The 250,430-nt window shown below is 43.7% G+C and overlaps 1 protein-coding gene across 21 annotated transcripts; it reads right to left on the bottom strand.

Moving 5' to 3' along the window:
- Window positions 1-17,772: 17,772 nt before the first annotated feature.
- MICAL3 (microtubule associated monooxygenase, calponin and LIM domain containing 3) lies at window positions 17,773-247,565 on the bottom strand. Of its 21 annotated transcripts, none has more exons than XM_060658906.3 (42): window positions 247,444-247,565; window positions 245,690-246,085; window positions 141,446-141,785; window positions 139,172-139,379; window positions 137,203-137,319; window positions 136,703-136,804; window positions 135,871-136,026; window positions 134,753-134,853; window positions 131,523-131,780; window positions 131,030-131,145; window positions 129,882-130,008; window positions 128,345-128,441; window positions 125,257-125,404; window positions 123,006-123,202; window positions 121,319-121,431; window positions 121,166-121,228; window positions 120,273-120,470; window positions 118,655-118,738; window positions 115,427-115,525; window positions 113,320-113,376; window positions 110,795-110,902; window positions 107,938-108,045; window positions 107,138-107,324; window positions 95,540-95,628; window positions 94,689-94,776; window positions 73,280-73,475; window positions 64,755-65,005; window positions 62,796-62,885; window positions 60,601-60,738; window positions 59,401-59,463; window positions 55,269-55,382; window positions 54,350-54,496; window positions 53,803-53,885; window positions 50,387-52,238; window positions 49,773-49,867; window positions 45,270-45,320; window positions 43,813-43,923; window positions 42,180-42,273; window positions 28,329-28,394; window positions 25,512-25,611; window positions 25,287-25,360; window positions 17,773-25,199 (listed from the first exon to the last, which is right to left on the bottom strand). In XM_060658906.3, exons 3-42 carry the CDS (start codon window positions 141,707-141,709, stop codon window positions 25,015-25,017), a joined length of 6,795 nt encoding a protein of 2,264 aa, XP_060514889.1. In that variant the 5' UTR covers window positions 141,710-141,785; window positions 245,690-246,085; window positions 247,444-247,565; the 3' UTR covers window positions 17,773-25,014. The 21 variants fall into 21 exon arrangements, 20 of the variants coding, with proteins under 20 accessions (XP_060514889.1, XP_060514887.1, XP_060514891.1 ...); XM_060658904.3 differs by lacking the exons at window positions 245,690-246,085; window positions 247,444-247,565 and adding exons at window positions 152,715-152,847; window positions 227,409-227,784; XM_060658908.3 differs by lacking the exons at window positions 28,329-28,394; window positions 245,690-246,085; window positions 247,444-247,565 and adding exons at window positions 37,179-37,229; window positions 227,409-227,785.
- Between the last annotated feature and the right edge of the window lie 2,865 nt (window positions 247,566-250,430).

Genomic DNA, 250,430 nt, shown 5'->3' with positions numbered 1-250,430 from the left:
GCACAGCCAGAGGAGAAACACACGTGACTCCAACAAAAGAGAAACAGAAACGGGAAAGCAAGTTTCTGAAAAGCATGAGAAATCAAGTAGGGTCACGGAAGTTGCTACACCTGAACAAAGGAATAGGAACTGAATTTTTAAAAAGAAAAAAAAAAAGACTAGGAGGAAATAAAACCAAAAATCATCACAAGGTTATATTTTTAAAATATCAGTGATTTATTTTACTTCCCACTTTCTTCTGTTTTCCAGTTTTTCTTTAAGAATGTTTTTAACGTTTATTTATTTTTGAGAGAGAGACACAGAGGGTGAGTGGAGGCAGAGGAGGGGCAGAGAGAGAGGGAGTCACAGAATCCAAAGCAGGCTCTAGGCTTCTGGCTGTCAGCACAGAGCTGGACATGGGGTTCTAACTAACCAACCGCAAGATCATGACCTGAGCCTAAGTCAGAGGCTTAACCAACTGAGCCACCCAGGCACCCCTTCTTTTTTTTTTCTTTTAATTTTTTTTTATTTATTTTGAGAGAGAGCACGTGGGAGAGGGGCAGATTGAGAGAGAGAGAGAGAGAGAGAGAATCCCAAGCAGGATCTGAGCTGACAGTGCGGAGCCTGATATGGGGCTCAAACTCACAAACTGTGAGATCATGACCTGAGCTGAAACCAAGAGTTAGATACTTAACCAACTGATCTACCCAGGAGCCCAGATAGAGTACTTATAAGTGCAATCTACCTGAATAAATTCCTCATAGCCAATTTTCCTTTTTTTTTTTTTTTTAAGTTTATTTATTTATTTTGAGGGAGAGAGAGCGAGCTAGTAGGAGAGGGGCAGAAAGACAGAGACAGAGAGAGGGAATCCCAAGCAGGCTCCACGCTGTCAGCGCAGAGCCCAACTTGGGGTCAAACTTAACGAACTGTGAGATCATGACCTGAGCCTAAGTCGGATGCTTAACTGAATGAGCCACCCAGGTGCCCCTGTATCTTCCAATTTTTCTAAAATGACTGTGGCATTAATTTTACAACCACTAAAAACTATTATAATGAAAATCACAGAAAATAGTTTGTTAAATTTAGATAATGTTATCTGTATTTCAAGTTAACTTTTTTTTATCAGAGCTGCATATCCAAGTGATTAAAGTATAAATAGCAAGTAATATTTTTAAAATGTTTATTGTTGGGGGGGAGCAGAAAGAGAGGGAGACAGGATCCAAAGGTGGACTCCACACTGACATCAGAGAGCCACTGTGGGACTTGAACTCACCAATCTGAGATCATGACCTGAGCCAAAATCAGACACTTAATGGACTGAACCACCCAGGCACCCCCCAGGTAATATTTTTAATGGGGCTGTCTCTGAGGTTTCTGGCAACCAAAGCAATAGAGGTTAATTTCACAATTCCATAAACAAAGAATGGGGCATACCAATTACCACTTCAAGATAGCCCAACCTTATGATGCACCTAACTTTAAATGAAATTCCTGGGTTTTGTGTGCAGCTTATCTTGGCTCTGAAGGAGGTATCAAGGGGACAATCTATAAAGTTTCAGCAAGAGTAGGTTTCTTCCAATAAATAGATTTCCTCCAATAAGGACTGCTATGAAGGCACAGGATACCTGAGATCAGAGAACAAATGACACATGGGTAGTGCCAGCTGGATGCTTTCTCCCTGCCAAGGAAGATACAGTGCCATGCTAGAGTTGGAGGGGCCCAGGCTGTGTGTCACAGACAATACAGACATCCCTCATTTGGGCAGCTGGCCTACCTAAGCTATAAGTCACTTCTGCCACTGATACTTTAGCACCACAAGTACATTTCTAGGACTGTAAATGTGTTTCTCGTTCTGTATGTGGACCAATCAGGCCACAGTATGCTCCCCAAGAAGCAGTTCCCAGGCTCAGGAGGAGTTTAGCTTCTAACCAATGCATATAACTGGTAATCCTTCCCATCTTGACACTACTCAACTCTCCGATTACCTTCAACACTTCTGACCGCTAAACTTTGAATGATGGATGACATACTTCTCTGTCTCCTTAAACAGGATTCTAAACATAATTTCATCTTTTCCAGGCCTCCAGTCATCTTCACAAGCGTGGCCTCCTGTGCTGTGAAATGCTGCTCTTGCTCTGGGCGGCCCTCTGTGCTCCCTCTCCACAGATGTACATCTGCTTGCTGATCCATGACGTCCCCAAATATCGTGGGCACGGTAATGCTGCTACAAACATTGTCCTACAGACATACGTGTATGTATGTTTTCACTTCTCTTGAGAGTAATACCTAGGAGTGGCACTGCTGGGTCACCGGCTTGAGGAATGTGCAACTTTATTACAAACAGCCAGTTTTTCAGAGCGGCTGTGCCATCCTGCACTCCGCCAGCAGTGTGTGTGCATCCCAGCAGCTCCGCGCCCCCCTCTGGCTCACCTCTGCACCACCAGCACCCTGATCCAAGCCACCATCTCCCTCTATCATTGCAATAGCCTCCTAACAGGCACTCCCTGTACTCTTCCTCCTTTTATAAAAGTCAGATGGTGTCACTCCACTCTTTAGAGTCCTCTAAGTTTTCCCAAGGTCTTTTCAATAGCTTCCAAAGTCCCATATGAGCTGCACCCTCTTTAAGCTCAAATCCTACCACTGTCCCCTTATTATTCTCCCTCAATACCAATGGCATCTGTGCTTTCCCTAGGCCTGGCTTTATTTCCTCCACAGCACTTATTACAACCTGAAATATTACATAGTGATTTGCTCCACAAGGAGGACAGGGACTTGTTCTATCTATACTCTTGTCTTGGTCCCCAGACAGTGCTTGGTACTGCTGGGTGCTCAACAGGTAGAATAACTATGTCAACAAGAAAATCATCAGGTGCTGTTAGGTGTTATGCAGAAAACTAAACAGGGCACTGCGAGGGCAAGTGACTAATGGGTGGCTAATGAGCTTGGTCCTCTGATGCCTGAAAGTCAAAAAAGGGAGCAGATGTGACAGGAGGAGGAGGAGCACTCTGGACACAGGAAGCCATCTACTGCAAGCATGCAGCCACCGGAAGGAGCCCGATGCAGCTGATGCGTAGTGGGTGAGGGAAGGAAGTGCCAGGTGACAGCAGGGAGGCTTGGGGGAAGGCTAGGTGAGGAGTTGGGATTTTACCCTAAACATTGTAGGGGGCCACTGACATAGTCCTGCAGGGTGGGATTTATGCCAATTGGCTGCCAAATTCTTTGCATCTCCTATTTAGATTTTTGCAGTCAGGGTAGCTTCTCTCTGCTTCAATCCCCCAGTTCTCATTCACTGCTTCTATTAGGCTGTGGGCTTTTTGTTTTGTTTTGTTTTTAGAGAGAGAGAAAGAGCGTGATTGGAGAAATGGCAGCTGGCGGGGTGGGGGGGGAGGGCGGGGACAGAGGATCCAAAGTGGGGCTTTGGATGGGGGTGCTCAAACTCATGAACCTCAAGATCATAACCTGAGCGGAAGTCGGACACTCACCTGACTGAGCCACCCGGGTGCCTTAGGCTTTAGGCTTTAAAATCTGTAAGCATTGTTTATAAATTAAGAGAGCTTTTGACACTCGATTTCAGCTCGGGTCATGATTGCAGGATAATGGGATTGAGCCCCACATCGGGATTGAGATTCTCTCTCTCCTGCCTTTCTCACCCGGTTGTATGCTCTCTCTCTGTCTAAAACAAAACAAAACAAAACAAAAACAAAACAGAGAATGTGATGCTTCTCAAAAAGGCAAGACTATAGGGTCAGAAAACATAGCACTGGGTGCCAGACACTGGAAGGGGAGGGACGCTAAGGGAAGCCAGGAAGGGTGGAATATTTCTATATCCTCATTGCAGTGTTTGTTACTCAACTGTATACTTTTGTCAAAACTCATAGAATTCTACACTAAAAGGTGAACTTCACCATATGTAAAAATAATACCTTAATTCAAAAATAAAACAGTAAATACACAAATAAACTGGAAAGAATGATGCTCTTAGTAAGGAAGACAGAACACAAAACACAATGAGGTTTTGGCTGAAAGTATGTAGGAAGCTAAGCAAGCAGTCTGATCTAGGTTTCACTTTTTCCTGAGGCTTCTCACTGTTGCTTCCGGCTGCTGGGCCGCTCCTCCTCTGAAACCCCAACCCCCTTTCTTTTTTTTTTTTAAGTTTTTTGTTTTGTTTTAGTTTTTTTAAGGGACAGAGAGAGAGGGAAACACAGAATCCGAAGCAGGGTCCAGGCTCTGAGCTGTCAGCATAGAACCCGATGTAGGACTTGAACCTACGAACTGTGAGATCATGACCTAAGCTGAAGTCAGACTCTTAACCAATTGAGCCACCCAGGCGCCTCCCCAACCCCCTTTCTAAGTTCCCTTTATTGCAACAGAAAGAGGATAACATTTTCAAAAACATCTTTAAGGAATACTGTTTGAAAATGATTATTTCTGAAACCCATTGTTGGGCTGAATTGTGTTCTCCTCAAATTCATATGTTGAAGCTCTAACCTCCCACTCTCTCAGAATGTGAGTATATTTGGAGATGGGCTCTTTAAGAAGGTAGTTAAGGTGAAATGAAGCCATTGGTGTATGCCCTAATCCAATATGACTGATATCCTTATGGGAAGAAATCAGGACACAGACACCCAGAGAGTGAGGGCCATGTGAAGACACAGGGAGAGGGCAGCTGTCTATAAGCCAAGGAGAGTGGCCTCAGAAGAAACCTTGATCTTAGACTTACTCTATAATTGTGAGAGAGTTGGTTTCTGTTGTTTAAGCCTCCAGGTATGCCATATTCTGTTAAGGCAGCCATGGCAAACTAACACACCACCTTCAGCTGTGAGTCACCTGTACCCAGTCAGGGGGGGCTAGGTTTCTTTCCCTTTTACTGCCTACGTTCCTTACCACAGGAAGGAACCTCTGGTCCTGGGGAGGTCACACCTGTCTTATCCTGCTCCAAGGTCAAGAGCAAAGCTCACCTTTTTTTAGAAAAATTCAAAGCTTTCCCTCCTTCTCAGGCCTGAATCCCTGAAGACCTCCTTGCAGGCTGTTTCTGACAGGACTCGGTGATGGCTGACTCTGGCAGAGTGCTATTGGGCCTCCCTAAACTGTTATGACCTGACCTTTCCAGGCTCTGTCTCTGGGCGGGTAATACTCAAATCCACACCCAGTCTCACAGGAAAACTGAACCCAGGCCTGGACCCCTCCAGCTTCAGACACCTGCACAGCCCTGTGTATGTCCACAGGGCTCATAGGGAGGGACTCAGTGACAGCTTTGTTTAAAGCACTGTTTATACTCTTTCTTGTTCAAGGCTGAATTTGGAAAATCGAGGTTACTGGCCACCTGACATCCAGATGCCCAAGGTATTTTTGTGTGAAGACAACTCGGGGCTGAAAATTGGTTTGGGGAAGATGAACCAAATAACATCTACTCTATCTCATGTGGAATCAGGGAGGAAGACAGACTACTCTCCCTATGGCACATCTCAGGGATCTTAGAAAGTCCTGTTGGCTTCCCCTTCCCCAATCCTGTCTGTGCTTTGATTAATGCAAAAAAGCAAGTCTCCAGGGGCACCTGGCTGGCTCAGTCAGAAGAGCGTGTAACTGTTGATCTCAGGGTCATGAATTCAAGCCCCACGTTAGGTGTAGAGATTATTTAAACAAATAAACTTAAAAAAAAAAGGCAGATCTCCAGCAGAGGACATATGAACTATGTAAGCTTGTATTAAAAGTCATTTATTTATAAAGAATGTTTTTCTTGTATGCTTCTTTTTAAAATATCTCAAATGCACTGCATTGGATGAATCATGTTCCCTAGTTTTTGTTGTTGTTGTTGTCATTGTTGTTTTTTAAGTCTATTTATTTATTTTGAAAGAGAGAGCGAGAGAGTGGGAGAGAGTGAGTGGGGGAGGGGCAGAGGGAGAGGGAGTGAGAGAGAGAATCCCAAGCAGACCCTGTGCTCACAGCACAGAGCCCAACATGGGGCTTGATCTCATGATGGGAGATCATGACCTGAGCCGAAATCAAGAGTTGGACACTTAACCAGCTGAGCCACCCAGGTGCCCCCATCTCCTTAGTTCTTAGCATGTGGTCATCATCAGTCCCCTCTCCTGTGTTGTTTCTCATTTATTTCTTCTCTTTTCCCCCCCTTTCCATATGCGTCACTTCCCTCTCAGAGGCAGCCTTTATGACATGTGTATCATATATCATTTGTTTGTATAAAGTCTTGTAAAAAAAAAAAGTATACTGTTGTTTTGTACGTATTATAGTGGATCTCATTTTTTCCTCACTCAACACAGTATTTGCAAGATCCCTCCATGTTTCCATGTGTGTCACTTCTAAGTGCCACAGAGTACTCCACTGTGGGCATCCCCCACATTTTGCTCATCCGCTCCCACATATTTGCAAACCCCAAATTGCCTCCAACTTGCTGCTGTGATAAATAACACTCAAATGAACATCTTCAAATATGGTCCCTATGTGCCTGAATGAGGATTTTTTTTTTTTTTTTTGGAGAGAGAGAGAGAGAGAGGGAGAGAACAAGTGGGAGAGGTGCAGAGAGAGGGGGGACAGGGATCCGAAGTGGGGTCTGTGCTGTCAGCACAGAGCCTGACGGGCTCGAATTCATGAACTGCGAGGTCATGACCTGAGTCGAAGTCTGACACTTAACCGGTTGAGCCACCCAGCTGCCCCTGAGTGAGAATTTTTTAGAGAGCCCGCTGGGAACAGAATTACTGGTCACAGGGTGGGCATATGGGTAAATTGACCGAGTACTCACAGCCACTCTCCCCACTGGTTGTTCTTCTCTACATTCCCACCAGGAGGGCCTGTTGCTCCTGTTTCCCTCCATCCTCACCAACACTTGGCATGATCTTTGTTGCTGATTTTGCTCATCTAATAGGTATAAAGTGATATCTCATTGTTATTTTGTTTGTGCATTTCCATAGTTCCATGATAAGCAATAAGTCTGAGCATTCTTGTTCAGGATAGGATAAAAGTATCAATTTGAATCTTCCATGGAGCAGACGCTGAAACAGGACAGCAAGAAGTTTTTTCGGGGGAGATAACGTCTGTGAAAGATAGAGGAAGAAGCAGGACTGGACAGGGAAAGCCTTCAGATCACAACACAGGTCTGAGCCCTGTAAAAGGAAGCAGGGGAGGAACCAGAACTGGACAGACCATGAAGCAGATCTAATCAGGTCACAGCCATGCCAGTAGGTTGCTCCAGAGCAAAGAATGGCGCACCATGCTCATTTACGCTTGGGAAGCACATGGCCTCTGGGGCAGGGTCTGAAAGCCACGCAGCCGGAGGCTGTCAGCTAACTGAACTTCTAGCAGCTGACAAGCAAGCTTTTTGTTGATGGCAGGTCTGAGCAGTGCTTCTCTGTGACTGCCACAATAGCTGTGCTGCAGTGATAAACTAGGAGACCCCAGGAGCTTAAGATCTCAAAAATGTATTTCTCGCGCAGTCTGACATGGGTCAAGTGGCTCTCCTCGGAGGTCCTCCTCCCAAGGTGATGCTAAGATCCAAGCAGCCCTCCTTCTGAGATCTCTGCTGTCACGAGTTCTTCACTTCTACTGGCAAAGACACAGGGACACAGTGTGCAGAGCTCACTCCTGACTGACTCAGCAGGAGCTGCACAGCCTTCCCACTCACATCCCCTGTGGGAGTGCCTATGTCATGATCTCAACATAGCTACAGACGAAGAAGCCAGGAAATAGAGTTTTGTGTGTGTGTGTGTGCGTCCAGGAAGAGGAGATACGATGGGGGCACCATTGTTTCCTCAACGCTGCTTTGGTAATTTACCTGTTTACTCCTTTGCCCATGTATCCATTGGGTTCTTATCCTTTTCTTATTAGTTTGCAGGAGTTCCTCAGGTATCCGACATACTAGGCCCCTTATTTGTTTTAGACATTACAAATTCTTCCCATCTGTTCTTGGCCTGTTAACTTTGTGGTATCCTGCATTAAACAAAATTCTCAAATTCATCCATTTCTTCCCTTTTAGTCTGTGCTTTCTATTTTTTTATTTTACTTATTTTTATTTTAGAGATAGAGAAAGTACAAGCAGGGGAGAGGGGTAGAAGGGGAGAGAGAATGAATCTTCTTTTTTTTAATAGATTTTTTCTTTACATTTATTTATTTATAAGAGATAGAGTAAGCAGGGGAGGGACAGAGAGAGAGGAAGACACAGAATCCAAAGCAGGCTCCAGGCTCTGAGTTGTCAGCACAGAGCCCCACGTGGGGCTCGAACCCACAAACCATAAGGTCATAACCTCAGCTGAAGTTGGATGCTTAACTAACTGAGCCACCCAGACACCCCAAGAGAGAATGAATCTTAAGCGGGGGTTTGATCCCACGACCTTGGGATCATGGCCTGAGCTGAAATCACAAGTCAGATGCTCAACTGAGACATCCAAGTGCCCCTATTTAGTCTGTGCTTTTGAAGTATAATTTAAGAAGTCTTTTTTTCCCATAGATCACAAAGATATTCTCCTACATTTTTTCTATTGTTTAAATTTGTAGTTTGATTTGTTACATTTTGAGAATGTAAAAACATGAGGTAAAATACCTAGGAATAAATTTAACCAAGGAGTTAGAAGATTTATACTCCGAAAACTGTAGAACATTGATGAAAGAAATTGAAGAAGGCACAAATAAATGGAAAGATATTCTATGGTCGTGGATTAGAAAAATTACTGGGGCACCTGGGTGGCTCAGTTGGTTGAGCATCCAACTTTGGCTCAGATCATGATCTTGCAGTTCTGAGTTTGAGCCCCACGTCAGGCTCTCTGCTGGCAGCTCGGACAGAGCTTAGAGCCTGGAGCCTGCTTCAGATTGTGTGTCTCCCTCTCTCTCTGCCCATCCCCAGCTTGTGCTCTGTCTTTTCTCTTGTCTCTCTCTCAAAAATAAATAAACATTTTTAAAAAAAGAAAAGAAAAATTAATATTGTTAAAATAGCCATACTAACCAAAGCAATCTACAAATTCAATGCAATCCCTGCCAAAATTCCAACGGCATTTTAAAAATATTTTATTATTATTATTTTTATTATTTATTATTTTTTTTTAGGTTTACTTATTTATTTGGAGAGAGAGAGTAAGCAGGGGAGTGGCAGAGACAGAAGGAGAGAGAAAATCCCAAGCAGGCTCTGCGCTGGCAGCACAGAGCCTGGTGTGGGGCTCAAACTCACAAACGTGAGATCATGACCTGAGCCAAAATCAAGAGCTGGTCACTTAACGACTGAGTTACCCAGGTACCTTTCCAATGGCATTTTTTTATAGAAATAGAAAAAAAAAATCCTAAAATTTGTATGGAACCACAAAAGACCCTGATTAGCCAAAGCAATCTTGAGAAAGAAGAACAAAGCTGGAAGCATCATGCTCCCCGATTTCAAACTATATTACAAAGCTACAGTAATCAAAATAGTATGGTATTTGCATAAAGACACACAGATTGATGGAACAGAAAGGGGAGCCCAGAAATAAGTTCACACATACGATCAATTAAATTTCAAGAAAATAGTCAAGAATACTCAATGAGGAAAAGATAATAAAAAGTGTAGAATTAAAAGTATAGGGAAAACGGGGGTGCCTGGGTGGCTCAGCTGAATGTTTGACTTTTCATTTCGGCTCAGGTCATGATCCCAGGGGCTCTGTGCTGAGTGTGGAACCTGCTTAAGATTCTCTCTCTCTCTCTCTCTCTCTCTCTCTCACTCTCTCTCCCCCTCCCTCTCCCGTAACCCCTCTCCTCTGCTTGTGCATGCTCTTTCTCCTGAAAAAAAAATTAAAAAATTAATTTCCACACGAAAGAGAATTTTCACATGTCTTTCTACATGAAAGAGAATGAAAATGGATTCCAATCTTACCCCATGGACAAAAATCAACTAAAAATGGATTGAAGACTTGAATGTAAGACCTGAAACCATAACATTTCTAGAAGAAAACATAGGAAGTAAGCTCCTATACATTGATCTTGGCAACGACTTTTTGCATTTGATACAGAAAGCAAAGGCAACAAAAACAAAAAAAAAATATGTAAGTGGGACTACATCAAACTGAAAAGCTTCTGCACAGCAAAGGAAATTATCAGCAAAATGAAAAGGCAACCCACAGAATGAGAGAAAATATTTTCAAATCATATATCTGATTAGGGGTTACTATCTAAAATATATAAATATATAAAATATATATATAATATATAATGAACCCATAAACAATCTGATTTAAAAATGGGTGGAGGAAGTTAGCCATTTTTCCAAAGAATATGTACAAATGGCCAAAAGATAGATTAAAAAGTGCTTAACATCACCAATCAAATAATTCAAATAAAAACTACAATGAAATATCACCTCACATCCATTAGAATGGTTATCATCAAAAAGACAAGAGATAAATGCTGTTGAAGATGTGGAGAGAAGGGAACCCTTGTGCACTATCAGTGGGAATACAGCCATTATAGAAAACAGTATGGAGGTTCTTCAAAACAATTGGAGCACCTGGGTGGCTCAGTCAGTTAAGCGTCCGACTTCAGCTCAGGTCACGATCTCATGGTTCGTGAGTTTGAGCCCCGCGTTGGGCTCTGTGCTGACAGCTCGGAGCCTGGAGACTGCTTCGGATTCTGTGTCTCCCTCTCTCTGCCCCTCCCCTGCTCACACTCTCTCAAAAATAAATGTTAACAAAATTTTTTAAATTAAAAATAGGGGCCACCTGGGTGGCTCAGTTGGTTAAGCATCTGACTCTTGATTTCAGCTCAGGTCATGATCCCAGTGTCCCAGGGATTGAGCCCTGGGTCCGGCTCCATGCTGAGTCTGCTTGAGATTTGTTGTCCATGCTCAACATGGAGTCTGCTTGAGATTTGCTGTCTCCTTCTGCACCTCTTCCCTGCTCACGTGCTCTCTCTAAATAAAAAAATAAATAAATAAAAGAAATTAAAAAAAATTAAAAATATAACTACTCTATGATCCAGCAATCCCAATTCTGGGCATTTATCCAAAGGGAATGAAATCACTATCGCAAAGGGATATCTGCACTCATGTGTTCACTGCAGCATTATATACAATAGCCAAGACATGAAAACATCTACGTGTCCATTGACATGAATAGATGAAGAAAATGTGACACAAATCCACACACACACACCCCACATACACATTGGACTCTTGCTCACCATAAAAAAAAAATAAAATCCTGCTGTTTCCAACAACATGGATAGACTTTGAGGGCATTATGCTAAGTGAGATGAGTCAGAGAAAGACAAATACTGTATGATCTCACTTACATGTGGAGTCTAAAAAAGCCCCCCAAAACCTGAACTCACAGAAACAGAGGCAGGGGGTCAGGGTTGGGTGAAATGTGTGAAGAGGGTCAAAAGGTACAAACTTCTAGTTATAAGATACATAAATCCTGGGGATGTCATGTCCAGCACGGTGACTCTAGTTAACAACACTGTATTGTATATTTGAAAGTTGCTAAGGGAGTAGGTCTTAGTTCTCACCACAAGAAAAAAATTGTAACTATGTGAGATGATGGATGTTAGCTAAACAGTGGTGATCATGTCACAATATATACACATATCAAATCATTGTTGTGTATCTTAAACTACCACAATGTTTTGTATCAGTTATATCTCAATAAAACTGGGGGCGGGGAAGAAGTCCTTTCTCTATAGGTCAAAGATATTCTCCTACATTTTCTCTATTTTATAAATCTGTAGTTTTATTTTTTAATTTTGGTCTTTAATTCATCCCAAGTTTATTTTTACACATAGTGTTACAACAGGAAACTACTTTCATTTTGTCTATACAGTGAGCCCATTTGCCAAACATCTGCAAAAACAATTCATCTCTCCTATTGATTCATAGGGCCTCCTTAATCACAACCTGAGTTTCCACGGTCCCTCTGAATGCTTTTTTCGGGGTCCCATCAGTCTGCTGGTCCTTCTACCCATATTGCATGGTTTTTATTATGACTTTGCATTAGGGCCTACTATAGTTAAGGCAACGCCCCTACTCTTTTTTTTTTTCAAGGTTGTTTTAATTTTTATTTAATGTTTATTTTTGAGACAGAGAGAGAGCATGAGTGGGGGAGGGGCAGAGAGAGAGGGAGACACAGAATCTGAAACAGGCTCCAGGCTCTGAGCTGTCAGCACAGAGCCTGATGCGGGGCTCGAACCCACGAACCATGAGATCATGCTCTGAGCCGAAGTCGGACGCTCAACTAACTGAGCCACCCAGGCGCCCCTTCAAGGTTGTTTTAGCTATTCATGTGTTTTTATTCTTTACAAAAATGTGAAAGAGTTTCCTGTCCTAGAAGATAGGTTTTGATGGAGAGTCCGGAAGGGGAGTGCTGGGGAGAGGAAAACAAGGAGAGGCCAAGTGGGGAAGCTGAAAGGGGCCATCAGCTTAGTTTAGTAGTCAACTTCGCTGGGCTGGGGACAGCGCAGATACAGGGGACAGCAGTGAACTCTGCAACACACGCAGATGCATTGAAGGGTCAGCACGTGGCTCATACCAGAGGCATTGGGGGATTTAGAGGGAAGAGGGGGCATGGACTGGAGGGGTCTGGGCAGGCTGCCCAGGGGTGGGGTCAGAGGGAGGTTGACAGGCCTTTAGCACAGTGGTTAAGAGCTCAGTCTTTGCAGTTGGTTTTTTCAGTTCTGCACCTTACTGGCTCTGTGGCCCTGGGCATGGTACCTAACTGCTCCAAGGCTTAGTTTTCTCATCAATAAAATGGGGATAATAATGCCTCTGAATATAGTGACTGGTACAGTGTGCTCTAATTATTACCTATCAAATGGAAAAGAAGAGGAACAGTATGTATTAGGCATAAAGTCAGAATGAGCAAGGCAAGTCCTCAGAATACATAGAAACCTGGTGAGAAGTCATTGGTATTCCTGGGCTTGCAAGCAAGGAGGCCAGCAGCTACCCCCAAGAAAGCTGGCTATTGGCTCCCCACAAGCTGGCTCCCCACCCCCAGAGCTGGCTTCTTGACTTCCAATTTCCTACCTGTAAAAGAAGATGATAATACATGCTTCCAAGTTGTATTTTAAATATAGGAACTATATAAAAATCTTAGGCATGGTGTCTGGCATAATAGTAAGTTCTCAGTAAATGGCTGCCATTGCTATTATTACTTGGTGTCCCTTTAGAGGCTCCCAAACAGTTCTTTGCAGCTGAGGGTGATTGGCTGGGGGGTCAGAGGTCAGGGTGTGGGGAGGTGGTTCTGGGAGTAGGAGCTCAGTAGCTGGGGCTTCTGAAGGGGCACAGAGACGGGACACCTGGGTGGCTCAGTTGGTTAAGTGGCCAACTTAGGCTCAGGTCATGATCTCGTGGCCATGGGTTTGAGTCCTATGGTGGGCTCCGTGCTGACAGCTCAGAGTCTGCTCAGATTCTGTGTCTCCCTCTCTCTCTGCCCCTCCCCCTCTTGTGCTCTGTGTCTCCCTCTCAAAAATAAATAAACATTAAAAAAAAAAAAAAGAAACATTGTTTAAGTGAAGGGGCACAAAGAGGAAGGAAGGAGAGGATAGGGGCTGCCGACTTGCACCCCTATCCCCTTCCTTCCCTTGTCACTTCCTGAGCAGCCTCCATAGCCCCTCCCTATCTGTTCCTCAGTTGCTTGTACCCCACCTCTTCTCCAGGTGTCTCTCATTTCCCAGCAGGGTTGGTGATGTATTGCCTCTGGGCTCTCAGGAGACCTCAGGTGCCTGGCCCTGGGAAACTGAAGGGATGGAGGAAGGCAGGTGGCAGGCTGGCGCCTCTGGGCCTTGTCAACTGAGCTCCGAGAGAGCACGCCTGTGGCTGCCTGGGTGCATTTGGTCCCTGGTGCCTGGCATACTGTACGTGCGTGTTGACTAAGTCACTTCTTGCTCCTGTTTTGATGGTATCTTGTCCCGTAGAACTGTAGGAGGTAAAGCCTCTGACTTCCCCAGAGACAAGTCCACATGGGGTGGGGATTCTGGATGGCAGATGGGCTCACACTCTACCTTCTAGTGCCTGCTTCCCACAAGCACCCCCATGCCCAGCCTCTCCAGACATGCCATTCTTAGGTCAGAGTTTCCGCGAGCCCACAGATACCACTTCCTTCCCCCTTCACAATGCTCATGAAAGTCAATGTGATGCACCCAACCTGACTTTAGATTCGTGACATCAAGGTTCCTTCCATCCTAGACACCCGCACCCCTCACCTCAGGGATAGAATCTGATGACAAAGACCTGGGGTGATGAAAGGGAGGTGAAGGTGTAACATCTTGTGTCAGGGAAGACTAACTGGCAGAGTACCACGCATACAGCTAGCTCTCCATAACTACTTCCTCTGTGACTGGAGTTGAGGTTAGGGGGACATGGGACCTCCAAGGTTTTCTGAACCAACAGCCACATTAACAGAGGGCAGAAGAACATGATGGCTTATTTCCTGATACCCCAGGTCTCTCCAGCCCCAAGTGAATAAGTACCTCAGAGCTTCTGCTCTGTGCCTGACTCAGGACTCTACTGTGGGATCCAGAAAAAGGGTCAAGCCAGGGGCTTATCATCTTTGGTGGACCCTGGGCTGAGATGCAGGAACAAGTGGTGGGGTTAAGGTGCTGCTGTATCAGAGTCCAATGTGGGAGGCCCAGGGAGAGCTGTAGGAAAGTGCCAGGGGAGAGGGGAAGAGTGGTTTACATGATGGCATGACTCCCCTGTCCTTTGAAGTGTGGTGTGCACAGGGGCCAGGAGCTGCAGACAAGATGCCTGGGAAGGAAAGTGTCTGAATGCTTTCCCAACAACACGGAGTCTTGGCTCTGGGCCTTGAAGGATATGTGGGTCTGGAAGGCAGGAAGATCTAGAGAGGAAAACCAAATAACTCATGCTAGAGGAGAGGGGAGGATGGCTACCTTCGGAACCTGGGCCTGTGGGGCAAAGTTCATGTTCATACCCATGATTATGACTCACACTGCACAGGTGAGCTGTGAAAGCTGGAAACCTTGTGGGTTTTTCTCAGCCCTGCCTGGTATGTGTTGGCAGGTACGGCCTGGGGGAAGCAGTGAGAGGCTGGCTCTGACCCAGCTTCCACTCCATGCCTTTGCTGGGCTTTACCAGTCTAGGAGTTCCAGTATTACCTTAGCCCTTCCCCTGGACCTTGCTATCGAGTCAACCAACAGTTGTCACTGAGGCTCCCACTCAGGGAATCAAGGCAGAGTGGCTTTCAGGGGGCTGAAATGTCCCCTCCCCGAGTCTGGCTTTCATCAGAATGGGCTCCAGGGGAAGAAGCAGACGGGAGCTTCCTGGGGGAGGTGGGCTGACTCTGCCGAACAACTGGGTCCTCCATCGTTTAACCACCAGGGCCAGCCAGGTCATGTGCTCCCTAAGCTCTCCGCCTTGTTGCTGCCCTTCCTGAAGTTAGCTCATTGGGGGTTGGCTGAATCATACCAAGCCAAGGGAAGGGAGTGAGGATTCTGGAATGGAGAGCGGGCAGGGGCCTGGCTATGACTGGCTAGAACGTTTTACATGGTGGTTTGTCAGAGGGAGGGGTGTTCAGAAGAGGGAAAACCAGTGTCCAGAATCCCGTTTAAAGACGCACGGGCCAAGAACACCATGTGGCAGAGTGAGTGCTGTATGTGGGATTTTGTGTTCTTTGCAGGGAGGGTCAGGACTCTCATTGCTGTGAATCCATGCGCTCCAGAGTGGGAGCCTGGGTTTGAATCATGAAGGCTAGAAGACACATGCTTTACATTACACAAAGTTTCTTGCTCTTTATTCTTATGTTGGACTTTCTCCACATCTAGCCCAACTCTGTGGCTTCCTTTCCTAGCAATGCTGCACTAAGCTTCAGGTGTCATCACTAATTTCCTGGAGGCCAGACTTCGAGCAGCTGCTGTCCGTTCCCGTCACAGGCGCTGGGGCAGGAACAGCTCCTGCACCTCCTAGAAGGCACATCTGCTTGTGGGCAGGGGCCCGGGTTCAACCTTGAGGGGAGAGTCTGTGTGTGGTTCTGGTGGCTGGCATGTGACTGCGTGACTCAGCAACCTCAGAGGGACAGGCACAGTGCCCACAAAACTCAGAGAGCTCAGCATCTCTGATCTCTTTTTGGTCCCACAACCACTTTATGAGGTGTAGAGTGAATGTTACTTTCCCATTTCAAAGGTAGAAAGCAGGTTTGGGGAGCCATGTCCAAGATCAGCCAGGCAGGTGGTGGCCAAGCCAAGCCAGATGCCAGGATCTGAAATTGACAGATTCCTAGTTTCCCTGATTCCTGGTCCAGTGCTGATTCCACACAGCCAAGTGGCCTCGGATATAGAATTTTCTTCTGATTGGGGGTGAAGGAGAGAAGGGGATAGGACTCTTGGGATCATCTTTAAAGGGGCATACGGGAAAAGGGAGGGGGCAGGGGAGATCACTGTACTGGCCTGGAGGGAAAAAAAGATGGGAAATGTTTAACAGTGGACCTACCCACATCCATGGAACCAAGCACATCCATGGCACTGCCCGGAAGGGGCCCCACAGACACTGTTCTCTGTGTGGTGAAAACCAGCTTCAATGCTACACATTGGCCTCCTTCCCCGGCTGAACTTAGTGCTCAGCTCTCAAAGCCAAGTTCAGTTCTAGGCACCTGAAGGCCCAGACACATCTGTTTATGTTGAAACGCTCTTCAGTTGCCAGGTCCAGGGCTTTCTAAAGAGTTTATTTTGTAAGTAACCCCTACACCTAACGTGGGTCTTGAACTTACAACCTTGACATCAAGAGTTGCATGGTCCAATGACTGAGCCAGCCAGGCGCCCCCCTGGCCTCCAAATCTTGACCAGGTAAGAGTGGAATGTACACAATCCCCAGCCTGGGGGCCAGGCTGCCAGGACGCTTCCACCTGGAGAGGCCAGCAGGCCCACCCCTCCACCATCACCCAGCACTCCGAAGAGCTCTGGTGGGCTGCACTCTATCCAGTGCCATTCAATCAGTTCTGCTGGTTAAGGCCTCCTCCCAGGTCAACCCGTCAATGCCCTCCTCCTTATCACAGTCCTGGTTTGAAACTGACAGATTTTTCATCCCTGATCACATAGCTAGGTTTTGAGTACATGTCTTTTTTTATTTTTATTTTTTTTAATGTTTATTTATTTTTGAGAGAGAGAGAGACAGAGCATGAATGGGAGAGGGGCAGAGAGAGAGGCAGACACAGAATCTGAAGCAGGCTCCAGGCTCTGAGCTGTCAGCACAGAGCCCGATGCGGGGCTCCAACTTGTGAACTGCGAGATCATGACCTGAACCGAGGTTGGACGCTCAACCGACTGAACCACCCAGGCGCCCCCAAGTCCATGTCTTTTTATTGCCCTTGAGATTCCTCTCATCCTGTCTTCTCCCTTCCTCCATTAGCACCTGCCACCACAGCTGTGCCACAGCTCAACTTCACATGCTCGCCCTGAGATGAAAAAGCATGAGGAAATGCTGAGACGGGGGTCCTCAGCCTGGGCAGAGGGTTGGGGAGGAAGGCAATTTTTCTGCCCGTTTTTTTCTTTCAAGATACATAGTAAGATCAAGGGAACAAGAGGCAGAAATATTCTCCTAGCTCGCAGTGTTTTTTCCAATCCACACACAGTTGTGGGGGGCAGGTAGAAATGACTGGAGCAGGGGGACAGGTGGAAGGAGACATGAGTAACAAGCAGGGACACAGCTCACCCACCCCCATGGGTGCTGGCTCTGCTGGAGGCCAGACCGGGTGGGCAGGTGGTCCTGGCACCTCAAGGAGGGAAGGCATCCTTGGAGCCCTTGGTTTTATGGGCACATCCCGGTCCCACTGGGGGTGTGAACTTGCTTGAGGGGAGAAATGATCCTCTTCCACACAGAAGAAAAAAATAATGACCGATTTTATTTTGGTTGTTGCCCACAACAGGAGTGCAAACAGCCAGAGGTTCAGTGTGGACCCTGCTACACCAAACTGAAAAGTTACTTTCTACTTGTTTCCCTCTTTCCTTCCCACTAATGACTCTAAAAGTCATGAACAGGGTCGGCGGGGCTCTTCACATACATAGGCATGAACTTATTTTACATTTATTGTCAACCACTGCGGTCAGCATGGCAGGCATACCCTCTACCTACTCTCCTCAGGCACGGTGTTTCAGAAAACTCGTCTGACCTTGATGCTTCTTCCAAATATCTTCCCATAGGAGAACTTGGTGGGTGTCCTGGGACCGCTCTCTGCATCTTCCAGGAGCAGGGGCCAAGGCCTGTTGGGGTGATTCATTCAGAAGAGACAGTCTGGGGTGACCACCCCTCAGGAGTTAAGGCTCTACCAATTCTGGATCCCCTGGGCTGTAGATGAGGCATCAGGGAAAAGAATGAGGTGTCCCCCTGAACCCCCACTGACCGAGCTGAGTGCTGGTTTGTTCCCAAACTGGTATAAGGCACCAAGTGCTGACCCAGGGCCAGCATCTTCCAGCCTCACCCTTCTGCTTCCCCAACCGGATTTTTACAGGTGATTTTAAGAACAATGTGATGAAGACTTAAAATGTTAATTCTAGGGCCAGAAACAGTATTCTGTCCCAATATGAAGGCTGGCAAGTAAGTCTGGCCCTGGTTACATTTTTAAAATGGTACTTAATTCTTTAAAAGCATTAAAAAAAAAAATTAAATAAAATGCAGCTGGGGAAAGAGGGCTGTTGGCTGTCAGGTGCTTCTTGTTTTTTTCTCCCACGGGAAAGACCTGGCATTTAAACTCTTAGGGAGACAACCTGAAGGCCACATTGCCAGATGCTGGATATTCATCCAGACTTCCCCACCAAGAAACTCACTTTTTCTTGTCACTTGCTGTGCCAGTTGCCTGTGGTGCATGTGAGTGAACCCTTGTTCTTTTGGCTTTTGATCAGCACCATAACACTAATACACCCTAGCTTTCACTTGGACGAACCCCTTCTCCTTGGTAATGACTCTAGAGGACTAGGGACCTGTGGTATGTCCCCTGGAGTCACTGCTGGGAGAGCAGGTCTGGTGGAGCTGCCTCAAGATGAAGGTGGAGGTGGCTGGCGGGTGTAGAATGAGGCAGGAGGAAAAAGACTGGAGTGTTGTCCTCTTGAACTGAGAGTGCTGGTTTGTTCCTAGTAAGGCACTGAGTGCTGACTCAGGCTCAGCATCATCCAGCCTCAGGCACGCATCCAGCAGCGACCATCTGAAGGTTCTGGAAACACTGCCCATCTACATCAACCTGTCATGAGTAAGTTAAGTTCCTGAGAGGAAACAGAAGATTCAGCCCAGCATTTTAAGTAATTAAGAGTAAATGCACAACTCCGTTGGCTCACCAGATAGATCTGCGATGAACCCGGGTAGTAGGGAGCCAGACCCTAGAGGTGCTGGGACTGCTTCCCCTCAGTCCTTCTCGGGTTTCTTCAAGGTGAACATTAGTTACCATCATGAAAGATGTCTGCTCATCTACAAAGGCCCTGATTGAAGAATCTCAAACCCTTCAATGCTTTGCCCTCCCATGGATTCTGTGGGTTGGTTACCAGGGAGGGAGGCACTGACAAGTTAAGTGATAGGCCTAAGGCTTCCTCTGAAGTCAGAGAAGAGGCAGGAATGAGTTTCATGTCTGAATGCCAACCTTAATCTTGCCCGACTCACATTCCTTACCACTCTCTCACATGTGGACACAGAAACCAGCAACGTTATTCTCATTTCATAAGTTGCATGAGGCAGCCCCACTCTTGTACTGGGCACTCTAAATGACCCTTCCCCTGGATCTGGGGGTGCTCCAGCTGCCTACGTGGGAGACCATTCAATACAACTGTAATCCTCCAGGTGCTGAGCTGTTTACTGTTACAAGATCCTCAACTTGGATCCTGCTTTAGCCTGGACCCTCAGTTGGACCCTCCTGGGTCCAAAGGCTTATATTCAGCCTACTTTAGAGCTAGAGGTCCACACTGGTTCAGAAAGGGCATACTGACCATGAAAAGAAGGTGCGTGTGCGCACATGTGTGCACACATGTATATGCATGCATCATGGGACGCAGTCTCCTCTTCCATATGTCTTAGTAATAAGGTGGCTTCTCAGGCAGAGGCAGCCAGCACACATGGCCTCCCACAGAAGCCAGGACTCCAGCTTCCTTGTTTAAGCCCCACCTATAAGACCTCAGGGCAGAGGACACAAGGAGTGGGGCTGTCACAAAATGCTACCTGGTGAAGTTTGACAGCAATAGGTGGTCCATATGGGAGTGTAAAAGGTCTTTGTGACCCTGGGCACCTGGTCTAACAGGCTCCTTGGTTTAGTGTATGAGGTGCAGCTCTGGCCCCCTGGGCTGATGTTTCAGTGGGACAAAATCCACCTGAGAGGATGGTTTCTTACCCTCTTCACTAGCATTGCTGGGAGGGGATCTTTTGAGCAGATAACACAGAGAAGGGAGTCTCCTTAAGGGGACTGGCCAGCTCATAAAGTAAAATAAAACAAAACATTCTCTCCATTTACCATTTTTTACTCTGATTCCTAAGAAGGGTTCAGGAGGGATTTCAGAGACATAAGACATTTCCTTCAGAGTTTCTTGGAAGGAAAGGGGGTATGTGTTTCTGAGGTGCACTTACATAGGGCTTATGTAGCGTTCCTTTCTGTTGCCTGCCAAAAACAGCAGCCATCATTTCCTGCCACCTGGGGCTGCTGTGACCTGTGGTCAAATCCTGCTTGTTTCCAGCTCTAATCAAAGCAAGACCTCTGAGGAACAAAAGGTGACTGGGATCAGCACAGGTGACTACCAAACTCCAGCCTTTCCCAATAAGCATGTGTCATACATAGCCACAGAATATTCACTCAAGCTGGTTATATTTTTTTCTACCTAAGATAGGGTCCTTTCTTCTTTCTGGGATAGCTGGCAATAAAGCTGAAAGGCTCTAGGAGCCAGCTTCCATGGCAGTGACCTCTAGGCTGGGCAAGGCTCACCTCAACACATCTAGTGCCATTTTTTCTTTCCCTGCTGTCTGTTACTGCCCCAGAGGGAAGCCTTGTGCCTTTGGGATTAGTTCTATGGGTGACAACAAAGTCAGCTATCTCCTGATACGTCAACACACCAGAGAAGGGGAAAAGAGCTGGAATGTGTCTCCATCTGGAGACTAACCCAAGAGGCTTCTTGTAGTGAAGAGAGAAGAGTTCACCAGGATTATTGCCTTCAATCCTTTGGGGATGGTTCCAGTCTAAAGATGGGTGACATCATCTCTCCAAGACCCTATGCTGAATGTAGATGGGGACACTGACACATCTAAACAATTTAGACCTGGAGGCCGCAGACCCCATGCCACTGGGCTTCCCGGTTAGCTGTATCAAAGGACAGAGGTGAGGCAGGCACAGAAGCAGTGCTGGCAAAGAAGGCTGCCAGGACCACAGGATCACTTGGACTTGAAGAATAGCTTCTTTTCACACTAAATTGTTTCAGGAATTTTCTCAAATGATAGCAGTTGGGGGCTGAGCCAGGATAATATGAAGGACTAAAAAAAAAAAAAGCACAAACTAAAAAACAAAAAACAAAACCAAGTTGTGTTCTTTAAACAACCTTGTACACACACCCATGCATATGCCAGACATAAATGATGTGCATGGACAGCATCTCCCTAAGAGAGGCAGGTAGTGGAACGTGGAAATGCATCCTGGCTCACTGCCAAGTCCAGTAAAACTACCTAAGAAATACTCTGTATTTCCAGACGCCTGGGTGGCTCAGTCGGTTAAGCTTCCGACTTCAGCTCAGGTCATGATCTCACAGTTCGTGAGTTTGAGCCCTGCATCGGGCTCTGTGCTGACAGCCCAGAGCCTACAGCCTGCTTTGGAATCTGTGTCCCCCTCTCTCTCCACACCACCCCTTGTGGTGTGCTTGTGCTCGGTCTCTCTCTTTCAAAAATGAATAAACATTGAAAAAAATTTAAAAAAAAAAAGAAATATTCTGTATTTCTTTTAAGAACTTTTATTGCGCATAAAATGGCCCATTCCCCTTCTGCCTAACTGGCAGCTCAGTTATTACCACCTTTCAATTTTTTTCCTTTAAACCTCCTGCCCCACTGAAAAATTTCTTCTTCTGAAAGGATAGTCTATCATTGCTGGTCAAAAGCAACTGGAGGATAGTTTGAGGGCAAAGGCCCAAATATATCACCTGAGCAGGGTTAGAACCCCACATGGAGTCCCTTAGACTCAGGAGTAGGGGTGCCTACAGCCTTCCCTCTAGTGACACTGGACTGGTTGTCCACTGTATTGGCCTTGTGTTTGGGCTCAAACTCTGGCATTTCATACATATATATACACACACATTGATGTGTGTATATTTATATATATATTCTCTGTCTCCTGCCTTCAAGAGGACTTAAATGTCAGGAAGGGGACCTGCCTGGAGCTGCATGCATTTCCAGAGTTGGAAAACATTTCATGCAGCATGTCACCAGGGTACTAAAATAAACTGCAAACTAGTGGTTATAAAATGGGAGCTTTAAAAAAAAAGGTGCACTACTAGAACCTGAAGTCGCAACACCATTGGGAGTGGAGAACTGGCAAACATTTTGCAGGCTGGTGGATTTTTGAAGCTTCTCTGCAGAGTCTTCAGTCTCCCTTCTATTAACCAGCAGTGTGCTTCGGCAGAGTGCAGAGTGTTAAAAGGCTGACCAGTACTGGCCGGCAGCAAGGGCAGACGGTAACATCTGGTGCTCCTGCTACATTAAGCTACTTACAGCACATCGCTATGGCTGCATCCCTTACCAGCCACTTCGTAAACTGCTTCCTTGTTCTGGGATTAGCAGGAGCCACAAGGGATGCAGGCACAGCTCTCCTGGGGCTTGGCTATTTAAGGTGGCATTCAAGAGGTGAAGCAGCTTAGGGACAAGGCCGCCTGATGAAGGTCCTGTCTCAAGTCCAATTTTACTGGAAGGTTGAGGTTTAAAGATAGAATCTAGAACACCCACCCCTCCCCTTTTTAATAAAGAAAAGCATAAAAATGGAGATTCTGTCTCATCAGAAAACAGAAAGTGAAGAAGTCAGAGCTGTGACAGCTGCTAGCAGCACATCTGGATTTCCACAGGAGAGAGACGGCAGCCTTCGGACAAAGTGAAGAGTTAAGACAGGTTCTTTGCTCCTTTGTACCAAGAATGAATGTTCAAGTTGAGGCATGGTGTGGGTCCCCCTGGAGGTTCCAAAGTCAGCACGGACACCTGATCTAGGCTGCCTTGAAGAGCTGCCAGGCCTCTGTTCTCTCTACACTGGCCCCTCTCCACCAGAAGTCTTCTGCTGGAGGACCCTCCCGGATTGGCCTGGCCCTGACAGGAATCTTCCCTGGGTGGACCGCATGTCATTGTGTGGCTGGACAAGCCCTGTGCCACCAGATTTTCCCACACCGTGGCTCTATGAGCTGCACAAGGCCAGTCTCTGGTTGAACTAGGAGAAGTGAGCGGTTTGGCTCAAGGAGCTGGTTACATGGTGCTCATTACCCCTGCCTCCCCATGGAGATCTGGGTGCAGAGGAGGTCTGGGATGGCGTTAACTGTGAGAGACCAACCTAAATTCCAATATGTGCTACAACACTTGCATCTCTGTCTGGTGGGACCTGAGGCTGGGCTGAGGGGAATTCTCATCAGCTAGATGGATTACAGGGTCCCACCATACACTGTCTCGGCCAGCTTGGAAAAGGGCTTACCCCCAAACTTTAATAAATATGCTGTGGGAGGTGAAACCCTGGCACCAAAGCAGAGGAAAAAAAAAACAAAAAAAACCAAACGGGTTCTGCAGAGCCAGGGTTCAATAGAGAGAGGTGAGTGACATCTGTGCCTTTTGGCCTGGCCTCAAACAGTGCTGAAATGTACCCCTGACAGATGAATGGTGCAGACACAAAAGTTTGGTACCACAGTAAGAGCGAGCCAGGTGAAGGAGAAGGTGCCAGACACAAAGTACAGGAGGGGACAGAAGAGCTACAACTAAGAACCCACACAAGGGTCTCAGCTGCTCCCTAACGCCAACTGGGTCAGCAACACGATGAAGAAGGCTAATAAATAGACAGCTGTAACAGCATTCAGTCAGTTTGGGATGGGACTGTGTAGGACGCAGCAGACACCCCCATCACTCCTACACCGGGTGCCACGTGATCAGTGTCTCTAGTAAAGATATAAAAATGAAGTTACTTCTTTTCAAGTATTAAAAAAATAAGTTAATTGACAAAAAGGGTCCAAAGCGGCTGAGCATCTTGCCAGGTTGTCAGCTTCATTTCAATGTGCAAACACAGGAAAAACGTCAAGGAAAAAGATAATCTCCTGCCCCGACGTGAAGCGTTGAACAGTGACAACGCCTGTCTGTCAAGTAGGGGCTTGAAATGTCAGGCCTCATCCTGTCCTCCAAAGTCAGTATTTTCCAGTGTCAAAATTGTTGTGAATTAAAAGCAGAATGCAGCAATCCACAGGCCTCAGGCCAGAGCCAGAGAGAGGCCTGGGACATTTGGCCACCAGGGGTCCAGTGTGTGGTGCGGGGGTGCCGGGGAGCAGACCCCTCCTGGGTCCTCCTTCTTGCATAATGAATTCGGGAGCCAGCCCGCCTTCAGGTCCCCCTGTGATGCCGGCGTAGGCACTGACCTGCTGGCCACTGCCCCCTCCCAGGTTTTGATTCACATCTTGCCTCCTGGAGGGTGTTCTTCACTTCTTTGGTGGTGCTTCAGGGAACATGAAGACGATGGCCGTCCCTTCTGCTCTGTGGAGGCACACCCTGGCGGCTGTGGTTCTGCCAGAGAGGGGGCAGCTTCCGTCTCTTACCTCCTCCCGTGGAAGGGGCACCAGTCACCGTGCGTCCTTGGGGAGCGTGCAGGTTCTCCTTTTCCTGCGTTACGTGTCAAATGCTCTGTGTTCCTCTCTCTCTGGAGCGGGAAGTCAGGGTGGGCCTCTTCCAAGGAGGCTCTGCCACCTCAGATAATCATCCTCGCCTGGGGTTCCCCATAGCACAGACATTTGACCCACTTTTCAAGAGGCACGTAGACATTTGAGTGTAAACTCCCAGGAGGTGCCAGGTCTTCTCAGATCTTGCATCCGGGTGGTTTTTGGAAGAACCCAGCTTGGGTCAGGCAGATGCCACAGACCAGCCAGCCAGAGCACGGGTAGAACTCAGGACCAGTTCAGGCTGAAGCCTTTAGACAGCATGACGGCCTCCAGGTCTTTGTCCTCCTCTTTTTCCCGAAGCCGCTGCTCCTCTAGCAGGGCCACGAGGGCATCTCTCTGCTCCACCACCTCCAGCATTTCGTTCAAGATCTTCTTCTCCTCTGACAACTCCTCCTCGGTTTTCAGGTGATCTGGGCAGTGGCCAAAGACATTAGGTCTACAGGACCAGGAGGCAGCAGGCCCACACCCAGCTTTCCAGAGCGCACTTCCCCTCTTACCTTCCACAGCCATCCGCTCCCGAAGTTCCTGCTGCAGTCGGCTCTGCCGGTCCTCAAGTTCCAGCTCCCGGGCACTGGGATTGGGGGCAGGGGGAAGAGGGAGACAGTGACTTGGGGACCATATTTCCCCATTGCTTAAATTAGGAAACAGCTGTGCTCCTGCCGTGACAGGTGCTGAGCTGATAGCCTCCCCCATAGGTGGGTCCCCAATCTCAGGCCACTCACAAAATCATCAGCTCTGACTCGTAGCGCACCATGGCATTTTTCTCTTGCACCAACTTGAACCACTCCTGCATCAGCTTGGGGTCATCTTTCTTGCCCATGCCTGCCAAGAGAGAGGGTACATCAGGCGCAGAAAATGTCTCCTGTCTACCCCGGCCGGCAGGAGTTATCACACTGGGGCAAATGTGCAAAGAGAGCCGAGCAGGATGCTGCCGGAACACTCCCAAGCCAGGTCCAAAGTTTGCCTACAGACATGGAGGGGGCCACCATGCCTACCCCCAGAGCCTAACGGAGTCTGTGTTTTCCATCTGTCCTTCCCAGGCCCAGCCCTCACCCTCTCAGTAACCTGGTCACAGCTTATTTGGACCACTCCTGCTCAGTGGTTTGTTCTTGGTATGTTTTAAGTGCCTTGCCCTCCTTTTTCCCATTCAGCATTTATTTGGTACTTGCTATGTACTAAATCTGCTGAGGAAACCAGTCTCATGAATGAGGCAAATGCAAATTTATAAACTGCACTTACCCCTCCTTTTAAATTACCCTCATTAACCCAGCTCTTTTCTGGGCTACTGCCCCTCTCTGGGCCACTGACTGGTACTGATGCTAATCATTTCTTTACATCCCGATCAACGAGGTACCTTTTCTGAACTTCTGGCCCATCAAGTTTCCTGCATTGTATATGCAATACATCCCAGGATGGCTATCAGGTTTCTCGCCAAGGGCAGAGAAACGCCAGCAGACCCTAGAGGCTAAATAAGGCAGTACTCTTTGGCCCAATTCCAGCAGCAGTTTCTGGGGCTGGTGCTCTACACTAACACATGGCCGATACCTAAATCTCCATCAGGGGCAGCCTGACCCTGCTGGGCTTAATTGAAACAGGAGGACAGAAGGAAGAACCTTCCAAGGAATGAAACCACCCAAGGAGGGAACAAACTCTTTTTCCTTGGAACACAAAGAAGCTCATGGCAAGGGGCACCTGGGTGGATCTGTCGATTAAGTAGCTGACTTTTGATTTCAGCTCAGGTCATGATCTCACAGTTTGTGAGTTTGAGCCCCACGTCAGGCTCTGTGCTGACAGTACAAAGCCCACTTGGGATTCTCTATCTCTGTCTGTCTCTCTGCCTCTCCCCTGCTTGAGCTTGCTCTCTCTCTCTCAAAAACAAATAAACATTAAAAAAAAAAAAGCAGTAGCAGCTTGTGGCAATAGTGTGGTCCTGCCTGAAGCAAAATACACATTACATCAGTGGTCTTCAATATTTTGGGATTACAAACCATTCTGAGAATCTCAGGAAATCTAGGGACTCTCTTCATAGAAAAATGCATGTGTACACATCCAGCAATCTTATATAAACTTCAGAGTGTTCATGGGCTTCTTGAAGTCCACCCACGGGCCCCAGGTTAAGAGGTGTTGGACTGGGAAATCTTTCAAAGTGCCTTCCATTTTATGACTCACTTGGCTGGATGTCCCATCCCAGTAAAGACCAGACCCAGAAACATATGGAATATACCCTCAGGTGGGACAACTCCCCTGTATCAAACTCCTTTCTGTTTTCCTACATTCTTCCCATCTGACTTCCTTGCACACAGTTCAGAGATAACTCTCTTTCTGCTAGGTTGTTTGCTTGACACACAGGAGGCCCCTGCCAGTTAGTCTTTCAACAGGGGCCACACTCTGGAGAGGCAGAAGTGAATTGCACTCACACAAGCAGGGGTTAGTGTTTGCACTGTGCCTGGGTGCACATGCAGCTATGCTTCCAAGGTGAAGTCCTGTCCCTGAGTCCTACTCTGAAGGACAGAAGCTCTCTCCTGACCGGCCAAGCCTGCCTCTGTGGAGTGCTGGGGTTTCTGGGGACAAAAGCTCTCCTTACCCGACCCAATAGACTTGGTCCTTAGGCTTTTAAAGCAGCCCACAGCTCAGTTCCATGCATTCCTTTCTGAGCGTCTCTGCACAGTGTGCCCACATGGCCATGGAAGATGGAGCCCTGAGGCATGCAAGCTGCCCAGTGCGGCAAGCTGTGAATGCACTGGGAGGTCTCTCCCTCCTTCCCACCTCCCCATGTGCAAGGACAAAAATTCCATTGGGAGACATCCGAACACTGCTCATGAGCTATGGTAGAGACTGTTCACAGCCGATGAGCAAAGGTATATGGCGGGGTGGGTGAAAGTCAAATGTGAGCGCCATGAAGAGCAGAGTAAGAAGTTAGCAAGGGTTAGTCATGACCACACTCCCCTTTCCCCTTCCCACATGCCTTTTCAACAACAATCTTATCACCACAACAGACTTCAAATCAGACAAACTTAAAAAAAAAAATACACACACACACTCAGCAAGACACAGGGTAGAAAGTTTGCATCTAGTGGTGTTTTGTTTTGTTTTTGTTTTTTGTTTTCTTTTTTCTGGAAAATAACTTGGGGACATTTGACCAGTCTTTGTAAGGACAGTATTCCTCGACGACACCAATAGAAATCTCTGCCACACAGGTAGGAGGTTCCTCACCTGTGTCCCTGGCCCCTCTATCTGCTAGATTTGAGTCTGAAAGGTCCAGCCACGAATACTGGCATAAATCATGGGATGCTCAGCTGCAGCCTGAAAAGCCCCTACCTGGAGGCTCTCTGGCTCCCCTCTGTACCCCAGTCCTCCCCAAGACAGTCAAAGGGATACTGTACCTTGTAAGAAACTGCCACATACTCATAGAGTTTTGTAACAAAGCTTTCAAGTGTCAGAGAAAAAGAGAGAAATAACTGGATTTTGGGTCCCTGTTTGACTAGTGTTGCTATGACCCCTGAGAGGCAGTGGGGATGAGGTTGGGGGAGTTACGTTACCTTCCTGGACACAGCAAGGGCAGAAGGAGAGAGGTCTACGCCGTGGAGTCCCGCCACTGGGCTCAACTTCAAAAAGGACCAAACAAGGAAAAGGAAGAGGAGGAGACGAAGAAAGACAAAAAGGAAGAGGAGGAGGAGGAAGAGGAGTTTGGAAGTGGAGAGGGACAGGGAGAAGGTGAAATAAAAAACAAGCAGAGGACAAAAAGCATAAGAAGTGAGAAAGGAACAACAGGAGGAAAAGAAAAAAAATACAAGAAATGGAAAAGCAGAAACAAGGGAAACAAAGTCTACAAATGAATTAAGTCCTTTTTTCAGCACGGAAACTGAACAAGAGCAGACCCAGGCATCGGGCATGTGGCTTCAAAAAGGAATGCACGTGTTCCCTTATGATGGTGGGTGGCTCTTGGGGTGAGTGGGATGCTCCTTCTTCCTCTGTTCCTTACTGGGAAGGTGGTGACATCTGGGTATTGGGTTCCCTCCTCAAAAATACCCAAAGCCCCTGGGACTTGTCTGCCTATCTCTGTGGAACAGTTCATGTTAAATATGTGGCCAACACTGCTCCTAAGTTTGCAGGTGATAACCTCGGGTCACCAACCAAACCTGTGTGAAATATTCTAAGATGTCACCACAGACGCATGCACTCCACGTAAAACTAACCCTGGGTAAGTCTAAGGGATTGCCATGCCCACAGAAAGAAGCTCTGAATCTATGGAGGCAGCACCTGACCTTGGGATGGGCTTCCAGGGCTGATATCTGTAATGCTTTGAGTTCTGATCCAGGGTGACTTGAGGGAAACATAACTACACAGGGGCAACTTCCACCAGTCCATCTCACTATCCCCCCATGTACCAGGGAGAGACAACCACCCCCTTTTCTTCTGCCCCTCCATCTCCACAAAGGGTTCCAATGCCACATCTAGGGGAAGGCTGTCATACTTTGGACTGGAAGACCAAAAGGGGTGAGCTGACAGGACATGCCGAAAACTCACAGTAACAATGCTGGTAAGAGTCATGGACGGGGCAACTGAGAGAAGACAGTGTGCAGAGAGACATGTCTAAGACTTAGGGAGACCTGATGGTTACCCAGGAGGAGGGAGGGGAGCCCAGCAAGGGACCATCACAGAACCACCAGGGCACACACAGGAGACACAGGCTCAGAGAAATGGCCTCAGGACTACAGGGAGCAGGGGCAGTTTTAGGATTAGAACAGGGTTTAAGAAATAGACCTGTTTTAGTCAATAAGAGGGCTAAATAGACAAGCTATTGGTTGATGGGCCCTTCTGCTTTGCAAATGCAGGCACCACATTTTCCCTTTCTTTCACGCCCTTCAGTGTTCATCATAGTGCTTTGTGCACAATGAACCTAGTATCAGGTAATACTTCAAAACTAAAGCCAGAGACTTGTTTGTGGGTATGCATGTGTGTCTGCAATGTTGATTACATCCAGGGTTCTAAACAGACATGACTGTGATCAGCTGATGCACTGGGGTTGGGAAGAAAGGCTCCTTTCTCTGCTTATAGCTGATCCACATTCAACCTTCTCTGTTTCAAAGTGCAGACTCCCTGTTGGTGCTCAGAATACCTGGATAAATCTCATGACACACAATGTCAATGTAACATTCTCTGTTGCTTCCTGGTACTGATATTATATGCAAACACACCTGCGGTGCAGAGTGGAACAGTGTCCACATTCATTAGCAAGGGACAGTGACTTGATACACAACCAACACAGTTGAGCCAATGTACCTGCATGTATGTTTAAATGTGCTTCTACTTTCTGGATATCACAAATGTAGCTTTTAGTTCTTTTTATGTGGACCACATCCTCATACACCCTTTCCAACACAGACGACAATATGAGGTAACAGGATATTCAGAACAGAAATTAGCAAATGAAATTAGAAAAGGGGACATCAGGTAAAGTAGGTGTTAAAAAAAGTTAAAAAAAAAAAAAAAAGGCATTATCCTAATAACAGAAGGCAGAATGGGAACCCCTGGAGAGGCGCTAGTGGAGCTGACAGGATGCATGGTTATGACTTTCCTCTTCAGACTTTCCTTCATGCTCCAAATTCTAAGTAATAATATATACTACTTTAATAATCAGAAAAAATGCCCAATAAATACTGCTTTAAAAATAAGAAGGGGAGCCTGGGAGGCTCAGTCGGTTGGACGTCCGACTTCAGCTCAGGTCATGATCTCACGGTCCGTGGGTTTGAGCCCTGCATCAGGCTCTGTGCTGACAGCTTGCAGAGTCTGGAGCCTTCTTCAGATTCTGTGTCTCCTTCTCTCTCTGTCCCTCCCCCACTTGTGCATAGTCTAACTCTCTCAAAAATAAATAAATGTTAAAAAACAATTAAAAAAATTGTATGGAAACCAATTTGGCAATAAATTATATTTAAAAAAATAAAAAACCAAGATGAGAAAAAAAATTTCTTTTTGGTTCTCAAAAAAAAAAAAAAAAAAAAAAAAGACAGAGAAATCAAGGGGAAAAAACCAGTTAAACAAGGGGAGTTCCACCCAGACTTGAATCTGAAGTGAGCATGCAAGGAAAGCACAGAGGTACTGATTTTGAGTGTAATTTCTTTGCCTTTTTTGGAGATGTGAGAAATAGATGATTTGGTCCACTAGTTCTAAGAGCAAACATATCATCAAGCTTATGGCAAATACGAGTTTTTTAAAAGTTTATTATGGTTAAAGTGCTAGGGTGCTAGGTCTCTGTGTCTTTGTAATGGGTACCGTATGTGTCACTTATCAGACTATTTCGGTGTCTCCTGAGGACGGCAGTCATCACCTCTGAGCAAACCCAGAATTTGGTCCTGGTTGGAGGCTTCTCAGCAGCAGGTCCACACTCTCATCCTGGACTACTCTGTCTGCCTTCCAGATGCTGCAGGCTCACCTGCCCCACTTTTACCCTGGCAGCAAACTCAACTTCTTCCTCTGAAGCAGTGCTTTCTTTTGAGAGGTGGCCACCATCAGTGGTGCTCTAGCACCCACTCATCTTGACATCTGGGGGCAGGGATGAGATGGGTCATTGGATTTTGAAAAGTGGCAGAATATCAGATTTAGTGGGATGCATGTAAGAAGCATGAATAGTGCTTTCATTTCAGAACATTCTCACATGTATTATTTCATTTGAGCCTTACACTGGTCCCAGGTGGCTACCTGGACAGGCATTAGCTTCTCTATTTTCAAGTGAGGGATCTGAGGCTCCAAGTAGTGGCACAGCCTGACTAAACCCTTAATCTTCCTCTCCCATTCTGAACTAAGAGTTTGCCCTCTTTTTTTGAACATTTTTTTTAATGTTTATTTTTGAGAGGGAGAGAGAGAGAGAGACAGAGCAGGGAAGGGGCAGAGAGAGACAGAGACACAGAATTGGAAGCAGGCTCCAGGCTCTAAGCAGAGCTGGATGCGGGGCTCAAACCCACAGGCTGTGAGATCATGACCTGAGCTGAAGTCTGATGCTTAACCAACTGAGTCACCCAGGTGCCCCAAGAGTTTGCCCTCTTTAAAGGGCCAAGAGGGACGCCTGGGTGGCTCAGTCAGTTAAGCATCTAACTCTTGATTTCGGATCAAGTCATGATCTCACGGATCGTGGGAAGGAGCCCCATGTTGGGTTCCATGCTGGTAGCATGGGGCCTGCTTGGGATTCTCTCTCTCCCTTTCTTTGCCCCTCCCCTGCTCACTTCCTCTCAAAAAAACCCCAAACATTAAAAAAAATAATAAAGGGCTAACAAAGGCTCTAGGCAAATCTAGCAAATGGCTGCTGGAAGCAGCTGGGAGAAGAGTCACACATAGACCCTACTCAGAATGCCAGACCAGGAAAGCTGGCAATGTCATCCCTTCCTCCCATTATTTTGCAGAGGCCCAGACAGGTTAAGTGACTTTGCTGGGCATATGGTGAAGCTAGGACCTGAATCCTAGGTTGGCCGCATTCTCCACACTACCACTTTGCCCTGATCTGTTTGGATACCTCACTCTAGACCCTGCCTCTCACGTGGCCCGGGGCCACTCCAGGAGCAAGTTGGTGGGCCAGTCTCCAGGATTCTTGAATAAAAATAAAGGGGATGCCCAGGTCTGGTATACAGCTGAGAAGCAGCTGTGGGCATCTGCCTCATCTCAGGTACTTATCTCTTCCCATGATACAGGCTCCCAGTTCTCATTGTTGGACAAAGGAGCCCTAACCACAGGCTTCAGGGTCTCTACCTGCCTGGTAGACCATGTGGAGACTCTAGTCAGATGGGCTAGGGAGATATCTAGATTCCAGAAGCCCCAGCCTGGGACTAGAATGTTCCAGCCTAGTACTGTGCACCAGAGACATGAGGAAAATGGGCTTTTTATAAGCTGAATCACCACTTGTATTTTCACACAAAAATACAGAATTCTAAGTGATCAGCTTACAAACATCATCACCCTTTTACAGGCTCAAAAATTGTACCCCTCCCCCAACATTTTCCCTTTTGATACACCATAGCTTGTTTCATGTACAAAAATCTGTAAAGTACCCCTGGGTTAGATGACTTCCTTTCCAGCTACATATTTGGAAAATCCTGCAGAAAGTAAGAGATTCTTTTTCACTTCCTTTTGGTCTCTGAACAAGCTCTAGGTGTCACGGATAGGAAACAGGTATGTTTATTTCTCAGTCACATTTCGTGCTTCTATTTTCCTGCTGCAGTAGCTCTGGGCCAGTCTCCGTGGGCCAGCCTGTGCAGCCTTCATCTTGCCTGGGTGGACTTTCACTCATTTCTCAAACTTGTTTTTGGTAGTAATGCTACTATATTTACTGATAACTGAGCCAGCATTGCAGCAATACCTTTTTATACAATTCATCCTACAGATACTACCAGAATGTTGTTCATCTTTTCATAAGGGAACATCAGGGGCATTACCTGTCATGCCCAAGCTCCATCTACCAGATTAGCCTTGCAGAAAGCCACATGCCCAGGAAGGGGAGAACTTCTTGGTAATTCGGGTATAATGAACAAGGCTTCCAATGATTTTCTTTTGTGTTTTTCAGGTTACATAGCCTGAAGCAAGGGAAGACTGACCAAATGTTTTGTTAACTAAGGTTATACTCAACTGTTCTGACTCCTCAACCCAGGAAACCCATTTGCTCAGTATCAATGCTATGCTTCTGAGAAGAAGTAGCCTTTGCATTGCAAGGCTGAGGTGCCCAATCCCAAACTCAGGGGCAACGACGAACACTTTGGCCCTAAGAGGGAACCAAGTTGGCTGGTTTGCACTGCTGTTGGGTGGTAAGCAAGCATCACGATACGGTGGAAGGTTTCTGGTCTAGCAGGCCCAGTCTACATACACAGACAGGGCTAAGATATGCCTTGTGTTATAAAAGCTCAGTGTAGCATGAATCTCTAGATTGGGGAAAAAATGAAGCCCTCCTCCAAAAAGAAAACTAAAAAAGCATGTAAGAATGGAGATCCAAGGTATACACATGCAAACAGACACACACACACACACACACACACACACACACACACACACACACACGCTTGGAAATCTCAAAGATTTTAAAGTTCCTAAGCAAAAACAGAGCAAGGCTAATAATGCTCAGACCAAAAGACAAGTAAAAAATGTACCAACATCAAATTAAGGGAAGCCAATAGAACAGAAAGGGAGGGGAGGTGAGAAGGCCTGGGGTGAGCCTTCCTGTGTCTCTGCCCCAACTCACCAGCAACCATGAAAGACCACTTTCCAGGCCTTTCTGTTACATTTTTAAACAATTCATGTTCTTTCAATTTCCCTTTGAGACATACAAATCAAATGGGGAGGTCTTCGAAAACGAGAATTTAGGTATATGTTTTTAATTGAAAGTTCTTTGGAAGAGAAACAGTTTTTATATCTAAAGATTTCCAATCATCTATCTGTTCTAGTGCAAAAAAATGTGGTGGCTGGACCAGTTAGGGAGGGCCTGCTCAGTGTCCTGGGGAAGAAAAAGGAAAGGGAGTGAGGTCACTTGGGGACACTTCCTCTCTGGTACAGGGTTCATTATATGTCCTTCTAATGGTTTCTTTTGAAACTACAAGATTCAACTATATGAAGAAGAGATCTTTATTCTCTATACTGTGTGGCTCAAAAAGAGACTTTTGATACAGGTTTGGAACTTAATATAGTTAGCTGAGGGCCACTGAAAGACCCTATCCAAGCAATATAGTTTACTAGGCAGAGGACTGAGCAGGGATCAGGAGTGTGGACTTCTGTGGGCAGGATATGGAATTCTTAACACCTGAACACTGCTTGGAGCTTCATCTCACCCGCCTGATAAGATCGGTGCTGGGGCCCAGCAATGGGGTTGCCCTGTAGTCTTTTGGTGATGTAAGAGTAGAGAAACAATTAGGCTCTATAATTCAGGCTCCAGATTTCAAAAGGGCAATTTTTCTTCTCAAATAATGAATATTACCAAGTATTCTAAGAATGAAACACCAGCAGAAAGTGAAAAGGGACCTAATTTTTGGCATCTATGTTTTCCTCCTGGAGCCGGGCAGGAACAGGGGCCAGAGGACCCTTTCTGCCAGGGGTACAAATCACTCCCGTCAGAATAGATGACTCTTTTTTGCTTCATTGGTAGGACAGTAGCAGCTTCTATGTGGTGAACAGAACCACAAGAGAAGTTTAAATTTAACACAGAAATCATAATGAGCTGGCAAAAGAGGAAGCAATGAGTTGATGAGAACCAAGTAGCAGGGGCTATAAGGTATTTGATGGTGGGGTATTTTATAATTCAGAAAATACACTGGGGTTTCTTTTTTCTTTTTAAAAATTTTTTTAATGTTTTTATTTATTTTTGCGACAGAGAGAGACAGAGCATGAGCAGGGGAGGGGCAGAGAGAGAGGGAGACACAGAATCGGAAGCAGGCTCCAGGCTCTGAGCTGTCAGCACAGAGCCCGATGCGGGGCTCAAACCCACAGACCGTTAGATCATGACCTGAGCCGAAGTCGGACGCTTAACCGACAGCCACCCAGGTGCCCCGGGATTTCTTTTTTCTACTTATTTCCTTTTTCTCTGAAATTTGATGGAATTCTAAATCTGAGAGGCTAGAAGCTCTCAAGTCAGGGACACAGAACTGAAAACAGCCAACAACATTTTATCACCCAAGCATGGGAGTGCAGCAAACAAAACTAGACACACAAGGTAACCAGTGGCAACAGGATCTTGAGCTGGAAGGGAAGGGTGAATATAACTATAAAGGAATGGGTTTTGACAGTTCCTTCTGGGAGATTTTAAATTAAAAAAAAAAAAATCTTTTTCACACACTGAGATTCGTTTTTAGGATTGACATAAACATCTGCCAGGGCATGTTATGAGGAGGTGGGAAAGGAGTCAAGGATATTAGACAGGAAATGGGATTTGTTAATTGGAATGCAAGCATCAGCCCTTTTACAGCATCAATGGCCATGAGTATGGAAGTCCCTGAACACACCAGAAGCTCTGGGGCACTGAACGGATCTGAAGAGGGGTAGGTGTCCATGGGACCCTGGGGACAGAAAACAAGCAGCGACCAGCAGCAACCCAACCGACCCGAGGTCAAGAGCCTGTTTCCTTACTGCTCAAGGCTAACAATATGGAATTGTCATACAGTAGAAATCACAGAATTATGTCCTTGGCTTTCAAATGAATGGGCCACGAAGTGACTCTTAAAAGGATGGGATTATGGCAAAAAATGATAGACAATAATCTTTGCCAGTTCTTGTAAGACAACTTCTAGGCAAAGAGCCTGTAAGGGGAGATGAAGAGGTCAGAGGGACCATCCAAGGATGCAGGAACTCCAAGGAGGGGCCCGAGTCTCCCCTGGTTAACCTCAGGATCAGCTGCTTGGCACTCCTCTTAACAAAACTGCCCAAAGTCTAAAAATGAGACTCACGGATTCGTTATTACCCTAATCAAATGCAAATGGTAAGCTTTGTATAGTCAAGACATCAAAAATTGTGAATTCCTTTAAGGCAGTGGTTTTCTTGCTTTAGAGGGCATGAGAGTCACATGGAAGGTTTGTTAAAACACAGATAACCATGCCTCACCTCTAGAGTTTCTGATTCCGAAGGTCTGGGATAGGGCTTGGAAATTTGCATTTCTACTAAGCTCCCAAGTGATGTTGCTGATGCTGCTGGTCCAGAGACCATACTTTGAGAACGGCTGCCTTAGGCTTTTCCTATCTTCACTGAAAAGAACTGCAAAGTAACCTCCATGACACAGCGAGGAGGGAAGGACATAATTATAGGCATCTGTCAACACAGCCTCAAGGTCAGTGAATTTGGGCAGAAATCACAACTGCATCTTTTTCCATGCACTTGGATCTTTTAGGGGAAATATGAACGCAGCCTAGTGAAAATGGGTGAGGCTGAGTTCTTTACACGTTTGGTTCTTGAGTGTGACTGGCAGTGAGATTCCTAGTGGATGTGATACCTACATGTAAGGAATGAGAATGAGACTCAGGGCACAGGTCATACTGGGGAAGGAGAGAGAAAATGTGTGTGTGTGTGTGTGTGTGTGTGTGTGCGCATGTGAATGCATGTGCATGTGGGTTACTACTGTCAAAGGACTAAACTATATTAGAGGGACCAGGATGCCAATGTGAGGTTGATGGGGAAGGGTAGGTGAACTTTTATTAAAAAAAATTAAATTAACCCGGGGCAACAAAGGCTATCTCAAATCTTCCTCTGGATTATTTATGTGCAGGGGATCCAGCATGCTGCTCCATTATGAGCTGGAAAAGGGCCTGTGCTTTTGCCATTTGGTTACCAGGTTGATATCTTCTTGTTGTTTGTGAGCAGAGACTGGGAAGGGCGGGCGGGGAGAGGGTGTCAGCAGGGTTAGTGTCAGCAACAGATGCTGCTATACATACCACCCAGATGCAAGTCGATGAGGTCACTGTAATAAGACTCTCCCCAATAGTCTACAACAAGGAATTGGTGAAGAGAGAGTTACTGGATCACATAACCCTCCTGTGCCCCCATACCCAAAGCAATCAATGACATGAAGCATAAGAAACAGAGATATAGCAAGAAGGCGAGGAGAACAGCTGGAGAGCATGCATCTAAGTACATTACAATACACACATGCTGTAGCTACATACTTCCTGGTGGTGGAAGGGAGTGCTCACTAAAAACCACAAGTGATACAGTTAATAGCCAATTAGCAATGTGATTGCTGTTTAGACCTCTGATCAGTTAAGACAGAACAGAAGCCCTTGGCTTTGCTGGGAATCCTGCCCCTGCTGGGACTCAACTGCATCTAACTAAGATTTTTAAAAATTCAAGGGCAGATCAGGGGCTACTTACTACCTTTTTACTGAACATTAGAAGCCCCAGGCTGAGACATTGAAGGCAAGATATGAACATCCTAAAAAAGCTCTGCAAGGCCACCAATCCTTAGGTTTAAAGGCAGTCAGAGCTCTCCCAAGAATTCACCTGTGACCCCACTGGTGAGCATATCAAACTCTTTGCAGAACCACTTTCACTGGATAGGTATGAGATGAAGGAAATCCTGTTTCTTCTGAAGTTAGGCCCAACTTCAGCCAGACTTCTTTTTAAAAGCACACAATGAACCGTGACTATTTGCCCTAGGGCTCCTGGAGGTCTGCTGGCCACAGGCACTCCTTGCCTTTCAGCTCCACGTGGCTGTGCAGCACGGATGTGACGTTCTTCACATGCCTGAGATGCAGAGACTGGTCACTGCGGAGGGCCTGAGCTTGGGCGGATGGTCCTCACGCTCTCAGAATCATAAACATATGCAGAGTCCAACAAAAGTCAGCTGCTATGTGTTACCCTTTGCCTCCAAATCTCTCAATCTAAATGCTGATCCTGGCAGCCTTTTGTTCTACACGAGGGTTTCCCCTTTAAGAATGGACAAACCAGAAGGCAGAATGTAATCCTGGAATGGTTTTTCAACTCATGCTCAAGGCTGATTCAGTGGTTTAAATTTGAATCACAGTTCCAGAAACAAAAAGGGTTTCTCAGGTGCTCCACACTAGAAATCACATGTGCCCTAGGCTTGAAGGCTCTGAGCCTAACCCTGTGGCCCAAATATATGTGAGCCTTAGACCAGTGGGGATCAACAGGATGGCAGGTCCGTATCAGATCTCTTCTCTGGAAGGGCAGCCTGGCTAACACTCGGACCCCTTCAGACACCTATGGAGGCTTGAGCTCATCAGGCAGGACAGGATGGCAGGCTCAGCCAGCTGTGCACCCTCAGGGAAGGGACGAACTAGCACTGCTGGAAGACTCCAAACTATCATGCTCAACTGAGTCTATCTCCTTAAGGACTCAGCCAGGAGCAACCAGACTAACAAGAGGAATGGAATGTAGAAGCAGGAGAGAAAGGACAGCCAATGTTCACAGTTCAGCCTCAAAGATGATCTCTGCCAAGTAGGACCAGGGCCACTGAGATTTCTGACAAAAGGCGAGCCTTGGAAGCAATATGTTTAAAATAAGAAAAAATACGTTTGGAAATACATTCTCATGGTAGGAGTTACTATATCTTGAGAATTTCCCAAATGCACCATGGGTAAATCTCCCAATGGAGCTACCAAAGCCTGTCTTTAAAAACAGGATAAATATGTATTTGGATGAAGGTGTTTTGATAAAGCTTTGCTTACAAGAGTTTGGACTAGAACAATGGTTTTCAAACTGTTCTGTGAAACCCTAGGGTTCTTCAAGTGGTCTTCCAACTAACTGATTCACAAGTACTTTGAACTCCTTTCAAACTTACACAAGACACACCACATTCAGAAGTCTGATATGCCAACTTTAACCCACTGAAGACCATCAACACATCAATCTGTGCTATCAGGCAAACTTGCTTTTGTGAGGCTCTCAGGACCAAGTTTCTTCGGCTCTGTGTGCAAGTATCTGTATCTGCTGAAAATGTGTTAGGGAAGAGGATATCTTACATATTTATTTAAATTCTGGCCTGCAAGTAGAGTACTTATCAACAATAGTATAGGACAGCATCCTGGGGAACCATCACTCAGTGAGACCGAGCCTGTCAGAGCAGCTCCTGTCACAGTGCGGTCCTCTAGGAGGATGACATCCATGCTATGATATCACAGCAGAGTTGGCTTTTGTGTTTACCACATGCCTGGGGGCTTTTCTCTCAGATCTACTCTTTATAAGAAATAAGGAGCTTCTGGGGCGCCTGGGTGGCTCAGTCGGTTAACAATCTGACTTCGGCTCAGAGGGTCATGATCTTGCAGTCAGTGAGTTCGAGCAAGCCATGTGTTAGGCTCTATGCTGACAGCTCAGAGCCTGGAGCCAGCTTTGGATTCTCTCTCCCCCTCTTTCTGCCCCTCCCCAGCTCACGCTCTATTCTGTCTCTCAAAACTGAATAAATGTTAAAAAAATTTAAAAAAAAAGAAAGAAATAAGGAGCTGCTGTTAGATTTGTTAGTGATTCAACTGTGAAAACAATTCCTACTGCTCCACCTTTAGCTTCTAGCATGGAGGTAATTTCAACTGCACACATCCTGAGACGCCCAAGTGAACTGCTAAAACACTGTCACCATTCACAGCAACTCCCTCTGTGTGTCAGGATGCTGTCTCCACTGGGCCCTGGGGAGGAGGCCTGTTATCACTGGAGGTATTTCCAAACTGGTGCTTATCAACATTCTTTTTGATTTAAACTTAACTTATAATTTGGCTGCTAAAAAACAAGTTTGAAAACCATTGACTTAGATGAAATCCTGGTTATATATTTTTATGAAAAGATAATTACCTAAATAACTGGAAAGGGGAACTTTGGCAATCTCCCATGCCAAAGGGTAGATTTTTCTATGACCCCTTGGCAGTCAGCAGCTTGAATAACATGGCCTGTTACAGAAATACTGAAGCAATACCACAGACTTGAACTGCATGGGACCTGATAGGTGCTTTACAGAAACCATCAACCCTGGGGCGGGCCCACTGGAATTTCAGAACCCTGTGAGGAGGAGGCAGAGACTGTCTTCCTTGAGAACTTATGCTAACAATGAAATGGAGAAGCACATGCTGGTTGAGTTATTCTGACTACGTGTTGGAAGATCTATCCCTCACGTTCCATCTTGGCAGAAATAACCTGTGGGAAAGGATAGGAAGGAATAAAGGTGGGCCAAGGCTCCCTCCTGACATCTTCAAAAGAGAAAGCAGTGATGGTAGGGCTCTGGGAGTCCTGTTACAACTGGTGCAGAGCATCCCTGCTGGGCTCAGGCTAACTCCCTCTGGGTGGGCAGGCTTTACTAAGGATGCCAAGTAAGCACATGCAGGGCAGGGAGCCAAAACAAAATGGTGGGGGACATCACAGCTTCATTTGGAAGCCTGGAGACCATTTCAGGTGAACCCAAATCTCCACTCCTTGACACAGGGGCCAGTGCTTGCCTCGCAGTCACACGTCCCAGGCTTCTGGCTGACTGGCTGCTCAGTGGTTCAAGCTTTTGCTTTTGGTGGCCCAGGCTTCAAGCAGTAACTCCAGCGTCAGGTAAGGCACAAAACCAAGAACATCACATCCTCATCTTTCTCTCCCATCCCATCTCTTCACCTGAAGGTCATCATTGAATCGACTGGTCAGCTGCAATTTCTAGGCCTTGAAGGGCTTGGAAAGATCCACTTCTATGCCTGAACCCTGACACCCCCCCCCGCCACATGAACTTTGGACCTACAGAACCCTGTGAATTCATCTTGACATCAGGCACACACTGTGAGGTCAGCTCAGCAAGATCACATGGCAGCAAATGGTCCCATTCCTGACTGCCTCTTACTGGTTCTGCTTCAGTTTACAGAGAGCCTGCCCACCAGGAGATGCACCACCCCTGCCCTTCTGCCATGCTAGAATAAGGAGTTAGGGGTTACCGCAAAGTTAGGTCACCTCCTTTCTTCATCCCCAGCCTCACAACTTGAATGCTGAACCTGGAGGCCTGGGCTCTCTATAAGGAGAGGGAAGTTTCCCCATCCAGACACTGGACCGAGACTCATGGACTCTTGGGAAAGCACAGATCAGTCACTCCATGCCTGAGTTGGAGCTATAGTTGGGGTTGGCCCAGTGGTTTCAAGGTCTTGAACCAACAGGGCTTCTTCCTAGGCCCTTGGGACTAGGGATGACTCAGGTTGTTCCTTGTTTTCTGTGTGCCCAACTGTGCTGAATCCACCTCACAGGCTCCTTGGATGAACGGTGGGGGTGATTGCACTATGTTCCACAGCTCTTCCCTGGGAATGGCAGCCACTGAGCACGTGGTCCTCACAGCCATTTCCCAGTGTCTACTCTGTGCTGGCTTGCCACCATCCCCTGAGCCTGTCCACCCTGCCCTGAGTGACCAGCACACTAGGACACCTGTGTACTCCACACACAGGAGGCAGTGAGGACTCTGTGGGGCACATGCCCTCCTATTCCCTGTGAAGTCTGAGCAGGAGAGGGAGCCCAGAGAGCTAAAGACTGGAAGTGGCATGTGGGAAGCAGGCTGAGGGCCCTGCTCGTGCAGTTCTGTGATGGTTCCTTTTGGTACAGTTTCCCTCATTCCCAGTTATTTTCTTCTAGAGAAAATGATGGGGTGGGAAAGGAGGAGGAAGAGAGGAGGAGGAGGCCCAGTGCTTGCCACCAACAAATGAAGTGGACTGAGAGTTCGTTCTACAGATAAATGGCAAGCCCTCAGACAGGGCGGAAGAACAAGTCCAGGCCTTGGGGCAGTCCCAAACAGAGATGCTTTTCTTTTCCTCTGCTTAGCAGGAAGCCCCAATCTCGGTGATGAAGGGCCCCAGAGAACCCTGCTGGAAAAGAAGCTGAATTCCAGACGAGGTGACACAAAACTAGCCTCCCATGGGGTGGGGCCAGGGGCTTTCCTTTAGGAACAAACCTCCTCACAAAGGAGACCCAGACAATACCTGCTTCACCACGGAGTGCCTTCTCCACAGCAACCCCTCTTTCCTCCAGCTGCCTCTGCTTCTCCTCCACCTGCTCCAGCTGCCGCTGGATAATCTACGGGAAAACAGAACAGTGTAAGTACCCAACTTTCTCTCTCACCTCCTAGCTTTCAGGAAGACAACTAAACTGTACAAACACAAACAGGGAGAAAAACAAATTAGGTCCAAAAGTTGGAAAGTAGTCCATGGGCATTATGCCCAGAGTGTGGTGTGATGACCACCTACATCGAATCCCCCAGGGCCTTGTTAACTATGCAGACCAGGGCTTGTCATTAGTAAGCACCACAGTGTGTGGGTGCACATTAAAGGAGCGACCAGCCCTCTGTAGGGCAGTTCAAAGATAGAAGTGGATATAAGCTCCTGCAGGAAGGACTGACATTCTGCAGCCTAAGTAAGACCTTGCTAATAGTGAGGTTGCTAAAGCATTAGCAGGCGTTTTTGGAGAGTACTGCAGAAATCTTGTCTCTAAAAGATTAAAAAAAAAAAAAATCTAGAATGGAGCAATACGCCAGAATCTGTTTGGAAGCACACAGTGAGAAGTTTCTCTGTCCATGGGGACTGATAATGGTTACTAGAAGGACATTCAACCCAGCAGCAGCCAATGGTGTATATCTGGAGAATGTCACACAGAAAATGAAATAAAATCCGGGAATCCAATCAATGCAGAGAATGTGGATACAGAATAATGTTCAAGAAAAGGATTAAAAGACTGGTGGTTTTGATGCTTGCTAAACATGGAATTCAAAGGTGTATCTTTGTTGGTATTTGGATGGTTCGCTGTTAATGTTTCTCATTGTTGTATGAATACAACTATATATATATATATACGTATATGTATATGTATACGTATGTATATACATGTATGTATATATGTATATATATATATATATACACACACACAATTTTATTAAAAATCTTTTTTTAATGTCTATTTATTTTTGAGAGAGAGAGAGAGTGAGAGCTCAAGCAGAGGAGGGGCAGAGAGAGAGAAAGAGACACAGAATCCGTAGCAGACTCAGCACTGTCAGCACAAAGCCTGATGTGGGGCTTGAACCCATGAACCATGAGATCATGACCTGAGCTGAAGTTGGATGCTCAACTGACTGAGCCACCCAGGCAGCCCTCATTTTAAAAACCATATTATATTTAGATATCTTCTATACTTCATATAAAAAATTATTTTTTGTTCCATGAAGAAAATCTAGAATGGTCTAGGATCTGTGAGGCCTGAAGACAGAGGCTGATGCCTGGAGGACAGCTCTGACCTGGAAACCCCAGGCCCATCAGAGGCTGCCAGGTCACCTCTTGACAACAGCTGACTTTACAATGATTACTCCAGAGCAAGGAATTTAGGAAACTCAAAGCATGGCTCTTCCTTTCCTATGAGTAACTCCACAAAATCAAGGCTTCTACAGTTGCATCGAGCCAGATGCTTGTGGCCTGAGACTTTGGGGCTATTCTCTCAGTTATCAGGGATACCTCGTCTACCTCTGCTCTGTCCTCTTTACCTACCCTCATTGTGGACAAGGACAAGCATGTTAGAGAGGAGGGTGCTCTTTCACACTTGGAATTGTGGCCCCTTTGGGGATTTTACCTGAGCTCGGTGTAGCCGCTTCAGTTCCTCTTGCTTGGCCTGCCTCCTAGCTGCCTTCTGCACACGCCGGGTCAGCTTGGCGTTCAGTTCCTCCTCTGTGTAAGTTCTTGGCTGGAGAGAACGAGAGAGATTTCCTAAGTCAGGCGCAGCAGGCCTGGGACAGGTTTGGGTGCTGGTTGTCAGGGGGCACAGTGAGCACTGTCCCTAGGTTGCAGCTGCCCTTCTGCAGAGTGCCCGTGGGGTGGACAGGGAGCAGTGAGGTGTGTGCAGACTCCCAGGCTGCAGCTCAGCCAGAGGCTTCACTGACACTCATCCTTGCTGGAGCCCTAAATACTACAGGGTACAGCTAAAGATCTGCAAGTGAGATACTTCCCCACTGTGACAGGGACAGGACAGAAATCACTTGTTTCCCACGTCAGGATGTCTGGTCTTTTTGAGATTTTCCAGGGGTAAAAATATGGTAATTAGTTCCCCTAAGCCTCCTGCTTCTAGGAGACATATAGGGAAAGGAAAAAGAAAAATCAGGATCCTTTTATTTTCTTATTTAGTATCAAATGCTACTTTCTTCAGATGAGTGATATTTATAAGGTTCTTTAAGAAGTAACATCTGAAGTAGAGAAAGTTGGGATGCCTCCATTCTAAGTTTGAGTGAACCCCAAACTAATATAGTCTGAAGGGACATGTGGAGGTGAACATGGACTGACTCCAGGGTCTGCACAGAGGCAGCAGTGGGCCACTGAGAAGGAGGGAGGAAGTGGTCTGGCAGGGCGGTTTCAGCCAGTGCAAGCCCTGAGGAGGCAACAGGCCAAATCCAGGGCAAATCCACAGATGCATCTGCCTGACAACCCCACCTGCAAATGTGGGCACCAAGGGCACAAGGCAGTGTCAGAAGCCTGGAGTAAACACTGAGCAACCACCAAGAGGCACATGCTGTTGGGGCGGGGGAGGGGTCTGCTTCTATTCCTAACATCTTATTTCCTCCAAGGAAAAAAAAAAAAGAGAGAGAGACTTTGATAGACTTTAAAAGGTACTTCCAAATTCAACTCAGGAGTATAGTCTCATAATCTTTATTTTAAGAACTCAAGTGATCATTGAGAGCCAACTGAGCAGGTAAGTCTGAAAGGATCATCATGGTGTTCTAGCGCCCTAAGCATTTCACCTCGCAGGTCACAGAGCTGAGGGCTCGTGAACTCCCGATTCCTGCGGTGCCCAGTCCCAAAGGGGCAGCCCTGGAGTGAAATTACCACATGCACTCCAGCCAGTGAAGAGCAGGGGATCTCACCTTCCTCCATCATGACACAGCTAAAGAAAGTTCTGCTGCCAGTGTTTGCTACTGCTCCATGCATGTGTGAACAGTTAGTGAGGATGTGGCCGGAGGGCCAGGGCTGGGGGCTGCTCCGGGTGGTTAATCACAGACACGCATGCAACAATGACCAGCCATGGGAATGAGACACTACCTTTGATGCATATGATCTCCTGAATGCCAAGGCGTGTGGTACATAAATCAACTTTTAAGGGGATGGCAACAGAAAACAAAACAGAATAGTAATAATAACAATTAAAAAATTAAAACTAGAACACAGAAATGGAGTAAAATCAGTTAGAAGTTTAAAACAAACACACAAGACTAAAGACTTAAAACACGTGATTATTTTTCACAGTGTCACACAGGACTGCGTAAGTGAGGAACCTGATTACATAGATCCCAGCAGCAGAGTCTCCGTGAAACCCTGGTTTTGAATAAGGCCTGGGTTCACTTTTATACTGAGAAGACAGCTTCTTCCTCACTATGCCCCAAATCTCTGTTCTCTTTTTACTCTCCCTTGTGTATAATAAACGAAAACTGTTCAAATATATGGTTATATATGCTACTTCTCCTTCAGTATAGCCCATTTGCTTGTGGAAATTCAGACTACTTCTTTCAGCTCAGTGTTATGGTGGGGGGGAGGGGGACAGGTGGTGGGAAATTCCTGTTGCCAGGGACACAGACCACAGATACAGGGCAAACTGACTATAAAACCTGTTCTCTTCCAAAAGGCTCTCTCCTGGCAGTGTTCTTTTTTATTTATTTTAATTAACTAATTAATTTTTTAAATGTTTATTTATTCCTGAGACAGAGACAGAGCATGAGTGGGGGAGGGGCAGAGAGAAAGGGAGACACAGAATCAGAAGCAGGCTCCAGGCTCTGAGCCATCAGCACAGAGCTTGACACGGGGCTCTAACTGACAAACCTTGAGATCATGACCTGAGCCAAAGTCGGTCGCTCAACCGAATGAGCCACCCAGGCGCCCCTCTCCTGGCAGTGTTTTTGAACAGGGCCAAGGTGGGTTTCCAGGGGACCACCCAGAAATCCTGAATGGGGGTAGGGGTCATTTCTTGATTATACAGTGTGATAGGAACCTCAAATAGCATAAATAACTGATATTCACCAGATATATGTCAGGCACCTATGTCGGTGAATGCAACCTCTTCTCCACTAAACCTTGAGCAGAGCTGCCCAGAGCTAAGGTTAGTTACATTTGCTCTCTCGTCTTCTCACCAGCCCCAACAAATGGCTAAAAGGCAGTAAAGGAGTAAGGGAGGGGAGAAGAGCCAGGAGCTCTGGATGCTGCCGACGAGAGATTCTGAGAGCTTCAGGATAGACTGCAACCCCCTGTTCCCTTGTTGCTTCTCTGTGCATCAGTGGCGACCAGTATAGTGGGACTGCATTTCAAGAGCACAGTGGCTCAGAGCAGAATGGGTCTCCCTCCTAGCAGTGGCACTGAACTTTAAGTGTGTACGTACTGCCTCAGACTGACTCTTCTCTGCCACAAACCAGAGGGAGAGGATGAATCTCATTATAACAACAAGTCCATTAAAAACACAGAAGACACAGAATTTCCCCAAGCAGCAAGTAAACCACTCCACAGGAACTATGTAACCACAACCACAAGGAACAGCACTTAGCATCTGTACCTGTGGCTGGTGTACAAAGTAAAGGGAGTGGGGGCAATCACCTACTGATTTCTGGCAGAAGACAGGTACCAACTTGGCAAGGGCAGCGACTATAGGATTGAAATCATGACGCATCTGTGCTGTGCTGAGAAAATGAGGTCAGCCACAGAGCTGAAGCTTCTGCTATGAAACGTCTTGGCCTGACCCAGCGCAAATGACAGGCCCGTGGCTAGGCCACAGCGATCAAGATGCAGTGCGCCATTTGTATTTAAAGTAAGACTGAGGCAAAGAAAAGAGGTGGACGTGAATTACCTTTGGTTGGTAGGATTACGGGTGATACATATATTTAATCTGTATTATCTTTTCTACATAAGCATTTTCAATAAAAATAAGTTGTTCTCAGTTCCAGTTGTCTGTCTGTCTTTCTTTCTTTCTTTCTTTCTTTTCTTTCTTTTCTTTCTTTTTTTTGAAATGAAACAAAACTCAGGTACTTGTTTCACACATGCCTGACTCAGAGATGGGTCTATGATGCAAGAGGAACCACTTCCCCCAACTGTGTGGGCCCGGTTGCTCGGGTAAGGCATGTCAACAAGATGCTTCTTCCTGAGTCAATCCCAGCCACACTGTCCCTTTAGGTATCCCCTCTCCCTTCACTTCCTGCTCTGAAAATTTTCAAACATAGGAAAAGTTGAAAGAGGACAGTGAACCCCTAGGCCCAGATTTGCTAAATGTTAGCATTTTGCTACGTATTTGATATATATAATCTTTATACATCTTTAAAAAAATGATTTGTAGGCATTTTTTATGCCTACAAATTCTAGCATGTTCTTCTTAAGAACAGATGTTTTCCTATATGACTATAGTACCTTAATGTCTTACAAGGAACCTGGCATTGATGTGATAACATTGCATATCTACACATATTATACCATCCATGATCAAATTCACTTAATTATTCCAAAGTGTCCTGTATGGCTGTTTTTGTTTGTTTTCCTGCTTTAGCTTCCATCCTTAAAAATACATAGTACCTGCTCTCGCCCAGCCCGACACCACACCATGGTGGGATTCTGGTCAACATGTCCTAGGCTCAGCTTTGTCTTGAGTATTCTTTGCTTAGCCTATAGCAAATGGCTCTGCCTCTGTGGGCACACATGGAATGTGAAGTCCCCAAGGCCTCCGATTCTGGGGTTCTAGGAGTGGGGTCCATGACTTGTTGTTCATGTAGGAGGGGAAGAGCTACCTATGGGGCCAGTAAGGCCCCAGGAAAGGCTGTTGTCAGTGACATGTATTACCAAGAACATGGCCTTGGCATAGCCAGCTTGGGCAGCCTGCCACTCTGCATTCTGCCAGGATTAACTAATAGAGAAACAGTGGAGAGACTGACCACAGATGGGTATTTCTGACCAACAGGAGACGAAATGGCTGAACGTCTGCATGGAAGCAAAGTGACCTTGGACCTTGGTCCTTCATGGACCCCCCCCAGCCCTCCCTATGGCAGTGCCAGTCCCCAGTGTCAGAATGTGTTGAGGGACCCATGTACATGTCCAGAAGCAACTCTTAATTCCAATCCCAGGATCAATACCACTGCCTGGGAAAGCACTTGATAGGAGGCACATGAAACCAGGTCTCTGCAGGAGAGAAGGCACACAGGTCCCAACCCTAACTCAGTGCTGTCCGTGCTGGCTCGGCTGGGACAGGTAGAAGTTGGCTCTGCACACGGAGGGCAGGATGACAGGCCTGGCTGTTTAGGTATACTTCTAGGAGAGTGGATAGGTAAATAGCTGGCATGGCCAAGGGAGACCAACAGACCAATAATGAGAGGAGAACTAAAACATGGGTTTCCTCCAGTTGACCAAGTTGCTAAAAGCTGGATTGGGCTGGGAGCAGGGAGACTGGAAATGGCTGCAGAAGTCTTCTTTACTGAACAGGTGTGTGCAGGGCATAGGTCTGCCATGGCAATTGCCTGGAAGTTGATGGAGAGGGCAGACTCAAATCCAAGCCCTGGGGAGCCTTGTAAAGAAGGCACATGATGTTCTGGGGAAATTTTTCATTCAGAAAAGGGAGCTGAAAGTAGCTGGGCTATCGGCTGGGACAGGAGGTTGAGTATGTGTCCCAGGGCCAGACAATGGAGATGGAACAGCTTCAACCACTCCTGAGTGCTGCCCAGGCCTTTCTGGATTGTAGTCCGCACCCCATCATTGTCTCTGTGACACAGAGGTTGTGTTAGAACTTCTCTAATCCCTCTCTCTCTTCCACCTTCACTGTACCTACACAGAGCTACAAGAGCCCTTAGAAACCAAAAGATTGAATAAATATCCAAGGGAGCTAGTGATGAAGGAGCGTTCCACATTGAGGTTTTACTTTTCAGGAGACTTGAGTGGCCACATCATCTCCTAAGCCTGTAGTAAGAGGGACCAAGTCAGATACACAGTGCCCCACTCAGCACAGAACCCAGGGCAGTTTCCTGGACCAGTTCTTTTATAGCAAAAATTCCTCTCTAATCCACAAACATACAAAGCAGGGGTGATTCAGCCTCTGTCTAGAGATGCCTAAACCGTGTTGTCCCTGTCCAAGCCTCCACCAGAATGTGTGGCACGAACAACCCTTATCCTGTCACTCTGGGCATTGGTGGATGCTATTCCACATGGGATCTTTGAGGACAAAAGAACAAATGGACAATGCCAGCTGCTTGCTAAAGATCTAGTGACTCTTTGAGTGTGGAATGCCTCTGCCTTCTTCCCAAGAATTAAACACAGGAACTCTTGCCATTGAAGCAAATAAGCGCCAGCTGTTCACTGAAAAAGCCCAAGAAAAGAGCTCCCTGTATGTGTCTCTTACTTGGAGCTGGGCTGGGCTCAGGAGACAGCTGTGTGTCTACTGGGAATTAGAGGAGGGTGCTCACTTTCAACCCAGGGCTTGAGATGTGCTTTCCCTCTCTTCCACCTCACCGAAGACCAATTACACAGAGGATGAGAGTCAAGTCCTTGACCCCTTCTGAAGCCCCGTTACGGACGGGGCCTACATACCTCTCGCCTGGACTTCTGGGAGGACCTCTCAAGGATGTCATCACTGGAGAGGTCAGAATCCTCTGAGAAACTCAACTGGCGCCGCAGCTGCAGCTCTAATGGGATGGAAAGAAGAGGCAAATCGAGGAACCACAGTACTTTCCTGATGTCTACATTCACACAAGCTGCCCAGGGAAGCGGGGTACAGATTTTATTTCTTTCCAGTCTGAGTGGCTCTTAACCCATAGTGGGGAGCCAGGAGCTTGGAGGCTGACACCTGTGCTGGCCGGGGCAGCGCTAACACTGAATAGAGGCCTGCCTGGTTCCTCCCGGCAATGCTGCGCTCTGCCTTGCTCAGAATCAGGCTCTCCTCTGAGGTGGTGTGACTTGAGGAAGTGCACAAACCTCCCAAGTCTCCCTTAGTCAGTTTCGAGCCGGGTTTTACCATTAGTTTATCACGCAGAATATGCTGTGTGAGCTCATGGTTCAGTTTCCTTCTCCCTCACCCCATTAGCATTGCTCCTAAGGACCCGTAGGGAGGCAGCATGAGGAAATGGATCTTAAGAGAAGAACCGATGGCTGAGAACACACACCTTATGCCCTGCCCCAGGAAGGGTCCCTTGGTTCTGACGTACCTGTTCTCACGACAGGAGACATCCTGTGCTTGCCAGAGTCCACAGTGGCACCGCTGGAAGGGGTGCTGGAACAGGACTTGTCATCACCCTTCTTCTTCTTGTCCTTCTTATACCCAGAAAAGACTGACTTCCACAAGGACTTGGGTTTGGCGGCTGCTTCCTCCAGGAGGTTTGGGCTGGGCTTCTCTGGGGGCCGGCCCTCACCTTTGGACTTCTTCTCTTTCTTGTTTCTGCGGGGGGAGAAGAGTGACGATCTCTTCTTGCTCTTCCCACTGGAGCCCTCGGATGAGGTGACTGAACCATCTGGGCCCCCTGAGTCCGACGGAGGGGAGAGGACCTCCTCACTAGTGGCTTCATGCTTCAGGGTGGGCTCCCTGGGGCCTTTGAGAACTGGGCGTTTAGGGGACTCGAGGCCAAGTTCTTTGCCCTTGGAGGGAACTGAGGAGGCTTTGCGGGAGGTGCCTCCTGGGGGCCTGGAGGTCCCAGCCGCCATCTCCATCTCCTTCATCCTACTCAGCTGCTTGGCCATAGCGTCTCTCAACGCCTGGCTCTTCACAGACTTCTCCCTGGCTCGCATGCGCTCCTCAGCCAGCTCCTTGGCTTCTGGAGAGACTAAGGGCAGGACCCTCTTCTGTGGCTGGACCCCACTCTCCAGAGTAGGCAACCTACCATTCTCCTTGGTTAGGGGTGGATGGAGGGGCCTCTCGGTGCGGGACCAGCAAGAGGGGGGTGTGAAGAACTTCTCCTGCAGACTCGAGTCCTCTGTCTTGTCATCATAGGTGTCCTCCACGTCATCAGCAAAGGGGATCTCATCCACACTCTCCACAAACGACTTCCGCACCTCCTCTCGAGGGGGCTGGGCAGGCTCTCGGGGGGCCCTCATAAAGGATGCAGGTGGTGGGGGTGGGATTACTGAGGCCTTGGGCTCGGTCTCCTTATGCTCATAAATCTGATATGGCTTCCTTCGAAGAGTTGCGGGCTCCTCATCCTGGGGTGGGGGTGGGGGTGGGCTTGAAGGAGGAGTGAGCATGGTGGAGTCAGAGGTGTTGAAGCTCTGGCTGCCCAAGGTCTTCATATTGGAGGAGCTCCCGTGAAGGCCCAACCCAGAGCTGCTCGACAGGTCTCTCCTCTCCTCCTGGGAGCTTTTCAGCTCTCTGTCAGATGGGGACTTGGGGGTTGGCAGCGAGGGCTGGTCGCCATCTGACTTCGGCAGGCCCAGCCTCTTAGGAATAGGTGGAGGTTTTAGAAGCTGGAGCCCCTCACCCTGAGGAGACTTCTCAACTGAATAGGATTTTAGGGACACTGGTTTAAAGGCCGGGGAGGGGAAGCTGGACTCGGACACCTTGCTCCGATCCACGGGTGTGAGTCCGAGGCTACGGCGGATCTCGGCACTCTTCATCCAGAACTCTGCCACCAGGTCATTCCGCTTCAGGGCTTCATCCACAGCAAGAGGGCTGCCCAGTCTGTCCTTGGTGTCCCCTTGGGTCTTCAAGGGGAGGGGAGCCAGGGGGATGGGTGTTTTGGCTGGAATGGGCTGGAAGCATATGGGGGACTTGGTGGGGGACGGGACAGTGGCCTCAGAGGAAGGCTGGGGTTGGGAGCAAATGGGGAGCTGGGTAGTGGTGGGGGTAGAGGTGGCCAGCGGTGACAGGTGCTGTGAACTAACTGGGGAGGTAGGTGTCCTGGCTTCTGGCAGAGCCACTGGCTGTGATCGGATAGGAGAGTGCACAGCTCTCTCATCACTGGGCACTTCTTCTTTGGGCTTCTCTTTGGGGAGCAAAGGCTCAGGGAAAAGGCTCTCCTTGGGCAATTTCACCTTGGTGGCAACAGAGGCAAGTGGGATTCGGGCCCCCTACAGAAAAGGAAAACAGAAGCTGCTTAGAAGGTAGTTTGATGGTCAGCAGAGACCCCTTGGGGAGCTTGCTCAAAGGGCCTGTGTTTGTGAAATAAATTCCTCTCTGCCTTTTAAGCTGTTAGCCAAATGGCTCCAGGAGAACCTTTCTCCCCCTTTCTGTTCTATTTGTTCAATTTTTAAAACCACTCTACTTTGTTGAACAGACTCAGCTTTCAGGGTTTGGTTCACCTCAAACACATCCTATATTCTTTGTGCACTAAAATGGACACTGGCCAAAGCGCACTAATGGATCCAGCTCTCACTCCTGACCATCGACCCCAAGAGCTCAAGATCTCTGATGTATGAAAATACGGACCAACACTTTAAGATTTAAAATAGATATTTTCAAATTTAAATTTTTTAATTTTTTAATTTGAGAGAGAGAGCGGCGGGGGGAGGGTCAGAGGAAGAGAGAGAGAATCTTAAGCAGGCTCCATGCTCAGTGCAGAGCCCAATGCAGGGCTTGGTCTCATGAACCCTAGGTTTACGATCTGTGCTGAAACTGAGTCAGATATTCAACCAACTGAGCCACCCAGGAGCCCCCAAATGGCAATTTTTTATACTCTACACATCATCCTTCCCAGGAAGCTCAAAGATCCAGACATTTCTGCACGAATCCTTATATCATCCCACCCGCGAGTCCCAGTAAACCTCCCACAGTTTCACAGATGAAATCACCAAATTCATCTTGGTTCTTGGAATCTCAAAGACCAAATCAAGCTAACCCAGGTCTTGAGTTTGGCCTCCCTCCCCGATGTGTCCTCCAGATAGCATTTCCCAAAACACGTTCCACAGGACATACTGCTATGATCTATTTACGTAGCATTCTCCAATGCGTGGCTCACATGCCACTGGTAATCTGGGTGAATACATATATATTTTTAAAGTTTATTTATTTATTTTGAGAGAGAGAGCAAGAACAGTGGTGGGGGAGGGGGAAGAGAGAGAGAGAGAGAGAGAGAGAGAGAGAGAGAAAGAGAGAGAGGGAGAATCCCAAGCAGGCTCCATGCTGTCAGCACAGAGCCCAATGTAGGCTGGATCTCACGAACCATGAGATCATGACTTGAGCCAAAGTCAAGAGTCAGATGCTTAATCGACTGAGCCACCCAGGCACCCCTGGATAAGTATTTTAAATTTTAAGTCATACATTCATTTTAACATAACGCTAAGAAACAAACGTATCTATCATATCAAACCAATGATTCCACAACAATTATTGCTTTAATTTACAAATAAAGTTACTTTTAAAATGGCATGGTACATGGACACAACAGAGTGACATGGTGGGAAGACTCAGGTTTGGGATTGGTACAGTGCAGGGTTAGGGAGCTGCTGCCCAGACTGCCTTGTCCTCATGGTGAGGACTAAGCTGGAACCCCAAGGCCACTCCTGTTGTCAGCAGCCCCACTTAGTACAAGATGCAAAAAAATGGGCTGACACCAAGGGCCTAAGATGAGGGAGTTAATATGTCCACTCAGGATCCTATCAGTTTTGTCCCCCACAGTGAGCCCCGAGTCCTTACCTCTGCCTCAGGGCTGTGGCCTGGGGAGAGCAGACCAGCCTGCTCCTCAGGGGATCGGGGAGGGCTGGGGACTTGGGCGGGACCTGGACAGAACAGACACAGGATTTATAAGAGGAAACAACACCCTGCCCTTCCCGCTGAGGGCTCCTCTCCCAGCCAGCTCTGCAGGGGGGTCACTGTTGGTCAACAGAAAGAAAGTCCTTTCCCAGAGTGTCCCTAGATGCCACCTCTGCTCATTTCAGAAGTACGGGCTTTTTTTCACTTGTGCGATCTGTGTCCAAAGCTTGGAGATGTACCTTCTACCCTTTCATAGCTCCAGAGCACACACAGAAAGGGGCTGTTGGCCAAAGCCATGCGCAGGATCTGTGCAGAGGGAAGGGGGAAAGACAACAACAGGCAGAGCTGTCTGCCATTTGGAGGTTGGTATGCAGTGCACCAGCTCTGCTCCGGCTCTGCTCTGATGACCTGTGTCTTCGGTGCTGCCCCTGTCCTTGCAGGCTCTCCACAGGAATTCTGGAAGCAGTTTCTGCTGAGACAACAGGCTTACCTCTCTCCTGGTGCCCTGGTGTGGTGGCAGGTTGCTCCTCCTCATTTTCCGATACCCTCAGCTCCAGCTCCGCCTCCAATGCTGCCTGGTGCTGCATGCGAAGCTCTGTTTCGGCATCTGATGGGATATCATCAGACCAGTGCTGATCTGGCAAAGGGAAGGGACAGAGCAGCACTTGAGTGAAGCCCTGCTTCTTTACCAGTCTCCAGCTGGCCCCAGAAAGTAGCTGAATCAGTTCATCAACTACAGCACCACTGCTTGATGTCTGGACCTGGTTCTGTGTCCCAGCTAGGACCTGCCTACTGGTCCCTACTGAGCTTCTGAGACTCAGAGCCTTTATTCTCTGCAACATAGCGCTCTCATCAAAGCCTACAGTGTTCCATTTCCTTTTCAAATACACAAGATGGTACCTGATAGATCACAACAGAAAGAAACATAATGGGTGTGCCTGTGAAGGGCAGGCCTTACTTCACGGACTCACCATTGGTCTGTTTCCCCCAACACCACGGCGAGGTCTATGCTCCCTTACAGTCTTGCCTGGACTCGTCATTTCTCCCAGGCTAGTCCCTGCCACCCTTTCCCCAACCAACCAGCCTATAATTCTTAAAATACCATCTCTTTTGTAGCTACCTTTCAGAGGCCCACTGAATAAAGGCCCTTTTATAAAGCACCCAATCTGCTCAGTTTCTCAACCACAACTTAATGAATGCAGGCTATGCTGCATGGTGACTGACAGGGGGAATGACACACATTCAAGTTAGCAGCAGACCAAGGAACACAACCAGGAGACCTAATGGCCACCTCTTTAGAGTGCCTTGCTTTTGCTTTAATGTATATTATCTTTCCCAAGTTCCAATCGCACAGTGGGGAAGAGAGTGATCAGCACAGTGGAGAGGGGAGGCTCTGGGGTCCCCCGTACCATCATCCAGCTCAGCACCAGTGTCCCCTGTGTCCCCATTCTCCGCTGCCTCCCCTTCTATCTCTGCCGGCTCCGAGTCCACATCTTCCTCCAGGTCATTCTCATCAAATGGGACTGTAAAGCAGAAACGTTCAAAGGAAGGAAGAAAAGGACAGGCAGACAGACAGAGACTGCCTGTGCAGGTGGAAACTGGTGGTGGTCTTCCCAGGGCTGCAGTGTGAAGACCATGAGGAGAGGCAGGGAGATGGACTGTGAAGTGTCTGGATTTGGACCCCAAGGTGGAAGTCGGTCAGCCTTGGGGGAGCTACACACAGTGTGGGTGCTGGTGAGGGCCTGGGGCCCTTCCTGAACACCCGGGACCAGCACTGCTCGACGCCAGCAGGGCCCAGCGGAAAAGGAAGGGCAGCTTCCTCTGGTCACCTCCTCTTCCCCCGAGACTGCTGTAAGTGCCTCGGTGTGAGAAGGGCAGAGGGGAAACGCTGCCTCTGCAGGCCCAGGGGCAATGATGACTCTTCTGCCAGCACGCCCTGGACCGCTTCACAGGCCACGCGCCATTTACTCCTCACAGTAATCGCTCAGAGGGCCTGTGGCAAAGCCGAGGCCAGAGAGTTACGGGATTTACTCATGGTCATATTGCTCCATCTAGCAGCTGCAGTACTGTGTGTAGGCGAAGTCACTGATGGATGAGGGACCAACAGGATGGACCCCTGAGGGCACCCACCTCCCCTTTCAACGGGTAGAGGTGATATCTTTGCTTGGGATAATTTAGAGAAATGTTTTTTTTTAAGGCTTGAAGGAGAGGATGAGGGGATATGTAAAGTTCACTGTCTAGATGCAACACCAGCCCTTCAGTGTTGCAGGACAAGGCAAAGCACTCATCGACTTCTCTTTCCTCAGGAGGAAACAGCCCCTAAACACACACACACACACACACACACACACACACACACACACACACTCAAACCTGTTCCCAACCTCTGCACACTTAGAACTCACACTAACAGTTTGGAGTAAGAGAAAGCAATTAGGAAAGCAAGGTGTGCTACTTTAAAGGATGCTGTGAGGCCCCAGTGTTACCCGAGACCAACAGGACCCATCTGTCAGGTGTCCTGAGGGTTTCTTCTAGGCTCCTAAGCACAGCCACTCTCACATCACTCCTAAAGGTTCTCACTTCAGGAAAAGGGGTTACGCTTAGGTTCGTATATACAAGGGCCAGAGGATCAAAGCCCAAGGATGGGCAGGCAGCAGAGGCACTGGCTGTGGCACAGCTCAGATTTTTTAAAAGGCTGTACCACAGTGAGAGGCCGTGTAATGGCTGGGCCCTCTCAAGTCAGTGCTCTCGTCACTGTCCAGTCTCATGAATCTGCATCGCTGGCACCTTAAGGATGTGCAGAGTGAGTGTGGCAGAAATGTCGAGCGTGGATACCAAAGTCTGAATATGACGAAAATCCAGGAAAATCAAGTGAATACCTTTGGAGGCCGGGTGGGGAAGATAGGGAAGGGGCACTTTGAAGATGCTGGGGATGTGTGCTTTCTTGACCTAGTCACAGGAGTTTTTGTTAAAAAAAATAATTACTGGGGTGCCTGGGTGGCTCATTTGGTTAAGCGTCTGACTCCTGGTTTTGGCTCAGGTCATGAACTCAGTTTGTGGGATTGAGCCCTGCCTTGGGCTCTATGCTGGCAGTGTGGACCCTGCTTGGCATTCTCTCTCCCTCTCTTTCTGCCCTCCCCTGCTTGCATGCACACGTGGTCTCTCTCTCTCTCTTAAAGTAAATGAACATTAAAAGATAATTCCTTAAGCTGTATAATTAGCTTCCCACCCTTTTGTATACTCAGTTTATAAAAATAAGGTGATGATTTGCATCTAATTTTGGAGAACCATACAACATAGGTTTAGAATGGACTATGGGGAAAGATGAAAGAATTCCAGAATAAGTTCTAGGCTGGCAAATAGTTAATGTCACACTCCTTCTTTTGAGATACCAGAGCAGCCCATGGAGCTGGTAATGCCAGGATGCTTTCCTGTGATGGTGGCATTTGTTGGGGAAAATATTAGGGGTAAAACTACTCAATTATTTCCACACACTTAAAACCTTTGCACGATAACTTTGCTGTTGTAGTTCATCAAACACCAGGAAGTGAGATTTCTTAGGAACAAACAAAAGTCTCTGTGCCTTTTCTAACCTGAGCTTCCTATCTGGATAACAAACTCATGGTTTCATGACACCATTTCTGAAGAGGCTGGACAGTTACCTCTCTTCCCCCAGAATCTTTCTCCTCTGGGAGTCACGTCAACCGGGTGGAAACAGAACCTGGGCTCATCCCGTCTGGGCCCACTGTGCCCAACACATATGTTCAAACAGATATATGAGTGGCTAAGCATCAAGATGGCAATCTGTACTTCTGTTGGACAGTGTGCTGGACGCGGGCACAAAGGAGACCACACTGTTCAAGTCACACTGCCCTAGGTCAGCCTGACCCCAGCCCTGGTCCCTTGGCCCTCATGTGGTTCTCTGCCTCGGAGTTGCTGCTAAGAAATGTCTGTTGTAGAGTCAGAAGGGTAACAAGTCTACAGTCCTTGGGAGTACCTTGAAAGGAACAATTGTCACATACATTAAAAAACAAACAAGTGAGAAGTATCAATGCAGCAGCAGCAGAGGCTGGAAAAACGCAGCTTGAGGGATGGAATTGGGAGATTAAATCCAGGTTAAGATGGAGTGCAGAGTGCTAGAAGCTGCCACGCACTATGGAAGCTGGGAATCACAGACATACTTAGCTTTTGGTTTATTTCAGCTGCCAGCTGGGAAGTCTTGACACCTCAGCCTTGTCCAACCATCCTGGGAGACGTGCTAACATGAGGAGAGATGGCCAGCAGCTTCTGTTCACAGAGCTAAGGTCTGGCCTCAGGCTCAGATCTCCCTATGGTTCTGTGAAGGTAGCTCCTGACTTGTGTGCCTGTGTCCTTTTCTCCTGCTGCGTGTCAGGTCAATGGAACGGGCTGGTAAGAGGCTGGTGGTAAAGATCCATAACTCCAATCCTATGCATCCCAGAAGCAACCACAAGGACCATAGTTTTCAACCAGGGGGTAATGCTTCCCTTCTTTAAGTGGTACTGATATTGTGTAGGGCAGTTTTGGTTGTTGCCTTGATGGCCAGGGTGGGAGTAGAGGCTGTATGGCTGATGACATTTTGAGGGCAGAGGCCAAGAAAGTTAAATGTCCTCAATAGAGGGGCGTCTGGGTGGCTTAGTCGATTAAACGTTCGACTTTGGTTCAGGTCATCTCACGGTTTGTGAGTTCGAGCCCCGTGTCGGGCACTGTGCTGATAGCTCAGACCCTGGAGCCTGCTTTGGATTCTGTTTTCCTCTCTCTCTTCCCCTCCTCTGCTTGCACTCTGTCTCTGTCTCTGTCTCTGTCTCTCTCTCTCTCAGAGATAAATAAACATTAAAAAAAAATTGTTTTTTTTTTGCATGCCCTACAATGCAAAGAACTGCCTGCCCCTTGTCAAGAACTGCCATCACCCATGCTGAGGAATACCTGTCCAGAAAAGTTTATGAAGGACAACCAAGGTTTCTCAGCTATCTCTTGGCCTAAGTACTTACAGAAACCCCGCACATCAGTACGAAGACCCAGCGGATGCTACATCGAGTTATACCCCGCCTGTCCCTCTACTGTTAGCAGAACAATCCTATGTTCTCCACTCTTCACTGAGGAGTCTTCCACAAGTCCCCTAGTACTGAATGTCTCCTTCTCTGTACTTTGGTGGGTTTGTGGGATATTCACCGATTCTTCTACTTTCACACCCAACTGCTACACAATTTAATCTCTACAGACTTTAGAAATCACTGCTAAAGATGTTCCTTTAGCTTTGGCCTTTACTCAACCTTTATTAGTAAAAAACAAGTTTATGTCCTGTCTATGCTATTGCTCTCCTCCGGATCTTCCCTGAAAGGCGTGGGGTGCGTGTCTGGTCCATGCAAGAATGGGCCGCCTGAGTGAGGCATGCATGTGCCCCCCCGCCCCAACTGTGGCATGCACTAGCAGCAGGACCAGAATTCTAGTGTTAAGGTACCAGCAGAGCTGCCGAGAGAGTGGTTATGGTGAGTGGGGAGAGAACAAACATCACCAGACTACCTCCGGAGACTGTCTCCAGCCAGGCCTGCACTGCTGCGCGGCGAATGGAGGGAAGGTCAGGCACTGAATTTAAAACAGACGATAGATACAAAGTTACACAGGAATGCGGGTTCCCAGTGAGGAGAGTCGAGGTCATCCTAAAGCCCCAAACAGAAGGGAACCTGACAGATGTTCTAAGCCAGAGGCTTGTCCGGCAGCGATGAGGGGTCAGAGTCCCGCCGTAAGCCTGTATGACGGACGCTTGGGATGAGAAAAGAAGAGAGAAAACAGGGAGGGTCAACAGTGGCTGGAGGCTGCAGAGCTGCCCCATGCTGTAGGCCAGCCAGACGTCCTGGGTCAGTAGGGCCAGTCTCCTCACTCCCGTTGAATGGTTATACTGCTGCAAAAGTAGTTAACAGAAGGTGGTCTTGCCTAGAGGTGAAGATTTGGGGCCAGGGAGGATCAAATGTCCTCGTTAAGGGCTAAGTTTCCTGAAGGCAGAGTCCTGCAGGGTGTGTGGCCCCAACAGGCCTGAATGGAAACGTGAAAACGAGTGAGAGACAGAGGTTCATGACAGCAAGGATCCATATTTGGATGATGGGTCTGCTGAGGTCAAAGGTGTGGAGAATGACACGGCAGCCGCCGCATCCCTCAGCTGTCTCCATTTTTTCCTTTTATTGCTTGTATTCATCTCCACCCTCCTGTGGAGCACAGGCCAGCTCACCTAAAACCTAGAGCTGGATATTACGCTAGCTATTTTTAAAGGCCTCCTTGACATAAATCTCTTAAAACTTCATTTCAGTTCAAAATATACTGCCCCACCCAGTCCTGCCAATGTACATTCACACTCAGACACACCACAGGAGGAAAGCATCAGAACATTTTACCAAGTGGACAGAGTAACCCTGTCTAGCAAAATGGGGAAAGAAAGCAAATTCTTGGTTTTCCCAAGGCCAAGTTCATTTTACTATTTTGCGTCCATGGAGAAAGATCCCATAACCTCTTAACCCATAGAGAACTTTACATATCCTCAAACAAAAGTTAAGGGCAGTGGTCATGATTAACAATACCAGGACAACAAAATGGTTTGTTGGCTTTTACATTTTGATTAAACTGATGGCTTTGGCCCTACCAGAAGGGTCCTCTGTAGCAATGAGAGGGGAAGCAGGGACAGAGCTGCTCTGAGGGGCATATCGGGCCCTTGGATCTTGAAACAGTTACCTCTAGAAGTGGAGGACTCAGAGGTTGGTACCATTCGCTCCTCCTCCTCTTTCTCTCGAATATGTGTCCAGTGCACATCAGCCTGGATCTCCAAGGGGTCGGCTGGATTTATGATCTGCTGTAGCCTCTGGCTCCCGACTAGTGTACCAGAGTCAGAGGTGGAGGAGATGAGGAAGGGAGAGATGGTGGAGGAAGGAAGCAGAAAATAAACAGTGAAGGGAAGGAGGGGATGAAACATCACAGGAAAGGAAACAGAAAGAAAAGTTACTGTATTTGCCAGGATCACTTTGAATCAGAAAGAGGCAAAAATTGAGAATATACACGCGTGCGCACACAGACATGATTTCTACTCGTTCAGCTTGATTTTGTTGTTTCAAGCTTCACTTACACTGTTAATTTCAATGAAGTGAACCATATATCCCGACTCTAAACAGAAAGAATTCTCCTTTCTGATGCTCTTTCCATCTCATCTGCATTTGAGGGACCCAAATGCCAAGTCAGAAAAAAGAGCAGGTCACAACTGGCCTTTGGAGGGCCATCCCTCTGGGTCACTAGTACTCTGCTGTTAGCCAGCACAGCGTGAGATCCCGAAGGATGCAACGCTCTTGCCCCTTCTGAGGATACACAGCATGGTGCTTACCGTCACCTGCCATGTTGACAGCTTCTCCTTTGAGATTTAAGCCAAGTGACAAGTGAGAGATGGGATAGGACAGTGTCATTCTGTCATGAACCACCTAACTCACGCAGGACAGAAATGTACTTTGTTGGTACTTCAGTGTTTATCTTTTGCAGCTAGAGAGAGAGAAAAAAAATCCCCCTTCCATAATACGTCTCATGCTGCATGCAGGTCTGCGGCAGGGACACAGCTATGGGGAGAAAATGGAGACAGGGGAGGCAGTGGCTAGGAGAGGAAGCAGAGCTCTATCTTGTAAATTCCCAAGACTTTGGGAGTTCGTGGGCAGGAATAAAATAATACCTTTCTGCTTTTTCTGAGGTCAAAGCCTTTTTCTTAAAACTCCATTTGGTGCACCACTGCTCCCCTCTGGACACAAGACCTGCCTTTTCAGCTAAATGAGAAATCACCAGCAGCCCCTTCAGATTATTCCTGCTGTCAGAGCCCAAAGAATATACATGCAGCCTCTGCCCTGTAAGCTCCCTATAACCAGTGCTTGGACCATGCCATACAGTTGGGTTAAAATAAAGGGATAGCCAGCAACTTGGAGGAGGGGACATTTTGGGAGGGAAGATGGCTTTTCAGTAGCAAGAGCAGGTGCCACCTGATCTGAAGGAGTCTGGGATTCCTGATGGGAGCCCACTCTCAACTATCTAACTGGACAGTTTGGCTTTGGCTTCATCACTATCACACAACCTCTTAATTTTTAAGCAATGGGGAATGTGATATGGACAGAAAGTACTAGTAAGATTACCAAATGAGGATGCGGGCAACATTCTGTGTTAAATGTGGGGTGGTAGCCCCGCATGCACTCTCTTGTCGGAACTACTGGTCTCTACGGATTCATTTTTCTAAGGTCAGTTGGCTTTTATGGTGTTGGATGGGGCTGAATCACGGCAAAGTCACCCAATAGCTTGAATGTCACATGACTAAGGAAGGGAAGTCAAAGAGAAAAATGCAGACCCTTTCTTCATCTTCTAAGCCACAAAGAGAAGAGAGTGAGTCTTCTCCCTGGATAATGTTCTGCTTCCTGTTAATAAATGTAGCCTTGGGGACTTATCAGCCAGCATGTCCTCCTTTCTCAGAGAAATGTTACAAGACACAGTGGAGGAAGGTTCTGGGTACCTGTGCTGATGAAAACACCTGTGCTGGCTCCCCTACTTTTGATAGCTGTGACTGTGACATGATTTTTCAGCATTACAAGAGGCTGAGTCTTTGCTAGATGAGGGGACTTGCAGCAAAGCATACAAGGGGCCTACTTGGGGCCACCATCATTAAGACTGCTTCTGGAATCTTTTTCTCAGACTTCTCCTTGATTCTGCTTGTCTTATATGTTATTTGCTACATGACCATTCCCAAAGGCTGGGCCCAGGGACAGGTGCCCAGCTAGGCATGTGATAAAGCCTGTCCGCGCAGCTTTATAAAGCACAGATCTTTTAATGTGGGACCTGCTCTTGAAGGCAAATTCTGGATGGCTGCTAGGGAGCCAGGGTAGAAGGTGGGCAAGGGGCAGAGTGGGTACCTTTACATGTACCCGTATCTTCTTCCTTTGACAGATGCTGGAGCCACTGGCTTTGCAGGAGTTCTCTGTCCCAGGGGCAATACTCCCCTTCTACAGCAGGGGGAGCCAGACACCCACAAACACAGCATCAAGAATCCCGCGTGGGGATAAAGAGAAAAGAGAATGGAAGGGAGGAAAGAGAATAGAGAAGAGTTATCTTCAGGTGCAAGGCAATAACATCCTGTCACTGTCTACACAGCCATGGAAGTCCACTGACCAAAAGATACACACACACACCAAGGGCTAGGAACAAAGGCCCAGAGCTTGGCTGAATTTGTCGGTATGTGTTTCTGCAGTTAAATCCCATTCCCTGCAGGTTTGGTCTTGACACTAGTTTCAGATCCAGGAAATTAAGTCTGCATGAGGGAAAGCAGGGATAAAGTCTCCTGAAAAGGGCACAGGCTTTGACCCTAAGCTGTGTGTGGGGCTACAAGCCACTGAATGTGTGAATCACCAGATGGAGATAATGACAAAAACAAAGTACCTTTCCCCTGGATAAGCTGTGAGCACAATCACCACCTCTGACTACTAGGGACCCAGAGGCAGCCCTGGGCCAACCACAGCTCTGTACACACAGCAGTTATGGAGAAAAGAACCCAAGGTGCCAGCTTTCCGGCCTGGCCTCCTGCTCGCACAGACCTTACTTCTCATCACGGGGAGGAGGAAGGGCCAGGGCACCAAGTGCTGCCTCTGTGGGCCCCACCCCAGCCTCTGTCTTTGGAGGGAAGAGCGCAGGAGGACTAGGTCTAGGGAAGCCCCTTAGTGGTCTGAGGAAGAGCCCTGCCTCTGAGCGTTCACACTGGCCCTGGGCACCTTGGGGGCAGGGAGAGGCTGTGCTTCCTTCTTGTCTGCCCGGCCTCGGCAGTGTCTTGGGCTACACAGCTCTCAGGACCGGCTCAGTAATGTAATTGGGAAGAGCTCTGCATCTGGTCAGCACGCGGTCCTTCCTGTGCCAGACTGCGGGATAGGACTGGGCAGCCAAGCACACTGAATTCCAGGAGGAGCAGCAGAGCAATCTAGTGCCAACTCTACGAGGCCCGGGGCTGTCCAGAATCTAATGTGCTCCTCTGACAACGGCTGGGAGGGATTGGTGCTTTAAAGGCCCATGTCCTTCTCTTCCATTCCATGTCCCCTGGAGAGAGAGCACGGCCGTGAATTAACATGGCACCGTCGTCAGGGGGATTCAGGTCTCTACCTGCCCTAGTTTCTTCCTCCCCACCCTCCAGACCTCTGTGCAGACAGGGCAGGGAAAGAATGACCCTCTCTCTTACAGAGACAAAAAAGGATGCCCACCAAATTCTTCCTCATCACTCAAGGACACACACAGCCAGAGATGGGGGCAGAATGAAACACTTCAAGTCCAAGGCAAGAGAACATTTCAGAGCCAACCAGAGTGACTTAATACTGGAACTGATGCTCTGTCTCAGGACACTGGTCCAAACATGTTACTACCTGTCATCGACTGAACCCTGTCTGGTAGGCACCTGGCCCCTCCTCAGTGACAGCAGCTCTGAGCAGAGTGAGATTCAGTGCTCTGCAGCCTCCAAAGCCCAGACTCTGAGTCAGGGAATCCTCTAGGAAGCTAAATTCCCTTTCTTTATTAAAATAAATTTCTTTAACAGAAACTAAAGGAAAAAAAAAAAACAACAGAAAATGAGAGGAGAATGAGTGACCTAATTTGGTTGGAGTACTTATGCTGTTGACCCTTTGCCTTCCACTTCCAATATCTACTCAGAATGTGCACAAGGGACATTACTTCCACTGCCAATGGCCTCCCCTGCTCCCCAAATCTAAGGCTAGAGAGAGGCAGGAGGGATCGCCCCTGGGGCCGCAGACGGCACGTTGGTGTGACTCCAGCCACAGAAGCCTTACTCAGGCATGGAACAGAGTCAGAGTTAAGAGAAGAGATTTTTTTCTGACCTTCACTAGACTCTTCCTCTTCCTCCTCATATTCTTCCTCTTCCTCCTCTTCCTCCTCCTCATACTCTTCCTCTTCCTCCTCTTCATTCCCAGGCTCGTAGCTCTTTGAGGCCTCCAGCTCCTCTTCACTCTTTCCTTTCAGAAGGGCATGGATCCTCACAGCCTCCTTCCAAGGAACACCGCCCAGGTCGGAGGTGGGCAGAGGCTCCTCTTCCTCCTCCTCCTCTTCCTCCATCTCGGACTCAGAACTGCTATGGGGAAACAACCATACAACCAAAGTGAGGGAATGACAAAAACTGAGAAGGAGATGCTCAAAAGCCACAACCAGAGGCAAAATGTCCCAGCAAAGCAACTGCTGGGCAGGAAAGGAGAGAGGACATGCACAGAGGGGTGTGGTGTGCTTTTCTGCCCAGGTAAGACCCACAAAGGGAAGGAAAGAGAGTGAGTGGACGGCCAGAGGAAATACACATGTACAAGTAAGCCCTACATAAACCCACATGAGCAAACAGCTCAGCCTGGGCGGGGGCAGAGTGGGGGCTCTATTCAATGAACTGCAACTCCACCGAGTCCAGTTTCAGAGGCCCTCAGAGACAGTAGGAGGCACAGACTCATTTTGATATGAACTCAAGACCCTGGGAATCAAGAAAGGAGAAAGTCTCCTTTCATCGTGATCTGTCTGGTTTGAGGAACTCAACTCTACTTGACTCAGGTGGGTTGGCAGGCTCTCATGGGAAACATGGTGAGAAAGAAAAGCTGCCTCCAAGAGGCCTGAAGTCTTAGCCACAGACGGGCCGGCAATCAAGGAGTGTGTGCTGGAGGGAAGGCAGCACATTCATTTCCACAGCGTTCTTTAGTCCCCACAACGTGCCCTGCCCAGAACAGGATACTATGGGGAATACACAGTTAACACGGTAGCAAAGGCGCTGTTCACCACAAGGTTATAGTACAGGGACTATGGGGAGAGGGTGAAAACAAATATCCCGATCACTGGGGTCATTACCCTGGACAACCAGCCACATTTTCTACCACCATTTCCTTTATGGCACATGGCCTAGCTCAGCTTGAAACAGGAAGCAGCACTACATGCGAGAAGACCCTTGCCGTGACCTGTGCAAGCCAAAACCGTGGATCTCCACCCTCGAGGCCACCACCTGGGAGCATTTCTATCCGCCTTTCCTGCCTGCAGAGTTAAGCAGTCAATAGGTGGTACACAAATAAAAGTGCCCTACAATATAGCTGTAAGGCAGGAAAAAAACCCCAAACATCATGATACAAATGAAGTTTCTCAGACCTGTTTCGTGGTCTGATAATTCCCAAAAAGTCTTTTTCAGGAGAGGCTTTGCCCTCAGTGAGAAATGTGTCATTGACTGGGCTAGAGGAAATTTGGCTTTTCCAATCAAGCATGGTCCAGCCTCTGGCATGAGAGAGCCTCAAACCCCAGAAGCATCAGGCATGGGATGGATGTCCAGTCCCATCTTCCTGTGATATGGGGGGGGGGGGGGGTGCTCTCTCCCCACCCAGAGTGGGGCTGTGAATGTGGAGAGGGAATCAGTGAATACAGTGTGATAAGGTCAATGACACCTCACTACCAGTGCTATTATTAGTACCTGTGCAGTATAGAATTTAACCTAACTCAAAGAGAGGTCTGGCCTCTGTCTTGGCTTCTGGGATGTAAACTCTAAGCCCTTGGAAGGTCTTGCCTGATGGGAATGTGTTTATTTCCGTAGGATCCTTAGGTCATGGTAAGTAGTCTAATAATGTGATTTAGGGTGAGGGCTGGCCACATCAGAAAGACCAACAATTTAGGGCGGGGGAATTGAGTCATGAAGTATTAGCTGGCCTGGAGACTGAGATCAATCACAACATGTTGCTAATCAGTTAATCTGTCAATTGATACCTAGGTAATGGAGCCCCAATAAAACCTCTGAACACCAAGGCTTGGGTGAGTAATACTATATGGGTTTTGTCACACGTTAATACCAAGAAAGTAACACTGTCCTGACTCCGTAGGGAGAGGACAATGGAAGCTCCACATCCGTATGTTCTTGGACTCTGCCCTGTGCACTTCCTTACTTGGCTGATTTCAGTAAGTATCCTTCCCTGTAATTAACCACAACCATGAGTATACACATTTTAGTGAGTTCTGTGTGTCTTTCTAACAAATTATTGAACTTGAGGGTGGTTTTGGGAACTCTCAGACTTTAGTTGGGTCAGTCTGAGGGCAGCCCTGGGGGCTGTACGCCCGCCTACTTCTCAGGTGGCTGATTCTCAGTGTTACACTGGCTCTGCTGCTTACCAGCTGTATGACCATGAGCTGATTATTTATGCTGAGCCTCAGTCTCCGCATCAGTAAGGAGGCAATGTTCACATCTACCTTGTAGAAACATTGTGAAGATTAGGGATTTTACTGATTTTTATAATGTTTGTGTTATACTCTGGGACTCTTGCTATTCACTTCTTTGTTTACCCATTTACATATTCATTCATTCATTCATTCATTCATTCAATGAACATTCTTGAGTACTTACTAAATCTCAACCAATGGATACAAAAATAAAAAGAGGCAGCTCCTTACTGTAAGCAACTCATTTTGGTGAATACTACTTGATTCACTTATTCATCCATCCATTCATCCATCCACCCACCAAAATTTACTGAGCGTCTTTTACTTATAATGCACTTCCTCCACATTGCAGAGAATACAAAGATCCGTATTCTCAAGGGAGATAAGATGCGAACACAGCATAATAAAATAAGGTAGGAAATAACTGTAGTGGAATGAAAGGTTGAGAGGAGGCAGTTTAAGGTGAGTAAACATAAGAATTTGGACCATGGAAAACTTGGCATCTGGATTTTGACTGTTTTTCAGTATTTATTTAGGTATTATTTTCATTTGTTTACTATCTTATTATTTAGCAACATATAACAATGTGCATCACTTAACATCTTTCAAACATGAAATAAGGATAAGAATGCCTCCTATGCTCATCTTAAATCTTATGTAAATTTATTCAAACTTCAGGTGGGCAGAAGGCAGGCCAGCTTGTCCTTCCTTCCCAGCCAGGCATACAAGGTAACTCCAGCAGTCGGCAGGTACAGTGGGACTACACTGCCACTGTTTGGGAGAGGTGCCTTCAGCACGGCCCATTCCTTGTACTGTGCCACGTCATGAGGGCAGTGGCACTGTGCATAATGTGAGCAATTAATACTCTATGATGAGGGCAATGGGACTCACAGCTATGAGTGTGATACTGGCTAGTTTTATGACAGCTCAAAGACCACGGGAGAATAGCAAGTGAGGCATGGAGCATAAAAGATAGGGTGGAAAGGTCAACCCTTGCCTTTCTTCATAAGCTATTAGCTCTCAGTCTCTTTCTGAAAGGCCTTGATACGTTGTTTCTGGAAATCTGAGACAGGCAAACCAGTCTCCCTCCCTCTGTGAAGGAGAGGGGTGGACAAGCATTGCCAACTATTCCTTTCCAAGCCATCACATCCATGGGAGCTTGGAGCAGTCCCCTGAATCTCGCCAGGCTCCTTATGTCGTGCAAGATTCACAGCGTAAACTCAGTACTTCAAGACTCATTTTTACATTTTGTGGCTGTTCCCAGTGCCTGAATTTCTGGGTGTGGCCTTTGAAGAGGCTGGGGGAAGGGTACAGAGAAGGAATCTGTAGTGAGGCAGACCCCCTCACCCCTACTTGGACATCAGCCTAGAAACATCTTAAGTGGGAAGATCACTACGCCAGAACAAAAGACAACATAGGGAACAATTTCTCTATCCTTTTGGGAAGAGAGCATGACCTCTCAGTTTATAGCCTCCTAGGAGATGAAGGCCACAAGAAAATATAGTTATCAAGATCAGCATTTGTAACAATCTATTGTTTGATGTAGGTCCACCTCCCCTGGACTGCACTCTCTCTGAGAGCAGGACCAGGTCTGCTTGGCTCACTGAAGTGCTGCTTGTAGTGCCTAGCACAGCCAAGAAAGGCAAGGAAGGATGCACAACCAGAGAAAGCCAGGGTAGGTTGCTACCTAAATTCACAGGTGTCAGATGATACCTCTGATGCCCCTTGGTGAAGTCCATCAGTAGGAGCAGAGCCTTTGAGTTACAATGACACCTTGCAAAAATCCTCCCTGCTACAATTTATATCTGATCAATGATCTCAAAGCACTTTACCTGAACTCCCTATCAGATGCCATCTTCTCACTGAGGCTATGGTGGGGCCTGATAGGAGGAAGTAAGACCAGCAGGCACATGGACTAGATTCTAAAAAAAACAAGATTTGCTCCAGACTTCTATGAGCTGAACAGAGGTTCTGCTGTGCCAGAGAAGGCCAACGGTGATCATCACAGTAGTGATGGCGAACACTTACTGAGCCCTGATGAAGTGCCACGTGGCACAAGGCACTTCACATGAATTAGGTCACTCAGTTACACAATAACTCTAGGACTCCAGGATATATTAATATCGTCATTTTTACAAATGAGGCCACTGAAGCTTAAAAAGGTTGGATCATTGGTGTGAGATCAGGATTCCCTCTGGTGTCTGCACCTGTCACACCGTGCCCTCTTGGATTGTTCACCAAGAACCCAAGAATTCTTCAGCCACTAGCAGCTGTCAGGGTGGCAAACCCAGGAGCAAGATCATGACCAGTCTCCTGGCTGCCTGGGTCTAACTTCAGAAAGTGGATACTGGAAATCTGGGCAGGTCCTACTGTGAATGAAGCAGGCTGCTATGTCAAACAGCACATGAAGTTCTTAGATGGTTTAAGGGAAAATAGGGAATCATGGCTCTCATTTTTAAATGAATCCACTCATAATCAGAGAGTCCACTCCTAGATCCCACCCTCTCTGACAACTGTGTAAAATAAACATTATACTGCTAAGCAGACTGCTGGAGAAGATGTATGTTGTCCAGCAATCATTACATGATGAACATTTAATCCACGCTAAAAGCAGTATCCTGCTCAGCAATGGCTCACATTACTGCCTCCACTGGAGAAGGGATAAGGGAGAAGAGAGGGAACGGTCAGAAATTTCCACTTATGTTGGTGAGTCTTGAAGGAGGGGCTTTTCCTTGTTGTGTTACTCTGATGGAGAGCAAAGCCCCTTTGGGATGGCCTGTCATCGACTTTTGGGGAGTCCTCTGTAACCTGGTTGTCCCATCTGGATGGAAAGGATACCTGTTTGCTCTAGTGCTAACTTGTTCTTTAGAGCCAGCAATGTGCAAACAGTTGAGGACTTCAGCAGATGGGTACTGCACAAGCCATCTTCATTGCCTGGCGCAAAGTTTTCCGGACAGGCAATCAGGGAAAAACAAAACTAAAACCATAAAGCCAGTTTTCTTTTGTCTTCAGGCACCTGTTCTGTTCCAGAGAAAGTAAAAGTACTATTTCCAGGGTCTCCTTTGGAAGATGCTTCCCCTCCCCCTCCCCCACTCCAAGGAAGGATCAAGGAGCTAATTAGGTCTGGGCCAATAGTCTCTGTGCAAACTAAACCACAAAGCAGCTAAGACTCACCTAGGGGGTTTGTTAACAAACAGGTATTCCTGGTCTCCACCCCAAGCCCACTAAATCAGCTGCTCCAGGGGAGGGTCCAGGAATTACGTTTTTACCACATGTCCCAGGTGGCACTTATAATCAGGGAAATTTAGAGCAGCCATCCTTGGTCTTTAGACCACAGCATTACCTGGGAACTTTTTAGAAATGCAAATCTTGGGTTCTACCCCAAATGACTGAATAAAAAACAGCCCAGCAATCTTTGGCTTAACAAGCCCTCTGGGTGGTTCTGATGCCAGCAAAGTTTGATCAGCACCACCCTAGGGCCAAGCCAAACCCAACTTGTGGCACTTAAACCAGCTGTTTAAGGAGCCCAATACAAGAATCACTGGCCCTGCCCCTCCTCGTGAGGGATACCCCTGTATTGTGCTTAGAGCTACAATGCACTACGGTGGTGACAGTAGGGGTGGCAATGATTTAGTGCTCCCTGGGCACCATGCACTGTGTCAGTTGTTTTATTTGCTTTCATCCTCATAACAAACCAATGAGGTGCAGTGTTCTTTGCAGATGAGGAAACCGAGGCACAGAGAGGCCAAGAAATGTGGCCATAACTACTACGTGGTAGAACAAGGCTTCAAGTACAGGTCTGTTTGACTCCGATGTCATGCTCTGAATTATGATACTGCAATGCTCCCCCAAGCAGACGATGAAGTTAAGAGTTCTTTAAACCTGTCAAAAGTGAGTTCCTGGATTGGACCAGTGAATTCCTTAAAACAGTCATTCCTCATCTTCAAGGAAGGTCTGAGGGCTGAGAATGCACCTAACTCTGCTTGGTGCTACAGGGAAGATGGAGAAAATACATGATACACTGTCTGCATCTGACCACTGCCCTCAGGGAAATAGGACAAAATCTGTGGCTCCTCCCTCTGGGCAATTTGGTTTAAGAGACCATTTTTTCACTCTGCAAAGAGCTAATGCCACTTGTTGCTGTCGAGTTTGAGACACAGGCACCATTTGGGGCACCTGGCTGGCTCAGTCGGAAGAGCATGTGACTCTTGGTCTCGAGGTCATGAGTTTGAGCCCCATGCTATGTGTAGAGATTGCTTAAGTAATAAATAAATAAACTTAAAAAAAAAAGAGGCAGACACCATTTGATGCAGACTGATTTCATATTCTTCTATCCTGCCTTTCCTATTGCACCCTGCTACATGTGCCACGGTGTAGCCTTCCTGAAATGTCCTTGCTACATACTGCTGTCTTGTTCCCTGTTAGTTTACAAATCACAGTGGAGGAAAAATCACAATGGCAGAAAAGCTGGCTGACCACACTCACCCTGAGGCTAAGCTATTAGGTCTGCAGAGAGTGGGCTCTCCCTCATCGACACAGAGCAGGAACACATGCTCTGTGGATGTTCTGGGTAGAGATGTAGTCGTGTGACAACAGTGTGTATGTGGTGATGGCTTCTGAAATGTAGGTACCCAGGGGGAGGCTGCCCAACAATGCACAGAAATGCTGTCTCTGAGGCCAGCCCAAGAAGCAGTTGATCCAAAGTATGTGTGAGGTGGTGGAATGCAGCTGTAAGTAGCTCTGCCCAGCAGACACCCTAAGAACATTCCTGGAACTTAAAAAAAAAAAAAAAAAAAAGCACTGTTTTCTTTAACCGCACACATTCCCTTCCTTACTCATGGCAACAAAGAAGCATCCCGCTGGTGTCTCAATGATAAGGCAAAGCCTCCACTAGTCTGGGAGACAGAGTAAGGGCTCCCCAGAAGCCCTGCAGGACAGTCAGACCAATAGTGATTTTACTCCAGCTTTTATCTTATTCCCTTTCCATGTCCTTGATAATCTTCATGGAGCATTCTGAGTTCTGTACTGACCCTGGTAGACCTGGGTCATAATGAAAACGAGGCCCTGGGGTTAAGACAGTGAACTCAGGCAGTTCTGTGGGGGCTGGAGGGCACATGTCCTCCTCAGGCATCATTCAGTTACACTTAATTAAAACATCGGGATGGCCAAGCACAAAATCACTGGCTGCTGTGTGTGGTCCCTGGGATGCAAGTTTTCTGTTCTTCTCTTTATATAGAGGAGAAAGAAGGAAGTCTGGAGAGGTGATGTGGCTTCCCCAAGACTGCAGGGTGAACTGGTGTCCTCACAGAAGCCCCTAATTCCAACCCTGAAGCTTCTTCTACTGAACCACCTGCCCCTCAACAGCACACTGCTTCAGGTTTCTGTTGTTCCCATGTGGAAGTCCTTTCTCTTCCAGTAAATTTGCAAACAACACCTGAGGGCAGGACCTGGGACTATTATTTATTTTTTTCCTGTTACCTTTTCAATGAAAGACAAAGTGTTAAGGCCATGGTAGGTGTTCAAGAACTACTTACTGAATTTCTGCATTAAGTCCGATGGGTTGTGTTCTTACCAGCTAACAAGATGACGAGACGGAACTGCATGGAAAGGGGGAGATCAGCAGGGAGAAAAGGAAGAATCCTGGACTGGGATCCAGGAAACCTGAGTTTGAACCTTAGTCAATCCTTGATCCTAATATTAGTCCCCATGTGTTTCCTTAACCACAGAGTGGTAAGATAAACGTTTTCGTCTACTTTGCAGGATTCCTGTGAGGATGACCAAGTGAGGTGATGGATACAGAAGTCCTTTGTAAAAACTCCAGCGCCATGCAAAGTAGTGGTAAAGGCAACCACCATCGACATGCACTTACATGTGCCACATACTGTTTTAAACACTTTATACTATTGAATCCTCACACTAATTCTGTGAGGAAAGTACTCGTATTGCCTTCATTTCACAGATGAGGGAACAGAGGCATAGGGAGGTTGCTTAACTTGCCTAGTGTCACACAGCTGGTAGGTGGCACCGATAGTCTGGCTCAGATCCCATGCCGAGGGCACGGTGCTGCCTCCCCCCACAAGCAGAGCAGTATATTCATCTGGGGAAGAGGCTGCTAGGGCAAGCCATGGGCATGTTGCAGCACACGAGAAAGCGGGGCCGGAGCTCCAGGGCACAGGCTGACCTGCTGGCCACGTCCTCCTCTGCGCCTTTGTCCAGCACGCTGCTCAGGTTGTGCTCAGCCTGCGTCTCCTCGGGCACCTCCTCCAGCTCCTCTGCCTGTTTCACAGACAGGCGGTAGTTCTCCAGCTCAATCCTTTCAGGAGTACCCCTGAGTCTCTTAGCAATGCTAGGCTCTTCCAGGCCATTCACACTTGAACCTGCAAGACAAGCAAAGCAGCAAAGTTCTAGGACAAGTGAAGGGAAATGAATACATGCGGTGGGGGACAGAGAAAGTGCACGGAGGGAGGGGGCACTGACAAGCATATCTAAGCGACCAAGGGAGCCACCACTCATTTCAGTGAAAGGAGGGACAGGCCCTCCATGAAGGCCAGGGACCCAGACAAGGGACAGCCTGAAAGTCAGTAAGGTCACAGAGGCCAGGAAAGGACTGTGGGCTGGAGTGGCAGCCCTTCCCTGAGCAGGAGAAACAAAAGTCAGCCCCTAAGGGGGGGGCGCAGGCTCAGTCTCCTCTGTCATCCCTGAACCCAAGCCCAGTGGAGGGAAGAGGTGGTGGTGACTGTGGGGGAGGGGGTAAAAAGGACTTGGGCTAGACGCTAAGGAAGCGCTTTTCACTGATCCAGCCCCTCTAAAGTAGCTTTCATGGAGAAGGTGAGTCTTGCCAGCTGCCCCCCACCCTAATGATCCAGGACCCAGTCAAGGCTCCTGCCCTGCATCTGGCCAACCTGCAGTGTCCAGGCCAGCTGCCTGCAGGACCTCTCACACTATGGAAGTGTCTGTCCTGTCACAATTAGATTCATGGTAAACATTTCCTATTTAACAAGAACACATAGGTGATGTTGTGCCCCTTCTGCTGCACAGTTCGGAGGAATATTGTCAGGTTGCCTCATTCTTGGTGATACCAGCTTGACTGCTTGGGTATGGTGGTGCCCAACCATGCTTCTGCTGTAAAGAGAGGATTTCCCCCTTTGTAATTAATGAGTAATCCATGGGGTCATAATGTAGAAACCATGGGACTATCCTGTTCCACTATACTTTCATCCAGTGGTTTTTGTACCAATCCATTGATGAATGGTGATTTAAAAATTTTTATCATTCCTTCTCCACTGTCATTCTTTGTAAAGAACTTTTCCCATTTCTCTGAGTACCACCATGACTCATGGATTTTGAAAAACTTAAATATTGTATTTGACTACTATGTTTTCTTACTCTCCTTTAACCTAGAAGTTTCCCTGTTTCCCCCATTATTATTCTTTTTCATGTACCTTTTTATCTCAAATTTGGTCAGAAGAAGCCCACCATATTTATTCTTTAATGTCTTCACTGTAATGTGATATAGTCTGTAAGCTTAGAATCAGACAAATCCAGGCTAGGCACCTGACTCCATGAGTGACAAGCTGAAGGATCTCAGGAAAATTATGTAACTACTGAGAGTGCATTTTCTGATCTATAAATGAGGACAACCTTCAGCTCCTATGATTATTATGAATGTGGAATGAAATTATATACATATATATACAAGTATGTGTACGTATGCCAAATCTGTGTGCACTCCAAACCTATTGTCTTCCTCTTCTGCTTAAACCCAGCACATGGGCAGGATTCAGCAAATATGAGTTAAATGATGTAACTGATTCCCAGTAACATTCTTAGCACCAGTTTGTGTTGTATCCATTTGCTCTGGATTATGAACAACAGTTACTTGACAAAGATGGGAAGGGAATTCTGGGCAGAGGGAACAGCAATAGCTAAGGTACACTGACATGCAATGGCAGCTTGGCATTACTAGACTTTCTGGTGGCAGTGTACTTGAAATGGTAGTGAAGAGAAAGAGACTGGGGTGGGAACAGAGCATGCATGGCCTTCGGTGCCATTCTAAGATCTAAGAGATAACACTGGGTTTTGGCAGGCAACATCATACCAACCCAGTGTTGAGTGACAGGTGGCTTATCAGGTGAAGGCCAGAACCTCTGTAATGAAGGACTAAAGTAAAGGGGTAGGAATATTGAATTAGTAATATCTGTGACATGACAGGTGTGCAGAAAATCTTCTGGAAGCCTGGCACTTTTGTTGTGTACAATGTTCTCAACCTCTCTGTAATATCATTAGAAAGAACATTTTATGAATCCAGGTAGTCACAGAATAAAGTCTGAGTGCATCTATTGGATTACCAGGTTCTTCCACCAAATAGCATCTTTCAAATTTACTAGAGAATCTTTACTGAAAAGCAAAACCCAGGGCACGTTCATCTATAAATTCAGGTAAATGTCTAATGATGGAGTCAGAGCATGAATCCTTGGGCTCACTAGGGCCCTGTGCAACGCCCACCTGTCCTAGTCTTTGCAACTCCAGTTGGGGCATTTTACACATCCCTGGCCCATTGCCCAAAGTATAAGCTATAATGCTGGATCAAAGCATCTGGACAATTAGGAAATATGTGGGCTTCAGGTAATAGAAAAAAGAGACAGGGAGCACATCAGGTGGATGCTGCTTCAGCATCCTTCAAACCAACCCCCCTATCCCTGGCCTCTGGAGTGCACAGGCTCCAAATGCACTGGTTCATCATTTCCAAACATCAGTCTTCCTGTCCTCTGTTGCTCCTTCCCTTCATCAAAACCCAACATGATAAACATGGGAAGGCTAAGGATCCCCTGACTATAATATCATCTGATTCTTTCCTTCTCATCATGTATTTTTGACAAATGTCCTTAAAACAGAACGCAGACAAGAAAGTGAAATACATGTGAAGCCACTACCCAAGTATAAAGTTTTGGGGAACTCCATAGATAGAGAATAAAAATCAGTATTTCTTTTAGCTAGGGAACAAAAAAATAGAATAAGAACTACCACTTCAGGGAAACAAACAACCAACACTCATCAATTCAGATCCAAGCAATTTCAAGGTAGAGTGAACAAACACACTCATGCAGAGAAACACTCAATACGTGATGTCTGTTTTTAGTGGGTAAAAACCATACTCTGTGCCAGAAATTCTACCAGAACCTTGAGCAACAAAGCAGACTAAAACACTCTCTACTCTTAAAGATCTGTGGGCTAGTCACAGAAGAGACAGTCCTGCCCAGGAATCATTTCAGTATGATGTGTCAAGTATCATGGCTTATGCATACATGTGGTGCTATGTGCATACATAAAAGGGCAACTCTACCCAGAGAAGTCAAGAAGATGTTCTGGAGGAATATGGAGGTTGCCTAGCCAGCTTTAAAAAAAAATTCCGTAAGGGGCGCCTGGGTGGCTTAGTCGGTTAAGCGTCTGACTTCAGCTCAGGTCATGATCTCGCAGTTTGTGAGTTAGAGCCCCGTGTTGGACTCTGTACTGACAGCTCAGAGCCTGGAGCCTGCTTCAGATTCTGTGTCTCCCTCTCTCTCTCTGCTCCTCCCCCACTCACACTCTGTCTCTCTCTCTCAAAAATAAGTAACATTAAAAAAAGAATTTTGTAAGGGAGGTAATAGCTGGAAATGAGGTATCTGAAATTCAATTCAGAGACATTAAGCAACCTGCCCAAGGTCACACAGCCAGTGAGCAGTGCAGCCAAGATTTGAATCCAAGGAGGACAGCATTACTTCAGAAAACTACCATGGCTGTCCCTAGGCCTATGATGTGAAGAAAAGAAAAGGAAGGAGTGTTTCCACAGAGTCCTATTCTGCTTTCCCCCTTGGGACTCTTCACCATTCTCTCCTCCCCACTACAGTTTTCAAGAGGAAGGGCACAGAACTTCATGAGAACATCTTAGAGCACAGAATCTGGCATTTGGAAGGACATTCCATCCTCCTTGAAGAATTTCTATAAGCTCTGGAGTCCTCAAAATGCTATGGGGAATTAAAAAAAAAAAAAAAAAGAAATCAACAAAATTAGCATGGTTGGTTCTCTGTGCTAAAGCAAGGGGCTCTCTTCTAGATTAACCAGATGGGGATGATAAACTAAGATCTCAAAGGAAGTAACAGTGGAGGAGACCTGGGCAGTGGCTATAACACTGTGACAAACACAGAACTTCTCCCTCATCCCCTGGATCCTCCCTCTTTCAACAACAGAAGAGCTCGAGGGAGCAAAGACTGCAGGAGAGCAGATGTAAAAATAGCTGACAGATGCTGGTTTGGCAAGTCACTGTGTAACCAGTGGGGTCAGGCTGGCTGGCTCAGGCCCACCTGGCCTCTCCACTTCACATGCCTCAGTGCAAGAGCAACTATACAGGGACTTTCCAGCTAAAAGTGGATGAGAGATTTGGAATAATTTCTAAGGCTGAGTCTTCACTAAGTCAGGGCAGGCAGATCTCGGGTCATTGGAGGCCAATTCCAGCTTCACACATACCAAAAGGAAACAGCTCCCAGGATCTGGGTCGCATCCTAAATAGGAAAAAGGCACTGGGCCTGACCTAACGGCTCTGTTTTGGAACAGTCACTGCCTGCATGAGCTCCATACATCATCCTGAAAGAAATATTTTTCCTAACAGGACAACCTGCTCTCAGCTGATGTGCCACAGCTGCCAAAAGCCTTTATTTGTGTCTGTCTGATTCCTGAAGGGACACGAGGGATGTACATGACACTCTCGAGGCGGGCCTTCCCAGTCCTCAGCAGGCAGCAGCGCCATTCCCCCTTTTCCTCCTGCAGTGGCAGCAATGCCCCATTACGAGGTGGAGCCAGATGCATAGGACACTGTAGGACTTTGGGCAACTGTGAAGGGTATCACCTAAGAGACTGGAGCAACTGAGGGGATGCTCTCCTTCTGCCCATATTCACTTCTGGCCTGTTTCCCCATTCCTTTTCCTTTCCTATAAGCTTGGAAAGCTTGAATGAAATCTGAAAGTCTAAAAAGGACTTAGGAAAGGCACAGTAAATTGAGATTGATAATTGATTTTCATCATATTCCCCATATTTAGAAGTAGAATGGATGCTACGGTTCATTCATTCAAGCATACGCTCAACAAATATTTATTGAAAAGCTACTTCTAGCCAGGCACTGTGCTAGGTGTTCAGGCACACCAGCGGACAACACGGGCAAGATCTCTGCCCTTGGGGAGCCTGCACTCTGATGGACTATGGGTGTCACATATCTGTTAAGAGAAACCAATGACTCAAGGTGTCAAAAGGTTTCAACTGTGGTCATGTTCTAATAAAATGGCCCTGTGATTTGCAATGATTAGTATCATTTGAGGAAAAAAGTACTCTTGCCATTTTGATACACAGAGATTTTTCTCTTAAGGATGCTCTCTCTTATCAAAAGTTCCTGGATATTTTTGTTGCAACTTCTTTTTTTAAAGAAGGTCAACTAATTTCAGATGGCCTTCTCACACATTCATCCAAAGCCTTGCCTGTCCACAATCCTGCACAAAGGAAAGCACCAAGTCATGAATTAGGTCTGAGCTATAAGGTCTCAAGGAGGTGTTAAGGAAAATAAAGTTTTCTGAAGAAAATTACCAGGCTGGCAGTACAAATCTAAATTCGTGGACCCAGTGCAAAATCTGTCACAGTGACTTTTATGTTACCTGATTGTTCACTGGTCTCAGAAACATTCACAAAATCACCCTGGGAGATTAGGGTGTCCCTCCTCACACAGAACCCCAACCCTTATAAGGCTACAGGGGGAATTTGTGTCTTAATTTTGTTTTCTCCCTGCTCTTGTTGGAAATGATACAGAAACTACACTCTCTCATGTTTCCTCATATACTGGGAAATAAGGATGAAACCATCTGAAGTGGTGGCTGGTCTAAAATAGAACCACCGTCCAGCCCAGAGAGTTTCTCTGTGTGGGACAAAGCCTGGGTCTTGGGCCCTGCTTCCTTTTGGAATGTATTAGGCTGCAGCTGGACCCCAATGACTTGAGCAGGGCTGGTCATAACAGTAAATAATCACCGTGGGTATTAATCCACTCTTTCCATCATGCTTTGAGCTCAAGTTTCCATATGAGTTGTTGGCTTAGTAGCCTGAAAAGCAGGCAGAGCACATACCATGCAAATTGAGTGCCATTTTGGCTTTCACCTGCCTTAGGGACTTCCTCACTGCTCTAGTCAAGCTGGACAATGTGATCTGGTATCTGTGGGAGAAGGACTTTGGCCTGTGTTTAGGATTAGGATGTCACTCCCAGCCTAGAACCCAATCTAGGGAGGAAAGATTTATTAGGGCTAGATAAAAGGCCCTACAGTTTGTAAAACGCCTTTCTTTGCTTATTATAAGGTGCCTGGGACCACAAATTTGGGCTCTCCCCTCTTTAGCTCCTCAGTTCATTTGCCTTAGTAGACTCTGCTTGACTGGGCTCACATTTTTACACCTTTTACAGAGATTTCTCATTCTCTGCACTATGCACTTTGCAAGCATTGCAGCTGTACATGGAAAAGGACCCTCTTGCTTTGGAGACCAAAGAAAGAAGTTTCCAAGCCACTGTTAGGGCTAGGTGGCTTTTGCCCCTCTACCATCTAGCCCCCAAGAGACTCTACTATGGCTTCCTACTAGCAAAGAATCTGCTTCTGAAGCAGGTGATGAAGGAATAAAGACAACTACCTGTGTCAGGCACCATGACAGGTATGCTACACACACTGGCCAGTGACTGTCACAACACTCTTGTCAAAACTATTATTACTATTATTACACTGAGGGTCCTGAGTCTCTGTGATGTTAAGTAATATGCCCAGAGGTTCAAATGAGGCAGATCCAAGACTAAACCCAGGGCTGTGTTACTCTGCAGCTTGGGCTCCTTCCATTAAACTATGCAGGGTAGAATTGTTAACAGCCCCTTACTCATGAACTATTTATTCTTCAATTGGGGTAACTGTATTTTTATGTGGGCACAGAGAAAAGTAGGTTATGTGGATTCAAGGGGAAGCTCAGTTGCTTTGGAGACATTTAATTACCAAGAGTTGAGAAATTCTGTGCTAAATATTACATGACAGATGCCAAGAAGGGAAAAACCCAACAGGGATCAAATCAGAACAGTGTCAGAAAAAAAAAAAAAAAAAAAAAAAACACCTGCATGGGAACGGGGGCTCATGCAGACTGGAATGCTGTCTCTCAGGAATGCTGAGGGCACTTGCCCTCCCTTCATCAGGGTACTGAGGGGCTCTTTCTCCACCACAGCTCTTTGCTCTTCATCTGTGTGATTCCATGGAACTTTTACCCTTAAGTCTGTTTTCTAATGTTAAATTATTCTTCCTGTTATTATTACAGTATCTCCCAAAGGTGCCTTTTGGCAGATGGAAGTCCTGGTACACGTCACTATATGTGGCCAAGGCAAAAAGGTTTGTTTTAAGGTATATACCTGACTCTTCCTTACAAAAATTCTTACCAGTTCATCATATAGCTGTCTTGATAATATATTTTTCATGTGTTGTACTGTCTCACAGATAATACTCAACTTGATCCTTAATAGTCAACTGGGTCACCCTACTAAAATAGCTACCTCTTTGGTGTTGGAAGTTGTGAGCATTTCTAAAGCACAGGGGTCTGGTTGTGTTTTCTCTTAAGTCTCATGAGAGCTGTGCTCTAGCTAATATTCTACCTTCCTTATCTGGTTGTCCACTTTCACATACCTGAGGGTGAAATATCAGAAAGGGGTAACTGTTGTGCAATGGGCCTTGAGCAAACTATTTTCACGTATTAGTTTATGTATATGCCTCACCACCCAGGAGATTCTGTACATTTAACTATATATAATCCATCAAATCAATCCAATGTGGAGCTGATCTCCGAAATCATAAAAGGCAGGTAAAGAGAAGGATGGTTCAACAAGGTAAGTCAAGACCATCCCTTCTCTTCTACTTCTGCCTATTGCTACCTAATTCTGCCTACTGGATCCACCTCTGTCCTCTTGAAGGGCTCTTTCATGCATCTATCTCCTGTTCATGGGGCTGAATGTACCCCCAAACCAGAGGCTCTCCTAGGGAGTGGAATTATTCCAGTCATCTTTGTGTTTCTGGTGCCAACTGTTGTGTCAATAATGTGTTTTGAATAAATGACCAAGGTAAAAGTTCTAACCCTGTATCTAAACTAGAATATCAATTCACTATAATTTTAAGAAGTTAGTTGAACATATTATGGTCTCAGTTTCCTCATCTTAAATTTTTTTTAACATCCATTTATTATTGAGAGACAGAGAGAGACAGAGCATGAGCATGGGAGGGGCAGAGAGAGGAGGAGACATAGAATCTGAGCTGTCAGCACAGAGCCTGATGCAGGGCTCAAACTCACAAACTGCAAGATCATGACCTGAGCCGAAGTAGGATGCTTAACTGACTGAACCACCCAGGCACCCCTCAGTTTCCTCATCTTAATGCAGAAAATTTAAGGCCTCTGTGGAGAGCCCCGAGAACAAATGGGAGATACCACTCTGTGAAAAGGGTAAGTGTACCAAGACAGCAACTGTTCCCTTAGCACCTGGGAAAGAGAAATTCCTATGAAGTTGCCAAGGTCTTAGAAGACCTTGCATTAAGACTCTGAAAAGAGACTATCTCAAATAATCTGATGTCCAAAAGTAATGACTTCATTCATTTCACAGTAGAGAGTGGGTTAGTTCTAGCAGCAGCTTAGAACTGCTTCTAGTAAGACCAGACCCAATAACAGGCCAAAAAAGAGAGGTGCAAAGGCAGAGAAGTCTGCATGCAAGGCACTCCAAGCTGATGCGCTTTTCTCAAGATGCCAGGTTTAAATTCCAATCCCTCCTCCTCTACTCCAGAGCAGAGTGCCAGTGGCACTTCAGTCAAGAGTGTATCCAAACCTGGCTCTCAGGTGGCTGACACATGGCCAGTTGCTCAGCCAAGAAAGTGATTTTCAACTTCTCAGGGCTTTACCCATAATCAGACTATCAATAAGGACAAACCCACATCCCCATGAAAGCCTCTTCGAAATAGGTTCTCTCTTAAAGACACAAAATCTCAAACAGCCATCCCTTATCTAACCAAAGATATATTTTTGGAAAGGAACTAAAATCCCGTCCAGCAATGTCTACAACTACCACTTGATACTCATATTTACAACGGTTACATCTTTGTTTTCATCTGTTAGAAGGTCATGGAGACTGCTCTGGAGAAGAAACAACAGTGCTGGGGACAGAGGCTCTACAAGGCTGATGGAATGGGGCACACTGACCTGGACTCGGAGAGTCCTTGCTAACGAATGACGCTGTAGCATTGGCAGCAGGTGGGGGCTACGGTCCTCTGGGCCCCCGTAAAGTGCCCATCTGTACACTGATTCCAAAAGAAAAAATCAGACCCTTCCCTCCTGCAAATGGGTCATGAGGTGGCACTGAGGACTACAGGGGATGGCGGTTGTGGGTCAAGCCAGCAGAGATGCAGACAGTCCCTAGGACCATGTGTAACCCTAATTCTGCCTAGGATAAGGCTAACTGGCACCTGCTCAGGCCTGACTTTTGGGTTAGGTGTTAACAATTTACTTTAATGTAAACCCTATCTATGATTGTTTTCACTTTCATTACTATGGTGAAGACTCCCTAGGGTATCATGGAATTACTATGTGATTTCACATCCCATCCATGCAGGCCGAGAAAAAAGCAATGCCAAATTTAGCCAAGCACTTGCAGAGACTTAACAATGCTTCAAAAGAGCTGGCATTTGGTGCATGCAGGCCAACTCACCCCAGCCCATTCCCCTAAAGACTAAAGAGAGCCAAACCCTTCTTACTGTTCTGTTCCCCTAATCTCTCCCCCCAGTCAGATCTCCCCTTCCCCTAAACCTCTGCTGGTTAGAACATATCCCAATGGGCCTTCTTGTCCTAACCCCACAGGACACACAGACCAGAGCGGGAGACCATCAGCCAGTCAGTAGAAACAGTCCTAATTCATTTTCTCACTCCAATTATTCCAGAATTTTCTGGAATTCCTACAAATGATAATAATATGTGATATTCCTATAAAGCTTTTAAATAAACAAGTTTCCATACATTTTAGCTTATTTGCTTTTTACAACAACCTTATGAAATAGAGAGGAGCAGGCTCTATTTTTTTTTCATTTTATAATTTCATATGTTAGGCTCCGAGAAGGTAATGACCAAAGATGACAAGGATAATAGGCAGCAGACTTGGAACTCAAATTAGGATCTTTTGTTATCAAGATCTATGCTTGTTCCATTTAGACCCAGCCCATTTCTCTGAGGCTGTGGTCTTCCCAGAAGGGTAAGCACATTCTGAGGGTGCAGGGACAATTAATTCACTGGAAAAAACACTAGACCTTCATTCTTTACAAGTTTTTTTTTTTTTTAATGTTTATTTTTGAGAGAGAGAGAAGCAGAGTGTGAGCAGGGGAGGGGCAGAGAGAGAGGGAGACACAGAATCCGAAGCAGGCTCCAGGCTCTGAGCTGTCAGTGCAGAGCCTGACGCGAGGCTTGAACTCACGTACCGTGAGATCATGACCTGAGTTGAAGTCAGACGCTTAACTGACTGAGCCACCCAGGCACCCCTAGACCTTCATTCTTAATTTATTTTTTACCCTGCCTTCTAAAATGTTTTGTAAATGCCCAATAGCAAATGCAATGTTAGTGGGGTACCGGCATGTACATAAGTATACATATTTTGGAATGTAGGTGTTCATAATTTTCACAGGGCGAGGCAGAAAAACTTAGAGATACTCCTGTAAGGCTCCAACATGGTCCTGTATCACCTTCATTATTCTCACACTCTTTCCTGATCTCCTACTGGGAACAATAAAATTGAGGTTAACTGCATATCAATGTCATGCCATTTCTGACTTTTTCCCTCAGGTATGATTTGGCAATAGCTGGAGACAGTTCTGGTTGTCATAGTCTGGGGAGGGGGGTGTACTGACGTCTAATGGGTAGAGGCCAGGGATATTGCCAAATATCCTACAATGCACAGGACAGTCTCCACAACAAAGAGTTATCCAGCCCAAAATGTCAACAGTGATGAGCTGGAGAAGCACTGGCCTAGAATTTATATCAAACTATTTCTAATCTCCCACCAACAGGCCACCAGTCCACCAAATATTCTGACTGTGGCTTGACTGGACTGGGTGCATTAAGAACAAAGAGTAGTGAGCTCATGAATCTTCATCTCTGCTGCCAAGGTAAGACATCTTGACCAACGGAAATGCAATATATGAATGGCCAACTGAAAACTGCCACGCTGAACAGACAGCTCTTGGCTTGCTGCCCACAGAGAGGAAATCTAGGGAAGATGTTCAGATTGCTGAGTGAGGAGCTAGTTCTCATGCACACACTGAGCAGATGTACAAGTCGTTGCATGAGACACAGGGACTTTCATCACCCTATGGTACACCTCCACTTACAAAAGATGACCTTGCTCACCCTCAGCAATGCCACTCAAGGACAACTTACCCATACCCCCATACTGTCCACACTTATCTTACGTGCGAGCCCCACGATTAGGCCAAAGTAGGAATTAAAGGAGACTTCTCCTTTCACTCACTTTTAGCTAGAATAGTCTGTGACAGACACATTATGGCAGGACCTCTCAGTAAACCCAGGGAGAAAACTAGGCTTGAAGACACAATGTGGCAAAACGTATCTTCTTTCTCTTTTTCCACTTTCCAAAAACATCTTATCTGTGAGCTCTAGGAGCTCCCTATCCTGTCATGCCTTTCCAAAGCTGTGTCCAAATGTGTTCAGGACACTTCTTGAAATCAGTTCTGTGCCTGCACCAAATTTTAACCAACAGGGCAAAACCAAAATTGTTCACCCGGAATGATATGTATATTTAGTCCAAAGATTTAAAAGTCAGTCATTTGACATGTGAGTTGAGTCCAAAGTAGCCCAAACTTGTGCAGGTAAGAACATCCATGTTTCTCTGACATCACAGGTGACTCTATTCAAACTGTCGGTACAAAAGAGGCATAGAATCATCTCTCTCTTCCCTCATACCCAAACTCTACCCAGGGCCAGGGCAGGTAATTTCCTATGAGGACTGTGAATGATAGTTTTGTAAAAGCAGTAAGAATGAAAATGTCAGTTCAACCATCCTGGAGCGTTTTAAAGAAGTATAATAAAATGAGATAGTAGAGCCAGAGGATAAGCAAAGATTTATAAGTTAGAAGCAGTTTCACTGGGGTCCAGGGAACAACAACAATAAACATCCCCCGCCCTCCCCGCCCGCCAAACATAATTCCGTCTCCTCCAGGTTGTCAGCAAGGTATGTTCCCATTTGGAGGGACATATGCCTTTTCTGGGCTTATTCGTGCTAATACAAACCTTAGGCTTGATTTTATCTGTAATGAGCAAAGACAGCTGACATGGAGAAAACAAAGAAGGAGTCCATTTCATATTATTTACAGTCAATTCAGTGATTATTATTCTCTTCCTCAATTTTTGATGCTTTCCCCCCCTCACACCTCAGTGATAAAACCTTTCTCTCTTTAATATAGTATCTTCCCAAAGGCATACTCCTAGCCCTGGGATCACTGCCCAGGAAACTGGAGGATGTATATCTCTCAGAAATAATCCAAATGCACACTCATTGATTTATATAGCACATTCACACATGTTTACAAAAATCTTATTTGCGGAGCTACACATAGTGTTTTTCCCTTTTACCAAGTACTGACAAGGTGAGGTTACAGAAAACATGAAGGGAAGCTGTATGGCATAGTGTGTAAACAATGCTCTTGGATCTTCTGCATGGATTCTATCCTGACTCTGTATCGACTGTTTATGTGGCCTTGACCAAGTCTGTTCGACTTCTGTGTGCCTATTTCCTCATCTGTAATATAATACTTCCCTCACAGGCTACTGTGAGGATCACATGAATGCTATACATAAAACTCCTAGACAATGCTTAGTACATATAAGTGCTAGGTTATTATCGGTTATTATTACTACTATGTGTCTTCCTAAATTATTTTCTATGAGTTAGTACATAGACTATGGTAAATTAACCAGTATTCACCACATGGGGGAAACAATAGGAGTTAGCTTCAAGTTTTAATCTCTTATTTTTATTTGAGTTAAAGACTTTGGCAGAGAAGGCTCCCTTGATTATAAATACAGACAGCTCTCTGGTGCAATATTTTCAGCAGCATGAAGGATGGTTGCCAGCTATCAGCAATAGAGCAAAGCCTTTAAGACTCTGGCTGTTAACTTCTACATACTATCAACTCCCCGTTACCCCAGATGCCCAGTGCTGCCTACTTCTACAAAGCCCTTCACTGAGATTTGGATAGCCCTGGAGCCATCTTCCCTGCACCCTGTGTCCCAATGTTACTAGGCTTTTGTACCAATGCTAATTCCCCAAGAAAGGTGAACCAGCTAAAAGACAGGGAAGTAGCTGGTTTAGAGTAATTCACATTAGAGTAACTCTAGGAGAGAATATTTACTTTTAAAAGAAGAACCTACTAACTCAAGTAAGTCTTTTGTTGGTAAAATGGTGGGAGGGAAACTTTATAGTTGGTATCTCTCTGACTTAGTTCTAAAAACAGAGAAACAATAAATAAGCTGTTGGGGCACTTGGGTGGCTCAGTTGGTTAAGCATCTGACTCTTGATTTTGGCTCAGGTCATGATCTCACGGTTCGTGAGTTCGAGCCCCACATCCCATGTCAGGCTCCAGGCCCTGCACTGACACTGAGGAACCTGCTTGGGATTCTCTCTCTGCCCCTCTCTACCACTTGTGCGTGCATGTACTCCCACACTCTCACTCCCTCTCTCTCAAAATAAGTAAATAAACTTAAAAAAAAAAAGAATGAATAAGCTGTTATAATCCTATTATAGTCAATATCAGCTATTCACTGGTTATCGGGTTGAGCTCAGTCTAAGAAACCCCTTACGAGTTAACTTTTAGAGACAAACTCTTCTCCCTAAGGTTCCAGTTAGAGTCTACCTAGTCATACTTTTTAGTTTCAGGTTTGCTTTCTGGGCAGCTACCACATGTTAAGAGGATTACCCTCTCTAGAATGTACTTTCATAGTATTCCTGGCTTTATTACAACCTTGAAAGAACATGAGAACTGAATGAAAACACATTTATTTAGGCCTTTGCCAGTGAAACCGCTCTGGTTTTGTCCTATGTTTGCTGAGGAAACCAAAACTCACTGAGGTCCTGAGTTTTCTGGTGCCCTTATGTACTTGCCTGGTAGTGGCGGTCTTTAGTAACTAAACTTGGGGCCCTTACCCTTTTAGCTGAGTTCATCTTTTTCAGGGACTTGGCTTTAGTAGAGGCCCAGTAATACTAGGACACAGGGTACAGGGAAGGGAGCTTTTGAAGCTTAGAGAGACAGATAGCCCTGGGTGTAAAGTTCTTCTGGTAACAGGTGACTTACTATGAAATAATTACTAAAGGCCTACAGTCCCAGGCAAGGACCTAAAAGAAATCAGGCTATCCTATGAAACAGTGACAAAATGGAAATAATCCTGATATTTTACAAAAATACAGAATAAGGAATTCAATCACTTAATAGGCACATTTGGAACAGTTTCATATGATTAATGTACAATCACAACAAGCTAGGTAAGAAAGAATAGAGGTGAAGAAAACATACGAGGCCAATGGAAATTCTGACTCAGTTGTAAAAATTTTTCTACTGATTATCCTAGGATGGCCCCAGGAGACTCTGTTCTATAGCAAGGCAGAGCTGGGGCCCTGGACTCCCTTTCTGTTGAAATGTGTTCTAAAACTCCCCCTTTTATGCCAATGAGGGGCCCCGGTGAGGGGTGTGAGCCTTCTTCATATTTTGGGAGCTCTCGGACTATACTTGTGCGTACAGGTTGGGAGGAAAAGAACAACATCAAAGCAAGGCAAGGTCGAGTTTAGTTAGCTTGAGTTAGGGTTTGGGCGCTGGCAGTGACTCAACCTTTTGCCCATTGTCCTTCCTGGAGGCCCATAAAAATGCCTCAGAAATAATTCAAAATGTTCATAAACTACGCAAAGCTACGTGGAAGCTGACCCACAGGAAGTAAAAAAGGAAACAGTGTGCATGTGGCTAGTGAAACCTGGAAGTAATTGAAGGAGAGTCACTTCTGCTGGAGCCCCACCTCTCTTCTCAGGCATGTGGAAGGTGTTTCTGCGCAAAAGCCTACCCCGTCCAGAATGTAAGTGTTGAAGAGACAAGGAGCAATTGTGAAGAAAGAGCTATCAGGAGCCAACACACACAGCCGAGAATTATGGGCAGTGACGAGACAGAGAGAGGAACACAGCCCCATGGCCTAACCTAGGCAGGGAGTGCCAATTTGACTTCCCTCCCTCTCATTTCATTATGACTAATCTACTTGTTGGCACTTGCTGGATGCTTGGCTGGGTGTGAGTTTCAAGGTAAGGACTGGTTTTGGAGTCTCCATGAGGTTTTGGAGCCTTGAGAAAGGGACTGGGATTCAGGGAGGATTCTTCCTGAAATCTCTGTCTGGCTGCTATATTTAAGACAGCCCCACATGGGCATTTTTCTTCTATTTGTACGTCAAGGGGGACACTTGTGGGACCTGGGTCTGACATGGCATCATTTTCCCCTATTTTTCAGTATGAAAATAGAGTGGCCCATTTTCATTGCCTGTACTGCTTCCACATCTACACCAGAGGATCCCTCATAGGGAGTATCTAAATTAGGGACATCTTCAGGGAATTTATGAGAAAAAAAGAGAATGGATTTCAAGAAGTTTCAGAAAGAAACCGAGACCCAAAGGGAATTATTCAGGGTCTTCACAATGGGTGGCACGGAATCACATCAGGTGTCAACATCTTCTTGTTAGATGCCTTAGGACACTGTTCTGAACAATGTTGGCTCTTCTCCCCTTTATTACTGGGGCATGGAAAATGCAACAGAGGCAAAGGTCAAAAATTTGAAAATTATATACATATATTTATCCTTACTGATTCTTAGTCAATTTATTAATTGTTGCTTATTGCATCCCTCACATCCCAATTCTTTTTCTCCCAGCCTTTTTCAGGCACCAGGATAGGGACTGACTCATTTCAAAGAAAGGGGAACAACAGATCATAGACTTGGAGGTGGGGGTGGGAATGAGCAGGCCAAGAGAGGCCACTCAAACTCTCTGTGGGGATAAATTCTGAACCAGCCATGCTCTGAGGATTACAAACAACGGTGTTCTGACAGAACTTTAGGCTCCCTGACAGAGTAGTCTGGTAATCTAGAATGCCAGGAGAACCCAGCACTGTGCTTCTCTACTCTGTGGGTAAACCTAAGAACTCTAGATCCTAAGCAGACTGCTTCAGAGTAGAGGAGGCCAGGAAGGCCTTTTTAACAACAGACACCCAATTCCCTAGAGCCCAGTGGGAGCAGACTTGGTGCTGAGTGCTCCCTCACCAGCTGCCCTCTTTTGGCCCAATTTAGCACCAAAGGTGGGCTGTGCCACTGTGGTCAGTATGCCAACACTGCATAAGAGGCCATCACTGCTACGGTCACAGCAGTGTGTGTGAGAAGGGCCCAGGTTCATTTCTCCAGGCTTGAGAGTGAGTGGCCAAGCAGAACTGGATATCCTAGCTTAGTGTCTAGGCCACAGCAAAGACAGAAAGAGAGAGACATCAGCTGGGGAGAACAGAACAAGAACCTTCAAAGTCATCAGGAGTGAGGTCACTGTGCCTTAGGCAAAAGCCTCAAAGCCGAGGAGAGAAACATAACTACCCCAGTTCCCTATAGCAGTCTGCTAGAGTCAGGAACAGGAAAGGCAGGCACCTGGCTCTGTGTCTCCATGGCAGACATGGGCTCAGTGTGTGTTTCTATCCCTCCATCTGCTCTAGTCCTCAAGTCCCTCATGCTGGCTGACTGGATGTGGGGCACAGGTGGTGTCTTTCCGCTCTTTTCTATCTGCAGCTGCTACAGAACAAAATGTCTTCCACATCCCCCGTGAATAGAGGCCCTTCTGTTAATGACAATCTATATTTTAGGTGTAAACAGCCCATTTCCCCATTTTAATACATCTACACTCTCTCCTGATCCCACCCCAGAACTGATAGTCCTGAGGCACAATGGCTTTCAGGCCCACTCCTGAGACCTGAAAAGCTAATCCCTTTCCCACCCTCCAAACAGGAAAAAGGGAAGGAAAAGAAAAACTCAGAAACCTGAAGATTGTTTGGAATTTATTCTCTTAAATAAGAATGGTAACATTTGTTAAAAAAAAATTAAAAGCACAACACCTTAGTTTCACAGTAATGGCAAAAACAAAGTTACACAATGAAATTAAAAAACTCACAAAGAAACACACCAAAAACTCACATCACAGATTAAAAACAAGGGCAAAAATAAAGGCTTTAGGGAAGGCCAGAAGCGGACAGGTGATGCATTCCTTGGCACAGTTCATCCTCCCTTGCTCTGGCATCTCTGTACCACTGCCATGGGAACCTGGCTTGTTGCCATCCCCCCACCTCCACCCCAAGCCGAATGGCCCAGGAAAAAGGGAACCCCTTAATTCACTGATCAGGACTTCAAGGCCATGCTGCGGCCCCTTTAGGAGGGACTGAAAACAGTCCACTGCCCGAAAGACACCAAACACCGAGACAATAGGGAAGCTACAATAACTAACCCAATGTAACTGATACACAAGCCTAGAAGCAAAACAGAGGTAAGGTGGGGGGTTTGGTCTTCTGTGGCATTTCGAAAGCAACAGAACCCCTGCTTTCCTAGTCTGCTCCCAAATCAACTTTCCGAGGTTGGGAGTGTGTGCTGCTCATTTTCTGAGACATCCATGCCGCCCCCCACCCCCCCCCAAAGTCTCCACCTCCACAGGTGTGCTGGTTGCTCTATTCCCGTAAATCCTGACCCTAACTCTAACCCAGGCCAGTGGCATGGTTCCCCAGTGTAAAAAGGCTCCCTTGATTTCCAGAACCAAGGAACAAGAAGCTTCAGAAACAGCTTCATTATTATTATTATTATTATTATTATTATTATTATTAGTTATGACACAATATATAACTATCTACTTGTATATATGAAATTAAATCTACATAAATATACATGTGTATGTGTATAAATATTTACACATCACCATCAAACTAAGACTTGTGGGGGAGGGCTGGGGAGTTCAGCTGGACTGTAAGATTCTCTTTGCTCTACTAAGAAGTTACCCAGAAATGCCTACAAGGGAAGGGAGCCTGGGAAGCAGTGAGATTTCCTAACTTTGTCCTGACAGGCAGGAACCCCAGGAGTGCATGGAATCCCTCATACTGCATGGCTATTCTAGCCGGTGTGGGAAGTGCCTGCATTTCCTAATGGCCCGTGTGGCATCCAAATTATGGAATCTAATGGTGATCATGCAAGGGTTGTCTAGGGACAGGGAGCAGGCACCCGCCACTTGCAATCTGCTAGGCAGCTTTTAAAATTAACACTATCTTTTCCATCCCATCTCTGTGGCCTGTACTGGAAGAAAAAAGCTCTTCTCTTACCTTATGATTCCCATAGCCTTTATGATTCATTTTTGATTGTCTTCTATATGCTATATGAACTGTAAAGGGAATTCCTCTCACAAAGAAAGGATCCAAAAAACCTGCAGTTGAGGGTCTTGTATTCAAGGGGAAGATACCTCATTTAGGGTTTTTCTTTCTCTACCTGTTGTTGTCCCACTTTTTCTTAAAGTCAGGGCAGGTGCTAGGAGGCCAGGGTAAGAAAATCTGTGCCAGGTCCACTAATCTATTCAGTGTAAGAAGCTTAGAAACAAAGTATTTACAGATTTGGGGAACAGAAAAGAGGGTTTCTACATTAAAAGCACATTATAAACAACAGCATTGTAAACAATGTCCTCCTCCAAACACTAAATTAGCAGCAGTTACAGGTTAGGTTACCAGAGAAAGACAACACTGCAAAGCAGGCTGAAAGCAGGTTCTCTTAACTTGTGAGTGGTTTGGTTTTTTGGCAACGGCAGTAATTTTGGCATAACGGGAAAAGAACATAAGGGAAAAGAGGGTAATGCCACATATACAGAGGTGGCACAGGGCAAAAGCACAGCAGGTCAAGTGCCAGTCATAGCTTTTTCAGCTCTGCTTCCTGGGAGACGGGAATCTAGGAGGATGGTTTATTTATACACAGTGGAATCAAGTTCATTCATTTATAGCCTTTTCTTGTCTAGCGTGCAGGAGAGGAGATGTACCATGGGTCTGGGTTAATGACTGTTATTCATGACACATATTCTGGAACCCTGAAATACCTGAGTTTTTCTGAAGCTTTTCAAAAGGAAATTCTAGTTAAGCTTTAGTTTGAGATTTAAAGAAAGATATCCCTATCAAAGGAAAAAAAGAAATCTACTTCATGCCAACTCTAAACTACCACCCATAATTCCGTTCCTTTTCTACAGAGGCTAGCAAAGATCAGACACCTCCTAGGGGAAGTGTTGGAGCTCTGGAGCACGTTCAGACTCAGAGCTGTAACTTCCAAAAGCCCGAGTCTCCAGGGGCATCAGCCCCAAGCTCTAGTGTTCCCACTGCCCTACAGAGTACCTTAAAGTGGGGGGACAGTGCCTGCCTCATTCATTTTAGGAGCTCAGGTGGTGATTCCTTTGGGATGCCACATCTTGAACCCCTCGTGCTAGAACATGTAAGTCATGTTCAGAATCAAGAAACACAGGGGCTGAGACATCCTCAGGGCTTTGATTTTTTTTTCGCATTGCCAACTCTCATCTCCTTGCTTTGTAGAATATTCTTTTCCTTCTCTATGGAAGCTTTAATTCATTAGAACTGCTAAAAACCTGAGATCCATTATGCTTCCACACTAGACAGTAAGAATGGCAAAGTGAACCACATGGGAAAGTGAACAAACTTGGCTTGTTCAGAAATGACCTGAACTTCATTGTGTTTCTTTTTGAAGAGTGTTCTCCACTCGATACCCCAAAACCAAGTTCATTTCCTTGAGCTGTTTTACTGAATAACCAACTTCCTTGGAAAGTCCATCTCTGCTGGACGAGGCCCAGACTGATGAGGTGGAGCTCTCACTTGGTCAAGTGCATATTCTAGGGCTCAGAGCTGACCTCTCTGTCTAGATCCCTTTGGTAATTTTTCTCTGCCAGCACTTCCCTCTGGTGCTCTGAGAGTGTCAACTGCAAAAGGCTGCCAGCATTTCAGGGGAAAGACAAATTATAAAGGGTTTCAAGGCTATAGAAGGTTCCAAAGTCATTCGTGGCTTAAACATTCCTATAAAATGTTGGTCCAATTGGCAGGGCACTTAAAAAGCTTCCCTGGATTATAATAAGGGCATACATAGGAGGAGAGGCCGAATTTTACCTAGCTCAGCTGGGGTTTGCAGGGTCTCGGCTTCCAAATCCCTGCCCTCTCTGGGTATATTCTCCCTTTCTCCAGTTCTTAAGCACAGGGAAGGAAGCAACTCTGAAAATCTCACATTTGAAAGTGGAGTGGATAATCCTTCTCTTTTCCAATTTGGAAATTTCACTACCAACTCCTTCTCCATAGTTTCTAGCATTAGCTGATAATCTTTAGTTTTTATATGGTAATTTTCATGAGTTTGTAAATGGCTGCTTGAGATATATCTGCTGTGAAAGACAGAAAAAGTGTGAGATATAGAAACATGGCCCTGTTGACTTCCTCTCTCACCTACACAATGACCCTGGGCTGTGTCTAGTCTGGGTCTGTAATGAGGGCATCAGGACCACTCCACAGTTTGTGGTACACATCTCACAGGCTGGCTTGACATATAGCAAAGAGACTCAATTTTAAGGGTCAATTTTAAACTACAATTTTAAACTACAATTCCTTACAACAAACCTAATGTCCACGAGCCATGAGCTAAAACCAGAATAAATGTGTTTTTTAGAGGTAGGGATAGTGTCATTCACCTCCTGACATAAGGAAATGATTAGTTGAAATGGAACAAATTAGGGTTTGGTTCCATTAGAAGTTCAAATGCCCCAAAGTGATCAGGACAGGGCATGTCCTTTAATGGGTTACAGGTCAAATAGAAGAGCCATGTCAGCTTATCTAGATACCTAAATAGGGAGTGGGATGCAAAAATTTCAAGTTTGGGTGAACATAAATCCAGATCGTGGGGTCTTATTACAATTCCATGCTCTGTCAAAGGAGTCCAAGACAAGAAGGCCCTGTGACTCTAGATTCTCACTCGGGTCAGTGATAAAAACAGCCTATTCAGAATTCCTGTTTACCTGGATGGGGCCTAGACCAACCACCCCAGTGTGTCTGATCGGTGTGGGCAGGCCCCAGGGCTATAGCAACAGTACTTTGAGATTCTGAATAGACATTACTGAAGCTTGGGTGATCCCGCTTACTAGATGGTGCCCCTACTGGCTCACGGTCTGCCAGTGAAACTCCCCTCTGATTTGTACCAGCACCTCCGACAGGCCATAGAGAAAGGGGACTCCAAATGCAAGCAGCTGGCACATGAAAAAGGAGTCCAAAGGGTTTTGGGTCACTTGATGCCCAATCGAAGAAATGTTGCTTTGGAGGTGCTGGCTCATCCCCTTGGCCTTGTCACAGAGGCCAAGAGAGTGACGCGCCACCCAGCCAAACAAGGAAGTGAGGCTACCTGGGGTTCTCTCAGCAGGGCTGGCAATGGCGCTGGCCCGTCCATTTGTGTCCACAGTGGGGCCATCCTGCAGGGGTTCTCTGGCCTCCTAGGAAAGTCCGCAAGAAAAAGAAGAGTGACTGACTGAAGCACTCAAATCTCAGGAGGCGGTGACCCCTGCCTGGCTGGTTTACTGCGCTCACCTGTCAATCCAGGCTGTATGTCTCACAGTATTAAGAAAAAAAAACAGGACATATTTCATGTAGAAATCACCAAGAGTCAAAATCTGGGTCTACCTTGGAATACCTTTCCTTTCCCCACAAGTCCCACTGCAGTCAACAAAAACCTCTCAAGGATGTGTTAGCCTGCATGCTGACAAGGTAATATCATGTAGCAAAGGGAATACCTGGTTTATCTTGATAAAGACAGGTGGAGGAGCTAGTTACTCTCATTAAAAAAAAAAAAAAAAAAGAAGGAAAAAAGGTACTTAGTAAAGTAATTCACAGAAATAAAGAAAGTGCAGATTATTTACAGCCACGTTCCTTTTCAGGGTGTCCGTCTCTCAGAAAGATGTTTATTTACAATGACAAAAGTCTTTTATATGAGCGAGCCCGAGGGAGGGTCTAATATAGTCTCTCAAATCCAACTCTGGTGGTGTGTGGAACATTACCTTAGTGAAATGCAACATTAGATTATACTTGAAGAGTTGGTTTCCTTCCCAAATGGACTGCGACCATCTCTCAGGCCATTCCCACCCAAAGGAAAGGCAATTTAGTGGCCTTTCAGCAGGCCCTGCTGGCCACACCTTCACCTGTCACTGTGCAGAAATGTGCCTGCTGCTTCTCTCCCACTTACAGATAGATTACCATTACCTTTCCAGACAGAGGAGCCACTGCCGGTCTCTTCCTCTGTGCGGAGCCGGAGAGTCGATAACAGTAGTGTGGTTTGCAGTAGAATTTACCTGTGCAGAAGAGGCAGGAGACAAGAAGTGAGCAAGACTCTTAATTCTGAACTTGACTCCCTCGTCTTAGCACACTCCTATCTCTCTCCTCTAGCCACAGGGTGCTGTCACCACTGCCCAGGGTTCTTGTCCAAGGAGGCCAAGCCCTCCCTATAAACTTTGATTTCAGCCCTCCTCTCCCTTTTGCCCGAAGGGGGAGGGGGTTTCTTTTGGATATGTGAAGGCCATTGAGCCATCACCCAATCAGCGCCCAGAGCAAAGACGTGAAGCCTGCATGGCAGGGCCAGCAAACAAAGTGGCAGTGTGTGTAGAACAAAGATGTGGTCACATGGAAAGCTGGGAGTAACATTTCTGGGGAAACCAGAATGAACATAAGCGCAGGGTGGAGGCGTGAAGACTGCAGGGGGTGGGGCGGCATTGAGCACTGGCTTTAACAGGACCCCCTCTGCTGCTCCCCTCTCCCACAACTATCCACAAGCCAGCCTTATGACCCCTTAGTGGGTGGGATCAGCATTAAAAACCAATACAAAATGAAACCAAACAATCCTGCAATGGACTATGAATAGAATGAAGCACAACAGAATGCATTAAAGTGCACAGTGGCATACTTAGAGTTAAGTATTAGTCCTTACAGCTTTTAGTTGTGTTTATAGGTGTTTACTGGGTCCTAAACGTTTTCTTTTGCAGGTGTGGCCCAAAATTTGAAAAACAGATCGTGGCTTTTCCCATGACACCGGTAGTGGGAGTCAGTCACAAAAGGTCATTTTTTTTTTTAAACCTTCCCTTACTCCCACTTTAAAAGAGCCAAGGCTTTTGAAAATTAAAGGACAGACCATACTATAGAAACTGTTGAAACAGGAGTAATCCCACTTATCCTTTTCATTTGCAAAGGGTACTCCTCTGACAAAACAAACTTTTCTGCTCTCAAAGTTAACATAAGAGAACCTAACCAGAAAAACAATAAAAAAGAGTAATGAAAACTAAGGGCCAGCTTTTTGAAACAATAAACCAAATGGACAAACCTTTACTATACTATACTATACTATACTATACTATACTATACTATACTATACTACACTACACTACACTACACTATACTATACTATACTATACTATACTATACTATACTTTACTATACTAATTCAGAAAAACAGAAGACTCAAAAAAAAAAAATCAGAAATGAAAGAGGAGACATTACAACTGATACCATAGAAATAGGATCATGAGAAGCTACTATGTATAATTATACACCAAAAAGCTGGATAACCTAGAAGAAATGAACAAAGTCCGAAAAATATATATCATACCAAGACTGAATCAGGAAGAAAGAGAAAATCTAAATAGACCAATACTGAGCAAGGAGACTGAATCAGTAATCAAAACCGTCCCCAGAAAAGTCCAGGAGCAGATAGTGAATTCCACTAAACATTTATTTATTTTAATTATTTATTAAAACATTTTTTTAAATGTTAATTTTTGAGAGAGAGGAGAGAGAGAGTGAGCATGTGTGCGTGCACCTGAGTCAGGAGGGGCAGAGACAGAAGGAGACACAGAATCCCAAGCAGGCTCCAGGCTCTGAGCTATCAGCACAAAGCCTGCCACGGGGCTCAAACCCACTAACCATGAGATCACGACCTGAGCCCAAGTCGGACGCTCAACTGACTGAGCCATCCAGGCAGGCGCCCCCCCCCCCCCCCCCCCGCCCAATATTTATAGAAGAATTAACAGCAATCCTCAAACTCTTCCAAAAATCTAAACAGGAGGAAATACCCCCCAAATTATTTTATGAGGCTAGCATTACTCTGATACCAAAGCCAGATAAGTATACTACAAGAAATTACAGACCAATAACCCTGATGAATACAAATGCAAAATTCTCAACACAATATTTGCAAACCCAATTCAACAAAACAACAAAGTGGGATTTATCCCTGGGATGCAAGGATGGTTCAACATACACAAATCAATAAATGTGATACACCACACTAACAAAGTGAAAGATAAAAATCATATGATCTCAATAGATGCAGAAAAAGCATTTGACAAAATATAACACCCTTTCATAATAAAAACATCAACAAATTGGGTATAGAAGGAACATACCTCAATACAAGAAACATCATATACAACAAAACCATAGTCAATATCATTTCAAAGGTAAAAGGTTGAAAACTTTTTCTCTAAGATGAGGAACACAAGGATGCCCACTCTCACCACTCCTATTCAAGAAAGTACTAGTCCTAGCCAGAGTAATCAGGTAAGAGGAAGAAATAAAAGGCATCCAAATAAGAAAGGAAGAAATAAAAGTGTCTTTGTTTGCAGATGGTGATCTTACATATAGAAAATCCTAGACTAGATTCCACTGCCAGAGCTAATCAACAAATTAAGTAAAATTGCAAGATACAAAATCAACAATACACAGAAAGTAATTGTTTCTTTTTTTTAAAGTTTATTTACTTATTTTGAGAGAGAGAGGGAGAGAGAAAGAGAGTGAGCAGGGGACGGGCAGATAGAGAGGGAGGGAGAGAATCCTAAGCAGGCTCCACACTGTCTGCACAGAGCCTGACACAGGGTTCGATCTCACAACCTGTGAGATCATGACCTGAGCTGAAATCAAGAGACAGATGCTTAACTCAATGGGCCACGAAGGCACCCTGAAAGCAACTGTTTCTATACATTAACAACAAAACATCTGAAAAAGTAAAGAAAACAATCCCATTCACACCAGCATCAAAAACAACAAAATACTTAGGAATAAATCTAATTAAGGAAGTGAAAGACCAATACACTGAAAACTACAAGACTTTGATAAAAGAAATTTAAGAAGACACAAACAAGGGGAGCCTGAGTGGCTCAGTCAAGCGTCCGACTCTTGGTTCCAGCTCAGGTCATGATCTCATGGTTCGTGAGTTTGAGCATTGTGTTAGGCTACGCACTGACAGCACAGAGCCTGCTTCAGATTCTCTCTGTCTTCCTCTCTCTGCCCCTCCCCTGCTCTTGCTCTTGTTCTCTAAATAAATAAATAGATAAATAAAAGACAATAAAAAAAGACACAAAGGGAAAGATATTAATGAATTAATATTGTTAAAATGTCCATATTACCCAAACCATTGATCAATTGCATTGATCCAATGCAATTTCTATCACAATTCCAATGGCATTTTTCACAGAGATAGAAAAAAAAAAAAACCCTATAATTTGAATGGAGCCACAAGAGACACTGAATAGCTAAAGCAATCCCGGGAAAGAAGAACAAAGCCAGAGGCATCATACTTCTTGATTTCAAACTATATCACAAAGCTACAGTAATCAACATAGTATATGGTACTGGCATAAAAACAGACACAGACCAATGGAACAGAATCAAGAACCCAGAAATAAACACCACATATACAGACAACTAATATTTGAGAAGGGAGCCAAGCATACTTGATGGGGAAAGGACAGCTCTTCCCAACAGTGATGGGAAAACTGGATAACCACATGCAGAAGAATGAAATTGACCCGTCTTATACCACTCACAAAAATGAACTTGCAATGGATTAAAAACTTAAGTGTAAGGCCTCAAACCACAAAACTCCTATATGAAAACAGGGGAAAAACTCCTTGACAGTGGTCTTGGCAGTGATTTCCTAGGTATGACAGCAAAAGCACAAGCAACGGAAGCAAAAACTACAGAAGTGAGATGACATCAAAGTCAAAAGTGCCTGCACAGTAAGAGAAACAATCAACAAAATGAAAAAGCATTACTTCTCCCTACAGAATGGGGAAAATATTTGCAAATCATGTATCTGACAAGGGGTTAATATCCAAATATATAAAGAACTCATACAACTCAACAGCAAAAAAGCTAACAACCTGATTAAAAAATGGGCAGAAGAACTGAAGAGACAGTTTTCCAAAAAAGATATGCAAATGGACAGCAGGTAGATGAAAAGGTGCTCAATATTACTAGTCATTAGGGAAATGCAAATCAAAACCACAGGATATCCCCTCACACCAGTTATAATGCTACCATCAAAAAGAGAAGAATTAAGTGTTGGTAAGGGTACGAGGAAAAAGGAACCCTAATGAATTTCTGGTGGGAATGTAAATTGGTGCAGCTACTTTGGAAAACAGTGTGGCTGTCCCTCAATAAATTAAAAATAGAACTGCCATATGGTCCCAAAATTCCACTCCTGGGTATATATTCAAAGAAACGGAAAATCAGGATCTTGTACAGTTTCTGCACTTCCATGTTCACTGCAGCATTACTCACAATAGCCAAGATATGGAAACAACCTTAAATGTCTGCCAATGAATGAATGGATAAAAAAGATGTGGTATATATACACAAGACAGTATTAGTCAGCTATGAGAAAGAAGGAAATCCTGCCATTTGTAATAACTTAGATGGACCTTAGCACTTTGCTAAGTGAAGTAAGTCAGATAGTGAAAGACAAAAACTGTATAATCTCACTTATATGTGGAATCTAAAAAAAGACAAACTCCGGAGATAGCACAATGGTGGTTACCAGCGGTTAGGGGGTGGGGAACATGAGGAGATACTGGTCAAAGAGTACAAACTTTCAGTTACAAGATTAACAAGCTTGGGGAATCTAATGTACAGCATGGCGATTATAGCTAACCATGCTGTATTATATGCTTGAATGCTGCTAAGAGAATGGACCTTAAAAGTTCGTACCACACAAAAAATTAGTAACTATGTGATAGGATGAAGGAGGTACCTAACACTATGATGGTAATCATTTTACAATTTATAAAAGTATAAATCAACACACTGTACACCTTAAACTTATATAATGTTATGCGTCAATTATATCTCAATAAAGCTAAGAAAAAAAGGGGAGGACCTAAAAGTCAAAGGAAATAAAAATGAGATGGACTTCCTTCTTTTTTCCCCTTTACTTGGTGCTCTGATTACATCTTTCTTCTTTTCCTTCAAAGTAACTGATTTCTCTGTTCTTTTACCTGTACCCTGCTTCCCAACACGAAATCTTTTAGAAAAACATAGTTTATGGACTTTTATAAGTCAAATAATATTCATACACATAATATGTTTTCTGAAACAGAATTTCCCACTACCTTTTGGCACTTAACCAGAACTCAGAAACACTACATCTATTGTCAGGAACACTGATAGCCAAAGGACCAACAATCTCACTGCTTTTTTCTCTATGAAGGGAGATGAATCATGGGTTGTTTTTTTCAGCTTGGACAATCTGTAATAAACCATTTCACTTTTGTGAATTTTGGCTAAGAGAGAAAATGTAATTAGGAAAAGACAAAACTATTAGTCCTTGGATCGTATACTACTTTTTTGTCTGTTCTGTATTTTAATCTTCTTTATGGAACACTTCCCTCCTCCACGTGATTTTGATGGGCTATCAACCATGAGGCCTAAAATTATCCACCACAAAAATAAATATATGACCTATATAGGCCAATCATAATATCCCCTTTCCTTCTAGCCCACTCCAGGATATAGCATGTGGCTAAGTCAGGCTAACCAGAGCCATTCTTGGGGATTCTCAGGGATAGTGAGGAAGGGCAGCCCTTCTCTGAGACTGCTATCTAGAAAGAAGATATAAATCTAATGCTTCAACTTTAATCTGACTTGAGTTTCTATTACTTGTTACCAAGTCTTATTTTATTACAGTATCAGAAAACTACAGTTATAGGGGTGCCTGGGTGGCTCAGTCGGTTAAGAGTCCAACTTTGCCTCAGGTCATGATCTCGCAGCTCCTGAGTTTGAGCCCTGCGTGGGGCTCTGTGCCGACAGCTAGGAGCCTGGAGCTTGCTTTGGATTCCGTGTCTCCCTCTCTCTCTGCCCCTTCTCAGCTCACATTCTGTCTCTGTCTCAAAAATAAATAAATGTTAAAAAAAAAAAAAAAGAAAAAAAAAGAAAACTACAGTTATAGTTACTTTCACTCCTTTCTTGTATTTTTTCCCCTGCATTAGTTTGCTTTTTTCTACAAAGTAGAATCCTAGATTTTAAAAAACAGCTCAATAGGCTAACCTCCAGGGAATCCTCATTGAATTCTGCTACGGTATTCTATTTTAATAAAGAAAAGAGGCTTAGGTTTCAAAACAAGTCCCACAAGCCTAACCAAAAGGTAATTATCAAGAAAATTCCAGAAACTTGTTTTCTCTATAAATGCAGTACAATGTGATAGAAGGAATATGAGCTCTGAAGTCAGATCTCAGTTTAAATACTGTCTCAACGACTCAATAGGCATGTAAACTATTTAGCATTTTGAAACATGTTTCTTTATGTAGAATATGAAGATACTACTCATAGGGTGAGATAAGTAAATGAGAGACCACATTATGTGTTATAGGTGCTCAATTAATGTCTCCTGCCTCAAACTCTTCCCACATTCAACTTGGTGGTACTTTTTGCTTCTTAGATTAATAACAAAAAGAGCTAATTATTATTTTATTATTTTTAAATACAATTTATTGTCAAATTTGTTTCCATACAACACCCAGTGCTCATCCCAACAAGTGCCCTCCTCCATGCCCATCACCCACTTTACCTTCTTCCCCACCCCCCGTCAACCCTCAGTTTGTTCTCAGTCCTTAAGAGTCTCTCTTATGGTTTGCCTCCCTCCCTCTCTGTAACTTTTTTCTTCCCCTTTCCCTCTCCCATGGTCTTCTGTTAAGTTTGTAAAGATCCACATACGAGTGAAAACATATGGTATCTGTCTTTCTCTGCCTGACTTATTTCACTTAGCATAATACCCTCCAGTTCCCTCCACATTGCTGCAAATGGCCAGATTTCATTCTCTCATTGCCAAGTAGTATTCCATTGTAAATATAAACCACATCTTCTTTATCCATTTGTCAGTTGATGGACATTTAGTCTCAAAAAGAGCTAATTTTTTTTTTTATTTAAAAAAAAATTTTTTTTTTAACATTTATTTATTTTTGAGGCAGAGACAGAGCATGAACGGGGGAGGGTCAGAGAGAGAGGGAGACACAGAATCTGAAACAGGCTCCAGGCTCTGAGCAGTCAGCACAGAGCCTGATGCGGGGCTCGAACTCATGGACCGTGAGATTGTGACCTGAGCTGAAGTCGGACGCTTAACCGACTGAGCCACCCAGGCGCCCCAAAAAGAGCTAATTTTTATGTAACATTTACCACATGCCAAATATGTATTATAACGTCTATCAATTCATTTAATCCTCAGAACTCAATAAGGTAGATATTATTACCCACTTTTTTCTAGTTGAGGCACAGAAGCGTTAAGCAACCTGCCCAAAGTGTCCCCTACTCAGTAAATCTCACAGAGGACTTGAACCTACTAGTAAGCTTGACTCCAAGACCTATACCTTTAGTCACTACACTATGATGCCTGTCTCAATTAGTGAATACAACCACGCTGTTATAAACTACCCACAAATTATGGTTGATTCAGTCAAGCCACTGATTTTAGATGATCTAAATAAATGAAATCTTGATAATTAACTATGGGAAAGACTAGAAAAAGAAATTGGAGGAAACAGATGGCTAAAGGACAAGCTTAAGCCAAAATGGGGCCATGCATTTATTCATTCAATAACTTACTGAGTGCCATTATAGGACAGGTACAAATCTAAACACTGAGAATGTTCCAGTCAAGAAGACAGACTAGTCTCTACTCGGATGGAGCAGATGATATGTGAATAAGTACCAAGCAGTGATGAGTACTAGAGATCAGGAGGTCTGAAAAATGCCCCTCTGAGGGGAGAATACGTGAGTGAAGAAGTGAATGACAAAAAGCCCACCCTGTAAAGATTAGGGGGAAGTGTATTCCAGGAGAGGAGACAGTGCCAACTGCTAAGGTAAGCAGTGGCCTAATCATGTTTATGAAATGGAAAGAGATCAGTGTGGCAGGAGTATAGTGAGCTAGGGACAGGAAATGCAGGCTGGGGTAGACATGCCAAGCTCTCAGCCCCAGCAGATTCTATTTGTACTATAGCGGACCATAAGAGTACAAATCAGGAGGTTGCAAAAATCTGATTTACATCTTTTAAGATTCCTCGGTTGCTTTGTGGAAGCAGACTATAGGGGGCAATGGTGGAGGCAGGGAGATCAGTAGTCCAGGTGGAAGATGCAGAGTGTGGTCAGGGTGGTACTCGCAGAGACGGAGAGCAGTGGACTATTTTAGGCTTGTTGCTACCAATGGAGGCCCTTCACAAAACACCTTAGCCAGTAGGGTGTTTTCTCTCCTTGAGACGACAGGGAATGACCTGATGTACTGTCTGATTTAGAGTCCTTGTCTTCAGAGTTGGCAGCAGTTGAAAATAAGCGAGTATTTGGGAAGAGAAAGAAGATCTTAGTTTTAGGGTAAACTGCATCCTTTTAAAAGAGCTGAAGGGAAGACTAATTAGGGACAAGGGTAAAAAAAGGTGGATGTTTCTCTAAAGTGTAAGATTCTCAGTTTACCTGTGTGGAGCTGACATGGGCCCAGAGTCACTAATCCCAGGAGGCCAACCTGGAAGGGATCCCAGAGGTCATTTAGTGCAAACCAGTACTTATTAGTTGTGTGAACTTGAACAAGCATTTACAACTTCTCTGAATTCACTTTCCTGATGTATATAAAACTGCAATAATAAAACTAGTTCTGTATAGGGTTGTTGTGAAGGCAGAATGACACGGTACATGTTAAAGAGCCCAGCATAGTGCGGGGGTTATTTCTTTCCTCCTATAAATGAGCTATGACTTTCCTGTCTTTTTCTTATCTAAGGGCCTTCAGTTAGATTTCTGAGTCACATGGTAATGTGGATGAACAACAGGCTAAAACTTCAGGAGCCCCAAAATTCCATTCTTTTCTCCAGTTCACTTGTCTTTTGTCATGGGGCTGAGCTGATGAAAAGTTTATCTGGGTTAGAATTTGGGGAGCTTGTTTGGATCCACTGTCCTCCCCGCCCCAGTGTCAACAACAAAGCACCAACCAGCCTCGTCCGTGCCCAGTGTCACAGTCATCTCCACCTGAGCTCCTGTCGTTCTCTTGCCTAGTATGCCATCTCTTCCTCTACTTGGCCATTTCATACTTCTCTCTCAGAGTCTCACCTAAGGTCAGTTAAGTCATTCCTAAAGGCTACTGAGCTTCATTGATTTCTTCTTCCTCTAAACTTCTACAAAGTTAAAATCTGTATGTCGTCTGTTAGCCCTTAATCATATACTCTTCATTGTTGTTGTTGCTCCATGTGCCCTGGTCTTATCATGCCCACCAGAATGTAAGCTCCTTGAGGAACATTTTACATTTCATCTGTATCCTCAAGAGAATGTGGCAAAGACAAGTACACAACAATCTATGGGCAAAAATATTTGTAAATCAATTAATTGGCTGGACCCTGAGCGATCTTCTTTCTAGCCAGACTTCAGTAAAAGGCTAACTAAAATAACCCCAGCATCAAGGACAGTTAAAAGACACTGGATGGGCTCCATCTGCCAATCCCTACCCTTAGAAATCAGAGGCGTTACAGAAAGAGCAGGTGTGTAGGAATGGTGGAATAGAAAATTTGATACCTAAGAATATACTTTTGTTATTTAGTCAACTGTCTTAACTCTTCCCTCACTGGGTGGTGCTTTTTACTAAAGTTAAGGACCAGCTACCCCATAATAGTAAGAGTTAGCTTTTCTCAGTTCAGTACTTTGGCTGCTTTGTTGCTACTTCTGACAGAGCTGCCTATTTATTCATTATTAGCAGAGCCTGGATGACTAAAGTGACCACTTCCTAATGGTGGTGTCCCTCTCCTATGTGATATCATCTTACCATCTCCTCAGTCAAAAATTACCTACCAATATAATGGACATACCATACTGTGATTTATAAGACATATATATTTAGTCATTCAGATAACCAAATATATTTCTCATGTATATTCAGTCTTCATCCAGTTTCTGACTCAGCTCCAAACCCTTGGAATTCCCCAAGTGTTGACAGAGATAAAAGTATCTTTGGCTGTAACAATTAATGTGACTTTTGGATCCCACCCAAGGGCAGGGGCTGTTGCCAGGAGGACCAACCATGTGATTGAGGGTTGGACTTCCAGGATACCTCTCAACCCCTCAAGGGAGATGGGCTGGAGACTGAATCAAACAATGGCCAATGATTTGGTCAAACATGACTACACAATGAAGCCTCCATAAAAACCCAAGAGGATGGGGTTCAGAGAACTTCCAAGTTGGCAAACATATAGAGATGTGGGGAAAGTGGTGCCCCTGGAGAGGGCATGGAAGCTCTATGCCCTTTCCCTAGACCTTGCCATATGTATTTCTTCATGTGGCTGTTGATTTGTTATCTTTTACCATATCCTTTAATAAACTGGTATGTAAGTGTTTTCCTGAGTTCTGTGAGCCATTTTAGCAAATGAGAAGAACCAAAGAAGGAGGTCGTTGGAACCTCCAATCTGTAGCTGGTGGTCAGAAGCACAGGTAATAGCCTGGGCTTATGACTAGTATCTAAAGTAGGGGGCAAGGGACAGTATTACTGGCCTGAGCCCTTAACGTGTGGAATCTGATGCTATCTCTGGGTCGAGTAGTTAGTGTCAGAATTGAGCTGAATTCTTAGACACCCTGCTGGTGTTGGAGAAATACTTGGTATTGGGGCGGGGGTAGGGGACTCCACCACCCTGCCCCCACATTGGATTTGGGTCCAGGAATCCAAAAAGAGGGCACATAATGCCACCTCTATGAGGACTCCCATTAATCTAGATCTTTTCATTACTTTTGAATCAGTAAGCCTGCCTTTCAAGACATTCCTTCAGCATTCCATAGGAATGAGTGTAGTAGTCAGTTACTTTAAGGAGTTTTAAAGAGTCTTTAGATGGCAGGCATGCCAGCCTGCCTCTGTCTATTGGGCTTTATTAATTGTTTGCATAATTCTCCACCTTCTGCTCCATTAACATCGTTCTATTTATAAAAGCAACAAACGTTACAAAAGGCCAGGGCTTGGACACTGTAGTAAATTAGATTTAGATCCTGTGCTACAAACTCTCAATTCATCAGAGAAACAGTGATGCTAGAGAGAGGTGGGCATAATTCGGTCATCCTCAGGAAGCAAAAGTCTCAGAACCCGAAGGGCGTGAAATCTAGTTTCAATTTGCTGTTATTGACCGGAGGCAAGAAATGTGACTTCCATAGGCCTGTCATTTCCCCTTCTCTAAAGTAAAGACAAAAATACCTTATTCGCTTTGTGTCCCTTTTATCTTAAGATCCCACCCTGAGGTAAGAAAGCAAGTGTCTGTGAAGCCAGGGAAGTGATTTACATTAACGCATGCCATTCTCATTACCGTCATTACTGAGTAATACTGTGCTACAGCTTGGTGACTTTAGGGAAATATTTATAAGAGTCTTAGAGAAAAAATAAAGAGTAGAGGGAGATGGATGGGAAGGGTTAGGAGAGGCAGAAAAAATGTATATATAAGAATGCAGTAAGAGCCCTAAGGTCAGCTCACGTGGAAAAAAGTGCCCCTAAGCTCAGTTTCTAAGTATGGCCTCAAGTGCAAATAGACTCACCATCCTCGATGTCATAGGCGTAAGCCGAGAGGCGCAGGGTAGTGGCGCAGTACTCGCATTTGAAGCAGCTCCGATGGAAGAACTTGCCCTCAGCACTCAGCCTCTCCATCACGTAGACCCGCTTCTGACAGAAGTAGCACGTGTCGCTGCCTCCTAAATTCTGTGGGAACTCCTTCTTTATCGAGCCCTGTAATGGGGGATGGTGGAAGATCTGTCAGAGCCAACACTTCTTAGACTCACCTCCTGGAGGTGCACGACCCTCTCCATATGTGAAACTAACCCTCACTAAGCAATTTTGTTTTGAGACAGACTACGATGACTCACTTTATTATTGGCTCTCCTGAAAAACAATGGCACTACTGCAGTGACTGTCACATGTGCCCTCTATATAGCAATCGGCATTAGCTGGGTTCTGAATCGATGTTAATCAACACCCAAGAGGAATCCCCAGTTGGTTTTACACAATTTCATAACAAACCAAATTATTTTGACAGAATTGTGTTTTGAAGGTAGCATAAAAATACCTACTCAGAGTTCACGTCGTTCTACATGAATGTGGGCCTCCAGGACTCCAGAGCAAACAATCACTTTTACAGATACTAAGTATGTTTTTCCACACAACATTCTAAACAGCCAGTCAGTCCTAGAAATTCAGTTACAAACTTCAGATATCTTTAAAAAAAAGTTACCGCATGGCATATATTAGGTATATATGTTACTAAGCTACTTAGAATAAACCAGGTTTATTTACCACAGCTGTGCTATATCTAGACAGACGGTGCCCTTAATACATCTCTTACCAGTTCCTTCTTGTCTAGAAGGGTTTTGGGCTGTTCTTTCCTTTGAAGCTGATTGGCTATCTGCTCAGCCAATGAGCTCACTCCGCCAGTGTACATCTTTATATACTTCTATTGGTTGGAGATTATAAAATGACCAGAATGATGGAAAATGAGAAGGAAAAAAAATAAATAAATTAAGAAGACAGGGGGAAAAAAATCTTTGAAAGGTATAAAATGAATACAAGGTGCAGCAGCAAACCATGCCAACACAGTGCCCACAAGCAGGGAAACTTGGTGGTCAGAAAAATGGGTGTCAACGTCCACACAGAGGTATCAGCAGAGGTAAGAGTAATGCCTGCAGGAATAACTAAACTCAGTAAGGGAGAACTTAGTCTTCCATGTCTTTTCGGAGCATATAGTTCAGGGAGGTGGGAAGACAGGATGGATACAAATATAGAACATAGTAAGAAGGGCCTATACCCTACTGACTCAAATTACATACAAAGAATTCAAGAGGAATAACTCCCACCCACACGGCACATGTCCAGATTAACATTATGTTTCAAGTTGGGTCTAGGAGAGGGCTTGGCAAGTTATTTCACATTTAGAAAAAAAACTGAGCTTGGGGTGCCAGGGTGGCTCAGTTGGTTAAGCGTCTGACTTCGGCTCAGGTCATGATCTCGTGGTTTGTGGGTTTGAGCCCTTGCGTTGGGCTCTGTGCTGACAGCTCAGAGCCTGGAGCCTGCTTTGGATTCTGTCTCCCTCTCTCTCTCTGCCCCTCCGCCACTTGCACTCTGCCTCTCTCTCTCTCAAAAACAAATAAACATAAAAGACATAAAAAAAAAAAGAAAGAAAGAAACTAAGCTCACACTTGCAAGGCTGATTCTCCACTTGGGTAAAAGATGCCAACAGCCTAGTATTACTCATGATGATCACCTTCCTCCTATTAATGCTTCACTCATAACCCCCGTCATATGCATCAAATATTTCTGAGCTTTATCTGGAAGAATCCTTCTCAGTCCATTCTCCCTGTTAATATTTATCTGTTCTACCCAGGCACTAAGGCCAAAGTGTTCTAGACTGGGTGGGCATCTTAAACACAGCTGCAGGAGGCTAACACCTGGAGCCATGCAGACAAGTTGCTTAGTTTAGTCTTGGGAAGTCAGGAAGTCAGGAAGTCTTGGGAAGTTTCTAGTCCAAGAGGGGTTATTTTTTCATAGGTTGGAAAAAGAAAAAAAAAAAATCCAACCAATTCAATCCTCTTTCTAGCAATGTTGAAGAAGTAACAAGCAAAACTACAAAATTTCAGTTGTAAGCCTTCCTGCTAGGCAGCCTAGCTTTGAGCCTGTCCCAAGGAATGAGGTCAAAGTCTTGCTGACAGTCCTTTAGAGACTCCCAATGTGGAGATGGCCAGGACACCTAGTGTGCATGACTCTCCTCTCATAAACTGTGTGGAATAAGAGAACTGCCTAATGAGTTTGGGGAGCCCTGTAATTCTGACTGAGAAAAACACTCCAGGAGCAGTTGTCTTGGGGATGTCCACAACCCTGTCAGGAAGTGGTTTGAATGGACAACACACAAAGCCAGGTGTGAGAGAATCACTGACCTGAGCAATGGCGTGCCCTGGGCTGAGAAGGGACAAACAAGAGAAGTGCTCCAGGGGTGGGGGAACAGGGGGAACTAGCTCTATGTGAACACGAGAATAACAGAAGTACAGATGAGCAAACAATTCTCCAAGGTTCAGCTGGAACTGAGGAGTCAATTCTATTTTTCAATTTAAAATAAGGAGATTTCCAAGGATTGGTGCCATTTGTTCATTAACTCCACAGCTTATACCCATTAATGGTTGAGAAAAACAAGTGGCTCTAAGATCTAAACCTTCTTTAGATTAGAGCTGTTAGGGAAACTTACTCCTGGAACAGACTGACACCAGGCAGAGCTGAGCAGGTCACTTAACAGCTGACACCGAGGGTGCAGAAAGTAAGTGAGGGTGTAGGCCAGATGCCACCCTTGAGGCTGGGACACTGAGCAAGCTCTGGATCCTCACTGCTCGGCCAGGACCCTTCCCTCCCACCAGAAACTGGCATCCTCAGCAAATACAGCCCAGGGCTGCCTGCGTGCAAAGGCATTTGTCACATTCAGTTCTCAGCAATGCGGTAATAATGACAAGCATCCCCCCAAGAGAGGTGGAAACTCAAGTTCTATTTTCTTCTGGCATGAATAGCAGATGGTATCCTTCTCCCCACTCTTAAGAAACAGTCTAAATGTGGCAATTGCTGGACTTATACTTTTGCCGCCACACATGCATATGTTTCCACACACGTACCACACAGACTGCTCGAGGACAGGAAACATAAACAGAAAGGGCAAAAGGATCCGCCAACCTCTCTCTAAACTACTCTATAGCTGGATCAGTTCCACTGTGGGAAATAGCAGGGTTCACTCCTCAAGTGATCACAATGCAAGAGGCACCCACAATACTGCATATTCACCACTCCATTTAAGAGATTTAATTACACTATTGTTCATATTTTTTAATACATATCCATACGAAGACATTTGGAATTTAAAAAGTTAATGGCTGAAAAATGTTTGTTGTTATTTTATATAGTTGAAATATAATAGAAGTGGGTTTACTGTGACAGAATTTGTTACAATGAAAGCTAGCAGCCTCTTTAACTTTGGTGTTTGCCTATAGACCTCACATGCAAAACTGACAAACACACACACACACACACACACACACACGTGGATTCCCACAGAAGACAGGCCAAAGTTAAGAGCTCTGCAACCTCCCTCGGGCCTGATGACATTTGTGTAGGTGAACTGAGGAGAGGCTGGAGAGCAAAGAGCTTTGCCAAGTTCCAGGCTGTGCTACCTGTCGGAGAGAGTCAGAGGAGGGAGAGGCGGGGCGGTTGGAGGAGCGAAGACTAAGAGAAAGCTCCCACTGGTCAACAAAAAATCGGCGAGAAGGTTCAGGCTCTGGCTACAAAATACAAGATGGAGAAAAAAAAATCAAAGGAAATGTTAAATAAAAAGTTACACACTGACCTGAATGTAAGGAATTTGGGAGTTTTAGACCTTTACCTAAGTAACTAATGCAGTAAAGAGACATTCTTAGTTCCCAAAGGTGTGAATGGCTCATTCAAAGCTTCCATTTTACTTTCAGCTCGCTCACCCTTGCCTCATGCTTACAGTGAAGCTCGCTCTGGAACATGGTCACTGTAGACATGAGCCGTCTCTGAAAGCCTTGTCTTCTCTTGCTTGGTGGTTTTACTCCATCCACCCCAAGTGGATAAAGCTGCCTGCCAGCCAGGAGGAGACAGAGGCCAGGGGCTATGTCCTGCTCACACACCCACTTTATGTCCTCTGTAGAGACCCTCACAGACTTGAGCTGGGAATTCTCCTGGGCAGAAGGAGACTGTACCACCTCATCACTCCACTGGCCTTACAAACAGCAAACAATAGCAATAGCAAATCTAGAATGAAGTTTACTCCTCCATAAAGGCCAGAAATGTGGCTTTGCCTCTTCCTATTGCTAGTGCTCAGAGAAACTCTGCCTGCCAAGGAGCCAGCCAAATCCCAGCAATGATCAGGAGAAAAGATCCCAAGTCCTCTGCAGACTGCATGCAGCATGTGTTGCAAAAGTAAGCTGGCATCTTCCTCGGTGGTGGGCCCATGCAGCCAGGAACTGTCCAGTCCCCAGAGAGGGAGAAGGGGCCTGAGAGCTCTGGCAAGTGATAACTGCTCAGTTTCCTACAAGGTTCAGGATGAAATACTTGCAGGGTGGAGGGAAGAACTGTCATGGTAAGAGAAGCCCTCTGCCCCTCTAGCTCCAAGCAGATCCATCACACCCCCAATTTAGTCCCTCACTAAATTCACAGCTTTGAGCGGTGATGAAGTGGAGTGTAACCATCCCTGCTCCAGATTCTCAGCCAGCTCACTGGCCCTCAGCTCAGCACTTGGGGCAGGCTCAGAAACACAGGCCCAAGGGGGGGATCTCTGTAGAAGAGTATCACCCACCTGAGAGAAATAAGAGAGAAGGCAACTCTCCCAGGGATGGCAAAGCAGTGAAACTAATGGGAAGACTTGGGGGTGGGGGTGGGGGGTGGATAGGAGCAGGTGAGTGCACAGGCAAGATTATGGAATAGTGAACAGAAAATCCTGGAAGAGCACACATACAGTAACCCTTACAAGTATCTAGACAGGACCCCTGCAGTGAAGAATCTGGAAACCAATCCATTGGGAAAATGAAAGAAAATTCCCTGCAAACCTTCTTGCTTCCTGAGCTCAAAATCCTACCTTTCTTCTGGGGGCATTGTAGCCCTAGACTTCTGATAATTTCTCCCTGCCCATCTCTCCTTTTATTTTACACACTTCCCTCTATTCTTCTTTGCTTAGGCACTGCTTCATTAAAAATCATCAGGGTCTCATTAACTATGCATTCCCTGAAATGTAGGGCTTGCCCTTCTTTGTGAAAATACCTACTTTTCTTTTTGAGGGGAATACAGCCTGGGAAGAAGGAAGAAAGAGGCTGGGCACACAGTGCTCATGGTAGGAAGCAGCCCCAACAGAAGTGAAGAAAGCAGAGCTGGGCCGTGCGTGAGGAGATGAAATGGACACCCTCCTTCCACTTTGGCCCCGGTCTCTCTCCCTAAGCCAGCACCGATCCACGCATGGTCCTGGCAGCACAGATTGCCTGCTTCTTGCTTGGTGACGGGGTGTAAGAATACAGCACTAGCTTCCTTCGCAGTGACTGTATTTCTCAGAAAGCAAAGGCAGAAGGAGAGGTAAAAATAAAAGAAAAAAGGCCCATGTGAAATTAACAGTTACAGAGGATTCTTCACTCTTGCTGCAGAGCTTAACTCACTCAGGGATCAGGTTTAAGGGTAACAGTAACAACCGAAAGTTTCAGAAAATAAACAGGCTTTTAAAAATGGGCATCTCTGCTATTCATCAAATTATATGATGGCCAGGTATAATCACTAGATCCCCTTTCAGTTTTTCAGAAGAGACCCACTAAAGCTTTTCATTACACACCCCTATCTTGTTACCACCTTCCTTCCCCTCCATCAGTTCTTCATACTTGAAAAATCCCCACACCAGTAAGAGCTTTGGCTCTCTCATTATTTCTACCTCAAGATCCCCGAATGTCCAAAGATATAAGCAAATCCCACCCACTTACTGATCTCAGTGCTGGGCAGATGAATGCTCTCCTGTGAATGCTATTTACATGGGTCAACACGGTTAAGCAACAAGAATTCTTGCTCTTGGCTGAGTGACAAGAGTGTGCACAAAGCAAGGGGAGAGGGGACCATCCCCACCTTCCCTCTGCCCCACCACCACAGCGTGCCCCGTCCGTTTGGCTCTCAGCATCCCATGCCATGATTCATGCTCTTTTACCCTCTCATGGTGGGGACTCTGCTTGCCACGGCTGTCAGCATCAAGATCCCTGTACGTCTGTTAATAACAAAGTAGAGACTTAAGCTCCATCCAAATGTTCTATGTGGACCTACTAAGTGACAGTGCCAGATATTCAGAATTCATTTCAACACATATCCCCTGCCCCTGACAGATCCCCACCCCAGGAAACCACAATCCCATCTAAATCAAATCCCATGATCCCAGGACAACTTTCTGTCCAGCACTCTGTCCATCTGGCCTCCAGTGAGGTCAGCCACACAAATAAAGAACTATGGTTAGTACAAAAGTGGAACAAACATATTTCTTTCACACAGTGGCACAAGATCAGAGGCATTAAATGGAAGGTTTAAAATGAGAAGCTGGTTAGGAGGGTGAAAGGGTGAAGCTTTCCACAACAATATATTAGAAAGGAAAGGTGGGGAGATGGAAACTGCCTGGAACAAATGGCCGTTAAACAGTCCAGAGGAAACTCGAGGATGGGGAGTGGTCCCTGAATAGGAATATGGGACCAAAGCGTCATTTATTAAAGGGAGAAGTGGATGACGACTGGAAGCATCTTCAGTCAACAGATAGGAATATGTACATGATAGGCATGGAAATCCTGAAGACAGGCATATGGCTGCCTCTACGGACCCAAGGAAACAACTATCAGCAATTGTGTGGGAAAAGGGAAGGCCACTTTCATCACTCTTTGGATTACTGGTGAGGATTCAGCTTATGGCCTTGTACTGGTGGAAGAACTAATCCAAAGCCTCTAATGTGGCCCACAAACATAATGGTCTCCACAGGCAGGATGAGGCCAGAGGTTGGGTTCCAGAGTCACACCACCCACATTCAATTCCTGGCTCCATTACTTATTGTGTGAACTTGTACAAAGTACTTGGCCTCTCTACCCTATGCCTCAGTCTCATCTGCAACATGGAGATGATAACAGTACCTGCCGTAGGGTTACTGGGAGAACGGATGGAGGTTAACACAACAAGAACTGAGAATGCCGCCTGGGACTAAGTGTTAGTTATTATGTACAGACAAGGCATAGGGTAATTACTCAGTCTACAATGGCTGAATTCTTAGGCCCAGGGACACAGTGTGCGCCTTTAACAATCAGACACATTACTCAGGGGCCCCTTTTAAATAGGCCACTTAGTTGAGAAAATGTCTTTCCATAGATCCTGCCTTTAAAATTAGTATTTTAGGGGCGCCTGGGTGGCGCAGTCGGTTAAGCGTCCGACTTCAGCCAGGTCACGATCTCGCGGTCCGTGAGTTCGAGCCCCGCGTCAGGCTCTGGGCTGATGGCTCGGAGCCTGGAGCCTGTTTCCGATTCTGTGTCTCCCTCTCTCTCTGCCCCTCCCCCGTTCATGCTCTGTCTCTCTCTGTCCCAAAAATCAATAAAAAACGTTGAAAAAAATAAAATTAAAAAAAAATAAAATTAGTATTTTATTTTATAGAAATATCCTACAAAGGTCAATTTCTATTTTATAAATATACTTTATTAATGTATGCTTATTATCCTCTTTAATCATGTCTGTGGTTAACTGCTCTATAACACATTTTCAAATGGTCTGCCTAGAGTGTGAGTGGGGCAGATGGGAAGGACAGGTGTTTGCTGGCATAAGCTGGATAAGTGAGAGGCAGGGCTCTCAAAACCAGAAGGAACCAAACTCATAATATAGTGAGGCCCTATAAAAAGCTTCCAAAAGCCCATCCTAATTATATCTCCTTGGGCAGCAAGACAAAAGTGGCTGCTTTAAATGAGGTTATATAAAAATGTGTTGTTCCCCAGGGCTTTTTGGACCTTGTATCTGTGACAAATATAGTTTAAGTTTTAGTCTGTGCTTGCATAGTTGTTCTCCTATGATGTGGGACTAGATTAAACCAGGGTTTGAATATATTAAGTGCTATCCTGAGGTCTAATTGGAAATTGTTCATCTGTAGCAATAAAGGTGCTTCTGCTACAAATGATCTTTCTGTTTTTTTATTGTGATTTCTGAAAAGAGGGAGTTCTGATTTGGTCTCTACCCTAGCCACCTACACAGGCAGGCAAGAAGACACAGACGAGGACCACGGAGCATGCAGAGAAGATCACCTGCTGGCTGCCAGGCGCCCGACAGGGAGGTGGAGAAGGGGGAGGAGAGAGTGTGATCACTTTTTTGGGGCAGGTCCGAGAACACTCCTTTTCCCGTCGCTTTTACACCAACAGACACAAACATAGAGAACATTGGTGAAACAGGCGCCACGTTTTGGCTGGTTCTAGAAAGACTAAAGGGCATCTGCCAAAACCATCCCTCCCTTGCCTCTCCATCCTCAACAGCAATCACTGTATGGTTAGGGAGGATGGCTTGTCACAGTCGATCGTTGGCCTCTGGGTCACACTTGCGCTGTTTGGTAAGTGCAGACCACATGGGTAATCTCCGCAGCTGGCCTTGGGGTCAGAACTTGCAGTGTAACACTTTCTAAATGCCAGGGATCAAGGGTATATTCTTTGTGAGTTTTATCAGAGAAGCTGAGGACAGAAGAAATGGGCTTGGATGTAAGTAGAGAGAAAGGGCACACAGGCCAAATAGCACGAGGGGAGCATGAAGACTGTCTCCTGATGGCTCAGTCACCTCTACACCCACCAGCAGCAAAGCAGCACTCTCCTTGAGGGCTCACACAAGACAACACCCTGCCATGGCTTCCCTCTTCTCAGTCCCCTCACTCATGCTCAAAAGGTTCTGGAAAACTACCAAGGAAATACAAGAAAGTATAGGAAACAGAATATAAAACTTAAATATCTTTCACCAACTGAACACCACACATATCCATGGATTATTTCCCCATTTTGCCCCTCTCCATTGTACTCCCTTCCTATGAATCTATGATTTAGAGAACTCTTCGGTACTTAGGGAACAATTACTTATTTCTAGGCCAGAGGAATCCTCCATTTCCTCATGACCAGAATGACCATGTGGGGCAGCACACAGGTGAAGTATGGGAGGGAAAGAAGAGGTTGTGAGGCCAGGGGAAAGAGCCCCATCATCTATTCCAACTTCACATGATGACTTACTTCCAAACCAAGGCTGGTTGCCTGCAGGATGCATTTCTGAGATCAAAAGGTAGAAGGGTGGGGAAGGAAGGGCCAAAGTGTTTACACAGGAAGGTAAAAAAGAGAAGTCACTGGCAAGCAAAATTGTTATTCATTTTTCCTCTTCCATACCATGACCTAAGTGAAAACTGATCCTTGTGCCAACTCAGCCACCATGGCTGTGCTTGCCACACCCTCCTGCCTCAATCCAAACCTCTTCAAGAAAAACAAAAAGTGAGTCATGGTAAGGTATTGCCAGTCAGCCCCTCAATCCTAAAGGGAGAGAAACAGGGTTGCAGACAGGATGAGTCAGAAGCAGAGGGCCAGTGGAGCACACCACTGGAGTTCTTCTGTTCCCACATTTCTGGAGCATGTGGCACTGCCTGCCAAGGTTCTCTTTTAGGAGATAAATTTACAAGGCCAAGACTCATGATGCCACCCCTGATTAGTGCTGAGAAAAAATTACATGTAACTGTGAGTTACAGTTCTTTCACAGCCAAGTAAATTCACGTTCCCAACTCCATAGAACAATGATCTAACAGGATTTTCATTGTTCATGGTTTTTCACTTACCAAGATCTACCCAGATACCCTTTCCACTGTAATCTCTGGTACCCACTCCATAGAACCCAGGTTTGACTTCAATGACTCTATTCTGCTACCCAAAGAGCCCGGCAATATTCTGCTTCATTGACTGTAATCATATATTACCCAGATGACAACCTAGCTATATGTCTCCATGTAGCACCCCATACAAGGTTAGAGGTCACCAGATGTTTCACAAACAGGTCCACAAACACCAAGCTCTTGTCTTGATGCCCCTTTGGTACAGTTCCATCAGGTGATGAGCTGATGTACCAGTCTTCACCAGGACAAGGGCCTCAGCTGAGCGAGTCTCCTCGGGTCACACTTAATACCTCTGAGACCTCCCAGGAAGCCAACTCAAAGCTGCTCTGGGCACATGCCTTTTAAAGACATCAGTTCATCCATCTACACATGTTACTACTGACTTCCCTTCTGTTTTGCTCCTTGCACCTCAGAGGACCTTTCTGGACATTGTCAGAATCTAGAGTTTGGGGGAACCTAGTTTAGAGTTCACTTTCCCCTTCAGCAGATCCTCAACTAAATATTACCTTTCAAATCATACAACCACGTAGACTTCAAGGCAAAGGGTAAGAAAATAAAATGGAATTTTTAATGGACTTTGTTTATTTGTTTTCCTAGGCATAGAGAAAGAAGCAGGCTGGGGTCTGTTGTGAGTCTGGACATTGCTCCCTAGCTTCCATTTCAGACTCATGGGCCCTGCCTTTAATGTGGCATATTATTAAAAAAGAGGTTAGAAAGGTAACTTTTGCCCTGAATATAATTCAAATAAAACCCACCTGCCACTCCCTAGCACCTCCCAGCAATACCTGGCACTCTGCAGCACAAGAGGAAATTGAGGGTTAGCTCACCTGACCTCTCAGAATCTTAGTCCTAAATGATACCAAACCATAAGACAGAGAATCCAGGCTGCACTCAGTAGAGCAGGAACTTGCTCAACTGTGACTTGGGAGAGAGAAAATACAGTAGAGGCCCCAATCTTTCTGATGGGCTTCCTATTATCAGCCAGGTGCAATTCCCCACCCCCTTCTTTCTGTCCTATCCTATACTGCTAATGAGCAGCTAGGAGATCCTGTACAAACTTCACTGAAAATTTTCAAAGAGTATTTTAAATGGAGACAAAACACCTAGAAAATGCCCACCATCATCTTTGTTGAGGGTCTGAAACAAATAAAAATCATAGTTTGAGACTATTTCTCAGCTAACATTTTCTTATTTAACATGAAAGGCTCCACTGCCCCAATTCTCAGCCTTGCTGAATTCAGGATTCTCCCTGCAGTGGTTACAAGGACACATGTAAGCAAAATGTCAACTTGGGACAAAGGTAATAATGGTAAAACTGTAGAAGCTAAGGTAGCTAAACTACTTCCCACATAGCTTTAGCAAGTTTCAACACCAAATTAACCACCTACCCTTTTAAGTGATTTCTCAAATCCCAACAAATTAAACAAATCATGCAATACAATCAGTATGGTCTGTTAAACTTCCCCCCACAGTTGCTACTCAAAAGAGTACAGAAGTTTCCTGTCCTTGAGAGCTAGGATTCTAAAGTGTAGGAGGCCTCAGCTGTGGCTGGTTCAGAGGGAGGAGTGGGGTTGGAAGGCCCAGGGAAGCAGCACCCATTCTGGTCCCTGGGCAGCAGCTTTACCTGTTTCCACTGGGGGGTGGGAGCAGGGCGACCCTGCTCAGGTAGGCAGCAGGACGGCTGGCTGACCCCACGCTCTTGTGTCGGCTGTGACACACAGGCCAAGTATGGGTGGGGGACAGGACATGGAGACAAAACAAAATAAAATACATTAAGGTAGGAGAAGACACAAAAAAGATACTCATGCATGGCTGACAGACACATATCTATGAGCTGGGAGTGGGGGGAGACACGGAATTAATTCTTAGAAAGTTACACTTATAACAAAAACAAGATACCCTACCCCCGCAAACCAAAAGCAAATGCTAAAGGAAAAAAAAGAGGCAATCCAAAGCTGGAATTTTCATTATCCTCTTCCTTAGCTCAAAGCTCTGAGCCTAAACTACTAATTCAGGTTTGGAAAACTAATCTTTCTACTCAAAATGAGGAAAACAACCTTCTCTTAAGGGCAAACTTCCTCTCATGGAGAGCATTCCAGCCTTCCCGAAATGGGGCAGATCCTGCAGTTGCCAGGCAACCTCAGATGTTTACCAATGAATATTATCATCTTCTCTATGAACCATGACACGCATGATTGGAGTGTGAAGATTAATAACCAAAGGCTAAATGTGAGAAGAAGTTAATTATGGCCAGACTCCAAGCAAAGTCAGTAGCCCCCTCAGCCCTGGTCAATTGGAACAATGGCTGATATATATGGAAAAGATGAAGAAAGAGAGTAAAAGAATAAAAAGAATGGGGTCCCTTTCCTCTGGATGTTCTCTCAGGTCATTAGGGAGTTTTACAAGAAATTTTTTGTGTAAATCTCAGAATCCCAGCACCTCCTCTTGTAAGACATCTTTGTAACTTTCAGACAAGCAAGAGGGAGACAAGACATAACAAAGACACCTCAAGTTAAATGCTCCTGTCTAGCACTCTCTGGTTTGACTTATGGGAATGAAAGTTAATTTCTACGATGACTCTTTAAAATGTTCATAACTCTTGAGGATAGCCTAGGAAAACCATTTGCAGCACACAAAAGAAGATCTACCACAAGAATGTTTATTACCTCTGTACTTTATCATGAAAGATGAGAAACAATGAAAACATCCAACACCAGAGAAGAGTTAAGAAAAGCATGGCACAACATGGGAATATGCCCAAAGTTATGTGAACAACGCAGAACAGGAAGTGTATATTAAGAATGACCTCAACTATGGAAACAAAAATGACTAGAAAGAAACAACAAAATGTTAACAGAATTAGAGGTGTCTTGATTACCTTTATTATAGTTTTCAGCATTTTCCTCAATAAACATCCACCTCTTTCATAATTCAAATATGTTTGCATGTATATGAACATATAAATAAGTATAGATATATACAGAAATTTAAAACCCCTCTTCGGATTTTTTTGTCACAGACACCTCACACCTGAATGGTGAGGATAAAGCAGTCCTGAAAGCACACAAGGAGGTTATAAAACACTTTTTCTCTGCTGCAGTCAGACAAGGGGAAAACCAGACACCAGTCTTGAGTGCATGAACACTCGGCTGAGACACACCCATTTCACTTGACTGAGAAGATCCCTCCTTCCTATGTGGTCAGACCAAGTGTGGATGGGTGAGATGTAACATGGGGTTTACCTGTCTCCTCATGCCAGTGGACTGTGGAGGTGCATTCTCTTCAAATTTGGCCAGCAGCTGGGTTGCCATGTATTTCACTTTGTTCTGATTGCCAAGGGCCACATCCATCCTCCTGTCTGTCAGAGTGCTCACCAGTGTGGGCCTTCCTCCTCTGTAGCCCCGGGGTGCTTCCTCCTGATAAACACCAACACCCAAAACCTGGCCTCTGTTACATAAGCCCCCCCGCCACAAATGCCCTTCCCTCAAAGAAGAAGGGCGACCAGTGCCTGGCAAGGTGGCTGGTATTTTTGCTTTAGGTTAAGCTTAACAGCTTCCCTTAAGGTTCTAATCTCAAGATGCCGTCAGGAAGACTTTGGTGCATGGGGCAGTATAAAGAGGTACTTGGACTTTTGCTGGTATTGCTGTATCTCAGAAAAGTCACTGCCCTCTGCCAAATATGTAATTCTAAAGGGACAGGAAAGCACCAGGGCACACGTGTCTGCTCCCTTGGATGTTCTCCAAAACATTAAACAAAGGCAGAAGCCCAATGAAAAAGCATCTGCCCACAAAAATTCTCATAAAAAATGAATATGAGGGGCGCCTGGGTGGCTCAGTCGGTTAAGTGTCTGACTTCAGCTCAGGTCATGATCTCGTGGTTTGTGAGTTCAAGCCCTGCTCGGACTCTGTGCTGACAGCTCAGAGCCTGGAGCCTGCTTCAGATTCTGCATCTCCTCCTCTCCCTTCCCCTCCATGCTCATGCTCTGTCTCTCTCTCTCAATAATAAATAAACGTTAAAAAAATTAAAAAAAAAAAAAAAAGAATACGAAAAGATCTAGCAATATCAATTTGGAAATTAAGGATTTAAGCCAAAAAGGGGAATTTGATCATTCTAGCAAATCCCAGATAATTCTTACCTCTTCCGATTGACTGGTCTTTCTCCTCTTTCCAGCACCATCCAAGTCCTTTTCCTTTTTATCCTATACCAAGAGAGGAGGGACACTGCGTTATCCTAGGCACTATAACTTGCCTTTAGGTTTGCAGTAGGTCAAAAACCTCTTCCATTTTACCTTGGGAGAACGTTTCCGAGAGATGGTCTGCCCAAGTTTGCTTAGGAAGGAGATGGGAGATTTGGTGCTAGCTATAAGGACTGCTTTCTCCTCAGCATTCAGGTCCAAGGCATCTGTGAACAGGAAGCAATGTTTGAGGACAGCCCTGGAGGGGGCTTCAAAGTACTGACCAGGAATACCTCCTTGCAGGTGGCTCAAAGAACCTCAGAAAATTCTAAAGGCTCATCTGCTCTGACAAAACCAAGGAGAACTCAGCAGGAAATTCCTCAAAGGAAATGCACACTTAGGTGTGGATGTTGAGCTTTTTCTTTTCCATCCATGTAAACAGAACCAACTTTTTCTTTCAATCCACTTCGGTCAAAAAACCCTCCATTTTTGCTTTTCAAAAGTTGGAATCTGCCTATGATTGTTAGTTACAATTGACTGCTAAAGCCTCACCTTTGTGATAAAAATTTCAAGGTGGAGGGAGAAAGGGAGGTAGGGTATGTGGTTTAGGGTCAATGGTTTTGATTATGCATTTAGCTGCACATAAAGGCAGGGCTCTCCCTAAATAGGTATACTGATGCTACAGTGTGGATTTCTGCTGTAAGAACTGCATATTTTATCAGAAAAAGCCACGGACATCTCTATGAGTAAGTGGACTGGAAGACATTGGAGAACCACCAACTCTGTGGATTCTAATGTTTTATTAGTAATGCTAATAATTTTTTAAATAATTGAAACGAATAATATACTGCAGGTATTTGTTAAGTCCTTTTGTCTGCCATTCTCCTTAGCATATCACAATTTTATGTTATACATACATAAAATCCAGTTTGCAAATGGGAAAACTGAGGCACAGGGAAATTTAGTAACTTGCCTAAGGTCAAACAGGTCAAAGAACTGGGAAATAAGCCCAGGTCGGGTACCATGGTGAACACTCTAAAGCATTACACTACACTTCCTCCAAGGGACAATAAATGACAACAGGGACATTTTTTTATAGCACAGTACTCTGGTAGACTGAGGCAGCAGGCTAAGGGCCAAACAAAGACTTTGGAAAGCACTAAAAGGTAGGAGAAGAGAAAGAAACCATAGAAGCAACAGTTACAGAAGAAAGAGAATGAGGCAAACAAGTACAGGACCACAGAAGCCAACGAGCAGAGAGAACTTCAAGAAAAAGGGCATCACTCCATAGTTCTGAATAACGCAGAAAAGCCAAGTGCATGAGATGCAAAATGAGAAAAGAATACAGATTTGGTGATTTTTCATGACTGTGGAGAACAGTTTTGGCAGAGCAGTAAAAACAGAAGCCGGGTTGCAAAGTGTTATAAAGTTTAGGCCTTAGGAGGCTGAGGCCTTAAGCATAAACCACTTTTTTTCAAAAAGGCTGGTTCTGAAACGGTGTGAGAAAGTAGTAGAGTCAGGGAAAACATTTTGCATAGGAATGATTTTTGTGTACTTAAAGGTTTAGAGAGAGAGATGTGGGAAAAGAAAGAATGGTTGAGAACACACTAGCAGAGAAGGAAAAATTAATGGAACAAAGTTCCAGGGACTTATCCAGAAAGCCAACTAGGAATAACAGAGTAAGTGCAGGTTTGCTTTTGGTGGTAATGATGAAGGACATGGTTGGAAGGAAAGACAGGAAAGCCAGGCAACAACAAAGAAGAAATGGAAGATCTCCATACCAGTGTCTGCCAGCCCTTACCACTGGAGGGGAGTGAGTCCTTGAACATCTCGTAGAACTGAGTCAGGTACATCACCATAGTCAGCTTGTCAGGCTCCCCCACTGAGGCCATTTCTTTGCCTGTCATAATGGGAGAGATGCCCAGTTCTTTCTCAGCAATATCAAAGGCCAGCTGGTTATTCTTCTCCACATTTTGCTCATCCAAAGAGTCAAAATCTCTAAGAAATGGGATAAAAAAAACATATCAAGAAGGCTTGCTTGTCTTCACACCAGAAAACACAGTATCAATGGAGTCATCACCATTTCTTAGTCTTTTAGCTAAAATCCAGGGTGCAATCTGAGGGCCAAACTATTGATCTCACCTTTTAGTCTCCTTTTTACTAAGAAAATGAAAATCATCCTCAAGAAGAAATGATTAAAAAAATCTACTTAGAAAGGAAAAAAGAGTGGAAAAGATGAAGAACTACTCTCATTTTTCCAGTAACATAAATTTCTTAAAGGGTAAGCTCAAGAAGAGGAACTATCTTTAACATGTACTCTCTTGTATGTTGCATGTCATCTGTACATATTAAACTAATGCTCAATAATGATAAAAATCCTATTTGGATCAGACTGCTTCTAACGGCCTAGGATTATCACTTGCTGTGTCATTAGGACCAGACAAGCTGTTGATGTACTAACTCAGCTCTGGTAAATCTTACTCAGCCTTCTACTCGAAGGGAAATTCCAAAACCTTCCTCAAAAGATTTTTCCATCGCTAAATTTCTTGAGTTTTCCCAAGAATTTAGATTAACCAACACTTCCCACTGGATTTCAAGCTTCTTGCCATTCAATCAAGTAAAGACTGATAGCATTCTTCTTTAAGAGGTGATTTCAGATCAACTGGGCAGGGCTTATTTTGTGTTAACCTACTACTGACTTCCATAGCAAGTTTTTCATTTTTCTAAATGCCTTCTCTCTATAGATTAAGCCTATTAAACCATAGAGGCCTCATCCTGAATGAAGTCATCATAGTCTAAACTGTGCCAAATTACCTACTCACTGCTTTGTGTTCTATTACAAGGAAATTCCCTAGACCTTCTGGAGGCAGGCTTTGGTTCTTTCTAACAAGAATGCGTCCCCTCCCTCTACCATCCCCCTCCACCTCACCTGCTAGGTTCCCTTCAGTTACTTTTGCCTCCATTTCCTTTTCTTTGGTTCCTTCCCTTTGGAAGAGAACTGATTGACCTGAACCTTCTTCTAAAGCCTTCTGTATCATTCATCACAATCCTTCTCAAGCTAGTCTCTCTTCCTCTCCCGCCCTTTTTTGGTGGGGATGAAAAAGCCCTACTTTCACTTACCATTTACCAACCTCTGCATTAGCTAAGGGATAGGAACACTAGAGGTCACTTAAGTTTATCCAAGCAAATCAGAAACCTCCATTCCTAAACCACACTACATAAGGCTATTTTTACTAGCTCTTGCCTCATTAATTTATAACCTATTATAAACAGAAACTATGTTTCTTATGTTTCCTTAAGCAATCATTAAAACAAAGCAAATGCACAAATTTGGGCCCTAATGATAAAAGGACAGGCAGCCAAAATAATTCAACATGCTCTGCTTCTGTTTTTGGATCTTCTTGTTTGGCTTCCATGGGGTAAATCTGAGTGCACCAGTCACTGCAATTGACTTGGGGTCATCCTATTGTACTGATTCTGCATTTAGGTGAGTGAAGAATGGCCAAAAGGGAAGATGTTACCGATATAAGTGGGTAAGGTGGCCTGAATCTTATGGACTGGACAGAGTATGTTTGTAAAAGGTGCAATTCTTAAGAAAGAGATAATACCAATGAACCATGATAAATCGGGTAAGTGTTCATTGTTTTCTGTTTTGTTAGTAGGGACATATTTGCCTTCGGCCAGCCAAATGTTCTAGTGAAGTTTTCCTTATGCCCAACAGCATTTGAGAGACAGCTGGCTGAAAAGAAGAGTTCAACCAGGGGCCAATGAACAGAATTTTCCTTTGTGTGATGTAAACAGGTCCAGGTGGGTGTTAAAACCAGTTTTTGACGTTCTGAGTGCTGTGATTTTAAAATCTCACCTGGATTCAGCTACATGATGCTTGACATACAGTTTTAAACATAACTAAATCAAAATTAATCACTGCTTTCTAGAGTAGCTTGCTACGTAACTCATTGTAGAAAAAAGTACAACATTTGGCTATTTGATAGCAAAATACTCTGAAGTGCTTAGGGAATACAAAATAAAACACAAAGTTTGTCACAACTTACATCAGATCAGGGCGGTATCTATGGATGATCGCACACAGAGCCAGTCCACTTTTCCAGGACATAGTGAGATCTGTCACATTTACCCCTGCATAGCCATCTGTCTGCCTTTGGCACCAACCCAGTAGTTTGCTTGAACGAGCTACAGACTCTAAAACAATAAAAAAAATATCAGAAGTGTGGTCACCTGGTAGCATTGATAGAGGATCCTCTTTGCAATACCCATACCTAATTTGAACAGTTACTAAAGGTTGGGACAAAAGAGCTGTCACGGTTTTTCAAAAGTCAGAAGCTATGTAACTGGTATCGTGACAGTAGAATTTTAGGTAGATAAGAAACTACCAATTTACCCAGACTCTGAGGTCAATGCCAGTCACGACGGGGGTTATCTGGCCTTGCTCACGTAAAGCCCAGTATCACTGCCGCATTGTTTGATAGGGACTTAGATGGAACAGCGCCATCTACTGACCTGTCACCCTCCCTGGATAGTTGCGCGGCAGCTAGCTGAGGAAGCTCCTTCCCTTCAAAGCAATACTGGGGGGAGTAGAGCAGAAAAGATTCCATTCGCTCTGGCAACATGTTAATCAAAGGCAAACAAAGCCCACTCTTACACTTTCCAGAGTACAGAGCGATTTGCCAAGTGAAGAAACTCTGTAGGATTACATTGGCAAGGCCAAGGACCCCAGACAGGAACAATCAATCCCTCAGGTCAGGCTTGGCATTCTATATTATAAATGATCACATCTTGAAAAGGTGAATACAAGAACACATATGCTTGGATGTTTTCCAGTTTATTGCTGTGCCTTATAAAAATCTGTAAACTGCATCAGAGAAGCTCTGATATGCAGCATTTAAAAGAAGCTGTAAACTCCTATTTGTGTCCAAGAATGTCTGCTCTCTTACTTTTAGCAGCTGGAAATAACTAACCTTCTACGAAGTCCTTTAGTGTTTGGGAACTTAACAAGGTAAAAACTGCAATATCATAAAAGTCCTATTTAAGTCTGAAATCCTATTTAAGTCTGAAAATGTATCCTAAAACTACACAGGGAACCAACCACTGCTGGTGTTATTATTGTAAATCAGAAATTTACTTCCGAAATTAATTTTATTCAAATGTCTTCCAAGTCTGTATATCCATCAATCTAACATGTATTAGTCAACTTCAATACTCTAGGCCCTAAAATGACATTGACAAAGGTGTATTGTCTGCTTAGATGAAAATGTTTCCAACTGCCTGCTGGTTGTGATGTCCACCTTGATATCCCAATAGCATGTCAAACTTTCTCATCCTCCCACTTCCTTCTCCAAACTGATGGCAGCACCATTCACAATGCTCTCTTGACCCATAATGCAACCAAACTGCCAATGCCTATTGATTCTGGCTCTCTCACATAATTAATAATGACAATGACAAAGTGGCTGCCATTTGTGACCACTTGCTGTATGCCAGATGTTGTAATAAATACTCTATACATGTCATAGAAGCCTCATGACTATAGTATGGAGTAGGTATTTGTTAGGCCCATTTCACAGACAAGGAAACCAAAGTTCACAGATGCAAAATAACCCGTTCTTGCCCACACACTTCACAAATGGCAGAGCTTGAACTGGGACTCCATTGCACCCGGCCCCAAAGTCAGAGTTCTTCTAACTATGCTCCATGGCCTTGTCCATCCTCAACATCAATATCAGATTTAGGCCTTCACCACCATTAGCTTGACTACTGCAATGCAATTCTTTTCTTTTCTTTCTTTCTTTTTTAATGTTTATTTATTTTTGAGAGAGAGAAAGAGACAGAGTGTGAGAGTGGGAGGGGCAGAGAGAGGGGGAGACACAGAATCTGAAGTAGGCTCTAGGCTCCAAGCTGTCAGCACAGAGCCCAATGAGGGGCTTGAACTCACGGACTGCGAGATCATGACCTGAGCCGAAGTTGGACTCTTAACTGACTGAGCCACCCAGGCGCCCCCTGTATTTCTTTTTAAGTTTATTTTTATTTTTGAGAGAGAGAGAGAGAGAGAGACAGACAGAGAGAGAGAGAGAGGGAGAATGCATGTGCATGAGTGAAGGAGGGTCAGAGAGAGAGGGAGAGAGAGAGAATCCCAAGCAGGCTCTGTACCATTAGTGCAGAGCCCAACATGGGGTTCAAACCCATGCACTGTGAGATCATGACCTGAGCCGAAACCAAGAGTTAGACACTCAACCGAATGAGCCACCCAGGCACCTCTGCAATGTACTCCTAACTAGTTTCCCTGCCTCTGGCATTTCCCTTCTCCATCCCATCTTACATGCAGCTGACCAGGCATACTCTGGTTGCTCTTCTTTTAAAAAAAATCCAGGGGCCCTTCAAGGCACACAAAATACAGAATGGCCTTTATCTCTGCAACCGTATCCTGACATGTCATAATACTCAGCTAAAATACCACTGCTTCTTCATAAAGCCTCCCCCAGAAACCTTGGTTGGTGTATGTGTGTGCACTCACTCCTCTCTCTCTCATCAGCATTTGTATCTGGTTTCTCTTTATATCCTCCTAAAACCTTAGACCGAGGGTTCTCATCCTTGACATTACTGACATTTTTGGCTGGGCAATTCTTTGTTGTGGGGAGCTGACTTGCGCACTTAGGAGGTTGGGCAGCATCCTTGAATGACAATAGTACCCTCCCCTAGTCATGACAATCAAAAATGTCTTCAAAGGCTACCAAATGTTCCCTGAGGGGCAAAATCACCTCTGGTTGAGAACTATTGCCTTATACAGTACTGTGCACACTAACAGCTCAGTACTGACTTCTCTGAATAGGTTACTTACATTTCAAAGGTCATTACTTAGGGGGGTCTGGGTGGCTCAGTCAGTTAAGCATGTGACTCTGGCTCAGGTCATGGTCTTGCGGTCCTGTCTGTGAGTTTGAGCCCTGCAGTGGGCTCTCTGCTGAAAGCTCAGAGTCTGGAGCCTGCTTCAGATTCTGTGTCTCCCTCTCTCTCTGCCCCTCCCTCACTCACACTCGGTCTCTCTCTCTCTCTCTCTCTCTCTCTCTCTCTCAAAAATAAATAAACATTTAAAAAAAATGTTTTCAAAAGGTCATTACCAGAACTCACCATTACGAGTCAACTTTGGGGTAGTTCGGGAATTCACTAGGTTCTCCATTTCCAGATGAATATCTTTTGTTTCTCCAGTATCATATAAATGACGCACCTGGCAGAAAGTTAAAAAGTTGTAAAGAACTAAAATCAAACACCAAGTAACAAGTTCCCACCAGAGAGCAAAAGACTGAGATAGCAGGTTGGGCAAAGTTCCGATAAAAGTTACAACAATGACCTTTAAATCCTTTCTGGAATGTGGTGGGGTTTACAAATAAACAAACATATATTAACAGTAATAAGTTGTGCTCTGGGGTGCTTGAGCAGCGGTTAAGGTTAAGCATCTGACTCTTGATTTCACCTCAGGTCATGATCTCAAGGTTCATGGGTTCGAGCCCCACATTGGGATCCATGCTGACAGTGAGGAGCCTGCTTGGGATTCTCTCTCTCTGTCCCTTCCTCTCTTACGCTCGCTCTTGCTCTCTCTCTCAAAATGAATAAACATTAAAAAAAGAAGTTGGGGCACCTGGGTGGCTTAGTTGGTTAAGTGTCTGATTCTTGGTTTCAGCTCAAGTCATGATCTCACGGTTTGTGAGTTCGAGCCCTGCATTGGGCTCTGTGCTAACAGTGTGGAGCCTGCTTGAGATCCTCTCTCTGCCCCTTCCTTGCTCATGGTCTCTCTCTCTGTCGCTCAAAAAAAAAAAAAGAAAAAAGAAAAAAGAAAAAAGAAAAAAAAGGTTCTAAAAATTAGCTATTCAGCCGTAGAGGGCCTTCTGATAGTCACTATTGGACCACTAATGTTGCCCATTGACAGCAGGTCTCATGGACCCCTTCTACAGAAGTCTACAGAAGGCTTGAAGCTATAAACTTCAGGCAGAAAGTAAATAAAAAATTACACAAGTACATAGGCAAATATGTTGAATGGGCTGCTTTCTAGAAATTGCTGGGCTCCATGGGATTACTGTGCTTTGTAAAATGTCATTCTCAATGCATTTATAAGGCTTTAGACATTCTGAGAAATAACTCAGCATCACAAAAAAATTGACCACCAGTATCTTTTACTTGCAGACAATGTTCTAACGTTCAAAGTTCTTTCAACTGAATAATCTCATTTACCCTCACAATGATCCTGTGAATAGCAGGGGTTATTATCTCCATTTTACAGATGAAGAAACTGAGGTTCAGAGAAAATGACATGTCCAAGTCATAAGTGATTGGTGGCAATAACGCAAGTGAAAGTCACATTTCCTGAGCAGTGAACAAGTGCTCTACCCCCTACAACCTGCAATTTTAATTAGGAGGCACAGGATAAAGTCTTAGGTCCACCATTTTTGTCACATGTGATCTTCCGGCAAGTCATCAACACCTCTCTCCCTTTGCTGCTCAATCTGTTGATGGAAAGTAATACCTACCTTCAGTCATTCCAGAGAGACATATACGTGCATTATGAAAGAAGGGTGGGTATACGGTACTAATAGACATGTTTCAGTGTTTCAGAGGTCTGGTCAGTCCTGAAATGGGCTGAGAGGTAGATAACTGACTAGAAGGCTCTTACCTGGCTTGGACGGAGGAAGTTGATGTTAATATTGGGATATCTGGTGACAGGGTCTATGCTGTATTGGCTGAAGTTCTTACTCACATTCTCAGGGGTGGTCTGAGGCAGCAACCTATAAATACTTTCCCTGCAATAACATACAACAATATACTCAGAGCAGTGGCAAGCACCATACACCTCTCCCTCTCCTTTGATAACATTCCTATTTTTTGACACTGCCCCCCAAAAATCTGAAGGATATGACAAATCCTCATCCTTGACCATTATTTTCCTCCAAACCTACATTAGCCCCTGCTCCCATTCCCACCACGCCAGTGATTCCACAGACACTGAACTGGTTAAGGGCCGGTAGCAAAGGAAAATACACTGTGGTGGGCTGGGATAAAAAGCCTGATCCTAATTTAAAAGGCAACTAATTTACTGTTTTGTTTTGTTTTGTTTTTTTCAAGGAGGACAATATTTAATTTTTAAGAAAATTACAGATGAAAAAAGAACTTGCTACCAAAATTGCCCGGAGTTTCTTAAGTAACAGACTTAAAATGCTGTCAACCACCAATTGCACCCAGGAAATCTTATTTCTCTAGTTCTTCTGGTCAAGGCATTTGTTCTTTATTAGCAATCAAATCCTAGGATTCTTAACCTCTTTTGTAATAATCTGCTTCAAAATATCTGACATTTGGGAGTTTGAGAAATGTTTACAAGCAGTTTGGGATTTTCTTTTGAATTCAAAGTCATTTTTTATTTCTTTTCTTATGTTAGTATGTCCCCTGCTACTGCACTGATTTCATTAGTTTAAGTCTTTCTACTTTGACAGAAGATTTAATGTACTATTTTTATGTATTTGTTCATGTGACTGTCATAAAGAATCAGCTACTGTCCTTTAATGGAATGCAAAGATTCAGATACTATTTGTCAGTAACAAATTTAATTTGAAAAGGAATAAAAGAAGACCACTTAGATTAAATAATTTTTACATACCTATGATTTTATAAATAAATATCTTGCCTTTCCTTTCTTTAGTACGAAAACATCTTTAATTAAGAAAGGAAGAGAGAGAGAAGGAAGAAAATCTGTAGTCTGCCTGAGGAGCAAACCATTCATCACTCCCAGTTTTCTCGTGGAAGAGACACCTGGCTGCGTTCCATTACCTCTCAGCCAGGACTTCCAAGGGGCTTGTTCCTAGAGACCAACTTCGTACCATCCAGGCAGAGTCCATAGCAGCTAGGAAGCCCCGGGCTATTCCTGTTCCCATTGGCCAAAAAGGCTATGAAGGAGAAAGGAAATGAGGAATTAAATAAATTGTATTGTAAAAGAGGGAAACTAAATTGAGAAACGAAGAAAGTTTGCTGTTGACAGTACTTTTTGGCAACTATTCAGATAGTGGGCTTTTCCACTTCATAAACTGGTAGAGGAGCAAATCACAAAAGCTGCAGAATTTCCATCCATACTTAGTATGTCTGGATGCCCTAGAGCCTGTAATCCTTCCCTACTTCCTGGTGTAACTCCTGTAGGGAGCTGACCTATGCTGCAGCATGTTGTAGACCCTCACTCTATAACCAGGGGTACTCACATTTGCTCTTAATTATTATTGTTTCCTTACTATTGCCTCTTCTATAAAGTGCTGCCATCCTTACTACTCACCTCTAGGAGGCTGTCCCCAACCAGAGCCACTAACAACTGGTGTCCATTCTGTTCCCGCACCAAGGCAGCATTCTCAGAGGCGTACATACAAGTGAAGTCGAACATGGCCACGTCAGGCTGCCCATAGTGATTGATGGCAAAATCCAGAGACGGCAGCTGCTGCTGAGTGGAGAAGTCTGCTGCCTCCCTGGCATAGTTCAGCAGAGCCTCTTGGTCCACGTTCTCCCGGGAAAGCAAGAGCTCTGTGTCGGCATAGTCCTGTCTCGAGAGAGAGAAGCAGCTTGAAAGAGAAGCCCAGCAAGAGCTACACTAAACATGTCAGACATAAGCTAGTTTCACAGCTTTTCCTTTCTTCTTTAAGTGATTTCATATCCCAAAATAAGTCTTCTACACAACTTAAAGAGAAAAGAGGCAGGCTGTTTCCTTCTTTTTTTTCTTTAAGGAGGCTTCACACCCAGTGCAAAGCCCAACGTGGGGCTTGAACTCACGACCCTGAGATCAACACCTGAGATGGGATCAAGAATTGAACTTTAACTGACTGAGCCACCCAGGCACCCCAGGGTCGGGAGGCTGTTTCTAAAAGTACAGACTTGGGGCACCTGGGTGGCTCAGTTGTTAAGTGTCTGACTTCAACTCAGCTCATGATCTCAGAGTTCGTGACTTCGAGCCCCGCGTTGGGCTCTGTGCTGACAGCTCAGGGCCTAGAGCCTGCTTCAGATTCTGTGTCTCCCTCTCTCTCTGCCCCTCCCCCACTCGCAGTCTCTCTCTGTCTCTCTCTCAGAAATAAAAATTAAAACTTTTTTTAATTAAATAAAAGAGCACAGGCTTTGGCACCTAAAAACACAGTCCTAGAGTTTCCATTTACTTGGAGCAAGTCATATTTCTTTGATTTTGCCCAATCCATCTTTTAGAGTTGTTTTGAATACCAAATAAAATAATTTATGTGACGGTACTTTCTAAACTGAAAAGATATTTTATAATTTATGTTATTATTGGCAATCATTATCTTCTGGGTAGCAAACAGCTTTTGGCAACTGGGACCATATACAATATTTAGCACTGCATAATTTATCAAATGCAAAGGGAGTACCCGAAAGCTCCAGTGCCAAAGATATAACGTGGGAGCAACAGCAGTTCCAGGGGGCTGGCAAGAAATAAACTGAAGATGGAACAGAGGTTTTCAAAATAATACATAAGATTCTGAAAGGCTTCAGAGAAACCCACCAACAAAGAAAAACAACGATGAGAGGAAAACGGGCTTTCCACATAAAGAAGTGAAAAACTCCTTTTCTGTTTTGGGGATTCCTGGCTAACTGAGCCAAATTTTACTCTTCTAACATGGGGCCTAAGGTTTGTTTCTAAATGTCCCTGATGGTGCTTTAGGCTAGCACTACAAGATGTTAAAAGTCAAAACACAAATACTCAAGTTGGTCCTTGAAACAGTGTTTGTTCAACATTGAGTAAGTGACCACAATGGGTTTAGTACTTAGCAGCACACATAGAAACATGGCCCCTGCCCTCTAAAAAAATAAATAAAAAGCAAGATTATTCCTACATATAGCCATACCTTGGAGAAACTGCAGGTTCCGTTCTAGACCACTGCAATAAAGTGAATATCGCAATAGCAAGTCAAATGAATATTTTTGGTTTCCCCGTACATAGAAGTTATGTTTACACTATGCTGTACTCCATTAAGTGTGGAATAGCATTTGTCTAAAAAAAAAAACAGCCTACCTTAACTAAAAAATGATTTATGGCTGAAAAATGCTAACCATTATTAGAGGGTTTAGCAAGTTGTAATCACTGATCACAGATCATCATAACAAATGTAATAATGGAAATGTTTGAAATATTGTGAGAATTACCAAAATACGACACAGAGACACGAAACAAGAAAATGCTGTTGGGAAAATGGCACCAACAGACTTAGTGCAGGATTGCCACAAACCTTTAATTTTGTAAAAAAAAAAAAAAAAAAAAAAAAAAAAAAAAAAAGGGCAGTAACCGTGAAGCACAGCAAAACAAGGTATGCCTATAATTTCAACTGATAACCACAGTTCTGCCTAAGGTGGTAGATTTGTCTTAACTTAGTCCCAAGGCATACATACCACCAGGTTCATTGGCTACTTCTTATTGATAAAGCATCCAAACAAGTATACCTTGCTTATGTTTTTGGCAGAATGGGCTGTACAAACTGCTTTGCCCTATTTCTGCTTATATACATAAAGGAACACAAGGCAGAGAAACAGATACAAGGTCCATGAATGGAAAAGAGACTGTGCTGCAGGCACGTGCTCATTGGCATGCCCCCAACACTGCTCTCAGATAAGGCAACAGTGTAATTCAGTGACACGACTCATTATCATCCTGAAAAGACAAAAGGCACCCTGAAATTCAGCCATGAGTCTGTGGTAAGAACCGTACAGGTCTGAATCAGCACATCTGGTGCCTCTTCTATCCATTTCATCACATGGGGATAGTAATTCTGATTCAGACTGAAGACCAAATAGGACTTAAGAAACTCTCCTTAAAGAGCCACTACTCTGTGGTTCTCTGATTTCATTTTCTGCTCATCATCTTAGGGAATGTCCTACAATTATTCACTTAGAAAAAAGGCTGAGCCAGACCTCTCATCCATTGTTAGATCATGAAGAGGTCAAAATATACCCTGATCCAGTCAGTGTTCCCTAGACTTCTGATAGTTGTATCTGCAGGAAAACCAGAACCATTCTCAGGCTTCCAGGTCAAACTCCCTTCCCCCCTACCACCTTCTCCCAAAAGACGACCTATTAACCAACCAATAATCAGTCATCCATGGAATTAACTATAACCACAAACCAAATCACCTAAAATTAAACTGAGTATCAGAGATAACTGAAATCTGACATTTGCTTTAGAACAATCCAATGGCAGGAGTGGGGAGTGGGGTGAGGTACTACTGAAATAATATTGGCCACATAATTGTTAGAGCTGGAAAATGGGCACATGGGGGTTCATTATACAATTCTCTCTAATTTTGTTTACATTTGAAAATTTCCATAAAAAAGTTTGGTTTTTTTTTTTAAGTTAAACTAAAAAACATTAGAGGAGTTCATGTTCCCAGGAGATGAGATGGGTGCTCATTTTCATACCCTTGAAGGAAAAACTCATCAGACAATAAAATTCTTTCCCTTAGCGGTCACATTAACTAGTACGACATCAAAAGAAGTTTGAAAGAATACATTACTCACATGCAGTATCACCCCTTTGTCTAGCAAACTCTGCTTTTTGGCTGTCATAACAAAATAATGTGTATCATCTTTGTAGTAGACAATATTCTCCAAGTCGATACCTGCAACCAGAAAACAAATGTGTCACCTAAGGGCTTGCTGAAACGAAGGTACATTAGGGCAGCCAGAAAGTTGTACACAGGCCCACAGAGACAAGAGCTGTAAAACTCCAGGTAGAGCACATGAAAATAAAGAGATGTCTCAGCCCAGATTTTCACTTCCTGCATGTTCAGTTCATGAGAAGAGGGGGAACTTTGTTTTATACCTGCACTATCCTATAATTCACTTGATACCCTAAGGTATCCTAAAAACCATGAATAGTAGGCAGAAATATATGGATTTGAAAAAAAAGGAAAGGCTAACTTCTAGTAAGAGGGTTTGGGTTGGTTCTCAGGTTAAACCTCTTAGATAGTCATCAAAGCAACTGGGAAAATCTCTTTGGCTTTTAATAGGACAACTAGATGCCTGGAAGCAGAGTATGAACTACTGACTTTTTAATTCAATTAATCTAAAACATTGATGTAATTAATGGAAAGAAATCATGTTCTAGAAGATGGAACTGAAATTTGCTGCATGTTTTTGTTGGATCAAAAATATCAAAGTTAATGTATTCAAAAGTTATCACACAACAATCTCATTCCTGTCTAGCACATGGTTTACTTCATGCCCAAACTGGACCACAAGACTGTATACTCAAGTGTGTAAAGTCAGGTTCTCAGTGAACCAGAGAACTATCAACCAATAGCTTACTGCATTGAGCACCATCACTCAGAGCCATAACATAGGGGAAGGGCTTGGAGAAAAGCTGGTAGAAGACAGAACCCTTAAAAACAAATAAATAAAAACTAAACCCAGAGCAGCCCTGTCACTGTAAGGAAGACAAAGAACACTAGAGTAGGAGATAGTGATAAGGAAAGCATTATACTAACAACAAAGTATAGAAGTGAAGAAAGAGCAGAGGGGCAAACAAGCAATAATAGCAATGACCACCCACCCACTCTACCAAACCCTCTAAGAGAAGAATCACAAGCAGTTATTTAAATTTTTATCCTAATTGCTTTGGAGGCATCTATACCAACCTGTGGCTTCTCTCAGTTCCTGGAAAAACTTTTGGTTGAAAATAAAAGCCACACCACTGATCTCTTCCACTTTGGCTTCTGCTGTTGTATTTCGGTTAATAAAATTTGCTGTAATGGCAATTGCCAATTTGCCACGAAATTCTTTCCGGCGAAATCCTAGAAGGAAAGACATTTTCAGAGGTGGCCACAGCTTGCGAGAAAAGAAGGAAGATCACTTCAAACAGAAAGGGATGCTGATGAAGACATTAGGGAACATGAGGGATGGGAATCAATGGGAAAATTTTAGGGCAATTCTTCTCTATCTGAAAATAAGGTTTACCTGCCAAAAAATATAAGAGTTCAGGAAAGAAGTCAAAGTCTCCCCCATACTAACAAGCAACATGAAATCTAACTGACCAGAATATTACTTAGTGCAAAGATTTCCAAAGGAAAGGAAAGGAAAGGAAAGGAAAGGAAAGGAAAGGAAAGGAAAGGAAAGGAGAGAAAGGAAAAGAAAAGAAAAGAAAAGAAAAGAAAAGAGAAGAAAAGAAAAAAGAGAAAAGAAAAGCCACCAGCTTACTAAACTTAGATTTAATCCTGCAACCATTTAAAGTCAACCATTTAAAGTACAGCTTATCTCCTAGTGCCCTAACAAGTATGTCCTGTAAGAAGTAACCAAGTACCAGTTGGCTAGTGGAAGGCTGGGCTTGCTATTCAATTAGTATAAACAGCACACATATGCTGATTCTTAGGAGTATCGATTCTGATGACACAAACTCTCACTCACCCCAGGGTTGGGAAAGGGTTACCCTTCCCTCTGCTATGAAGCAGGCAAAGGGGTATTGACAAATACCTTCCAAGGTGTTCCTACGGCCATCCCCTCCGATGATCACTTCAAATTCATACTCTGATACAGGATGGGTTTTGGGGTGGACCAGTGCCCGCCAACCTATCCCTGTGGACCAAAGTCAAAATGAAGGTCATCACCAAGACCATATTCATATACCTAAAACACCTTTTGGTACCAAAGGCAGACCGCACAAAACCCCAAACAGAAAACACTAGGTGTAAAAGCATGAGGTACAAACACCACAGAAAGAAAGAAGCCTTGAAGAAGGCTCACAAAGGAACATTCCCCATCATATGATTTGCAATAATGAATACAAGTGTTTGCAAGAAAGGCCTCCTCATTCAGGCAAAAGTTCCTCAAAAGATATAGTTTGTACAACTGGAGAAGGCTCTTTAACTAGTTCTGAAAATAACCCAGAGATTCTTGTAGTTTTCTTCCTTGATTTCATCTTTTCTCACCCACTCAATTCCCTTGTATCCCTTCTTCATTCCAATCCAACTCACGTTCATTTTCTTGGTCCTCAGGAGGCTGTACAAGGCCTTGGAATTCCACATTGACATGGATCTCAATGCCTAGGATCAAGGCTACTTTCAAAAGTATTAGCTGAAGCTGACGGATACCTGGGGGAACAAAAAGATCATACTAATGAGGGCACACTGAAGTGATTACTGCTCAGGTGCTCATCTGCCCACCTATACAGTTTACCCAGATTCTCAAAGTCTCTGTAGCTGGAGACATTTTCCAAACCATGCTTTACAGCTTCTTTCCTTCTTTTTAAAGGGAAAATAAATCCTCTGCAAGAGATGTTCTAGAGAGACATTCAAGGTCATTCCCACCTCTTGGGTTAGGTGTTCAAAACCACCAAAAGCTCTGAGACAACAGAGATTGCGGACAACAGGAGACTCTCTTTTCCATCTTCCCCTGATTCAGTCAGAGCCACAGTCATCTAACAGCATCTACAATCCTGACAGGACATTGTACCTACCATAAGAGGCAAAAGATGTGCACCCATACGTAGGCTCTCCAGTCTGATACAAAGGGGCTGCACTACTTGAGATTTCCACAGCATCTCCCTTTCATCTTATTGTCGCACTCATCTTCACACACTCTTATAAAGTAAGAAGGGGAAACCTTAATCTCTTACCATTCCCCCTCCCACCACTGGTCTACAGGTGCAGAAACTAAGGCTCAAAATGACTGAAAGTCTTGCTCATTATTACACTGAGATTTGTTTATTTCATGTCCAATGAATGACTACCAAGTGGTAAGATAAAAATCTGTCCCTAATGTAGGACTCTCTCAGCTCCAAGGCAAATCCTACATAAGGCAGACAAATCCACTGAATCATATGACCCTTGGTCCTCTCTTAAGACCAAACTCACCTGCAGCTTCTGACTAAGCTGGTACATGCAAATCCTCATCTAAGCCATCTCGGTTATTTTCCCCTGCTTACCACAACCACCACCCTTCTGAGTCACACTCCTAAAGGCTCATTAAATCCCATTCTAACACATATTGAATATTTGCAGACAACCGGATTCCAAGATGCTTTACATATTATAGCCCAACAGATGGGCAGAGTACTTCCTCTGCCAGTGGAGTGTGGTAGCTGTTGGCCAATATTTGAAAAGTTGGCACAACTGCCTCAAACAGCCAAAGTTAAGCAGTTTAATGTTTTTTGCAGGACACATCTGGAGGAGCTCAGAACAAAAGTTCCTTGATAAGGCTTTCCTGGAATCATTAACGATGATCAATAAACAAGACTTGAACTTCATAATGTAGACATCATCTGTTCTGGATCACTTTTTAGATAGGCTGCTTACTCATGAAAACAAAATCACTGTCTGCATTAACTTGTATTTACTCTATAGGGAAAAGCATGGGCCCAAGCAGAGCTTGGAGATGACAAAAGTACAGCAAGAGCTATCCAGGTTGTAGACCTTATGAAAATCACCTAACCAAACGAATCTCATTACTGATTTGCCACTTGTGACAAAATTAGGAGGCTGCTTCCATAACTGTGGCTTTACAGAAATGTGTCCCCATAGCATTTTGTTCTTACATTAGTATCTATCATATCACATTAGACAGAGCCTCATGCTTTGTGCTTCTTCCCCTGGACTAAAAACCACCAAAGGGTCAAGGCTCAAATTGGTAGTATTTCCTAGCCTGGCCCCGATGCTGATCCCACCCACTGCAAGTGCTCAGTAAGAGTTCAAGACCTAACTTTAGAAATCCTTAAGCTAAACTCATTTCATAGGAGATAACCCTTGCAGTTAAGAGTCCTAGGTTACAGACCACTGCATCACAGGTATGTTGACTCCAAGCAGAGTGTGTTTTCTATACATTAGATACTAATGATATCAGAACAAACTGGGCTGGATGAGTATGAATTCCTCAATCTGCCTCTTTTTATCGAACAAGTGGGTAGAGGTAGGGGTGAGATCTTATAGGGGAACTGGTTTTACTTACTGATATGGTCAATAGCTCCAGCACAGAACTTGCCATAGAACTTCTTGGCACCCAGACCTCGTAGATCATGTATGGTGAATGGCCAGAGATGCAAGACATTGTTGCGGGAGAAGGCATCTCGTTTCTCAATAACAACCACTTTAGCTCCCAATAAGGATAAGTCAATGGCTGTACGGAGACCACAGGGGCCAGCTCCAATGATGAGACACTGAAAAACACAGCTGCTTTCAGGGCAAAGGGAGCACCTCTTAGGAAAGTTCACATTTCTATAACACTTTCATGGATCACATAACCATCATTCCCCAAAGCCCCCAAACAGGGCTATTCTCCCAAGAAATCTTGGGAGACCCAACTGGGTCACAGGAGACCACCTGCAATGGCTTGAGAGAAAAGCTGGTGATTGTTATGGATACCGGAGGCTCTTAACTGTCAGTGCTGGACATAAACCCAGCACGTGTGCACCTGTAGATTTGTAATACATTGAAGTGGATCATCATTTCAACAAATGATTTGAAAATCAGATGTCACCTTAATTGACAGGAGAGGATCTTTTGCGAGGTTTCTAAGTCAAGGAGATTTCTGTCCAAAGAGACACAGATTATTAAATACATAGTTCAGGCAATCTTTTTCTTTTTAATGTTTTATTTATTTTTGAGAGAGAGGGAGAGACAGAGTGTGAGTGGAGGAGGGACAAAGTGGAGAAAGAGAGACATACGGAATCCAAAGCAGGCTCCAGGCTCTGAGCTGTCAGCACAGAGCCCGATTTGGGGCTTGAACTCACAAACTGTGAGATCATGACATGAGCCGAAGTTGGACACTTAACCGACTGAGCCACCCAGGGGCCCCATGTAGTTCAGGCAATCTTAAGAGTCTTGGAATGAGTCTACTACTCAAGGATTCCTAGAAGGTAACTTTCAAGAGCCAAAGTTTTATGTGCTGAAAAGAGTTCTAAAATCACCATCTTTAGACCAAAAATCCAGGAAACTGATCTTCAAGACCCTTATTCTAGAAAGTACTCAGGGTGAGAATGGACACTTAACTAATTTGTACTCTATTCACAGAAGGGAAAAAAGACATAAAATGTTTCTGGTTTTGAATTCATTTTATTTGCAATAAAACTCCAGAACTCAGTCATAAAAGTCATGCCTTTAAATTTCTTGAATTCTGATGAGTATCTACCCAGATGCAAATCCACTGGAGGAGGTATCCACACAGGGCAAAGTAAAGCTCATGAAAGGACATTAATGATCTAGTCACGAAGTCATCCGCAACTTCATTTCTTTGCTAGCCTGCTCCAAATTTCTCACAAAATGTGTTTTCACATAAGGAGGAAAGCAGGAAATATATTATTCCTTCTCCAGTTCCTTGTACCTACCCCTGCACAGGTGACTGAGTATCTCCCCTGTTTCATGAAAACTCTCTTTCTCTAGATTGTGAAGAAAGCAAAAGAAATATTTTGGCTTACAAGGCCCTTGCTTATCAAAACAAATCTTTGGAATACGGATGAAAAGAGGTTTGAAGCTTGCGGCAAATCCCCAAGTTAGCAAATACTATCTATACCTTATCGGTCATGAGTATGGAATAAAGACTTTATAAACATGACATGACAGGTAATACGAAGCCATGTTCAGATAGGATGCTAACAGGCCATGGCTACTTCTTTGCTAAGTGACTTGCATCCTCCTAATAGTGTGAGATTCAAAATAGAGCCTCAGGGAAAAAAAAAGTTCCTATACCACTTGACTTCGGGGTTGTTCAGCTCTTAAAGAGCTGAAACACTGAATGTTCAGTATGTGAATACATGAAGTAAAAATAGGGTCGGGGGTACCTGGGTGGCTCAGTTGGTTACGCACTAAGTGTCCAACTCTTGATTTCGGCTCAGGTCATAACCTCATGGTTCACGGGATCAAGCCCTATGTCAGGCTCCACACTGAGTGTGGAGCCTGCTTGGGAGTCTTTCTCTGTCCCTCTCCAACTCGCACACACACTTGCACATGTGAGTTCTCTCAAAATAAATAAATAAACATTTAAAAAAAAAGAATAGGGTCTGGGAAATGGGAACAGTCAACTGAACACAGGTAACGAACCCACGAAGTTTCAACAAGGTAGAAGTTGGACTCTCCGTGACAGGTCTTGGCTAGACTCTGCCTAGTTCTCACCCAGTCTACCTCTACCCAATCCTTTTCTTTGGCCTACCTCTACTCAAAATCTTTTCTTTTCTGGTTAAATCCTTAGGTCAGTGACCCCAAAGCCTGGGAGAAGCCAAACCCTTACCTTGGTGTTAGTGCATGCTTTTCCCTTTTTGTAGTCTTTGTGGCTGCCCCGCTTGTCCAACTTTGCCCACAGGGCTTTGGCTTTCCAGTAGTTAAGCTTGGACTTGAGCTTGTGATAAAAGGAGCGGTAGTCCTTAGGCTTCAGTTCTAGGTGGTCACATAGCTCTTGGAAGGCCTTAAGGGTTCCCTTGCAGGTGGTGGCCTGCACAAACCGGTCAAAGAGGATGTGAGCGCGATTCATTGTCTCATTCTTACTGTCCTCCATGCTTCCCCACTCTCAGCACCCCCAACAAAGGGGGCAATGGGATGGCTGTTGATCCACCCGATTCTGTCACATTAATCTAACAAAAATAAAGAAAAAAGAATGGTTAGCAAATCCAAATGCCTACCTACAAACATTTCCTTTTCTTTTCTTTTTAAATGTTTATTTTTGAGAGAGAGACAGAGTGCAAGAGAGGGAGGGACAGAGAGGGGGAGACACAGAATCCAAAGCAGGCTCTGGGCTCTGAGCTGTCAGCACAGAGCCCGATGAGGGGCTCGAACCCACAAACCATGAGATCATGACTTGAGCTGAAGTTGGACACTTATCCAATTGAGCCACACAGGCACCCCGTACCTACACACATTTTCTAGGATATGTACCTCTTTTTCAAAGTGGAGTTCCTAAGTGTCATATTCATTCAACAAATGTATATCCTATACCTTTTTAAATTTTTTTTTCCTTTAACATTTTTATTTATTATTGAGAGACAGAGAGACACAGAGCATGAGTGGGGGAGGGGCAGAAAGAGAAGGAGACACAGAATCCAAAGTAGGCTCCAGGCTCTGTGCTGTCAGCACAGAGCCTGACATGGGGCTTGAACTCACAAACTGCGAGATCACGACCTGAGCTAAAGTCGGTCACTTAACCAACTGAGACACCCAGGTGCCCCTACCTTCTACATGCCAAGCACTATCTCAGACACTGGGGATGGAAAGATGAGTAAGACAGTGTTTGCTTTCAAGGATCTTACAGTTCAGTGGGTGAGACAGATTAATAAACAAAATGTTAAACGTACTGGGGCACCTGGATGGCTCACTTGGTTGAGTGTCCAAGTCTTGATTTTGGCTCAGGTCATTATCTCATGGTTCATGAAATTGAGTTCTACATTGGGTTCTGCACCGACAGTGCAGAGCCTGCTTGGGAATTCTCTCTCCCTCTCTCCCTGCCTCTCCTTGGCTAGTGCACACGCACATGGGTGCACGCACAGTCTCTCTCAAAAATAAATAAATAAACTAAAAAAAAAAAAAGAATGTTAAATGTACTATGCTACGTGTCATTAGAGAGAGAGGCATGAGGGATTTGGTAATATAGAAGATAAGAACCTAATTGCAGTGGGTCCTTGTTGAAGATGAACTTCTGAAAGGTGACAGCTGAGTCTTTCAGGATAAATCAGTGTAGCCAGGTGGGGAAGAAGTGTAGAATGTGGAAAAGGAAATAAAATAGGAAGGCTTATGAGTGATTGACTCTTACAGATGAAAGACTCCAGAATGATTTCCAGGTTTCCAGCTAAGGCAACTGAGTAAATGGTGCGCCAGGCCAATAGATTAAAAATAGAACTCATCTGTGAGGGTAGAGTGGTGAGATCCCTTTTGGCCTGTTACATGTGAGCTGCCTTGCAGAGGTTCTCATTAGGCAGCCAGGTATGTATCTGCAGCTCAGGGGAGTAGCTGGGGGTGAACGCCTAGACTGGGGAGTCATTAGCATATAGGTGGTAGTTGAACCTACAAAAGTGGTACAATCACACAAGGAGAGCCCATGGCAAGAGAGAGCCAAGAGCTCTGGATAAGATCTGGGACTCATCAACTTGTAAGGAATTGGCAGAGAAAGAAGAGCTCTCTAAAAAGATTATGAGGTACAGTGGAGAGAGGTCTGAAGAGAACCAAAGGGCAGTGTCCTAGCAGTCTAAGAAGCACAAAGTTCAGAAGTGTTAAAGTAAGTAGGTATTCAAATGACTGAAAAAGTCCTGCTGCTACACATGATACATGGCAGGGTGGGAAGATTTTATAGCCATTCCATTTTGCCCACAAACATATTTGACAAAAATGATAATGTCTACCCCTTCCATTTATCCAAAACATCTACACATCCACCATCCTATGTTTGCTGGCTAGAACTTTAAGATGGGAGAAGACACTTTACATGCTCTTTTAATGCACTCACTTCCTTGGGTCTGTTTCATCATTTTTGTAGCACATTTTATTTATCATCACTACTTAGACCTATTATTGGGAGGTAGGAGGCAAAGGGCCGAAGACCAAAGAACAAAGAAGCAGACCAGAGCAAGGAGACAAGCACTAACACAGCGCTGAACCCCCCTGTGACAGATATTGGTTGCATGACCCTGGACAAGTCACTTTGTGTCACCAAGCCTTGATTTTCCCTTGTGTAAGATGAAATTATACTGGATGGTCTCTAAACTCCTCTTCCAATTCTCAAGTTTTCTGAGTTTAGTAGTGAGGAAATACTCATGGTCACAGTACTCACCTCTGGTGTTCTAGTCAGAATGCTCCATCATAGGCATACCACCAATTTGCTATTAGTGTGACAAACAGGACTGCACTGAAACTTTACTTTAAGGAGGACTTAGTCTATACTACCCAAAACAATCCACACATTCAATACAATCCCTGTCATCATACCACCAGCATTCTTCACAGAGCTAGAACAAACAGTTCTAAAATTTGTATGGAACCAGAAAAGACTCTAAATAGCCAAAACAATCTTGAAAAAGAAAACCAAAGCTGGAGGCATCATGATTCCGGACTTCAAGCTGTATTACAAAGCTGTAATCATCAAGGCAGTACAGTACTGGCACAAAAACAGACACATAGACCAAAGGAACAGAATCCAGAATCCAGAAATGGACCCACACATGTGTGGCTAACACATCTTTGATGAAGCAGGAAAGACTATCCAATGGAAAAAAGACAGCCTCTTCAGCAAATGGTACTGGGAAAACTGGACAGCGACACGCAGAAAAATGAACCTGGACCACTTTCTTAGACCATACACAAAAATAAACTTGAAATGGATGAAAGACCTAAATATAAGACAGGAAACCATCAAAATCCTAGAGGAGAAAATAGGCAACAACCTCTCTGATCTCGGCTGCAGCAACATCTTACTAGACATGTCTCCAGAGGCAAGGGAAATAAAAGCAAAAATGAACTATTGGGACCTCATCAAGATAGAAAGCTTCTGCACAGAGAAGGAAACAATCAACAAAACTAAAAGGCAACCAACAGAATGGGAGAAGATATTTGCAAATGGCATATTGGATAAAGAGTTAATATCCAAAATCTACAAAGAACTTCTCAAACTCAACACCCAAAAAACATATAATCCAGTGAAAAAATGGGCAAAAGACATGAACAGACACTTTTCCAAAGAAGATATCCAGATGGCTAACAGACACATGAAAAGATGCTCAGTATCACTCATCATCAGGTAAATACAAATTAAAACCACAGTGAGATATCACCTCACACCTGTCAGAATGGCTAAAATAAACAAGTTAGGAAACAACAGATGTTGGCGAGGATGCAGAGAAAAACACTTTTGCACTGCTGGTGGTAATGAAAACTAGTGCGCCCACTCTGGAAAACAGTACAGAGGTCTCTCAAAAAATTAAAAATAGAGTTACCCTATGACTAGGCAGTTGCACTATTAGGTATTTATCCACAGGGTACAAAAATGCTGATTCAAAGAGGCACATGCACTCCAATGTTTATAGCAGCACTATCAACAATAGGCAAATTATGGAAAGAGCCCAAATGTCCATTGACTGACAAATGGATAAAGATGTGGTGTACATGTACACACACACACACACACACACACACACCGGAATATTACTTGGCAATCAAAAAGAATTAAATTTTGCCATTTGCAACAACATGGATGGAACTAGAATGTATTATGCTAAGCAAAATAAGTCAGAGAAAGACAAATATCATATGATTTCACTCATGTGGAATTTAAGAAACAAAACAGATGAACATAGGGGAAGGGAAGGAAAAATAAGATAAAAACAGAGGCAAACCCTAAAAGACTCTTAAATATAGAAAACAAACTGAGGGGTTGCTGGCAGGGCGTTGGGTGGGGAGGATGGGCTAAATGGGTGATGGACATAAAGGAGGGCACTTGTTGGGATGACCACTGGGTAAGTGATGAATCACTAAATTCTACTCCTGAAACCTTTGTTACACTATATGTTAACTAACTTGGATTTAAATAAAATTTAAAAAATAATTATAATAAAATAAAAAATAAAGAGGACTTATTCTTGGAGATGGGGAAAGACAGAGGAAGGGAGCTGTTGATCCATTGTGGTCAGGAGGGGTACAGAAGCAAGAAGTGACTCATTATTTAGGGAACCAACCCAAGAGCACTAGGAGCCACCAAACTGTATTGCTGATTAAATCAATTCTCAGAAGGCATCAAGTTCCAGACTGACATGGAAGAGACCAATCTTCTGTCCTAAAGCTCTTATACTGGGTAAGCCTCTGAGCAACAGAATACCCCTTCGTGAAGTAGAAATAACATCCTGCTTCTCTCTATCATGATATTATAAGGCTAAACCAAATCAACTGGAGATGTGTCTTAAGTATCATGGGAGAAAGTAATAACTACATAAGAACTGACATTTTCCCTTTACATCAACAGATACGACAGTCTTCATATACTATGGAGGCCGAGTTGAAGATGGTAATTCTTTACCTGGAACACACTGACTCGGCTTCTCATCTCAGATATATACTTACTCAACAATCTCTCCTGGCTCTGGATATAAAAAGTACACTGGTAAAAAACATAACTTGTCTCAATAACCACATGGCCAAGAGTCCATCAAGAGATGGAATTAAACAGAACTAACCTCTAGTCCCCTCTAAATAAAAATTTATTCTAGGTAACAGTAAGCAGCAAGAGAAATATTTTAAAGTTCCTAAAAAGAGCCCACTCTTTTTCTTATATGCCAAGGCTTATCTTAGAAATGGTACAGTACCTGGTTGGCTCAGCTGGTCAAGCATCTGACTCTTGATTTTGGCTCAGGTCATAATCTCCCAGGGTTGTGGGATTGAGCCCTGTGTTGGGCTCGGTACTGGGCGTGGAGCCTGTCTAGGGTACTCTCTCCCTTTCTCCCTCTCCTTTTGCCCCTCTCCCCTGCTTGTGCTCACTCTTTCTCCAAAAGAGAGAGAGACACACAGAGAGAGAGAGAGAGAGAGAGAGAGAGAGAGAGAGAGAGAGAGAGAAATGGGACATATTCAAAAGATGGCTTGTGGGGGCAGAAAAAAACAGATGTGTTTATCTAAAGGCAGAAGAAAGGGTGACAGGTAACAACCAATGACTAGAAACAAAGTTCCCAGAGTGATTGCCTCTTGGCTTCCTTGTGTGGATTTCTGTGCCTTTATTTGCTTTTTTGGCAAACAGACAGCATTTTGCAATCCTGACCCTGATGCCAGACCTGCTTTGACTCCACCAGAGTCACAATATTTGGGGAGCTTTGAATATACACCTAGTTTGATCTCTCTGCCTCTTGTCAAAGAAGAAAATGATTTCTTTCAGTTCCTAAACAGCAGCCACCTTCCACTCCTTGCCAAGATTTGGGGCACTCAGTACCAGATGTTCTTGCTGAAACCAACCCATTAAAAATCCTGCAACATTATTTCTAAAAGCCTTTGCCCTGTCATAATGCCTGCCTTGTGCTCGCACTTCCCTAAAAGTGTCTTGAGCATTTATTTTCAAAGAAAAATTCTGATTTGTACACTAACTCCCCCTTGACTGGCTGTAGCCTGCTCTGTTTTACGTCCACAGAGCTACCAACCACCACAGAGAATTTCCAAATCAAACCCCACCACAGATGAACACCTTCATTAGTAACTGGCCCCCAATCCTTCTGTTGACTTTCAAGTTAACAGGTTTCAACCACAGCTCCCAGACAGCTGCAGAGAGTCGGCTTCCAAGCAGTAGTCAAGTATTAAATGCCCAGTCTAAGGGATTTCGACCTGCAGGTCACTAATGACAACAGATAAATAGAGGTAAGATGGTTCCTGGAACAATGTGACAAGCACCCACGGTAAGAGTACACAAGATTAATTCCCCTGGGCTGCCTCACTTTTCCTACTTTGCAAGCCAAATGACCACAGCAGGAAGACACTCTCAAGTACTACAGTATTATTCTGTAACTCTGCTGGACTGTGACTGTGTCATTTAGCAAGGGGAATCTGGCATTCTGATTCACTGAGAGCAGCTGGGGAGAGCAGCAGAGGGGCCACTCCTGTTATTGCCCTCGCTTCCCTCATTCCCGAAGGTCTAACTCATCCTGCTCCTCCGGGCCTCTCCGGGGCCATCCCTGGGTGCCATATATCCTAGTATCCTGGAAAAATCAATATTCATAATTACAGGAACCTAGAGACCAGGAAACCTGGCCGGAAGGTGCCAGAAACCCTGGGGACTGAAAAGCCAAGGTGTGGAAGGAAGGGAAACGGGAAGTGAGGAGCCCGAGGAGGGAAGAGGAAGAGGAGATGATGCCAGGTTTCCAGGGCACTGGTGCAATTTCTGCCAGTGGACAATATCCTGCATGTTTTGTTCCATGGCAGCTGACTGCTGACTCAGAAGCCTTGCACATTCCTTGGCCGTGGAGGAAAATGCTGGAGAGACAGCCTATGAAGTACATTCAGGAACAGAGTTTATGTTTCTATTTACAGCAAGAGTAAAGGTCTGTCACTGACTCATAGCTGGTTATGAGAACACTCAATCTCTACCTCTTAGAATTGGTGGATGGTTATTTGTAAGAGGGGAGAACTATCTTTAAAAATAGAAAAAGGAGGGGCACCTGGGTGGCTCAGTTGGTTAAATGTCTGACTTTGACTCAGGTCATCATCTCACAGTTTGTGAGTTTGAGCCTCACATCGGGTTCTGTGCTGACAGCGTGGAGCCCACTTCAGATCCTCTGCCCTGCCTCCTCTGCTCCTACCCCACTCGCTCACTCTCTCTCTCTCAAAAATAAACATTAAAAAATACAAATAGAAAAAGGAAAGAGAAACAAAAAAAAATAAGAACTATACTTCAAGGGGCACCTGGTTGGCTCAGTCAGTAGAGCATGCAACGCTTGATTTCAGGGTTGTGAATTCAAGTCCCACGTTGGGCATACAGACTACTTAAAAAATAATAAAAAAGAAAATAAAGAATTACACTTCAAGAGTATGAAACCAGAGTCTGCTTAGCCACTGCACCATCAATATACCAGCAGATGTGCAAATCTCTGAATCTTATTAAGGACTCAATGAAATGCTCCTTTCCCTAGCCCATTCAGAGGTGTAACTTGTCTAAATAGATCTTAGGAGTAAATCTATACATAGGAAGGCATATTTTGGAATGTGATTAGGAGGAAACTCAGATGAAAAATGCACTTCAGATTATAGAGATTCCTTTGTGTTTTGCCTGAGAAACAAAGACCAAAGTCGCCAAATGTCTTGAGTTCTGCATCAGTTTTTCTGCAACCAAAGCCACTAGGGCCATTATCATCTGTGGATGGGGACACTGAGGCCCTCACCTCAGGAGGCAATGAGCTGACTGAATCAAGCAGTCTGGGCACGAGACTCCTTGTTGCCTCTTACTGCTCAGGCCCCAATGGCTTATCTCTCATAACCTTATCTAAGGTTCTCTGGGTACCTAGGAAGCAAGCCAAAATATAGTAAGGAAGCAGTCTTTCCCCTGTTATTCTTGTTTCTGCACTATTCCATTCTCTGCTCTTTTCTGACTTCCCATCCTACTTAGCCTCAAAATGACATTCGGCAACATGCTAAGGAAACAGGAAACCAGCCCCCACCCCTGCCCCCACCCCTACCTCCATGTCCCTCCTCATTCCGTGGATCTGCTCTTTAGTCACATGGTATTACTCATCTGCAACTGTCATTGAGCAGACATTATTTAAATGGCTCTCTCCTCCAATAAAAGCCTCCTTAGTACAAAGACCAGGTCTTTGTAGCTATAGCCTGACCTGTAGTGAAAACACTGTTTCTATAGAGCTGATGAGGGGAACAGAACCCCTTGAGGAGATTCTGTATGAGAGCCCAGAAGCTCCACATTGGAAGGGTGGATCCTGGGGAAAAGCCTTGGCCTGCATGGCTGAAGGACCATGGAGGAGAAATGGATAGATGCTATAGAGGAGATTTCTACTGTGCTACCAAAAAGTTGTATCTAAAAATGCAATAGTAAGCCTGGATAGGGAGTGATGATCTAAGAAGAGCAATAGCAAGAATTTAGCACTTTTCAAAACATGGAAGCAACCTAAGTGTCCATCCACAGATGAATGGATAGAGATATGGTGTATATATACAATGGAGTACTACTCAACCATAAAAAAGGATGGAATCTTGCCATTTGCAACAACATAGATGGATCTAGAGTATAGTGCTGAGTGAAATCAGTCGGAGATACACAAATAACATATGATTTCACTCAAATGTGGAATTTAAGAAAAAAAAAAAACAAATAAACAGGAAGACAAACAAAAAACCAGACAAATACAGAGAACAAACTAGTGATTACCAGAGGGGAGGTGCGTGGGAGATGGGTGAAATAGGTAAAGGGGATTAAGAGTATACTTACCTTGATTAGCACTGAGAAATACATAGAATTGCTGAATCATTATATTGTGCACTTGAAACTAATATAACACTGTGTGCTAATTATACTTAAATTAAAAAATGTTTTTCCCTTGTTCAATATACTGCATTCTAGATAATCCCTTAATGTGTATCTTTAGATTTTCTCTAATCAGCTGTTCAAACCATCCAGTTTTTAACTTCAACATTTTTATATCTCCTTTCTTAAGGTTCTTTCTCATATTTTCCTGCCCATTTTTGATAGTCACTTGCTCTAAAAAAATCAATACTTATTCAGTTTTTCACTTTTTTTTTTTTTTTTTTTCAACGTTTTTTTTTTTATTTTATTTTTTTATTTTTGGGACAGAGAGAGACAGAGCATGAACGGGGGAGGGGCAGAGAGAGAGGGAGACACAGAATCGGAAACAGGCTCCAGGCTCCGAGCCATCAGCCCAGAGCCTGACGCGGGGCTCGAACTCACGGACCGCGAGATCGTGACCTGGCTGAAGTCGGACGCTTAACCGACTGCGCCACCCAGGTGCCCCTCAGTTTTTCACTTTTAAAAAACATATTATACTAAGTATCTAGTTATTACAATTCCTGGGGGACTTTTTCGGTAATTTTTCAGTAATTTTTACAAATTAAATGTGTCATTTATTTTTTCTATTGAAAATGTGTTTATTAATTTTCTTTTTTCCCAGAGGGGAGGTAGGTGGGTGGGGGGATGGTGAAATAGGGGATGGGGATTAAAGAACAAATTTATCATAATGAAAAAAATAAAATTAAAAATGGGAAAAAATGAATAAAAATTTTTTTTAATTAAAAAAATGTAGCACTTTTGTTATGAATTCTCACAGCACCCTTTCCTTGGTTATGGAATGGCCCTCTCTAGAAGGAGATGAGAAACAGACTGGACAAGATGATCTCTGGGTTCTTCTCTAAGTTTCCAATTCTGAAAGAACTGGTATGGCCCTAACCCCTATGTTATATCTAACTTTTTAATTTTACTCTTTGCTAACAAACTATTTCTTCAAGAGCAGCAAGTCCAAACACCCAATAAACACAATGGCTGATGCCAATGCTGATGCTTGCCTCAAATAAACCAGAAAAACAAGGAGTTAAAAGAAGGATATGCCCCTCCCCTGCCAACCAAAAAAGGCTAATGCCCGAGGCCCAGTCTCATAGTTTCCTCATCTGTAAAATGAAATAACACCCATAGAATCACAGAGCTTTGCAAAAACTGAAGTTAATGACTGTAAAATGTATAGCAGTTCCAGGAACAGGGCAGGACCCTGTAAATGGGAGTACTGTTATTACCACCCAGTCGTTTATAAATGCAGCAACAAGAGGTTATATACTCAGGCTGAATAAATGGCTATTATACAAGAAAACTAGAGTGCTCAGAGAGTTTTGATTTTTGAAAGAAAAATGCTTCAGAACTGACTTTGTTCCATCACCACTTTGTACCCTCTCTATTCTATCTGTTCTGGAAGGTGTGATGATGGCACTGATGGAGGGGCTAGAGGAATAAGGGTTGTGTCAGGAAGTTCTTGCCAAACTTAGATCTATTATACAAGAAAGATGGAGGAGTTCCATCTTGTTTACAAAATAAGGATTTCCATCACTAAGGGTACAAATAGCTGACATACTGTCAGATCCATAGCTCACCTCATTTCATCTTCGCCACAATCCTGAAGTAGAATCTATTATCTCCATGTGCAGATGGGGAAACTGTGGGCTAAAGAGGTTTAAAGGTCACACAGCAAGAAAGGAGTGCAGCCATGATTTGCATCTCCTTCAGAGCCCAAGACCTCATCCACTGCGAAAAACCACCTGAGAATATAGCTTGAGAAATAAAAGCTCAACAGAATGCATGCTTCCGGCCCCTGGCTGCCTGAGAGCCAGAACCTGCAGATATACACACAGACCACAGGCAGACCCTGTCTGCTAGGAAGATAGCTGTCCAGCTCCCAAAAGACATGCAGCTTCAAGTAAATTTAGTAAGGACACACAATACAGGATTCTTTTTCTCACAATTTATCGCTGCCATCTGCTCCTTTGAAATGGAGCCCTTTCATAAATGGAAGCAAGGGCGGTCTGGTTTCACAGTAATTGTTCCCATTGGCTGCTGAAAGGCTGGGTGACTAAAATAGTACTAACAGAGTTCTTATCAGTCTGCATTCTTCGGTAGGCTCTAGCACTCTAGCCAACAGCAACACCTTTGAGGAGTCGATTACAAACAATTTTCAAATCATCTAATGCCATTCCAAGCATTGTAAGAACTCAGGGCAGGACAGGGGATGAACCTCAACCTACCTACTACCAAGAGTACAAAGCTGAGCTACAAAGAGACCAAAAAATCAACAGCTCCCTGCCCTATAATCTGAGAGCACTGCTATGACTCAGGCTCTCAGGGTGATGAAGGGCCTCAGACAGGGTGATGAAGGACCTCGGACAGGGTGAAAGGCTCACTGAGTTTGTGGGAAAGCACAACCAAAAGCTGTTCGTCTTCACAAGGGTGGGCTCCAATCTACTTTGCTCAGTACTATGTCCCAGTTCTAGGCACAAAGAGATGTTCAATGAGGTTTTGTTGACTAAAGAGGCACCAAGCTACCTACCCTCAGGAAATGATCCATCTGGTAGATGTGCAGGGTGAGGTGGAGGGCCACTGCAGCACAGGGGCTCTGAGAACACCAAAGCTGTGGCAGTCCAAGGGACATAAATACCCCCATAAAGATGACTTTAGACCTGCTGGGGAAAATTTGAGGTCTCATAAAGACACTTGCTCTGTCACATCTTAATTATCTCCCTCTCCCAGGGGCAGACCTGCAGCTAAAGTGTGGCCAGAACAAGGGCGTCTGGGTGGCTCAGTCGGTTGAGCGTCCAACTTCGGCTCGGTCATGATCTTATGGTTCATGAGTTCAAGTCCTGCATTGGGGTCTGTGCTGACAGCTCAGAGCCTGGAGCCTACTTCAGATTCTGTGTCTCCCTCTCTCTCTGTCCCTCCCCCCTGCTCAAGAATAAGTAAACATTAAAAAAAATTTTTTGTAAACAAAACAAACAAAAGCATGGCCAGAACGTACAAACAACTGGCAAGAGATTAACCTGGAAAAGAATCTGGGGTTTCTCAGTTGTCTAGTCTGCCTACTACCAGTTGCCATGAATCACAAAATATACAATGGTCAAGGCTGGGTAGGACCTGTAAGATCATCGAATCTAGCCAGTCATCCCACACTTGTATCTTCTATATACCATACATAACACACAAACAGCTCCAATAACAGGCAAATTTCTACCTTAAGAAGTAGTCTTCATAATCCTCGATCAGCTTGCTAATCACCTTGTTAATTTCCCAAGGACTGAGTTTCTATGTAGAAAACCAAAATCATTCTGCCCATAGTTTTGTACCCAGTGGTCCAAAATTTACCTCTTAGAGTTATCCAGAACCAAATTAGCTCCTCTCTTTTACAGAACAACCTTCCAAATATCTATCTACACATTCTACACATCCCTACACATTCTCCTTAGTTCCTTCAACTGTTTCTATTTTGACGGAGTTTTCAGTTTCTTCACCTTTTTTAGCATTCTTTCACAAGCTCCTATCATTAAGTCTACACCCATCTCATCTGCCTTTCCTCCTGTGACAGTGAACAGACAACTATCCACCTGCCTATCTAAAGCAACCCTTCATCTGTGCACCCAATCCCACCCCCTCTTACTCAACAACACTGCCTCCCTTTTATTGGTCTCCTCTCTCCTACATCAGCCCCGTCCTCCTCCAAATTGAGCTATTTCCATCAACGTAAAACCTCTCATCTTTAAAAAACCTGCTCCGTCCCATCTCCTCTGACTAACTTACTCCACTCCCAGAAAGAACTGTCTGTTTGAGGTTACAACTTTCTCTTCTCCTATTTTTTAAAAATTAAGTAATTAATTAATTTATTTATTGGGAAAGCACAAGCAGGGAAGGGACAGAGAGACCGGGATAGAAGACCTGAAGCAGTCTCTGTGCTGACAGGCTGACAGCAGCAAGCCCAATGTGGGGCTCGAATTCACAAACCACAAGATCATGACTTGAGCCAGAGTCAGATGTTCAACCGACTGAGCCAACCAGGTGTCCCTCTCCCACTCTCTTTTGAACCTACAGCAATTAGCTTCATCTCCACCACTCCAAGGAAATGTCTCATCAAAAACATACATGATTTTCACACTGTCAAATCCAACAGTCAACTCTCAATCCTAGTTTCCTCAACCGATCTACAGATGAGTCATAGCTGATCACCCCCTCTTTTTCACCTTTAGAACATCACTCTCTTGGTTCTCCTCTTGCCTCACTAGCCACTCCCCATATCCTCTGCTGGTCCCTCACATATCACCATCCGCTGCATGTTGAAATGGCCACGGGATCACTTAGTCTTTGGGTACTCTTCTCAACCTACATCTACTCCCTAAACACCAGTGGCTTTAAAATTTTTTTAATTGTATACACAGTTACCTCTCTATAAATATATAATTTTTAAAAACTTTCACAAGATACAATCTACCCTTACTACTGAGATATTCTGATGTTTTCTATTCCATTTATTTAAAAAAAAATTGCTGATCCCCACTGAACTGATTTAATGACCCATTAATGAGATACAATCCACTTTGAAAATTCTCCAGACCCGTGGCTTTAAGTACCATTTTATAGTAGAGATAGTTGATGACACTCAAATATTTATTTTCTCCCTTCTGAACTTGTATAACCAATTGCTTATTTGACATTTCTACTTGGATATTTGACAGGCAACTCAAACTTAACATACACAAAACCAAGCTTATGGTTCCCATTCCTACCCTCAGCCTGCTTCTTCCTTAGTATTCTGCATCTCAGCAAACGACACCACCATCCACCTAGTCACTCAATCCAAAAACCTTGGAATTATCCTAATTTCTGTCACATCTCAGAGTCAATTCCTCAGCAACTTCAGTCTATCTTCAAAATACAGCCCCAATCCAACCATTTTTCATCATCTCCTCCTCTACCACCTTCATCAAAGTCGCCATCATATCTTACTTGGATTACTACGATAGCTTCTCTCAGCCTCCACTGTCCAAATCCCGCTCCCCCATCACCGAATATTTTCCATATGGCAGCGCTAGTATTCACTTAAATGTTAGTCAAATCCGGTGACATACCTCTGCTCCAATGGCTTCCCACCTCATTGTTAAATCCAAAGTCCTTACAAAGGCCTATGATAAGGGCTTGAGTGACCTGCTCCCACTCCCAACTCCTTGTTTACGTCCTATCACTCTCCCCTATGCTCCTTAGGCTCTAGCCAGACTGGCCTCTTCCTGTTCATCAAGCACCTCCAGCAGGCTGCCATCCAGAGTCTCTGCCCTTCCTGTCTCTTTGCCTGATGATCTATACCCAGAAGGCTACATGGCTTCTTCCTCACTTTCTTGAGATCTTTGCTCAAGTACCACCTTATTAGATAAGCCCTTCCTGACCACTTACATGAAAGAATACCAGTCTCCTATCACCCTTTATCCCCCTCACCTTGCTTTAATTTGCCTCTTTGCATTTGTTATCACTTGATAAGGTATATGACTTACTTGCTTATTGTCTATCTCCTCCAGCATGTAGGCCTAACTAGAAAAGTAAAGAGCTTGACTGAAATGTACCCTAAACTGTTGACACATACTGTACAGTAGAACACCAAAGTCTTTTTATTACTGATGTACTGTTTCTAAAATATGTATCCCTCACCCTATATTAATGTGCTTTGTTTTCAAGACCCATCAGGATCTTTTAACTACCTTCACTGAATTTCATCTTGTTTGACTCAGCCAGAGCCATGGCTTTGGCTCCCATCTTAGTGAAAATGCAAACATTTCTACAAGGCCTTATAACAGTGCTTCACAAATTTTTGGTCTCAGGATTCCTTTATACTCTTAAAAATACTGAAGGCCCAAAGATCTATCCATATTTAATGTATTTGAGATTAAAACAGAAAAAAATCTCAATACTTATGAACTCATTTCAAAATAACATTCCATTACACTGCAACATAATTAACATATTAAAAAAAAACCCAAATACTTTCCAAAACAAAAATTTAGTGAGAAGAGTAATGTTTTACATTTTTGCAAATCTCCTTAATATCTGGTTTATGAAGACAGATTCTCAGATCTGCTTTCTGCATTCCATCTGTTGCAACACACACATATCATGTAGCCTGTAGAAAACTCCATTGTACATTCATGAATATACAAAAGTGGAAAAGGCAAAGAAGGTCATCTTTGTATTATTGTGAAAGTAGTTTTGACCTAATGGACCCCTAAAATGGTCTCAGGGGGCCCTGACAAGATCTTACGTCATCTTCTCACATCCTCTACTGCTAACCCATCTTGCACTTCCCCTCGGCCAGACTAGCCTCTTGCTGTTCCTCAGACACACCAGACACACACCTCGGCCTTTGCATTAGCTGCTCCCTTTGTCTAAAATACTCCTCCCTCAGATCATTCATGCATTCAAAAATACTGAGCATCTATTACATGCTGAGTACTTTTCTAGGCTCTGGAACAATACAGTGAACAAAGGGAAAAAAAAAAAAACAAAAAAAACTCTGCCTCCAAGGGCAGAAATCTTCTAATGGGAGCTGACATGAACACAATTTACTCTCTTACTACTCTTAGGGATTTATCCAAATATCATCTTTTTCATGTGGCCTTCCCTGACCACGTTCTTTAAAACTGACTCCCCGCCCTGCTTACCTTCTCTTCTTGGTTTTCCCCGAAGCACAACCTGACATACCATAAATGTTATTTATTCATTGTCTATCATTCTCTCTAGAATGTAAGCTCTATCAGGGTAAGGATTTTTGCCAATTTATTCACTGGCATATTACTGTGCTTAGGGAAGTGCCCAGTTCATAGCATGTATACAATAATTATCTCTTGAATGAATAAGTGGATAGGTAAATAAACTTCTCCAGCCTGCCCAGACGTCTGAGGATTGAGGCAGAATTCTGTTAGGATTTGAGACATAAGTCATATCAAATGAAAATGGATTGAGTGTCTGTATGCAAGCGCCATCAGGTTGGGAGTTCTTAGGAATACACACACAGAGATGAGGGAATCCCACAAGGCAAATCCAGGTGGCTTCTACCCTCTGGTCCTCTGGATTATCTGCTCCTTCTTCATGACCACTATTTGCTCTGGGCCTGCCTTACACATGCTCTGCCCAGCAGGCCACTGCACCCAGCTGAGGACCTGTTCTTACCAGCACTAGAGGAGAGGAGGACAGGAGCCAAGACCTGGAGACAGCTTTGTTTTCAACAGCCAAATAGGTTCAAAGTAACTGCCCCCTATGAAAAGAAACTAGTTTCTAGAAAAAAAGAGTGGTATCAGTGTCATGAAATGCTATATACAACAGCCCCCAGCTCACTTCCCTAGAGGGGTAAGTGAAGGACCCGTAATATTTTTAAATCCAAGTTATACGTGTTTTTTAAAAATCTGTATCAGAAAACCATAAACCTGTCTTAAGCCCAGGATGTCTGAAAAGCCAGCACTTCTTCACTCAAGACAGGATAACAAAGGGGAGCCGAAGGGTTATTGTGCATTTCACTATTCACCAGCTTCTGATAAGGTTGCCTAGAGATTAGGTGGAGAGGTAGGGAGGCAAATAAAGACAGATAGCTAGATACTTGAAATACCAGCTTTAGAAGTGGAATGAAGATGGGGCAAAAACAACTCTTCTGAACTGCTGGAGAGAAAAAAAAGTCAGCCGTGCAGACTGATGTGGCTATGTTGCACCATCATGTCCAACCATAGGTGGGGTCTGGATCCTGCCCAGCAATTCTTTCACGGAACCCACACTGGTTCCTGTACACCTGGCTCTGTGTTCTCAGGTCCCCTATTCCATCCCCTCTTCCATTCCCAGTGCCCTCACCTTTCACATTGTCAAGAAAAGAGCAAAAGATGCCCTCACCATCCTGCGCCCCCGTCTCAGAGAAAGTTTCCACCAGCCAGAGGCTGTCCAGGCCATCCCCTGGGTTCTCCTCTGAATCTGGCTCCGTCTACTAGCATACATTTTTTTTTTCCCATTTCAACCATTTTTAAGTGTACAGTTGGTGGCATTAAGTACATTCATGTGTTGTAAAGCATCATCACCATACTACCAGCTTATTTCTTCTCCTTTAACCTGCCAATATGCTGGAGTCTCTCTCATCTTAAGCATGTCCCCCTCTGTCTGTCTGTCTGTCTGTCTGTCTCTCTCTCTCTCTCTCTCTCTCACTCACACACACACACACACACACACACACACACACACACCACTTAACCTGTATGCCCTTTAATCTACCAACCTCTCCCTCTTGCTTTCGTAACTGAGCCTCCCGAAAGAGCAGTCTACTCTTTTGTCACCACTTCATGACTCCTTAATGACTCCTCTGTCCATCTTTTCATTCCTTTTCCAATCCGGCTTCTGTCTCCATCATTCCACTGAGGTCAACTATGGCTTCCTAATTGTGAAAGGCTCAGACACTACAACCCTTATCTTACTTGTTCTCTCTCAGTAGCTCTTCCTAGATTCTGCCCCTTCCTTGGTTCTGTCTCCTGCTTCTCCTACTACTATTCTCATTGTTGCTCAGCTCTCTCAAGTGGCTCCAGTGACCATCGGCCCCTCTCTTTCATAAAATTGGATGGCCCTTAAACTTTTATCTTTTGTGACCTTGCTCCTGAGGTCCAAATGCTATTAAACATCTTCACTTTGACATCCCATATTACCTCAGAGTGAAGAGTCCAAAACTGCTGTTCTCTTTCCCCCAATTCACACCCTCTTATACAGTCAAATGCCACAACCATCCACTGACCAAATGGAAATCTGGGGCCATCTCAGACCCTTCTCTGTCTTCACCTCTCAATCTGCTCACCAAAAGCAAAGTCCCATGGATTCTAACTCTCTAGGTCCTCTATTTATAGAGTTCATTTCCCTACCATTATCTTGGTGAAAGCACCCATGATTTCTACCTTGGACTATTTACAATAGCCTTTTAATCTTAAATCCCCTCCAATCCATCTTCCATGAGTGCCAAAGTGTTCTTGTTTAAGAGCAAATATGATTCTTTGCCTCTAATGTGATCCTGTTGCAGCTCTCCACTGTCTTTAGGAAATAATCCAAACCATCAACAAGGTTCAAAAGGTCCATCAAGATCTAGCACCAGCCTTATTTCCTACCCTTCCAAACACAAAACATTTTCTTTAGTCACACCTGCAGTTACTGGGATATACCACATTCTTACGAGCCTCATCAACTTTGTTCATGTCATTCTCCTTCACCTAATACGTCCTTCCTCCCCACCCCCTGTCCATTTGAAATTCCTGTTCATCATTCCAGACTACACTGAAATGACCCTACCTACCCAAACCCCCTGCCAAAGTTAATCACTTCCTCTTCTGTGTTCCTTCTCACTTTGGTACATACTTCCCTTTCAACAGTTACCAACAGTTCTGGAATTATGTCCATGTCTGCCTACCCATTACTCTTGTAATGCTAAGCTAGTAGGAAGAATAATTCATCTTTACACTTGCACTTATTACACATGCTAGTGGAAAAGCAAGTGCGAGGAAAGAAGGAAAAAGACAAATGAGAGGCTTACTTGGGACACAATGTTTAATATCACAGAAGCATTCAAAAGAAGAAAAGGTATTTGTATGACAATTAGTTTGTTATTAACTTGTTATTGATTTAGGGTGTAAGAGAAGGATACCCTAAAAGTGGTCAAAGCTGAGTTCCTTAAGGCATCTCTGCACAGTTCCTGATTATAAAAAGGACAACTACTTTCAAGTCACATCCCAGAATGATGTTTACCTTTTTCAGATACTAAATGATCCCTAAGTCACAGAAAATGTCCATTTTTTAAAGCTCCCAAAGTTAGAGTCTAAAGAAAAAGCAGTCACCAGATGCCCCATAGGGTTCTTGGAGACAGGAAAGGGGAAAGAAGGATGAAACAAAGCAAGTAAAGCATCCACTCTTCTGAGAAGACTGGCTATAACACAGGAGTGGTAAGATGAAGCTGTTTCAGGAGGTTGACAGCTAATAAAGGAAAAAGGTCTTAATTCTCCAGCAAGGTAGATGTGCCCCCTCCATCTCAACTCCAAAGTGAACCAACTAGGCCTGCCTTGACTCCAGGCCACAGAAAGGAGTGGGGCTACCAGGCTCCAAGGCTATGGTTTTTCCAACTATTTTCATGGAAAAAACTTCAGTTTGTTCTCTTCAAAGCAGAAATAAACTGAGAGGGCTAAATTTTTTTTTTTTTTTTTTTTTTTTTTTTTTTTTTTACACTCAAGTTAGTTAGCATATAGTGTCATAATGATTTCAGGAGTAGAATTCAGTAGAACCCTACATATGACACCCAGTGCTCATCCCAACAAGTGTCCTCCTTAATGCCCCTTGCCCATTTAGCCCATGTCCCCACCCACAACCCCTCCAGCAATTCTTAGTTTGTTCTCTATATAAAGAGTTTCTTATTGTTTGTCCCCCTCTCTGTTTTTATATTATTTTTGCTTCCCTTCCCTTATGTTCATGTTTTGTATCTTAAATTGCACAAGTGAAGTCATATATTTATCTTTCTCCGACTGACTACTCTAGCTTAGCATAATACACTCTAGTTCCATCCACGTTGTTGCAAATGGCAAGATTTCATTCTTTTTGATTGCCGAGTAATACTCCATTGTGTGTGCGTGTGTGTGTGTGTGTGTGTGTGTGTGTGTGTGTGTACACACACACACATCTTCTTTATCCATTCATCAGTCGATGGACATTTGGGTTCTTTCCATACTTTGGCTACTGTCGATAGTGCTGCTATAAACACTGGGGTGCATGTGTCCCTTCGAAACAGCACACCTGTATATCCTTTGGATAAATACATAGTAGTGTAATTGCTGGGTCATAGGGTAGTTCTATTTTTAATAAAAATTAAAAATTCATCAAAAAGAGGAACTTCCATATTGTTTTCCAGAGTAGCTGCACCAGTTTGCATTCCCACCAGTGCAAAAGGGTTCCTCTCTCTGAGAGGGCTAATCTTAAATCAAAGCCCTATAGAATATACATTCCCTTCCGAATTAGCTTAAAAGAGTATGGGGGACTTAGGCATAATTTCCCCAGCAAAACAGAAGTTCTCTCTCTCTCTTTCTTCCTTCCTTCCTTCCTTCCTTCCTTCCTTCTTTCCTTTCCTTTCCTTTCCTTTTTTAGAAACAGAAGTTTTCTCTGCATCAAATGCTGAAGGCCAACCCCTCACTCTACTCTGATTCTTGTTGAGCTCTGACATCAGATGATCACTCCCACAGCTGTATCTCTAACTCCTTCACATGGTAAAGAGTCCATTTAGTTAGAAATGAAACATCCAAAGAAAGCGGATAACAACAAGCTTTTCTTTTTTATGTTTAAGGAATAATACAAATTCCCCAAGCTATACTCTGGCAGGCTCTTGAAAGTATATAGCCCACAACTGCTCTCTACTTACCCCGTCCCCTGCCCTGGGGATGACCCCCAACCCTGACCAAGGGGGTGCTGAAGTACTGCCGAAACATTAGTTTCTTTTCTCCCAAAGACCAATCATCAAAAATCAACTGCCATGAAACCTTTGGGTTCCAAAATTCCAATTGCTCTGGGCTCAAAGCCAGCCCAGAAAAACCTACCAAAGTTTTTCTATAGAAGACTAATTAATCTTATTTCATTGCCAATGAGTTTAGGTGGTATAGCCCCCAAAGGGCCTAAAAGCTATATTCCCCATCCACCCTTGTCCCAAAATGCCAACAGCTAATGGCCAAGAGGCCCGGTGCTGCCACCAGGCATCATTCTCTGGTTCAGCAGCAGCAGTTTCTTTCAGGTTACAAGCTGTTCCTTGCCGGCCACCTGATTTTCTAAAACCCTTGCCTAATTTATTACAGACGTAGGACTACCATTAATTGACCTGCTGGCTCTGGCACACACAGAAGGTAAATGTTTTGGCTTGTTCCATGGACTGAAATCTAAAATCTGAGAGAACCCAAATGCTCCCTAGGGGATATTACAAAGTGCCACTTATGCTTCACCCTCTCACCATTTGGCTTAGGCAGATGCAACTCCAGGGAAGCCATCCTTATGAGGAAGGGAACCAAAGGATGCCATCTGCCCTTTCACAAACTGGAAGACTTCTATCTATGCCTGTAGCCATGAGTCAGGACCACTCAATACCAAGCATTATAAGCTGATGTGGGTATATCTCACCCTCTGGGGAACCTCGGGTTCCCCTTTTGAGTATACCACCTTTAGAAATATCACTCACTTTGGGATAGAAAACAAGTGAATGTATTCTGTTCAACTTAAATACATAATTGATCCAGACACTGGACATTACAGACATAAAGACTTTGTGTTAAAAGACTCTTAATTAAGCAACCTTATATTTCAGGAGACATCTGACTGGAAGCCCCAGAGCACTTCCAAGTACAGTGTGAGGGCAGTAGGAATTCGGTAAGTTTCACACTAGGATGACATCAAAAAGGGGTGGGGGGGAGGGGTGGCGCCTCTTTTTGTGTTTTGACTGCCTACCTCCCATGGGGTAATTTAACACACTTGTTCATATTAAAGCCTCAATTCCTGTTAGTAACAGCAAATTTGGTTTTTAACAACCTAGTGTGTGACAAGTGCTGACCCATAACAGTGAAGGTGGACAAGATCATTGCCAATATGAAGCTTATGGCTCCTGAAGAGAAAGCTAGTAATAATCAGCGAACCAAACTTGTTTCATATTACTACAATCCAACTGGGTAGAGTGGCATTTGGGGTGAAGGCAGGGAAACTTTTTACCTCATTTTCAATCATCTAGACAATCTGGGAAAGAAAGCAAAAGAGGGTAAAGAAGTTAGAGAATACACAGATAACTGGAATCATTAGTTAACCTTCTCTCCCACTGAATTTTCAAATGGAACTGTCGAGAAATGGTCATAATCCAAGATTATAGTTTCACTGAAATACCCTGCTTATCCTGTAACCCAGGTGTTAACAGAGCAATAAAATGGCCCAACAGCAAGGGAAAATAAGAGACACCAGATCAGAATAAACCACAAACTGAGTAACTGGCCTCTGGGCCCTAGAGAGCCTGAGCTTCTCACCTTTTAGCCTGGCAAAAGAAACAAAAATGGGCTGGGCTTATTCCTGGTAGGTAGCCCAGCCAAGTTAGGCAGGAGAAATGGTGCAGTGCTCAGGATTGGAGGGGATGTTTTTCTAGACAACTCTGGTGAGGTATAACTTACATACACTAAGAATTCACCTGTTGTAAGTGTACAATTCAATGATTTTTAGTAAACTTACCAAGCTATGCAATTACCACCACTAAATCCAGTTTCAGAACATTTCCATCACTTCAGAGGGGGTTGGTTTTTAATAACTCCCAAACCCGAAGATGATTCTCGTTTAGTCAGGTTTAAGAGGCTGATGGATATGAAGAGGTTAGTATCCATTTGCTATTGCTGCCAATTCAGCAACATGAAAGGAACTCTGAGCAAGCCACAGAAAGGCAGTCACAGCCATCTTGCCTGAAAAGTACTTGGCTGGGCTTGGCTTGGAGACCTGGAAACTTACACAATTTTTTTAAAGAAGTAACTAATACTGAGAATAATGCTTCCCAAACTGAAATGAAGAATCCCTTAATCTGTTTACATCTCCTGGCACCCTCCCCCAACAATGTCTCAGTAGCACTACTGCACAAATCTCTTATCATCAGAACAGATTTTGAGTGCTACAGAAAAGGAATCAAACACATTTCAGTTAATCTTGAAGCAGGCACCATCACTTCTTCCTGACAGCTGCGTGCTTTCAAAAGCACAGTGTAAAATAATGGGTTGTGAACCCCAAATCCAATAATTTTCCAAATCACCAATCAAATGAAAGAAATAATTTCATAATTTATGAAAAAAAATGCTTTGACCATTTTTAATTTTTTTTGTTTATTCATTTTTCAGAGACAGAGAGAACACAAGCAGGGGACGGGTAGAAAGAGGGAGATACAGAATCCGAAGCAGGCTCCAGGCTCTGAGCTGTCAGCACAGAGCCTAATGTGGGGTTTGAACTCACAAACCATGAGATCCTAACTTGAGCCAAAGTCAGATGCTTAACCAACTGAGCCATCCAGGCTCCCTTGACCATTTTTAAAAACATAAATATATAGGCACCTTAACTGATGTTACCCATGGGACTGCAGGGTTTTACAGATGTCTTTTAATGCTGAGAGGTTGTCGGCCAGAAGCTGTCAATTTTTCTTCATGTGCAGAATAAAAACAAAAGAAGCAATGAAGGGACAGTAGAGTCAGAAAATTAGAACAGGTTAGAAGACTAAAGGTCTACAACTTCCCAATACACAAATGAATTGCTCAGAAATGAAATACCATCCCCTGAGTGCATTTTACCATACTCCCCTTCCGCACCCCCGGATGTGCATGCCCTCCTATAGCTAGCCTGACTTGGGAGATGGAATACCCCAAGAAAGAAGTGTGACTCCATGAAGAGCAACCAGAAAGCCAATCCCGCAAAAGACAAAGGATTATACAACTGCATTCTCCTCCCCTGGTTTCTCTCAGGACACCCCTCTGACTTCTGCCACACTTATAAATACAAAGAGCACCCAGGATTCTGTCCTTGGACCTTTGCTCATTTGTTTCATTTTGTACCATTTTTGTAACTACCTCCTGGACATCTCCATCAGAATATGTTAGGTTACCTCCAACTCAGGTGCTCAAAACAGAACTCTTCATCTTCTCTTCCAAAGTTGGCCCTCCACCTGAACTGCAACCCTACTATAAAACTGCCACCCACCGAAGCCAGAATTCCAGGTGTCCACCCCCACGTCCGTCTTACTCCCCAAGTTCTTCTCATTGCTGGAAAAAAGGGAGATGGGGACTATTCTGTGCCAAGTACTGCAGGGAATGCAGGATAGTACAAGATATGTTCCTATTTGGTCTTCCTAAATATGTCTCCCATATACCCCTTTCTTTTCAAATTAATTGTCTTGAAGTTCCTTATCTCTACGTAGATTCCTACAACAGTGAAGATGCACATTTAGATCTCCTAGATGTACATCCTGCCTCAAGGTGGGTTCTTTCAAAAATTTTATTTATTTATTTTTAAAGCCACAGGATTTGAGAGGCTCCACCACTTATTTTTTTAAAGATTTATTTATTTATTTATCTATCTATCTATTTATTTTGAGAGAGAGTGTGAGTATGCATGAGTGGGGTAGGGACAGAGAGGGGGGGGGTGGGGAGAGAGAATCCCAAGCAGGCTCCTTGCTGTCAGCACAGAGCCCAACATGGGGCTCGAACTCATGAATTGCGAGATCATGACCGGAGCCAAAATCAAGAGTCAGACGCTTAACCAAGTGAGCCACCCAGGTGCCCCCATAGCCAGGTTTCTATCCTTAGCTTTTAGGAGAGTCAGATCCACAACAAACATTCAAATCTTCATGGAATGAATTAAATTTTGGTTTGTAAGTATATTCTTTGAATGCTCAAGATAACTAGTACTTTTAAAAAGCAGCAGAAGGGGTGCCTGGAAGTTAATTGCTAACTTCCAATCCTGCACTATATTAATTCCCTGAGAGAAAAGCAATAAACAACTAAATTTTTTCCAAAGGCTTTCCTCTTCAAAGGCACCTGAACCCCCATCTGTTCCCTGCTTCAGAAGAAACATTCCTCATTAAAACCAAAGGGCTATTTGTAACTGAGAAAAGTCTCATATCTAGAATATGTGAAGGATTTGTACAAACCAGTAAGAAAGATACAGACACCCAATGAAGAATGGGCAAAAGATCTGACCAGGTACTTCATGAAAGATATCCAAATTGCCAAAAAGCATCTGAATACATATCCAAAACCACACTGAGATACTATTATGCACCCATTAGAATGACTAAAATTAAAGACTGATAATACCAGGGGTGGTCAAGTATGTAGAGCAGTTGGAACTCTCAGATGCTCACAGTGTAAACTGGGACAACCGCTTTGGAAAACTGTTCAACAGTAGTTCTTGAAGCTAAAGATACATTTAACCATAAAGCTCAGAAATTCTATTCTTGGGGATACATCCAAAAGAAATAAATTCTATGTTGACCAAAAGGTAAATACAAGAATGTTTATAGCAGCTTTATTCATAATATTCCCAAACTGGAAACAACACAAATGACCAAAACTAGCAATAAGAGAAATAAGTAGCAGTTATATTCATGTAATGGAATACTATGCAGCAGTGACAAGGGATGAACTACTGCAACAGGCAGCAATACAGATGAACTCATAGATCAATGGTGAGCAAAGAAGGCAGACACAAAAAAAAAGATCATTTTGCATGATCCCATTTATATAACAATAACAAACAAATGTAATTCAAATCTATGGTGCAGAAGTCAGTCAAAATAATGACTGGGAGTGGTGTGGTGGTGTTACCATCAGGGAAGGGGTGAGAGGGGGGCCTTTGGGATCCCGATCTAGATAGTGCTGTGTCAGCTTGGTTGAGCTGGGAATTATGTTCCCCAGAATCCCCAGTTAGGGTTCCAAGTTAGAGGTGGCCAAAAACTTGCATGAGATTTAGAAGATGGAATTGAATTAGTGGCCATTACTCTCTGAAGGTCTTAGTTGTCAAATGTGGTAATGGACAGAGACAAAGGTGCCTGGCAGGTTCCAGCAGGTCCTTACTCTCCTCTACGCTACTCACAATCTGACCCAACAAGATCCCAAGGCCCACCACCAGACACGTGGCTGTGGACTGGAATGGATAGTAGCTTCCCAAAGGCAATGACTTCCCACAAAGCTCTCCAGGAACTTCTCTTTGGTGGCCCTGCTCCAGAAATGGACACGGCAAGCTTCTCAGACTTCTCTGTAGTCTCTGACTTGTCCTTTCATGCTGATGCTTCAGGGAGACTGGTTAGTGACTCTTCTCTGACTCCAATACCCTAATCTGGACCTTCACATTCCCAACTCTTCCTTCAAATGTATGTCTAATTTCTACAATAAATCCTTTATTCCCTCCCACACACCTCAATTCATAGTGGCATGACTCCCAAATGAACCCACTCAGATACATACAAATGTTTATATATGTAAAAATTTGAGTTGTAAACAAAAAAAGTCAAGCTGTACACTTAAGATTTGTATACTTCAGAACATACATTATACCACCATTAAAAAAAAAAAAGTCAAAAAATAAACCAAAAAGGGCATCTCTTCAGTGTCCTAAGAGAACAGTAATCTAAGGGGGCACCCAGCAGCATACATGAATGAAATCTACTCTATGCCTCACATACCAAGGAAGAACCTGACACAGAGCTGGTTGGCATGAAATGGGAATAGACAGCTGGGAACCCAATGGGTGCGGCCTCTGACCAGAGCCAGGGCAGTATACTTTATAAATAGCAAATAGGACACATGCTCCCTGCCTGGCAAGCTATCAACTCCCTGGAGCCAGTTCCATAGTTCAGAGTAGTTTTCTCTTTTGAAGAGACAGATTCACCAAATTCAGTGTGTACCTGAACGCACATTTGAGTTTAGGGTCTCTAAATGGGTATGAAAAAGACAAGTGGAGGAAGGGCAGAAATGAGACACAAATCCAGCCTGTGGCATTTAGAACCTGCAATCTGGTGGTGCTATAGCAGTCTCAGGTATAGATACTCCTCTGCATCTGGGTCTACCCACCAAAGAATGAGATGTATATCTGGGCATTCCCAAAGTAGCTGTTTTCCAGGCAGAAGTCTTGCCTCCTTTCACTTCATTCATCAAATTATTTATTGAGTGTGTGTGGTATATATCAGGCCCTAGGCTTGGCATTAAATTTACATTGGGGAATGAAAACAGTGCCTGCCCTTGGGAAATTTACTGTCTAGTGGAGGATATGGACAATAAACAAGTACGCGAACAAGCATATAATTACAAAATGTGAGTGCCAGGAAGGAAATGTACAGGTTCCTTGACTTAGAATAGGAGGGGCCGTAAGGTAAGTTGGTCATGGAAACTCTTATGAGCAGGTGACTTAAAGCAGAGGTCTGGACAAGAAGAGGGAATAGCATGTGCTCAGTCTTGAACACTTCCACAGGTTTTCTCTCTAGCTGATTCTTAATGTCATCTTCCTCTAAAAAAAGAGTGGAATGGTGTGTGTCTATGGACTGCTCTCAACCCCACTGCCATGTAGGCAGCACTTCATGCTTCTTAAAGCACTTTCACATAAGTCATCCTACTTACTCCCTGCACAATTCTATGAGTACAGAAGACAGATTCTAATACCCCCCTCTTGACAGACAAAATAGGAATTGAGAGAGATGAACTAACTTGTCCTGAGTCACACAACAAGCTACCAATGACACCATAGTTCAATGGTTAAACTGTCTCCATTATCTCCTTTTGCTTCTTTACAACATACTTTTAAGCAAACCAGAGAGATATCCTCGAACTCTTCTACTCTCGGTCTTTCCAAGGACTCATCAACCCTCCAAAGATAGGATTTTAAATTTGATAATGCCAAAGTCTAGCTTTCCCCCCTCAACTTCACTCCTATACTGACTGTAAAGTTCAGCCCAAAGCAGGGGGAAAAAAAAAAAAAAAAAAAAAAAAAGATGATCACTATCAAAGACAGACTGCTTATTTTACCATATCCCACACTGACTTCTATCATAGCACCTATAAGGTTTAATTATACTCCAGTATATTGCTGCCTGGGTTGTTCATTGGTTAAGGATCCAACTCTTGATTTTGGCTCAGGTCATGATTTCCCGGTTCATGAAACCAAGCCTTGCATTTAGGCTCTGTGCTGACAGTGAGGAGCCTGCTTGGGATTCTCTCTCTCCCTCTCTCTCTGCCTCTTCCCTGCTCATGCATTCTCTCCCTCTCACTCAAAATAAATAAACATTAAAAAAAAAAAAATTATACTCCAGGGGCGCCTAGGTGGCTCAGCCTAGGTGGTTGGGCATCTGACTTCAGCTCAGGTCACGATCTTGCAGTTTGTGAGTTTAAGCCCCACATCAGGCTCTGTGCTGACAACTCAGAGCCTGGAGTCTGCTTTAGATTCTGTGTCTCCCTCTCTCTCTGCCCCTCCCCCGCTTGTGCTCTGTCTCTCTCTCTCTCTCAAAAATAAATAAACATTAAAAAAATAATAATTAAAAAAATTATACTCCAGTATATATGACTCCAGTTTATATCATAAACTGTATAAATTTACAGTATAAATTATGCTCCAGTATATATAAACTGTATATATATAATATATATATACATATATATAATATACATATATATAATTATACATATGTATATTATATGTATAATATGTATATATACATATATAATATATATAATATACATATACATATACATATGTATTATACATAATATACATATACATAATACATAATATACATATACATATATAATATATATACATAATAATACATATATACATAATATAATATACATATATATAATAATATATATGTATATATACATATGTACATGTGTGTATATATGTACATATATATACATATATGTACATATATACATATATGTATATATACATACATACATATGTGTGTATATATATAATATAATATATATAATATATATACATATATATACAATATATATATTATATATATTATAAACTGTATAAATTTACAGTATAAATTATACTCCAGTATATATAAACTCCAGTTTATATGACTCTCTCCCAGATCTGTAAGCTTCTAGAGGCAAGGAGCATGTCCTATTCCCAGCATTAAAGCAGCTAAGATAGGAGTAAACCAAACAAACTTTAAAAACTCCATATATTCTCTTCTCCCTCTTGTGAATGGTTACAGCAATCAGATTTCAAGCTAAGAGTAAGATTTTATAAATACTCTCTGCTTTGGAAGGAGGAGTCATCTCTTAAGAAGTTTGGTCGTCATTTCTTATTGATTATAATAACTGTCTCCATTTATTGAACTTTCCTATATGCCATGCATTATGCTGGCACTTCACAGAAATCTTGCGTTTGGTCCTCATAATAACCCTGTAAGACCTCTTATAATTCTCACTGTGCAATAAGAAAACAGAAAATCAGATAATTAACTTGTCCAGCTAATAAGCTAAAAGATGGTAACACTCAAACCCAGGAATGCCTTACTCTAAAGCTCAAGTTATCCCACCTCCTCCCAAAGAATCCTAATGCATCAAAAATGGAACACAAGTTCACACTTCTGCAGAGAGACCAGAGCACCCAATGAGAAAGGAAGTAGTTATGAACTTTAGATATTTAATATCATCATTTATTTCATCACCAAGATCAGCAGGGTTCAGCTCCACACACTACTGAGGAACAGATTCCTGGGGTGGGGGTGGGGGGCAGTGGCAGTTTCCTTACAATGCTGCCCCTATCAACGATAAACTTGATAGGTAACTGTGCTGTATTGTGGTGCTAAATACAAGTTTGGATAAAAAATTGGGGTGTCAAGATGAATTAGGGGTCCCTTGGCCTAAGATGATGCTTTAATAACTAGACAACCAAAGGGACTAAATGGAAATTGAGCAGAGGGTGAGCCCACTTCTCCCTTGTGCTCCCAACAGTACTCCTGATTCTAGCTGAAATCTCAAGGACATTCAGCACTTATAGCAAAAGCCATTTGGGTAACAACTTAATGAAGGACAAATATACATCCATACAGACATTAAAACCCCAGAATCTGAATAAATACCAGGCTCCTGCTCCCCACCCCCTGGCCACCATGTGTGCAGAACACAGCAAACTCCCCAGTTAGAAGGGGGATTGGACAGGGGCTGAAATCCAGCCTATAACCCCACTCAGCAAACCATACACCTGGTGAGGAGCAGTATCCACACAGAAGAAGCAGTGCATTTTCCTAGCTCACACAAAGGCGCTATAAGGAGCAAGTGATGGCCATGCATCCCTGTCATACCTCCAGGAGAACAAACACCATGAAGCCCATGAAAGGTGGTCTGGACTATGGGCAGTGAATTCAGCCTGGTAAAAGGGCTCGGACTCAACTTTGTGTATCTGTGAAGAACAGACCTGTCTCCGCAATTCTGAAAGGGGGCATCAGAAAATCACTTCCAAAGGAGTCAAATACTTCTTTCCATAATTAGAAATGAAAAGCCCTTCCTGGCTGGAGAGAAACTTGGGAAACTAGGCTCCTCTCTTTATATTAAATTAAGGCAAATAGCCCATCCATTACTGCTTTGTCTACTGCCAGAAAGTTACCTCAGTCAAAGCACCATGGAACCTTTAGACACCCATTCAAAAACCATCTGGAAACACCAACCCTACTGCACATGCTTTAAACAGACCTAGGAATACGTATTATATCTAGTGAAGGTACTAAAACTCCTCCAAGTAGCCTTAGAAGTCATGTCATTGCAATTAGCAATCCTGTTCTGCTCCTAGGTCAGAACATGCCTACAAGATCAGTACAGAAAGCCCTGGACTTTATAACTCTGAGGCCAAGGACAAAAGTCTGGTTGAAGAAATGCCAAGGTCTAAGAGTTCCACACTGCCACCAAATATAGAAACAATTTTTCTTCTTTTATTAGAAAATAAAATTATAAATACATTATTTGCTAAATCCTTTTAAAGATTTTCACATTTGCCTTTTCTTTTTATTGTTTAATGTTTATTTATTTTTGAGAGAGAGAGAGAGAGAGAGAGAGAGGAGACAGAGCACAAGCGGGGGAGGGGCAGAGCAACGGAGACACAGAATCCGAAGCAGGCTCCACGCTCTGAGCTGTCAGCACAGAGCCCAACACAGTGCTTGAACCCATGAGCCATAGATCATGACCTGAGCCAAAGTTGGATGTTCAACCAACTGAGGCACCCCAGGCACCCCTTCACATGTGCCTTTTATTTTATTTTATTTTTTTTGGTTTTACATTGGTTCTTTTTTTTTTTCACATGTGCCTTTTAAATAAAGGTATGCATGTTGAGATGAGCACTGCGTGTTGTATGGAAACCAATTTGACAATAAATTTCATATTTAAAAAAATAATAAAAAGAAATAAAGGCATATATATGTGCTATATTTTCAAGACAAAAGAAACAAGTAATATTAATTTGATCACAAGTTATATAAAAATATATTAGTCAGCCATAAGAAAATGAAATCTTGCCATTTGTGACAACATGGATAGGGCTAGAGTATTATGCTAAATGAAGTCAGTCAGAGAAACACAAATACCATATGAATTGACTTATATGTGAAATATAAAAAACAAAACAAATGAACAGATTCTTGAATACAGAGAAGAAAGTAGTGGTTGTGGGGGGGGGGGGGTGGGGGAATGACAGGCAAAATAGGTGACGGGGATTAAGAGATGCAAACTTCCAGTTATAAAATACTTATAAAATAAGTAAGTAACCTATTCCTGATTACAATCACTGAATTTGTCAATAATCAAAATAGTGTTTAAGGTAAAATAAAATAGTTAATGCTGTCTCAAAAAGATGTTTAAATCTGTAGGTTAACTTGATTTCTGGGTAAAAGAAACTAACCGAATATCCTCATATCATTAATTAACAAAAAAAACCTGGGACAACTGAATTTTATATAAAATTTGACAACACATGATATTGAAATTTTCTGCACTGTCTTCCAAAATATTGTAAATATGTTAGTGATACTGAGATATTTTTCCAGGAAGCCTCTAAGCACTGGAAGTCTTTCTGCTCTCAGTCACCATATCCCAAAAAGTTCCCAAAGAGCACGTATCAAAAATAGCCAATGAGGGCGCCTGGGTGGCGCAGTCGGTTAAGAGTCCGACTTCAGCCAGGTCACGATCTCGCGGTCCGTGAGTTCGAGCCCCGCGTCAGGCTCTGGGCTGATGGCTCGGAGCCAGGAGCCTGTTTCCGATTCTGTGTCTCCCTCTCTCTCTGCCCCTCCCCCGTTCATGCTCTGTCTCTCTCTGTCCCAAAAATAAATAAAAAACGTTGAAAAAAAAAAAACCAACAAAAATAGCCAATGACTGAGAAGCAAATCATCTTTATTAACATGATGTTTTGTATCCAAATGCCAATATTAATTTGGGTTAAACCATGTGAATTTTCCTCTTCCTGGACTGTATGCCAGATTAGGCCCCCAGAGCAAATAATCAAGCTTCTTTTGTATTCTTTTAAAAGACTAATATGTTGGGGCACCTGGATGGCTCAGCTGGTTGAGCATCTGACTTCGGCTCAGGTCATGATCTCACAGCTCATGAGTTCAAGCCCCGCGTCAGGCTCTGTGCTGACAGCTCACAGCCTGGAGCCTGCTTCGAATTCTGTGTCTCCCTCTCTCTCTGCCCCTAACCCACTCGCATTCTGTCTCTGTCTCTCTCAAAAATAAACATTAAAAATTTTTAAAAAATAAATAAATAAAATAAAAGACTAATATGTTAATATATTATTTGATTACTGACAACAGGTAATAAAAATGAGCTAAGAAATAAAATAAGTCATGGAGATGAAAAGCACAGCATAGGGAGTATTGTCAATAATATTGTCATGACATTGTATGATGACAGATGGTGACTACACTTATAGTGGTGAGCAGTGAGTCATGTACAGAATTGTTGAATTACTATGTTGTAATACCTGAAACTAATATAACATTGTATGTCAACTATACTTCAGTAAAAAGCAATATAAAAAACCATAATGTTGGGACTGTGTGACTAACTTGCTCTAGTTAAGCTGATCTACATAATTTACTTGATGAGAATGTCATTTTTAATGATGAACCAAAGATAATCTAAAATTAATCACCCTATATTTTTCTAATATCAAAAATTCCAAATCCTATATATATCTATTCAATAAGGGACTGTTAATACTGATGATCCCTCAATTTTCTCTGGTTGGGTTTAAATAAAAGTAAAAAAGAGTTAGCAGCTATAAGGAGCAAAAAGTAATCAAGATTACCACTAGGACTAGTGTTTACTCCTCTCAACAAAAACTGACACAAAATTTACCAAACACCTCATTTTCAAAAGTCAACAAATGTGTAAGACTCCTGAGCTGTTACCACACTTTTCTTCCCATAACGCTCTGAATTTCCTTCTTACCTTTAAATCTCAAATCTGACCATTGTGCATTCTAGAACTATGGCTCCATACCCAGCCAAGCCCCCTACATATTCAGTCTCATTTCCTAGAGCTTTCTCCCTATTCTTATTTCATTTTACCTCTCTCCGAAGACACATTCTATGTAGCTTTTCCAACAGGTACTTATTAGGAGGCAATATGCTTGGAGTCCACTGATTTCTACGGTCTCTTCCAGACTTCACCTCAACACCATCTTATAAAATACCTGGACTTTTGAGGACCAAGGTCTGATTATTCTCAATGTATCATTAGTTGCCATTTTAATATCTGTTCTTTCTGGGCTAGTTGAACACAACTTCAAAAACAAGATTTCATATAGGTGAGTGAAAAGTATTTGTGAGTCAGCCTACAAAGAAGAGAACTGACCCTGATGAAAGCTGTTAGCCCACACAACACAACATTAGAAAAGCCAAGTGAAACCCAAGAGAAGGATTAATTCCTTGAAATAGTCAAGTTCAGTGGTGGAATACAGAAGAGAATATAACATACCTGGGAGTAAAAGAATAAAAAAAAACCCTTCATCACAGAAAAGAGGCAAAGTAGTAGAAACCCAAGGCTGCGTAAATACAAAAGCAATGGCAGCTTCGGAGGGGATCAGAAAGGGAAACCAGGCAGAGAAGGGTGTAGATATTATGTAGTGAATACTCAAGGAGTTAGAGAACATTTTCTCAAACTATGGACTAACTTCTCAAAGAAAAAGCTATAAATTTTGCCTCTGACAGGTTAGTTCAGAGATGCTATTAAATCACAGTGTAATAAACTACACAAAACAAGCCAAAAGCCATACAAACTCCCACAACCAGATCAGAACCCTAATAGAATGCTGGGCTAATCTACTCCCTCCCATCTGCCCACTAAAAATGTACATGACAGCCAGCTGTGCTCAGAGGACACCAGACAAATGGACCAGGGAGAGCACTTCTTCTACCACTTCGTCACCGGCACAGTAGGTGCTTGCACTCAACACTGACTGTACCCCACAATTCTTGTTTCCTTAAACCTACACAAGTCTTCATTTTGGTTACTGTGTGGGGAAATAGAGGCAATAAGAGTTATTCCACACCATTTTCTCTGGCCTGGAGAAGTGAACAAAAACATTAATGTCTACTGTCAGCTAAGGTGAAAAACGAAGTCACCCCCAAGAGTGGAATGAATGAAGCCTTTCAATCAGTGGATAGTGGTGACAGCAGGCCATGATCTTGAGCACTTCAAGCACTTCCCCATTCTCAGTTTTTCTGGAGAAAAGTACCTGGGGCTGATAGAGAGACCCTCAGGAGAGCTATGGCTGGGTTCCTCCCAGCAGACAAGGGACTGCCTTGCAAAGATGGAAGTTAAAAGAGGGAAAGAAGAAACAAGGTGAGCTTCAAATGCCACACCAGGGCAACAGGTGTCACTGTTCGGAAAATTTAGGCAACTCTCACTTAACAGAATTAATTATTTTATGATTAAGAACTTTATGGTGGGAAAGAAACTACCATGCACTTCATATGCACCATTTTTCAGGTGTGTGAACTAAGAGAGGGAAAAAAAAAGAAAATATATTACATTTTACTATACCCTTGAGATTAGCTTTTTGTTCATTAGAATCATTGAGGAACTTGACAAAATTTGCCAATGTTCAGGGCCTACTCCAGACCAATCCAATCAGAATCTCTGTGGTGGCATGGGATAGGTATATGTCACTCCTCCTCCACCATGATTCTACTGTTGAGATGAAGAGAAACCAGGCAAATCTGGGAATTCAACACACATTTGGCTGGATAATCAGAGGCTCACCTACCTTTGGATGGGCCTTCTCCCCTACATACATGTCAAACATGTATTTGGAAAATCTCTACTATCCACAACCTTAAAAAAACATTAACAAAAGGAGAGTTTCCCAGTAAAGGAATTGAGAAATATTCCACACAGCTCAAGGAAATGGTATGCATAATCTCTCAGTGTGTATGTTTTGTTCAGAAAAATGTAAACCAGCTGTAATGTTCTGTCTTTCATGGGGTGAAATTGCACCACAACATATCTAAAGATAGCCCAATGATTGTATGTTTGCAGGGAAGCACAGAATTAAGCACAATTCAAGTGGATGAAGGAAGACTGTACATGAGTGACTGTGGTTGCCAGACCAGCTTTAGAGTTTCCTTTTGCCCAACAAATCAAAGTCCTGGGTGCTTCACGAAGGGTAAATATAGACTGGCCTAACCAAGAACAACTCTGTGGGTTGGGAGAGACTCCTGTGCAGTCCTCTATCTTGCCAATGATGCCTCCTGTCAGACACGCCTCACCTCCTCCACTTACCAGAGTGATGTGACTTTTCCGGTCAAGCTTTTTGGAAATGCTCATTAAGGTTAGTGGTAATTCATGTATTACCACGGGTCTGAAAAAAGAAAGGTGGGTTGAAAAACTGTGTCCTGAGGTACTTGCTGGGCCTCTGGCCATGATCATATGTAAAATCTAAGGGGAAAGGCTTTCAGATGCTCAGAGACCTTACAGAGCCTAAAGACAATCACCAGTGAATACCTGATGAAAGAGAGCTTTCTTTAGGTGCTTCATTCATTGGTGCTTCTGCTGCAGAACCCTTGAAGGAGCCTGGCCTCTCCACTAGGTTTCCAGATGTTTTTGAGCAGCCAGAGGTGACAAGTGTCCAGTGATCTAACAATTTTGCTGGGCAATACAAGGAGTGCCTAACCCATGATGTCAACCAAGGCAGTCCTGAAGGTTCTAATGAGTACTACCCTACTCAGGCCAGGCCAGCCTGCTCTGCTGATCCCTGAGAGCCCAACTGTTTTGCCTACACCACCGGAGGCCCAGTAAGGTCCAAGGTGAAAGCAAATCTCATCAAGTCCACTCAAGACTAAACTCACATGTAAATTCTCCTCTTTGGGCTCTTTAGATAAGAGATAACACTCTGAGGTTGTACCATTCCCTTAATTCACACGTTAGAGTTGTCATTATACAGCTAAAGTTTACTTCCATGACAAAAGCATGCTGAGAGCAAGAGCTGCCAAGTTCTGTGAGGAGCCAAGTGAAAATTTCCAATTATTATTCATTTTCCTGAAATTAACTCCTATTCCTATCCTTTCTTAGGCCAGTAAAATAGAGTTTCCTTGAAAATGCCTCTATCCTCCCCTTAACAGAGAAAATTAAAGAAGAAATATCAGAATCTCTTCCATGCAAAAAGTACTACGTGCTTCATGAAAAAACAAAGCTCTTTCCCTATATGAGAAGCTTCCCTATTCTAGGTGCCTGAGACTGAGCTTTGTGAATAAGTCAAAGTGATGTGCTGTCACAGCTCTGCTCCCACCTTTTCCTATCTCGTTTGATAGCATGAACTGGAGGAGACAAAAGAGCAAGAGCTCTGCTGTCTGCTGTTTTTAGGCTTGTCCCATAGAGAAAACAATCAGTCTGAGTTTTAGGCCATGACATCATCAGCCACCAATCAACACAGAGAAGGTAGGCAGGTTTTGTCTATGACACCAACCACAATAATTTTCAAATTTAAAAGACAGTACAGGTGTGAGCTAGAGTTTTCTTTTACCCTGTTTTTGTGTTAAACTACAGGGGAAAGTGAGAAGTAGAGGGAGAAAAAGTTGTCTAGGGAAAATATAGAAACCCCCAAATTCTCTAGGTGTAAGCAAAGACTATCCAGGCGCTTATACCTGTGTTTCTATCCCTTTCCACCTGCCAAGACTGACACAGAAGCCTTTGTTCTGGGAGGCACTGGATGGAATCTTCCCAATGCTCCCCACCAAGGAAATAGTTTTAGGAAAGTTGTTTTTTATTACTTGAGTGTGTGTATGGAGGTGTGTGGGTGTGTGTGCGTGTGTGTTTTCAAATAGGGTTCCAAAGCAGTGACGGAAGTGGGAAATACAAGGAAAGTACTTTGCTTATCCAGACACTAGTTAAAATCTCTACCCAGAAACGGAACAGTTTTTACTGGTGCATCACAGCTGGAGGTTCTTGGGACTTGGGTTATTTTCAGTCTGTTCTCCCCACCAGAAAGCACTGACCATCTTATGAATGAAGCTGTTTAGCCAAGGTTAGAATATGCAAGGAGAGAGGGGGTGGTGGTGGTGGCAGAGGGCACAGGGCTCCAGGAGAGTAGAGGGTGAAGGAGAAAACTCACAGAGAAATATTGTTTACAACTGCAGAACCAAGCTAATGTGGTCTCTGCCTGTTCAAGCATATTATTACATTAAGTCCTGAACAATAAAGTCGGAGGCAGGGAGAGCAGAGCCGACCCAGCCTCCGCTTTGCTAATGGCATGAGGGCAACATTCCATGCAAAGTTCACCCAGCAACGTGTGTGCCAGTTCTCCTCGGGCTCTACAGGCTGAGACTGCTGGGCACAGCCAGGCAGCAAGAACAAGCCCTCAACTCTGGTTAAAGGTCAAACCAACTAAGTTGCAAGAGATGGGCACTATGTTCACATGCAGCTATAAGAAGGCATGCAGGAGAAACTGCATTTTTAAATGAAAACAGGGTGCGACTGAACATGTTAAGAGAAGTGTAGGCTGCTGGGATGTCAAACAGCCCTCTGAGAATGCCATGCTGGTGGGAGATGGAACAGTTCCTGGGAAATCACTGCACCCCTCTGAGCTCTTAAAACTTATTATAAGTGAGAAATATACTATTAAATGCCATTAAATATAAATGTCTCACACATAAGCAGTGGTGACTCCACTTTTTTTTAAAACAGTGTGACTAGATGTAAGATTAAGCCACTCAATATAATCTACTATTAGGTTCAGGCTAGACTTAATCTAGCTTTTTAGGGTGGACTGTTGTCAGCTGTGATTCTCCCTGACTTCCAGCAGAGAAGATTCTGTTTTTCTCTCACACTGCCATTTCTGTCTTTACCTTCTCCCAACAGTTGTTTCTCTGGTACAGGGCTGGAGTTCCATCTCTCTTCAGACTTCCTTCCCTGGTTCAGCTCAGCCTAAGGCTGCCAGCCTTGACTGCCAGCCAATAGCCTAAGTCTTAAAACCATCCAAGGGCCTGTGTCCCCTTTCTCTCAGCCACTAATATACATGAAAATCTGAATTCAATGGATACCTTGGGCTCTGGGCTCATGCTGAGGTTCACCCTGGCCCGAGTGAAAGCAGGGTCCTTGGCTACCTCACCCTGCAGCACACAGCACCAACATCTGCTGGTGAGCCCTGGAGCATCCCTGCCCTCCCCCTGCAACCAATGGATTGTGTGAGCAGGACCTGTTACATAAAAACGGCACTAAGAAGATCCTCAATCATTTATACTCCCACATTTCCCCCAAGTAAAACAACAGCAAGATTCACATGAGGAACAGCTTTCTTCTACCAGAGAAGCTATTCCTTGTGACTAGGATGTCAAGGGGTAATGTGGATCCCAATGCCCAGGGAGAGGAGTTCTGGTAGAACAATGCGCCCCCCCCCCCCAAGCCTGCCAGCAGCATCAGTGTGTCCCAATTCTACCATGTGCTCCCATACCCACCCAAGAATGCCTTTCTAGTCCAGCTCCCCCACATTAAAGACCACAGACAAAGCTTCTCTTCTGCCCAGAGATCAGAGAAAGAAAGGGTGAGAGAAAGAAAAGGCTATATTTAGTTAGCAGACAAAGATAAAAGGAATGAAATGAGTCGCAGAGGCCAAGCACCACACAAGGACTTCACTATCGTTCAGTACAGTGGAAGGTCTGGCCCACGAGCCACGTCAGGGCAGGATCAGGGCTGGGGGCAGTTTGCTCAAGAGTACAGCTATTTTCTCAGGTTACAGGAAAAGGCAGAAACAAGCCCAGAGGGATACACAAGCAATAACTTTATTAAGTTGTTAAAAATCCAGTCTGAAAGTCAGGACAGAAAATTCTCCCTCATGAAAACAGGGTACTGAATACAGGTACAAATGACCTAAAGCAGATAGCATCTCAGGACTTTGTACTGTTTTTCTTGGAGTCTCCTTTCCTATCCCAGGGCGAGTAGAATGGACTCTCACCAGCTTTAGTCATCAGCTCCTTTGTGTCTGCTAGATAGTCTGGGAGGTCAGGGAAGATTTCATTTTCTGTGTTTGGGTGGGGAGGGAACCACCGCTTTTTAAAAGGACTGAAAGAGGCAGATGAGAATAGCTGGCACAGCTTGCCTTTTGACCCTCTGCTCTGCAAATGGTATGCCTCCTGTGTGCAACAATGACCCAGGCTGTGTATTTACTGTACAAACATAACCCAGGGGAGTTTCTTCCATTTAGTTAAAGAAGAGTTGCCTTGTAAATGGGACACATCTTTCTTTTTACGTACAAAAGATCTCTTGGGAAAAACCTCTGTGAGAACACCTACCCACAGTCCCAGAATGTCTCAGCACCTGACACACTGAACCATTTCAATGCTAGACACACATGGACACATGCATGCATACATTCCCAGACACATGTATCCCCAGAATTACAAGAGGACACATACCCAAAACCACTAGGCTATTTGGAAAAGTCCCCCGTATCTGGAACATATAGTAAAAGCCTATACTTTGTGGTGATGTTTCTTTCTTTCTTCCTTTTAACAAGAGTTGATTTATTTCATCTTCTTTGTTCTAAAACCATCACTATGCTCAAGCTCAGTTATCACAGAAGGACCACATCTGACCTGAGAACAGTAAGCAGGTTCTTCCAAGCTGCCTATTTTTAGCCTCTGGTTCTTCCTGCCTTCTTCCCTAGGGATGCCCCTCCCTGTGCTCTCCAGCAAACTGCTCTGACTGGAGCACAGGATCCTGACACCAAGCGGGAAGGTGAGGCTGTGGGAGCCTTGATGTTGCCTCTCCACACTGCAGACTTCAAAGAGTATGGACTGAGGAGCTGGGAGTAAAAGCGGGAGGGGAGAAATTTTTTAAATCACAAAGAAAGTAGGAGTCTGACTTCAGAAGAGAAACACTGTACATAAATTGTTTGTTGTCCACCTAAGATCAGAGCAAAGCTTGCTGTGCCACATGGCTGGATTGGCGTAAATTCTCCTCTTTGTTCTCTCAGGCCAGCCCACGACTACGGCACACATTAATCTTGCAGCCTGTACCCCTGTAGGCTAGGCTGAACCAGCCAAGACAGCTACTCAACCTGAAGAGACCAAGGCCACCCACCAACCTAACAACAACTGCAATCAGACAGCCAGACTTCACCCTTTAGAAGGGAGGTAATTCAGGGGCGCCTGGGTGGCTCAGTCGGTTGGGCGTCCGACTTCAGCTCAGGTCACGATCTCGCGGTCCGGGAGTTCGAGCCCCGCGTCGGGCTCTGGGCTGATGGCTCAGAGCCTGGAGCCTGCTTCCGATTCTGTGTCTCCCTCTCTCTGTGACCCTCCCCCGTTCATGCTCTGTCTCTCTCTGTCTCAAAAATAAATAAACGGTTAAAAAAAAAAAATTAAAAAAAAAAAAAAAAAAAAAAAGGGAGGTAATTCCGAGGAAAGAAATCCTTTAAGGAAAGAGGAAAACACTCAGATACCTGCCTCATGCTATGTCCAAGATACGGCCCTCCTTTCACTCAGGGTATTAGATACGTGCAGCTGTTACAAAATCACCAATGTGAACAGAAAGGTCAATTTTCACTGACTTGTCATTGTCAAAATGCTTCAGAAGTTAGAAATTTTTTACCATGATTTATAACAAGATCAGACATCCGCTGCTGAAAACAAGGCATATTTTATTTTTAATCAAGAGTAAAGGAATGATGGTCCAGCTGGTAAACTTAATGATTTTCATCTTCAAAGAGCTTGAAGTTTATTTGAGAATTCATCCATATGTATCATGCCGTGCTCCAGATAGACACCATGCGTTCAACAGCAAAAGGTAACACAACCTGTCAGCGTGGATCTCACGCATCAACTCTATGGTCTCCGGGTCCTCAAACCTCCGCTCCAACAAAGTAAAAGCACAATAGGCTCAACAGGTCTCACACCGCTCTACCAGATGCCCATACCATCCACCTCCCCTTCTGCGGCTTGCCATTCAAGGCCAAATCAGTCTGCAATCTGGCAAGCCCTTACTCCCCTGCCCTGTGCAGAAGTATAAGAGCTTGGGGGAAGATGTTTCTACCATGTTGCCACAATGTTATTGACTTTCTGTTTCTGAGAGCTTCCAAGACAGTTATGTAGGCCAGAGTTCACCTTTCAGCAGTCTGCTTTGTGCACGTTTGTAAAAGTATAACTACAAGATGGGAGACGGGGAGATGGGACGGGCACAGTGTTCCAAGGCAGGGCTAGCAAGGCAGGAGTGTTCTCCCTGTCAAGCTCCTGCTCCTCCCCAGTCCTCGCATATCAGCCAACAGCATCTGAGACCAGGCACTCCTCCCTTAGACTAGTGTTCTTGCAGAAATCACATATACAGGACGGGGACCTTATTTCTCAGGAGCTATGGCCTATCCCAGAAATCATGAAACAATTCAAGGAACAGTAGATGTAACAGGACTCTTAAGAAAGTTATTCATGGGGCACCTGGGTGGCTTGGTCGGTTAAGCGTCCGACTTCGGCTCAGGTCATGATCTCACGGTCCGTGAGTTCGAGCCCTGCATTGGGCTCTGTGCTGACCGCTCAGAGCCTGGAGCCTGTTTCAGATTCTGTGTCTTCCTCTCTCTCTGCCCCTCCCCTGTTCATGCTCTGTCTCTCTCTGTCTCAAAAATAAATAAACGTTAAAAAAAAAGATTAAAAAAAAAGAAAGTTATTCATATTTTATACCTTTTATAAAACAGATTATCTCAAAGATTAATAGGAATCCAGTGAAAGTAACTTACTCCCCCAGGTCACACACAGACAGTTAAGTGATGAGGTTGAGAGAATTTATCTCCTGAAGGTTGGCTGGTTCCAATATCTACATGCCCCTTCCAGAAAAGCTGCTTCATTTGGTGAATTCAAATTTGTGTCCTCTCTCTTTTTTTTTTTTTTTTTTTTTTTGCCATTTAGCAGTAAATTTTTATGAGCATGTATGTCATATCTCTCATACGATCCCTACATGCTCTGACAAATTTTTCAATAAATGATCAGTCTAAAGCTATTGATTAGTGATTGCTCTGTACCAAATTTGCATCAAGTACTGCAAAGAGATAAAAAAATAAATAAATTTGTAAAGGGGAGGAAGAAAGGGTGAAACAATGAACTAATAATAAAAGCTGATAAATAAATACAAGGTGAGAACTACAAGCAAATGCTTCTCCATGCACACACAAATCAGCTGGGAATCCTGTTATAATGCAGGTTCAGATTTTGTAGGTCTGAGTAGGGGCCTGAGATGCTACATTTCTAACAAGCTCCTGGGTAATGCCCAAGCTGCTGATCAACAAGGAGCTAAATTATTTCAAAGGTCTAATTTCAAAGTACCTTGGCTGGGGTGCTGTAGAAAAGGTAAAGAAGTGAATCAGAAACAGAGCCTTTAAAGGACTGAGTAGAATCAGATGTCTGGGGGTGGAGTGTTGGGAAGAAAAAAAACAATACTTTAGATGAAGGGGGGACAAAAACTAACAGAAAAGAGAAGCATGGACACACAGGTCATTCAGGGTTAGAGCTGTCTATTTAAAAAAGGATAAGAATACTCTTACAATGTGTCACCACTTAATTCCCAGGAATTACAGAGACTTCATTCTCTTTGAAGAACCCTGAGCTTCTTATTGACTCTCCTGAGAATAAGTTCTAGATAGGGAATAACTTTAGATAACTTTAGTTTGTTGACCTAATAAACAGTAACGCCCATGATAAATATCTTACAGAAGGCAGCCCCAACGACTCAGCTACTTGGTGATGCTCAGAAGTTCAGAGCCATGAACTCTGGCACAAACCCAGTCACTAGCCAAAGAATGTTTCATGAGACATTTTTAAATACTTACCATCCCATAATGAACAGGAAAGGAAATCCCACTGTCAGCTCCACCCTACATTGGCCTCCTAACATGGATCTCCCAAGAGAAGGGGCAGAATAGTGGTCTCTCCCACTGTGCCATCTGGTGATGTGGCCTAACTTCCTGGCTGGGTCATTTCCTCTGCTGTTTCAGACAAAGTGGCACTGCCTTTTCCCAATGAGTTCCTCAGCAAACAGAAATGAATGCCCAGATGCAAGGAAAGGTCATACAGTGTGCACATTGTGTTCGTGAAGAGGCAGGGTGGTATGGCAGGGGAGCAGTATTCAGAATTAGAAACAGGGATCTGAATCAGGGTTCTATCATTTACTAAGCTACATAACCTCTAAATCCAGTTTTGCGTTTACAAAATGGAAATTATAATCCAAGCTCTACCTACCTTACTATTATGAGTCAAATTCGGCAATGTATGTGAAAATGCTTCATAAGTTGTAAACACAGTTCCTTACTCCTAAAGGCCTGAAAAATAAGAGGCCCTTTATGACACTCTTCCTTTCATGTCAGTACTCCTTTGTATATAGCTGCTATTTATTATCCCTTTTTTTACAAAAGGAAAAACTCAAAGCACAAAAAAACCATGGACTTAAGGTCAAACACCAACACCAAATACAGTCTGACTCTTGAACAACATGTGTTTGAATTATGTTGGTCCACTTAAATGTGGATTTTTTTTTACAGTACAGTACTGCAAGTTTATTTTATTTTCCTTATGATTGTCTTAATATTTTCTTTTATCTCGCTGACTGTAAGAATACAGTATACCTATAACATACAAAATATGTGTTGACTGTTTATGTTATCAATAAGGCTTCCGGTCAATAGTAGCTATCAGCAGTTAAGCTTTTAGGGAGACAAAAGTTTTATGCAGATTTTCTACTGTGCAGAGAGCTGGGACCCCAACCCCCGCACTGTTCAAGGGTAAAGTGTACATGACTTTTGAGGAATGAAATGACGGCTAATGGTTGCCCTGAAGTCAAGTATTTCTCTGTCATTGGATAATAAGAGAGCAATCTACTAATTCACTTCTAGAGAATCAGTATTTCAACATTTCCTAAAGCAGCCCTGCAGAAGTCAAATCACTTAGAACTCCATTTGCATCACCTGACATATGAAAACCCAAAGTGGAAGGATGGCGACAAGATCCCAGCACCAACTCAGTGGCTTATTAGATCATACAACTGTGGATACAACACTTGTTTGGGCAAGGATTCAGATTCCTTCTCTGTAAAAAGGACTGTACTAGCAAAGTGGTTAAGCCTTTTGTTAGCAACCAGTCCCCAACATGTATCTAGAACAGGTAAAAGCTGCTCTCACTGAAAGAGGGGTAGGTGGCCCCCAGCCACTCCAATACCCCATTCATCTCTTTCTAGACTCTTTCAGCAATCTTGTGTTTTCGTTTCTATGTGGCACCACCAAGGAAACCCCAGCATCAAGATTATAAGCCTCTGGAGTAAATGACCAGCTCTGACATGCAAAGGCAGCATGCCTCCTCTTCAAATCTCTCACTGCATTCCACTCTCCCAGCCTTTTAAAATTGGCTACAATTCTAGAGATGAGGAGACAGAACTAAGCCAACTTGGGTGCATTTGGGGGAAGGGAGGGAGGAAGGAGTGGGAACAGAAAGAGGGGAAAAACCAATTATAATGAATAGGCTCAAAAACCAATCACACACACACTGCAAAAAAATCTGAGCTTTATGATTTGTTATAAAAGTAAGGGAGCTGTGGACAGAGAAGTTCACATCCAAGCTGGCACGTCCGAAAGAGGGCTGTGAAGCACAATCCAGATACAGCACCTGACTCTACAGGATGTACCTGATAAGCAAAAGACAATCTCTTGGGTATAAAGTCATAGAAAGAACGTGGAGGTTTGGGGCCCAAAAGACCTCAGTTCAACCCCAACCCTGTTCTTTCCCTATCCATGTGACTTTGGGAGATTCCTTAACCTCCTTCAATTTCCTTTTCTGGCAAAAAAAAAAAAAAAAAAAAAAAAAAAAGTAAGTAACATTTACCTTAGAGGAAGGCTGTAACACATAAAATGCCTCTTAAAGTGCCTGACACTAGTAATACTAAATAAAGGCTGGAGATGACAAATGGTGATAATGACAAGGATGATGGGGACTCTGTCTTCTATTCCTAACGTCAAGAAATTGATGGCAATGTCAAATTCACAATTCTTCATGCAATAGACCTCATGGACCCAAGATGAGTATACTTACTCTAAGCCCATAAACGCCTTGCTCTTGGTGGAAAGAAATCTCCTGACATCTTCCCTCCTCTTTCCTCTGAATCAAAAGGAAGTCGTCTATCTCCAGGTCTACCTGAATCTGATTTGAGGCAGACAAAAACATTCAACTAATCTTCTCTTATATCCATAAGGCCTGAATCAAAAAGAATTAGATTGAAATCCTGGTTCTTCTACTTTTTAGGTATGTGACTTCAATCAAAACACTCAAGCTCTCTGAAACTCAATTACATCATAGGATTCTTGTTAAGGATTCAATGACAACACATTTAGCTACTTAGAATGCCTAGCATACAGTAAGTGCTCAAAAAATTGTGGCTATTACCTGTAAGTATCTTCTCTCCCCATCCCATTCCTCAAAATCCCCCTGGTTTGGGGGAGAAAAGAAAGGCAGCGACAGTAAAGAATCAAAGGACCAGACTGGAATGGCAGCCGTGTTCCATCCCAACCCTAACCTAAACTAAGCCACAGGTGTCTGCCTCCCATCCCTTTGTTCCTGTGAAATCCATGCCCACCCATGCCCCACTCTACTGGGAAACTTCTTTCTGTCCTGATAAGCAGCGAATGTAAATGCCAGTACACTGAGGAATTAGCAGTGACTTGCTCACTCAAGGCAGACCCAGCACTGAAAGAAGTGTGTACAGCAGGGGAAACAGACGGCACCTAAAAAGCTGCCAGCTGAGAGCCAATACAGTCTCCTACACTCACACACTTATTCCCACCTACTACCATCCCATAATATACTAATTTAATTCTTACAAATTAACACTTTCTCAAGCTGCTGCTGGGAGCAACATTTTCTAAGATGAACTGCACATTTTTCTAGACAGCTCCATTTGCTATGCATCTCAATGTGTCAGTGACAATTTCCGGACAACTTCCAGTCAGGGGTGGGAAGTGGAAATAGATCTCATGCCCAAAAAGCCCCAAGACGACATCACAGAATCGGAAAAGACCCGAGAAATCCCAATTCACTCGCTGAGCTGATCCAGGTTTCCTGAGGACTTGGGTCCAAAGAATTTAGGAATTTCAGATTTTTAGCCATAAACCAAAAACGTGGACCATTAAATAGCATTTGTGAATATGTATGTACAAAGGGGGGAAAAGTGAGCAGGAAGAAGGACCCTTGAGAATGTGTTCTCTATAATCCCCGGTCTCTTGGGAGATGCTGCAGCAGAAGAGAAGTTGCAGATAAGAGAGGGCACATAAACATACAAGCCACTTTCCCACATGTAAGTCTGCACTGGTTAGATCCACCATGTTCAGAGGTGCTGTGTACTCACTCACCCTGCTAGTGTCCAATCTCCCCGAGGCCTTGCAATGGTAAGCTAAGCTATGAAGCTAAGAAGGTTTCACATCAAGATCACATCTTCTAAACAACAAAGGATTCAGAGAGGAGAAGAGGAAGAACCCAGAGACACAAGAAAAGCTACCTCCCAGGTATGCCCAGGCCTGCACTACCACCACTGCTACTGACCAAGCGGTCACCCACAGAAATACTTGTATTCTCTCACCCACCGGGCTTACAACTGACTCCTGCAATTACATTGTTATTTAGCTAAAAGGAGAGATGCAAGGACAGAATCTGGAGAAAAGATCACTGTGGTTTTATGTTCAGCTCCTCTTGATGTCCATGGGAGACAGGGCAGAAAGAAGTTAGACACACCAAGTTAAGAGTTCTTTCTTAAAATAGAACCCCAATTTTATTAACAATGTTACAAACCACATTTCCCAGCCTTCCTTGAAGCTAGCTGTGACCACATTTTCTAAGTTCTGGCTAATGAGATATAAGCAGAAGTATGTGAGTCTTCCCAAAAGACTCCTTTAAAGGCGTTTTCTCATATGGGAGAACAACTTTTTGTCTTTCTCTCCATTTCTTCCCTTTCGTATTTTCCCTGGACATAGAAATATGATGGCTGGAGCACCAGCAGCTATCTTTGACCATGAGGTAACCTAAATGATGGAAATTATGTGCTAGGGTAGTGGAATTAAGGTCAAGTTAAACTCTCACCTGTGAACCCATGCAGTGGACCACATGATGCAGCTATTAAGGCAGAGCTTCCTAGACAGAGCGAGCCAAAGTCCTGATGTCCATGGCATGGAACTGGCCCTATTGGCTCTGGGCTTCTCACCTCTGGGCTTCTTTTACAAAATAGAGAAAATCTTCGTGTTTAAGGCATATTTTATAATTTCTAAATGAAACTAACCCTGATACCACTGACCTTAATAGAAGCCTTTTACTTACTAAAGAAAGCTTTGAAGGAGATAAAACAGTACAGTCTTACATATGGAGATAGGACAGACTCCACCCAGTAGCTTATCAATTGATGCCTGCTTACAGAAAATAAGTGTGGGCTGCAGTTTCTTAACTGGTAAAGTCCTGCTACTAATAACAGCAGAGCTTTTCCTGGGGAGTCATGAGAAAGGAAGATTCATCCCCAAGAAACCAAATATTCCACATTATCCATAACTGAAATCTCAGGAAAAACTGATTTAGTGAGGTGGCATGATCTGGTCTCTTCAGATAACATAAAACTATAGATTTTCCTCACCAATTAAAATAATGCAAACCCCATAACAATCAGTTTCTAACAGTTTTAGGCCAGCTTATCTTCTCCTATTACCTCCTGCAGAAAAGCCTTACCAATCCAAAGCTCAGCGAATTTCTAAACCTTCAGTTCTTTAAATCACCAAACAAGATTCACCCTTATTAGGGTACAGTCCTCAGGTCATGTTGTTAATTGCATTATGTTCCCCCAAATGTAAATGCCTAATAGTCAGAAACTCAGTTGAATGAATACTCTCTATAGAGCTGATGATGGTAACATGTGGCTGGAGGCAGTTACAGAAGAAAGGAAAGTGGGGCTTCAGTACGGCTCTGTCCTCCTTCCAAAGGTGTCTCCTCTGCCAGCCTGAGACTCCACCCTCTTCTCCTGTCATAGCTGAAACAGATAGGCTTCTCTACCCCAAAAGCCACAGATAACTCTCAACAGGTCAAACTGAACTATCTATCCATGGAAATCAAACCACCAGTATACTGCAGCTTGCAGGGCCAGAACTGGCCATAAGAAAGGCACTTAGGTGGTAGTGCACCCAGCCCTGGGGCCTGTTTTATATGAAGGTATGGTGCTAAATGCAGCTAGCACCAATGCAGCTAGCACCATGACTGCCTACAGTTTGGAGAAGAGTGGAGGGGGGTTTAGCTAGTAAAATATTAGGTAGGTTAAGGAAATAATTTCCTCCTTGATGGGGATGTGATCCATCTAGGACAGAAAAACAAAGATTAATAAAGAGGGCAAAAAACTGGAAAGGGTACAGGAAAAAAAAAAAAAAAGAATAACTGGATAGAAGACAGACCTTATAAGGGAAGGTTAATGGAATTGGGACTCAATTGGCACGAAGATGACAAAACTCATGAGACCTTCCCTTCTTTTAAGATTCAGTAGTATTGCAGTGCCTACAAGTATACAAGTGTATGCAAAAAAGCATTTCATACTTACTGGCTGACTGATTAGCGAAAGGAAGCTGAAAAGTCTCACTCAGCTTCATGGGGAAGAGGAAAAGAAGGAATGCACAAAGAACAGCAGAATGGTTTTAGGGAAGCCATCCTCACTTTAGAGTTGAGAGTCTGTGCTGCTGTCTTAGCCCCTCCCCCTCCCCCAACTCGGTCAGTTTCCTCCTTATTCCCACAGAAGTCTGTTTATCTCTCCTTCAGTATGACTTTCACTATACTGTCTATACTGTCATTACTTCCTCATTTGCTCCTCACCAGGCAGTGAGCTCACTGGGGACAGGGGGCAGCAATTCATGTCTTATTCCTGTGTGTATGTGTGTGTACGTATGTAGTGTGTGTACGTGTGGGGCCCCAGAGCATGGTTCCTAGTACATAATGGATGCAGAATAAATGAATGAAGCCACCAAATAAATATTTATTGTTCAGTCCCCATGTGCCTGGCACTGGGGAGAGAACAGTGAACAAAACAAAAATTCCTGTCCTCATGGAGCTTTCATTCTAGTGGGGGAGACAGACAACCTGCAAGCGAACCCTGACATATTAGGGGAAATACATGTTATGGAAGAAAAACAAAGTATGGAAGGAAGCTAGGATGGACTGGGGGTGAATTGGGGAAGAGGAGGAGGGAAGCCTGTGAGGAAACTGGGAGCAGAGCAAAGAATGAAACGAGCAAGCCATGGGATCACCTGCAGGCGGAGGAACCTGTGAGGCAAGGGAATAGCAAGTGCAAACTGAAGGCGGGGACCTGATGTAAGAGGGACAGTCAGACTGAGTGGAACCTTATAGGCCACTGTGAGGGCTTTAGCTTTTATTGGGGTGCCATGGGGAAGCACTGCAGAGGTGTGAACAAGGTAGAAAAAACCCAGGTTTTAAGAGGACCCCTCTGGCTGCTGTGTTGGCAATACATCTAGGGGTGAAAAGGAGGGAGCAGGGAAACTGGTTTGGAGGTTACTGTAAAAATCCAGGGGATAGAGGATATTGGCTTGGCCTAAAGAAGTATCAGTGTAGGTTGTAGTCAGATTCTGGATCAAAATATTAAAGTGGAGTTGACAGGATTTGCTAATGGACAACACTCAAGGTGTGAGAATAAGAGAAGGTAATCCAAAGTGTTTGGGCCTGAGGAACTGAAAAGGTAAGTGAAGAACAAACTAACAAAAGGACAAACATAAACCTCCCTCCTTTTGGGTCCTACTGGAGCCAGAGGAATATGTGAAATAAACCCATGGCCACTGTCACTGTGCAGGAGTCTGCCCCTGGGGAAGACAGTCATCTGGCAGAGGTCCTCTCCCATGCTCAAGATCTCCCCACCAAGGCATTCATCCCCAGATCCAGCCTCTCACCCCCCATTCTGCCTCCTCCATTGTCAACCCCAGGACCATTCCCTAGCTGGATGGTCACATGGTCTCACACTGGCAGAATCTCTTCCTGGAGCTCCTTATCAATCCCGAACATGTCCACAACAGCTGAGTGGAACTCCTGATAAAGCAGAAACCCACATTTCTTAGCACATACACTACTGCTAGAGTTTCCTCTCCACACTTTGTGCTACTTGAGGAGGTAATAATATTTCCCAACATGGCAGGAGGTAGAACATACTTAGGGGAAGGGGTAGGAGAACAGGAGATAAGGAAGGTAAAGCAAGAGAGCTGAGGGTCTACACCCCAAACCCACTCTCAAGACGAACCTGCCCTCAGCCGTTCTAGAGCATCTCCTGCTCAAAGAAGGCTGCCCAGCCTCCTGCCACACCTACTACCACTGTATCAACCATCTAGAGCTACTCCTTTCCTCTACCCCCTCTCCTTCAAAAGAATACTTTGCATTTCTGTGAGATTCATCTTTAAAAACCTACTGTTTGGGGTTTCTTTTCTAGCCAAATCCATACAAGCTATGTCCTGAATATTCAGCCTGAGAAAAACAATAAGACCTACAGAAAAAAGAATTCAAAATGGCACAAAGGTAGGAGAGGGCCTCTTACTATTTTCTATGCCAATGACTCAGAGAGTGGTAAGTTTAAGTGTTTGCTGTCTGCTCTCAATGTCACCAGTGTATAATAACTGATGAAAGAGATATGCACAAGACAACAGTCTCACCCTCAAGAAACTTAAAATCCAGTCAAGGAAAAAACATAGGCACCACAGCAAAGGAGCAAACATTTCCTAAAACTGTATGGCCAAGCTATCAGGTTAAGGATGATTAGAATTTGGGTAAGCCGAGAAAAGAAGGTCTTTCAGGTACAGAGAAGGCACAGAAAGGGTTAGAAGCAGGACTTAGCAGAACGCATGTAGGAGACTGGGAGGAGGGTGAGAAGTTCCCTGTGAGCCTTCAAAGCCAAGTAAGAGAACTGACTGGGGCCATAAGAGGAGCAGCCCAGTCTTCAAAGGGGAATGGCCTGGCCCAGGAGGGTGGCAAGAAGCAAGATGGAACCGCAGCCAAGCAATGTCCAGGAGGCCTGCACAACCACACTGTGCGTGGAATGAAAGGGAACCCGATTGGGTTGTGGCAGTGGGAGCCACAATTTTAAAAGGGAAAGTCATTTAACAAATACTGAGAATCGATTATGGATAAGCAATTTCCAAAGACATTTTGAAGGAAGAAATAACAAAGCAGATTAGATAGAGAGGGTATACAAACCAACTGTTGACTTTATTTATTATCTGCATCCTGTTCAAAGGCGGGAATGCTGACAAATACTTCTATACTCCAGCCAATGCCTTCACTCTACCTACAATTTTCCTAGACACAGAATGTTTAAGTTTTTTTTTTTTTTTTAGTGTTTTTTTATTTTTGAAAGAAAAAGAGACAGAATGTGAGCAGGGGAGGGGCAGAGAGAGAGGGAGACACAGAATCTAAAGCAGGCTCCAGGCTCCGAGCTGTCAGTACAGAGCCTGATGTGGGGCTTGAACTCACAAAGTATGAGATCGTGACCTGAGTTGAAGTTGGACCCGCAACCGACTGAGCCACCCAGGCGCCCCTAGACACAGACTGTTTACAGGAAGACTCTGTTAGTCTTATGTGCATGAGATGAAATGATAGCCAACTCCATTCTTTCATAGCAATTATTTTGTTCTGCTCTGTTTTACATAAATATCGAGGAAAAGATCTGAAAATTCTTAACTATCTCCCAAAGAGTAAAACATGACAGTTGCTAACATTCGATGGGACTACTTCCCCATCCCTTACCTTGCCGTGGTCAAGCACCACCTTCCCTCTGTGGGAACCCAAGGAGATGAAGACAATGGGCTGGAGCTTGCAGGGTACCTATGACACTCCACTGGCACTAAGAAAAACTTTTCACTTACCTGAGCTCCCTCCCAGCCCCTTGAGCCTCAGGAGTCCCCACAAACCTGGCAAGTGTGCTCTGCTGAAGACACGACCACATGCGCTTGAAGGGGTCACAAGTGTCTTCAGCCACCTCCCACCCCATCTTAACTCACAACCAAATAAAATGTCACACACTTAATTATCAGCCTTTCAAGGTAAGATGCTCCTAGCTTCAGACAAATAGCCTCTTCACCCATTGAGTAACCAGCTGAGGATCAAATATGTGTAAGGTCCTAGGGACATTTTTAAAGACACTGTCCCCATCTTTACTGCATTTATAACACATGGCAAAATCTGAGCCCCTCACAGATTTTTAAGTGCAATGGCAACAACGACCACGGTAGTAATAGACTTTCTTCTAAGTCTTCCCCAAAAACAGATGGAGATCTGTTTGCTTTCTAACCCTAATCTACACGACATAAACAAATTTTATTCAAAATGGTATTATTGTTGAAGTCGGAATTCTGTGTTCTAACAAGAATAAAGAAAGAGCCAGTCGTTACCCAAAAAATCAGCCTTTCCTCAGCACCCGTACAAATCCAAGAAAGGCAAAGCTGGAGGCAAAGCTTGTTGCTATCATTCTGTCACTCTGTGTTCTTCAGCACCCAGCCCTCCCTCCAACAGGCCTTCATCCCGTCATATCCTTCTGATTGCATTTTTATCTTGCACAGTTGAGGCCAAGTATACACAGCCCAGTCTTTTGGCCATTTATAATGTAACTGCTAACCGAGGGCACTGCTCCATGTAAGACACCACTGCCAACGCCAGAGGCTTCCAAATGATAAGTCTTCACTTCTGTTTGATCATCTGCCCATATGGCTAATGTGTACATTTGGGTTCGGCTCACCATCTCAGAACATGGCACACATCCACACATAGTACTAAACCATAATAGGGGTAAGGACTGGTATGGGGAGTGGGGAGTCAAAGGGATTAGTTTCACAAGACTATGAGCCTACATGAGATTAAAGTCTTAAAACCAAATTCATGCACCTCTGCCAGCTGTCACCCACCTCAACACTGTCACAGTCTACACTAGAATCCTACACACAACAAGGTTCTGTGGGTAGGGAATTTGGTCCACAAATAAACCATCCCGTTAAAGATCTGTAGCAATTTAAAAGCAGCTGGTTTCTGGTATGAACCAGTCCTCACAAAACAACTCTCACTTCATCTACAAAGGACGAGGTCCAATGATTTGAATTTTGGGTATTTAAAAAAATTTTTTTAAAAAGGAAAGAATTGCTCCACACAGATATATTCAAGACTCAGACACAATTGCTGGTTCAAGAACAAGAGGCTGGGGTCTTTTAGAAGAGCAGCCGTCTGGCACTGGCCTTGGCTGATGAATGTAACTGCACTACTAAAGCTAGATGTGATAATCTAGGCCTGGGACAAGAGGAAGGGAACTATTCCTAAACAGAAACACTGTAGCAAGGCCCAGAATTCACCATGGGGGCCTCCAGGCCACTCAGTCCCAGGACAGATCCAGCAGGGCCTTGTCCCACACAGGCAAGGGTCTCAGTCAGAGGTAGGAAGACCTCTGACAGAGACAATTGTGCAGCTGAAGGAAATCCAGGCATTCTCTTCTCTCCTTTCCCTCCTCTCCTCTTTTTATTTATTCATTTTTGAGAGGGAGAGAGAGAGAGCGAGCAGGGGAGGGGCAGAGAGAGGGAGAGAGAATCCCAAGCAGGCTCTGTATGGTCAGCACAGAGCCTGATGTGGGGCTCGATCCCATGAATTGTGAGATCATGACCTGAGCCAAAACCAAGAGTTGGACGCTTAACCTACTAAGCCACCTAGGCACCCCTCCTCTTTTTATTTAAAAAAGGGAAATATTTCTGTGCCTGAGAAAAGTTGTGAATTCAAGAGTCCTTCTATATCAGAAAACAATGACTGACTTTCTAAGGAAGATTCTGAAATTGGGGCAAGATGGTTATAATTTCAGTGCTTAAGAGAAGCACTGAAGGCATATCATTTCTACCATTTAATTAGAGGTAATTTCTTATCGTATATTTTGGAGGCTTTATTCTTTGGTTTCCTGTGTTAAAAAAAAGTGGGGCGCCTGGGTGGCTCAGTCGGCTAAGCATCCGACTTTGGCTCAGGTGTGATCTCACGGTTCATGAGTTCGAGCCCCTCCATCGGGCTCTGTGCTGACAGCTCAGAGCCTGGAGCCTGTTTCAGATTCTGTGTCTCCCTCTCTCTCCGCCCCTCCCCCACTCGCGCTGTCTCCGCCTCAAAAATAAATAAACATTTAAAAAAAAAAAGCACCTACTCGGTACCAACTACCATGGTGGTGATGATGATGATACTAATGATAACAGCTATAATTTATTAATCACATTACCATGTGCCAGGCATTGTTTAAGAGCTATCTACTATCTATTGATCTATCTTTCCTTATTTAATTCTCATTGTGAAGTAGATATAATTACCAGCCTGATTTTTATAGATAAGAAAAAGATGATACAGAGAAGTTAAGTAACTTGCCCAAAATAAGTGATACAGTTGCCACTTGATCTCAGAAAGTCTGGAACCACTAGACTAAACAGCCTCTATATTTATATTTGTTAGCATCTTAATCCTGGAACAACTCTTTGTTGTCACTATTATCTACAAGTCACCGGTGGAAGGGACAAAAAGCATGAAGAAAAGTTAGATTACTTGTCTAGCTAGTAAGCTACAGGGTCAGGAGTTCAATCTAGGTCTCTGACCTCCACACTCAGTACTTTTTCAGTTTACCTCACTCCAGGATGGTTTAATCAACCAACATGGGACCTCTGTACAGATGACTATTCTTGGGGCCAGAAGAGGTGACACTAGGTCCCAGGAGCACACAGGGAAGGAAGCATTAAGAAATGAGAACTAGGGGCGCCTGAGTGGCTCAGTTGGTGAAGCATCTGACTTCGTCTCAGGTCATGATCTCACGGTTCGTGAGGTCAAGCCCCATATTAGGCTCTGTGCTGACAGCTCAGAGCCTGGAGTCTGCTTCAGATTCTGTGTCTCCCTCTCTCTCTGCTCCTCCCCCACTTGTGCTCTCTGTCTCTCAAGAATAAATAAATGTTAAAAATTTTTGAGACAGAGAGAGACAGAGCATGAACGGGGGAGGGTCAGAGAGAGAGAGAGGGAGACACAGAATCTGAAACAGGCTCCAGGCTCTGAGCTGTCAGCACAGAGCCCAACTCACGAACCGTGAGATCATGACCTGAGCTGAAGTTGGACGCTTAACCGACTGAGCCACCCAGGCGCCCCTAAATGTTAAAAATTTTTAAAAAATAAAAAAAGAAACGAGAACTAGACAAGAGAGTGAAGGCAACAATTGTGCCATGAGGAATCTGCCATCTGCTGCCAACCTCATGGCTCTAAAACAAAAAAATTTATCCTGTCATATCCTGCTAAAAAATCACACAAATGATTTTCTGCTGGCTCCAGTCACCCAATCTCATCTCCCACTTTCCCTGAGATACTCTGCCCTCCAATTTGGCCATCTCATCCTCATCCCTGCCCGTAAACATATCCTTCTCATGCCGTGACTCCTGCTGGTCCTGCACCTGAATTCTCCCTTCCTCTTCTTACCTAGCCATATTCATACCCCAGCAGAAGATCATTTCCTTCATGAGGCTGCTCAGCTCCTCTAGTCCTTCCTGAGTCCCTCCGCCTCTGAGCTCCTTCACAGTTCTAGGTAAGTTAATACTTATTCATAACCAACAGTATAGTTTGCCATTGTTTCTGTTTCCCTAGTGGAAAATTCCTTAAGAGAACAACCATGCCAGATTGTCAGGAGGTGCAGATGCTAGAAGGCCTTCAAGCACAGGCTTGGGAGTCAGACTGAGAATGGATCCAGACTGCCACATGCTCAGGTGGCCAATTCTTACATAAGTCACTTGTAAAATGGAGACAGAAATAGTACCTACTTAATAGGGTATTTCTACAAAGTAAATGAGAGAATGTATAGCTAAGGTATTTTCTACAATGCCTGACAGAATGCTCAATAAATACTTATTTAAATGACAATGTATCTGCCCACAGTCTAGCCACGTGCTGGCTGAATGTGCAGCAGCAGCCCAACAAGTAGTTGTAATTCTCTGATGGGAAATTATTAGGGGTTAGGGATTATTTACAAAAACTGGACAAAGGAAGAAAAGCAAGAAGGAGCTCAAGAAAATAAAATATTAGAGTAGGATAGGTAGTAGAGTGGGATAGGTAGTAGAACAGGGGTAACAATAATAAGATTTAAGGATTAAATCAAACCTGTATTTCCTGGGCGCTGACTATGTGCAAGTGTTCTGAGGGACATAAAAGGCATGTGAGACAAAGGTCCCATACTCATGGGGCTTACAGTCTAGCTAAGTAGTTAAGACAACATAACTAAAAATACAAAAAAGTACATCATACATGCCGGGGGTGCCTGAGGTTAAGTCAGTTAAGCGTCCGACTTCAGTTCATACTTCCTCAGTTTGAGCCCCATGTCAGACTCTGTGCTGACAGCTCAGAGCCTGGAGCCTGCTTCATATTCTGTGTCTCCCTCTCTCTCTGCCCCTCCCGCACTCACTTTCTCAGAAAGTTTTTTATTTAAAAAAACTTAAATAAATAAATAAATAAATAAATAGAAAGAAAGAAAGCTGTGGCTCCTGGGGCACCTGGGTGGCTTAGTCATTAAGTGTCCGACTTCGGCTCAGGTCATGGTCTTATAGTTCATACATTTGAGCCCCGCATCAGGTCTGTGCTGACAGCTCAGAGCTGGAGCCTGCTTCAGATTTCTGTGTCTCCCTCTCTCTCTGCTCCTCTCCTGCTCATGCTCACTCTCGCTCTCTCTCAAAAATAAACAGTAAAAAAAAAAAAAAAAAAAAAAAAAAAAAAAAAAAGTACATACATGCCAAATGAATAGGATAGCCAACAGTTACCAGTTTTGGGGGGGACACAATGGCTCCTTTGTACCATCAACTATTTTTTGTTGTTGTTATAGGATATAGTCTATTCCTTATAACCTACTGATTGGAAAAAATGCCTAACAATAAAAAGCCTATTATGAAAAACCTACTATGAATCCAACATTTTCCTATGAATTTACATGTCGTTGATCACAACAGCCATCTACACACTGCAAAAAAAGTCGAATATATATGTTTGAGATGGCATAAACTCAAGTTTGGCCACACACACAAATATTCACTGCCTACAGCATGAGGATCACTGGCATAGACTCCTACTGACAATAAGAGTTCAGAAGTGAGGTAGAGATTGGACTACAAACTTCTAACTGATTCATTTTGATAAACACATAACTAATTTAATTACAATGAACATTTAACTATTGTAATGGCAAATAATGCTTGTAAAGATAGGTAAATAGATGCAAGCAAATTTCATAGAAGAAAAGGTGGATTTGAGGAGATCCTGAAGGATGAATAAGGTGAAGATAGGCAGAGAGAAGGGGAAAGAAGAAACGTGAGAAAATTAGCAAGATGAGAAAGGAGGGAGATAGTAGCAAATCAAACTACTGAAGGCTGCCTTTCTGGGAATGGGGAAGAGGGGGGAGGGAGGAAAGGATAGTACCCTTGGCACAAACAAAAGATGAGTAGTACAGATGCCAGGGGCTACTGTAAAAAGGCCCTAGAATCCCACACATCTGGACTTGAATCCGGAATCCACCCATCACTACACCCCTGGATAGTCAAGGCTTCCTAAGCCTACATTTCCCCACTATGAAACAGAGATCCAATACTACTGAACTCACAGGGATATAATGATTTTGAGGTGAGGCTCAACATAGGCAACCATTGTGAAGTGCCTAAGACAGTGTCCGACACAGAACAGAGAACTCAGCGATCAGCATGACTACTCAAAGTCACAAAGTAGTCTTAAAGGTAAGGCCAGTTCCATGCTGGTCCACCTTTTCTCAAATAGATATGACAACAAAAGTTTCACATTAAAATCTGCAAAAGAATACTAAAAGAGCTCAAGAGGTATTAGGTGCACTTAGAGTATGGGACAACAAATTTAAGAAGTGCCTAATGATCCAGGGGCACCTGAGTGACTCAGCTGGTTCAAATGTCCGACCCTTGAGATGGAGCCCCATGTGGGGCTCTATGCTGACAGCATGGAGCCTACTTGGGATTCTCTCCCTCTCTCTCTCTCTCTCTCTGCCCCAAATAAATAAATAAACTTAAAAAAAAAAAAGTGCCTAGTTATCCAAACTATGAATTCAACAACATTTTGGAGAAATTTGTATTCTATTAATCATAAATCAAAAGGTCTCTCATGGATAAATTAACTCTTGTAGAAAAGGATCAGTTTTAAAAACTTTATAAACAAAATCCTCACTCCTACAAAAAAAAAAGTAAAATTCAATCATTTTATTAAGAACATGTTTTAATTTTCTCTAGAACACTTCAAACACTGTTTAGGAGGCACTGCCTCAAAGTGGGGTGGGATGCTGAAATAGAGAACAAGATAAATAGAAACACAGAAAAGACAATAAATAATACATTTTTCCACACTTTTGTGAATCCTGCTAAATTATATGGCTTAGACAGTCAGACTTGGTACCTCTTCCCACCACCTCCAGTTTAAGAACTATTAAAACACCTACTGCATGCCAGGAACATAACAGGCATTAGGGCAATAGGACTTCATAAAAGGGAGGGGACATAGGAAGAGGTAGTAAGGGAGAAATGATCAAATTCTGCTTCTGAATTTGGATTTTTAAAAATGTATGTATGATATTGATGAAATCTGATGCTTTTTAAGAAGTGAAAACCAAAACTTAAAAATAAGACAATCTGCTACTGCAATAAAAGGGACACAATTCGAACTGCAGAAGCTTCTTTATCTGACTCCCAAAGGAAACCCTGCCCAGAGCGGACTGGGTGGAGAACGGAGATCGTCATGGTGTGGGCTTCATGGCTGGTTAATTGCTCACTCAAGGATGGACTGGAAGACAGGTTAGAATTTGGTACCCACTCCCAACTTGCATTCAACAACACAAGAGGGACCAATGAAGGAGAATCAGTGCCCCCTCTTCTCGCCTAGCTGACAAAAGTAGGTGTCAGAGGCAGCTGAAAATGGCATGCAGGACTAAAGGTGGGCAGAGGTGACAGACATCCATCCAGAAAAGCCACAAACTCTGTCAAAGTGCTCACTCAGACCGCTGCCGCTCCTCAAACTGAGGACAGTCACTTAAAGTGTTTATCCACAGTGTGTGCCACCACGCCAGGAGGGGGGTTGGGAAAGATGATCCAGTTACTTTCCGTATGTTAATCCTGGCAGCCTAAGCAGCAGCAGAAGGCAAACCCAGGGCAGAGAAGTCGACCAAAGGAAAGTCTGATTAATAATTATACTCTGAGTTTACAGAGCACCTCTTTCTTCCCTGAAGAACTTGAAGTGCTTTGGAGACATTACTTCACTAGATCCTTCAGGTTCTTTATTTAAATATTTTCACAGGCAAGTCATAGACAGTATCCAGTACATGGGAAAGTTAAGATTTTCAATGCACCCTAACAGATTAGGAAAAGCACACATACCCACACCAATTTGCCCCAGGGAAGTCTAAAGAAAGAGGACTACCAGCAGCTCCTTCCCCTAGCTGCTCTGGCGAGTAGCAAAGTCTGTTTCTCAAATATGAATCTGAGAGCTCAGAAAAAAAGTCAGTTTCTCAAAGGTCCCAAAATAAGTGTCTAGAATTCCACAGAATTGAGAATAGAACAACAGTCCTGCCTCACCCTCCTCACAGTATAGAACAGATCAAGAGCCCAAGTTGCCATAAATCATTTACAAGACAAGCCAAAAAAAGGAGGGAGGAAAGATGGGAGAAAAAGAGAAGGAAAGAAAAAAAGCACATGTATTTTGCTTGGATCAAAGAAGTTTCCATTTTTATCTCAAAAGAGGGACACTGGGTGGGTCCATAAGGCCTATCTACTGCAAACCAACCAAAGCAGTATATCTACAAGATCATCAGTCATTTTGTTTCTTATCCCTTGCACAAAAAGTACATATGTTTCTGTAAAAATATTCAATCATTTAAGAATTTACAGTGAGACTACTAAACACGAGGCGTTGTGCTGAGTCTGACTGAGTACAGAATGTGAACAAAATGCTATGTCTCCTATTCTCCAGAAGTGGAAATACAGTGGTGGACATAACCATCAGTATAAAAGTGTCAACACATAGACCAGTAAGTTTACACTTATATGTTGCAAAAAAGTCTGTGGTGGAGAAGAACAGCAGAATGTATGAGAAAATAACAACAGAAGGGACCTTGTTGGCTGAGGTAGTCAGGAAAGGCCTTAGTAAAGAAGTGGTATTTTGCTTGAGTCTGGAATGATTTCACTAAGTGAATGCAGGAGCTTTTCTGGGGGCAGAAGGAAGCATATATGCACAGGTTGTCTGGTGACAACAGACTTGGGTCTTGTAAGAACCAAGGCCAGTGGGCTTAGAGTTCACTGTGAGAAGAAAAAGAAGAGGATGGCAGGGCAAGTGCAGCCATACCACCCAAGGCCAGGCTGGGCATCTTGAGGAATTTGGATGTAAGGACCTTGGGTTTTTTTTCCCTATGTCCTTCATAGCTACCAGCCCAATGCCTTCCTCATGGCAGACACTAAGAAAATACTTGCTTAATTCAGCTTATAAATAAAATATAAACCACTAACCATTTAACAAGCAATGCACTGACTTAAAATCTTGGCCCTCAAGAATCTTATAATCTGGTTTGTAGAAAAAAGAAACCAGACTACCCCTTCACCCCAAATGCCAAATGTTTCTGAGACAAGAAAAATATCCTAAGGCAATATCTGATTAAATGCCAAATGAAACTTTCAAGTCATAAAGTTCACTGGAAGGGGGAATAATCTGAGGCTATTGTGACAACAGGTTTCCTAGAGAGAGTGTGACTCCACGTAGACACTGAAGTGTGGGGAGAATTCAGCTATACCACCTGAGGAGAATGTTCGAGGCATGGAGAACAGCATAAAAGGAAATGCAGAAACAGAAATGAGCAAGGTCCGTTAGGGAGAAAGAAGCACACAGGGACAGCTGGGCCTACCCTAGAACATACAGCAGTCCACCCCACAGGGAGCTCCAGGCCAGCTCACCCCAACCTCAAGGGCTTTCCTTGGACACAAGTGGAAGATTCCCACAAGCCAGGGCCCTGGGCTGGTCTCCTCCCTGGTACACTTTGAGGAAGCAGGAAAAGGAAAGTTAGTGAGACTGGCCCAAGGGAAGGAAAGGCAGAGAGCTATGGAGCCCATTCACTGGGATAAAAAAAATTAAACGCCAAGGAAGGGAAGATGGGGGAAAATCCAAGTTGTAGTATTATGCAACTGAAATTCCATGCATAAGCCAGGAAACTCAAAGGTCACAGTTCCCACAGCAACTGTAACCTGAACCATCAGCACATGTAGTCTTTGGCACTGCTAGACCCAAAACAACCAACCATGCTCAGCGCTGGGCAGCCCACACGTCGCCCGCCAGCACATACCTGCTGCTCGGCCGCCCTGTGGCCCCGCCCCTTAGCGCCAGGGAGTCAACGCGCCTGCACTCTGCTCCAGGTTCACCTGGGCTGCCCATTATCAGGCTGCATTGGACCCTCGGCCATTCTCTGCAATCTCTGATTTTTGTGGGCAGAGCTTCACCCTGACTCCATGCCTACTTAACTATGGGTCTTTAATCCTAACTCTTCTGTGGATTGTGTTATCTTAAAAAAAAAGGAAATGGTAAGTGTGTTGGGGGGGGGGGGGAGGGGAGGAAGAGGTGCTACCACCTTTTCCTCTTGAATGTTGTGGCACCCCAACACGTGCAAAGCCTCACTGCATGGGAAACAGGTCAGGGTGTGGGGGAGAAGCCAGAGGAGTGGCAAGAGAATATTGGGCTTCAAAGGACATCCATCAAAAAAGTTAAAAGACAACCTACAGAATGGGAGATTTTTACAAACCATGTATCTGATAAGGGACTTGTTTCTAGAGAATACGTAACTGAGCACATGTTCCTTCCCAAAAGAGGCTAGGACAAAGGCAGGTCATCCAGATTCTGCACTCACCCTGGGGGAACCTATATATTGTGATGATAGAGGATGGGGCGAGAACCTTCCTTCCACCTTCATCCCCCAGCCTGGGGTGGCAGTTAAGGCTGTGGATACAAGGAAGACCAAAAGCGACCTGGCTTAGAAACCGATGATCATGGGCCTTTTTATTTTTTTTCATTAAAAAATTTTTTTAAGCTTATTTACTTATGGGTGGGGGAAAGCAGAGATACTGAATCCCAAGCAGGCTCTGCACTGTCAGTGCAGAGGCTGATGCAGGGCTCAAACGCACGAACTGCAAGATCATGACCTGAGCCAAAGTCAAAGACTTAACTGACCGAGCCACCCAGGCATCCCTGATCATGGGCCTTTTTACTTTTATTTTATTTATTTATTTTTAAATTTACTTTCAAGTTACTTAGCATTTTGTGCAGTAATGATTTCAAGAGTAGAATCCAGTGATTCATCCCCTACTTATAACACCCAGTGCTCATCCCAACAAGTGTCTTCCTTAATGCCCCTTGCCCATTTAGCCCATCCCCCCACCCACAACCCCTCCAGTAACCCTTAGTTTGTTCTCTATATTTAAGAGTCTCTTATGTTTTGTCCCCCCTCCCTGTTTTTATTTTTGCTTCTCTTCCCCTATGTTCATCTGTTTTGTACCTTAAATTTCACATATAGGTGAAGTCATATGATATTTGTGCTTCTCTGACTAATTTCACTTAGCATAATACCCTCTAGTTCCATCCACATTGTTGCATATGGCAAGATTTCATTCTTTTTGATTGCCAAGTAATACTCTATTGTATATATACACCACATCTTCTTTATCCATTCATCAGTCAGACATTGGGGCTCTTTCCATACTTTGGCTAGTTGACAGCACTGCTATAAACATTAGGGTGTATGTATCCTTTTGAAACAGCACACCTGTATCCTTCAGATAAATATCTAGTAGTGCAACTGCTGAGTCATAGGAGAGTTCTATCTGTAATTTTTTGAGGAACCTCCATACTGCTTTCCAGAGTGGCTGCACCAGTTTTCATTGATCATGGGCCTTTTTAAAAGACAAGCCCCCCCAGGTGCCTGGGTGGCTCAGTCGGTTGAGCATCCGACTTCGGCTCACATGATCTCACAGCTCGTGAGATCGGGCCCCATCGGGCTCTGTGCTGACAGCTCAGGGCCTGGAGCCTGCTTCAGATTCTGTGTCTCCCTCTCTCTCTGCCCCTAACCCACTCACATTCTGTCTCTGTCTCTCTCAAAAATAAATAAACATTACAAAAAAAAATTTAAAAGACAAGCCCCCTGAGGTCCTCCTCCTCACTGTTCAGTCATCACAACAGAAAAGACTCACCCTGGAAATCTTACCTACCTCCGGGCCATTGCTTATGTGCATAGCTGAAATTACAGGCTCAAGGCAAAGAATGACTTTTCCTTTCCTATTACTTTGGCTGTCAAGGGGAACAGAGACAAGGGAAGCAACAAAGTGGTCAAGAGAAAGCCCAGCTCCTGAGATACGTGTGACTAAGATTAGCTCTACACTGAGCACCTGTCTGACTCTGAGCACGTCCCTCAATGACACTGATAAAACTACCTTGCATGACTGCCATGAGGACTAAATAAGGAAATACATGTCAGAGCCCATGCTATAGGGCCTAACACATAGAAGGTGCTCAATAAATGGAAATTATGAATACTGTTATTTCTTTTTACACTTCATGTTTTACCAAAAATACTGCTACCCAACTTGATTACCCACTTCATTTACAAGAGCTGGGTCCAGATTAATGTTTTGGTTGTTTCATACCAATAGTAACAACAATAATAGTTGTGTGTTTACTATGTGATGAGTGGTATTTTGTATGCTGTTCTTCGAACTTCACACAGGATTTCACTTAATCCTCACAAAACTCCATGAGATAGGTACTATTATACACATTTTACAGGTGAAGAAATAGAAATTTAGTATGTACTCAAGGTCACAGTTCTAAGTAATAGAAGACAGAATTAAACCCAAGCAGTCCCACTTTAGAGTCCCATACTTAACCATATCACATCCATCTTCACAGTATCTGCCCTCAGCAAGTAAAGTAGGCAAAGAGGGCAAAGTGTCACAGGTCCCAAAAACATTCCAAGAGTGACTTCTTTGAAAGAACTGTCAGTCTCAGGTTGACCTTATGATCACAAAGCCATATGGCATGGTTCTATGGAAGACAAAGGCCAGAGAAATCCAAGATGGCATCATCATCATCCATTATCATCCGCTTGATCACAAGCAGCCCAATTCAAAGTGGGAATATGGGGGGGGGGGGTACCTTAGGTGGCTCAGTCATCTAAGCCTCCGATGTGGTATCAGCTCAAGTTGTGTTACCTCACGGTTGTGGGATCAAGCTCCATGTCTCTCTCTTTCTCTGTCTCTCTGTCTCTCTCTCAAAATAAATAAATAGACTTAGAAAAACGAAAACAAAAACAAAGTGGGAATAGGGGACCATGCTTCATTTCAAAACTGCACTTGGTAAAGTCATCCAAGCATTTTGATACCTCATGGGTAACGCTTAGTAAACAAGCTTGGGAATCTAAATGGTCTTATACCCTACTTGACTCACTTCCTATTTCATAAATTCCCACAACTTTCTTGCATCTGGAAAGACAGAACTTCTCATCTTCTCCACTTTTCTTTAATTAGGTTTCCTCTCCCTCTCACATTTTTGTTCTATGTTCCACACACTCCCATCCCCCAGCTACATGATTTATATCTACTTGTTCAGATTACATGCAAAGAATAAAACCCCACAGATTCATTTTCCCCAACTTAGAAATGGAAATAACAAAGAAAGCTAAAAGGGATATGTAACAAATCAGGCTCTGAAATACCACATTTGCAAGTAATCCCAAGTATGCCCCCCAAAAGGGACTGCAGCATTCCTACCTACCAATAGGAATGTGATCTTGGACAAGAACAGCCCCTGCTGCATACCCCCTGAGCTGGCTCCCTCATTGACAGGAAACAGTATTTACTATCCTAGAGGTGTTAGGTGGCTCAGACAGCCAACAGAACATTATTATGTAAGTAAAATGTCTTCTTTTTAGTCTTGTCTGACAATATAGGAAGAAGGTGGACCACTAAAATATTTTGTAGGGATCCAGATAGGAGATAGTTTAAGTATTTCATTCTGGTAACTTATCTACATAATCTAGATGCACTTCATGCTATTAAATTCCTTGCCTTATAGAGTAAATATAGCCAAACATCTCATTAGATAACACAAAGGAGTTAAGATTACAATAAGAAATGACACTACTCCATTTTCTTGGCTTGTGCTTAAATACAACCTCAATACACTTGTGTCCAACCTCCAGCTATTCCCAGAAACCTTCCCCCCAATGTGTTCAGTAGTCATCAGCGTATGGTTGTGTTTTTTGTTATTGTTGTTGCTGTTTTACCAGTGACATGGTGAGTAAAATGCTATGAAGAGCCTATATGCCTTCATCTTTGCTTTCAGCGGATTTTAAGTTTCTAAAAGCTAAAACAAAATCACCAACATAAGAAGTTCCAAGTATTAAAGGTTATGAGACTGGTTATAGACTATTCAACTCTAGAGACTTGTTAAATATAACAGAAATACCTGAAAGCATAGAAATCTGTCATGCCAACATGGGTTTACTCAAGGACTAAGGGCAAATCCGACTCATCAAAATTAAACTTTTATGCTCCAAAGCAAAAAGGACACGATCAAGAAACTGAAAAGGCAACCCACAGAATGGAGTAAAATGTTTGCAAATCATATATCTGGTAAAGAACATTATCCAGAATATATAGAGACCTCTTTACAACTCAATAATAAAAAGTAACCCCCCCAAATGTTTTTCAATGTTTTGTTTATTTATTGAGAGAGAAAGAGTAAGTGTGTGAGCATGAGGAGGGGAGGGCGCAAAGAGACAGAGAGGCAGAGAATCCTAAGCAGGCTCTGCACTGATAGTGCAGAGCCCAACATGGTGCTTGATCTCACAAACCATGAGATCATGACTTGAGCCGAAATCAAGAGTTGGAAGCTTAACCAACTGAGCCACCCAGGTGCCCCAGCAACCCAAACTTTTAAATGGGCAAAGGACTTGAATAGATATTTCTCCAAAGAAGACATACAAAAGGACTTGAATAGATATTTCTCTAAAGAAGATATACAAATAGCCAATAGATGTTCAACATCATTAACCATGAGAAAAGTGCAAATCAAAACCACAGTTGAGATACCACTTCACATCCACTAGGATGACTATAATCAAAAAGGCAGACAATAACAAGTGTTGGTGAGATGTGGAGAGAACAGAACCCCCATACATTGCTGATGGGAATGTAAAAATATGCAGCCACTTTGGAAAATAGGTAGGCACTTCCTCAAAATGTTAAATACAGAGTTATTATATGATCCAGTGATTTCACTCCTAGGTATATAAATACATAAGAGAAATGAAAACATTTGTCCATACAAAAACTTGTACACAAATGTTCATAGCATTATCTGCTATCTATCAGAACAGCCCAAAGTGGGACTGCTGAATGTATAAAGAAAATAGAATATATCCATAAAACAGAACATTTGGCCATAAAAGGGAATGCAGTTCTCATGCATGCTACAACACAGACAAAACTTTGAAACATTATGCTAAGTGAAAGAAGCTAGTCACAAAAGACCACATATTATATGATTCCATTTATATGAAATACCCAGAGTAACAAATTTACAGGGACAGAAAAGTAGACTAGCAGTTGCCTAGGGCAAGAGGGGGGCTGGAGAGAAGTGAAAAGTCACTGCTATGGGCACAGGATTTCTTTTGGGGGTGATAAAAATGTTCTAACATTGATTGTAGTAATGGTTGTACAATTCTTTGAATACACTAAAAGTGAATCGTACACTTTAAATGAATGAAAACGTATGGTACGTGAATTATATAATAAACCTGTTAAAAAAAAAAAAAAAAGAAAGAACCCAACTGAGAGCAGTAACTGTGTCACTATTCTCTCCTACACAAGGGCCTGGCACAGAGCAGGTACTTAATAAATGTTAGTTAAATAAAGAAAATAGAAATGTGATTCTTTCACCAAAGATTTCATTAGAGGAATTCATCACCATTCAGTGACTCCAATGAAACAGTCCCAACCTAGAAGAGACAGGAGCCCCTCTATAGCACCTTCTCCCAGCCCAGGACACCCGCTACATATTAGGCTTATATTCGCAGTCTAAAGTTTCTTCTAAACCTGGATTCTATGTTTTGTCGGTAAATATAAAAAGCCAACAAGGGGTGCCTAGGTAGTTCAGTTGGTTGAGCAGTTGAGCGCCCAACTCTTGATTTCAGCTGAGGTCGTGATCCCAGGGTCATAGGATCGAGCCCTGCATCAGGCTCCATGCAGAGCGTGGAGCCTGCTTAAGATTCCTTTTCTCTCCCTTTGCCCCTTTCTCTCCCCTCGCACTCACTACTCTCTCTTGGGAAAAAAAAACAACAACAAAAAAGAAAAAAAAAAAAAGCCAACAAATATTTCTGAAAGCACATAATGTGAGCTCCTGGTCAGGTGCTATGAGGAATGAAGTCTGGGATGTGGGTCCCTCTCTAGCAGCCTGGTTAGAGGCAAAATTAGCATTCATGAAATAAGCAGAGACTTCAGGGCAGTGGATACTGGGGATAAATCAGAAAATTAAGACAGTAAAAGCCTTTGGTCAAAAGTAGGATATTCTTCTAGGGAATCCCTAGTAAATTACTGCAAACTACTATCATGCCTTGTCCATATGGCCTTCCGCATCCCACAATCCAAATTAATTGCTTCCTCAACAGCATTTTGCTTAAAGCCATCTTTTATTACAGTACACTGTACCTGTATCTGGCTCTCCCCACCATGCAATTCATTCCTAATTAGTAAGGACAATGTTAACAATTTATGTTTCCTTGAAAACCATTAGCACCAAGTCTTGCATACAGTAAGTGGGTAATTCATATTTGTCAACTTTAAGTATTCACTTCACAAAAACTATCATTAACGCCTTTTCTTATTTCTTAAACCCATGAGTTGGCCAGCCTAAAAGCAGAATCCTTAGATTGTTACCACAACTGTCACATGATCTACAAGCACCCACACAATGTGGCCCACGCCCACCTTTCCAGAACTCCCACCTTCCTTCTTCTCATCATTATGCTTCAGGCCAAAGGCTTTTCTCCTCAAGCCTGCAAACCTCCTGCAGGCCTACACTCTGTAGGCCAGGTACTCCTCCACTCCCCATTCACTACCACTCAGTGCTTACCTAACCTAACATTTCCCCCCCCCGGAGGCTATTCCCACCTCCCCACTCCAGCCCAGAGTAAGTACTCTGTCCCACACTTTCTCTGGACCCTGCACTGGTCCTTCTTGCAGGCCCTTCATACACTTAGATATCTCTGTGACTACTTGTTTGTCTATTTCTCCCACTAAACTGTGAACTCCACACAGGTAGTGTTCATTTAACTCACTAAGGTAGTGTGCTGGTAAATGCTTAATTACCTATTCTCCAAAACCATGTTCATGTCTTTAAAGGTATTTATATGTACATATATTTACATTTATTATAAATTTTACTGATATAAAAATGTATAGCATACAACAGTAACAAAATATACAGAAGAGTAATAAATATGTACTAATATATAATAAAGTATGTATTAATAACATATGTAATACTCTTTACTGTAAATTCCATATAGCCAATTGAGTTTCACAGAATGCTGTCATAGATTTTCGTCTAATTCATATCTACAGCCAACTCATGGATTCAATTGATAAATCAGTGAGTTGATATTTTCATTTACTTCAAGGAGTAAAACAAAATTAGAACAAGAAAGATGTATATCAAACAGGATATGAGCAACTTCTTTGCTGAACTGGACTCCAGCTTTCAAATACTAAATATTTCCTGAAATTTTTTGTGTTAATTCACAATATAATGGCTATAGACATAAAACACTAAGTTCAAACTGCAAATGTTAACATTTTCTCCATCACTCTCTTAGACAATGGACAAAATAATAAATCAGGCCCTGATCTGTAGTGTTGTCGGTTTCCATGGTATAAATACTCTCATCATGGCCAACTTCAGGCTACCAACTTGACATCTCTGAGCACAGACACAGAGCTGGGAAGAGATGCACCATAGCTCACTATTACATAATACTCCACTGTATAGATTACAAGAGACACAAAGCACAGTTTATGCTAAAATAATGAGGAAGTGAAGAATTTTTGAGTATTTACTACCCTTGTGTTAATATAATTTATTTAATTATAAGTATATAGAACTAATTTTTAATAATGGCTATTTTTATCAGCCAACCTGCAAAATTCCTGAAAATTTAACAAGGTAAGGCAGGCCATGATTCACGATTATATTCCTAGTGTTTAGTACACAAAAGGTGCTCTGGTGTTATTTGTGGAAACAAAGCATTATCCTGTAGTTACTTCACTCCTAAGAGTCTGCTCTTCCAAAAGGAATCAAGACTTTCCAATAACAAGATTTTACTGTATCTGGGAATTTTGAATGCTAGAGAGAATAGCACAATCTTCGATGGCACACATTATCTTTCAAAGGGAGGGGTGTCTTTTAATATTTAGTGTAAGCTCAAATGAAGGATATTTTTGATAAATTCTCCCTGAGATATTTCTTCCACAAAAACACTTAGGCACTGGGAAGTTGATTTTAAATCCTTCAACAGTCTGATTTGGTTTAGCACCCTGGGTGGCATTATTCACAGGGTGTTCCTGAAAGCTCATGAGTTCTGGCTCCCATTCTGGAAAAAACAGAGCCCAACAAGTATCTCCAGGTCCTAGGGGGTACTGGGCTGGTACTGAGAACTGCTGGGAGCTGGGAGCTTACTCACCCACTGCCTGGGTCTCTTCTAGCTCAGTGTGGGTCCTCTTCATGCTATTTCTTTTGATATTACTGTCGCTACCTTCCCTTTAAGTTTCTTTCTCTGCTCTTCACACTTCTCCCTGGTTCTCTATAGATTGCTTTACCAAGGCTGATTTTGGTCCCTGGCTTCTCATCATCCTCCCCACTCAATACCAACTGTCTTTGTCACTAATGACTTCTAGATCTACATCGGACTGTCTGAATGCTCAGCCTAAAGTACTTTCCCCAGTCATCAGCAACTGTAGTGTCCTTCAGATCATACTGTGTATCTCTATGCCTTTGACAATACAAGCCTGTCACAGCTGCTCCTCTAAGAATGCAACAGATAGACTCTACCACATCAGCCAGGATTTGATGGACCTTTATCTTCTGTAGACTGTAATATGAACAAAGAGCGTAGTGAAATTTCATTTTCCCAAGCATAAAATAAAGGTGAATTTGCTTTTTCAGATTATGCCTGCTGCTCTCCTCCCCAGAACACAGCATTGTTACATAGGAGACCTCCTTTCCCCTTGTCATCTTTGTCCTCTCCCAAGCAGTAATATACCTAAGACTCACTAAACATCTCCTAGGTCTATCTCCCTTTTCCCATTTCTGGTCATCACTCTGCCTTCATTACCCTCCAATGGAAATTATCCCAAACTACCTGCCCATGGGTCCACTTGGCCTCCAGCCCATCTTCATCAAGTAATTTTCACACAGTGCCACTTCTCTATTTAAGAACCTAAGGCTCCCTATCAAAATCTAAGAGAATATTCCTCTTCCTAGGAGATAAACACTGAAGTATTTAGGGGTCAAGGAATGCAATATCTCTAATTCATATGGAGAGAAAGAAAAAAATATGAAAAGCAAATGGGACAAAATGAAAACAACTGGTGATTCTGGGTAAACAAAGAGTTCCTTATACTATTCTTGCACTTTTCTGAAATTGTATCAAAATCAAGTTACAAAAAAACCCCTACAACTCTCATCTTAGCATCAAAGTACTTACTAACAGCCCCTTCTTACTAACCACTCCAGTCCAGCGTGTTGGTGATGGTCACCTCTTTATCTAGGATCTTGTTTTTGTCCCCCTCTCTACACCTAGACTCAGGATTTCCCCTGTTCCTCCATAACAACTGGCTTCCTTCACTGACTCACTTCTTCCAGGGGTGCTGAGGAAGGAAAAGAACTAACATTTACTGACCATCTGCTACGAGCCAGGCCAGCATCATGCTTGGCACTTTTTGCATATTATTTCACCTAATTCTGCTAACAACTCTGCAAGGGAAGTGAGAGCTTGAGCCTTGGAGAGATTAAGACCCTGGTCCAAGATGACACAGTGCGGAGCTAGAATGGGAACCCAGGTCAGCCTCTGCCATCCACAGTGCTGACCCACACCTCACTGCTCCCCTTTCCAGACCAACTCGTCCACAGCTCCTTCATTCGCTCAACATGTACTTCCTGTCTGCTTTGTGCCAGGGTTTGTTCTAAATACTAGAGATACATCAGAGGACAAAACAGATAAAACTCTGTGACCTCACACAGCTTCCATTTGACAATAAAAACTGTATTTATCAAATACTTATGTAGCACCTACTCCATATCAGGTGTTAGGCTAAGCATTTAATAAACATTAATTCATTTGATCCTCATAAACATTCTATGAATTAGGTATTATTCTTACAAATGGGGAAACTCAGAATAAAGGGATTACAGAATCTACCCAAGTTCACATAAGTAGTAAGTGGTGAGGCCAACATGGATACGCAGGCAGTCTGGCTCCAGAGCCCAGACTACTATGCCTCTCAATAAACATAAGTAAAACATGCTAGAGGGTGGGAAGTACTCTGAAAAAAAAGGAAAAAGCAAAGCAGGATAAAAGAGTTAAGAATTTAGAATACTGGGGGACACACTGAAATTTTAGACTAGGAGGCATGAGTATCGTTCCTAGAGAAGGTAACATTTAAGCAAAGGCATACAGAGGCCAAGCAGGTCAGCCATGTACCACCATAGGGGAGACTTGTTTGGGAAGACTGAACAGTGTGTGTGAGGCAGGGTGTACCTAGACATCCAAGGAACAGTAAGGCAGCCAGAGAAACTAGAGCACAGGGAGCAAGGGGAATAGTAACCACTGCCTTTTGAGCAGCAGAAGACATGGTTTATACTCGAGTCTCTGTATTTGCCTGGTGTTCACTAACTGCTTTTATTATTGATCTTGACTCCCAAGATGAACTATGAACTATTAAGAACAGAGCCTGTAGCATCTACTCTCTTTGTTCATCCCTAGTATTTTTAAGTTAATGTTTACTGAATCCGTCTGCCTTGCCTGTGTGTATTCCCTGAACTGCACAGAAGACAAGCAGATCCTGTGAGAGCAGCTTCTAACATCTCTGACCATCAGTCCTCTCACACTAGCAGTGAGCAGTAACCTCTATCTGTGTTAAGCATGCTCCTGTGAAAATGTATGTACACGGTACTCGTAGTTTGTTTCCAAGCACACCTGCAAATTTTATACTCAAATTTTATCTCCAGTATGTCTCTTTAAATGGCTGATGGCCAACATCTGTCTACTTTACAAATGGCAAAACTGTGACACACAACCATTAAGTGATTCACTTGAGCTCACTGCACAGTAGCAGCTGAGTCAAGGTTTTCTCATGTAGACTGGGAGATCAGGGAATGCAGAGGCACCCAGCACCTTTATCCTCCTTTGTGACCCACCCCCTACCCCAAGGCACAGGGCCTTGCAGACCTAAGACACTGAGGACTCTTGACTCAGATTTCAGATGTCCTCGCTCACCAAGAATGGTCTCTCTGAAGGTCAGTAATGACTGAACACAGTGAAGGGTCTCAATCACGTCCACACTGGCAAAGATCAACCATTTAGTTAAGTCACATAGAACTTAGATAAATGGAATGAGTCACCCAAGTTACACAAAGACAAAAGCCTTCCCTTTATTCCTTTCTCATCAGGTGCAGAATTTCCAGATTCCTTTTCCCATAGTTCCCATGGAACTAAACAAGCTATTACTACTCATAAGGAATTAAAGAGTATGTATCAGACATTCCCCTATTTCTGGTTTCAGTCTCTAAAAATAGCCAAGAAAGGAAAATTCTTTTTTGCTCGAACTAGAAAAGGTAGTGTAGCTTTTCCTCCCATTTTATTTCCAAAATACATTACTCCAATTTAATTCCATTTTATTTTCCAGATCAGGCCTGGAACAAAATCCATCCCAGAAGAATCACCTTCCATAGCCTGAGGAGCAAGGGAGGAGATGAAAGCCAAAAGCAAGACTGTGTCTGTAACTGTAAGTGAGATCTTGGGTGTTGTGGCTGCTGTACTCCATTTAAGAGATTAACTTTCTCAAGAAGGCATCAGGAAATGGCAGGCGCTATGTCAAGTAAATAGCAGTGCCTGTCCTCTGGCAGCTTAGAAGCTCACGATAACAAGTGATCCTTCAGCCCTGGGGCTGCTTCTCCTTTCAGAGCAGCCCAGTGATCAGCCCAAGCATGAGTCCCAGAGAACTGCTACTGCTGGGAGTGTGGGTCCTGAAGACAAGCAGTTGGCAACTTGTGTCTCTAAGTGTTGTTGGGAGGGAATAGCAGCATCAGTATTTACCTATGGCCGATAATCTATGAGTAACAGTTATTGGAGGTGTGCTAGGTTCAAAAACAACCAAGATTGTAGCACTGTTAAGTTTCCTGCTGTTGATCACCATCCTGTCATTACCTTGTCATTACCATCCTGTCTTGACAAATCCATGCTGCAGTACTTAGGGGTAAAAAGGGGCACAATGTCACCAACTTTCAAATGGGCCAGGAAAAAATGGGAAGAGAGCAGGGAGAGAATAAAATCTAATTTAATAGATCTAGATAACAGGCACAAGGGAGCTGCTCTTGCAACATCTCTGTAAACTTGAAATTATATAAAAAGTTATCCAACAAATGAACTTTACTTGGGCCCCAACAAACAGGTGGGCATGCTGTCCCAGTTACAGCAGGAGCCACCTCCCGCCTACAGCACCCAGAGGCCAAGGCAGCAAAGGTGGCTTAGACACAGTGAGAGTCAGAGGGAGACAATTGGGACAATTAACAATGTTGACAGAAGTCTGGGAGCACATAAGGCATCCGCTATCTCTCAGTTTTTCTCTAGAATCAAGCCATGCTCTCTGGTTTTTCTCCAGAATCAAGTCCTACTCTGAGTACATGGAAAATAAGCCCCCAAAAGGGGACTGGGAAGGCACCAAACTTGAAGCTTCAGCATCCTCTGGAGCTCTTCCCTTTCCATATCTTTTCTATCTAATCAGTGTCCTCTTTCCAAAATGTCTCTGGCATGGAGTCCCTTCCTCTCTGTTTCTACCGCCAACAACCTGTTCCAGTTGCTTGTCATGTCACACCTGAATTACTATCAAGGTGGGCAAACCATTACTTGCGGGCCAAATCCAACCTCCAAGCAAGAAGGGTTTCACATTTTTAAATCGCTTGGGGAAAAAAATCAAAAGACTATTTTGAGACATGTGAGAATTGTATGAAATTCCAACTCAGAGGGCCACAAATAAGAGCTTTGTTGGCACAGTGCCATGCCCATTTGTTTACCAATGGTTTATGGCTGCTTTCCTGCTACAACAGCAGCTGCATAGCTGCATGAGAGACCACTGAAGCCTAAAATGTATACTCCTGGCCCTTCATAGAAAAAAGTTTGCCAACTCCTCCCATAGGTGGTCTTGCTTGACTTTCATTTTTCCCTCCTCCACCATATTAATGGGCACAAAATACTACTTCCACACTATTGCTCTGTGTTCAAACACCTCTGATGAACTTCCTGTTGCCTATAAACTTCATACTGTACCATGGCATGCATCAGACCAGGTGAATAAACTTGTTTTTAAAGGCCATGCCTTTGTTCATGCTGTTCTCTGCCTTTTAGAAAACTCTTCTTGGGGCACCTGGGTGGCTCAGTCAGTTGAGCATCCAACTTCGGCTCAGGTCATGATCTCACTGCCCGTCAGTTCGAGCCCCGAATCGGACTCTGTGCTGACAGCTCAGAGCCTTGGAGCCTGCTTTGGATTCTGTTGTCTCCCTCTCTCTCTGCCCCTCCTCCACTCATGTTCTCTCCACCCCTCCCCCCCCATACAAATAAACATTAAAACAACAACAACAAAAAAGAAAACTCTTCTTGCCTTTAGCTGCTAAGCCCTCCTTTCAAGACTCTGGGAGCATTTCCTGGTTCCCTTTCCTGTGCTTCCACAGCACCCTATACTTACCCTCATCACAGCTCTTACCACACTACACTGAAATCATCTATTTGTGTGTCTGTCTCCCCAGCTACAGTAAGATTCCAGAGGGCAAGGAACACGTCTTACTCATCTCCCAACACCCAGACAGACAGTGGCACAGCAATCCCCAAACACTAAACATAACTCCCACCCAGTCAGGCTGGCCTTCTCACTGCCGTGAATGCATCCTGCTTACTCTCACTCCAAGCTTTGCTCACACCAGCACCTAGACAATCCTAACAGTGACCTGGGACACAGTCTATAGGCCCACGGGAGTCAGTGTGGACTAGGGTTCAAACCCCAGGCACCTCCCATGCACATGCTGTGTCCTTGGACAAGATACTTATATCTCTGAGTCCTCCTCTATAAAGCAGGGATGATATAGTATCTCCTAACCTGCAGGGCTGACAATGCATGTAGAGCATCTAAACCAGTTCTTGGTATATAGTAAGTTCTCAAAAGGTAATACAATTGACTCTTGAACAATGGACGACTTAAGGTGCAGACCCCCATGCAGCTGGAAATCTGCATATAACTTTTGACTCCCCACTAAGGGTCAACTGTTGACCACAAGCCTTCCTGATAACTTAAACAGTTGATTAACACATATTTCGTATGTATATCACCATGCACTATATTCTTATAATAAAGTAAGCCAAAGAAAATGTTATTTAAAAACCATAAGGAAAATACATTTATAGTACCATGTTGTACTTATCAAAAACAGCTTCGGGGCGCCTGGGTGGCTCTGTTGGTTGAGCGACTGACTTCAGTTCAGGTCATGATCTCACAGTTTGTGAGCCCTTGTCGGGCTCTGTGCTGACAGCTCAGAGCCTGGAGCCTGCTTCTGATTCTGTGTCTCCCTCTCTTTCTGCCCCTCCCCCACTCATGCTTGGTTTCTCTGTCTCAGAAATAAACATGAAAAAAAAATAATTAAAAAAAAAAGCCTCATATAAGTGGACCCACACAGTTCAAACCCGTGTTGTTCAAAGATCAAATGTAGTTACTATCCTTGTTTTCTCCAGACAGTAGAGTCACCTGTTTGTGCCACTTTGGTATTTCATTGCTTTCCTTTCCTCTTCACCCAATTGTTTTTTACATTCATATTGTATCTTCTGAAGCAGATGCATTAGTTATGAACAGGGTAAGGTCATATATTTCTATGAACCTGTTACCCCTGAACTACCCCTGATACCCAGTACAATGCAGCATGTGGAGGAAGGGCCGAATAGATGATAAATTAATGAACAAATTATTCCAGGAAGTCTACACAGTTGCTAACAAGAAAAAGAATGCAAAAGAAAAAAAAAAAAATGCAGAGCTAGGGATAAGGCTGAGAGTAATAAGGCAGAGAGCAGAAGTTGAAGGCAGGGGGCATTTAAGGATACTTTTATATTAAACATGGACCCACACATACTCTGTCCCCAGAAGAGAAGAAACCCAGTGTCTCAGTATTCTTCTCCAAGTTTCATAAGCAACAGTCAATAATAGTACTAGCTAACACTTAAGGTGCTCACTGGGTACCTGGCAGAATTTTGAATGCTTACGACTGTACAAAATAAACAGGATTGTTACACCATTGCACAGATGGTGCAATGAGGCCCAAGGAGGTTAAACAACACAAAGTCACACACCCTAGTAAAGTGGCGCAGAACTGTCTAGTTCCAGTGTTCATGTTCCTAACCACTACACATTTTGGTGTTTCAAAAAAAATTTTTTTTAATGTTTATTTATTTTAGGGAGAGGGAGAGAGAGAGAGAGAGAGAGATGAGCAGGGGAGGGGCAGAGAGAGATGGAGACACTTCAGATGGAGAATCTGAAGCAGGCTTCAGGCTCTGCAATGTCAGCACAGAGCCCGACCCGGGACTCAAGCTCACGAATCATGAGATCATGACCTAAGCCAAAGTCAGACGCTCAACCGACTGAGCCACCCAGGTGCCCCCACATTTTGGTTTTTTAAATCTAATTTAGCTTCACTATTCACCAGCTGAGAGGTATCAATCAGGCAGGTCACCTCACATCACTGAGCCTCATGTTTCCCAACCTGTTAAGTGGGCACCATATACTTAACTGTTGTTAAGGATTAAAGGAGAGGGATGCCTGGGTGGCTCAGTCGGTTGAGAATCCGACTTCGGCTCAGGTCATGATCTCACAGCTTGTGGGTTCAAGCCCCATGTCGGGTTCTGTGCTGACAGCTCAGAGCCTGGAGCCTACTTCAGATTCTGTGTCTCCCTCTCTCTGCCCCTAACCCACCTGCATTCTGTCTCTGTCTCTCTCAAAAATAAATAAATATTTTTAAAAATTGTTTTTAAAGGATTAAAGGAGATAATGTCATAAGTGTATATATAAAGTAGACTCCTGCTATATTAGTTCCTTTCCCACCTGTCCCATACTTCAGCATAAGTAAGGCTTTTAGCCAACCCCCTTGGCCTGCTTCAGTCTACTAGCAGGGAACAATCTATATATGCTTCACTCTGGATTTTCTTGCCTTTCTACCTATGCCCAAACGTTTGGGCCTCATGAAAGCCAGCAAAAATAACCTGAGACAAGCATAAAAGGAAACTGTACATGGAGCCAAGTGAGGTACCACAGACAGAAATGGTCCAGATGAATCCTGGCACGCAAATGAATACTGCATGAGCAAAAGCTGGCCAGTTGGGCGTAACCAGGATGCACACTGACTGATAGTCATAACAGCAGCTGATTCTGCCTCCCACACCAACAAGCCTGGATGATAGGCCTGGGAGCCTGTAAAGACAGAGCCCAGTAACATCTGTGACTCTGAGGCTGCATGTATACCGGGGGAGGGAGAAAGCCAGGCAGGTAAGTGACATACAGTCATTTCCACCAATGGTGGAAGATCAGACTGCCTGAAAAAGTTGTATGTAGAAAAGTAAAATTTCAGAACCCTACAGAGGGAATTCTGTTGCAAAATTCCTTTGCTGTGATGAATTAAATTTAAAGCCAAGGAATACAGACACAGACTATTGTATTTTGGAGGTCAATCCAATTTCCATACATCAAGTTTGCTTAAAGCAAGAGATACCTTTAAGCAGATGAACCCTACTCTGGAGTCATTGGTCATGAACAGAAAGAACTTTTCATTAGCCACACATGAAAGAGTCCTAAATGTTATTACCAAACTGAGTCCACTCAATTTCCAGGAGAGATAAGTAATTTCTACTTGAATGGAGCTGATTATAGTGATCCAAAGGTCTTATAAAAGATTAAAACACAAGCAAAAACTGTATGTAAACCTAACAAGCAATATGAAGCCCTATTAGGCCTTTTCCACAATATATCAATTTCCAAGTATAGCATATGACAAAGAGATACTTAAGAAAGATGGAGGAGTAGGAGGGCTGGCAGATACCAACCACCACAAGGCTACCACTGGGTGCCCAGGTCACTATTGGCACAGTAATGTGGTCCTAGAGTTAGAAAGGAGTCATAGTGGCAACATGGTCTGATCTAATTCCCAAAACATTGGTAAAGCATCTCCATGCCCAGGACTGCTCCTTCCCCTACTAGAACACCTGGAAAGGGCACAGCCCAGCAGCATGCTCCTCTAGCAAGGGAGAACATATACATCCAAGCAAGTCACCAAATGACTACACAAGGACAAGCACACCAAACTCAACAGATCCACAGTAGTGACGGGCCTAAAGGCAGCCTGCAGGAAAGGGAGGTGGCCCCAGCTGAGGGGCTGCAAAGAGATTCTCTGTTTGCTAAAACACAAACATTCCAGAAACAATAGCCACAGGGGGTAGGTAAATTTCAGAAATTCTCAACCTTATGTGCATGAAATTAACAAAACTGAATCAAAAAGAAATATTTTGTCAGTAAATATAAATTTTCTTACCACTCCATGTTCAGGGATCCTGGCCAGTTAAGTGACTTACCCCAACACACTATATAGTTTTCTGCATTTGTGTCTGCCTGCCCTGGAAATATGGTGACCTCTTGCTGGCAGACATTGTTTTAATACCTGTCACTTGCTTTATTATATAGTAGTTACTCAATAAATGCATACTGAAACCAAGTCCCAGTGTGTAACCTAAAACTCTTAGGTTCTCAAACTTCTTGGTTCCCCAGCTCCCTTAAGGTGGTTGAGGTCCATGGACTTCTTTGTGCTCCACCAAGCTCACTGAAGCTAGATACACAGAGTGCAATAAATCCTAGGGGCTGTTGCCATCTCATGAACTTCTTTCTCCTGTCCAACACTGTCTTTTTCTTCCCCATTTTCTCTTCCTTTTGCTCCCTCAACATTTCACCCTATAATGAGGTGATTTAGAGTTATCCAGCCTCTACAACTTATTGGGTTTATGGACCTTACCCTCTCTGGAGCAGTTTCCTATCGTAAAATAGGAGTGACAGTACTTACCTTAAGACTTAAGAAATGATGTGTGCATATTAAAGCAGTTGGCACAGTGTATAGCCCATAGTAACACTCAGTAAATAACAGCTATTACTACATAATTGTCCACAGGACTCACTTGCCTAAAGATACTTAAAATGCCAAAGGCAGAAAGTTGATTTTTTTTCCCCTTCTTCTGCAAGTCTGGTTTTGAGAAAAACCTGTTTTGGAAACAAACTGACACATGTCCATGTCACTGGTCACACTATTTCCCTTTTCCTTTTTCACAGGGAAATAATGACTTTGATCAGTTATGACCAAACTGGGTAAAAGGTTCTGTTCCAAACATGGTTAGGACCCCAGACTAATTTATTTAAGTAAGTAAGTAAATGAAATTAAAATTATCCACTCCCCCTCCGCTGCTTGTGCTGTGCCTCTCAAAAATAAATAAATGTTAAAAAAGAATTAAAAAAAAAGGGTGGGGGCACCTGGGTGGCTCAGTCGGTTGAGCGTCTGACTTCAGCTCAGGTCATGGTCTCCAGTTCATGAGTTCGAGCCCCATGTTGGGCTCTGTGCTAACAAACAGCTCAGAGCGTGGAGCCTGCTTCAGATTCTGTATCTCTCTCTCTCTCTCCCCCTCCCCTGCTCATGCTCTGCCTCTCTCTGTCTCTCAAAAATAAATAAAAGTTAAAAAAAAAATTTTTTTTTTAATCATCCATAAAGCTAGGGTAATGAGAGTGTGTGCTTAAGTTCTAGGTCTTGGGAATAAGCAACCCATGCCAAGACAAAAGGTAGAGGAGGGAAAGGAAAGGGTTCCTCATCTTTTCTAGAAGTAGAGCTGTCATCAGCATTCTTTCCAGATCCCATGATCCAGCCCCTAAGTCCCTGAAGACTCTTATACTGTCCTAGGTATTCCTTCTTGGAAGCCCACCTGGGCCTGTGTTCTCTAAATGCTTCAAAATTACCTTCTCTGACTCTGCCCCAATTTTAAAGGAAGAAGCCAGTTAAATACATCTCTCCTGTAGCATTTCAGATCAGTAACTTAAAAGAACAGGGTTAAATGTGAAAATGAAGGGGAGGTTGGAAGAGAGGAAAGGTGACCCTCAGGATGGAGAAAACTTCTAGGTGCAAGTTTACTCAAGTCAGCGGCCCTTCACTGGTCCATGAGAGCACAAGTCTGAAACCAAATGCTTAAGTCTGAAGTCTGTCTCCACCACTTTCTAACTGAGACACTCAGTAAGTCGCTGCTCCCTGTGCCTTGGCTTCCTCGTGTACAAAGCAGGAATCATAACAGTACCTATCCTTCAAGGTTGCTGTGAGGACTGAATGAGTTCATCCATGTGGAGCCTGATACACAATTTGTCTCTCTGTCTGTGCTGCTACCACTGCTAATGTCATTATCATCATGATGCTACCTTCCTTACTTCTTTTCCTTTTCCACTCACAAACCCAACAATTCTCAATCACAAGGCAGCTCTGGTGGTAGAGGTGGTTGAAATGGGGGGAAGATGGGGAGGAGTGCAGTCGATTTTACAAGTCAGTGTTTTGTGGAAGCAGTCTGTGCTGAAGGTTTGTTGTAACCCAGAGGGGCTACAGCATCTAGGAGTAAGTACCGCCTACTCTTTTTTTTTTAAATATTTATTTAATTTTTGAAGAGAGACAGAGAGAGACAGAGAGAGACAGACAGAGTGTGAGCAGGGGAGGGTCAGAGAGAGAGGGAGACACAGAATCTGAGGCAGGCTCCAGGCTCCAAGCTGGCAGCACAGAGCCAGACATGGGGCTCACACTCACGAACCATGAGATCATGACCTGAAGTCAGCCACTTAACCGACTGAGCCACCCAGGTGCCCCAAGTTATTGGCTACTCTTAATGTTCCCTTTGGATTACTTGGCTCCTCCTGTCTTCCTAAGCTCCAACACTAACATAGGAAAGTCCTCCCCAAACTCAAGCCTCCTCCATACTTGAATCAACAGAAGAGAAGCAGGGCAGGAGAGAGGGCAAGGCTGGGACCAAAGTTTCACTTTGCCTTTCAGTTATTATTTATTTTAAAGTAGTAAGGAAGTCAATAAAAGCTACTAGTTAACCACCGGCTGTCTCTCTCCTTCCAGAGTTAACCAAACCATATTCTTCACTGGATATACAATATACAAAAAAAGGACAGACCTCTGTAGACCCATCTAATGCAGAAAGACGCCTTTCCTGGTTTTCATTCACATACCAAGACATGCTCGCTTCTCCCTGCTGTGACAGACACAGCAGGCCCTGCAAGAGGGATGCAGGGAGGCATAGCTGTTCTTACCACAGAACTTAATACTCAGCAGAAGCTCCTGTCCTTCCGCCTCTCAGCAAGGTACAGACCAACAGTCCTACTTCTCCTCCCTTCTGTAATCTGATTACCACTGCTTTCCTTTTTTTGTAAATTGTGGCAATTTTCTCTCCTCTGGGAAATTCTGACTTGCCAATGACAAAAAGTCAATGAATTACAGGGTTTGGGGTGATAAGTTTCCCTGTCCTACCTCTCCAGTTTCTTGATGACTATAAACCTTCATAGCCAAGACAGCTAAAGCCCACACCAAGAAAACAAGTCATGTACTGCTGAGCCCACAGGGGTAGGGGTGTTCTATTCATTGATGTATCCCAAGCATCTTGGAGCCTGACACCCTCCACGATTCCACCCAATTCTACAGAATCAGAGCTGAATTCTGAAAAGTGGAACCAAAGATGGGGGGTGGGGTGGGGGAGGGGATAGAAGGAAGGGGAAGTCCACAAAGAGTTTAGGTAAAACTCCAAACAATTTCCCCACCATTCCCACAACGTACTGTATTGTTTGAGGAAGCTAAAGACTGAAAAGGAATCAGATTTTCAACTTTGCCATCTAAAGTAGAAACTGAGAGCCTAATACTACACAGATTCTAGCCCAGTCCTGCTGTGCCTCCTGGTTTACAATTTCAACCCACAGCTTAAGTTAAAAAGCCTGGGTACTAAAGACATCCCCTGTGTTAGAATATCACAAATTTCCTGTCAACAAACCACCTTGATTCTCTCTTTTCCTATTCTCCCCTTTTGGCCTTAATAAATACTTCGTACTCTCCAAATATAGATGTTTTTTCAGCTCTGATTATGTTTTCTACAGTAATGACCCTCCACCTGGCTAGAGGAATATTTGTGGTACAAGAAAACTCCAGGATGTGAAAACTTTACTTCAGTGAAAAATAAAACCCCAGAACAATCACAGCTCATCAGGTCCCAGGCACCAGCAACAGGAATTAGGGACTCTGACGTCTGCTCCTTAGTCACCACTAAAGCATGGGAGTTAAGAGCACACACTATGAAATCAGACAGCCCAGGTCTGAGTGCCAGCCCTGCTTTCTGTCACTCCTTTGACCTAGGGTCTCATCAAACCCTAGTTCATTATCTATAAAACTGGGGGTAATAATAAGCCCTACCTTGTATACTGTTGTGAGGAATAAATGAGGTAATATACATAAAGTACCTAGCACAGACTCCCATACTTAAGCACTCAATAAGCATCAACTATCCGTAGCTGTCTAGCAAATCAGAAAAGCACAATGGTCTGTTATCTTTAAGTCCGTCAAGTTCCAAAAAAAAAAAAAAAAAAAAAAAAAAGTGGGGGTTTTTCCCTACAAAAGTATCAATTAAATGTAATATAAGAAGGAACACTAAATTCAAATCCAGTTCAGGCCCCACCTCACTTGCAACTGAGAGCAAATTATGTCACCTCCACTTTCTCATCTATAAAATGGGAATAATAAACTGTACTAAACTCTGAACATCTCAGAGACAAGAAAGAATCTATGAGATAAAAGGCAATGAAAAAGCTGGGGTTTGCCTAGGTGGCTCAGTTGGTTAAGCGTCCAACTTCGGCTCAGGTCATGATCTCATGAGTTCAAGCCCTGCATCGGGGTCTGTGCTGACAGCTCAGAGCCTGGAGCCTGCTTCATATTCTGTGTCTCCCTCTCTTTCTGCCCCTCCCCCACTCATGCTTGGTCTCTCTCCTTCAAAAATAAACATTTAAAAAAAAAAAAAGGCAACAAGGAAGCTTTTACTTCTACAAAGAAAAAATAAGTGAATCCAGAGTATGATTATTATTAAAATGTCACACCCAATATTATTGGACATAAATAAACCAGTGACATATCTTTCTCTTTCAAGAACATCAGGTTTGATAGCCTTTTAATCTGCTCACAATGAGCCTGCTAAAGCAGGAAGAAGTAAAAGGCTTCTTCTTATAAAGCCCACCAAATCTAAGACTGTGCCCCTGTCTGTTGGTCAAGCTTCAACCATCCTGGGCCATTTCTCAGGCACCAGTGTCAGGAGAAATTAGAAAAGGTTTTTAGTTCCACTTGACATGTTAAACCAACAACAACCAAAATCCTTATCTGCAGGATGACTGCTCAAAAGACCCAAGAAAGGGTCAATTCTGACCACCACTTTCTCTCTTATACTGAGTGGTTTAAAATGTAATATGTCAGCTGGGAAGAAGAACTCAATTTTTTCCTTGTTTGACTTTTACTTTTAGGTCCAGGCATTGAGTTTCATTTTTAACTTACTATAAAAATTGTGGTGTTAGAGTTAGAGGTTAAGGTGGGAAGGGAGGTGGCTAATTTTCCTAACTTAAGAAGGAAGCGTGCAAAACTGCATCAGATTCATCAACCACATGTCTGTCTCCCAAACCCAAAGAGGGAAAAAAAAAATTTATCAACTTTTATTAATCATCTACTGTATGTGAGGCACTGAACTAAGTATATATATTATTCCAAAGCCCATTTTCTCTCCCACATCTACAAACACCATGAAGCAGTCCTCACTGAATGGGAACCATCCCAACTGGGGGTAAAAAATCACAGTCTGACAAACAAGTTCTAGACATTTCAAAGGTTAGTGTTGTGAACACACAAAGAAGTCTTGGATAGGAACAAGGACCCAGTTCCTAAAGATTCTTTGCAAGAGGAATACTCAAACTATGTTTTTCCACTAATTCTGGAATTAACTTGAAGCTATTTAATACACTATCCAAAAAGTTTAAGAATTTTTAAAAATGAAGCACAAGAACTCACTGTAGGGCTAAAACAACCTAAGCCAAATTACTGACCTGAGAGTACATTTAACAATCAAATACAGATTTATAATATCCTCTTAAAGGATCTTTACAGATGTGCTCACAAGAGAAAGCAACCACAATGAATTGGCATCTGTACGGCCAGGTAATGAGAGGGCAAAGCCTTCCTGCTGGCAGCAGCAATTCAAAGTGAGATATCATTCTCACTATAAAACCCAACTCATTCTCACCCTTGGGGTACAAAGCCATCATCCTAAATGATTGTCTACATAGCAAACTGTCAGATGGGACCAAATACACACTGATGTTCCGATGTGTAAATGCCATTCTCTCCATCTACAACTCTCGAAAAAAGAAAAAAGTAATAAGCCTTAAAAAGGACACTTTTCACAACTGACCTCTGCATTAATGCACTTTATATTAACCATAGTTAATGTCTGTGTTAAACACTAACGTTAAAAGAACATAATTGTGTTCTGTATTCTTGGAACGCTTTCCCTGAATTAAGACTCTGGAGAAAAATCAGCCAAAATATAGGGCTAATCCATGCCCCCTAATGGGATGAGGTAGAGGCCTTGCCTGAGGAGCCCAACAAACAATTGTGATGACTAGTTTACCATCCATGCCAGAACCTGCAAAGCTAAGGCTATCACCACGTCTGGCTTTCTGCTAACAGAAGGTGAGCCTCTGATCTGTGTATAGGGCTCCTTAGGGTGATTTTTAAACTAGCAATTTTCAGCGTACCACACAGACCTCCAATAACGCTATCACCTTGTAAGGCAGTTAGGCAAGGGGGGGGGGGGGGGGCGGTGGCTCATAGATAAGTGACGTATGTGGCTGCCATCATCTCAACCAGTCCAACACTACCATAAGAAAATAAAAGGGAAAAGCACTTCATGGTTCTCTCGTGGCCACCTGACCATAGCGACTCAGCAGCCCATACTCATCCCCCTGCTAGACTCCCGATCAAGGGTATCAGGACAAGATCTACCCTCGGGATGCGGGCACTGGCCCAGCCACGGTGCGACAGAGGAGCCCCATACCTCAGCTCCAGTGGAAAGCCAATGGCCCAGGGGCTGGGCTGGGGCGACAGGACAGTGCACACTCCATCCCTAAGCCTCCCGACACCGGTTAAGATAAGAGATCTTCGCCCCCGCCCCCAAAGCTTCCCCAGAAGACTCATTCCAAGCCACTCTCCCACTCACAAATCGCTGGAAGCCTCCCCCTTCCCCTGGCTTTCGCCAGTGCCAAGCTCCCCTGGAACTCTGGGGCCCGCGCGGCCGCACTTGACCGAACATCCAACTCCTGGAGGTCAAGGACAGGGGCCGGGAGGGCCGGGGAAGCGCGAGGAGGGGCTTCCTCGTCGGTCCGCCGCCCCGCTACGGAAAGGGCTCCAAGGGGCCGCCAGAAGGAGGCGCCAAGCGCCCACGGCGGGTCCCGAGCCCTCCGGGCTGCCCAGGGGAGGCAGGTCTTCAGCTACAGGTCGGGTCGCCGCGGTCGCCTGCTCTAGAGCCGCCCTCTGGGGGCCCCGGAAACCCTGCACTTGGGGCGCTGGTGGAATGAGGCCCCCACGGAACGGTTGGGGCCGGTCTGGGTCCCGAAGCCCGGTCCTCACCTCCGTCTCATGCTGGTGTGTCGTTCGGCGCCGGCGTCCCCTGGCCGGCCTGGGCCGCCGAGCCCCGCTCCGGGCCCGCAGCCCCGCAGTCCCGCAGCCCCAGCACGCCAGCCGCAGCGTCCGCACGGGGAACAGCAGCGGCAGCAGCTAAGGCAGCGGCGCCGCCGCTGGTGGCTGGGCGGGCACATGGGAGGGCGGGGGCTGCAGCCCTCGAGCCCTGACCATAGGGCCCCAGCCTCGGGGGCGACAGATCTAAGTGCGCCTCTAAAAATGGCACTTGGTTCCCATCCTTAGGGTTGCTGTTGCTACCTACAGGCTCAGACTTTGCCAGAATCTCATGGTTATATGCAGAAGGTGAAGAAATGAGCTGTCGCCACTCCCTTCCTCCTCTCTACTTCCCCGCATGGTCCATATGGTACATTCCTCAAAGCCAGGCCCAAGAGAGAGGGAGGATTTGATTGGTTGTGAATCTTGGAAGGGCGCAAGGAGCCACACAAAATGGCCAATGGAAAAGCACGGTGGGCATATCAAACCTGCCAGATGGGGAGAAGAGAGGATGCGTTTAAAGGGACCTTGTTTGTTGCCCTCAGAAGTCACGACAAAACAAAACCAGAATTTTTTTTACTAATCCTAGCCAGACCGGAAACAAAGAGATTAGGGGCTCCTCAAATGTTTGGGTTAGACAGCTAAAAGAAAATACGGAGAGAATTGAGCCAGACATGTGTGTGGCTTTGGGTAGGTTACTCCATCTCTCTGCCTCAGTTTCCTCATCTAATCCAATGACAATATTGGACTAGAAGTGATCTCTGATGGGCTTTCTCATATTTTGTGATCCTACAATCCTTTGCATGGGATTAGCAATATTTACATATATTCCTCAATATTCGCCATGCTCCACCGTCTTAAAGAACTTTGACCTTTTGGCACCAAATCCTTTATACAGACAGTATAAACCCATCTTTTATGAAGACAAATTCAATATACTTTGTCCCTTCTCTCTTAAAAGCATTCCTCTTATGTGTGGAGAGAACCCCAACTCCCTACTACCCCCAGTATCTCATAATTTCGGCTCTTGCAAGTCACTTCTTCTTCTTCCTTCTCTCTTCATCCACAGCATCAAAGTTTCAATTAATAATTAATTCACCTGTTGAACGGTCCAGAATCCTTGCCAAAGCTTGCTAAAGTCTTCATCAGGGTTGCTGAAGTGCTACCTGAAGTCTCTGGCATGCCATTCAACTATACATGGCCAATTATGCTTTTGGTCATATTACATGTCAAATTCAAGACTTTGAAAACATCCCTTGGGGGCCTAGTCTGCTCTATTTTAGAGCTTTATACTGGCATCTAGGCCTATGTTTTGGCCACCAAACTTCAGACCAACTCCACCTTCATTTTTCAGAACTTTTTGACCTTCCATCATCTGCTCACCCTACATCCACTCAACCTTCTTCCACATTATATGAAGTATTTGGGATATTTTTCTTTTCTTTTCTTTTCTTTTTAATTTTTTAATGTTTATTTATGTTTGAGAGAGAGGGAGACAGAGTATGAGCAGGTGAGGGGTAGAGAGAGAGAGGGAGACACAGAATCGAAGCAGGCTCCAGGCTCTGAGCTGTCAGCACAGAGCCCGACGTGGGGCTCGAACCCACAAACCGTGAGATCATGACCTGAGCTGAAGTTGGACACTTAACCGACCAAGCCACCCAGGAGCCCCTGGGATATTTTTCTAATAAGCTCAACTCTACACCACCACCCCCCAACTCATCTTCCAATTATTTCTCCATGAAACTTTCCCAAGTTGATTAAGCTGCTAGCTTATAGAGCTCCTATTTCTATTCTGTGCTACCATAATCCTGAGTTTCTGCCCCAATATGCAATTTTTTTCTTTTCTTTTTAAATGGCATTATGGTTTTCTTTATTTTTTAACATTTATTCATATTTGAGAGAGAGAGGCAGAGTGCAAGTGGAGGAGGGGCAGAGAGAGAGATACACACAATCTGAATCATGTTCCAGGCTCTGAGCTGTCAGCACAGAGCCCACCCGGGGCTCGAACCCACGAACCACGAGATAATGACCTGAGCTTAAGTCGAATGCTTAACTGACTGAGCCACCCAGGCACCCCTCCAATGTGCAATATTTATTGACATAATTACCTCTCTCATTCATTTACAACAGCAGCTGCTTACATTCATTGAATGCTTACTATGTGCTAAGTACTGTTGGGAAGTGCTCTGCATGTATCGTTTCATTTCATCATCACATCAAATCTATGAAGTGCTATTATAATTCCTGTTTTGTGGAGAGAAAGTGAGTCTTAGAGAAGCTGATTTGCCCAAGTGCACACAGTAGAGGTCTAACTGTAGTTTCTACCTTCACAACCCCACAGCGCAATATTATCTCCTACTTCTTTTTCTTTTTAAGTTTATTTATGTATTTTGTCAGGGAAGGGCGTGAGTGGGGGAAAGGCAGAGAGGAGAGAGAATATGCCACGCAGGCTCCGCACTTTCAGCACAGAGCCACAGAGCCTGACGTGAGGCTCGAACTCACGAACCCTGAAATCATGACTTGAGCTAAAATCAAGAATTGGAGGCTTAACCGACTGAGCCACTCGGGTGTCCCCATCTCCTATTTCGTAAGAACCTACTGCATTCTATACAAGAGATAATGTTATACACTTATACCACTTTTTTTACATTTCTATACCTATAAAATCATTTAAGGCTCAAAACAAACATGTCAGGTTAGAGGCAGTTTGTTTGCAGTGAGAAAGAAAACTACAGCTCAGAAAGACTGACCAGTTTGGCTATGGTAACAAGGCTGGTAAGTAATGAAGTCTGGTTTTCCAAGTTGTCCATCTTTCCCATTGAAATCCCTGCTTCCTGAGTGAATACAATCTTTTCACGTATAACACGTAGAAAACAATTTTAAGCAACACAGGAACAAATAACAGCAAACCCCACACCATGGAATCCAGGGAGAATGGTACCAGTGCTTACCATGGGCAGAAAATAAGTCAAGGAGGGCTTCTACAAAGAGTGAGAAGCACTATGTATTTCTTTCTACTGTCTTATTGTTTATATTTTGTCTCTGAGACTGCCTTTGACACATCTGGCAAATTCAATAGCAAATAGTAACAAAAACTGCCCCCCCCCCCCCAAACTGCCTAGAGCACCTGGAGATAGAACCAGCACCATGCCTATGAGGAAGGAATCTCTATGTGCAGGGCTGACAGATTCAGGGACGTTTCCAAATTGCTGTTTAGTAAAATATCCTGCTTCACTGACACTTGTAACATAGCCCTGAAAATAGAAGCTGGGCTAATGATTTCGTTCTTTTTAAACTGCTGAAATCCTCACAGGGGAGGACACACTGGCAAAATGATGTGAGAGCCAGTAAACTTTTAATGTCAATCAAGAAGCTTGAGCATGGTAATTCTGAAGCCAATACTTGTGGTGCTCATTGCCTGGTCCAGAACTAGTCAGTCCAGTTAATTTTCACTCCCATTGTTCTCCTGACTTTTCTTATCTCCACAGAGCATTCAAATGCACTTATCTAAATGCTTTATTTATGCACTTTAACATTTAGTGGGCACCTACTATGAGCAAAGGACCATCAGATTGTTTGGGGTTATCCTGATGGATCATACATGAAGTTTATTAAGTGGAGAAGGTGATAAACAGCAGATCCACTTGGTGAGGAACGGATCAACCTGAACTCCTGAAAAAGTGTGTGATAGGATTCCATTCCCAGTCTAATTGCAAGCTCATGTTGGAAGGCCCATCCTCTAGAATAGGATGAGGACCACTGGGCTGAATTCTGGGCGAGGGCAGGGGTGGGAGAGATGGGCATATATATTGGGGAGGAAGGTGGAGAAATGTAGGGTACCCAGAAATAACTAGACATGTATAAAACAGTAGGGGCAATAATATCAATCCATAATTTGGGCATTAGAAGAATTGTCTATTCTGTCTGACTTTAAGAAAGTATTTTTTTCTGATTTCAAAAGTAATACATGTTCATTGTTTAAAAAAATTTTAATACAGAAAAGTACAAAAAATTTAAAATTACCCATTACCCTTAACAGCATTTCACTTACTATTGTAACGTATTTTCCTATGTTTTCTTTGTGTATGTGTCTTCTTTTTTTGTATGTATCTTTTTTTTTAGTTTATTTATTTATTTTGGGAGAGGGAGAGAGAGAGAGAGAAAGCAAGTGGGGGAGAGGGGCAGCGAGAGAGGGAGAGGGAGAGATTCCCAAGAAGGGTCCACACTTAGCACAGAGCTGAATGTAGGGCTTGATCACACAGCCATGAGCTGAAATTAAGAGTTGGTCACTTAACAAACTGAGCCACCCAGGTGCCCCTGTATGTATCTTTTAAATAAAATTTGACCAAACTGTTCTGCAGTCTACTTTCTCCTTAACAATAGACTAGGAATTTTCCCATGCCAATAATTCTAATTCATGATTTTAAGTGGCTGCACTTTAAGGGGCTATACTTTAAGTTATTTAACCAAGATTTTACTTCCAGTCATTGATTATTTCCAATTTTTCATTATTATATGTAACTTCAAGGATTATTCATATATGTAAATGCTTATATATGTTTATGATTATTTCCTAGTATTTCTAGAAATAGAATTCCTTGGTCAAAAACATGCACTTTTTTTTTATTTTTATTTTTTTATCTTTTAAAGTTTATTTATTTTGTTTATTTTGTTTTTTTTTTAATATATGAAATTTATTGTCAAATTGGTTTCCATACAACACCCAGTGCTCATCCCAAAAGATGCCCTCTTCAATGCCCATCACCTCCCCTCCCCTCCCTCTCACGCCCCATCAACCCTCAGTTTGTTCTCAGTTTTTAAGAGTCTCTTATGCTTTGGCTCTCTCCCACTCTAACCTCTTTTTTTTTTTTTCCTTCCTCTCCCCCATGGGTTTCTGTTAAGTTTCTCAGGATCCACATAAGAGTGAAAACATATGGTATCTGTCTTTCTCTGTATGGCTTATTTCACTTCGCATCACACTCTCCAGTTCCATCCACGTTGCCACAAAGGGCCAGATTCCATTCTTTCTCATTGCCACGTAGTACTCCATTGTGTATATAAACCACAATTTCTTTATCCATTCATCAGTTGATGGACATTTAGGCTCTTTCCACAATTTGGCTATTGTTGAGAGTGCTTCTATAAATATCGGGGTACAAGTGCTCCTGTGCATCAGTACTCCTGTATCCCTTGGGTAAATTCCTAGCAGTGCTACTGCTGGGTCATAGGGTAGGTCAATTTTTAATTTTTTGAGGAACCTCCACACTGTTTTCCAGAGTGGCTGCACCAGTTTGCATTCCCACCAACAGTGCAAGAGGGTTCCCGTTTCTCCACATCCTCTCCAGCATCTATAGTCTCCTGATCTGTTCATTTTGGCCACTCTGACTGGCGTGAGGTGATATCTGAATGTGGTTTTGATTTGTATTTCCCTGATGAGGAGCGATGTTGAGCATCTTTTCATGTGCCTGTTGGCCATCCGGATGTCTTCTTTAGAGAAGGGTCTATTTATGTTTTCTGCCCATTTCTTCACTGGATTATTTGTTTTTTGGGTGTGGAGTTTGGTGAGCTTTTTATAGATTTTGGATACTAGCCCTTTGTCCGATATGTCATTTGCAAATATCTTTTCCCATTCCGTTGGTTGCCTTTTAGTTTTGTTGATTGTTTCCTTTGCTGAGACATGCACATTTTTAAATGTTTCATTTATATAGCCAAATTGTCTCTCAGGAAGTTTACACCAGTTACTTTCTCACCAGCAAGGTATGTTGGGGCTATTTCTCTGAACCCTCAACAATCTGGGCATTCGTCTTCTTTTGTAATCCTTGTCAATTTGACAGATGAAAAACATCTCATTGTATAAATTATTATAGTGTGTATTTTTACCTACCAAGGTAATAAATATGCATTTTTCCTTTCAAGTGCCCTGGAATTAAACCACAAAATGAGTGTTTCCCTTTTCCTCATTCAACCATTCTTCTCCCAAATCCCTGAAAAACTATAGAAAAATCAGAGTAGAATCTGCCAAATGATCAATGCTCAGACAAACTCAGTATCATTTCACCTGAACCAATAAAAAAGGTAGTGGAACAGATGGCTCAAAATAACACATAAACCTATATATTATAACTTTGAAATGGGTAACAAATCCATGCATAGAAACTTTTTCAACTAAAACGGATACCAGTGACCCAAGTTATACTTACTACTGGCTAATATTAAAATCAGTTTGAGGGGCATCTGGGTGGCTTAGTTGGGTAAATGTCCAACTTAGGCTCAGGTCATGATCTCATGGTTTGTGGGTTTGAGCCCTGCATTGGGTTCTGGGCTGACAGCTTGGAGTCTGGAGCCTACTTCAGATTCTGTGTTTCCCTCTGTCTCTGCCCCTCCCCACTCCTCTCTCTCAAAAATAAACATTTAAAAATAACAATAAAATACAATCAATTTGAGTTTCTTCAACAATGCCCAATTCTGTGATGGGGACAAGTCCAAGATGGGCCAATCTGGCAGTCCATCCTCTGTATTGAGTGGCTGACTAATCCACTCAATATTACTCTCAGCTCTTGCTTAGCTTTCTTGTCCCTTGGCTTTATCTTTGTTTTGTGGTTGACCTTTACATGATCTCCTTTTCTCCAGCCATCAACAAGCCTAATATCCCATTGAAGAATTTACCCCTCCCCCATTCTCAGTGTAGTTTGCTGGTATTGATCACAACCCTTCTCTGGACTTGAAGTGGGATACAGATAGCTCTGGGAGCTGCTAGCAGCCATCTGGGGCCATGAGGTAGACCTGGCCTGCAAGAGGAACAAACCAGAAGGAATGGAGTTGAGAAATGGAGAGAGGTAGAGCTGGACCTGGTCTCATCTGTGAGCCCTGAATCAAGTCTCATGGGAAGCCTGTTATATGAAACAGTAATTAAGCCCTATTTTTTAACTTAGATCAGGTCACCTTTCTCTCATGGCAAAGAAAAAAATGCTTACTGAAACACTGGCTGTGGATGGATTCTGTAGTTCAATAGGAACTCAGCCCAAGTACTACAAATATCACACCCATTACTGCCACTAGTTCAGTTCATCATGACCCCCAGAGGTGTTTAGCTTTAAGGCAGCTCCAGGGATATCCCAAGCTACATGTAGCCTAAAGTCTCCTAGGATTCCTTGGACAGGCTCAGAGGCCTATCTTCTCTATCTATAGGATAAGAGAGTGAAGAGAGAGGAAGAGGATGATTTGATACAATTTTGATTCCCGGGCTACATGCATTGTCATATGGCCCTATGAAGACATGAGGATGTGAAAAGCTTGATGTCCTTGCTTCTCTCCTCTTCTACACCAAAGACTGGGTTGAAACAACAGTCTTTTGGAGAAAAGCCAAGGGGACCATGGACTGGGATGTCCCAGAGCTGGAAGACATCCTGGGTTCTGGGGTTTATCCCTAGGCTAACATTTCATAGTAGGTTACAAAAATAGATTTTTTAAATCTAACTAATTCTTGACTTGCAAGTTTCACCATCCCAGGAAAAATGAAGTTTAAATGCAACTTGAAAAGTTTGCAAATCTACTTTTGCATTAATTTTCCACAATACAATGTCAAAAAATTAAGAAGTGTTTGTCCCACGTCATTGGTATGTATGTTCTGTAATCAGAAATTCTAAGTATGAGCAAGCAAAAACCAAGACAGTCTATAGAAGAAATCTCTAGTCACCAGAGTTGCTGCAAAATAATATCTAGAATTACCACACTCTGTCATCACAATAGAGTTTCCTAGAATCATAATGTAACTTTGAAGAAGGCTTTTCCCTAATCCAACTCAGACCAAGTTCTTGAAAGTCTCTAGGAAGCACAGCAAATCTTGCTGTGTTTTACGTGTGGGGGTGTGTGTGTGCATACATATATGCATACCCTTGTGATTGGTTCCTTTTGCAGTGAGGAGGGACAGAAGCTGTCTTTCCAATTCTACCTTCCTTTGCTGCTCACAGTGCTCTTAAAAATAAAAACATCAGGGGCGCCTGGGTGGCTCAGTCGGTTAAGCGGCCGACTTCGGCTCAGGTCATGATCTCGCAGTCTGTGAGTTCGAGCCCCGCGTCGGGCTCTGTGCTGACAGCTCAGAGCCTGGAGCCTGTTTCAGATTCTGTGTCTCCCTCTCTCTGACCCTCCCCGTTCATGCTCTGTCTCTCTCTGTCTCAAAAATAAAAATAAACGTTAAAAAAAAATTAAAAAAAAATAAATAAAAAAAATAAAAACATCAGCTTCAATATTCCATAAGGCATAGGTCAAGTTCAGTCCACTTGGGTTATATTTGAATAGGACTTATTTTACACAGCTCTGTTTTCAATTGTGAAAGAGAAAAAAATAAAAGGAATTGAGAAAAGAGAGAAGAGGGGAGAGAGCATAAGATATTGCACATTTAGGAAGTGGAATAATGATAGAAGATGCACTGAGAAAGCCTCAGAATGGAACCAACAAACTTGAAACTGCTGGTATACAAACTGGTATTTTTTAGATTTAAGAGAACACATGCAAATGGATCAGCTCTTTATTTTTACCTTATTTGATTTTATTTTTGAGAGAGAGAGCATGTGAGCAGGGAGAGGGGCAGAGGGAGAGAGAAAGAATCTTAAGCAGGCTCCACAACCAGCGTGAGATTATGACCTGAGCTGAAACCAAGAGTCAGATGCTTAACTGACTGCGCCACCTATGCACCGCTTTTTTCTTTCGCTTGCTTTCTTTCTTTCTTTCTTTCTTCCTGTCTTTCTTTCTTTCTTTCTTTCTTTCTTTCTTTCTTTCTCTTTCTTTCTTTCCTTCCTTCCTTCCTTCCTTCCTTCCTCCTTTCTTTTCCTTTCCTCCTTTCTCTCTCTCTCTCTTCCTAGAGCGTGTGGATCAGCCTTTTACAGAGAAGGAAAAGATGTCAAATCTACCTTTGTCCAGTGCCTACTGAGGGAATATACAGGATCCCAAATCCTCCTTATTCCCGCTTGAGGTCATTGAAGTTCTGTTTGATTTAAGCTTCCGATTCTTTTTCATTAATTCATCATGTTAAGGGCAAGGCACTTGTAGGTACCGATGGCATTCCAAGATCAAGTAGACATAGGGTCTTGACCTCAAGGAGCTAACAATAGGGCAGGGAAAGTGAGACACAGATAGAAAATGGACTTTGCCAGGTGGAAAGTACTATCTTGTGATACTAAGAAGGCTTCCATTTAAGAGATCAGGGAAGTTTTATGGCAGGGTTATTTCAGTGGTCCCTCAACAGAGAGGTATAGAAAAAGGCATTCCAAGAAGTGAGGCCCCTTTTCCCCTTGTTCCAGTTCCTACATGCAGAGAAGAATCAGCGATTCCCCCCTCCCCTTACCCAACCTTATCAGAGCTTTTTGGAAGCACCTCAGTGCCCCACAGGGGAAGCAGATTGAAGTTTAAAAAGAAACATAATTTGAAAGGATAAATATTAACATGTGAACATCTAGGTGGAGAGAGGGATGGGTGGAGTTTGAGTTTATCTTCTTTTTGCTTATTTGTGCACTTTCATTTTGGGAAAGAAATGGACTATGGAATGTACTTTTGTAATGAGAAAAAATAAAAACAATTTAAAAACATCAACCCCACTCTCCCCCAAAAAGAAGAGAAAAGGAACAAGAAGAGCATCCACATCTTTTCCACATTTAATGGTATTTTGAGTCCTCTTACCTCTCCATGATCACAGGTCTTTAGTATTGCCAGAGTTTCGTCCTGCTTGGAAACCCAGCCTGTATGCATCAACCAGAGCTGCACCATGTTTCAGAGCTGCCTCCGGAGAGTATGTCATGGAAAAATCATTGGCTTTAATAATACCAGGGCAGTGAAATAAAATTTCTAAGATAGTTTAGGCCATTTGGGCCAGAGGTCCCTAACCTCATCTAAAAGAGAAGTTACTTTCATTTTCTGCCAATCTTGAATTTCTGACAGTGAAAGCCTTAGGAATGAGTGGGGACAGAAGATAGCTGAGGGTCACCACTATTGACTCCATCTCTTGCCTGCTTGCTGGGAAGCCTTGTTTAATTTGGGAGGAAGAAAGGGGGTACAAGCCGAGTCGAGACTATGTAATGGCAGGTGATCTGAAAGTTCTATTGTATAAGCTTAAGCTTTGCTACTGGTGTGTCACTAATGGGTGCCACATAGTGATGGCCTCAGCTCTCAGGGCTGCCTGGTAGGACCAGGAATGGCCAGAGCCTCCCATCAAGCCTCCTCCTGTGGGAGTACCTTGTCAGTTCACCCCAGGGTACTGGTCAAATACCATCTTCTATGTGTATCATAACTTGGCACACATACAGAAAACACTGAGATATAATTTCAATATGTAATGTTACACTACAATTTACTAGTCTGGAGTGGCTGTCTTATGAAAAGTGATGTGAAAACAACAACAGCAAGCATTCACAGAGCTGTTCCTTTGTTCCAGGTCCTAGGATGCTTGATGCATTAATTCCGTGGTGGATATCACCAGCTCTTGCCTGCTCAGCATCCAGGCCCTCTTGCTGGGTAATAGCACCTACATTGTCTGTGGGAATTGTCTTTCCACACTGCATGCAGGCCTGTAGGCATGACAACTAAGATGCCTTGTTCTCCACCTATGAGGTAGACAGCACATGGCCCAGCCAAGGCCACGCTGACTTCTCTTCCTATAATTCAGTGTTAAGCAGAGAGACACAAGAATGGAAAATAACCTGAGCTGATATATCCCATTGTGAATATCCTGAAGAAGGAAACTGGTTATCTTTCTACTCTCTAGATCCCATTAGCTGCCCTAGTCCTCATCCTTTGCAAGACCTAGTAATATAATTTTCATTCAATTATGTTAGCTAATCCATATTCTTCCACTAAGTTTCTTCCACCATCCCCAAAGTTAGCCCTAAAGTCTATCTTTGTTGTTTGCAACAACAACAACAAAAAACCCAAAGGTATAAGCTAACCTTCTTAAGAACCTCATTTTGTGTCATTATTATCCCTATTTTAAGATAAGATAATTGAACTTCAGAGATGTTAAAAAATTTGCCCAAGGTCACACAGCTAATGAGTGGCAACCACAATCAGAATTTTAAGCCAAGTCCATCTGACATGGAGGCATGAGAAGAATGCAGATTTTGTCATGAGGGCAAAATTAACTCAACACCCCACTTCTCCACTCTCCGCATAGAACCCTGGTTACATCAATATCTCTGAACTGCAGTAATTCCAAGTTAAAAAATGGGAAAAATAATGCTCTTTTCACAGAGTTGTTGAGGGTTGATGGAAATATGTACATGAAAGCAGTGGCCTGGAGTATGTGCTTAATACACATTAATATCTTTTCCCTAAATATGAAATTTATTATCTCTGCAGAGTTAATTCAATAAACTAATTGAGGTCTTGTTTAGTTCAGAGATTACTGCTTCTGAGTTGACGCAAGTACAATCTCTCCCTCCTACTCTCTATTTCTCTCTCTCTCTCTCTCTCTCTCTCTCTCACACACACACACACACACACACACACACACACACACACACAGAGTTTTGTTTATGGGGGTTTCCTCTCATATCTTTATCCTCCATCTGTGTCCTGAGGTCCTCTCTGTGGAAGGCCTATCAGAAAATACATATGCCCTTAAGAAAAGGATCAGAGGGGATATATACATAGGCATACAATCTAAATCTTCCACCCAATATGCTTTTGGAGAAGGCAGAGAGAAAAAATTTTCATTCCTCTTAGGAATGATAAAAATGAGGCACAGAGACACTAAATATCTGTCTTCAGGTTACACAGCAAACCAAAGGCTAAGAGGGGACACAGAAATTCTACACTAAGCCATTTGGTCTGAAAATACCAGAGCCTGGAAGAGAAAGAGCAGGTTTTGTGGCGCCTGGGTGGTTCAGTCAGTTAAGCCTCCAACTCTTGATATCGGCTCAGGTCATGATCTCACGTCTCGTGAGTTCGAACCCCATGTCAGGCTCTGTGCTGACAGCCTGGAGCCTGCTTCAGATTTTGTGTCTCCCTCTCTCTCTGCCCCTTCCTCACTCACACTCTGTCTCTGTCTCTCTCAAAAATAAATAAACATTAAAAAAGCTTTGTTTTAAAAAGAAAGAGAAGGTTTTTTAAGTTGCTGTTTTTTTTTCTGCCCCATCTCTTCCCTCCTTTCCACACTTCCCTTCCCAATTCAATTAAAACAGCACCATCATTTAAACACTTGCATTAGGGATGCCTGGGTGACTCAGTGGGTTAAGCATCTGACTTGGCTCAGGTCATGATCTTGCAGTTCATGGGCTCAAGCCCCACATCAGGTTCTGTGCTGACAGTTCAGAGCCTGGAGCCTGCTTCAGATTCTGTGTCTCCCTCTCTCTGCCCCTCCCCAACTCACACTCTGTCTTTGTTTCTCTCTCAAAAATAAATAAAAATTAAAAAAAAATTAAACATCTACATTAGGCACATTTCTAAGAAAATTTCCCCAGATCCCTGTCCATTCTTGTCTTTCTCTTCAGAATTGTGACATACTTTCAATGACCTTATAATTATCTTAATAGGGGAAAAAAGCCCCAAAGATGTGTTCCCTATGCTGTAAAAATTAAAGTCCCCGGGGGCACGTGGGTGGCTCAGTCGATTGAGCATCCAACTTTAGCTCAGGTCATGATCTCACAGCTTGTGAGTTCAAGCCCTGCATTGGGCTCTGTGCTGACAGCTTGGAACCTGGAGCCTGCTTCCGATTCTGTCTCCCTCTCTCTCTGCCCCTAACCCACTCACATTCTGTCTCTGTCTCTCTCAAAAATAAACATTCAAAAAATGAAAAAAAATTTTTTAAAAATTAAATTCCTTTAAAAATATACAGATAAGGGCAAAGTGTTAATTGTACTGAGATTTCTGATGCTTCTGCAGAGATAAATTCAGGTTTTTCTAGGATTGTGAAAAACACAACTAAAAGACCTATTTAGTCAGTCAGTTAACAAGTATTTATAAACTGCCTGCCATAAGCAAGGAATTTACCCAAATAGACATTAGCTCATAACAAGAATGAAAGAAAATCCATACAGCTTGAACTTATTCAACATAATTATGACTCCCATGATTCTTCTGGTTTCTAGGGCCAAGAAAACAAAACTGTGATATGATAATATCTGGGATTTCTTTTCTTCTTCACATTCATTTCTTTCGATCGTGAAGGTTTTGAGGGTTCTTTGTTATTGAAATGGCAATATACAACAGCAAGTGAATTTTTAAAACTTAAAAATCATCTATAATACATTATTTTAGCACAGCAACTTGCATGTGAATATTGTGTCTTCCAGGTGCACACACATTACTCAATGGCACAAACGTGGTATGCTTGTTATTTTATGTTTCGTTGTCCATTTAATCATAAATCTTTTCCATGTTTCTTTGTACACGTCTCTGGATTTAAGCTTTTGTTATGAATGCAAAGTATTCCATTGTGTTGATGTACCACACATTTTCCCACTATTCCTCTAATGTTAGACTTTTCAGCTTTTCCTATTTTTTTCCTATTAAAGCTAACACAGTAGAAGATATCTTTCATGCATTTGGAATTTCAAAAATCTTTATTAAATAACTTTGTTGGGAAAAATTCTAGAATATAGTACTTCTAGGACTTTTCCTATACACTGGCATGTTGTATTCCTCTCAAATTTTACCTATTGCACTCTAAATAGCATTATGTTATTCTTTTTTAAATTTGTTAATTGTTAGCAAAAAGGAAAACAGTATCACAGTTTTGTTATAATTTGCGCTTTTGAGTGTTGTCAAAATAAACACATATTTGTGTGTTTGCTCATTTGTTTCCTCATGTGAGTGAATTTCTTTTTATGGACCCTGAATTTATCCATGGAGGTTTTTTCCCCCCAGTCAGGTTTATGGAGGTATAATTTACATATTATAAAATTTACTGTTTTTAGTGGAGAGTTCTGGCTTTTAACAAGTACATGCTGTTATAAAATAGTTCTTTTATCCCTGAACTTTCCTTGTTCCCCTTTGTAATCAACTTCTCCCTCACACCTCCAGCTCCTGGAAATTGTTAATCTTTATTTTTTTTCTCTATAGTTTTGTCTTTTCCAGAATGTCATGAAAATGGAGTCATAGTGTATAGTGTGTGTGTGTGTTTTTTTTAATTCTGAAGAATGTTTTTGGTAGTATTCAAACTACTTTATTAAAGGTTTGGTTCAATGTAAGAGAGCAACAGGAAGAACAGAAGTTGTAATTGTCACTCAGTTTCTTGTACCACCACACCTGGGATAAAGAGCTTTTTAGAAATGAGACTTCAAAAAGCCTAAGTCAATGCTTAACTTTTTCTGCTTCTCCCTTTTCAACACCCCACCTCTCTCTCTCTCTTTCTCTCTCTCTTTCTCTCTCTCTCTGCATGTGTGAGCAGAGGAGAGAGAGAGAGACAGAGACAGAGACAGAGACAGAGAGAGAATCTTAAGCAGGCTCCATGCTCAGCACCGAGCCTGATGTAGGGCTCGATCCCATGACCCTGGAATCAAGACCTGAGCCAAAATTCAGAGTTGGATGCTCAACTGATTGAGCCACTCAGGCACCCCTAAAGACATTAACTTTTAATCTATAATATAAAATGCAAATATTTCCCCCACTCTATTCATTTTTTGTCAAATTTTAAATTTAAATTTGAGTGAACAGTTCTCTCCCCCATGGATTCATTCAAATAATCCATGATTATTGATTCAAAATAATCCATAGATATAAAATAGATTGAATTCTATTTTTTTTTTTTTGCTAGCTGTTCTAGAATTTGGCTTTTTAATATTTAATTTGATTCAACTTTAGTTTTGGCCAGTGTTTGCAGTAAGGCAAAGACTTTAAAACTTTCTCGGATGTGACCCACAATAAGAAATACGTTTTACATCAAGACTAAGTACACACAAACAGATATACACAGAGATAAAACTGAAACACATGTTTTGGGAAACAAAGCTTCCACTCACTGCAGGGGATGCACTCTGATATTTTCTATTCTATTCTATTGGGTTTTCTTTTTCAAATGCTGGCCATGACCCACCAAACTGATTTCATGACCCACTGATGAGTCTGAAAAAGTATAAAATAGGATTTTATTAATGCATCACATTCCTGTTAGGTATTTGCACTCTACGCTTGGGTGACACCTGCAGATGAATGGATATACATGGATTAAACCGGGTCAGTTGGACATTTTCTTCCAGGGGCATGTTGAAGCAAATCGCTCCTTTTCATAGACTAGATTTTGGTGGTCACAGTAGAGAGGGGCATGGTTTTGCTCTTCCCAGTGTAGCCATCTAGTGGACTGGCAGCCTTCACAGGGTTGGCCTAGCCTGCCCTGTGAGGTGGGTCAGCTCTGAGGTGGCCTGTTGGTACAGGGTCTTTGGGTTTGGGGTAGCAGAAGCCACCATGAGCCATCTTTCATGTGGAATTAGTCGAAAGTAGCTCCAGTTCATCTGAGAGCTAAGAGCAGTCCAGGTGAAGCACACCTATGGCCCAGCTTTGCCAAGTGAATGCTGGGGAAAGCCTGTGCAAGGCCCATGCTGGGTAAGTGAAGGCATTGTCTCAGGAGGTGAGGTGGACTCCATGAGGAGACAAAATAGTGTGTGTGTGGCTGTGCACAGGTTGGAAAAACAATGACTAAAGGGAAGGATGGAGGCTGTTATAACTACCTTGGGTTGTTTAGAGAGAGGCACCAAGAAAGGGCTTGCTTGTCTAGGTCAGAGACTGAGAATGCAGAGACAAATAGTCCTGTGTAGCAGTGTGGGAGAGCTATGATCATTCTGTAGTCAGGAAATACCTCCCAGCCACTCACTCAGTGGCCCTGGCACATAATGTTTTGTGATCCACATTAGGTAGCTTGTATGATCTTTAAACAGCATCTTAATTCTCTTGCCTATTTATTAGGTGAATGACTGAGCCATGCTGAGGGTTTCAGAAGATACAGTACTTTCATACCTACTCCTCAAGGAGACCATAACTATTTATCTATTTAACCAAAATTAAAGAGTATAAGGCAGCTGTGATGGATGAATTTCTGGTTCTAGTTTGGTAGATGATGCTTAATAGTGTATTTAAAATTCTAACTTCTCATTCCCAGAGTTTTGAGGCCTTACCTCATTTCCTTGAGCACCTTAGGTATTGCTGTGTAGTTTCTGCCTCCCACCTGCTTTACAGCACTTATGAATATTCATGAGATAATATTAGAATGTGAGCATTGGAAGAACATCCCACAACAAGGTTTGCTTGCCAGGCTGCAATAGTACTTGTAGAGAGCTTACCCTGGTGCCTGAATTTTCAGGGAAACTAAGATTTTAGGATTTCCCTTAAACTTGGAGGAGTTCAAACCATTCAGGAGTTTGACCTGAGAAGGATAATGCTTTATAATTTTTAGGTGATTTTGTTGTTGCTTTTCCCTTCTTTAGAGTGACCATTGCATTCCTAACCCCTCCTGTACTTTCTATGTCCGTTCTCCTTGCAGTGGGTGGAAGATTTACACATGTGACTCTGGCTAGTACTAACAGATGTGAAATCTATAAATCTACAGGGAGCCATGGCTTTCACCCTATAGACTTGCAAAGGCACACATCTCTTTTTCCCCTTGCACTGGAGTATAAATCAGAACATTTCATTTAGTGAGAAAACCTATTGTCGAGAGATGCTTACTCCCTCCCTCCTCTGAAATATCACCTTCATCCTGAGCCTCTTTGAAGCATCTGGATCCCTGCCATCTGTCTTCACTTGAGCTTCTAGGCATTCACAACAATTGTATACCCTGCCCTACAGCAGCACCTTATTTGAGAAGCTTAGTTTAACTATCAAGTTCAACTGGGAAAGTGTCATCCTAATCCATTGGAATGGTGGATTGCAAATTTCATCATTAGGCTCACCTGGGAGCTTTAAAAAATCCTGCTGTTTAGGCTGTATCCCAGATCAATTAAGTCAGAATCTCAGGAGATGGGACCCAGGCATCAGTATTTTTTTAAGCTCCCCAGGTGTTTCAACATGCATTCAGGATTGAGAACCACTGAATAGTATTGCAGGGACCCAGCAGTTCAGCCTTCTGTTTATCTTTCATTTTAGCAAGATGTTGCCTTTCCTGTGAAAGGAATCTTTTTTTGTTATGTTTTTTAAAGTTTATTTATTTATTTTTGTGAGAAAGACAGAGAGAGAGAGAGAGAGAGAGAGAGAGAGAGAGAGAGAGAGGCAGAGAGAGAGAGAATCCCAAGCAGGCTCTGCACTTTCAGCATGGAACCCGATGTGGGGCTCAAGCTCACAAACCGTGAGATCATGACCTGAGCCGAAACCAAGAGTCGGAAGCTTAACTGAGCGACCCGAGCGCCCTGAAAGGAATCTTTACAACAATTAAAAACTCTAAATAGTTGATCACAGTGCTAGACCAATAAGAAAGCTTTCTTGGGGGGTGGGGGGGGAGAGGAACGAGATGGGTTGGCTAGCAAGGAAAGGACTTCATACACACAAAGTATTTTGCTATGGAATTGTAATCATTCGATTCTGAAACAAGATGCAGTCCCCTAGAAGCCATTCGACCCTTCCCTTTGCTACCTGGAAGGAATGAACTTGACCATCCTTTTGTTAAAAAAAGAGAAGTAGTGTGCTGCATCCCGCGCAGCCTCCCGGTACATGCGTGTATGTGCATGTGTGCATGTGCCTATTTTAGCTGTGGCTGTGTACTTAGCTGTGTAGGCAAGCGCTAGCGCCCTCTGCTGGAACAAAGTAGAATTCTCTCCTCGCGTAACAATTGTTTCTTCAGGCTGAGGTAATGGATTCGTTTCCTTGAGCTCACCAGAAAGGACGAGGTTTCGACAAGGACTTCCTGGCATTTATTCCTGTGACATCTGGCATACCACTGGTTTGTCTGGGTTATTTCTTTGATTGTAGGAAAGAAACACAAAGCATATTGGATGAAAGTGCTGGGAAACTGAGCCCGGCTCCTTCTCTGAGAGGTTTTGGAGCGTTTATTTGTGATGCTTGGTATTAGCACCAGTGGGGTATTGTGTGGTAATGGAGACACTGAGACTGGAGTGTAACTCCCACTGGTTAAGAGAGTCGTGCATTTAAAGGGAGACGAAATAATAATTCCAAGAAACCCAAAGATGTCAGAAGGGAAAATGCTTCCCAATCATAAGCAATTTAAAGATGTGATTTTTTTTTTTTTTAAGGCAGCAATCAAGACATACAACCTTGTCATTTGGGAGATTCTTTCACCCAAAGGAAGACTTGATGGTACTCACCGGTTAGAGCTTCAAAGGGCATCTCCTCGATACGTAATAAATGCTGGCTCTCCACCGTCAGTCCGTCCTCAGTATGCAGGTGCGGCTGCTATGGCTGCGCACAACGTTAAGTGCTGCACACTCCACCTTCCCGCTGGACCACCCACCGGAGGTTAGCATCGGGAGTCTCCAAGGTACAGCCTCTTCTCCCCCTTGTCCCTTCGCTGCAATTCTCTCTCAGGGTACAGGGATTAACAGTCGAGGCAACGAGGAAGGAATGAGATCCTGGGTGTCTGCCGCTCGCTCCTTGTCCTCACCGCTGCATCTCAGCTGGGGTTGGAGAAGTCGGTGCAGCAGAGCTGGATGCTGGCTCGTCACGGTTGCTATGGTGATCAGGAGCAGGCGACTTGACGGTGGCTGGGGAAGGCAGTGGAGAAGAGGTAACAGATGAGTGATGACGTGCTAGACTCTCCTGGGGTCTGTTGAGCCACAAGAGAGCTAAGAGAAGTGGAGTTCCTGGATGGTACTATCCAGAATGTCTGCTCTTCAGCTTCAAACCAAAACCAAAACCAAACCCTCCCTCTTCTGGGATTCTTTCCCTCCCTCCCTCCATCCCTCCCTGATCCCTATCTCAACACACACCCTAGCATTTTAAGGCTTGGAAATTCCAGTGCTATTTTGATGTTCCTTGCCCTAGGGAATCCCGCATGGCTCCCTGGGGGAAGTGTGCAGTTGCAAGAGGCCTCTTAAGGGTCCTTTTTCTGAGAAGGGCTCCTGCTGCTGGAGTCTAGAGAATCATCTTTCACACTTCCAAATGACTCCCCCTGGATTGTCATGGCCCACGGAACTTGAAAGAAATCTGCCAAGCACTAAAAGATGGAGGACAGGATAGATTTAAATAAATTCCTATCAGGATTTGCTTATTATGATTATAGCTTTATAATCAGAGCAGGAAGAAGCCTTAAAGATTATTTCGTCTTCAAGGATCATTGGTTTCAGTATGATATCCTTCTCAGCTATGTGGTCAAAAGCAGATTGACTCCAGCCAGAACTCTCAGAAGAGGTCTGACCCTTGCCTGATGACTTAGAGAAGGGGCTCTTGCTTGTCCGAAGGGTATCCCTTAATCACATCATTGTCTACCTCATTAATTAGTGTTTCCCTTATTTCCATAATCATTATTATGAGTGGAACTGACAGATTCAGGGGTTGTAGTGTAGAGGTGGTCCCTGCTTGTCATCGTGAGTCCCTCATTCATCACACAACTCTGCATCTGTGTCCGTTCCACCCATAGATCTGCAGGTGTTTTGCTCTAGTTCTAGAATAAGGGAGGGAATACATTTTTACTGAGCTCTGACAATGTTCCTGGACTTTTCATGGGTTATTTCATTTAATCCTCCTGTCAACTTGTGAGATTTTACATCACTGTTTTATAAATTAAGAACATAAAAGCACAAAAAGTAAGTTTCTTGCTTGTGTAAGGGTATTCAGCTAGAGAAGTGGCAAAGCTGGAATGGCTGCCCGGTTCTGTTTGACATGATAATGGAAGGTAGGAGGCCATCTGGGTTTAGCCCAAGTAGATTTTAGGAAAAACTTCCTGGGATGTTCAGAATCACTGGTAATTTCTCCCACTTCTCATGTACTGCTTTAATCTATTTCCACTGTTTTTAAAAAGAAATAAAATGTTTATTTTAGAAAACTTGAAAAATGTAGAAACATAAAGGAATAAAAGCCATCCATACTCCTACCATCCAAAGAAAACTATGATTAAGGGCACCTGGGTGGCTCAGTCAGTTATGTGTCCAACTTCCGCTCAGGTCATGATCTCGTGGTTCACGAGTTTGAACCCCGTGATGGACTCTGCTGACAGCTCAGACTTTGAAGCCTGCTTCAGATTCTATGTCTCCCTCTCTCTGCTCCTCAACTGCTTGTGCTCTCTCTGGAAAATAAATAGAAACATTTTAAAAAATTAAAAAAAACTCTGATTAATATTCCTGTTTTCTTCCAGTCTTTTTTCTTTTTATCATTAAACTAAGACTGTCATACGTAAATGTTTGTGTCACCCCCAAATTCATATGGTGAAACCTAATCTCCAATTGATGGTATTTGTAGGTAAAGCCTCTGGGAAGTGATTAGGTCATGAAGTCCTCATGAATGGAAGTAGCACTCTTATAAAAGAAACTTCAGAGAACTCCCTGGCCCTTCTGCCATGTAAGGTACACGGAGAAGACTGCTGTGTGTGAATCTTCACCAGACATGGAATCTAGTGATCCATGGTGATCTTGCACTTCCCCACCTCTGAAACTGTGAGAAATAAATTTCTGTTGTTAATAAGCCACACAGTCTATAGTAGTTTGTTATAGCATTCTGAATGAACTAAGACAAAGAATACACGCACACACACATACACACACACAATTGTCTACAATTGTACAATTGTAATTGCATCCTGATTTTCATTTAAAATAACATTGTGAAAATTTTACCCTCCATTAGGGTTATTTAAAAACATTACTTCAGGGGCGCCTGGGTAGCTTAATCACTTGAGTGTTGGACTTCCGCTCAGGTCATGATCTCATGGTTCATGAGTTTGAGCCCCACATCGGACTAGCTGCTCTCAGTGTGGAGCCTGCTTTGGATCCTCTATCCCCCTCTCTCTCTGCCCCTACCCTACTTGCACATGCTTTCTCTATCAAAAATAATAAACACTAAAAAAACATTATTTTAAATGCTACACACTATTTCATCAAATGAATGTACCATAATTTATTTTTTAAATATTATTTATTTATTTTGAGAGAGAGAGAGAGAGAGAGAGAGAGAGAGAGAGAGAATCCCAAGCAGATTCTGCACCATCAGTGTAGAGCCTGAAGTGTGGCTTGAACCTACCAACTGCAAAATCATGACCTGAGCCAAAGTTGGATACTTAACCAACTGAGCCACCCAGGTGCTCCTGTATCACAATTTCTTACTGAATATTTGATTTATTTCCCATTTTTATTAACTGCATAGAACTGTAATAAAATTTTTTCTATATAAATCTTGCCCATGTTTGTGAATATTTCATTTACAATTGAGTCCTGGAAGTGAAATATTGGATTAAAGGTATTAACTTTTTTCTTTTAATTAAGACTTTAATTTAAAAAAAAAAAATATATATATATATATATATTTTTTTTTTTAAATTATCTCTATTTTTTTTTTTTTAAGTTATCTCTACACCTAACATGGGGCTCAAACTCACAACCCCAGTCCAAGAGTTGCATGCTCCCACTGACGGAGCCAGCCAGGAGCCTTAAGACTTTATTTTTTATTTTTTATAATTTTTTTAAGTTTATTTATTTTGAGGGGGGTGGAAGGGGCAGAGAGAGTCGAGACAGAGAATCCCAAGCAGGCTCCTCGCTGTCAGCACATAGCCCGATGTGGGGCTAGAACTCACAAACCATGAGATCATGACCTGAGCTAAAGTTGGACATTTAAGGGACTGAGCCACCTAGGAGCCCTGAGACTACTTTTTTAGAGTAGTTTTAGGTTTACAGTAAAACCGAGGGAAAGGTACATAGATTTCTCATATACTCTGTCTTTAGATATGCATAGCCTACCCATTATCAAAATCCCCCACCAGTGGGGTACATTTGTTGTAACTACATTGACACATCATTATTATCCACATAATTTATCTTACAGTTCATTTTTGGTATTGTACCTTTATGGATTTTGACAAATATATAATGATATGCATTAATCATTATGGTATCATATATTTTCATTGCTTTAAAAATTCTCTGTGCTCTGCTTATTTATCCTCCAACCCCTAGCAACCACAGATCTTTTTACTGTTATTACTGACTCTGTAATTTTGCCTCTTCCAGAATGTTGTATAGTTAAAATCATACACTACATAACTTTTTCAGATGGGCTTCCTTCACTTAATAATATGTATTTAAGATTTCTTCATGTCTTTTCATGACTTGATAGCTCATTTCTTTTTAGCACTGAGTAATATTCCATTGTGTGAATGTACCACATTTCATTTATCCATTCACCTACTGAAGGAAATCTTGGTAGCTTCCAAGTTTGGCCAACTGTAAATAAAGCTGCTATAAACAACAATGTACAGGTTATTTATTTATTTATTTATTTATTTATTTATTAAAAAAATTTTTTTTTAACATTTATTTATTTTTGAGACAGAGAGAGACAGAGCATGAACGGGAGAGGGGCAGAGAGAGAGGGAGACACAGAATTGGAAGCAGGCTCCAGGCTCTGAGCCATCAGCCCAGAGTCCGACTCGGGGCTCGAACTCATTGACCGTGAGATCGTGACCTGAGCTGAAGTCGGACGCTTAACCGACTGAGCCACCCAGGCGCCCCAACAATGTACAGGTTTTTATGTAGGGTAAATACCACAGAACATGACTGCTGGGTCATATGCTGAGTATGTTTAGTTTTGTAAGAGAATGTCAAGCTCTCTTCTAAAGTGGCTGTACCATTTTGCATTCTTGTTAACAATGAATGAGAATTCCAATTGCTCCACATCCTTGTCAGCATTTGATGTTGTCAATGTTCTAATTTTGGCCATTCTAATGGGTGTGCAGTGGTATCTCATTGTTGTTTTAATTTGCATTTCCCTGCAATGATGATGTGAAACATCTTTTCATACACTTATTTGCCATCTGTATACCTTCTTTGGGAGAGGTCTGTTAAGGTCTATGGCCCATTTTTTAACTGGATTGTTTTCTTTCTCACTATTGTATGTTAAGGG

This window comes from Panthera onca, chromosome B4 (genome assembly GCF_046562875.1).
Source record: "Panthera onca isolate mPanOnc1 chromosome B4, mPanOnc1 haplotype 2, whole genome shotgun sequence".
In the NCBI taxonomy this organism is placed as follows: domain Eukaryota; kingdom Metazoa; phylum Chordata; class Mammalia; order Carnivora; family Felidae; genus Panthera; species Panthera onca.
This window is presented reverse-complemented; position numbering and strand designations above follow the sequence as displayed.

What these genes read in the sequence shown, in the direction of transcription:
- MICAL3 (XM_060658906.3), bottom strand. Translation starts at nt 141,709, where the DNA reads ATGGAGGACAGTAAGAATGAGACAATGAATCGCGCTCACATCCTCTTT. An exon ending in TTGGAAGTCCTGGCTGAGAG is followed by an intron (nt 130,009 to 131,029) that starts GTAATGGAACGC and finishes ATGTTATTGCAG; the next exon opens with GGAAAGTATTTATAGGTTGC. An exon ending in GGAGATCATATGCATCAAAG is followed by an intron (nt 43,924 to 45,269) that starts GTAGTGTCTCAT and finishes CGTTCTCTCCAG; the next exon opens with CCAAGAACTTACACAGAGGA.